Genomic DNA, 267,872 nt, shown 5'->3' with positions numbered 1-267,872 from the left:
TTGGTTTTGAGACTTCAATACATTCGTTTAAATGATAGTAACCTCCACAGAGGCATTTATTTTCCTTCATTCTCCCAAATATTTGGAAATATGCGGGAAATCTCCGATGTCCTGATATAATTTATCTACCATCTTATGGTAGATGGTATTTTATTATATACCATCTGTCAAGCCATTGTAACTTTTTCTCTTAATTCCCATTTTAAGATAGTGTTTGGTTTGGGGACAATTATATCAACGCTCTTTTTCTGTGCCGCCAGCTTTGCATATTGATCTGCCTTTTCGTTACCATATATTCCTCCAATATGGACCTTAACCCAATTAAACTTTATCCACTTGTTAATTTTTACCTTTTATTTCTTTTCTTTATCTTTCATATTTCCCTATTAATTGTGTGATGATCTAAGGCTTGTAGGACTGACAGGGAATCTTAAAAAAATTGAGGATAACATCAACGAATGACTGTCGGTAAAACAGTTTGTTCCTCCATTCGTAAACTCAATAACTGAAAAGTGCTACAAGATAGGTAAATGAATTTCTTCAAATAGCACAAGACACTCTGAAATACTGTCACGCTATTTAAAATTTCCAAAATATATCAACGAAGCGAATGAAACATCATACAATGTCTCTGCGCACGTACGACTAATATGATACCTTTAGAATGAAATTTAGGAAACCCATCAAAGGTTAATCAATCTGTCTAACCGATCAAACGAACTAGATAAATAAAATTTGTTAATCTGATCTTGTCATCAAAATCACGCCCCGGCAGCAAAATTTAGATCTAACTGCTCATTAGAATCGTTTTCAGGCTTTCTTTATGGTCGAAGAAAAGATGAATAGAGTGGATTAACAAAATCTTACTTTCCCTTAAAAATTCAAAATAATTACGATTTTTTTAAAAAAAATTATATCTATTTTTTATTAATATTATTAAATTAACCGCATTTGACAACTTCTTTTCACCCCCCCCCCTTGTCCCCCCCTTGTTTAGAATTAGGAATCAGCTCCTGAAGCCCAACACTGTATCGATTTGGCTAATTTTTGATTAATATAAAACTCATTGACACATCAATACGCCATCAATGGTCGCCTTGTTTCAATTATTGAGAAAATCTCAAAAATACAATAGTATTATGCATTTTTTGTGGGGAAAGAATTTTGATGGAGTTACCAGGCAGAACTATCAAATAAAATATTCAATAGATGGATTTTTCAAATTTTTATTTCAAATAAAAATTTATTACTCCTAAAAGCATCACCTCCTCAATCAGCCTAAATATTAGAGAGATATTCCTTTCTCAGTGGCACGACAGCCCCGCTTCTGAAGAATTTTCCCTGGGCCCTGGCCTTCTGAAGAAGGCCTTCTTCCATGCCTCTCTTTTCTTGGCCATGGTCTTCCAATTAATCACTTTTAAAGTGGCGAAGTCCCTTCTAGGTAATCAACCCATCTGAGGTTGGGTCAGCCCCTAGTTCTTGTTCCAGTGGGCTTGTCCAAGAATATTTTCTGCATTGTACGCTCCCTGTTCATTCTAATAATGTGGCCAGCCCATTTAATCCTTTGAATTTTTATGTATTTCACGACGTCGAGTTCCTTGTAGGCACGGTAAAGTTCTAAATTTGAGAGTCTGTGCCAAATGTCATCAACTTGTATTCCTCCAAAAATAGCTCTTAGTATCTGACGTTCAAAGATACCAAGGGCATTTTCGTCTTTTTGTGTCATTGTCCAGGTTTCTGAAGAGTATGTGAGTATAGGTCTAATTAGACATTTATACATTAATAACTTTGTTTTTCTTTTAATTAAATTTGATTTTAAATATTTCTTCAATCGGTGAAAGCAACTATTGGCAGCTTTAATTCTCCTCTGTACTTCAGGTGTGATATTATTATTAATGTTAATCTCAGAGCCCACATATATAAAGTTCTCAACTTCCACAAATTTATAAGTACCTATTTGCAGGTGAGTAGCAGTCTGTAACCGTTGTGCATTGCATGTATTTAGTTTTTTTCCTGGTTTATAGTAAGGTGCGTTTTACCTGCCTCTTTTTCCAAGGCCAGAAATGCCTGTTTCAGATCAGAAGGTGTTCTTGCAATGAAGTCTATGTCATCGGCCAATGCAAAGATTTGTACAGATTTATAGAATATGTTTCCTCTTATGTTGATTTTTGAGTAACGAATAATTTTTTTCTAATGCTATGTTGAAGAGCAGGCATGCCAGTGCGTTACCTTGCCTAACCCCATTTCTAATTTCCATTGTTTCTGAAAAATCTCCCTGGATTTTAACTCTCAGCATGTTTTTACTCAACGTAAGGGCAATGAGTCTTACAAGCTTGTCAGGGATATTAATTTCTCGCATAGCTTCAATGAGTAGCTTTCTATTTATGCTATTATAGGCAGTTTTGAAATCCACAAAGAGATGGTAGGTTCCAATTCCAAATTCCTTGGGGGGGGGGGGGTTCTAGAATCTGTCAACTGTTAAATATTTGGCCAATTGTGAATCTCCCTTTCCTAAATCAGCATTTATAATCTCTAATAATGTTTTCCACAAATGGGAAAAATCTATTAAACAGAATGTTTGAAAAAAATATGTAAGCAGTACACAGTAGACTAACACCTCTGTAATTTGAGCATTCAAGAATGTCTCCTTGTTTGTGTATGAGATAAACTGTGTTTGAGATAGATCTCCCTGTCCCACACTGATCAAATGATATGGTGTAGTGTTTTCACCCCATTTGGTCCCGAGGTTTCGATTAAGTAAGGAGATATTGCAACATAAAATTTAGACATTGTCCAATAGGGTAAAACGAAAATGGCTTTATTTCTTTTTTTTAAGATTTTAGTTTGGTAATAGTGAGGAAAAATTGCCTTTTACGTTCAAAAACAAAATTTAAAAATTTGGTTGCACTATTACATTATCTTGAAGTGCCGCAAAGAGCTAGAAATTTGTAGAAACATAGAAAAATTGTAAATTTAAAAAAGGACCTAGTAGTCAAATAAACAAATTGTAAAAATACCAATACAAAACTTTAAAAAAACGAATTATATGAATTATGAAATATAAGAATATTGGCAGCCGTCTGTTCAAGTATAATTAATTGGATACAAGTTTGTTTCATTCCATTAATTTAGCATGCAGTATCAATTTCTGTCACTTCTGTACCAATAATAAAGACGTGTGTCTATTTGTGTGTGTGCGTGCGTGTTGGCGTTCTACATGGTAGATTGTTTGACCTATAGATACATAATTTGATACATATATATATGTTGCAGTGAAAACCCAAAATCAGTCAAAACGTGAATTAACTAGGGAAAACGCGCTTTAACTGACAGCGATAGTGAAAACCCGAATTAACTAGGGAAAACGCGTTTTAACTGACAGCGCTAGTGAAAATCCGAATTAACTAGGGAAACCGTTTTTAAATGACATCGCTTCTTTTCTAGTTATTTAAGGTATTATCCACTTAAAACCATATGAATCTATATTTCTTGCTTCTGAAATTTTTAAAGTAAGTGCTATCATCTAGTTTTATTCATGCTCAAACGTGTTTGTGCTTTTGATTTATTTACGATAAGTGAAGGAAATGTTAATGCTTTCTGCGCCAAAAATGGGAAAAATAAATTTTTTGAACAATTACAGTTTTCTACTGTACTTGGTAGATTGTTTGAACTATAGATACATAATTTGATACATATATATATGTTACAGTGAAAACCCAAAATCAGTCAAAACGTGAATTAACTAGGGAAAACGAAAAGATGAAAATGCCCTTGGTATCTTTGAACGTCAGATCCTAAGAGCTATTTTTGGAGGAATACAAGTTGATGACATTTGGCACAGACGCTCAAATTTAGAACTTTACCGTGCCTACAAGGAACTCGACGTCGTGAAATACATAAAAATTCAAAAGATTAAATGGGCTGGCCACATTATTAGAATGAACAGGGAGCGTACAATGCAGAAAATATTCTTGGACAAGCCCACTGGAACAAGAACTAGGGGCTGACCCAACCTCAGATGGGTTGATTACCTAGAAGGGACTTCGCCACTTTAAAAGTGATTAACTGGAAGACCATGGCCAAGAAAAGAGAGGCATGGAAGAAGGCCTTCTTCAGAAGGCCAGGGCCCAGGGAAAATTCTTCAGAAGCGGGGCTGTCGTGCCACTGAGGAAGGAATATCTCCCTAATATTTAGGCTGATTGAGGAGGTGATGCTTTTAGGAGTAATAAATTTTTATTTGAAATAAAAATTTGAAAAATCGATCTATTGAATATTTTATTTGATAGTTCTGCCTGGTAACTCCATCAAAATTCTTTCCCCACAAAAAATGCATAGTACTATTGTACTCACAAGGGAGCTAGAACCAACCAGCATGGCGGACGCTTCACATCCTCAATTATGATATACCCCCTCGTAGGACTCTATATTTAATATAAAAGTTGCCAAATTCGACTAACTAATTCAGAGTGCGTTAGCAAGCATCAAGAGGGTGAATAATTATCATGAATCATAAGGTCGTAAATCACATTTAGTCGATGAAAATCACTAAAGTAGAATGATCAAATGAATGCGCGGATTACAAGCAATCCATCGGTGTTCGCTGTGCAATTACCATCGTGGTCACATCATCAAACAATTCCTATAAAAATAATTCCTCCCCTATTTTACATCAAATTAATGTTTTTCTGCTTATTAGTTGATCCTTTTTGTACCACTCTAAGTCACACTCTTCATAACGATTTTTTCGATTTCCTCCCATTAAACGAGATTTGAGAACTCATATTTTCTGGCAATTTTTTGTCCTCCCGATGCCTACTATCACCTTTTTAAATTTGTCAGTCGAATTCGATAATATACTGTATATGTAAAGCACAGTTTAAAATAAAATATTAGAGTCTTTTGTAATAAGGGGTGATTCATCAAATTTTGTTGACACGATTTAATTAATCTTATAATTTTGTAGACAAACAGCTGGTCATCAAAAGCTGCTATATATATTTTAAAAACTTATATGAATCTATTGTTATAATTTTAATCTATTTATGATTAAATCATCATCAACACTGAAATGCTTCCTTTCCTTTGCAAATAGTTGTTTAAAAAATATATAACTTTTATTGAAATAGTGACATTAATAATATTTAAGAATTTTTCAGTCCTATTTGTCAAACTTTTGAACTGAATGTACACCTATTATTGAAGTTTAATGATATAAAAATGTCACAAAAAATTAGTTTTTAAATGTCCTTCTTCTGTTTATGAAATTCCACTATATGGTGCTAACTTTGCTGATTGATTGGCTCATTCAAAGTGTCTGAAGCATCCCGTCTTTTCAAAATGAAAAATACCACAGTAAGAATATGCTGTGGAATAACATTAAATAATTGCCGACTGATTGACGATTACATTACTTTCTCTATGTATATGTCTTTTAGCAGAGTAAAAAGCAGAGTGAACCAACTTATAAAAGTTGGAAATTAATCTTAAAATTCATTAGAAATTATTTTTTCAAAAACATTTTTTTTGTCTGTGTATTTATTTATACTAGTTCGTTGAGGGTATTAGTTATATTTAATTTTAGTTAAATCATTTGCAAGGGAGGGGGGGGGGTCAAATGAAAAGGTACGAAACGTCGTAACAACTTAACCGTTAACATATTTGTAAACCGTATACATATTTGCTATGGGAGAACGTAGCGAGACATTTGGGGATGCGATTGCAGGCTCTTAGAAAGAGCGCCGTCATATTGACGCGGCAGGTTCGCTACTTGTTGAATTCCTCGAGCACAAAAGAACCATTAACTCTGATGTGAGGCACTCCGAAGACTACGCAGCCCATCAAGAACAAAAGACCTGGGCTATTCACAGAGGGTGCGGTTCTGCTCCATGATAACGAGCGTCCACATGTCTCCAGGGTCATACACGTGGAACTGGCCAAGTTCAAGTGGGAGAAGCTCGACCATAAGCCCTACAGCCCGGACATGTCACCCTGCGATTTTTTTGTGTTTGGTCGCCTGAAAAAACACTTGAAAAGGAAACGCTTAACTAGGCCAGCGAACTCACGGACGCTGTGAAGAATTGGGTCTCGTCAAGGCCTCAAGAATTCTGAGAATAAGGAATCCTTCAGTTCTTTAATCAATGGGATCATTGTGCTCAGGCCTATGGTGTATACTTTAAATAAAGTCTTCATTTATACCGACAGTGTCGTTTCGTACCTTTTCATTTGAACACCTCTTGTATAAGAGTTGGAAATTAATCTTAAAATTCATTAAAAATTATTTTTTCAAAAACAATTTTTTTTGTCTGTATATTTATTTATACAAGTTCGTTGAAACTGGAAATTAAACAAAAGAATATTTTTTAAAATTTACTGAAATTCAGTAAAAATTTACAAATTGATAACATTGATATTAAATTGATTTTTTAAATTTTAAAATGAAGTAAAATTTAGTTTGTACAATAATATTTTCAGGAGAGATTGCGAGAAAATAGCAAGATTTTGTTTTATTCTTAAATAATCAAAATTCTAATTAATATATTTTTAAACACTCACCGAAGTGCACATTCTCAACTTCCAAGAGATATACGTGCCAAATTTGAAAGCTGTAAGTCAAATGGTCTGGCCTATAGGGCGCCGAAACGCACACTTTTTTTATTATATATATATATATATATATATATATATATATATATATATATATATATATATATATATATATATATATATATATATATATATACAGTGGTGGCCAAAATTGTGGACATTTTTTAAAATCGTTCTCTTTTTTAAATTTGTATGCTTATTGAAAGTGTTACATTTCACAAAATGTAAACTCTTATATTTCATTTTAAAGAGAATTAAATGCTAATTTCAATACAAAAAGCAAAAATCAAATATTTGCAATACAAAAAAGTTATTCTTACTTTAATCTGAATAACAACACAGTGATGAAGTGGATTGTAATTTCTAACTTAAATGAGAAATCAATATTCTTGTTCTGGGAACCAATCAAATGTTAATAACTGCTAGCAGAAGCTGACATCGTGTTTAAATTTAGAACAAGTCATTATTGTGCTTTTTTCTGTAGAAGAAAGACTGTTTTTTTTATGTAATCAAATAGCAAGTTAGAATTTTTGTTAAACTTTTTAATATATGGTTGGAATTTTTGTAAATATTTCTAATATTTAGCCAAGAAGCAATGACATCTAATAGAAGAATAGATTGGACACCTAGAAAGAGATTATTATGTTACATGAATCTGGTCTTTACTATGCTGAAATTGCAAAACAAGTGGGTGGTTTAGTGACTACATCTAGACTACAGTTTTGTTTACGATATTCGAAGACAAATTCAATAAAAAACAAAGCAGGAAATGGCTGAAAAAGGTTCATCACATCTGTTGATCACAGGAGAATAAAGTTTATGTCTCCAATCTGAATGAAGAATAGAAGAATGTCATCAATGTCTATCCGAAGTCAATTGAATGATGCTGTCATTAATGTCAGTTCAAGAACAATCAGGAGAAGATTATTAGATGTTGGAGTAAGAGGTAGAATTCAGCAAAGAAATCCTAATCTCAATTTACAGCAGTGTATAAAAAGATTACAGTGGGCAAAGAAATACATTAATTGGACAGATGATCAGTGGTCACAAGTTATACAGAGTGATAAAACAAAGATATTGTTATTCGGTAGTGATGGCGAAAATATATAAGACATAGAATAGGTAAAAAACTACAACCTGATTGCCTTCAGGCAACTATGAAGAACTCAGTTAGTGTTCTGATTAGTGTTATGGTCATGCATGTCTGTAGACGGTGTTGGTCTCCTTCACGTTATCGATGGGACATTAAATGCAAGAAAATACATTAACACTATTCAAGAACCAAAACTTACACCTACCATCAGTGATCTCTTTCCCAACAATACATCATTTATTTTTCAGCAGGAATCAGCCCCTTGCCACACAGAAAAAATATTGAAAGCGTGGTTTAGTACAAAGAGCATTGAATTGTTATCATGGCCAAGAAACAGTCCTGGTCTCAAAATTATTGAGAACTTATGGAACCGTTTGAAAACTCTTGTACATATGAAGCTTTCATCATATAAAAGAGAATTAATTGAGGCTATAATTGTTTTCTTGCATCATACAATAACGAAGGAAGAGCTTAAAACTCCCGTCAGCTCAATAAAACATCAGTGTGAAGCTGAAATAAAAAAATAAAGGCTATCCTACTAAGTACTGATAAATCACTGCAGTCATCAGCATTTCATGTATCTTGATAATTATTGCTGCTCAACTTTTTTTGTATTGTAAATATTTTAATTTTGCTTTTTGTATTGAAATCAGCATTAAATTCTCTTTAAAATGGTATATAATATTTTGCATTTTGTGAAACATTATGTTTTCTATAAACATACAAATTTGGGAAATAAAAAAATTTTCAAAAGTGTCCACAATTTTGACCACCACTGTATATATATATATATATATATATATATATATATATAGAGAGAGAGAGAGAGAGAGAGAGAGAAAGAAAGAGAGAAAGAAACAAAGAGAGAGAGAGAAAGAAAAAATACTTTTCCAGTGCTTTTATATTGTCAGATTTTGATAGAGATTTTCTACACGTGTCGAATTTAGGTAAGCAAATTAGAGTGATCTTTTAGAGGAATGTGCTAGGCTTGCCATTTTTTATCCCTTGACTCGGTTCGTGTGAAAGTGCATGTTCACAGCACTTCTGCAACACTTACTAAAGAATTAAACCTTTCAGAACCTAGTTTGCAGTAAGAATTAACATAATCAGCTCTTGTTAACCTCATAGCAACACGTTCATAAAAGCTAACTTTTCCCATGCAAACACAACGTGCCCGTGTCAATTAAACCTCGATTTTATTTTATGTGGAATAAGGTTTTCGAAAACAGGCTTAAAACATTCATGAAAAATTTGATTAAAAATAGAAAATGGATATGTTAAAGAATTAGTATCATTCAAAAAAAAATTTTTAATTAAATTTTTTTTTTTAATTTTAAAGTGATGTCAAGCTCTTTTTGGATTGTGAGATTGTGAAATGTTACAGCGAAAAAACGCCAAAATTTCTTATTATTTTGAATTAAAATAATAATTAATGTTTTAAAAAATCCCTCTAATTTTTCACATCTCCATACACCGAAATATATATGTTCAAAATTTGGTAGCTGTAGGTCAACACACACACACACTCGTTTTCAATATCAATATAGATTAAATATTAATTATGTATCTTTATGTTTGTGATATTGTGTTTATTTGCTCAAAGACATATAGACAAAAAAAAGTGTCTCTGCCCTTTTTTCAATTAATTTTTCCCAACATTTTACAGAAATGTATATAAGTGATATTAAAATACTAAATTTCATCATTATCCTCAATGCGCTTATGGCTTATTGTACTCAAAAACAATTTGAATCATAATTATAATAAAAAAAAGAATGTTTTTTTCTGACTCTGAGAGGTCTCAAACTTAGAAATTTGGTGAAATCTCAGGGTCGAATTTTTTGACAATTAGAACACTTTCTGGCTTTATACTTAGTACAAGGGAAAGTCATAAACGAAATACAGAGCAACGTGATATTCAATAACAGAGACGCTTATATTGTTGGAAACAGTGCCATCTCTTATAATATAATATTTGTTATAATTGTTGATAACAGCAAGATTTAACAAAATAGTGCATTGTTGAAAATGTATTGTTTGTCGTAGAAAACACAAAACTAATCAGAATGCAAAAATACATTTGATCAAAGCGCAACTTAATCTGAAATCTACAAATAAAAACTCATTTGGCATAATATTTTGGAACTCTAACTGACAAAAATGGAAACAAAAACATTGGAAATACTTATCCTGGTCACGTGGCTCTGGTTTGGAGTTAGAATAGCATTTTTTTCATCTTGGGATATTATTTACTTCTGGCCAACAATAAAATATTTGGATACCCTTTTGGAAGAGAGCCTCAAAAAAGAAAAAAATTCTTTAAAATCTCAAGCTAAAATCTCAGAAGATCCATCAATACCCATTTCAGCAGATGATAAAAAAGGAAATTTTTCAGCTACATTTCAAGCATATCATCCAACAGATTATAAATCTGTACCTATCGAAAAACTCATGGACAGAGAAATAACAAAATTCGCCGAATCATTCCGCAAAAATTGAAATTTTAAAAAACTGACCAAAAAAAATAATAACCTTGAAAGCAATAGAAAAAGAAGAGAAATTATATCAACTGGGAACACACCAAAATTCAAAGAACTGCCTCATCAAACTCAAAATTCTTCAGTATTGAACCATTCAAGAAGACTACAAATTTTAAAAACAAGGAACCCTCCAAAAAAATAAATAAATATGATGGAAAAAGCAAAAGAAAACGCAAAAAACCCAGTAAAAGTAAAAAAAAATAAGACCGAAATCAATTATTAGCAACAGTTCAGAAGAAATCTCAAGCCATCCTAACTTGTCACCAGAGCGATGTGTTCAGCCCAAAAAATTAAAAAAAAAAAACATTATTTTTTATCCTTCTAAATTTTTAATTTTTTTTTTCTTTTATCTGTGATATTTTTAGTCTGTGATACATTTTGACTGTGATATATTTTTACTGTGATATTTATAAGCTTATCTGTGATATATTTTGATTGTGATATTTTTTTTGACTGTGATATTTTTTTAGACTGTGATATTTTTTTAGACTGTGATATTTATACCCTTATCTGTGATATTTATAAGCTTATCTGTGATATATTTTGACTGTGATATTTTTCAGACTGTGATAATTATAAGCATATCTGTGATATTTTTTTGACTGTGATATTTATAAGCGTATCTGTGATAATTATAAGCGTATCTGTGATATTTTTTTGACTGTGATATTTATAAGCGTATCTGTGATAATTATAAGCGTATCTGTGATAATTATAAGCGTATCTGTGATATTTATAAGCTTATCTGTGATATATTTTGGCTGTGATATTTTTTAGACTGTGATATATATAAGCGTATCTGTGATATTTTTTAGACTGTGATATATATAAGCATATCTGTGATATTTTTTAGACTGTGATATATATAAGCGTATCTGTGATATTTTTAGACTGTGATATATATAAGCGTATCTGTGATATTTTTTAGACTGTGATATATATAAGCATATCTGTGATATTTTTTAGACTGTGATATATATAAGCGTATCTGTGATATCTATAAGCACATCTGTGATATTTATTTATGAGCTTTTTTTTTCTGTGATATGTATATAATTTTTTGTTTTATTATGTTGTAAAATATTTAAGTGTATATAGTTATATTAAAAATATTTAAATCTTTAAAAAATTAAAATGTTAAATATACGTACAAAAAAATTTAAAACTTAAAATGTCTATAAAAGAATTCAATGTACGTTTTTAACGTATTCATTGTACTGTTGGTATGTAATAAATACATATAAAAAATACGAGGGTCTCGATTATTTAGTGTTTATACAATTATTTCACTTATATTGTGTTTGAAAAATACGAAGACTTCATGCAGTAATAAATTAATCAAATTTGTCATATCGATACGTAGATCAGAAGAATTTAAATAATTTTATACCCAAATTAAAATTTGTAGCTACCATTGTCCAAAATGCATTTATTAAATAAATTTTTATTCATAGCTTATATCGTATGTCGAATTTTTTAGAAGTGTATCTTAACTTATAGCATAAAATAAATATAATGCTTTAAACCAAATTAGAAATAAATAATAAGTTAAAGATGAAAATGGAACAAAAAAAAAATGATGAATCTGGCCTGAGTCACCTTCAGGCAGGGATTCAAACCAGGGTTTTTTTCTATGAAGCGTCTGAATTTCGTCTCAAAATATTAATCCTTCGCGCCCAACTAAGAAATAGTATCATAAAATCAAAGACAATAAATTGCACAATAATAAGCAAAATAGTATTTCAAAAAATTTTAATCTAAGCCAGACCAAAGTAAAAATGAATCAAACCAAACTACAAAAAGACCATTTAATCATAAAACCATTAAACATCAATAGAATATAAAATCAAAGAACATACCAGGTGAAAGTAAAAATTCCAAAAACTTTGTGAAGAAAATAATTATATCAGTGCAAACTCACAATGTTAAACTAAATTTCATTTTTCCCGCGTTTAAAGCTGCATATACCTACAAGCTTGATCAAAGTGCCTCGACATCATAATAAATAAATTGAATGATCTCAGCGCCATCAATCTAGTTAAAAAAAAAAAACCAAAATGAATAAAGTAGAAGGCATATCTTTAGTTATGATAAAATAGAATATGTTCAAAAAATAGATAACCGGTCTCTTATAAAAACTTCTATATAGCAAATGTTTTTGAGAAAATCATTAGAAGTTAAGTTTTTAACGAAATTGTTTGTTGCTTCAATATAAGAAATTTCTTTATTGCAGTTTTTTAATCCTATTAAATTGTAAGAAAATCAAATTTATGAAAACTTTAGAGTTTAAATTAGAATGGTAATTACTAAGTTTTTCCACTAAAAACTTCTGTTTTTACGCCCTGATAGGTAGCTTTGTGTTGATTTTCGTTCGTTTCAGTTAAACTTAAATCTTTTGGCTAACAATTATTAACATGAGCATTAAGAAAAATGTTTAAGAAATTAGCATGTTTAAGAAAATTAAGTCCTCAATATATCTCCAACCGTTTATTAAATTCAGTTTAATTATTTTTTTTCTCATACTAATGCAGAAAAATATTGGCTAAAGAACTTGAAAAAGCTGTTCCCATTGGAATTCCCTTTACTTGTTTATAAAAACTTATTCCGTTAAAAACATAATTTTTTGTGAATATTGAATTTACATAATTCAAGGCAGTTTTTGTTTTTTGTCATAATATTTCTGTTTAAATATTCGTCATATATAAAAATACAGACGTTTATTAATTTTTCATAACATAGATTTGTGCACAAATTTTCAAAATCGTAAGTACTAAGCTTATTAATATTGTTATTTTTTTTAAAATCCAGAACTTATTTGTTACTATTGATTATAAAGGTATCCTCATCTTGAATTTTATTCAAGATAATTTTTAAGTATTTAAAGAAAAGTTTTCCCATGTAGTAATTATAACTGCCAGTGCTGCAAGTTACAAATCTAAATTTCAATGGATTTTTTTATGAAATTTAACTGTTGGAAACAAATAAGGATAGTTTCAAGAGCAATTCTTAATCTTTTTTTTTCTTTTTTTAGTGAATGCTAGCGTTCTTTTATCCAATTCTTTTTTCCCGGTACTGTAGCGATGTGTTCAGACCAAAAGTTAAGAAACTATTATGAAAAAAAAAAAAAAAACTGAACTATTTTGAATGAATAATGTCTATTCCGTATATAATTTAATTATTGTTTTTTAATCTTTCTAAATATTTAAAAAAAATTCTGATGAAAAGACGTAGTCCAGTCAGGGCGAATTTGACGAAACGTTATAATGCAGTAATAACGTCGGTGAATGAAAAAAATTTAAATCGTGATGATATTGAAATAAAGCTTTATTCTTTAGAAAAAGTTGTTACTAATTTGGCAGAATTGGATGACAGCGTATGTAAAGCAATAGTAGCTGCTAAATCTGAAGAATATGAAAAAGAGTACGAAAAAATAGAAAAATATCGCGACAAATTAGATGCTGCACGGATTCGTGTAAAAACATGTTTAGAAAAGCTTTCTTCTATATCCGAAGGGCCGGAATCAGTTAATGTGGAGGAAGTTAAATTAAAACTTCCCAAAATAGAATTAATTAAGTTTGGCCGTGAAGTTAAAGATTGGCTCAGCTTTTGGAGCCAATTTGGCAGAATTCACGAAGACTTTACCATCGGCGATGAAGTAAAATTTCAATATCTCATACAGAGTACAATAATAGGCAGTAGAGCGCGGGAAATAGTTGATAGTTATCTGCCAGCTGCAAAAAATTATGCTTAAGTTGTTAACAGTCTGAAGGCTAGATTTGACTGTGAAGAACTTCTTGTTGAATACTATGTAAGAGAACTACTTTCATTGGTAGTAAAAAATGTTATTAATATGAATTCAAAATTGAATATAATGCAATTCTATGTTAAATTGGAATCATATTTAAGGTCACTGGAATCTATTGGTGTAACTACCGAAAAATATGCTGCTATGTTTTTTCCCGCTAGTGGAATCTTGCATTCATGAATATTTATTGAGAGTTTGTCTACGAAATCCAATGAAAAATAAAGTAGACGATACAAATTCTTATGGCGAATAATTGTCGCAATTGCTATTATTTCTCCGAACGGAAGTTGAAGGGGAAGAGAGGATTTTGATGATAAAATCAGGCTTCAATTCCACAGAAATTCGGAGGCAGAGTAAAAAAATATCGAGAATAAGAAACTCTTGTTCCCATGCTAATGATTTGGTTTACGAAGCAAAATCTTTGAAATCTTGTCTATTTTGTGGAAAAGTCCTTAATTCTGACGACTGTTTCAAAGCACAAAAAATGTCTTCGGAAGAAAAACAAGACATTTTAAAGAAGAATAAGGCTTGCTTTATCTATTTAAAGGTTGGACACGTTTCTATAAAATGTAAATCTAGTGTTCAGTATATACTTTGTCAGCGAAGACATTGGACAATTATGTGTCCTGAAAAGTTAAATAACGCCAAATCTAACGCCGCAGAATGTACCAGGACTGCAGGAAGTAGAGCGTTATCAAATCAAAGCGAACTGGAAATTCTTTTGCAGACACTTTTAGTATTAATTGAGACGGGTGGAAGAAGCAAAGTGGTAACAGCATTATTCGATACAGGATCGCAAAGATCATATATTTTGAAGTTTACCATTAATCAAACGAAAATAATCACAGAACGAAGCCAAAATTTAAAGCATGTAGTATTTGGAGGCGCTAGTTCCAAGAAGAAACATAATTGTTATGAACTGTCAGTAAGCAATTTGAAGAAAAATTATTCTTGTAGGATACAAGTTTTGGATCAGGATATTATTTGTGGTTTTATTCCTAGTATACAAAGGGATCCATGGGTCAAGAAGCTACAGAATAAAAGTATATCCATTTCACTGATGTTGGGAAAAGCTGGATGTCTATAGAGTTGTTGATAGGAGCTGATTATGCTGGAAATCTCTTCACAGAAAGTATATGTTCCTTGTCATCTGGTTTGATTTCGATCGAAACCTATTTGGATTGGAGTGTAATGGGAAAATCCTCTATATCTCTTTTTATTTACAGTAATGACATTTCATACCTATGGAGACTAGAAACTCTAGGTATAATGGACCCATGTGAGACTGATAATTCAAAAGACTTAGAAAGTAAAACTTTTAATTATTTTTCCAGAAATGTAAAAATTGACGAGGATGGAAGATATGAGGTCAAGCTTCCCTGGATGAACTACCTACAAATAGAGACATTGCTGGGAAAAGGCTCGTTTCTACTAGCTTGAAGTTGTTAAAGGGCAATCAATTAAAGTGTTATGATGCTGTCTTCGAAGAGTGGAAGAAAGAAGGTTTTATAGAAGATTCTGATGAGGGTCCTGGTCACTACCTACCTCATCGAGGAGTATTTAAGAATGATTCCACTACCAAAGGGCTGCTAGTTTTTGACGCTTCATGAAAATCAAGAGGTAATCTCACATTGAATGATTGTTTGATGAAAGGTCCAAATTTTATAGAGACAATACCTTTTGTACTTATGAAATTTCGGGAGAAAACTTTTGGTGTTTTATCAAACATCAAAAAGGCGTTTCTTCAAAAATCTCTTGCTAAAGAAGATAGAAAATATTTGAAATTTCTGTGGAGGAAGAATGAGAACAGAGATGCGACTAAAGTTTATCAGCATGCCAGTGTAGTTTTTGGCCTGAATTGCAGTCCCTTTCTGTTGAGTGCTGTCATCCACCATCATTTGGACCAGTATTTATCTTCTACCAGCATGCAAAAATTGACATCATGTTATCAAAACTTAAGCAGGCTGAAGCGATATCTCTGAAAGAAAAGAAAGGATATCGGCTGATCCCCGATCCTCCAGGGGATGAAAAGAAAATCCCAGAAACACAAAATCTTCTTCTCTTGTGTCCTGAGTGTCCCATCCCCTTAGCGCGAATAAAGAGAAAAGAAGAAATCTGTGAATGGGTTGAAAAGTGAACGGACCGGTTATTCTTGGAATTATTGTATCATTGAATTGCATATCACTGAAATTTAATGGTAGCGACCTTGACTTTCCCACATTCGCATTACACTATCCCATATAATACATAATGCACTATTCCATATAGATCATTTTTAACTGCTTGTGACATGAATGTCCGGTTGCATATATTCTTTTCGGTGCTGGCGCCATCTATTGGTAGAATATAAAACTAAAGTAAACATTTTTAAAGAAATGACATATATTTTTAATTCATCTTTTTCAGAAAATGGTTGTTCTCCAATATATAAATTAAATAAATAGTTTTGAAAAAAAATTAAATTAAAAAAGTAAGCTGAAATAGATCAATTAATTCAATCACACGTTACTTAAATTAGTAAATTAAGTATTAATTACAATTCATAAATTTTATATTTATTACTAAGTAATAATTTTTAATTAATAATATGATTGAAATAACAGATATTCGGAACAAATATTTATAAATAACAATAGCAAAATTATTTTTCATTCAAAAAATCGTGGATTATGCATCTCTACGCAAAATATCTCAATCCGCCCCTGGTTTATAAAAAGAGAGTTGCGATTTTAAAGGGTGGGATCTTGTTGTGTATGGACGAAGGTTTTGTTGGGTTGCTTGAGGATTTATAAGGGATAATTTTTTTTTTAATCAGTGAGCTAGCCAACAAGTACTTTGGGTTGAAAGTTGAAAGAAATGTTCCTTCAATATCATTGAATGGAACTCTGTTCTCGAGATTTTCCTGGTTGGAAGATCGAATTGAATCTTTTCATAAACAGGACTCATAAGTTAAAAGCTGTAATCGAATCTGCGATAAGTTCAAATGAATGATTACATAACGATTTCCTTTTGTTCGTGGTATCCATTATTGATGGATGAGATCTTGCACAAAATAACGAATCATCTGTTTTTCTTTCCCTACTTGTAAGCATCGAAATGTTTTAACTGTGGCTTTCACTGTACAGTCCTAAACATTTGTTTTTTGTTTACAATATTGTTGACGAATTGGATGTTGAGTAAATAAATATATGATGAAACTAGTTGAAGAAAAGCTTCATCAGTGTTACTATATGAAATAAAATATATCAAACTCTGCGGTTTGACTTTATTTCTCATAATTGTCGATGTTAAAATTAATATTCTACAAATTCTGCGGTTTGTCATTGCTAATCCTTACTCCTTAGGAGTTGACGGGAAAAGAAATTGTGCAAAATATATATTTGTGATTTCGAAAATATTTTCCTTTGTACTAATATAATAATTATATTTGTTTTGAAATCAAATGGCCGAAGCAATTGCTAGCAGCAATTCTATAGTGAACGTATGTCCATTTTGTAATAAAAAATTTGGAAATGAATTTGAATTACGAAATCATTTAGAAGAAATTCATAAAATTTCATTGACTTATGAGAATCCATGTGAAGCCGATTTTGGAGACAACCTAAGATGTTACAAAATTAGTGAAAGTAAGAGAAATTGTATATTCATCTCTTTATTTATCTGTGATATAATAGTTTAGTGTTATTTTGAACAATTTAAAGGTTTAAATTAAGATACATATTTATCCATTTGTTTAATTGTATTTTTCTGCTGTGATATATTGTTCCTATGAGACATCGTTCTCTTGGATCTTTTATAAATATTTAGAAACTTAATTTTGGACTGAATGCAATTCATAGTTTAATATCATAATATATTTATGCTTTGAATTATTGCTTGTTAAAAGATTTCATGTAATGAAACATATATTTGTTTAAATATGGTGTAACAAAGTCTCAATCAAAATGGGACAGTGAAATAAGGAAAATGCATTTTCCATTTTTGCCATTGGAAAAAAAAAAAAAAAAAAAAAAATCTTTATTTACGCGAACTATTCATAGATACTGTAATAGTTATTTATTCATTTCTTTTCATATTAGTAAAAAATATTTTTGTCATTACAATAAGATGGTTGCATGATTAAAAATATCTATAGAATTTTTCATTATAGAGAATAAAACTCTGGAAAACTCTTCATGGAAATATATTAATATTAGCCATTAAATAAGGGAAACAAAAATTTTATAATTTTATTTATCCATTAGTGAAAGATTATATTAATAATATTATCTGTGCTAGGTAAAAGCAGATTTAGTAGCTACTTTGCAACTTTACATAGCACATATTATGAGAACCCTTTTTTTATAAGATAATTTAATTTGACATTTTCACATATTTTTAACATGTTAATGAATTATTTTAGGTTTATCTTTTTTCTTTTTACTTTATTAATTTTGTGAAAATGTATATCTATCTATCATTATGATTCCAAACTCCAAGCATTCATGGGTATGCACTTAGTTATTAAAACAAAAGTTTAGTATTTTTAAATATTGTAATAATTAAATTAGCATAATGAAACATATAGTGACCTGACCAATTATACTGGATTAATTGTTGGTATTATCTTAATATCTCATAATTTATAGATTTTGTATTCGTTGCAAATTTATTTATTTTGTAATTAGAAAAAATAAAGTTTTTTAATTGATTTGTTTAATTCCCCTTGACAGCTGTCTAGTTAGAAATCCATTTCTTTCTGTATTGTTAATAATAAGAAATGTGTGTATGTCTGTTAGTATGCTACAAAATGTATTATTGGAGCTACCAAATTTAACATAAACTTGATGGAAAAATGGGAATATAGACCTTGGAACCTTTTTTTAATTCATTGAAAATAAAGTAAAAAGCATTTTTCTTGTGAAAATTCCTGAAAATTTTATTGTTCAGAAGTGTATTTTAAACCATTTTAAAATTTTAAAAAAGGCATTTTTTCAGTGATACCAATTTAATTGTGAAAATTTTTCTTTTTTAAAGTATAAGGTTTTTTAATCATTTTTTTTCTTTTTATTTGTTGCAATTCTTTTTTATTACTTGCTAAAATTCTTAAAATTTCCAATGTTTTATTAAAATTTTAATGCAGCTTCTTTTGCATACTTAAAGAAGCTGCATTAAAATTTTGAAAGAGAAAAGAGGGGGAAAAATAAATTAAAAGAAGGGGGGAATAAAGGTTATACTAACAGCACAATACAATCCTGCTACTTAATTAGCATTTTTTTTTTTGTTAACATTTAAATAGTAAATATAAATCTGAAGTCAAATTTGGTGATTTGTCACTAAATAAGTCGAATTTATCACCATATTATCAGTCAAAAGAATTTATTCTTTTACTGTTAATTCAAGGCTTTTTTTTATTTTGACTTGATGTTTCACAAACTCATTAAGTGATATAGATATTTTTCTGTCACTGGATTTTACTATAACAAATATGTCTGAGATAAATAAACTTTCCTTGAGTTTTTAGCATGTTTGCATTTATTCTTGTATTGAAAATTGCCTATGTACTAAGCAAAATGTAACAAAACAAATACTATTAATAATTTTCAAATTGTGACAATTAGATTTATTTTTATAGAATTATTGTTTTTTTGTTCTGACTTTTTTTAGAGTCATTTTTTAATGTCGTAAAAATACATTATTAGCTATAGTTTGACCATTTTTAAAGATTGCTTCCTTCATGCCATATAATTTTATGTATAAAATTCTGTCATTGCTTTGTTACTTTAATGTTTTGTTTTCTTATTATTGCACATTACTTTTTTTTAACTCATTATATAAACAAAACCATTTTTAAATAAAATTGGTAAATAGTGATAATATATACAAAACTGTGGTGCTGATTGATCCTCTTGTTTTGCTTATATTTATAAGTTTGGTTCATTATGCCTATTTTTTAGCATTTGTATTATGTTTGCTTTTATATTTAGTATTATTTGTTACATCTTTCAACCATAAAGGAGTTGATTCATGCTCATGTGATATCTGTGAAAATTGCTTCAACAATTCAATTTTCATGTTCATATTAATGATGCGGAAGTTGTCTGAATTGTATTCTTGATCTCTTTTACTTTATCATTATTCTTGATTTGAATGTAATATTGAGAGTAATAAAAAAAAAATTTTTTTTTTTTTAAAGAAAGGAGAGGAAGTGAGAGTACAACAGATATTTTGTAGTCATTAATTATCATGGATGAAGCATAAAAAATTCACTGGTGTAGGAATTTTCTTTTGCAAAATCCTTTGAAGATTAACATGAATGTGATAAAGATGAAATGTCCATTTCTCGTTTAACATTAAACAGCCAAAAATATTATTACAATACTTTATAAAATTTGCCTACAGAATATATTTTAATGATATTCAAAATGAAAGCATTGAAGAAATAGGTTCTCAACAATTACTTCAATTTAAATTACAGAGGCTTAAAATCTGTAGTTTGTCTTTTGTTGGAAAAGAAATGATTGAAACTAGGATGAAGACATTGAATTTGCGACTAGAGAGAAGCAATAAATACTAGGACTTGATGATATTAAAATATGAAAATCTATTAGAGCATTTAAAATGTTTCCATTCATTTACAGCTTCTTAATCTTAGATAAGATCTTTTTAAGTATTAAATCAACTCTTCTTTTCAAAAATCTAGTTTAGGATGCAGAAACTTGATGCAATTTGATCCAAAGAATCAAAAAGGTTATTTTCAATTATTCCTGTGTGTGACTAGGGGTTCAGTCAAATTCATAATATGAATAATTTTTGATGGGATTTTTTTCTATCGTTTAAGAGATTTTTAGATGTATTGAGAATCGTATATGAGGAATCAGAATATAAAACTGAGCACATTATAAGACTATTTTGTAAGAATGCTAAAAGACATTCTCAGGCTGCTAATTTTAAATTCAGGCATATTTGTTATACTGACTAATTTTTGCAAAGATGAAAGGGAGGTTTAAAAACAGGTATATAAAGACTTCAAAATGCACTAAAGATTATTTTTTTAAATTTTAATTCTATAATTATCTATCATTTATATTATAGTTATTTTATTCAATATAACCTTACTGGTATTGTAATTTAAAATGTAGATATATGTATAGTTGAAAATAATTGATAAATAATGCTTTATATTTCTGAAATATATGCTAAAACTATGATAACATTGAGTTATCATTCTAATATTTCTATCTTAAGATGATGATTATTAAGAAATACTTTTATCACAACTTTTTATTGCTGTAATTTTTAAATATATTTTTAAAATATACCTGAATTTTTAAAACAAAATGTTGATTTTAATTTTTTAATGTTTTTTTTTTTTTTCTTCTTTTTTTGTAGTCAAGAAGCCATTAATTTTAGGAGGAAAATTGAGAGAGCTAAAAATGATTTTAAAGGAAGATTTTGACTTGTAAGTGTTAACATGTTAAGTAATATATGAAAATACTTTTTAGTTATTTTTAAATTCTTTAAACTAATGTAATTAAAATTTATTTAAATCATATATTTTATATTTGTCCATACATTCAAAGTATAAATTTAGTGGTGGTGGGGATTTAAATATTTAAATTGAAAGAATTTTTATTTGATGAAATATAATTTTGGGGGGGGGGGAATATTCATTTTTATAATTCATTATTTACCAATATTGGGATTTTAAGAATGTTAGCTTTTGGAAGCTGTTTGTGATATAAGGTTTTAATATTATTTGAATTGATTTAACAAAATCCAGAGTTATATATGACTTTTCCATTAATATAAGAATTAAAATATGAACTAATTTCATCTAGTATGCAGTCTTATTCTGTGGCCTGATCTTTGTTTCCTAATGCAATATTTTGTTATATCTAGTATATTGATTTATTGGTTCCCACTCTAACAGCAATTACCTCGAGACAACATATAAAATGAAAAAACAGATGCTATGCTAATGGATGTGTATGTTACATGCATTTATATTTTTCTTTTACATACATTTTTTTAATTGTTATTGCTTTTGTTTTAGGTACATTCAACACATGAAGGCATGGATACGCTGTAGTGTGAGTTGAATATTTTATTGAATGGAAATCATTAACCTCCCATTATTCAAATAAAATTTGAAAATTTTATATCATTTGCTGTAATTAGGGTTATTTTAAAGTATCAGAGAAGAGCTGATTAACATTAGTTAAATTTCTTTTCTTTTTTTTTAATGGCATTGAAATGCAAAATATGAACGCTTTACTAGAAAGAATAAAATGTTAGATAAATTTATGGATAAATGATTTGTCACCTTACTTAAACTATTTGGAATATCTTTTTTTAAAAAGGCATAAATATTTTAACAACTTCTAATTTTATGATTTTGGCAGATAAAACAGCTTATGATTTTAGTTTTCGATCATTACATAGTTGAAAAAGTTTTGAATTTTTTTTTTAATTAATTATCATCTTGGATTTGTCATCTTTGTAATTTCTCTAGTTTGTAAGATTTTTCAGTGTTAAATAAATATTGTTTTTATTAAATATGAGACTTAAAATGTTCTAAGTAAACTGTTAAAAGTTGCTATTATAATTTGCAATAGTTTCTATAATAAATAATATTATAAAAAGCATAGTAAAAATTGTATCATTATAAATGCAAAGGACATGTAAACATTTTGATTATTTACTTTTCTTTATTTTCTAATGAAATAAAGCCTTTAGTTTTAGAAATGTATTTTTTGTATTGAGTGATTCAATTCAAAGATCATAGAAATTTGAAATAGTTGTAGATTTCAAGCAATTTTTATATTGAATTAATGTCTATTGCTTAGTTTAAAAATATGTGATTTGTTAATGCATGTACAATTAAGAAATGCAAGGATAGGTAAGCATTAAATAAAACATTTTTTTTCATGGTGCATGATATATATTTTTTTTCAAAATATAAATGGCAAGCATTTAACATTTCTAAAGTATTAGTTTTTGAATATTAATTTGCTTTTTTATCTACCTTTTCTGACTAGCTAGTTTGCTAGGCATTTGGGTTATGTTTAATTTCAATTAAATCTCTTATGTACATAACTTCATGTGTTTGTTTCTCTAAGGAAATATTAACTTTACACCCATTTATTATGTACATGAAATTCTTTAATAGAATTAATCCCAATACTGATAGGCTTTAATAGTTTCTTAAACAAAATAATTTTAGGCTTCAAATTTTAATAGACACATAATAGAGACACTATTTAGAAGTCTTTTGCCTTGCATTCATTGCATAAAGCTTCTAAAATAGTATGATTTTGCTAATGTTCTATGTTTAAGCATTCAATTATATAATAGAAGAAAAGCAGTGTATAAAAATATATAGACCGAAAAAATTTCATCATTGCTGGATTTTAAATTTAAATCTTTATTTTAAGTAAAATAAAATATCAGCAAATTTATTTAGAGCATGCTTTATCCTTAAATGGAAAAATAAGCTGGTTTTTCATATCTTGATCACAATAATGCAGGGGGAAAGAACCCAGGTTGAAATATTAGAAGAAACGATGCAAGTAATTTGAATTTTACTTCAATAATGAACTATTGTTATAAAATATGCTTAGAATAGTTTTTTTAAATTAATTAAAAATAGAAAGTAATTTTATGGCAAAAACTTGATATCGTTGATTATTATTATTTGAATTTTATGGTAACATAAAAATTATTTTTGTGCTGTAATATTTTTGGGAAGTTATAATGAGAAGGCATCAAGATTTTGACTAATTTTTAATAAATTAAAATTCTAAAAATCACTCTGAGGTCTACATTTCCATTCTCAGTAGTATATAAGATTTGCTTGGTAGCTTCAGATCAAACAACCGGGCATTTAGACTGTCATTGCGCACTCACCTTTATTAGTAGTAGTGATGAATATGTATAATATACTTATTCTATATATTCAATAACTGCTAAGATAAAATATACTGTTAGCTTAAAATTGAGTAAATAGAAAGAAAACATTATTATTAAACAAAAATATTAAAATTTCAAAACCTTATAAAATCAATAACTTTGGGAAGTCGCAGGTACTGAATTGAGGATATTTATATAATCTTATTTTTTAACTATTAATTACAAATCATGATCCTCTTCTTATCATTGCATGACTGATACTGAACTGTTAGTTTTCTTATAATAATTATTATAAGTATAGTTGGATGATTATATTTATATATCGTGCAATATGAAATTTAGAATTGTTTATTTGTAAAATTATTCACTCTTTTTAAAGGTTTTTAATTATACTTTAAATTTTGCATTATTGTACAGTTTTTTATGGCATGAAATCTCACCAACTAGCATATTATTTCAAATATTTCATTTTAATGTGAACTTTTTGTCTGAATTAAGTGTTAACATGCCATTTTTTAAAAAATATTTTCTGAACTGAAAAAATGTAATGTGTTATAAAATTTATCTAGCATTATATTCAATTTTTATATATTTAAAAATTGAATTCTCCCTTCTTTCTTGTCCTCCCTTCATTTTTCTGAAAAGTTGTGATCTTTTAAAAGGAGGCTACAATTGTTAAATAATAATAGTAACTTTCTCACGGTATTTATTTTCAATTTATATACATATATATTATTTTTATTTCAGATAACAAGGTTACAATTTCATGAAAATGTTTGTTCTTTTTTCACTCCTGAAACAAGTATGTTTTTTTTTTTTAACTTTGTGATAATTTGTTTCTTTTTTTTTTTAGTAGTGTTAATAATTAGCTTCTACATTAACTTTCATTAGATTACAATATAGTAATTTATTTGAAAAATTCTTTTCTGAAAGTTCCAAATATTATTTTTATATGTCACCTAAAATCACTCCTATTTCTTTTTTCTGCATTAATATTTTGTATAAACAATAAAATTCCTATTTACTTAAATTAAATGTAATAATTATGATTTTTTAATGGATAGTATCCAAACAGGCACATAATTTTAAAGAAATGCATATTTTTATATGGAGCTCTTAATTTACTTTCTGTTAGATAATATGTTCTACTTTAAGTGAGCTGATCTTAAAAAATATCAGCTGAGGTACAAACATTTATTTAAAAAAAATCAATGCAAATGTTGAAATAATTAGGCAGATATTTTTGCATTCTTTCATTAACATGACATTGTGAGAGCTGTTATATGTGAAACAAGCACTATCATTTGTGCTTTCATCTAAACTTGCAGAAACTAAATTCATAACTTGTTATTTTGAGATAACTGTTGTTGCAGATGAAAAGTAACTTAGTGAGCCATAAAATAGAAAAATTTCAAAGAAATGTTATTTTTATGGTCACAATATTTTAGAAGGAAAAAATGCTGAAAACTGAGTATAACATAATTTCTTACTTCTTAATGCATGTGGAAAATAATTAATTTGAAAATATGTAATTCTATTTTTTATTATTAATGTGGTCCTGGTAGAAAAATTTTGAATTAATATCTGACAAAATTGAATAAATTTTCCAGTGGCTAATGAATGCTATTTTGAATTTATGTGTGAAGAGTTTGATTGTATCATGGAATTGTGCTTACTATACAAATTTTGCTCTATATATTATTTTTATATCAAATGAGAAAACTGCTAATGACTTTTTTTTATTTTATAGTTAAAGTCCATAATGAATTTCTCCTGTATTTCTTAAAAGATATTCGCTCAATGTCTCGGCTGTGTCAAATAGGTACAGAAGATAGTTTTGACTATTCTACGAACAACCTTACACCAGGAGAATTGCCATCAACCGTTGTTAGTATACATATATCTATTACCTCTATATGAATATATATCTATTACCTCTATAAAATATCAACAATTCTAATTTGATTTTATGACAGATAGCATGTAGTCTGGCATTTCCAGTGAGTACCTAGGTAATCTGGTGGTAAATGAAAATGCATCTTAAAAATTTTATTTCTTTATTTGAAGAAGTTTTAAAGATAAGGCATAAATTCATATCTTTTAAAAGGATACAAAAAATTATAATAACTCAAAATTTTTGCCAATTTAGGGAGAATATGTATCAACTCCTAATTTTCAATAAAAAGATTTTTAAAAAATGGATTGACATATTCTGATAAAGTCTCCCTCACCCTGCTCACACACACACACATACAAGAAAAAAAGAGTTTGCATTTCATTTTTGTCATTTTTCAGCTTTTATTTTGAATGAAACCTTTTGTTAAATTATAGAGTCATTAATGTTTTGTGTTCGATTTGAAGAAGAATATGAAAGGGAAAAATATATATATATAAGTTTAAGTAAATTCAATATAATAATTAAATTAAGATCCATTATTTGTCTGCTTTGTGTCTTTGCAAATGCCAGATTTTTATTTATTATACCAATTTATATTTATTCCAAAGGAAAACATAACCATGGGAACTTTTGAATTTGAAAATATTTCTTTATCTGTTTATTTTAACATATTGTTAAAAACCTGTAATGTTTCTTCTCGGCACGGCTAGTTCAATCACTGGAAAGACCGTTTTACAATCAACTCTGTTGGGTGCGGATTCAGTGCCGTGGCAGTGATCTCAGAGCTGGGTGACAAACTTGGTGATCATTTGGTGACTTTGGCTACAAAACAGATATTACTGGAAACTTCAAGAATTTTAGCAATTGAGGAGCCTAGGCAATAGGAACCGAGATATGCCTGATTGGTCCTGAACCTTCTCTGCCCGCCTCCTGGGAACTACAAAGACCGACAGTTGCTATTGAGTCATAGAAAGAGACAGCGAAATAGTTCAATCAGTCCAGCAAAGCGCAAACATTTCGTGGTGCGTTTGCTGAACAGAGCAGTGTTGCAAAAACTCATGTATTGAGAAGATGATTTGTGTTGTAGCTGATAAGAGCAAGACAGAAAGTATAATAACTGATTTCTTAAAAAAAATAATTTTAAAAATTGATATCAAAGCATTATTAAAGGAAGGAAAAAATGTCTATAACCTAAATTATTTTATATTTACTGTAAAAAAATAATCAATGTTTGATTTTTTCATACCTTGATTTAACATTTTCCACCATGTAGTCTTAATTTCTTTTTGATCCGTTGAATGACATTGAATTGAGATTATACTGTATAAGTAAGTATGGAGAAAAGAATTTTGGGGACATTCTTTTTTATTAATTAAAAAATGATGCTTGTGAAATTTTTTGGTAAGAATATTATTGCTGTAGAATTAATGAGAATTATGCTCATTAATTCTACAGTAATAATAAAGAGATAATAGCAAAAATGAAGGAAATATTTATTCGATCAGTACTTATTTTCTTTTTTAATTCTAAATTTGTATAGCACATAAATTAGTACTTCTATTTCCTTCATGCAATATTATTCAACTTTCTGCAAAATAAAACTCTTTTACTTGATGTATTCTTTTTAGTTATGCTGGAATATGATTCCATTTGTAAATTATTAAGTGTGATGTAAGCATTAAATTCTGGAAATTGAAAAAAGATATCTTGTACCTTTTAAATATTGTAGTCTTCTTATATTGAATTTATTTAGTAAAATTATTAGTTTATTAAGATTACATAAATGTTATTGAAATCACATTTTTAGATTTATACCATTACATTAGCAATTATGTATATGTATATTCTATTACAAAAATAGTAAAAATGATTATTTAAAAAAAGGGTTCATTTATTAAGGCATTCAAACTCACCATTAAAGATAGCTATCTATGTGGTGAATGTTTGTTTTTCTGCAGTAAAAATCATCTGATTTCCATAATGATTATAGATTAATATATTTGAAATTATAACATGACAAGAAGGTACAAGAATGGTTCTCTTAAAATGTAACATTTTTAACTAATAAGAATGCAGAGTAAGATTAGCTAATAAGTGGAAAGGAGAAAAAAAATGTTTAATTTAAACTAAACATTTTAATTCTTTTTATTACATAATGAACTTTAAAAATTCTTTTTTAATTTCCGAGAAATTCCATGAGAAAAGGAAGGTTAAAAAACTTATTTATTTTGTAATATAATTTCAGCGAAATCCAAGAATATAATTTTTGAAAAATTCCTTTAGAGTCAACCAATTGCCAATCATGCTGCAGAAAATACGAACCTAAATGTATCCAGTTATAGCGCTTTGATTGATTCATATGAACAGCAATCAAATCCAAGACATTCACTTCAAGATCAAGAAACTTTGTATGCATTAAGTCTTGTATCGTCTTGGGAAAATGGCTGTAGAAATGTAAAAAAAAGACTTGTCCCTATTGTATATTGTGCAATTAAGGTATGCATAAATTAATTGATTTTTACAAGTGTTTCATTTCACAAGGAAAGTTCCTTAAAAAAAAAGAGAAAAAAAAAGAATCATAAAAAATTAATTTAAAACCATTTAGAAACAAAAATTTGTCATTGGAATTTGAAATGATAACATTTATTCATCTTATTAAAGCAAATTTTATTTTATTAGAAAATTGAAATATATTAGTTTTAGGATTTATTTATTTATAAATGCAATAATGGATTGTATATTTGAAAATTATTGTACATCTTGGGAGTTGTATGACTAGAAAGTTGTAACCAGTTATGGTGCTTCATATTAATTATTTTTAAATTATTTGGCTCTAAAAAAATTTCAAAAATAAAAAAATATTATGATTATGCAATATAATTAGAAACTGACAACAGATGAGATGTTTTGTATCATTAATAGTGCATGAACTAAGCATTTGCTTCTATTCTACATAAACTATTCACATTATTTTAATAAAGCATTGAACAACCCCCTCTTACTCACTTACTGATCATTTTTTTCAATTGAGATTAAATTGTGTTTTTAAAAATTCTTAGTATATTAAATAAATTTTTCTTGACAACTTTTTAGAATATTGAATTATTACATAACTTGTTGATGTCATTTTCTATCTTTCTATTTTAGCAACTTATAAGAGGTATTTCCAGAGCCATTGCAACGAGACGAAAATGCATTAAAGTGAAGCCTAATGGTCTTGTTTATGATGTTAGAAAAACGGATCCAAAAGAGTATGTGCCAACAAGAGTTTCTTTTTCTTAACATTGATGCTGCAAAATTATTTGGTTTATTTAATCAATTGCTCTTCATAACAAATATATTACAATTCAGAGATATATGGCCTTCAATTTAAATCTCTGATAAGAATGTGGTTGAAAATATTTTTAATATTTTCTTATGTTCATTTTTTTTAGAAAAATATTTATATTAAACTGTTTAAAACTTTGTTATCATGAATTTACAAGTAGCTGTAGTCAAGTACTAGAAGAATCCTTAGTTTTTAATCTAAAATGTTTTTTATTCGCACATTTTTCATTTAAGACAGTTTTCCTTTCGTATTTGTCTTATTTTAATCCATAATGTGAAAGCAATGTTTCAAGGATATTAATATTAATATAACAAATCTTTAAAAAATTTCTGACAAAAAATATTTTTTTTACAGTTTTAAAAGTTTAATTCAAGTTTTAAATATTCACTGTCTAATAAATTCTAATTATGATAAAAAGGTCAATATTAAAAAACAATCAAGATTGGCCCTAAATCTTTTTTATATTTACCTGTTTAAGGTGTATACTTCCCTCACATAAAATTTTGAACCTTGGAGAAAACCGTGAGTGCTCAGGTTTTTATTTTCAGATTCACCATCTCACACATTTTGTTTCTCAGTATAGTAAAGAAAATTGAATTTGCATTTTGAACATCTTTTTATTTACTTGTGTATTTATTGATCAAGTGAACCAAAATTGATATAGAACTACAGTTGTGTCGTAATAAGCTCGCATACAAATTATATTAATCTAATTTATTGCATTTTTGAGTTATCACATTTATGTGCATGAGAATGTACAGACTTGTAGATGGAAAATTCTTTGATGGATTTCATTCAAATTTTTATGAAAACCTATGCATTAATTTCTAAAGCTGGGAGTCAAATTTCATTACATTTTTTGAATTGTCATATTTACATACATAGAATAATACAGACTGACAGATGGTCAAATTCTTAACAGATTTGGCATAAAATTTGATAACAATTTACATTTTAAGTTTATATGTCAAATTTCATTTATCTAGATCTTAAAGGTTTGCAGTTACAGTTATTAGTTGTTATCAGATAGGCAGACTTACTGTGAATAGATTTGATTTAAAACTTAATAGCATCTACAAATTTGATGTAAAAACCATATTCCAAATGTCATCCATCTAGCTCAAAATATTTTTGTATTACTCTATTCAAAACAGAGCAGAAATTATAATACTAAAAATGTGTTTATCAGGTTCTGAAAGATCTGAAACACGGAACTTCCTTAAAATCTCTTTCTATACAAGAAAGTTAACCTGTAATACAAAAGAGAAATTCTGTTTACTTTTACCAAGATTTGTCTCATGAAAAAAAATATTAAACTTCTGAAACTATATACGCTTTTTTCAGCTTAGCCTTATGTTTGAGAAATAAAATGTAAGGTTTTGCATGTTAAAAAATTGTGCTGTACCACATATATATTATTATTTTTTTTTTTTAATTTTAAGAAATAATTGTATTTGAATTTGTAAAGTCATTCTTATCATTTGATTGCATTTCAGTGTTTTGATTAGAAACTTTAATCTTTATTTGTTATTGGTAATGTTCTGTGTTTTATTACTATTATTATTTATTTCCACACGGACATTAAATGATATATATTTTTTTTAACTCATGGTCATATCTCATTATGATTTTAGAGTTTAATGTAGTTGTCTCAAAGAAATATTCCCTCCTTAAATAGGTGAATTAAAAAAATGTTTGAGTAAATATGCTTTGGACTAATCTTTTAAGCATTCATTTTTAATTTCATATCTTTTTTTTTTTTGAAGTCAATATAAATGATAGCAATAAACAGAGAGCAGGATATACACATTTTCAGAAGTGCAACACCTACACATAGTTTTAGAGCAATAAGTAACATAATATTTTAAATAATAATAATTCATTTATTATTTGTTCTTTTGATAATCATTACAAGATCACAGTATTTAAAATGTGTGATTTAGAATTATAAAATTAAATAATTTAAATGCATTTTGTAATATTTTTTTTTTCTTCTGTAGTGTTAGCCCTGATGACCAACTAAAATACACAGGCAGTGTAACTCTACCAGAATTATTAGATGCTTTAGAGGTAATTCTTTTGTGTTTGATTCAGACTATTACAGTTTAAAAGAAATTAATTAGTTTGAAATTCTTTAGAATGTTGATTAAATATTACTTCTTTTAATACAATGAAATTTCTTTCCTAGTACATTTTATTGATGACTAAAATCTTTGTAATGTTGTGAGATTTTTAAGGATATAAATTTCGTTCATATGGGTTTAACTCAAATAAAACATTAAGCATTATAATATTGGAAATTAGCAAATTTTTTTAAGTGATTTAAAATTCAAATCTCCCTCAACTTGCACATGGGGGGGGGAGACTATGCAGCAAAGAAAGTCATTTTAATTTCTATCCAGACAATGTAGCCCACAAGAAAAACTACATTGTTTTATAGTAAAAATTCAAGTAGAAAATTTTTATTAGTATTAATTTACATGGGGTTTTGCAATAAATTTGTTATTATTATCTCATAACGTTATTAATTTATATTATAAAAAGTTCTATCATAAATTTTTGAATATTTTACTATTATTAATGTTTTCTAAAATTACAAGCACAATAATATTACTAAAATAACTGTAAATCATCTTTAAAAATTATACTTTTAGCATTTTATTTTATATCTAAAGTAAAAACCTTATAGCATTTTGAGCCAAGATGTGATAGGGTCTCATTTTTGTTAGTTTAAGTTATCTCTTAAATGTTATACTAAAGAGACTATTATATTGATGATATTTTTATATATATTTATCTGAAAATGATATCTGTATATTTATCTGAAAATATATGTTTTTCTGTTTTGGCTGAATAGTTTAAACATTGTCAATGTATTTTATTTTTAATAGCAGTCTTTATGTCCAGATTATTCATTTTTTTAGGCTCTTAAACAATTAATGTGATTTTTTAAAAATTTTACCTTGTTATTTAATAGAACTGAATATCGTGAATTTTATTAAATTAATCTGTTATAAATTATTGTAGGGGCAAACTAAAAGGTTTATATACTATAAAATAGAAGTGAAACTGAAAATCTCATTTTGGAATTAAAGTCCAAAAATAAAGCTATTTTTTTAAAACTTATTTTTAACATTAGCAAAAGTATTTGGTTGGATGTTTAAATGGAAGAATTTGAATTTAATCAAATCATTAAAAACATTTTAGATTGAATATGAAATTGAATTTAAAAAATTCATTAAGAATAAAGGGAAAAAATATACCGAAATAAAATTGATATCATTAAAAACTTTTTGAGTTTAAGTTAAACAAACTCCATTTTTATGAGATAGTAGTTTAGAAAAATGCATTCATTTATTTCCAAAAGTAAATTTTAGCAAGAATTAATGTGTCAACAGTTGAATCTTCTTTTGAACTTGATTAACTTTCAGTTTGACATCCTCTATTTCCTCTGACTAAATGGAGTTTTGGGGAAATGGTGATCTATTTCCAGTGCTTTCCTAGTTATAATCTGCAGTCCCATTAATTTGTGAAGCAGCGAATTTTAAGACCAGTGTAAAAAACGTAAAACAACACAATCTAAAACAATCATATAGCATTTGTTTGAATTTGACTGTTGTCATTTGACTATAAATAATAAGAGAAATTTCTGTGCCATGTAGGTTAGTTTTTTATATCTATGGATAAATAAAAATGCATCAAATTTTAAAGTCGTTAATCTTGAACTTTATCATTATTTATATTATCTGTTTAGCCATGATTAATTGTTTGTCCTGAAATATAATATGAAATTATAATAGCTATGATATTTTAAAGACTGATTAATTTCATTTCAGGCACATCCTAACCTCATACCTTTAAAATCAATTTATAATGTTACTATCCAGTCAATTATGAATTCTGTGGAACGTCAGAGAGTCCAGAAGTCTCAAGAAAACGGTGAAAAAGAAGATAGTTGAATAGATCCAGTTATATCAGATCAATTTTTGAGATGTAAAATGTATAATATATTTTTAATAAATTTCATTAAGCATTAAGTGTTTTCGAACGTGTTCGTGATTTCTTGGCATTAAAAAAGATTATATTTGATGTCCAGCAATATGTTACTGGACATCAGCAACTAATTGCACCATTTCAAATTTCACATAGAAATGAAAATTCAGTAAAACAATCTATTAATTGTGCTCATTTCTTGCCAGTAATGTCACCAAGGTGGAAATAGAAAGAAACAATACATTTCATTACATTTTAACATTTTTTTATTACATTTTTTAACTAAATGCATTGATATGCTAAAAAAATGGATTATTTCAATTTATTATTTATATATGTAAAAAATTTTCCATTTTGTTTTCAAATTAATATAAGTAAATTCGAATTATAGACAATGTGTTAAGTATTATGTTAATAAGAATTTCAAGGGACCAGAGAAAAATTTTGCATTAGCCAAACTATTATATAGAAATATAATAAATGAATTCGAATAGTTTTTAATAAATTAATGTAAAATCAAGTTGTAATAATTATTTGATTGTGTAATTACCATTAGTGTTTTGCTGATAAGTACATCAAAATGCATTTGCAGAAAGCTCTTTTCAACTGCATCAAATAAATGAATGAAACTGAATTGATTATTGGAATTCTGCTAAAAGTGACCAAGTCGGAAAAAAAAGAAAAAACGATCTGTGCTGTTGTAACAGAAAGTTATATACATCCATGTATTATCAATATGCATATATCGTACATACATTGAAATGTAGTTTTCTTTTTTATTAACAGCAGTGACTGGAGGTTTTTTTTTCTCCAATTTGATCATATTTAGTTATTTACTGGCGACACAAGGGATAAGTATGAAATGGTGACAATGAAATAATATTAAGCAAGGCAAATAAAACCTTTTATTTGCCAAAAAAATACGCTACAAAATGTTCCTGGAAATTCTTTGCTACATTCTAAGATTTATTTATGATCAAATTTTAAAATTGTTTGATAGATAGATTCGCCAAATATCCTCAGAAATGTTTTGCTTTATACCATCTGCAATGTCATTTTGCAGTAGTAACTGCTACTGAACCTTTAAAGAGCTTTCACCAATATATTTTCTGTAAATCTTTCAATGCCCTAAGTGGGATCGCTTATTCGCAGTATCATTTTCTGCAGAATAATCCTCGACATCCATCTCTACATCTTCAATCGGACGTTTAAATATCTTTTCAAGATTTAGAAACGCTTGAAGTTTCTTTGGCAGCTGGATCTGTTGGATTCCATTTGGAAGCCACTGATTATTCTGCCAAAGAATGCGTCTTATTGCCGTTCTGCAGTATTGTTTCAACGACCTCGGTTGAATCTTTGAAGTACCTTCGCCAACAGCTTCCACATAGAACTCGTAAATATCTTCTATCTCTTCACTGCTGAGTATCTCTCTATAAGCTTTCTGTACTTCGTCGAAAGTTATATATGGGTGCGGAATGGAATTCCAAATCAGACGCAAAGCCTCGTATGCAGCAGGTTTATCTTCCCATTGGGTAAGGTAAATCCAGAAAATTTGCAAGAGAAGATGGTTCCTTTCCCTGGTCATCCAACTCTCAGGTCTCATGAGTGCTTCGGTAGACAGGTCCGCTTCTCTAGAATGAAATAATAAATGCTTATTAGTTCATTGGTAGGAATATTTCAATTTAATTTTACTGCGGTTTACTATAATGTAACTTTTTAACAATGAAGAATATTGTTATGGAATTTCAAGGGGTTCTTCGCGATTTATTGGTCGATGAAATCACAATCAGTGGGTCTCGGTAGAAAACAACGAACACGTTTATTTAAATACGAAGACACTAATACAAGGACAGCAAATATACTTCCGAGACGGACACAGGCAATATACTACAATAAACAGTAGCCCACAAGTAGTAATAACGACCACAGTACACTAAGTGGCCAAACAGAATTCAGCAGAAGGAGGGAATTTGTGTAGCTTCACTCTACGATCTCTCCAAACGTCTGCAATTCCCCACTGTCTCCTCTCTTTAGCTGTATCCAACTGCCAACTAACTATTAAACGACTGGCTACTCCTCACAGGACCCGATACTGCTTCCACAATAAACACCTGAACTCGGCACACAGCTCAGCTTGAGACTACCGGCCTTTTACAATTCTCGGGAGGCGCGCGGAAAGGTTCTGGACCAATCACGTGTATCTCGGTTCCTATTGGTTCAGTTATTAAAATTCTAGAAGTTTCCAGTAATATCTATTTCGCCAAGCTCTGAGATCACTGACGCGGCACCCGATCAGCACCCAACAGAGCTGATCGTACAACGGTCTTTCCAATGATTGAACCAACCATGCTCGAAAGCAACATTACAGATTCGTAATAATATGAATAAGAGAAAATATAGCAATCATCTGGCAGGGTAGATGAGCAAGAAAAAGTATTACATGTATAGTAAGAGAAAATATTGCACTCGACCAAAAATTCAACCTCAAAATTTCAATAAATCTCTGTAAACCAGAAAAAAAAAAATTCAGATTTTTTTTTTCCCGTATGAGTTTGAGTTTGAATTTTTTGACACAAGAGAGAGGTTTGGCCATACTGCGCCAAACATTAGGTAAAAATTATATTACAAATGTTAAAAATTGAATACAACATGCGAAGAAGTTGCTATACTATAAATACCAAACTAACAAAGTAGTAAAAAATTAAAAACAGTCAATTTAAAAGGAATAAATGAAACTAGATAAGATGCAAAAAATCCAATTTCTTTAAAAAATTTTAAAATGTTCAGGTAAGGATGTTCTCCTACTATGGCATGCATGTGTAAAGTTGATATCCGAAATAACGTAACCTACGGTGTTTAAAAACAGGACATGCTGTTAAAATATGAATGACGGTAAAATCGGCCTGACGCGCTGAGCAAATTGGACACCGTTCACCAAACAAAAGATGTTTAACACAATAACTCATAAATGCATCAGACTAGATGAATGAAATTTGACATATGATCTTACCACACCCAAATTATACATTTCTGTAAAACTTGTAGCGGGCCGCGGTGGCCTGGCGGTAAGGTATCGGCTTCGGGACCGGAGAGTTTCAAATTCTAGACCTGATTCCACCGAAGAACCGTCGTGTAAGCGGATCTGGTGCATGTTAAATCCTTCGAGACCAAACGTCCTTCCGCTAGTATGGTGTGGAAGTTTGGAGAGGAGGTGCCAGCTCAGGTGTCGTCCTAATCATCTGACCGCGTTCAAAGTTACGAGGTCCGTCCCAAAATAGTTGTCGTTAATGTAACTAAACTAAATAAACTTTATGTTTGGTCGTCTATGTGCATATGAAAACGATAAATCAGAAAGGTAACGAATTCAATTGATGGCATTTGATATATGCCCCCTTCTTCGTAGAATTACAGATTTCTGTCAGAGTTTAGACCTGATTCTTTAACAACTGAATTGGCTATTGATCTATTCACGTAGATTACTCTAAAGCGCAACTATCCTGATTAATTTTCTTGTATGGTATTTGCACTAAAATTGTAAATTTCTATCTAATTTTGGGTAAAATCTGTCAAAATTGCAAGTTGACTATTTTGATCCGCTCTGAGGCACATGGATAAATCGAAATGACCGGATCGTCACGACAGCATTAGTGGGAACCGAGGTTGAGTCTTAAGGACCATCACCGGTCACGGTACACCCTCTCCCATGGGAGGTACGTCCCATCATCGATATGGGGTCAATCATCCCCACCCAAATGACGAGAACAAATCATACTGGAATCCACATCCTTATATCTGAGATACCCCTCGATGGGACTAAATCCGTTAAAAGGTAGACTTTTTTTGTTTGTTTACATTCCTGTGTGTATGTGAACATGATATTCTTGATAAAAGTTTCAGTGTAGGAGTGAACCTCAAAGCTGTAGATTTATATATAACTTTTGAACAATCCGTCTAAGAGAAGAGATCCTAAATATATATTCGATTCTTTTCGTAAAAATGCGAAGCTAAATATAAAACTAATCATATTCAGAGGCGGCGGCAGAGATTTGCCAACGACAGGCGGGCAAGCCCAATATCTCTAATTTGGCTTCAAAATAATTCATAATAATTAATTTTACGTTTAATTAAAGAAACTCAAGTATTATTTAGCTTCTTTTTTATTCAAGTCCTGATCATTTCTTTCATAGTTAAAACTTTACAAAGGTATTTGTAAAAAAATGTTATCAGTTTCTTTTGCTATCAAAAAAATGTCAATATTTGAGTTTATTTCTTCATGAGAATCTTGAGATTTAATTTCTCTGAGATCTAATTTTAGAAAAAATATGATTATATTCTATTCTAAATTGCAGTACATAGATAGAAGCACAGATTGCGCCAGAATGACGTGTCATGCTAAATGAACAAATGCATGCTCTTACTATTTTGCATCACAAGCTATATAAAATGAATGTTGAAACGAAAAGTTTTATAAAAGAAATTTTTTTAGAAATCCTGAATAATAAATAAAAGATATTCGATGTTTTCGCCAAAAATCGATTTTTCTACTTAGTTCCCTACCTAAAATATTGGTTAAGTAAAGATTGCAACAACGAGCAGGAATTCAGATGTGTTTCGAATCGGATTGCGTATTCACAAGAGTTTCAAAAGAAAAGAGTGTTTTATTAAATTTAGTTTAACCATTAACTAGATTTTAGTCAGACAAATCTCATAGTGAAATGAATCAAATATATTTATCAATTCGTTATCGAGGAAGAATCTGCCGACAGGGGGCAATTGCCCCCCCCCCTGTTAACGCCGCCTCTGATCATATTATGGAAATATGTGAGAAAGTCTATAAGAGTAGGTTATAGCTGTTGTTAATTTTCGTTGTTTCCAACGAATATAATCAAATAACAATGGCGTGTCAGTAAAGAATTCCACTAAAAGTATATTATCACGTGTATGTGGGTGAGAGGTGTTGGCACTTTACAGGACAGATCGTTTCATTTAGAACTACAAAATTTGTCATAAATATGAAATGTGCATCTCGAAACGATCAGAATATTAATTCATTGAAAATTAAATTAGATCTGGACGTTTTTCCCGATAATGTCCGAAAATATTGTAGTTCAAAATTGTTTTTATATCATTTTAAAATTTAAAACATTATCTTTCTAATGATATTTATTTTTCCGTCATACATCTTTTTTTTCTGATTTCAATTAATTCTTAAAAAATATTTAAACATAATTCAATAATATATCTCTCTATTGAAGTGAAACTTAATTTCTATGTAGCTACTAATATTTCATCCTAGCTTTTTTCCCTCCATAATAATAATCAGGATATGAAGTTTCGATTTTTTTTTTTTTTTTTTTTCCCCATGCTCAGTCGCTTTCAGTACAAGGTGTACTTTTAATAAAATTTTTGAAATTTTATTATCTTTACTAGTAAGCTTTAACTTTATAATCAGGAAATAGTGATTTTTTTAAAGGCGCCTTTTTTAAAATGCTGCTGTTATTTTCTTTGTTATAATTGGATACCTAAAGGTAAAAATAGAAAATAGAGAAAATGCATAGCACAATGAACGGTACAGTGTAAGATTTCTAAAATAATACGATTTGCACATTTGTAAAAATTAGAAATTTAAAATATTTTATTGGGCAAGTCATTGACTTTTCTTTTCATCTATTTCACGAATTCTCTGCTCCCCGGAAAATATTTATTTCACTTTTTTCTATAGCTTGAATATATTTTTATAATTACGTAAATAATAATTAATTATTATAACTTGAATTTGGATTAAGTATAGTTCAAAATAAAATATATTCCTCATTAAATTTCACGTATTTTGAGCGATCCATGTAACACTTTTTAAAAGCTGAATGCAAAAGTTTGAATCAAATGAAGAATATTTATTCTATTTTTGCATCAGAATTTAGTTCAAATATTCATTATGTTTTTGTTTTTTTTTTTTGTTTTTTTTAATTTCCTATTTTCTTAATCTTTTCTAGCCATTAGTATTCCCATAACTTATCAAAAATAAAACGCTTTAAAATTTTAATGCTAGGAGGTATAATTAAATTAAGATAATTTAATATGACGGACGAAACGGTTTATAGTTGAAAGAGGTTAGTTTAAAATAATAAAAGGGGGGGAGGGATATTGAACTGATTAAATTGTCAAATCAATGCTAACGAAATACGTTTTATTACAATTAATTAAAGTATCATTACAATTTATATTTAACGATATGTTAACATTAGACACAAAGTATTTATTAAATAGATAATAAATTGTTTTTAGTCAGTATTCAAAAACTGAAACTAATTTGTGTATCATATATTTTAGCAGATGAAAAACATGCCATTTAAAGGTGTATTCAATTAAATTCTTTTGATTTTCATTACGACAAAGAAATGAATTGTTGCAAACCATATTAATTTTTTTAAGTTTGATAAAACTGAAACGAAACTGAAAAAAATGTGAACGAAGTCTAAATGAGTATTATTTGAATGACATTTTTTTAAAATTTCAGATTTTGTAGAATCCATTTTTGTGCGATATGTTTGGAAATTAAGGAAGAAACGGTGAAGTTTAGATTTTTTTTTTTTTTTTTTGGCTACGGATAATTCTAATTAAATTACAATAGTTGTTCATAATACCATTAATTATATATTAAAGTATATATTTAAACTGATGAGAACACAATCTCTAAAAGAGAAAATCTTAAATTAGGTGAAAAGATAATTATAAATCATAGCTAAAAGGTATATGTATCGAAACTAATTGGAAAATATTATTCTGCAAACTACTTTTTATTCCATCTAAAGAATGAGAGATTTCATATAAATCAAAGTCAAAAAATTCAAATAGTGTGAAGATAAAAATGGAAATGAACTGCATTTATTTGCTATAAAATCAGGAAATGAAATCTTACTTATTATATTAAAGAAATAATCTATAATATCAGAATAATGAAAAAATGATATGATTCATAAGTTAATCTATTTTTAACTTTGCATGTAAGATACTGGAAATATTTTTGTATCAGTTTTGATTTTTAGGGGAAAAAACATACCTGATATAATGATTAGATAAAAAAAAATAGGAACTGTGTTTTTTTTTTTTTTTTTTTTTTTTTAGACCTCATTTGACCCATTGACCCAAAATAGATGTTCATTTCGTAACAACATAAAAAAACTGTTGTTGCAAATTGTATTAGAAAATAATTTTTGTAATTTGTTGAAAACTGAAAAAAAAAATTGAACGAAAATAAACTTATATTATTGGAATTCTAATTTTTTGGAATTATAAAAAGGTAAAAAAATAATTTTGCCATAATATTTTGAAAGATAGAGTTTAACCAAAACGATCCTTCAATTCTCTTTAGTTAAAATTTCGCTAAGAAATTCAAAAAAATTGCTCTTAAGTGTGCGTTTCCATCTTCCAAAATATATTTGATTGCTCTTAATCCAACAATTTGCCTTTAAAATGCCAATACGCATTCCATTTTATTTTCAATGAAGTTTACAACCAACATTCGTGTGGTGTTTATGAAGACTTGAATAATTTTTCGGCTGCAGAAAAATAGTATTTTTAAGTGCTTTAGTAGAAAGTCAGGAAAAAAAAGCATTAAAAGATTTCTTTCAGGGATTTTTTGTAACTATATGAAATGTATCAATTTATTACGAAAAATAAATTAAACGAAATATATATATATAGTAGAAAAAGTTTTGAAAATATTATTACCGATTAATTACCAGAATAAATTTAAAATATTTCAATTTAATTTAAAATTTTTTACTGATAATTCATTAATAAGAGAAAATAAAATCCGTTCGGTAGTGGAAATCTTTTTTTTTTTTTTATTCCTTTCTGTAAATTTTTTAAAACGTTAAACATTTCTGTATACGTTCCTTGTTTCAATTATTTCAGATAGAAAGAAAAGAATTGTTATATAAATTTACAAAATCAACTAATAACATTCATATTATTTTTATAATAAATATGATTTTTTATGTTTTGTGCAACTATTTCCCAAGATTCCACATTAACACTCCTATTCCAAACTCATATGAATTCATTTCGCTTTCTTTGATTAAGTGCAATATTATTGTAATTATTTCTATTTCTATTTAAAAATATTATAATATCTTTAAATTTCGTTGAAATATAAACTCGGATCATTTTATTAATTTAATTCTGATCATTTTAATAATTAATGAAAAAATAATAAATTTTTAGAATATCTTTAATAATCTGGACAAAAATATTTGCACATTTAAAACGTGCCATGCAGATTTTAATTCTAAAAATATTTCTAGTATACTTCGCAAATTTCCTATTAATGCTCCTATAACGAATTCACTTTCTTTGATTAAGTGCAATATTATTGTAATTATTTAAATTTCAGTTTAAAAATTTTATAATAACGATAAGTTTTCTTGAAATGCAAATTCAAATATTATTTACACCAAATTAATGGAAAGAAATAATAAATTTTTAAGATACCCTTTAAAAATATGTACAAATTTAAAACATGCTATTCAGATTTTAATTCTAAAAATATTTCTATTATAGAAGCGCAAACACAGAATTCTATTGAAATTTTTCTAGTTCTAGCGATTTTCCGTTAGATGTCAGAAGATTGGCACAAGAATGTTTCAAATATGCAAGGCAAATGCTGTTCTAAAAGAATAAACTCTTTATAGGAAAGAAATCCATACAGAAATCCAAAAATAAATAAATGTTTAAAAATAACGAAAAAAGAAAGTTTTTCCAAATTTTTAATTCAAATATTAAATAATAATTTATTTAAATTTACATTCTTAATAGAAAATTATTGCCACTATTAAATTTTCAATTAATAAAATAATTGTCATAAAATAACAATAATAATAATAATAATAAAAAGAACCACTTACCTCTGCAGCCAAATTTCACCGATGAGGTCACGATAAGAGTCTGTTGGGAACTCAGGGGCATGTCTATACTTCAAAAGAGGGCCAATATTTTTAAAAAACAACTGTATAATGCAGGTGCAAATTAATGCCTGGTCTTGAACTGTATCATTCTGTAACATTCTCCGTCCGTTGCGATGAGCATGATGAAGTAGGTATTCCAATATTTCAGGCTTTTCGTATTCGAGCATCCAGTCAACTAAATCAAACTTCTTAAAGAACTCCTTCATAAATGCAGTGTCAGGAAATTCAGGACACAAAAAATTAACGAAGTCATTCACGATGTCAGCAGGCAATCGATAAAATTCGGACTCTTTCAAAATGTTGAAATTTAAAAGCCATTTTAGAATTTTTAGTTTCTTATCAGTATATTTGAATACTGATTCGACAAAGTTTAGTATTATACAACAATATAAATTGTCATAAACAATTATCTTTCCAACCGGAAAAACTACCAGACATGTCAATTTCTTAGGCTTCGGACCAAACTTCAAGCTGAAATTTTTGGAATTCGGCAAATCTAAATTCAAAGTATATAAAAAATATCTATGTGGTTCCATTACTTTACATTTTTCTTCCATGTTTATGAAATCCTTTTGAATATGGGAAATGGAATTGGCCAGAGTTATATTTCTTAATGCATGACGTCTAGGATGTTCATATATTTCTAGATCTAAATAAGAAATAGAATTCCGAACAATGAAACTGTACCGAATAACATCTCTCACGCTTTTCAGTTCTACTAAAGAATATTTTACTTCAGAAAAGAATGGCGGTGTTCGTATTTGTCTGCTACCATAATAAGAGCCAAAAACGTCACCCATTGAAAGAGTAGGTTCTGCCATATCCATCAATAATTTGGAATCAGACTTCCGAATATTAGAAATTTGCACTCTTAAGTTCAAACATTGAAAGCAAGAACCATTATTTACGGATAAATTATCATAAAACAAATCAAACTGTAGCCATAGCAAATTTATAGAAGAATTAAAGCAGTTCAAAAAAAGTCGAAACAAATTTTTAATCGAAAGATGGTTACAGTAATGTTCAACAGGAAAAGAATGAAGGTATTTTCTGCAAATATTCAAAGATATTTCCTCACCTCAAACAAAGTATCAAGAAATCAAACAAGGTAGAAAAGACTAAATATCTGATGCGAGTTCTAAAAAACGAGATCGGCCATCTAACGGCATCAATTAATGATAGCTTGAAAAAGCCAGAATGTTCTTTTATTCCAGAACACAGCGTTCAGGTTCACTCTCGAATAGTGCTTGGTATCTTATAATTACTACAAAAAAAAAAGTGAGAAAATTTTCTTATAGTCGAATTTCCCAGTAAAAAAAAACTTGTTCCACAGGTTTAACTAATTTTTGGAACCTAAAATTCCTTTTAGATCACCATTTCAGATGTTACAAAGTGTCTATATCTAAACGATAAATTCTGCAGCGGCTCCATTTGGGTCAGAGACAAGAAGAGATAAGGGACAAGTTCTATTGGGCATTTTACTTACCAAGGAATAATAGAGAGGATTTCCAAATGCGATGTTCCATTTGATGGAGAACATTCGATTAATAGACTATTAATTCTTTTTTTTTATTACTCAGGGATAAGAACTGTTCGCCATTTTAAAAAAATACATTAGTTTTCCAAGATAAAAAGTCAAAATGTCACTGTATTACCAATTACATATATATATGTATATATATATGTAGGACTCAGAAATCACTACTATTTTAGAACGCACATTTAATTACATTTAGGACGATTAGGACATTTAGGATATATATACATTAACATAAAAGAATTGAACATTCAGTAGATTTCGTCGAATACGTCGCGTCTCGTCTTTACTTTCGTCCAGATCCGTCTGATCTGACTCGTCTTTACTCTCGTCCAGATCCGTCTGATCTGCCACGTCTTTTCTCTGGTCCAGATCCGTCTGATCTGACACGTCTTCACTCTCGTCCAGATCCGTCTGATCTGCCACGTCTTTTCTCTGGTCCAGATCCGTCTGATCTGACACGTCTTCACTCTCGTCCAGATCCGTCTGATCTGCCACGTCTTTACTCTCGCCCAGATCCGTCTGATCTGCTCTCCGTCTAACCAGCGTCAACTCCGTCTAACAACCAGCAGATGGCGCTCGCCAACAGGCGCTCGTCACTACATTCGGCGATCCTGACGTCTCTTTCGTCCTCGAAAGTTATAGTAGAAAAATCTGAAAGAATAAAAAAAAGAAAACAGTATCTGGATAAAACAATAAACATTTTTTTTCTTTTAGTCTGAAGACCATGCTTTCATAAAATCGGCTGCTGTGGAAGTTGTATTTGGTCCGTCCTTTATTGTGAATTTCTCGAATAATTTCTCTTTGTAACGCTTCTGGGACTATGGACAATTCTCTACCATTATCGTATTTGTATAAAACTCCATTTCTCACAATGTGTTCACCGTCTTCTTGCTTATCTATCAAAGCTTTTAATTTCTTAAGGAATTCGTCCTGATTTTGAGCATTGGCTATTTTAGTGGTCACTTCACTATATGAACGAGTAACAACAAGTACTGCGTTTCGACTAAGAGAATCTACGTGTGCCATTTGTTTTCCTGATCTGTGAACAATTTGGTAATCAAATTCCTCTAATTGTAAAGCCCATCTTGCAACTTTTGGTGTAAGATCTCTTTTACTCATAGTTTGTTGAAAAGCGGAACAATCAGTCACAATTTTAAACTTAGAACCCAGTAAATAATGTCTAAATTTTTTTAACGCTTCGATTACAGCCAAAACTTCTAATTCATAGCTACTATATTTTTCTTGTTGTGGAGATGTTTTTCGACTAAAATAATGAATAGGGTAAAACTTATTGTCGGTTCCCTGTTGCAGCAGCACTGCTCCGAATCCCTGACTGCTAGCATCTGTATGGAGTTCTAAAACTGATCCCTGTTGATAGAGATGCAAAATTGGCTCCTGAGTTAAAATATCTTTGAGTTTTTGAAAAGCTTCCTTTTGTTCAGATTCAAACTTAAATACAATGTCTTTTCTTAGTAGATCACTAAGCGGTTTTGCGATTTTTGAATAGTGGGGTATAAATTTCCGAAAATAACTAGTAAGGCCTAAAAAGCTTTGTACTTGTTTAACAGTTTGTGGTTGTGGAAATTTTTGTACAGCTACCGTTTTAGATACAGAGGGCTGTATAGTTCCGTTTTGGATTCTATAGCCTAAAAATTCTATTTGTGGTTTTAAAAACTGACACTTCTTAAAATTAAACTCCAAACCGTACTCTGATGCAACCTGTAGAACACGTTGTAATTTTTCTAGCCCTTCTTCCTCGGTTTTGGATGGTATAATAATGTCGTCCATATAAATCAGTACAGTTCCATCTAGCATCAAATTCCTAAATATCACATTAATGTAACGCTGAAATACACTCGGACTATTGGAAAGTCCAAACGGTACTTTAAGAAATTCCCACTGGCCATGATGTGTTACAAAAGACGTAAATTTTGTGCTATCTTTCTCTACGTCTACATGAAAAAATCCGTTTTTCAAGTCCAAAGTAGTAAATATTTTTGATTGCTCAAGTTTGTCTAGCAAATCTTCTATGAGGGGTAAAGGGTACCGATCTTTAATCATCTTTTTATTTAGCTTACGATAATCAATGCATAACCTATAACTGTCATCCTTCTTCTTGCTTAAAACTACGTTGAAAGAGTAATTTGAACAACTGGGTTTTATTATCCCTTCCTGTAACCATTTATCAATCTGAGTTTCAACGAATTTTTGTTCTTTAAAAGGTAGCCTTCGAGGGTTATGACTAATCGGAATATCATCGCTTAATATTATTTTCATTTGCAAATCCGTACTTTTTGTTTTGTTTGGCGAATACTTATTTAAAAGGCGATTTATTTCCTGTCTCAACGGTTTTTTTACATGACTCATGTCGATTTCATCATAGTTTATCGAATCCGTTAAATGAATGAAGTATGGGAGAGGATGTGTATTTATTTTATTGCCAGTCTCAGCAAAAATAGGTGCCTGACTGTCTCTTTTCAGCTCCGAGGAACGTAGTGATACGACCTTGACCTCGTTTCTCACCAGCCGGGTGTAATTTATTTGGGCTCTTTTTTCATGAATGATAATTTGATTTTCTTGAAATGAAAAGCTTAGATTATTTAATACGTTCATGCCAATGATTATTTCGTTCGGCATTATTTCTAACACATACACATTAGTTGATATTACATATTCATCAATTAATATATCACAATAAAAAAAACCTAGAGGAGTAATGCTATCTCCACTTATACCAGCTAATTTCACATTATCAGTCGTTAAATTAGGTTTACTAATTTTCAAATAAAAATCATAATTAATCATAGTAATATCACTTCCAGTATCAATTAATGCATCACAATTTACACCATTTATTTCAACATTTTTACTAAGCTTATTTACAGTTTTTGGAGAGTTACGAGTATATACTTTATTAGAGAGAGACACTTTAAAATCTCTTTGCGGGCAGTTACTGGCTTTGTGGCCAAAGTTACCACATTGGAAACATTTCAATCCTTTGTTTTTAAACTTGCAATTAGTTGATTTATGGCCAGTCTCATTACAATTAAAACATTTATTATTACTCTTGTTATAGTAATTATCATCAGCATAATTCTTTTGAGCACGAACGAACGGCAATGGTGAATTTTTAGCTTCTTTCGCGATATCAAATTTACTTCTGTTTTCGGAAACACGCCAATTTCTGTTTGTTTCCTTTTTAAGATGACTTCGTGCAGCTTCATATTCGTCCAGTTTATTAACCAAATCTTCTACTTTCTTTATTTTGGGCAAATCGTCGAGAAAATGATCGCGTACGTCATTTGGTATTTTACTCTTTAACTGGTCAACGACCATTAGCTGCTTTAAATCTTCAAAATCGGTTATTTCTAAACAATTTATCCATTCCTCAAAAAAGTTATTTAGTTCAAAACAGAAATCCCGCCATGATGAAGAAGAATCTCGTTTGTGAGTAAAGAACTTCTGCCTGAGTTGTTCGGAAGTTAATTTAAATCTTTTAAGCAAGAGTTTTTTTATGTAATCATAGTCATTAGCTGATGGATCAGGTTCGCGAGCAATTAAATTGACTATATCCAATGGTAATAACCCGAGTAAATAAGAAATCCAGTTTTCTTTTTCAATGTTAGCCCTACTTATTTGTTTCTCAAATAACGAAAGGTAAACACTTATGTCTCCGCTATTATCATAATTCTTTAGCAATTTTAATATATCAGTCTTAGGCATATCTGATGCAGTTAAAGTATTTTCTCTACTTTTTAACTCAAGTTCTAACTTTTTCAAAGTATATTCACGCTCATTCTTTTCGGCTTCTGCCTTAGCCTTTTCGGCTTTGGCCTTTTCAGCATCTAACCTTTCGCGCTCCTGAGTGATAGTTAAAAGTAAATCTTTTACGAACTTTTCGTCATAGTCTTTCGACTTTGTTATCATTGTAACTAACTGTCGCACTTTGGCATCCTGTGGTGCCGTTAGTTCTAATTCGTCTACTAAAGTTAGTAAGTCGCTCTTTCGTGCTCGTGTAAGAAATGCCATACTTGAGAATAAATCAAAATTGTACTCACAATTTCTTCAACGTCGATCCACACTGCGTCAGTCCACAAGGAGTTGGTATCCAAAAGGTTTATTGTAGCACGTCAAATTGCTCTACGTCAAATTTCACTCCTGTTTGGCTCTTCATTAATATCCCGGCCGAACCCCCATATTTTGTAGGACTCAGAAATCACTACTATTTTAGAACGCACATTTAATTACATTTAGGACGATTAGGACATTTAGGATATATATACATTAACATAAAAGAATTGAACATTCAGTAGATTTCGTCGAATACGTCGCGTCTCGTCTTTACTTTCGTCCAGATCCGTCTGATCTGACTCGTCTTTACTCTCGTCCAGATCCGTCTGATCTGCCACGTCTTTTCTCTGGTCCAGATCCGTCTGATCTGACACGTCTTCACTCTCGTCCAGATCCGTCTGATCTGCCACGTCTTTTCTCTGGTCCAGATCCGTCTGATCTGACACGTCTTCACTCTCGTCCAGATCCGTCTGATCTGCCACGTCTTTACTCTCGTCCAGATCCGTCTGATCTGCTCTCCGTCTAACCAGCGTCAACTCCGTCTAACAACCAGCAGATGGCGCTCGCCAACAGGCGCTCGTCACTACATATATATATATATATATATATATATATATATATATATATATATATATTATTTTCTGATCACTTCTGGAAAATGAAGGACAAACGATATTTTTTTTACTTCCTTTTGCTAATTTTTTCCTAGAAGTGGCAATATTTGCTTGAAACTTTTTCACGACACAAATATATTCTTTTATCTTATAACTGGCATTGTTTGAAGCCTTAAACAATGGACTGCATAAAACTTAAACTAAATGACTATGAGTCATTTTTTTTAAATTCAAAAGAATTTTAAATATATTTTTATTTAATTTTAATATATAAAAGACGTTATAAAAGTACTTAATATATAATCGTTTGTTATGTTTTATTCGCATTCTGTGGAATTCAGAATATAACTTTATTTTGATATAGCATCAACTCACATTACAATGTTGAAAACAATACTTAAATAATCACATATTTAAAATCTATTGAGGATTTGGATTATATTATTAACTTATTTTACACATTTCATAAAATAAATACCAGGTTTTCGTATGAATATATAAATGTCTGATAATAGTCAGAGAGTTAAAAATTCAACTTTTGAAAATCCTTTATTCAGGTTGATTCCGAAGTCATCCTGTACCTATTTCGCAAATAGATTGTTTTCATATATTTATCGAAAATTGCATTCATCTATATTAAATTCCATATCAACCGTGTAAAAATACACATTCTTTGGCAAAACTATAATCAAAAAAAGGGAAAATAAAATAAAATTTACGGAGTATGAGAAAAATATCGAAATATGCTAATTTTGTCGAAAATAATGTTCATAAATTAAAATAGAAATCATTTTTAAAAGTTATAAGATTTTACGTTTTTAATTTCGTCGATGTCGTCACTATAAATTTATCTTCTGTATAATATAGCTTATTTAAAGCTTTTGGTATCATTTTAATTATCTGACTATGTGTTCGATTGTTAAATTTTATTTTAAAGTGGCCATTTGTGGTGATCAGCTGTATAGACATAAATATTCACTGTGCTTAGTTCGATGAAATCTCGTCTCATATCTTTTAGTTCATGACCAAATATCTTGGATTAATTAATTAATTGTTAAGAAAGAACTTCTTGAAATTTGAACGAATTGACCTGTCAGCCTGCGAGTTCCAATATATGTGAACGCGATAATTCGAACACGTAATAACTTCATCCCCCTCGAGCATAAAAATTGGGGAGATTAGGAAGGCCGTAAACGTTACAAGTACTCAGTTTTTTATTTTCAGTGATACACATGTGAGCGTTCTGTTCTTCATGTTATAGCATATGGTCTTTGGAAGTTTTTTTTTTTTTTCAGCCGATTCAAATCAACATTTGATCCAAAATTATAATTAATTTCAGTAACAAAATCACTTATTAAATTTTGTCTTCCTAAGTTGTTGCATCTTTTAATTATCACGTTTATAAGCATGCAAATGTACAGACAGACAGACGATCAATGTCTACGAATTCAGCTCAAAATTTCATGTATTCAATGTAATTACTGAGTCTATCCAGTCAGATAGGCAAATTTATAGTATATAATAATATAAACTTATTGTGTGTGTGTGTGTGTGTGTGTGTGTGTGTGTGTGTGTGTGTGTGTGTGTGTGTGTGTGTGTGTGTGTGTGTGTGTGTGTGTACTTTTGTAATTACTGAGTTCCACTTCCAGTCAGATAGACAAATTTCCTCTAAATGGATTTCGTTCAAGATTTGGTAATGAGACCTAATACCAAATAACATTAATCTAGCTTCAGAAATTGGTTTTGTGGATTCGGTGAGGTCTGAAACGCGGAGATTCGTCATAATCTCGAGGTCGACATTTTTGACAATACCGTCTCTTTATGAGAAAATTAAAGATGTCCAGGTTTTTAATGAAATACAGAGACAGTTGATAGTATTCGTTGTTGATAATATGGAACAGAGGTCAGCATTCTTCCTTTCGCAAAATACAATATTTCTGTTTGTCAAAAAAATATATATATTTGTAGAATCTCAGTCAGCAACTTGTAGTGTGATTTTTTTAAAACTAAAAATAAAATGTATAAACCTTTTTTTTTTTTTTTACTTTCTTTTCCCAGTGGTGTGGTGTGGTGTGGAAGTTTGGAGAGGGGGTATCAGCTTGGTGTCTTCCTCGTCATTTGACCGCGGTTCAAAATTACGAGGTCCCAAATGTTGCTTTAAAACGAGACGTTAATATAACTAAACTAAACTATACTTTATTTTCTTGTATACATAGTATAGAGAAAGTATAGTAATCTTCAAAAATTTCGAACTCCATAATTTGACGAATCTCCACATTTTACTTCTTCATGAATTAGAAATATGCATTTTTGAAAAATGTCTGTGACAAAGATAACTTAAAAACGCTTTGAGCTGTACTGATGAAATTATGTCTACTGTCTTTATACCAAATTTGTAGATTTATATCAAATTTTGAGCAGAATCCGTTCAGATGAAGTATTCGAATACAATAATTACAAAAGGAACAGAGCAAGGCAGATAAAACTCTGTACACAGATTTAACATCTATAGTGTAGAGACCTATCAAATTTTGAGTCAAATCCAACAAGGGGTTGACCGTCTGTCGGTCTGTTCATTCAGAAACATATAAACGAGGTAATTCAAAGACGCAGTGATTTAAAATATATCAAATTTAGTATGGAATTTTGCGACTACAAGTGTAGTTCTGTGTCAATTTGTTTCAATCGCTTGGAAAAAAATGCGTTTATAACACAAATTCGATTTTCGCATACTATTAACCGCAAGCTAGAAATTAATAACCAAACAAACTCGTCTTGGATCATACAATAATTTCAATAAAAATGCTAAATTCACGAGTATGTGTTGGCGTATTTTATAAGACACATCGTTAGATGTAGAGATACCAAATTTAACGCAGATGTACTTTGGAAGGTAGAAAAATACGACTTTAGTGATTTTTTAAAAAATATTATTGGAATTTCAATTAATTAATCGAGATTTTAGCATTTTTTTTCTCAATAATTTTGAAAATGTTATTGTACACACACACAAACATTAAAAAAAAGAAAAAAATACTGATTCCAATTTCAAATTCAAAAAGAAAAAAAAAATTCGTCATAGCAATTTAGTTGCAGTACATTTTTTTTTTTTTTTTTTGTCCCAATTTCATTGATTTTTAAAGATAATTTAAAGCATATTTTACAAAAATATTTCCGTTCCTATAAATGAATCTACACTTTTTTTCCAATATTAATACTAGTATTTTTTGTTTCTGTTTAAAGCACGTTTTTAATATAATTTTTAATTTCTCATATGTGAAGTATAAAGAAAATATTGTAATGGTCAAAAAACTCGAACTCGATATTTTGGAAATCTCCATTTTTTAGACCTCATTGAGTTCGAAAAACACATTTTTGGCGTTATGTTTATCTATGATAAAGATAATCAATTACGCTGTGAGCTAGACAGATGAAATTTGGTATACGATCTACACATCAAATTTGTAAATTTCTATCAAATTTTATACAAAATCCGTTCCGAGAATGTCTGTCTGTCCGACTTCCTGACTGACTTATACATTAACTACAAAATGAAGAGAGCTAGATAGATAAAATGTGGTACATAGATGTAACGTCTATAGCTTAGCAACTGTTAAATTTTGAGCAAAATCGGGCAAGGGATTGACAATCTATCGGTCTGTGCTGTTAGAAACATGTAAACAAAATGACTCAAAGACCCAACAACTTGAACATGTCAAATTTGGTATGGAATTTTGTGACTACAATTGTTGTTCTGTGTCACATTTTTGTTTCTGTCGGTTGGAAAAAAACACATATCCGACTTTCAGATACTATGAACGTAGTGTCAGGGATTAATCACCCATTTCTTTGAATCATGCGATAGATTCAGTAAAAATGTTAAATTCAAGCAATCAAAGTGCTAAATGTCAGGAGTTCTCTGGTATAAACTTTTATTAAAGAATATGTGAGAAGGTTTTGTAGAGACCTCTCTTGCTGGGTGAATACTGTGAAATTTACAGATAACTTTTAACTCTAGAAATAAGCCATCATGATATTTGTTTAAAGTTTGCACATTTTAAAAAAAACGTTTAATTTCACATTTTTTTTTTTTTTTATTAAAGTACGCTGATTTTTTTTATATTGAACTAGAGAAATTTTTATTGAATAATACTTTGATATATTTTGCAAATCATAAAATATATTCTGGAATATAAACTTCAACTTTGAATGAAACTTTTGAATGCTTTTACATTATTTAACCCAATACGGCGTGCAAGCATGTTATTGGATCAGTAAAAATTTTGCTACTTCCAATTTAAAAAGCATGCATATTTTAAATAAAACGACAAAAAAAAAAGGCAAATGCAAAAATAAACATAACAGCATACAGCGCTTAAAATAATATGAGTTACAAAATGTCAAAATTAGAAGTTATGCCAATTAATTGCGGAATTTACTTTTTAAGTCCCTCTTTTTAAAGTCAAGTGATGACGCTTTTACACGTCGAACGCATTGCAAATGGTTGCTTAGTAAATTTTTTAAAAAAAATTATAATGCAGCGAGTTTAGTTTTAGTTATATTACCGCCTTGTTTTAAAGCAACATTAGGGTTGTTTTGGGACAGATCTCGTAATTTTGAACCACGGTCAGATGACGAGGACGACACCTGCATAATGCAACGAGAAAGATTAGATAAAAAATTACTCGTTAATCAATCCAAAATGGATTAATGCGCATACACATCGAAAACATTTGACTAATTGAAAATAGTTTGTTAACGAAACCATCCAGATTAAGTTGCATACAAAATATTCAATTAAAATTTTATGTTTCAATAATTTTCTGCGAACCAGTTCGTCACCAAATCACCAAAAGTATTTAATTTTCAATGCAATTCTTATTCGAAAGATCAGTTCACAGAAATACGTCGACCGAAAATCAACAGAAAACTAATCACTTTCAGTTTTTAATTAGAAAATTGCTTTTAGTCAGATAATGCAATGGAATTCAGGAAGCCTCCGAGCAGTCAGATTGATTATCAACGTTTGAGTGTTTTGGTTTAAAATTTGAAAAGTGTCTACATTTTATAGCCTTAACTTGTGTACCAAATTTTACCTACCTAGCTTTTTACGTTTTATAGTAACTAGCTTTACGGTTTTCCCTTGCACTTTTCACAAACAGGCTACCTGTGCCTGTATACAGTCCAAAATTTGATAGAAATCTATAATAATTCCATAAACCGAATTTCATTTGTCTAGTTCAGAGGTTTTTTTTTTTTTTTTTTTTTTTTTTAATTTTTTGGACAGACATAATATCAAAAATGTTTCTCCAAACTGCGGAGGACTAAAACGCGAAAATTTGTCAAAATCTCGAAATGAAATCTGTTGAGTATTACAGTACTACCTCTATTCTTCGGCTGTTAAAAAAAACAAGAGTAGTATGACAAAATGATAAAATATTATTAGGAATTTTTCTTATAAATAATTTTAATATTTTACTTTGTTATACGTATATTATTTACTACCTTGAGAAGAGACACATGCGGTTCTAGTGCCGCAAGTTACCGACACCTAAATAATTCGATCTGCTAGAATTCCAGTCCTTTGTTTTAGATTCTAATTGGAAAAAGAAGCCCTTTGTCTAAATAATAGAAACAAAAAATCAAATAAAAATAAACAAGAACGCCTTTTAAATTCGAAATCATTTAAAAGATCTAAAAAAAAATCTCCAAATGAATGAAAAACAAAAAATTATAACTATTTTATTGAGTTAACAAATCGTAAGCATTTTTCATACTAAAAAAAATATTTAACTATTTTAATGTCAAACATGTATAATATTAATTTAATACGTTTTTTTGTTTTGTTTTGCTTTCATTAGTTGGCAATATTTCTTTCCTTTTTTACAACACAACAGAAAATTAAAAGAAATAAAAAACGTAACAATGAGGTGGAAGTATTATTAAGTTTAAGAATTTAATTAAATATTTTGCAGTATGAGGTAATTAGGTGAGTGCAAAAATACCCCACAAATAGAATTTAGATACATTTTTGAAATATTTCTGTAAATTATACGATTTATTTCGGTAAAATTTAAGATTAGTATCTGGATTCTTGCCAAGCACGACAAAATCGTGCCAACCGTCCAAAAATTCCTCAAATCTCCGCTATTTTGAATGATTACAAGAAATAATATCAAATTCTTTTTAATGTTGAAACAAAAAGTAGCAAAATAACTGTATCAATTACGAAATCATCCAAAAAAAAAAAAAAAAAAAACCATTTTGAGGAATGGGTATTATTTTTATGCCAAGCATTTCTTTCAATTATTGTTTTATTTGATATTTTATCCTTACTTTTGACTCAAATTGAGCGTAATTTTATTTAAAGCTATTTGTAGGATATCTATTTAAATATAAGGTTTCACTGAAATCTACTTTTTAAAATTTTTATAAAGAGACGAAATGTATAATTATAACAAAAAATGCTTCTGATTAATATGTAGTTGATATAGCTGGCTCATCAGAATTAGGTTACAAAATTTCTTCTTACCGACTTTCTCTAAAAAATGACCATGGTATTGATAAAATATATTGTACGCAATATTCATAACATTGTTCAATATTTTGATAGTTGTTATAATAATTTCTTCACTCTGTCCTAATAATATTTTCATGTCTGGTGCATTAATGGGACAAAATTTCAATCAATAATCTCAAGTTGAGGATAATCACATGAGGGTTATAAACAATTCAGATCATCACCTTTCATTAGCACTTAAGATTAAAGGGAGACTCCATTTTCCAGTTATTAACAGGCATTTTCAATAAACTATATCATTTAAAAATTAAGTCAATGGGAGCTATGAGGTGTTTAATCGATGTTTTTGAGGCTAATAAGAACATATTTCACACTGGTAATTTGAAATAGATTTATGTTTTAGGAAAACTTTTTGAATGATAAAAGCTGACTCAGATTGAAGATGAAAAAAGATTAATAGCGAGATTAAATGTAAATGATGTTTATTGTTTTAATAAGTTTTATACCTGTTAGCATAAGATATTGCTCGCTATCTCTATAATGATGATCGATATTTTGAATGCCATACAATATTATGAAGATTTCATAATAATATTGTTTGCATTTTATGCTTATGTAGCGGTTAGTTATGAGCGAGGATAGAACCTGGGACTTTGTAGTTCACAGCCGAGTAACAAGACCACAAGACAAAAGAAACTGCCTGTATTCTGTAGCTGTTAACTGGCTTATACGCTTTTCACCATAGTATTCTTCCTCCAGTGAGTCGAGCGATATGGCTGTTGAGTAGTGATGTATTAGCTGTTGAGTCTAATGCGCCCATACCCATTTGAGCAGCTGAGAAGTGCCAAGCGTTATGGCGAGCGTGTATGAGTGAGTGGTTGCTGTTGTTATTACGCCAAGTGAGTCTGACGACTTTGTGTTGCTGCATCAAGTGAATCTGACGACTTTGGGTTGTTGTGGGTAGATGGCGCCACAACAGCTGTACGAAGGTTGAAGGTTCATCGTCAGAGGTCACCAATGTTATGAGCGAGGATAGAACCTGGGACCTTGTGGTTCGCAGTCGAGTAACAAGACCACAAGACAAAAGACATTGCTTGTGCTTCGTAGCTGTTAACTGGCTTATTAGCTTTTCACCACACTTATAAAGATGAAAGTATAAAGATGAAAAGTATATTACACAAAATAGATTATTATATTAAACAAAATAGAGAACTTCTGAAAGTTCATTCGTTTTTCTCAAGATTAATTTTTCATTTCATAGGTAAAAAAAAAAAAAAAAAAAAAAAAAAAAAACACTGAACAATAGCATTGCGATAATCTGCTCGCTGCGTACCTTGATTTTTTTTTATCCCCAGTTCCTCATCATTGGTTTAGCAAATATCAAAGACTCCAGTGGCTTTACCTATTCATGATATTTCTCGTTTAGAAGAATGACATAAACACAGTATATTTTGCCTGCATAATGGCCTCAAATAGCGCGCACGAAGCATTTGTATTTTCTCTCCCCCCCCCATCATTGTGTCTCTATGATTAAAAGATAATGCTTCAGATTTATATTGAGTGCCTTAAGGTAAGGTCTCATCTCTAGGCTGAAGGATTTCAAATTCGCAATCTCGTTTCAAGGAATTATAAGTTAGGTCTGGTGCACGCTAAATCCATCAGGGCCAATATTCAATTCATATTTAAGAACCTTTTGCTATTAATAGAACGGGAAAAAGATATTACAAATTTTTTTTAATGTTTTCAGATAGGTAGGACAATGTAAATACTACTTTTAAAACGTATTTCTCCTGGGATTCAAATTGCATTTCTTCTGTTAAGAAGTACAATATATAATATGATAGGAATATTGTACAGACTATATTTTCTTAATGTATGCCCCTAAAAAAATTCATTCATTATGTTTTTTTTATTTTATTTTATATAAATTTAACCAATAACTTTATTTGATAGTTTGTAATTAGAGGTAAAACCGGTTGTAATCAAAAACCTTTACTTCAACTTTTGATACATTCTTGCACACCACAACATTGGATTGAATTAGCACATGGTTGAAAAGTATACATGGTGTTTTAGAATAGTGATATGTGTTAACTTATTTAAGTTGTATATTACTTCTTGAAAATGGCCCCAGTAGTATTTAAACAAGAAGTTCATCGTCCAGGACCATTGAAACAAACTAATAAACCGCATAAAAGTGGCAAAAGCAAAGGAAGGAGACACGATAAAGGTAAAATAATTTGTATATTCTTTTCGATTTCTTTGTAGTATTATTTTTAGTTTATAAAGAATTTATTAATAACTATCATACTTTGATTTCTTGTTATGAATTGTGTTGGAGATATAACTTCCAATGTCAATTTGTCTATTGTATTAATTTATAATACAATTGTTTCTCACAGTAAATTGTTTATTTTCAAAAGGAACAAATAATAATGCAAAAAATTAGCGGTAACAGGAAATCAAATCATGAGTAAGAACCAACCTAATTAGATATTTGAAATGCTCTTTAAAATTAGAATACCATTGCATGTTTGGGAATTTTGATTTGTGTTAATTACAAAGAAGACACAAGCACTGGCATTTTATTTTTATTTTGGGATGGTGAACAGAAATAATCTGGAAAGCTAAACATATGCACTGGCAGAATTTGGTATTTTTATAAACCTAGACATGGCATGTTTTGAAGCATGTTTTTAAATAAATTGGCCAATTTTATTTTGCATTTCAATGCATGTTTAATTAAATCAATATATTAGTGATTTTTTTAGGTTAATTTTTGTTTTATAAAATTGTATATATTTTTATTTGCCTGTTTATTACAACTCATGACTGTGTTGCATCCTTATTTGTACTCAATTATAAAAATTTATGAATTGAATTAACTTAAAGAAATAAATAGAAGCCTGATCATTTATACTTAACAAAGTGCTGATTTTGTCTAATGCATACATTTTATTTCCAACTTTATTTATTTAGAAATTATAATCATTTTTATTTTAATTGACCAGCTTGTGACATTTCTTTATACTATTACTGAAATTTGCTATTGACCATATGGCTTTGTGATGTTATACAAAAAAATCCATTTGAGAGAGTTTAATTCTTGCATTAACATTATTCAAAATTCGGTTACACATGAACTATTTTTTTGAATGTATGATAATTTTCATATGATTTGTTTGAAATATAATTTTTTCATTTTAGGCAAACTTGATGTTAAAGCAGTGACCCATCACAAAAGACATGAAATGAATAGAACTGAAAGAAAAAATCAGGTATGTTTATTTTCTAACACTGTAGATTTTATTAAATTTTCTAATTATTCAATGGAGAAGATTTTTTTAAAAATATTCTTTTTTAATTATAGTTACTTATCTTTTTTTTTTTTTTTTTTTTATCTTTGGAAAGGATTTTATAACTTAAACTTTCACAGCTATGAATTTGTTTTGAAATTATATTTAAAGACAATTTTAAAGCATTTCTTTACTAAAAATATTTATTTTTATTTATTCAGGCAATTTAGCATGAGAACCATACATTCTACATAAGCAAATAAATTTAAACTTGTATGCATATTTTCTTTTACTAAAGAACTACATGATATAATTTGCGTAAATTGTTAGGGAGAATTAAACATTACTGTTTGAGCAATAGAACATACGAAAGCATTCAACATTCCCTTGCATATTGAATTTAGATGAAAGATAGCTATATGCTAGCAAATAGACTAATATATGGGGAAAATATGTTGATTAATGCTAGTTATAATTCTTTTTTAATAATGTAATCAAAGATCAAATATAATTTGGAATACATTACATTTTGATCAATCTTTATAATATACTATTTTCTTTCTTTTTTTTTCTTTCTAATCTATGGTTTTTTTTCTGTTAATTATATTCAAATAATATTAAATTTTATAAATTTGCTTTTAAAAATATGTAGCAACTGTAATAAAATTTTAAAATTTTTTTATATAATTTTTGTAGTAAAACTAGCAACTAGAAAAAACTGAAATTATTTTACATTTTTTTCCATTAGTTTAGATAAATATTGCATGAAAAATAAATTATAACAGTTTGATAAAAATTTGTTTATTTCCTTATGGATATTGCATGTAAAGATAGATTAAAAAAATTTTATTAATAATTATATTAAATTTCATATTTCTTTAAAATTGGCTGTATAATTCATTTTAACTTCTATAATTATATTTGTTCAGTATTTTTTTTTAATAGCTTGGTATTTGGCCCCTTTTTCAAATAACTATTTTGTTATTATTTTGTTTCTTTATTTTGCATAAAACTTGATTGATTTGTTTAAATTCTTCAAAATTTTTCTTTCATTATCCTGATTTTTAACTTGTGTATCAAAATATGAAAAAGATACATTTTTGAAAAAATGTGCTTCATTATAGTCATAGCTTAGTTATATCTTAGCTTCATTATGTCCTCTACATAAATCTTATGGAGGAACAGATCTAAACTGTATTCTTGATGTTGTTGTCTATTAATATAAGGACAATAATACATTACCTACGGATAGCTAAATAAATTTCACTCTCTTATCCTTATAACTGCATTGTTGAAAATAATTATGGGATGTATACAATACATATGGATACTACTATATGTCTAAGCTGTTATCCTTAAATTACTAAATAACATAATAACTGAACCTACATAGTTGGATTATATTACGCTTTTGTTGAAATACGGTTAATTCTTTGTGTTTGCAATTTGTATTTCTTAATAAAAGTGAATAATAATAATAATGAAGGAAGAATTGGTTGCCAGTGTAGTTTAAGTGGTTTTAAAGTATCTTGAGGTTGTTGATTTCAAATGAATCTTTCCCATGAATTATTTGTTGATTTCTTATGAATTATTTCTGGTTTTTAGAATAATACATATTCTCAGCATTTGTAGGCAGTTTTGTATGTTTCTGATGTTAATTTTTTACAGCTTATATTTATTTTATTTATATAGCTAATAATGTAGTAGAAATCATCACTAATAAATACTAATATAATAATTGCTTATATTATTACTTTATTATTATTACTCTACCAGTTTTCTCATAATTAATTACCTGATTTTCTTTCATCTGATCAAAATACACAAAATTGTGACTTTAATTGTGGAAGTGTACAGTATAAATAAAGTAAGCTTGTCAACAACAGCAGTTTTCTAAAGGATAACTCGGGAATTTGATTTGAGAACTTGACTTGTCAAAACAAGGTTCAAAACTTTTAGCATGTAGGTTAAAAAGAAAATGCTGTGTAAAGCTTAGTATTAAGATATCGAAATGCTTTCATTTTTAGTGAAGATAAAAAGTTTGTATATTGCAATAATTTTTCTTGGCTGCCCCTCTCTCCCTTTCCTACATGGGAATAAATAGAGTCAGAAGATTGTAATCTTTTGTTAGACTGTTTGATCAGAATTTTTAAATATATATTATTTCACAAGTTCAAGTATTGACCTTTACAGCCAAATTCTTATTCTGTAGCATTTGTGAAAGGCCATTACTAGTTTTATACTGATTTTAAGATCTCATTAAAAGAATACATGAAGTACCATTATTTCATTTTCTTATGTGTTAATGTTAACATTAGATTACAAAGATTATTTAAAATAAATTTAATTGACTTTTCAAAGTAATTTCCACCATTTGATATAAAATTTGGCTATTTTTACTATGTTATTATGAATTAAATAATGGATTAAAGTATTAGCAAAATGTCTTTGTTTATATAATAATTTTTAGAATTGATCTTATTTGATGAAATTTATTTTAATTCAGCATGAAAAAATTGAAAATCAGTTTACTGATTTGTCTTTCTGATTCTTAACAGATGCAACAGCTCCGTAAAACAAAAAGAGAAGAAGTTCTCAGACAGAAAAGGAAGTTAGGTGGCCTTAAATCTGAACCAGTACTTGTGGTAATTTCTTTTATATAATATTTAAATAATAATAAATATGTATTTTATATAATAAAAGAGGTAATTTATTTATTATAAACATCAATATTGGGAATAAATAATGAATGAATGATAAACAAATTTATTTATGCAATCAGTTTTCAATTTAAGCTCATATTTTATCTTATAGATATATTTTGCTTAATGGCACTTATAAGCACACTTTATATATCATATAACACATCTACTAAAATCTGTAGGCAACAAATAAATATTGTAGCATTTTTAAGTCAGCAAATTATTAGAATGCATATCCAATGTCTGCTTTTGAAAGGGGGGGGGGAGCATTTTAATTATAATTGGTTTAATTTTGCATTTGAGATTATAGTAAGTACAAATAAAAGATAGTATAGAATATAGATAGTATAAAAACAATAGTATAGAATAGTAAAAGAGAGTAACATGAATATTGTTACTTTTGGAAGTCTGTCTTAACAAGATGCATTTTCCAAATAGATAATATCGAATCAGGATAAAGGATTATTATTGATTTTTTTTTTTTTACTTGTAGATAAATAATGATTTACAGAGAAAAATTTGAGTAATAGGATCACTTCATGATAGATTTCGCTTTATGGTTGAAATGTAATGTTAACTGACTTTACATGCAAATTGAATATCTACTAAATTTCATATTGCCATATAAGAACTTAGAGCTTACTTTTGCAAACTTCAACTTTTATTCATATTATAGATTTTTTTTTCTTGGGGTTTCACTGTGTTTTTTTTAAATATGTATATATAATTTGCTTTTAGATGATATTACCTCTTGATGATTCTGTAAATGCTTCTGAGTTTTTAGAGAAATTACAATCTTGTGATGAAGATTTAGTTGTTACAGAAAGTGCAATGGGTTATTCTCATATAAGGTAAATTTATTTATATAACTGTATTCTTAATTTTGATTATAAAAGTCAATGCATATGTTTTGTAACTATTTAAATTTAGAAGAATACAAAAAAAAAAAAAAAAAAAAAAATCCATCAGAAATAATTAAATTGCATTTTGATTATAAAGGTCAATGTATGTAGTTATTAACGTTTGGAGGATTTTATATCACTTCACATTTCTGAATCATTCAGAATGATAGTGACCAGTTAAACAAAAATGTTGAAACAATTAATCTTTATTTTTTGCAATGTAATAGAAGCACTTATTCAACAAATTAAAAAGTTGATAATATAACAAGAATGAACATCTGTTGATATCTGTTAATGTACCTTACATCATAATTACTATACGTCCTGAGGAACTTGGTAAGCTGACATCTAGTAAGATATACAGAAGATTGTGGAATTTACAGTAGGTTCAACAACTGAGTATCTTGGCCGTTGCTCATAGGTAGAGAAACATATGCATATGGTCAGTCTGGAAGCTGATACTGGAACCACATGCTAATGATTCCAGATATGAACATCCACTTCTCTCCATAACTTTACTGTATTTGGTGCTCTCTAGTTCTAATTCACAATACTTACAATAGAATTTAAGCATCTGTGCATGCAAATGTTGAGTGCATTGTGAAGGTGTTCGCAGGCACCTGATTTCCATTAAGAAATTAGCCTTATGGCAAGTTGAGAGGTATCTGAGTCAGTGACAAAATGATCCCCATAAACTATTTAAATTTAGAGAAATGCACACACACACACACAAAAAATCTACTTGTAATAATTTAACTATCATTATCATTTCAATTTAATCTATGATTTGTTGAATTATCTATAACTTAATTACCCTTATGATATCTTTAATATTTTGGAAGAAGAGTTCTTAAGATAGTAACTCATTGCAATTTTTTTACATTTTTTAAACCATTGTGAGTTTTTATATTTTAATTATATGTATTCTTTGATGTGCCTGATTCCATGATGTACCTAATGTAGTTTTTTTCTCACATATCTATTGTGTTCGTGCTACTTAATCTGTTCTTTCATCCTGGATGCCCACTGTATTCTAATAAATTTAAATTCTTTATAATTATTGAAATTCCTGCTAAAAAATTTAATTTTCTTAATTATTTTCCTTTAACTTTCATATTTTTTTATTTAAATATATTTGATAAAATTGTCTTTTAAGAAGTCTATTTTCTTTCAGCTGCTTTCGCTTTAAACAAAGGTATACATTTATGATACCTAACAAGTTTGATTTACATTCTATAATGGATGCCTTAAAGGTAACATATTTTTTTTTTAAATATGTCCTTTTCTAATACATAGATACTTAGAGATATGTAAAGACTGTTTTGCTTTTTTTTAAATTCAGGTTTGTGAAATTTTACTCCTGCTGCATTCTTCTAATCCTTTGGATGATTATACAGATTCATTACTTTCAGTTATCATGGCCCATGCTTTGCCTACAACCATTCATGTTGCTCAGGTATTTATTATTATTTTTTTTTAATATTTTTCATAGAATACATCATTTATTTTTTATTTGTGCTATATTCAGTAAATTGTTAAAAGTTATTCAATTCTCTTGATTATTTTATTTGAATATTGTATTTATTGGGGGAAAAAACTAATTTTATGTGTTTGTTTTAATTAAGTTGTGCAGAAAACTCATAAATATTTTTTTTAGTAAATTAAAAGTTCCTATATTTTTTTCCATAGCCTGTTTGTAGATATTATATACATTTACAATTGAAAGTTTATACTTCAATTTCCTTTTAATCTAATATTATGAAATATTTCTGTTTATTTCTTCTAAATCAACCTATTATATTAATTAGTTTTTCATATTATGAAACTCAAAGTTTAAGCTTTCATTGGAGAATTTATGTGAATTAGATTTTAAATAAAGCCTAATAATTAAAATAATTTGTATAAAAATTAATGGGTTTTTCAAATGTTTTATGAGCACTCAGATATTAAAGAAAATATCGAGAAGCTCACTAGTGTGATTTTTTCAGTTGGAAAATAGATACATGTATCTAATTGAACACTGCAAACAATTTAAGTGTTGCAGGTTTCCAAAAAAATATATATATCCAGATTTATTGATTTGACTGTTATCTTCTAATGTTCACCTTATAGGAATTTAATGGGGGGAGGGTGTCTAATCTGCAATTATAAAGTAGTTACTTCTTTAAAATAAATTCTCCTGGAATTTGTGACAAAATTATAGCTGTTAGTTTGTTAAAATTTAATATACATTTTATATAATTAATATAAAATTCTAATTAGAAAAAAAAAGCTTAAAATGTCCTTTTCCATTCTTTTAACTTATTGATATTGACACAGAAATTTGCATTTCTTTATATCTCATTGTCTAGCATTGGTTTTAATTTTTAATATGATGCTATGAATAATTGGTGATGCTTAAAGTCTGTATTCTAAATATTTTATTCTATTTTGCACATTTTTAATTTTTTTATATTATGATCTATCTTAATATCCGCTAATTCATGAGGTAGATTGTTTGATCAAGGGATATTAATTATTGTTGTATTGTATTTAATACCTTTTATTTCATTCTTGTGTGTGTGTAAACTACAATTTAGTATGCAATTGATTTATTTATGACATTATGATATAGATTTCTGAAGATATTCTCTAATACAACATTTTCAGGCTTCTTTGTACAAATAAACAATTTTGTATTGTTTTTAGTGTTATGTAACTAGTTTTTACACTTCAAATTTTTATAAACTATTATGGATCTTTGATAATTATAGTTTACAGAAACTTTCTTGATAATGTGAATGTGTTTAAGCTGTTACATTTGAAGAAAATTGTAAAATATTGGATTATATTATTATTTTTGCAGATACATTGTTTTGATGTAATAAATGTAAGAGTGATTTATATTTATTCTATCTAAACAGTTACATGGTTGTTTGCTTCTTTTATTTACTATTAATGATCTGATAAGACTGAAAAATGCAGTGACAAAATAAGATAATTCTTTAAGAAAGATTTTCTAACATATTTATACTTAATTTGTTGTAGGGTTTGAGCAAAATGAATCCTAAAAAGAAAGCAGAATTTCGGAAGCAAGTGCAAAAAACTCTTGATTCAAGGTATGATGTTTATTTTTTTTATTTTTATTTTTTTTTTTAACTATCCCATGTGAAGACATTATTTCTGATTATTGCTTAAGCATATTTGATATTTTAATTTATTATTTACTGATTATCCAATTATGATAATTTACAACAATTCTTCGGAGAGAGGCTTTGTAATTTCAGTTTTTAAAAATATAGATTATAGGATGAATATTTTTTAAAAACTTTAAATAAGTTTTGTTTTATTTTGAATAAATTTGCTTAAATATTATAAATGAAGTTATTTATTCTCTTGAAAGCATTAGTAGAACTGCATCTAAGAATGCTATCATATTGTTATTCATGTTATATTTTGTTCATTATTTTCATTTCATGCATCAACTAATAATAGTAAATAAACAAAAAATAAAGTACTTATTTATATATCTCAGATTTCCTGATATTAAAATACATCAAGCCGATACGTCTCAAGAACTTCAGTTATTATTACGCCAAATTGGTAGCCAAAAACAGCGCTCCATTGGATTTAGAGATAATCGGCCTCATTTGTTAGTTGAAAATATGTTATTTGAACTAAAGGATCCTGTAAGTATTACAATTTTTTTCTTGCAGATGTACTTTGATTACACATATATCCTCTAAATGAAATAATTATCACCATACATTATTAATCACTTTATGATATTGTGTGAAGTTTACAGTGAAGAAGATATATTGTGATTTAATTGAATGAAATATATTACATTCAAATGGAATTTACTGCAATCTGTTCATTAAAATCAAAATGTTCTTGTATGACTTCTCTTTGTTCAAATATTCATATTTCTAAAAGTTAGTGAAATTTTGAGATTCTGAAACTGCTACTTTTTGAATAATTATATGGAAAATTAAACTTTTTCATTATCATCTATCCTGATTACATGTAAAAAATTATTACATGTGCATTGAATGCAGACTATCACAAGCCAGTTGCTAATTTGAAATATTTTAAAGATTATCTTTCTGCTATTGTATTCCGGTTGCCCTCTACTTTTGTTACAGTAAAATCTTTTAGAGCATATGTGTGTGTGTTTTATTTCAACTACTGTAGTAAAAAAATGTTTGAGTTTCGAGATGCAAGAGGAATGGCTCATTCTATATGAAGATGCATTTTCATATAGAATGAGAGAAAAATCAATATCTTTCAAATTTGATGATATTATCCATCTATCAACTGAGAATGATAGCTTAAAAAATAGCATAATTTAAGTTGTCCATGTTACAAATTTTAATGATATAAATGCAAGTTCAAAAAGTTGAATTCTAACATGCTAATATAATTTTGAATGTCAAGAAATTCTCTTTTTATATTGATGTTTTGAGTTTTCTATTAAAAATATGTGTTAATAATTTGAATAGAAAAACTTTTCAATTTTTTTTTTTTTTTTTGCCATTAAACATTTTTAGATGTAATATGTTTTGTTAAAACTTTATTAAATTCAAAATATTTATGTGGTACCTCTTTTTGTATTTTTAATCTTACTACATTGTTGATAATACTATTTCTGGTTTTTATTTTCTTTTATCTAAAAAATATTTTTATCTTGATTTATTTTTTCCTTTCCCTTTAGGATTCTAACAAAGGAACTCTCAAAGTATCTGGGTATATTCGTGGTCAGCCACTGAATGTTAATGGCCTTGTGCATCTACCTGGATGGGGAACCTTTCAAATGAGTCAGATTGACTATATACATGACCCTCATAGCAGTGAAAAATTCAATACGGTATTACAAACAAGTGTAAGTAAAATATATTTCTCAATCTAAGGGATGCAACTATTAATTAAAATTTAGTATAAATAAAATAGAATATAAATTATATATTTTATATAACTCTGTTCCTTTTTGTTTTTCTTTACAATAAATTGAAGTTATTGTCTGAAATCAAGAGTTTTACAACAGATGAGTATAAAGATTTTCATACCTATATGTATCTAAAAATATTAATTTATAATCCTATGGCAAGTATTCATATGCCGAAAATATTTCATATCACAATATACTACTAATTTTTTTTTTAAATATGGGCTGAATTTGACTTTTATTTATAAGTAGTACAAATGGTGTGCAGTCTTTTTTTTTTAAATTTATTTACAGGCTGTTATAATATTGATAAATACATATTAGAATTTCATTTCATATTCCCTTTGAATAAATCTACATCTGTTCTAATTATGTAACTAATCATTTTGCTTCCTTGCCTCAATTTAACAGTCCCTAATGATTAACATTGAAAGAAAACAAAAATAGTAACTATATGAGTGGTTGAAGGAAACCACAAATATTTTCTAATTACATGAAAAGAGCAGAGAGAACTTGTGTATTTCTTTTTTAAATCCCTGTCGTAATTTATTTTTAAATTTTTTTTCCAATTACCCATTATCCAAAGTTAAAGATTTATTTTTCATTTTATTAAAAATAAATAAAATGAATTTTGATTTTTATGTCATCCTTATTTTATTTTTGATCTTATGATTAAAACAATTATTTGGATTAACACCCAAATACAATTGTGTTAAATAGCATTTTTTTATTTTTTTTTTATTATTATTCATTTGTTTTTGTTTAAATGTATAGCACTGAATAAATAAATGCATTATCTTTTGTGCTGCATAGTATGTTTTCTTTTTTAAAAAAAACTATTTCAGAATTTTAGTTAATTTAAAAATTATATAATACCAGCAATTTCTTTAACAAACTATTTGTGTGTATTTTGAAAACTGTTGTCTTGAGATATCTTATAGAGTTTCCTGCTTAACAGATCTTAGTATTTTTTAGGGTTAATTGTGTAATAATTTCTAATTAATCTACATCCTAAAAATAATTTTCTTATTACTTGAACTCCAGCTTCAAATTTTAACTTCTGAATTGCATCTGCTATTATTTTTCCCTCAGAACTGAAACACTATAATTGCTATTAAACTATTTAAATTCCAAGTATTTTTCCCATGCTCTCTCTCCCTTTCTTTTTTTCACTCTCCTATTTAGTTCTCTGCATTACAACCACTGCCCTGCCAAAAAAATCTTGATGATATATAGAAATTATTATAATTGTTTCCTTGAGCTCCATGACTATCTCTTCAAATCATATTTTCTACACATACACAATCTAATTTTTCAGCACCCTTCATTTGATAATTAGGTAATTTAGGAAAATTATTAAAAACTAATAGCAGAACATTTATCCAAATTTAGTGGCCTTTTTAGCACTTTTACTAATTACCAGACTATGTAACTGTAAAATGAAAGAGCTATTCAGGTACACATATTAATTTGTATTTTATATTTTTATTATTATTGCTGAAAATTAAGTGTATATGAGCCATATGTATTAAGGATGTCCATTGTATGATAGTGACATTTAAAATATTTGATAAGATATAATTAAAGTGTAAATCTAAATAATTTTCAAAAATGTAAGAATTTTGTATTAAATATATTTTGTTGCAGGAGACAGCCAATCCAATTGATCAGGAATCTCTACAATCAGAAATGATTCCTGACCCAATGGAAGGGGAGCAAACATGGCCGACTCAAGAAGAATTGGATGAAGGTAAACAAATTATGTTTTATATCTTTGACATTAAATTTCCATTTATATTTAACTGCTAAATTATAAAAAAATTTCATATTTTCTTTAATAAAAACTGTATTATATGTAATGCAGAAAAACATAATAACATATGTTTTTTTTTTTTTTTTTTCTGAACTTGTCATGTTTGAATCAAGCAACTTTTTTCAGTGACTCTTTTTTTTTTCTCTCTCTCTCTCTCTTTTGGAAATATTTTTAAATTTTAAAAATTATTTTGTTTTTAGAGTTAACTTTTCAAAATTTCACAGCTTTTAACTTGTATTTTTTAATTTACAAAAGTGATTTTTATGCTATCAGCAAATACTATAATTTCATTTTAATGAAATTGGCAAATGTCAAATTATTGATTACTGATTCCTAGATTTAACATGATTGAAATTTACCTCAATCTGTATGATTGCATTTTTTAAAAAAATGAAATAAACTTGTTTTTAGTTGATTGTAACATATCCCTTTTTGCTTTATATTACTTCATTTTCTGACATATATTTTCCTACTGAATTATTTATTTTTTTCAGCTGAGAATAAATCAAAAAGGGAAGTTAAAAAAGTTGCAGAAGGTACCAGTGAATATCAAGCTGCCTGGATTGTTGAAAGTGAGAATGAAGAAAGTGATGCTAGTGATGAAGATTCTCAGGAGGGCAGTGCAGTGATATCGGATAGTGAAAATGAAGAGGAAATAGAAGATGAAATGGAAACAGCAGTATGTATATTCATAAACAATAAAGTGGAAATTTTTTCTAATTTTATTCTGTTTAAAATTTAGACAATTTGTATTTTAACTGTTAACTTGATTTTGTAGGAGTCAACATCCGAAATGAAAGATGAAAACTACGATAAAAATATGGACATGGATGAGGAAAGACAAACGTTTGTATTTTATTCTTTATATTGTTCGTTGTCATTATTTTTATTTCAAAAAAGTAAAAATTTACTAACTAGTAAAAAATGTAATATTTAGAACCAGCCCAATTGTCGATTATATGTGTTGAAATTAGTATAATTGCTTTGTTTTATTTTCAGCTTGGTTCGTTTCAAAGAAGAACGAATGAATCAAATGTTTCCTGATGAAGAAGATACACCTTTAGATATTGAAGCTCGTAAAAGATATCAAAAGTATAAGAATCTTTGTTTTTATTTTTATACTTCGTCTTATAATTTTAGTCTTACTTATTCAGATTTTGATAATTTTCGTCTTCGTCTAGATATCGAGGCCTTAAAAGCTTTCATAAGGACCCTTGGGATCCTATGGAAAATTTACCTGAAGAATATGGCAGAATATTTAGATTTCAAAACTTTAAACAAACAAAGAAGAATGTTTTAACATCTGAGAAAGAAGGGGCAGAGGTGAGATTGAATTATTTTCAAAGAGTATTCTTTTATTTTACTATCGTATTTAAATTTGTTGAAATATAGCAATATAAATAAGTAAAAAGAAATGTGTTATGAGAATGAGAGATCAAATGGTTGTCTATAGCTGAAGTTTCAGTACAGTATGTTTACATATATATATATTTACTATGTTTTAAAAAAATTAGTGTTTTTTTAAACCAAAAAATGGGGATAGATAGAACTTATTTGTTATGTTCTTCAAAGTAATTATCCTGTGTATCTATGCATTTCTGTTATAGTTAGATAAAGTTGTGAATCTTCTTTTGCAACATTCTCCAGTGTCTTTGATATTACTTGCTACGACTCTGCTTGCCCTTTAAGAAAATTTTTATCATATAAAGAAGTAACAATGTGGGATCAAATGAATAACCTGGTTGTGAAAATAGCGTGATGTTTGTGCAGATAATTTAACATCAAGAGGGACCTGTGATCTGGTACATTATCATGAACCTACAACTTGGCATTCCAGAGATCTGATAGCATGTATCTCATTGAATCATGCAAACATTTAAAAAAAAAATTTTTTTTTTTAGTGACAATGCGATTATCTTGAAAGAATGTATACAGTCTTCTTGCAGTCTATAAAGAAATATTAACAATATCTTCCCTTTAAAATGATTGGATAATAATAAACTTTTTTGGTTATGGTGATATCCACACTTTTACCTGTTACCGGGTTCTACTAAAAGCATCAAATGTCATTATTTGTTGTCAATTGATTCAAGGTGTTTGAATCCACTGTGTATCTTACTCTCTCAAATTTATTTGCATATGCCCATTCTTCTTTTAAAATATCTGAATTTTGGGAATAATTTTTAGCGCTTGTAATTAATATTTAGTCAGCCAATTAAAATGACTTAGCAACTTTAAGCTGAAATACCAACAAATTCTGAAATCTTAGTAACAGTTTTCATTGTTGTTTTCCAAAATTTCTTTGATACTGATGATTTGTTCATACAATATGAATAGTGATAGCTGCCCTATCCTCTCACAATCTTTAATATTCTTCAACCCTTTTTGAACCATCAGCTCCACTTATGAATTGTAGTTTAACTCAATGCTATTTCATTATCTGTTGATTTAATACTTTTGAAAAATTTATTAGGCAAAGGATTTTTTTTGCATGAAAATTTGACATCTTTTCCTTCTGAATGGAAGTTTTGAATGCTTATAATCTAAAGGTAGTATTTATTGAATTGAACGAAACTAGATTGACTGGTTAGTCTCTTGTGTATACATTCACTTATTAAGTGGGAAACAACATAATTAATTTATAATAAGAAAATATTAAATTGTTGAATTTCTTTCACACAGTATATGTATTCTTTTCAGAGATTTCCAACATTTTTTTGTTGAATGATTTTTAAATTATTTTTTTAATATAATTAGTACTTCAGATACCTTATCAATTTAAAATGTTACTAAGAGTTTAGACATTTATCAATTTATGTATTTTCCCACAAGCCCCTTAATTGTTAATCAGTTTCTAATTTTTTTAAAAAGATGATTATCTTATCCATAAAGTGAAAATATATTTTTCGTTTCTTTTTCTTAATGTGCAATCATTTCACTGTATCACATCATAAAGAAAAGATAATATTCCTGCAATGGAAGTTAAAATTTGAAATATTATTATTTTGCAGCCTGGTGAATATGTTACTGTGCATATTGCTGATGTACCACAATCATTATATGGTAATATTTTTTATTTCATTTTATTCTTTATAGTTAGAATATATTCTGTTTTATTAGTAGTAGATTTGAGAAATATAAACAAGCTCAAGTATTAAAGGATTACAATAATTATGAGAGAGAATTAAAAGTGAAACTAAGAGTTCAAGGGAGTAATACATTTAGTATGCAATTAGTATTTCAATAGAGCATTTCTTAGATTAATTTTTTGCATCGTTTCTCAAATGCACTTATAATATTAATTTTATTGACCTTATAATAAACTCTTAGTTTAAAAATGAGATAAATAATTAAGAAATGATGGTTTATATCATTTAAGTCATGATCATTTAAGTTACCTTTCATTATAAATACTGTTCCAAAATGTCTCCACCCCTATAATAAGTAGCCAAACCACTTTATTAAAAAAATTATATATATATATATATATATCATTTAACTTTGCAATCAATGCCAATACTGTTCATTCATTGCCTTTCAGGATATTTAATTTATTTTATTTTTAAACAATTTTGAGTTATAATCTTTAAAAATGTTATTACATATTTAAATGAATCTAGGTCTGTTTAAAATATGTAATTGGCATGCTATTCATACAACCTGTAACATGATATAAAAAAAAGAGCACAGTAACTGCAATATTTAATTATCGTCATAAATTAAGGTGAAATTAGTTGATCTAATTCCAATTTTGTTATCAATCTTTTATTTTTTTACAGTTTGAACATTGATACTACATTTCTACTGACTCTTTTATGAATATTTAAAAGTATCAGTTTTAAAGAATGAAATGGAATTTATTATACATTTGTACTCATTTTAAAAAAAAATCTTTTTAGACAATGCAAGGACAGAAAAATCAGTGATGACAGTTTATGGACTACTGCCTCATGAACAAAAAATGTCAGTTGTTAATACATTAATTCGAAAGCATCCATCTTGTAAAGTGCCTATCAAATCTAAAGATACTTTGATATTTCATGTTGGATTTCGAAGATTCACTTGTAAGCCTATATTTTCTGAACATAAAGCTGGCAATAAATTCAAGGTGAGTAGTATATAATGGCAGAAGAAAATACAAAAACTGATTGCATCAAGTTTGTAGAAATAACATATTTATTGCAGTGAAAATGAAATGAAAAAATACACCAATAGTAGTTTGGTAAATTTGATGAAATTGGTTCCCAAAAATCCTTATAGATACCACTTTGTAGAATCCCCATGAAATCATACATGTATTCAATTGCACAAGAGTTACATATCATTATCCATGATGAGTATTCATAGTAGTTGCATAATAAGATCTGTATTAATTCTTGAGGAAAAGCTAATGAAGCTGTTCTTCCAATTATATCTCACTCAATGAGAATTGGTGATCGATTCTAAAATTGCCATTAGGGTTAATGATAGAATGTTGGTAACTCTGACAATAAACTAGATTGCAGCTGTTGTTTGAAATTAAAATTTTCATGCTGACCCATTTATCCAAGTATTTGCCCATGAACAATATCACTTTGAAATGTGCAATTATAGCTCTTGTATATAACACTGCATTAAAGGCAGTCAAAGGAATATGAAATTTCTTCTTAAGCTATGCTTGAAGCTCTCCTGAAATGCTTACTTTGAAAAGTCCCTTCTTTCTACTAGAGGCAAACCATCATTAGTGCACATCTTGTTTGTGGACATGGCTGACTACATTCTGCTCAGAAATTTAATAACTTTTTTTATGGAAAGACCTAAAATAAGTTCCCTGCTTAAAAGTAAATGCAAAACTTGCTACCAAATGTCGAGGGGAAATTTGTATTTGCTCCCTGGTTATCTATAATCTTATTCTAAAACTTATAGCAGCTCAATTTTAACCACACATTGCAGGTATAAATGATTATTCTCTTAATTTGTCAATATTTCTTCTAACTATTTGCTCAAAAGTTATCAGACACTAGTATTCTTACCTTCATAGAACTATCAACTGCGCAGATATGCATAATTTTTATTCATTCTATTTGAACCGGGGCAAAAAAGGATATCTCCTTTTATAATATTACTGTCCTAATTTGTTCAAACTGATTCAAATGTGCTAATATTGCCACTATTGATTTCATCATATAATTTTTAATGCAAATCATGCATTTAATTGCAAGTGAAGAATGTATTATTGCATATTCATTTCAGGACAGAACATTTATGCAAATGACTGTAATGCAGAAACTTCAGTTAATGCTTCAGAAGAATAAGTAGCATTATTTGTAAAGTTCTCAAAATATGCTTTTTTCGGCATTTAGGTGTTTTTTTCTGTTGTGTTTTTATATTAATTCAAAATCATTTTTTTTAAGTTTTAATTTATTTTAGGACTGTTTAAAATGTTTGTAAATTATAATTTTTAGCATAATATATGTCGAGCCAATTACGATAAAATCTGATGAAATGTAATGTTAAACAATATTACACATTTTTTTTATGAAAGTATTTGAAAGTATTTAGTAAAGAATAAATTAAATAACAAGTTTAAATAGAAGAAAACTATAATTGCTAAAATTAAACTACCAACCTTTCGTTGAATCCTTACTAATAAAATTAATTTGCTATATTAAAATGAAAATCATTATAATCGTGGATAATTTTAAAAGTTTTATAATTAATAATTCATCCACATTTTATTAATGATAACATAAATGCAAAGGGACTCCTCATAAATTATTATAACTAGGAATTGTCAGTTAGATAGTAATAATAATGCTTTTCTTACTTTATATTTCAGTGAATTATTTTTATTATAATTTACCCTCATTATATGGAAATATATTTCTTTTTTAGCTTGAACGGTTCTTGCCATCAGATACTGCTGTAGTAGCTTCTTTCTACGCTCCCATAACTTTTCCACCTGCTTCAGTAGTAGTTTTTAGGCAAAGACCAAATGGTAATTTTTGGATGCATATATGTTAAAAACAACTGTTTTTCATAAATCCTTTCTTATATTTAATAATTCATATCAATATAATAATTATTTTAATATATACAATTATATATTTTTATTACCATAATTAAGATCATGGTTTGAGGGTTGACTGGTGTTTAAATATTTCAAAACCATATTACAATTGTATAGCATAATTTTGGCAGATGCATTGCCAACAGGAAAGTGTTTTGAAATTAACTTCAATTTTTTTTTATCATGGGAAACATAATTTGTATATGATGATGAAATTGGAACGCGTTTGTTTGCAACAGAAGACAAGAGCAAAGTGAAAGAAAATTTTCTCTTGAGTAATTTTATTAAGAGACTGATAGGAAAGGGAATAAAAATCTATTACTTATGGCTTTCTTGGAAAGAAGGTTGTATGCGATGGGGATTTTTATTCCTTCATTCATGCATGGGAAACAAGGTAATCTTTCAGAGTGAATGTTGGAAATAATTAAGTAAAAAAGTGGAATTGGGATCAAAGAGTAATAGAAATTTTTAAAATAAAATAACATGGACTAAGTTAAGAAAAAATGGGAAATTAATTCAGATTTAAATTAAATTAAGATTATATATATTATAATTTCATAAAACTGATTAATTTTTTTTAGAATTTATACCTTTCAATTGGCACTAATGAACTAAACCACTACAATGTACTCAAAATAGCAATAAAACTGTTAGTGTATTTCTCTCTCCCAGTATAGTGATAAATTCAAGTTTTTTAGGTTATCATAGTTCACAATGCTGCACTTAACAGCAACAAGTATGCCATTATTCCTTTTTTTCATATAAGAAATAACAGAAAATGACACTCAGTTTTCATACATCATGAACTCATTTCTAAATCACTAATATTGTTTTAATAAAAAATAATAACCATCTATCATTAAAAATATAAAAGTTAATCCTTTGATTTTTCTTTTAAATCTCAGCAAAGTTTTGTACATTAATCTTTGTTTAACAAACTGCAATATATAACAAACTAAAACTACTTGTTGAATTCTGTTATAGCTTTTGCAGTATGAAAGAGAAAAAAAATTATTACAATTACAATATGCCTGCCCTCATGACCAAAACTTTAATTCAAACGTGAAAGCATTGTTTAAATGGGCTGTGGGGAGGGGTGGAACTATGTCTTCTAATTTCACTGATAGATTCTATTTCAATAGTAAAGAATTAAAAATTGACAATCTAATTTTTAAAGAAATAAAAAAATCTTTCCTTGTGACATAGTAGAAAACTGTAATATCATTACTTGTATTGTTGTTAATCAATTATCAAAAATTATACATTTTTAATTTATCTGTAATAACAATAATAATATGTTGTTACTTTTTAGGCTCACATGAGTTAGTAGCTACAGGTTCCGTACTTGATGTTGATCCAAACAGAGTTGTTGTGAAGCGCATTATACTTAGTGGCCATCCATTCAAGATCTTTAAACGATCTGTAGTAGTAAGGTTTATGTTCTTCAATAGAGGTAAATGCTACTTTCCTAAACTAGAGTATTTTTAATGCTTATTTCCTTATTCGTATTACAATGATTTTTTTTATTAAAATTTTAGAGGACATCAATTATTTCAAAAGTATTGAACTACGCACAAAATATGCAAGACAAGGTCATATTCGTGAAGCTTTAGGTAAGATATTTTAAGTGTGATAATTATTTATTTTTTTAATTTCATAAAAGTTTTTGAATTTCGTATTTCTCATCTTCTTTTCTTATACTTAGGTTCTCATGGCCATATGAAGTGTGTGTTTGATAAACAACTTCAATCTCAAGATGTTGTACTAATGCATCTTTATAAAAGGGTATACCCTAAATGGACTTATGACAACTATGTTCCAACTCCAATACATACAGTTTCTCCTCCAGAGATTACATCTGTTGAAACTGTTATGGATACTACAAGCTAAATAAATATTTATTTGACAACCTAATGTTTCTTACTTGAAAGAATTTAAAAAGTATTCAATATGCTTCTTATATCTTTAATCCCAATTGGAAGAGAAACAATTCATACAAAATATTTTTAGTATACTGTGTATAAATGTATATTCATAGGAGAATCTTAAAAGTGTATTAAGTTTATCCAAGCTTGAATTGCATCAATTTTTATGATAGAATTATTCTAGGGAGTACAATATTTTTTAAACAAAACAAGACTAATAGTTATTCATATGGTGTGTGTATATATATATATAAATATTGGTTAATACAAAACCTTTAAATGATGTCTTTAATAAAAAAAAGTGCAATTTATTCAAAAATATAATTGCATATAAACTAATTTATTGAAATTTGCATATTAGAATTAAGAATATTTTCTAAAAAAAAATTTTTACCTTTTTTTCCATTAACAACTATGCTTTTAATAAATTAACTAGTATAATATGTTGAAAGAGAAAGGAAATATCAATCCTACTGTTATATTTGTATATTTATTAAAAAACAATAATTAGTTTGTTGTCACCTCACGCCAGAAGGTGCTCTTCGAAAAATATTGAAATGTTCCATGTATTGCTGCACTGTATCAATGGGAGAATAAATTTCATTCATCTTCCCTTGTAAATACTGTGATGGACATTGTACACTGTTTCCCATGAAACCCTGTAGAAGTTCTCTCATTAAGTCCCAACAACTTAGTGGAATAACACAGGGTGTATATTCTACCTAAAAGAGAGAGAAAGTTTCTTTTCAGTGTGGAAATAAATAATCAGGACAATTTTATTAACCTGATAACTAAAACCAAGTTAAATTACCCTTATTTGTTATTATTGCAAGTATAGCAACCTTTAAACGTTCTATGTTGAAAATTTTTACATTGTGCATATGTTTTGGTAGCTTTTATTAAAACGTATACTTAATTTAAAAAGTGATTATTTTTATCAAAATAAGTAAAAGAAAGTAATTAATATTCTAATTGAATAGAATATTAGTTGAAAATAAAATAAGTTAAACATTGGTAAGCAATTTGATTTCTACAATATGTGATGACATATCAGAATATATAAAAAAAATATATGTGATGTTTGAAAATGTGACTTGATAGCATAAGTAAAAACAGTGTGCAATCTAATTTATTAATACATTCATCAAAATACTAATAAAAAATTGATATATTTACAAAATGCAATGAACAGGATTTTAAAAATATGGTTGAAAAGTTGTTTTCCCATGCATCAATATCCAAAATGATATTTTTATATAATTATTTCAATGCATTTAATTAAAAATTACATTTGCATAATCAAATAGTACCCTAAATAGGGTGCATAGCATCATGAAAGTTGCTTATTTAAAATATATTTTTAAACATCTGAAAGTGCTTACTTTTTAAAAGAATGTGCTCAATTTTCTTGAGAAATGCAATAAAATTCTTTTTCTACATCCCTAAGATTGGAAGCATAGTCATAGAACTTTTTTTATGATATTTATTGAGAAAAGAATACTGGATGTATCAAGAATAAAAACTTAACAAAAAAAAAAAGGAAGGAATTTTTATGTCATACAATTCTGAAAGTATCAACATTAGTATAGAAGCAATGATGTATCCTCTAAATAAACTAGCAATTTGCTTATTTTAAAAATATTGGAAAAGGTCATATTTTATTATTATTAATCTTGCTAAAACTGATTTAATACAAATTCATGCATGTGCATTTCTAAAAAAAAAAAAAAAAAAATTGGGGGGGGGGGGATTGGAAAAAATGTCCTTTGTTTTACAATCAAGCATAATGTGCAAATACAGAAATGCATAGTTTTTATTGAAAAATTTATATATTATTATAAAACAGGAAACACCCTATGCTTAGGAAAAAATACAGTCTCTGTATGCATGATCAAAGACATACTTTTGATGAAGATTATTTATTTAATTTTTGGAGAAATTTCTTGTTATGCACCCTGATAAATTATTTTCAACATATTCATTAAAGAATCTTCACCAAAAGTAAAAATGATTTATTTTTAATAAAAATTTATTTTGGCTGAAACTAAATTTCCATGATAAAAGTATAAATTATACACTAATTAAATCAGAGGATAATTATTACTTTAATTTATTTTATATCCGCTCTTAAAAAGAAATAGGTAGTACTTACTTCAACTAATATTCCTCGAAAACTGGGTCCAATGGAAACACTTCCAATTTTTATAACAAAATCTTGTACTTCATAACGAGGACCTTTAGATTCAATTTTTATGGCCTTTTTTGGTATATATATCCCAGCCATTTTGGCCATAAGCATGTCAAAATGGGAATCGGCCATTAAACAAGTACCTGTATCCAGAAGGGCAAAACCTGTTGCAGGATGTTCACTGTTATGTATTATATTAACTGCTCTGTTTGGACCTGCAAAAAATATTTAAGAACATTATAAGTCAGAAACTTTAAATAGAAAATAATAACTTGGTCAATAAATATTTGAGATGAAAATTAAATACTAACTGATATGAGGAGCAGCGTAATAAGTTTCACATTCCACACAGAAAGTGCCTGTTTTGATAGCCCCAATGGTTTCCAATCGTTTTTGAAGTATTTCTGTAGCTTGTTGCCCACTTTTACCTTCAGGAATGGGAAACTGGTGAATGCTATAAGATACATGGATATGTTTAAAGAATACATTATACAGAAATGTAACTTCATGCAAAATGTTACATATTAGAAAAATAAAAGCACTCATAATATCCTTAAGAATATATAACATGATATTTATTTTAAGATACCAAAAGTATTGAATTTTTACAATAACCAGCTACCTATAGTAATCAACTATACCTAATTATCTAACTAGATATTCTAGAAAACTCTTTTCTAAGATCTTACAAATAAAACGGCAAATTATAAACAAGGAGAAAAAAAAGCTATAGCAAGATTCACAAGTCTATTAATAAGTTTATTTATAAATGACAGGTTCTTAATCTATTTTATATATTCCTTTTGTGTGAAGTGAACCTTCTAGTTTCTAATTTTTTTATAACTTAAATATAGTGATGACTCATTTATGCTCATTTCATCAGACAATTAAACAAGTACAGAAAATTCTAGTACCTTTTATTTAAAATAGAAAAATTCCAGATAGCTCAATCACATTACTATTTTAAATTGTTAAATATTTTTATCTATTGAACTAAATGCTTACAGGATGAATCAGTGTTTTACAAATGGAAAATTTTTCAATGAAATGAAATTGAGATCATTATTAGAAAATAGCACTTTTATATTGCATTTTTTTAGGTCTATAAAACTCCTGAAACAAAACTGAATGCTAAATACTGACATTTCTCTTCAGTAATTATCATAGAGAAAATTGATGAAAAATAAGAGAATTATTACTCTACATATTTAATATTACAATATTATAAAATAGAAATGAGTATTGCATCACTTTTATTTATCAAAAGAAGTATTTATGTACATGTGCCCAAACAAACATACTGCACCTACAGATATGAAATTTGCACACTAATAGTCATAATAATGATTCAATGCATCACAAATTCTGAATTTTAAAATTTAATGTAGAAAAATTTTTATTAAATATTTTTTGTTTGGATGATTTTTTGCATATAACTTTGTTTCTAATGACTGAAGGAAAAAGAAAAAATCTATGCTTCATCAAACAGAGTTAACAACTGTCATACTTAAGAAATCTGCTTTGCACTTCTGACATAATCTATAAATATAAAAAGCTAATGTATATGGCACTGAAATCGTTCTTTTTAAACATTCCTGAATGACAACAGTGAAAAGTAAATCACTAACCTTTCAGAATGCATCAAGGTAGTTTTTAGAATATAATTCAATGCTTTGCTAACTAACCTGTTAAGTGCAATCAACGTGTATACATGTCAATCCAAATCATTTTTGCATGGTCAAAGTGTAATTTTTTTATCTAATAAAAAGGAAATCTTATTTGCTTTATTACGATTTTTTGTAAAATTTACTTTGTAGTATGTATGCATCATTACATTGCATCATACATACTACATTTGTAGTATGTATGCATCATTGCTTGACTTTAAAAAGGGGGATTTTAAAAAATAAATTATGCAATTAATAGGTTATTGAAGCTGTAAAATATTATTAGAAATGTTCAAGATTTCTAATAATATTTAAAGATTAGAAATGTTCAAGTTTACCAAAAGCTCTTTTTGCTCACAAGAAAGATGATAGAAAAGAAATAAAAAAACAAGAGTCAAAGAAACTATTCAGGCATGAAAATAGACTTAATCATTGCCAGATGGACATTAATATGATTTACCTATGGAAATTCATGACCATACCTTCCAAAAATTACTTTCTCATAAAAATGGTTTTGGCATTATCTTAAAATTCCAAAAATTACTTTTTTTAATGATATCATTTTCATTCCTATATTTATTTATTCTTTATAAATTTTTGAATGTAGAATACCATTTGTGAAAATTAATTTTTAATGATATGAAATTTAAACTTATCCATCAAAACCTCCACATGCTTTTTACCAATGTTATAATTAAGATTTAAAAAATGCTTCCTTTGTACATGAATTCCAAAGTAGGATTTTCACTTCTTTCTTTCTTTTATACTGTATATATATATTTTTTTTTAATTTGTTTTAACTTCTTTAATTAATTTTTTTTTTTTTTTGTTCTTATAAAAAACAAGTGAATTTTTAAAAAAATATGTATTCAATATTAATATTTAACACCCTAAAAAGTCATTAATCAAGAGGCTGGTTGCCACAAGTGGCTAATTTATTGAAATTTGAGAAATATTTAAAACTTAATCAATTTCCAGAAAATTTTTAAAAACTAGAAACAAAATTTCTAAATCTGACATTCTATTTTCATGAAATTTTTAAATTTTATTAAGTTATTATTTGAACATTTCTTAAATTTAAAATAAGACACATCAAAATATGGCAAATAAATGTGGAAAATCAATATAGCTATAGTTCTTCAAATGAATCTTATATTTTAGTAACTCAAGGCTACATCTAATAATAATAAATACATAAATAGAATAGAGCTTAACCTTCATTTATTTATTTTGCAAAATCATTTAAACGTGATGATTAATTTATCTAATTTTATTGTATCATTAAAACAAGGACAGAAAATGCCAAAGATGCATTATATCATGCACACTGATTTAAAACTGCATTTGAAATATCATTGTGCAGTTACCATTTCAAAATGATAAAATTGCCTATCATTTGCATAAAATGAAAAAGATCTGAAAAGGTTCCATCTTAATTTGTTGCATTATCTACATGCCATGTCCTTTCAAATAAGTTAGAGAAAAAGAGAACAAGGAACAGTAACAGAAAGTCCAGTTGGTAATAAATAAAGAATATAACTGTTTTTCGAAAAATATTTTCCTATACTACATGAAATCCAGTCAATGTTTCTACATTTTTTACAATGTTTTTGAATTTAGAAATTTTTCAAACCTAGTTCTAATGCAAAATAAAATACCTATGTGTAAACATAAAGTTCAATTTGAGTGTATATAAAGATTTCATCCAGGATAACTTTGAAGAAACTTAGTAGATTTGTACCTCATAGATCAAATCTTTAGAGATAAACCAACCCCCTTTTTTAAAAAGGTGAGTGTTATCGTTTCCATGTAAAAAATAGCATATAAACTGGTAGGCATGTTTCTTTCTAAAAGTACACACAACTTTCAATGACCATTAAAATTACTTGATAGTGAATATTATTGTTTTATTAAAAGTTAAATAATATTCCATTAATAAAATAATTCTAATGAACACTATATTATTAACACTGTCCCTTTTCCTCTCTATCCAATGATTTTGACATATTTCAGACCTGAAAACGAAGGATATTCTCAACAATCTATGAAAAAAAATCAATATAATTTGATAAAGAAAAAAATGCATGGGTTCTCAGAAATAGAAAAAGAACTACACAATACATATATATAATCAAGGTTACATACCTCACCACACCCATTGCGGGATAGTTATTAAACAAATACAAACAATATTTTAAAGGAATGAGGTTTCTGAACAATATTTTAAATTTATAAATACAGCGATGAAAACAAACAAGCTTTTTTCAAGTATACACGGTTACAGTTAATAAAATAACTTAGAAATGTAGTTTATTCCAAAAAAAAAAAAAAAAAAAACCCTTCAAATATCTGTTTATGATTTTTCGCAGACTTTTACTATTTTTTTTAATCAAAGAAATTTTTGAGGGACAAAGGATTTTACCAAATTCTTCAGACTGTTGAACAAATCAATTCAAAATTATGATGATAAAGAAGTTCTACTATAATTTTTTGATCTTAGATCTTCCTTGGAAACTATTCGAAAGCAAAACTAAATACTATCTCTACCATTAGTTCTGATGACAACTAGAATTATAATAAAAGTAGACATCGAACAAATTGTCTTTTTGAAACTATGATTGGAAGATAAAAACGGCACCATAGATCGTATACTACATATTTCCCAACATGAGGACGTTTGATCTGTGATATTAATTTTCACACAAACTCATATGAGGATGGATCCTTGGAGTAATGAAATTTGAGTTCGAATCCACTACCTGCTAAACTTTAAACAAAAATTCTCTTCCTATGCTTCCCTAGTTAGTCTTTATAAACACAGAAAAAGTGATTACAAACTAGAGTAGCTAGGTTTGAAATTTCGTATAGATCAAATGAGAACACTCGGCAATAATTTCAATCTTTTGTGATCATGTAAATATTATGATTGAAAATTCTGACGTTGTACAAAGTTAGATACATTTTTAAATGAGTGAGAAAATTAGTTCTTTAACAAGATTAAATTTAGCTAAATTAACTTTCCGTTTTAAAGCAAAAAATCGGGTTTAACTTTTAAGGACGAGTGTGCAGGGTGAACATAATTATGAGCAGTAATTGGATGACGATAGGATAAAATCGAAGCCTGCATCTCCTCTTTACAGAGACCTAATTTAAAGAGATGTTCAAAACATCTAACGTTTAGGAACAAGGGGAAACCGACGAGTCTACTTGAGAAAGGGGTCTCATTCCTAATTAATTAAAAAGCAATAAAACATTTACTTCTAGTGGAAATTTTCATTCTTCATTTGAAGTAAGAACATTTGAAAAGTAATACAGAGCAAAAGTGAATATAAATGGAAACTATGCATTCGAAATCCGTAGCATCAGTAATTTAATTCTTGAAAAGATGAATGGAACAATACATAAACTTTCAAAGTAAATGATTTAATGTTTGTTAAATTTGATAACTAAACATTCATGTTATGTTTATGAATACAGCATAAGAACAAGTAATATATAAAAAAATTAAGTAAATTCCTACATTCACAAGAATTGAACTCGCATTCTTTACCTTCACGTGAAAAATACTGAAATCCTTACATTTTAAGGATTTAGCTACTGCCTGTTGATTTCAGTATTCATTACAAACGGCTAAAACTCTATTTAAAGTATTAAAAATTAATTTAATTTAATAATTAATGAATTAATATTTGGAAAAACTGTAACATCAAGCGTCATCCGCTACAAGTTTTAAAAAATGTATTTGAACTTGAGTGGATGAATAAAAAGTATTTTATTAACAAATGAAAATTTTAACAAGATAATAAATATATATAAGAAGAGTGTGAACTAATACTAGGAATTGAACAATATATATAAATATATGTAGGGAGAGAGTGAACTAATGGAAATACTTGATTGCATGAAATTAAGTGTTATTAATACATTGTCATGCAGGGAAAATATTGTAATCGTAAAAATAAATAAATAAACCGAGATTGAGGTTTTGACGAATTTCCCTGTTCTAGATTTCTCTGAGTTCGATTCCCCCCCCCCTCATTATGTCTATTGGCTATCGAATCGTCAGTCTGTCTGTGAACAAACACGATAACTCAAAAACTCTTTCAGTTTTTAAAATAAAATTTGGTAAAAAAATTTTTTTGTACTGAATTTGTATATCGCTATCAAATTTTGAGCAAAATCAGTTCAAATGAAATGTTTTGAATATAAGTTAGCACGATATAAAAAGAAAATAGCTGAAAAATACAATTTGATACATGAATTTATTATCTAAAATGTAAATACCCATCAAATTTAAAATGCAATCCACCAAGAGCTTAATTGTCCATCAAGAGTTAATTAAATTTTATCCATCATGTACTTTCACAGGTATATAAGCACCATAACTCAAAAACGAATTAATATATGAAATTTAGTGTACGATTTCTTGACTACAATTATACATCTGTGTCAAATTTTGCTTCCAAATAGCTGGGAAGAATAAAAACGCAAATTCGATTTCCGGGTACTATTAACTGTATGCCAAGGATTAAACAAAAAAAAAATTCGACAAGGAACACATGATAGATTTCAGTAAAAATGCTTTATTCATGCTAAAGATCAACATTTCGTAACTATTGTTGGCACTCCATGGAATTCATGGCCTTATCCCAGGTCCACACTTTTATTTGAGGGAGGGGGGGAATAACACTTTATTAGAGAGTACATGAGAAAGTTTGGCGAGGTCACTCTCACAAACTAATTCTTATGCTTAGTCTACTATGAAAAATTGGTGTTAGTACGTTTACGTTGAAAATCGTAAATCACTTCATAACTTTTTTTTATTTTATTTCTAATTCAGAATCATAAGTATTAGGGTATTCTCTAAAAACTCATTCATGCGTTTCTACTGACCACGATCAGCCGAATTTACGCAATCCTTTATTAAATAACTAGCCGCCTTTGGCGCCCAGCTGGTTCGTCAATCTTAATGTTTGTTTAAATTTTAACAATTAAATATTTTAAGCAGTTTCTACTTTAATAGATTCTTCATCAAAATATTTTAAAACTTCAAATTTTGATAGTCATATAATTCACTCATAATATTATAAAGACCTTCAGTCATAAAGTAAAATGTATCTCTCTAATTTTCTGTTAGCTCCCGTAGAATTTATGCTTTAAATTAAAGTGGAAAGAATGAATCTGCAATTAATATAATAATACTAGCTGACCCGGCAAACGTTGTTCTGTGTTATAAATTATTTCTATTGAATATTTTGGTTGTTAACGAATGTATTGTAAGTGTGTAGGGATGGGAGCTATGACAGAAAGAGGAACGGAGCACTGTAGACGATGATCGCCGATAAAAACTAAAAAACACCAACTATTCATTTTCTCAATACAATGTATTTCATTAACGTAACGAACATATACATTGTTTGATCTCTTAAAAGTTAAACGTAAAGAGAAAAAAGTAATGCCATCAAAAACATAACTTGTAAAAAAACCAAGTCTCGCAACTCAGTTCTTCTATCGTAAAAAGTTGTGAGATCCATGTAATAACAAGTCGGTCAATTTATTCAGTCCCTACTTAAGGGTCCTTCTGTCTTAAGTTATTACGTAATTAGCTAACTTAACAACATCGTATAGTAACCATATCAATATTAAAAATATTTTATGGTTAAAATAAATAGATTGACTTGGCTTCTCGGTGAACTTCGGGATGAGACCCCATCGCATGAAATCACAATGTATCTTTATATTAAATTAGATTACATTAACTTAACATATTATATTAAATTAGATTACATTAACATATTATATTAAATTAGATTGTTTAGTGCGATTTCCAAGTCAATCTATTTATTTTAACCATAAAAGATTTTTAATATTGATATGGTTACTATACGATGTTGTTAAGTTAGCTAATTACGTAATAACTTAAGACAGAAGGACCCTTAAGTAGGGACTGAATAAATTGACCGACTTGGTATTACATGGATCTCACAACTTTTTACGATAGAAGAACTGAGTTGCGAGATTTGGTTTTTTTTACAAGTTATGTTTTTGATGGCATCTCATTTCTTTTTGTATGTAGTCTTCCTCTTTTTCTTTTCCGGTACTACTTCTTGAGCTTCAGCTACATTTTTTCTTAAAGCCCACTCCCTGTCTCTATGGATTTTTCGCGTAAGCTTTGATATCACAATTTTTGACAAGTCTGGACGATAAATGCTTCTTAGTCTATTGTATTCACAAATTGAGGATTCCTGCGCTTTAATGCTTCCAAAGTCGACATTAATTAGATGTAAGCCACCCAGACTTGTAACTCTCGGAAGTGCCACATAAGCTTGACCGGATGTGAATACTGCAGAACCTATATCCATCAGTGCATTATTTAGACTTAGGCTTTGACTTTTGTGTATAGTTATAGCATAGGCTATACATATGGGAAACTGTTCGCGATGAACATAAGCTCTATTAATAATTTCAAATTTAGTTTTGACCGGACTAAGCTCCTAAACATGTTCTTTATTAAATGTGATGTATATTTTCTTAATTATTTTTGTATTTTCCGGATCAACCTTTACTCTTTGCACTATACCGATAGCACCATTAACTAAACCAAGACTCACGTCAATATTTCGCCTTAACATGACTTTTGCTCCTATTTTTATAATTATGTTCTCTTCGAGGCCTGCAGTCATAGAAGCATCGTCTTCACATTTTTTTATGCATTCACGTGCTCTTTTTGTTAGGTATCTGGGGCAATCTATGCTATCTACAGCTGAAAGTTTTATTTCGGGATGTGGAAGAGATTTAAGCATTGCAGTATTTAATTGTTGACACATGTTTTTTGTAGGTAATAAGCAAACGGTATCATCAGGAAGTTTCGAGAGGTGTTCAATTATTTCGATTAATCTGTTTTCATTTGAATTTGATTTGAGAGTTATTAATCTAGTCGGGAGTAAGTCGCGGTCTTTTTCTGTAGTTACACCTAATCTTATTCTATTCAGCATTTCAACAAAGTTAGAATCATTGAGCTGTCGCATGTTAATTATAAGTTCATCGTATATGAACAGTTCAATCCACAGATTTGGTATACTGAGGGAACCTAACAACTTGTTAGTTTCAACAGTTGATAGTTTTTCAAAAGGTGACTCTTACCGGCGGAAGCTGTAAGAGATCTCCGAAAACTACAAGATGTTTTTTTCCAAACCACCCATTCCGATCGTCGCTTGTGTCGAATATTTCAGATAAGCGTAAATGAATATATGTTGAAGTAACATTGGATATCATCGACACTTCGTCTATGATAAACAACACTACTTCTTTTAAATCTGATCTCAGAACTTGGAGCATTTCATCAGAAAGTGGCTTGTACTTCGGTGTTTGCTTGTGTTCTACAGGCAGCTGCAATAGTCTATGTATAGTCAATCCATTCACGTTGAATGCAGCTATTCCTGTTGGAGCACCAACTGCCACTTTTTTGTTTAAGTACGTCTTAACCCAAACTTTCAGAGATTTTATTAAAAAGCTCTTTCTAGTGCCACCAGTTTCACTCACAATACAGCGTAAAACGTCAGTGTTATTATCAGTTGTGCCGATTTTATTTGTGATCATATCGAAGACTCTTTTTTTAATCGGCATTAAGTTTTGCGATCACACTTTGAAGATCAGTTTGCTCTTCTACCAGATTGATTCTCTGAAAGTCACTCATTGCGTTTGCAGCTTCCACAGCTTCAATTTAAATTATTTCAAATTAGATATTGTTACAAACCTGTAATTTTGCTTCCAGTGCGACTAGTGTCATCATAAGAAAGACCGTTTAACAGTAATCTGTACTGGATGCTGTCGGATGCCGAGCCAGTGATCCCAGAACTTGGTGACAAACTTGGCGACCATTTGGCGACGAATTTGCCGACAAAATGGATAATACTCGAAATTTCGAGAAATTTATCGATCCGTCCATGAACAGTCCAAAACAGAAATGACAAACATGATGGCTGAAATATTCTACAAATTCTTTTCGGCACAATAACACAGAATAAATACAATTCCTGCACATGAGCATCGTCACTCCATTTTTGCTGGTATGACCGGCCTTTTACCGAGGAACAATCGCTTTCTTTCCCATTGAACTCTATGTCAAAAAATCAATTACTTCCATGGCATAACTACGGTAGAGTAAACTGAACATGAGTTCTGGATGCTACTACATCAGCATTAATCATTTTTTGACGATTACAGTATTTTTGGTTTGAGTATATTGTACACCAGAAAATAAAAATTAAAAATTAGTATATTTCAAAGTTAAAAAAAATTCTCCATTCATCCAGTGCTGAATTTTGAAAACATTTTGCTCATTTACATATTCCTTACATTTTTTTTTTTTTTTTTTACTTGATAAGCTATTTTTATTGAATTTTTCTTTTCCTACAAATTCTGCTATTATAATGCGTTAACATGTATTCCATGTTGAGAAAAAAAAATTGACTTTTTACTTTCTGGCGTACGATGCAAACAAAGTAAAAATATTGCAATCTTCAAAAATTTCAAACTCGAGATTTTGAAAAATCGGCACTCTTCAAACCACTTTGAGTATGAAAAAACCATTTTTGCATTATGATCATTGTCAAATTTAGAAACAAATCCATCAGATATGGACATTTTCATTTATGTGTATGTCCTATCTTAAAAATGTAACGACTTAGATAAATAAAATTTGTACATGATCTTGTAACAAAATTTATAATTTGTCTAATTTTGATTTCAATCGGTGGAGGAAAAGGCTCCCAAAATGCACATTCGACTTTTTTCACTGTACTATGAAGCACAAAACGCTCAAACACGAGATCCTAAAAATAAAAATGCCATCATGGTCTCACAAATATCCACATTTTCTTTATACAGCGATGGACAGGGAGCGTAACACCTATGTTAGAAAGCAAGCGAGAAATTTTAAGAAAGCCATGATTATTTGAATTTCATATAATTAGTTTGTTTGACGCCTTGATTTGCAAAAACTGATTTTTATAAAATTCGCCAGAAATATGAAAAATCTAAATTTTATTAATATAGTGATTAAAATTGGTTCATGAATATTTAAGTATTTCACATACACCTTTCTAAATATTGCAAAAATTCAAAAATAAATAATAGTTGTTGTTGTTACTAATTTCGGAATCATATCATCCAGCAGGGCTAGAAACCCCTTGAATCCGAAAACATCTAAAAAGTCTTAAAACAGTGGAGGGTCCCAAAGGACTTCGTCTTTGTTAAACCCAAACAAACCTAAATATGGCCAGGAGAGGCCATGTCTGCTGAGCACTAATGGCACTCAGGGTATATTCTTTGACCCTGCCGATAAATAATGGTAAAGCCGGTGAGAACGGTCTTTTCCAAGCTTGCTTATACTCTCAAATAAAGATATTATCCCAGTCCCTGTACGAAATTGGGGAACTGAAGCATGTTCATGAATGACACAAATACTCAGATTTTTATTTCCAGAATCTCACACATGAAAGTTGTGTACTTGCATGTAAATAAAACCCGTATTAATGTATTAATTAATGGCTTTGGCGAACAATAGTTACTAATTATCGATCTTAGGCGTGAATCTAGCATTTCTACAGAATCTGGAGTGTGATCTTAGGTGATTGTTTTCTTTCCTTTCTTTTGGTGATTGATTGCAATCTGGAACACATAGATACCAGAAAATGAAACATAAATTTTGAATGCCTTTTTTTCAGCCGACTGAAACTTTGGTATGGAATATAAAATTGTAGTCTCAAAATCATACACTAAATTTCATTTATTTAAGTCATTGAATTTTTGAGTTATTCCATTTGCATACATGTAAAATACAGAATAAATTACTGTCAACTCTATAACAGATTTGATTCTGAATTTGATACAAATTTACACTTTAGATGTTTAACGCGTGTACCAAATTTTATCTATTTAGTTCCTTACGTTTTGTAGTTATCGTGTTCACTTGTATTCAGATAGTCAGACTTCATCTGGATAGATTTCGCACCAAATTTGATTTGAAGTCAATATATAAAATTTCATCCGTCTACCTCAAAGCGTTTTCAGTTATCATGTCTAGAGATAGACATAATTTAGTGTTTTGAAATTTTCACGACAAAAGAAGTTTAGTTGAATATCTCATTGAGAGTTGAATTCTTTTTTCAAACTCTCATTGGGATATTAAACTCTTATTGGGACACCAAAGATTCGTCATCCGGCCTCATATATGACGAATCTTTGATGAGATTCGGACTCGATCATCTGATTCTGATACTACAATCAGGGCACTACATCTACATTATAAATATAATCGCAGATGGACAGATCTTATTTCCAAAATACTTCATTTAGTTTTTTCACTTTCTCGTGTACGAAGTATAGAAGAAGTATTTTAATCGTCAAAAAATTGAAACTCGAGTTTTTGATGAATCTCCGCGTTTTGTACCTCCCTCAGTTTTAAAAATGCATTTTTGGAAAATGACCATCCGTCTGCCTGTGACAAAGACGACTCAAAAACGCTTTGAGCTACATAGATGAAATTTGGTATACAATTTTTACACCAAATTAGTAAATTTTTATAAAATTTTGAGAAAAAATTTGTGCAGGAAAAATCTGTCCGTTCTGCTGTCTGAATATAAGTTAACATGATAATTATAAAATTATGAGAGCTTAATGGATAACAATCCGTGCACATATTTAACATCTATAGTGTAGGCACCTGTCAAATTTTGAGACAACTCGAAATGATTGGCCGTCAGCCGGCTTATACTTTCAGACGTATGTAAACGCGATATCTCAATATATATATATATATATATATATATATATATATATATATATATATATATATATATATATATATATATATATATATATATATATATATATATAAATTAAATTTTATATGTGACTGTGTGACTATAGATACAGTTCTGTGTCAAAAATTTTTTTAAGTGGAGTTAAAAAAAACGAGTCCAAAACAGCAACTCAATTTTCAGATACTGTTAACCGCATGCTACGGATAAATCGTCAAAAATACTCGCCAAGAATCACACAATAGATCACGACCTTCGTAATACAGAGGTCGTGGATAGATTGAGTAAAAATGAAAATTCACGCCAAAGGTTAATATTTCATAGATACTGTACGCCAATGCCACAGAAGGCGTTCTTTGAGATAACACCTTTATTAGAGAGTAAGTGAGAAAGTTTTGGGGAAACTACTTCTGCTTTTTTTTTTTTTTTTTTGCAGTCATCTTATCTACAACACATAAAACTATGACTTTTCAGGCAGGAATACAGAAAAGTAATATTTGTTCTCTGAATTTTGAATCCATTTAAAATTGTATATGAAGTCATTCTTAAAAAAAAAATTTTATGTAAATTCTTCAAGCAGATAAAAAAGTTTATTTGATCAAACATACTTGGTATAAATTTCAAGAGTATCCTTGAAACTGAAAAAAATTATCCTTATAATTAATCTTAGTAATAATTTATAAGCCAAACCAAGTAAAGCAATTGTTTTCATATTAATAATTGAACAAATTATTTCTGTTTAAGATTGCGAAATCATCCCCATGGGAGGAAAAAAATAATTTCATATGTGGTATGTAGATAATTATTCTTCTCTATTTTCTAAAATAAAAAAGACAAAAATGGCCAAAATATTATTTTAGGTATCCAAGAAATCAGTTACTCAATTATCCAAGAAGTCAGAATAATATCCAAAAAGAAATTCAGAAGAATTTCATAATCAAGAATTTCAGTTAGTCGAATATTTCATTGTAAGATGCTTTTATCATTTTCATAATTTTACTTAAAATTACGTAAGAAAAATTTAAACGTTTGGTAATTTTATAAGCAAAACTGAAAAAAAAAAAAAAAAAAAAAAAAAGACAGAAAGGGGGAAAAAAAAAAAGAAAAAAAAACTGTTTTGTTTTGGAATAATCGAATTAGCTCATTATTTTAAATCTTTGATTTCGAGATAGCCTCATTTTTCTATTTACTACCGTGGGTAAGCCATAAAATTACTTTCCTTGTTTGGAGCAATGCCGGACTGTTAAATAGGCCACTGCCTAAGAACCTCGTAATTTTAAAAGATCTCGAGATTATTTTATTGATTTATTTTTTACGATATTTTCCAAATAATTTAATTTTTTACTTCCATTGAATTTACAAAGGTTCGAATATACGCACTGGAACTTATACAGATAAAAATCAAATAACGTATGCATTTTAGAGTATTACTTAATAACTTTCCTCATAAATAATTCTGAATAAATTCTGTTGCTTTATAGTTTAAAATTGTCGGATCCTATAATTAAACAATATTTAGATTGTGTTTAAATTTCTTTTTTTATTATTCTACATAAAATTAATTTTAAATTTAAATTTTGCATTTTCACTTTCTAGTACACATAGAATAGAGAAAGTATAGTCATCGTCAAAAAATTCGAACTCGAGATTTTAATGAATCTCCACGTTTTAAGTTCGAAAAACACATTTTTGGAAAATGTCGGTCTGTCTGTGACAAAGAAAACTCAAAAATTTTTTGAGCTAGATAACTGAAATTTGGTATACCGTCTTTACACCGAATTTGCAGATTTATATCAAATTTTAATTAAAATATGTTTTGTGAATGTCCGTCTGTTCGAATATAAATTAACACATTAATTCCAAAACGAAGAGAGCTAGACAGATAAAACTAGGAACATATATTTAAAATCTAGAGTGTAGATACTTGTCAAATTTTGAGCCAAATCCAATGAAAGGTTGACCATTTGTTGATGTGCATTTTCAAAAACATGTAAACACAATGATTTAAATATATTAATTGGGTATAAACCAGATAAGAAAATTGAGTTCATTCTAGAATATTTTTTATTTGAGAATGAAATCAATTATTAAATTTTAAAGCAGAACTACGTCGGACTTTAGCCGATTGAATCAATTTCTCGAAATCAGGTCCCGACCTGTACATTATTAATTTCCCCTAGTTCAAAAAAGTACTTAGGGTGGGGCAAGCAGGAATTATTGTTTTTACTTCACATGATAGTTATTATAGGTAAAAAAATAATATTATAATAATCAACAAATTCGATTTATATATTTAATTTCTGTGTTTCAGACCTTTTTGAATTCTAAAAAACACATTTTAAATCGTGTCCGTCTGTCTATCTCTGAATGAGATAATCCAAAAACACTCTCCTCAGGGGCTCACTTTTTTTAGGCGAGTACGGGTGTCCCAACCCCGAGGTACCCAGGGATTCCTTCAATTCAATCTCCTCTACGCCTTCTGCTGTGTTTTCCCCATCCAAATATTTTTACTTTCTTGAAAGAAATTGGTATTTTCCATTTTATTTAACTAGAAACAATTTTGTCGCCACGTTTCTAGGTCTTGCAAATTTTACTTTAATTTTTTAGAACTTCACTGAGTATTTTTTATCTTCAACCATATGTTTGGCGCAGCATAGCCAGATATGGCTCTTGTGCCACAAAATCCGAAATAACTAACCAAAAATACTCATCGCTTGACAGATGAAATTTGGTTTGCAATAGAACATTAGAATTGTAGATTCACAATTTTGATGAAATAAAGAGAATTCTCGTAGTCTATTAATCTGCATATATACAAGTGCGATCACTTTAATACTCAAAGAGCTTGACGGATTAATTATAATCAGATTTTTCGTTGGATCAGATTGTCTTCAATGGGTTGAATGTCTTCCTGTTTGTTTCTTCATGGACATTTGAACACAGTAACTTATATATACAGCATGTTAGATAAAATAAATTTGGTAAAAGGAAGTTAAGTTAAAATTCTTCAAAATCAAGTTCCAATAGAAGAAAAAGAGTCAAAAATTCATATTCGATTTTGTTCGTTATATTATGAAGCACAAAATGCAAATTAATGAATTAAGTAGTTAATATACATAAAGTCAAGAAGATAACATGTCAGCTGGATTTTTTTCCTTAAGGTGTACGTACACGCTTAAAACTTCTAAAATCGCTCAAAATATTGAATATATATATTTTTTTTTATTGCTTCAAACTATTCTCTGATTTTTTAGCTTTCAAACGATACCAAGATGTTATCCATATTCGGAATATTTCCCGAGTTATAATTATTTTTCTTGAGATACTTTCACTAAATACTCTAGTTTCGGTTTTTTTTAAAAACTCATTTTATGAAGAATGATATTTTCCCACTATGTTGCTTTATTCAAACAATCATAACTCAACAAGAAATTAATCAAATATAATTATTTATATATCAAAATAATCTGTATGAAACAGTGGATGTTTTGTGCCACAATCAAAGTTATATTTATAAAAATAAATTTTTAATAGCTATTTAAAAGTTAAAATTACAGAAAAAATCTTGCTTTTTTCTATTCATTGTTGATGAAGTTTTTTAAAAAAAAACACCATATATTTTTATAACTTGATTGAGGCAGACAGCATGAAGACTAATACTAGGCATAATTTCCAACTAGAATTGTTTGTCTGTACAAATTAGAATTTTAGATATCATGTTTCAAAAAATATGCTAATTAGCTCATTAAATATTAATTCATAATTAGTGTAATATTGTTTTTTCTCAATGAAATGAGTTTAAACATATATTAATGACGTACTGTGAAAAAACTGGATTCTTAAAGTTAAAATTTAAAAAAAAAAAAACCTAGTGTGTACGTAGTACACCTTAATTCTAAATCGTTAACTCTTAGAAATAGGGGGAGGGGGTATAAAGATGGGGGAATGACATCTCAACTACAGAGTATACAAGAAAGTTTGGGGGAGACTAGAGGCAGTGCAAATAATTCTTTAAAGGATTGTTCATTGAAACCAGCGGGACTGGTCTCCCCGAAAATTTCTCGCATATTCACTAATAAACTTGTTATGCCAGAGAACGCCTTACATGGCATTAGTGAACAATAGTTACGACATATTAACTTAATATTAATTATATTTAGCATCTTTACTGTATTTATCGTTTCATCCTTGACGAGTGTTTCGGTGATTAATCCCTGCCATGCGGTTAATAGTATCCGAAGATCACATTTGCGTTTTTCCCAATCGAGAGAAACAAAAGTTTGAAACAAAACTACATTTGTAGTCACAAAATCCCATACCAACCTTTATATATTTAAGCAATCGTGTTTTTGAGCTAGTGCATTTATATGTTTCTGAAAATACAGATCAACAGTCTTCAACCCCTCAACTCAGATGTCTACTCTATAATCTGTGTACTAATTCGCATCTATCTAGCTCTCTTCGTTTTGTCGTTATCGTGTTAACTTACATTCAAACAGCCGGACTGACAGATTTCCTCTGAACGGATTTTCCTCAAAATTTGCTAGAAGTCTACGAATTTTGCTGTAAAGACCGTAAACCAGATTTCACCTATCTAGATCAAAGCGTTTTCAAGTTATTTTTGTCACAGACAGACAGAGTGACATTTTCCAAAAATGGGCTTTTTTGAACTCAAGGAGGTGAAAAGCGTGGAGATTCGTCAAAATCACTTCAAATTTGTTGACGATTACATTATTTTCTCTACGAGAAAGTAAAAATCGTGAAATTAAAATTAAAATTAATATAATCGTGATTTTAAGAAAACTCTTTATGCGCATTCCTCCCGGGATATATTTTTTTTCCCTCATTCAACTCATCAGAAAAATGTTTTATTCAAAGTGATTTGCAAAATAAATAAATAAAAAGTTTACAGTTATGTCCAAGGAAAGCTCAACATTTGTGAACATCTTTTTATAAAAGAAGAAAAACATGTTGAGACTAATTTTTTCGAAACCTAAATCTAAGGCAAAACTACTAGTCGTGTATTTTTATGAAAACACGTAAACTAATGCTGTTCTCAAATCTTCCATCGAGGTTTAATTTATCTTGCAAGACATTTTTTTTGTCTGTGTCTATGAGTATCAATGGATGGAATTTAGATTTCTTCATGACAAAATTATGAAATAAAATTGAATTAATATAGATTCAGTCAGTGGCATGAATATGATATCCTAAAGTTTATTTTAGTTATATTAACGTCCCATTTGAAGCAACACTAAGGCTATTTTGGGACGGACCTCGTCATTTTGAACCGTGGTCAGATGACGAGGACGACACCTGAGCTGGCACCTTCCTCTCCACACCATACCAACGGGAGGACGTTTGGTCAGGACGGATTTAACGTACAACAGACCCCCTTACACGACGGTTCTTCGGTGTAATCGGGTCTCAAACCTGAAATCTTCCGATTCCAAAGCCGAGACTTTCCCACAAGGGCCCGCGGGTGAAAGAGGTCTGAGATGACACGAGTTTCTTATTTGCTTCTTGTGCTTTTTCTTTTTGTCGTGTTCTTTCCATGTGGCTTGATGGAGACTTAAATACACAGCACATTCCTGCTAATTGTCAAAAGATACATTTACATTCATGATCATGTCGTGACCCACCAAAAATTAATTCGCGATTCACAAGTGGTCGCGATCTACAGTTTTGAAAACTTTTGATCTAAAGCGTGAAAAATGAAAGTGTTCTGAGCGACATTATTCCAAGTGATAGAACTTTCCGTTTTTCTGATCGGTTGTTGAATAAGCTAAAAAGAATGTGATATAAAAAAAATTTTTGGTGGTGTTTTATTGAGTGAAAAAATAGAGACAAACAAAGGTTCGGTTCCGAAGCCGAGACCAGTCCACCGCGGCCCTTTATGATATCCTGAAAGATGGGATGTAAAATTAAGCCAACTAAGCCATTTGTCCTTTCCGAAATTTCTTCATATGTACAAACATCTCATTCGAAAAAACATCAAGGGGGTGGAATATAAAGCTGTAATTGAAATTTTGTTACCTGAAAGAATCTCCAGCCTTAAAATTACAAGATGCATGAAAGATGTTCTTATTATTCCTTATCAGAGTGGCTTAAAGATTTATTAGTTTATTGTATACGAAGTATAGAGAAAGCAATTTGTAATAATCGAAAAAGTCAGACTCAAGATTTTGACGAATCTTTACATTTTAGATTTTCCTCAATTCGAAAAACACATTTATGGAAAATGTCCGTCTGTAGATAACTCAGGAACGCTCTGGGCTAGATAGATGAAATTTTGTACACGGTTCATTACAGTAAAATTCATAGACTTCTAACAAATTTTGAGGAAAATTAGTTCAGAGGAAATCTGTCAGTCCGGCTGTTCGAATGTAAGTTGACACGATAACTACAAAACGAAGAGAGCTAGATGGATAAAATTCGGTGGACAGATTTAATATCTATAGTGCATGCATTTATCAAATTTTGTGCCATATCCAATGAGAAGTTGACCATCTCTTGGTCAATATTTTCTGAAACATGCAAACGTGATCAAAAAGGTAATGACTTAAATATATGGAATTTGGTGTGGCGTTTTGCGTCTACAAATGTAGTTTCATGTCAAATTTTTGTTTCAATCGGTTGGGGAAAATGTGTCAGAAAGACAAATTCGATTTTTGGATAAATCGCCAAAGGTGACAGAGATCACCTTTGAATAGATCGAGTAAAAATGCTAACTTCATACCAAAGATTAATATTTCGTAACAATTGTGTAGTAATTCCATTGAAGGCATTTTCTCAGATAACACTTTATTAGAGAGTATACGAGAAAGTATTGGGGAGATTATTCATCTGATTTTAAATACGCATTTTGTAATTGTTTGTATTTACAATGAAAGTTTAACTTCACAAGCGTATTAAGTTAATCTTTTAAACCATCACTATCTTTTAATGTCAAATAATTTGACGTATGAAAATATCTCTTTCTTCTTATCGCTTAGAAACTGTTTTTTTTTTTTTTTTTTTTTTTTTAAATTTAGTACGCTGAATTTTGTGTTGAACCAGATAAATATTTATTGAATATCCTCAGAGTTATTATACAAATTATGAAAAATATTATGTAGTATACATACATATTTAATGATGAATGATTCTATTTTCTTTTCTCGTATTTTAATGAGTAATTAAATTAACCCATGTTAAATTATTAGAATTAAATACATAGAAAGAAAGAATAACTAATATTCATGATGAATTTATAAATTTCAAAAAGATGGGAATGCACTTGTAAGTGGTAGCGAGAATATTTTCATTCGATTTTTTTTCTTTGTTAAAATTATCTTTACATCAGTTCTCAAATTCTAATATAGGTTCTTATTTATATAGAATGAAGGTAGCTATCGATATCATTCTTGTTATGAATACAGTAGCGTTTACATGAGACAACTATTGCGGGCAATGGAAAGCCACGCCTACCTGAGGGGAGATCACGTGATCGTGATTGGACAGTGGGATCCGACAGGACAACTACTTACCACTTTTCTGAAATCATTATCTCAGCTGTTTACATTGGGGCTATAGGGTGAAAAATATTATACGAAAGAGTTGTACTAGTGTTAATCCTGAGTAAGATTTTTCTTATCTAAAGGAAGAAATTCATCCTGTTTCACAGCAACAAATGGATTTCTAGTAAAATGCCGTGAAAGATTTTTTATTTTGTACATGCATTTTTTTTTTTTTTTGGATTTCTATAAGGTAACATTTTTCCTGAATGGTTATTGCATACTCATAATAAATTCAATTAAATTTCATTGATTCAAGTGATTAACACGAATTTTTAATTAGCTATCCTGTGTTCATTTTCAATGATTTATTGATAGCTTACTGATAAAAGTTTACACCAGTAATGAAAATCACCAGAGGCAATGATGTCAATCTAACAAAACTAAAAATAAATAAATACAATGAAAAGATTTTCCATAAGTGCATCAATATATTTTTGGAGTGAATTATAATTTAACACTAAGTGCAAATAAATAATAACTTATACTGATATAAATTTCATCATCAGTATAAGATTGCCTATGAATTTTATTTCTTATAATCCAGGTACTAAAAACCTTTAAAGCAATTATAATTCTATAATTGAAAAAATTCCAACTTTTACATTCATTTTTGATAATCAAATTTTTGTCTTGATTTGCAGATAGAAAACAAATATATCCACTGAGAAAGAACAAATGCATTGAAGAAAAATTTACCTATTAACAAGACAAATATAGAACTCCATAAAATCATAACTGCAATATTTTTTTTTTCATGGAGTTTTTAGAGGAAATGCCAGATTGATACTACTGATCCCTAAATCAAAATTGTTCTTCTTTTAAAATATTCTATATCCATTTTAACAAACATTTAATATTTAACTCAGACAGCAAAATACTTTGAATTATATGAAAGGAGCAAATAAAATGAATAGATACAAAAACTAATTCAAATACCATATCTAGGAAATTCAATACCTGGCCTCGTTAAAACATTAATATCAATATTAACTCAAACAAATATCATTCCATATAAATTTTCTTAAGGAACTACAATTTCAAATAGTAGAACATGCAAACGATTTCATAATCCTTTGGCTTAAGTTCATGAAAGATAACATGAAAAAGCCTAGAAATACATTTCATTCGAAAATTTAATATTTGATTAAAATATATCAATATAAAAAAATTAAAATCAATGTCTGTAAAATACATTTAAATAATTAAACCTTAAAGTCTAATTAAAAAATGAATTTTTTTAAAATAATTCATAATTTAAAGTACTTTAAAAAAATTAGGAAAGTAATTGCAATCACTTTTGTAAAGTTATATATAAAATTAATGGTATATAACATATAAATTGAACAGCAGAAAATAAAATATGCAATATTCATTTTTAAAATCTTTATTATACATGTACATTAAAAAAACATTTAACACAACAATGTTTTTGTATTTTGTAAACTATGAATATTTTCAATCATACACAGTTCATAAATTTTATCAATAACAAAAAGAAAAACACAATTAGCATTGAAAATTAATGTAAAGACCCAAAAATGCATTCAATACTTCACACAATTTCTTATTGTTTCAAATGGTTTAAAAACAATTTACTCAAAGCAAACATTTAATTATTGAAAAAAATAAAGATTTATTTTTTAAATTCATTTAGTAATTAGATAAAATATATTCCAAACAGGAGGAAGATAAATCATAAAGATTTATTAATGATTTTAAGAAAGATAAAATTCATGAGTAAAACCCCTTATCTCTAGATATAAATTACAGACATCAAAGCCATGTTTATAATATTCACATAAACAAAATAATATAAATTATATCTTTTAATATTGTTTTTAGAAGATTTAAATTTACAAAATAAAGCAAAAATAAAAGGTGGATTGAGAATATTCAATAACCAATATATTTTAAAGACATTCATGTATTTTTTAAACTAAACATGTTTGCAAAATAAAAACACAGTAAAATATCCTAAAAATACTAAATATGATCTCATAACAGATATTTAAATTTTGCAGTCAACAAAAACTAAAAATTAAGCAGCATTTCCTGAGTAAACATATGCTATAAATAAATTTTTTTGGTCATTATTTGTTTCTATAACATTATTCCTAGTATTATTTAAATAGTTATTTCATGTTAACAACTTAAACAGATAATTTATATAATTCTGAATTCAATAAAATAATATCAAAATATTTCTATAAAAGAAAATACAATTGATATATACAAATGAATACATATTTGGATGCAGTTTTAATCAAATGCAATTTAGTTATGATAATAATAAAAAATTGCTTTCGAATATTTTATTTTTCAAACAATAATATTATTAGTTATTTAATGATTACAATTTTTTTTTTTTTTTTTGAAGAATCTACTTTTGTATTTCAAGAAAAATGCCGAATAGAAATAGCACATGGAATGAATCTTGCAATGGAATGAAGTTCTTTTTAGAACATAGGCTTTAATTTACTAATTTTCATTTTTTTAAAAAATCGACAATACTAAAAGTGATATGTAGAATTAAGACGAGGCACAAGATTGTATATTTTGAAGCTAACCAAAAATGAAATTAACATTATTCTAAAAATAAATTTTAATACGATATTGCACAAATGCAAAATACTTTTTCTAAGTGCATGTGCCTTCGAAAAGACAGAAGTGATAATTACCTAATATATTTAGAAAAGAGAGACACTTAAAAAAAAATTATACAGTATAATACACGAAGATATAACAGTAATTTAACTTTAGCTAGTTTCTCAAATTAATTCGGCCATTTTTTACAATGTTATTCTTTCAGTATCATCTGAAGGTGTGAAGAAGGAAAACAACTACCAGATAATATTTCATTATGTCAATTTCAAGATTGGCACAAAAATGCCTTCTTTATTAAAAAAGACACATATCAAAGACACTATTACAATTTTTTATCCTGGGGAGAAAAAAATGACATTCAGTTATGATCATTCAAATACAAGGTGCAATACTAATGCATCTATTGACCACTAAGTCTTTTAAAGCGAAATTCAGTTTAGTGATTTGCTTTCTTTTCATACCAAAAATATATCTTTAGTGATAGAAATGGCAAGATGCTGCTTTCACTCAAACATCTGTGCTGAAATCAAAATTTGATCTATTTGGACAAGTCACTGCATTCAATACAGCAATGCAAATTGACAGATGCTACATAATAAAATAAAGGGCACAACTATTAATGTGCAAATGCTTGGTACTTTAAATATAATACATAGTAAAGCAATCTAATAAAAAAAACTTCTTAACTTATCTAATTTCTTCTATCAAAAACATTCTACAATCATGATTCTAACAATATATATTTTATCTACAAAATTAGAAATTGTGCATTTTGGTTGTAAAATACTTACGATACAAAACACATTCCACAACAAAAGTCTGAAATATTTTCAGACATGATAATTAAAGAGAACTGCTACAAATTATGACCAGAATATAAAATACAAGTTTTGAATTAATGAGAGTAATACATCAATTATTGAAGTAAATATGCAAGATGGAGGTACGTAGTTGTAAAGTACAATATTAAGATCATAGGAAAATCAATTTTTCACAACATAATATGGCCTGCATACACGTAAATAAGTATCTCAACAAATACTAAACATGTCAAAAATTTAAGTAACAATAATGGAAAAAAAAAAAATCTTCATTAAAAAGTGAAAAACATACAAGTCATTGAATAGCTTGAAAGTGTGTTTATCCATTCCCCCCCCCCCGACTTGAAACACAATAAAAGGTAACATTTTACATACATAGATCTTTCTTTGTGTACTTGGCAAACAAGTTTGACATAGCTTCTAAATGCAAATAAATTTATGATGTGGAAAACTGAGGCTTAAAGTTATTTGAAAATATATGGTTCATCATGAATATATGCATCTAATTAGAATTTTATTCCTTTACAATTAGAATAGTAGAAAAGGGTTTGGTCATCCAGATTAGGAAAACTACCATTTTTTTTCTTTTCGCTCAATAAAACACAAGAGTTAAAACATAACAATACAGCTAGAACTCTTTTTAAAATGTATATGCCTCAACAGATAAATGTTTCTAACCAATCTAGGGTACAGTAATTATCATCTACCCAATCTGCTTTGCCAAGTAGAAAATTTTTTATAAGCAGCCTGTAACAAACTTCTCATATGATCACATAACTGAGGCTGTAAACAATTTCTTACAAGTTTTTCCTGAAAAGGCTGTAATTTAGCATATTCAAATCTCTGGAGACTGGCTTGCATAGATAGAACCTTCTCTTCTAATTGAGGCGTAGTGGTAGGAAAACAGCACCAAAAATGACGAAGCAGCTCTGTCAAAGCACAGTATAACTGCTTCATTTCAGTTTGGATTTCAATTGGGACAGAATCTTTCAAATGTGTACCATCCATATTTTTCATCAATGATCCACCTGGTAACACATCACCAAGAGCAACAATAGCAGAGCTAGGAGAAAGCACATTTGGTAAATTAGGTATCCAATTATGAATAGAATGGTTCAGATGATTTACAGCCATAGCAACCTCTTCAGGAGAGATATCATTAGTATCCATCAAAGGAACTGGACCACTAAGATAGCGACTTACTTTGGTTAAGTTTAAAGTACTAACATTTTGCTTTGTACTGTTAGTTAGATCTTCATATTCAGTCTTGCTTTCAATAATAGCCTTTTTTGGGTCCTTTTCTGATTTAGTAGATGAATTATCTTTATGCAAATTAACATGATTATTTAAAGCAGGCTTTTTAGCATTAGGTTGACCATCAGCAGGAGATTCCAATTTCTTTTTAGAACAACTCTGCAATACCATCATAGAATGGTGATTAAAACGCCTGATCATATTTTGATTGATTTCTTTTTGAGTATTATGAGCATTCACAATATTTTTGCTATCATCATCAAGTAATTTTTCCTCTTCAAATGAACTAATATCCACAAAAGGATCAGGAATACCTTGATCAATAGCACTTTTCACATCTTGCTCATCTATCTTTGCACACTCTGAAAACAAGTCTTTGGAGTTAATATTCAGTCTGTCTCTGTGAAAATAGTGAGATTGAAAAAATTTAGTCCAGAATTCACTTTCCGAAATCTTGTGTGGAACATTTTCCATGTGCTTCCGCTTCACAGCAGGGTAGGTACGAAATATTGAGTCAATTATTTCAGGTGTAATGTTATACTTGATTCCACAGGAGCCATCTGTCTGTGGAGCAATACCAATTAAAAATGCACCCGAAACGCCTGTTTCCTGTTCTGAATTGGTAATTTGATTTTGAGCTGGTTTTTTAACATAATTTGCCCAGAATTCATCAGCTGTAATGACTTGAGTAGTAACAAGATCACGATACAACTGAAAAAGAACAGGATCATTTGCCAATATATTATTCTTTTCCTCTAGTTCTTTGTTAATTTTTCTCTTGAATTTAGGGAGAAGCTGTTGAAGAAGTTCCTTAACACTATTTCTATCTTGTAATTGCCAGCTAGAACCCATAGGATTAACAAAGTGAAAAGTTGTATTATCTCCACTATGTAAAACCACTTGTAACTGAACTTTAGATTTCCCATCGGGAGATATTTTTTGCATTTTAATATCGGCATATTTATGACTAATTGAGAAAGTGTCCTTACCATTTGGCATCCACGCAATTCGCTCATTCATCAAGTACAATGTACCATCCACTTTTTTATGATGCACGTGATTTACCATCAACAAAACATCTTCCGATGAAGTACCAGGTGACATACTGATTGCTAAAATACCAATAAAACTAAAACAAATTTATGCAAATAAAATAAAATGGTATTTGAGCATGACTAAGTGGGAGACTATATTTCACACCGCATGGTTAAATTACATAATCTTAGTTTTCTTAAATAACTAATCCTTTTCTGATGGAAACTTCCGTAAATAGATAAAGAAAAGATGATTCTACAATAAATAAATAAAATCTAGTAATGAAATAATAAAATACGTCGATTGGAACACACCGTTTATGAGAGCAACTTGGAGCACGCCTGACAGGTCATATTTGTAACAAAGACTGGGCCTTTACTTAACAGTAGTGCTCCCAGCTCTGACGAATTATCATGATCGTCGTCTAGCCAGAAAACCGGCAAATGACGTCATACAACAGGTTTCAACCAATCACAGCCATGGAGACAGAGGAAATAAAGAAATAAATAAACAAAATATTGAAGAAAAGTAGTTCCAGCAATTCAAAATCAATAGCATAGCAAAATATGCTAAAAAACGTATGTTTGCTAAAAAAAATTGCATATATATCTAAAATCATAATCTTCAGATTTTCTAGATTTCCCAGATACTTGTTTATTCTTTTTGTACACATTGTAAAAAAAGTATTGCAAATGTGACTTAACAAATATATAATCAATAATGGAATTTTCATATAATTCAGTTTTAAAATAGATATTATGAAATTACTTCATTTCTAAAAGATTTACTTTTAAAGAATCTGCATTCAGTAACGTCATAAGATCCCGAAAATACAAATAAAATATTTTTAAATTTTTAAAAAAGTAGTAAAAGATTTTTTTTTTATTTGGGAAATTAGAATTTTTATTCAGGACATTTAGACTTGTCTTAATAAATTTCATTCATAAAAAAGAAGAAAATGCAAGAGTTTGGATTATTCATTCCATTTTCTTCCTTTTCTTTTTTTTTTTTATTATCCAAATAGATTCGGCAATACTGTCATCTTGGTCGCCTTCACATCATAACAGTCGCAGCTCAACTCCTCTTGTTGTGGTTCGAAATATGGCTTCTCGGACTGTTTATTGTATTTGCGGTGAACCTTATGATTCTGTACGTTTTATGATACAATGCGATTCGTGTAAAGATTGGTATCATGGAAGGTAAAAATTAATTTTGTATTTAAATCATCAGTTCAATTTTACTTTTTAATATGCATTTATCAGTTGAGTTTAGTTTTATTTTACAATGACATAACTCTCATAATTTAAAATTCCATTTGTTTGTCATGCTTATATAATTTATTTTTGCAGAATTGATTGAAATATAATAAAAATATTTTTTTGTTCTCTCTGTATTTCTGTTTAGAATTCCTTTTGAAACTTCGATTGTTGATTCATATTGATCACCATTTTTAACATTGGACAAGTGTTAATGAAGTAAAATATTTATAACATCTGATTTCGCGAATAGTAAATTGGGAAACATTTTTTAAAAAAAATCCTTGCAATCTAGAAAGCCCCGCGTACGATGAATATTTTCGAAGTTATGTTATTTATGTTCCCGTTACATCGTTGCATTTATTTAATGGCTTAATTTTCAGTGAGAAACACATGTCTTTTGGAAGTTGTTTCCAAGCTCACAAGATGGATTATCTTTATTTAAAAAAAACCATCTGTTGTGGTTTTTTTTTTGTCATTTACATAATATGCTATATATCATTGGTTATTATTTGATGACAAACAGTGTCAATTTTCCTCAGATACATGAATATCCTTTTTGTCATAAAGCTTAACTTTAGCCACTCTTTTTCTTTTTTAATTTTTTATATGTGCTCAAGCTTATTTTATTCTGTGAAGTGGACTTACATTTTCTCTAGATACATGTTATTAAATTTAAATTAGATGTTAGATGTGGAGAACTTATAAAATTAAAAGTATTGTTCACTGCCTGATGAGAAATTTAAATCTTTACTCTTCTGGTGGTATGTAATTTATTATTATGCAGTTCCTTTTTCCTGACTAAATATATTGTGTATATTTGTGTATTTTATTAGGTAATGTAATGTGTTTACACTCTTATATTTAACGTGTTTCATTTTTAGTTTTATAATGCCTTGCTTCTTAAACTAAAATCCATGTGTCTGTGCTACATAGCTCTCTATTAATGAGGTTATTATTAAAGTACCTTATTGAATCAATTCTGTTTTTCAAATTCAGATATGTTTGAATATTATTCAGCTAATGTATACATGTAATTAAAAAAAAAAAGTTTAAAGTGTTGAACCTCAAAATTGGATAAAGCAAAGGCAAAATACTAGGGTTTTTTTGGCAAGGCATAGAAAACTCTAGCCAGACCAATCAAAATCAGCCCGACTAACTAATATAAAAAGAATTTTTTTTAAAAAAAATCTTAATACATTTGATGAATTATCCTCTGAAATAATTACTACTTGGCATCATTCGCCTCCATGTACCCAATTTTTTTGTATGGTCTTTACATATTTGAAATAATTGAATTGAACATTTTCTTAAATTTTACATTGGTGTATAGAATAAGTACCTAATCATATGCAAGCTAAGACAATTGAGATCTTGTAGAAATTCATTGTGAGAAAAAAAGCTTTAATAAAGTTTAAATGCCTAAATCTATCTAAATTTTGCAGATATCTACTTTGACAGTCAGGCTCATTAGCATTGAAAAATTCAAACAAGAAATTATTTTCATTGATCAGTTACTTACATTTAAAAAAAGTAGTAGTCTCTTATTTTATTATGAGTAGCAGTGATCTTTGGTCTTTTTAAGACATTCTTAAATGTAGGGTTCCTTTCCAAGAGTATATATATATATATGTGTGTAATGATATTTTAAACTTTGATTTCAATTTAATTAACTTCCAAGGTTTTATCTTAATTTAGCCCATAGTAACTTTATTCTAAAATATTCTAATATTTCGTGATCCAATTCCACTTGCTCTACATAATTAATTCAAGAGTAGCTTTGTAAAATTGCTGAATCGGCTAAAAACCAAACTTTCCCACACTCTGCGTGAAGTGACAAAATACCGCTGACGAGAAAAATTCTTTTTTAAAGCCCCCCTGAGTTTCCTCTGCCTTGTTAATGCATGTAGCAAAAATCCCTATCAAAATCTTAATAATATATTAGCACTGTAAAGACATATTTTCTCTATCAAAATCTCAGGTTTTATAAGACCAGGGATAAAATGTCCAAGAGCTTTTTCCTCATTCCTCTCTGTGTTGTTCTGTGTTGTGTGTGTGCTCATTGCTTGAACATATGCCTGCTTCTCCAAAATGAAATAAAACGATGTCATGAAATCGAAAGTTTTTTCACTGTCTTCAAAATTGCATCCTGCTTCACATAAAATAATGCTTACACACACATGCACACACACACACACCACACACACACACATATATATATATATATATATATATATATATATATATATATAAAGGGGGGAAAAGTAGTGTGTGGTAAAGGTAAATACTAACTTTATTATTGTGCTTTTTATATATTATATTTTTTAAATTAAACTTATATTTCTGCAAAATTTAGTTTCTCTATTGTTCATATAAATTTTGATAGTAATTGCTTGACTTTTGATAGTAATTGCTTGACTTGTGTTAAATTTTGAATTTATGTTTGCTGGAAATGCTTCTATTTGTTAAATATAATTGATATTTTTTTCTTTACAGCTGTGTAAATGTTAAGGAACATGAAGCCTCAGATATTGAAAAATATCACTGTGTGCAGTGTCAAAAAATTGTTGGACCTTCAGTTCGTGAGTTCATTTATTCCCTTCATTTTTAAAACTTATGTTACTAATGCTTTAGTTGTATTGAGTGTGTGTTTTTTTCTTAAACATTTTAAATTACAACCAATGAATTAAAAATTATTTAATAAAATGACTTTTAAAATTCATTTATAAAAATAATATTTAAATTATTTTTTAAAGTAATGTTTGGTTATTATAGGTATTCAATATTTCGTAAAAATTCAGTTATTCAAGCATTTTATAAAGTATGCCTAATTTCTGACAATAGATTATATTATTTCCCTGAATTTCAAACCATTTTCATTGTATCATCAACTATTTGATCCTGTGATTCCTCCCCTCCCCCCATTGTTGAAAATGAAGGTTCTTGTTTAGTATCTATATAGTTTATGAGATGTATAAAAAAAATTAATTTACAATATGGAAAACTTTAAAAGATAAATAAACTGGATATTTTAGTTTTTAATATGGCCATGATATCATGGGATTTGGCTTTCATTAGAAAGGTTGTACAAAATAAATAGTACAGGGTGGTTATTATAACATAAAATTTTATGGTGAAATGATTTAAATGACTTTGCTTCTTAATTAACATAAATTCGCTAACTAAAAAATGTATAATCTGTGCTTATTAATATTGTTTGATGGGCAGATTGTAAAATAGATGTTCACTTTATTCTTGATATGTTAAAGTTTAGTAGACACGAGATACTTGGGTAATAAGTAATGTAGATGAGGGCATTAATCTGATTAGATTGTTATATTAGTGAATATCATTAATCTCTTTATTAATTTTCCTTGCGTGTTTGCCCATACAGGAGAATTGAGTATGTGCTGGTGAATGGTGCCAAGTTGTAGTGTTTTTAAGACAATTTGTCACCAAATATTTGACTTTTTTCTTAAATTTCTTATTATATTAGTTAATTTGGTGAGTGTAGGCAAATTATTTAGGAAAACACATAATGTAGTGTGATGTTTCTAGTAAAAATATCTACTGAGAAGCATTTGCTACTTGCATTTATTTAAAATCTCTTGTTTAAGTCCAGTTTAATACCATCCTGAGGAAATTAAAGGAAATTAACTGATGTGGCCTTTTAAATCTATTGGAGAATACCATTGACTGGTAAAATTGAAAATATTTTATTTTTATCATATTAGGATTTTAATTGTGATAAAATGAAATTGAAAGTAATTCATTGTTAGAACAAACAAAATGATTACTGGAGAAGACATTGAGAGTAGGTAATCTGTATTGACTATAAAAATGATTTGAATAGGCGAAGATTCCTAAAAAATAACTAATTCTGTTTAAATTAAAGACACCAATAATAAATTTAGGTAGCATTTTTTTTTTTTTTTTTACTATTATTTAAATGATCTGCAATGATAAGTTTTAGGTTATAAAACAAAATCTTACAATAATGATATTTTTTATGCTGATATAAAATATTGTTCTGCCTATTTTTTGAAATTAGTTCTAAAATATTTTATTTTGATATTTATAAAATTTTGTATATGACAAATATGAAACAATTGGTTGTGCATATCAGCAATTCATTGAAAAAACATTTAGTTATTGTGTTTGATTTCATATATAATATTCTGTTACTATTTGTACCTTAATTTTATACATTATGAACTTAGGTATAGTTAACTTTAACTTCTATACAATGACCAGATTGTTATAAATAGGCAGCAATTAATGAGTCGATTGATTTTGACCAGATTGTTATAAATAGGCAGCAATTAATGAGTCGATTGATTTTTCTGTATTTTCTGTATTAAATTTCTTTCTCTAATGACCTTAGAACAAGCTTCTAGAAATGTATAAATAATAGTTAATATCTTATTAATCATTTTTAATTACTTTTCTTAATTTCAATCAATATTATAAATCGCAACTTTTTTTCTTTTTAATTCTTTTGCAGTCCGTGAAGTTAAGAATTACCACAGACATGATTATGGAGATGGTAATGCGGATGGAAAGGTAATAGTTTACATGATTTATAAAGAAAATGAAAGTGTTTGGCCACATTTCAGATATGGTGATGAATTTACTCATTATCAAAAGATGAAATAGTATTATTTATTTATTTTTTGAAAAACTTCAAACGCTGATTATAATCTGGAATATATTTGCCTCGATTCTTTTTATGTGCACAAATCTTAACAGTTGAATTTCTTACATAAAATAAATAAAAATAATTTGAAAACAGAATTTGTAAAATAAACTGAGCAACTTATAAGTCATATTTTGTTTATATGTCATAACTACTTATGAAACTGTGTACTAATTATTGCATTTTATGCTTATGACTTTTTATAACTTAAAATTGAGATACTGTATTATATTTCTTACCATAGTAGAGGTTTTTATTCATAATAAATAAAATGTAAAAAAAAAATTATTGCATTGACTATTAGAAATGTATATTAGTCAAATTTGACTAGAATATGTGTGTCACAGAAGTCTCAAAAGCAATAATTAACTATTTTAATGCAAGAGCATTTCTGAATATATGATATGTTTTTAATGGTTTGAATATTAATATTAAGCTATATTATGCACTTAGATATGCACTGTATTTGAAATTGTGTTTTGTTTCCTTTCTGTACATGTAGTATGTATACTAAATAATTATTTCCATCTAAAATTAAAATGTTCATTGCTGATTTAAAATTTAAAAAGTTATGTTTCTTTGATTAAGTAAATTTATATACAAAAATTATTGTATATTATTATTTATTATATAAAATATAATAAAAAATAATATATAATAATTATTATAAAAAAATATCTTTTTATATGTGATTATTCAGTTTCTGCTAATTCTGACAAACCATGTAGAATTTTACTTTAGTAAATATTTATTCATAAGATTTATGTATCTTTTTAAATAAGAATAAGTTACTGATAGTTTCCTGTTTTTCTAACTTGTTTACTTTTACTTTATAATAGGCAGTGCAATCTGGAACTTCAGTTTTTGTTAAAGAACTTCGATCAAGGCATTTCAAAAGGTATTTTACTAAACTTATCTCTCTTATATACTCTTTATTTAAATGAAAATTTTGTATTGTGCAGAATATAATTTTTGTTTTTTTTAAATCATTTAAATTTTATATACTTTTTCTGAATCATAACTTTTTGTCTTGTTTTTATGAGGAAAATTTGGTACATGTTACATTTAGCAATTATGTATTCAAATGCAAAATAATTTACTTATTAGTGCCTCATTCAAGGATGTTAATGGATACATTCCAAGAATAGTTTGTAATTTCACAAAATATATTCTACAGTTTCAAATGTGACTTTTGAAAAAGAAACAAAAACCTTCAGTTTAATGCTTTTATTTATATATGAAAAAGCCTTTTAGCTGTACAACATTTTATTGTTTAAGAAATTAAGTATAATTTATATACATTAAATTCTTGTGATCTGTTATATTTAATAACACAGTTTTTAAAAAATTAACGTTTTGCTAATTGCTATTAAAAATTAAATTACCATATTGTAATGTTGTGATGGCCTTTTATAAGCAATATTTTAAATTATGTAAGAAAATTATCTTTTATGCAAACAATATATCATATTATGAGTTAACTTGGAGAGGAATAATGAATATGGATTGTTTCCTTAATGCAGTTCATAGGTGTTTTTATAGAAATTAAGATAAAGCATCCTGGCTGGCATTAGAATATTTTATTCATAAATATCATTTTAGCCAACCAAAAGAATAAAATTGAATAGCATATAATAAATGTATAATAAAAATTTGAATGCTTTTGTTAAAAATACAATTTCGAAATCGGTTCCAAAGAATAGCATCGTCAAATGATGTATCTATATATATACCATTTAAATATTATTCATGTATAGCTACAACTTCTGATTTGTCATGGATATATATAAAGAATTGATCGGTTTGATGTGTTATTTAGGTGCCCTGGATAAATTTCTACAATTTTTAAAATATAATTGATTGTATTTTTGTTTTTTGAAATCCTGTTGAAGTTTTTAAAATTAAGTTGTTGCCGGTATCTTATATGAAATATTATATTTTTGTAGTGCTGATGAAGTTGTTATACATCTACGTGGTCCACAACTATCACTTCCTTACTTAATTCAGAATGGATTCAACTTTCCAATTTTAGTAGATTCAACTGTTGGTTTAGGCTTACAGATGCCCTCTGACTCATTTACAGTTAGTGATGTTATGGATTACATAGGTAAGAATTAATCAGAAATTTAAGTGTTATCAGACTTTTATTTGTTCTAGATTCGGATTATGAATTTGTCCATTAAAATGAATTAAATTTATTTTGTGTGTTTGTGGATAAATAAAAATCAAGATCTTAATCAAAGGTTTTTCCCAAACTTGCATAACTGAGTGATGTACAGAATTGTGATATAAAAACTTTGATCTATTTTTGAAAATTTAAAAATAACTTTTTTGAGAAAAAAAAAAAAAGATTTGAAAACAATTTTATTTAATCCTTTAGATTTATAAACTTGTTTTAAAATATTTTGTGAAATTTTTATTATAAGTTAGCAAATAAAAAATGAGAATTTCTTTAAAGTGCTGTATAGATATGTATTAAACAAATCAAATATTTGTTATGCATTATCTATTCAAATAAATATGCATTACTTTCTTTAGTAATAAATATATTTAAATCAGTGGCAAATCATTGTTACTGGCATTGGTTTGATTGAGTAAGTGATTATTAAACACTCTTTTTGTTCAGACAATTACTTCTCTGTCACGTTAACTAATGACAATCTTGACAGAGATTACCTTTGTTTTTTTAATCATTTGATTTCTAATCTGCTACTACTTGATTGTTGGCAAAACGCAATTGACAAATAATTCTTGCATGTTTGTTACTATAGATCCTTCATTTTTGGTTTTCAGAGTAGAAATGTAAGACATGCATTGAACAAAATTCCTATTATTCTAAACACAAATATATTTATATCCTCATTCACCAGTTGTATTTAAACTACTGTATACATGCTAATTTTTTGTCTTATTATTATTACTATATTTACAATAAATCCTGTGGTTTTAATTTATTTTTCAGGACCCAATTTTCCATTAGATGTCATTGATGTAGCCAGACAAGAAAATATAAGAATGCCTATGTCAGAATGGGTGGAATATTTCAACAGTCCTGTTCGAAACAAAGTGTATAATGTTATAAGTTTGGAATTTTCGAAAACAAGGTTACTATACCATATTATTATATATACATGTATATATTAATTTAAAGGAAAATTTAAACTTCTGAATAATTAATTTTGTTTTAAACCATTTATTCTGCTTCACTTTTAATTTTGCTGTATAATATTTGAAATTATATATACTTTTTAAATGTGCAATATATTCTCAGTCATAGTTTAAAAATATGGGTAAGGGAGTATAATTTTTGAAGGAGGAAAAAGGTTTGAATAGTGAATTTCCTTCCTGTAGATTGCTATTTGAACTAAATAATGTCTAGCTGCTATTGTAACCATTTTTGAATCATTGTATTTTTCAACTTTTTCCATAATATTTAGTCATAATAATAAGTCATTTTGTTTTTATTGACTTTAACTGACTGTTTGTTAAACTCCTTATGACAATAAACAATATTGCATTATAAGCACCATTATTGGTCAGTGTTCATTTATTTATGAACACCTTCCATTGATATATTCTAGTTAGTTTTGGTGTCTCTTACTGCATACTATGAAGCCATGTCCATTTGAGCTCTGCAATTAACAAAACACACATAACCTAGGAAAAAGCATAGTGCATTTTTATATGAGAAATTTTAATCTATTCAAACTGTTGCCATGTAAAAAATAATAAGGAATTATGTTATGTTGAAAAATGAGACTCAACGAAAGTAATATATTAAATGCCTTTGCATAAAATTAAAAAAAAAAATTACACATTTCAATGAACTGCAGAGAAAAATATCAGGTTGTATAGGATGAGTTATATATATTCAAATTTTCTCATTAATTTCTTTTCTTATCATATTATCAGGTGTTGGCAATTTGAATTCTTACAAGTTGTGCCATTTGCCACTTTTTTTATAGACTATTCGTTAATGACTTCGTAAAGACTATTTCGTTAAAATTTTCAGTAAATGATAATGTCAGTGCATTAATTACTATATATATATGCATACATTTATTGATATCTCAGGTATATATATATACACCATAAGTGAAAATAAAATAAAGGTTTAATGTGTTCAAGTAATTTGAGGTATTGTCTGAACAGCTTTTTCGCACTTTTATTAATTGCATTAAATTCTTGGATTATTTAATTATTTTAGAGCAAGTAGCTGTAATTTATACTATAATCACAGACTTTATATCACTTATTGAGTATTTTAATGATTATCTAGGAGTTTTTCTTTCATTGTTGCAGATGAAATTTCTTTTTATGTTTTTGCTGCTTTTTCTTCATTTGTTACATTGCATTATTTTTATGTTATTTATATTTCCATTATTTGCTGCATTATTGCTTATTATTGACTTTTTTTAAAAAGTAATTTCTAATAATGTATTTATTATTTAATAGACTGTCTGAATTAGTTAAACCTCCAAGTATTGTACAGAAACTAAGTTGGGTTGAAAATTACTGGCCAAAAAATTCAGAAGCATATACTCCATTTTGCCCCCAAGTTATGAAGTACTGTCTCATGAGTGCTCAAGATAGTTATACAGATTTCCATATTGACTTTGGTGGCACATCTGTTTGGTATCACATTTTAAGAGTAAGTTATTTTATTGATTTATTTGTAAGATTAAGTTTGAGTACATGCTTTTTACTTTAATTTGAAACAAAAAATAATGAAAACACTATCATTTTTATTGATATCATGTTAAAATTATAATTATTCTTTTTTATAAAAAGAAGCATGCTAGTTTTGCAGCTGTGCCAATAACATTATTTTAAAAAGTTTATTAACACAGCACTATTAATTACCCTTTTGTACAGTAATTTTTCTTCAGTGCAAAGTGTAGATATAATTTTAGGTTGGAGAAAATTAGTGATTGCAAATTAACATTTTGTGATTATATATTATAATAAAAGAGATCTGCTAATCTTTCTAAGTAAGAGTGTTTATTTTAGTGCTTCTGTATTTTTGAAATAGATTTTTTTTTTATATTTAATTTAATATATGGCTGTACTTTAATATTGGAGATGATCCAATTCTTTGTATGGAATTGGAACCAGATAAATAATATATTTAAAAACATAAATTGTTATTGGTGTTTTTTTTTTTTTTTTTTTTTTTTTTTGATGAGAGGTTTTAACTAGTTGTTCATAAATATACATTCAAAATTTGAAACCATGTAATTTTTTAATGTTTTCTGGCAATAGATTTTATTATTACATCTATTTTGAAATTTGCAATACATCTTAGTATAAAGTTGTGACCATAGTGATAAAAACCAAGTTAATAGGAAAAAATTAAAATTAAACCATATAAAAAAAGAATCTGGCCTGAAGACTTTCTTAAGGGTCACCCTCAGGCAGGGGTTCAAAAAAAGGGTTTTTTTTTCTCTGAAGGAAACAGACTAAACAGACCAATATCGATTCCTCGTGACCCGAAAAGTATAAAGTTGTTTTATATATCAGAAAAAAAAATAATATTACTAAAAAGTATTGTAATATCAATCACATTGTAATATTAAAAAATGAATTTCATTTTAAATTTAGGGCGAGAAGATATTTTTCCTTATTCAACCTACACCAGCTAATCTTGCTCTTTATGAACACTGGATGGCATCTTCAAACCAAAGTGAAACATTTTTTGGAGATCAAGTAGATGTTTGCTACCAAATGACTCTGACTCAAGGGCAGACTCTATTTATTCCAACTGGTTGGATACATGCTGTTCTTACCCCAGATGATTCCTTGGTTTTCGGAGGAAACTTTTTACACAGTCTGAATATACCTGTTCAGTTACAGTAAGGCTGATTTTAATATTTATTTCTTTATTTCTTGACTCTTGCAAATCTATTTAATGAAAAATAAAATATAATTTATATATTTATAGCATTCATGAAATGGAAAAACGAATTAATACTCCAGAAAAGTACAAATTTCCAACATTTGAAACTGTTCATTGGTTTGCAGCACCTCATATTTTAGAGCAACTTAGAGGTTAGTTTATATTGCACTTACTTAGAATGCAACATATGATGCATTTTGCAAATATTTTATTATAAGATTATGTTAAATTTGTGTTTATCTTTAATCAAAAATCTTAAATTTTGGAAATTTATTTTAAAGTTTTTTAATAAGTTGCAAATTTGTAAATCACTTTTATTCTCATTTATGAGAAATTATTCTGACATAAGATATTAGATTAAATGTTTATGGTTTATGTAGAAATATGTATATCTATAGTACATTATTTTGTTTATTTGAATTTTAAAATTAAGTATTCATGCTAATTGCTTTTTAAATTAACATTGAAATGCACCAAATTGGATTTTATAATTACATTCAGTACATCTAGATTTCTTACACTTGCTAATAATCCCAATTATCGTTTTCATTGCTTTTTAATTTAATTTATAAAAAAGTTTCAATTTCATTTGCCTAATTTTTCATTTTGTTCATTGAAAGAGTTTCTGTTATTTATATTAGTTGGCTTTTTATGGTCATAAAGCAGTTTTATATTAAAATTCTATATAAACTTTGTATTTGACCTATTAATTATATACTACTAAAATCATTATATTAGTTTATGATTAGTTATTAGTTTCTGCTTAAATATCTGAATTATTTTTTAGTATATGAATGCTATTTTAAAGTATATGACATTGCACAGTCATATTCCTTCCTCTGAATATATTAAAATTACCTAAAGAATTGTGTCTCTGCAACTTAATAATTTTTGTGAAAATGAGAGGAGAAAGTGTGCAGTCCAGTACACAAAAACAAAAATCCATATTGGAAACATAGAAATCAACCTTGCAGATGATTATAACATAAGGAAGAGAGCACAGTGATAAGTTGCAGATATACTCCCCAGCAGTTCACAAGGTCCATTATGTTTATCAAAGCTAAAGATATTTTGTAATATTCATGAATGGAGCACATTATAACCATATGAACATTATCTGTAGCAACAAAGTGCAGCCTTTTAAATATAATTCTAAGAACAGCTCAACATCATTTCTTTGTATGCTCATGCATGCCTCAATATGTGTAGTGAATATTTTGAACGCCTTTGTCTGCAAATATTGATATTCATATTTCTAATAGCTTTTCTTTTTCCGTTTTCTACATTGGATTTGATATCATAATTTTCTCAAAAGAAGAAAAATATAGTTCTGCGAATATTTCCTATGTACTCTAAGTAAGGAATCTAGCTGTGTAGAATTTAGATAGTCTTGATGGGACACTTTGTATAAAATATGCACTACAAACAATAATACAACATCATGTAATTCTATGTTTAAATATATAATCAATAAAAAATTAGCAAAATTATTTGCATTGTTGCTCTTAATAATTATGATTATATTTTTTCAGTATTATAAAATTCGATTGACTTCATGTAGAGATTTTTATCTGCAGTAATGGGAGATATTTATTAACTATCTTTTCTATTGATATTTATTATTTCTAATTGTTTATGGTATTCCTTTTTTAGATAGTAATGTGAGTAAGAGAGAATTGAACTATTTAGTTACTGGAGCAAAAGCACTTGTTTCAGTTCTGAAGATATGGAGTTCAGATAGTCAGGTATTAATATAAATTCATTATTATTTTCTTATATCAATTTTTAAGCTTGTTAAATGCACTAGCAGATCAACTATTTTAAAAGTCTTAACTGGATAACATTTTTTGAGCAAAAGTTTTGTTAATATTACTTTTCCAATTCTATTTAATATTTTGTATTGTAATAGAATGAACATAATATATAAAAAATTAAAAACTATTCTTCAATTTGCTTTTTTTTAAATTCAAATATCAATAATAATTTGAACTGATTTAATAGTATTTGTATACTACAAAATTTTACTAATTAAATATATGATCAGTGATCAAAAGGTTCACTTAGTAAAATACAATCTGTTAGTTATTGTAGCTAAAATGTGTTAGTGAACAAAGAAAATAAAAATCACTTGAATTTACAAGTATAATTGTTAAGGATGTTTGCTACATTAACAAATAAGATTTATTAATGGCAAATACCAAGATTGTAACTTAATATTTGTTCCAAAATTTGTTTATGTTTTATTTTAGTTATAAAAATAATGACATATGGATTTTCTTGCCTCTCATGAATAAACAATGAATATCATGTATATTTTATGAGCAGTTAATTTATGTTTTAACTAATTAATATTATTTTACATTTCTTTATATTTGACTTATTTTTAAGGATTTAAATACCGCATGAATTGATTTTTGTATTATCTATTTGGGTGAAGAAAAAAAAAATCATTTTATTTTTTATGAGTATCAAAGCATTATTATAGTTTAAAATAGTATGCAATTTTTATGAAGTTTTAATGAATTTAAGGTAGTATTTTTTTAAAAATCCAGCTTGCTCTTATGCCACTGTTTATTTATTTATTTATGTATGTGCATCTTTTATTTTGTTACTTTAAGGGTACAATGGACCATAAAAATGTAAAAAATCGTTGAAATCTGCATTTTTTTTTTTGAGCTTTTATGTATATTAAGAGGGTAAGCTATCATTTGCAAAAAGAATTATATATCTTAATTAGTTCGCACAATATTAGCATTTTTTTTTTATTGATATTAGGATACCACGCCCACTTGTTTACATTTGTACAGCTGCAGTATGATACAGTTTCTTTTTCCTCCAAGCGCTGCTAGTGAGCCTTATTCGCAATTTTTATTTTATCGTATTGTTTTTACAATGACAGATGTTAAAAACTTCTACTTCTTCTTTTCTCTTGTTGTTTGTTTTGGTTTCTTGATTCGTTCGTCATACATTTCATATTCAAATTACTCGTTTCTTTCTTTGAAATTGAATACATAAACAGTTCTTTTGAGGGCTAAAATTGATATTTTCTCTATTTAAAATTACATTACAAATTAAATTACAAAAGTGCCTAAAAGAAGTATTCGTTTCAAAGAAAAGAAAGTTGGGTATAAGTAAAGCTGCGAGAGAGTATAATCTGGGATATTTAAAAGATCTTTGCTTGATTGAAGAAAATATATCAAAAGATGATTCTCGCTTTATTGTAGTTCAGAACCTTGACATCTTATAAAAACAAAGAAATGAGGAAAAAAAAAACAAGCAAATGTAAGGTTAGAAGCAAAACATGAGGGTATAACTTATGCAGCAGGTGCATTTTGATTTGCTTCATATTTTGTATTGAATTTGGTTATGGCTGCATATATAATTTAAAAATGTTAGATAAATAAAAATTAATATTTATGGTTCATGAAATTATATTTAAAAAATCTTTTTATTTGAGGGTTGTTTTTTTTTTTTTTTAAATGAAAAAAGGAGTTAGTTTTGCTTCACCAGCAGTATTTCCTGTATATGCTTTCTGCATTCTTACATAAATATTATGTATGTATATTTGTATATATTTCATAAAATAAAAAATTCTTTTAATATTTTTGTATATTTAATAAATTTGAGTTGTTTTAATTTTGTTTCTGTTCTGTAGGGATCATTCAAATGTATTTTTAGCTTTTTTCAAAATGAAATTTTATGATGCCCTTCAAATTTTTAAATACTCCATGTGCATCATATTTTTAGTTATAACTCTGAAACTTTTCTGTTATGTTGTATAAACATAAAATAATACAATTTTGCATTTATAGGTGAATTATGAGTATTAAAATTTTTATTGAAGGCCTCGAGTAATATTACTGTACTAATTTTTTAAAATTTTTCAAAAAATGTCAAATATTTCAAGTTTTGAATTGGAAATCATATTTTCAATAAATTTAAGTATGCAAAACATTTTGTAGAATTAAAAAATGTATCTGAAAAAAAAGAAATAATTTATGTTCTATTTATGCGCATGGAATAATTTGAAATTTTTGAAAATTTAATTTTTTTTCCCATTTTTTACCAAAAAAAAATTTTATCTTATCAATGAATTTTGATGAAATTTTTTTTTTTAGCATTAGATTGATATAATACAATTACCATATAAATTTCAAAACAATATCTCAAAAATTGAGAAATTTTTGTCCACTTTACCCTTAAAGTGAAATTTGTTATCTTTGATTTTGCTATATTAAAATGATAAATGATTCATGGTTTTCCATAAGAACTATAAAGATTGTTATCATTGTTTTAAGTGTTGATAAGAATTTTGATACTTGTTGCATTGGCATAAAAGATAGCGACTTTCTGCAAAAGTTTTCACTTTAAAAAATATTGTTTTATTATTGCTTGCCTATTGTCATGCCATTATGAAACTTCTTAAATATGAAGAATTAATATAGAGCATTGTGTATTAATATTCAGTATTGGATAATATAAATGTTTCAGCATTAAACAATAAAATTAGAAACAAAAAATTTTCCTGAAAATTGTTAAATCATCTTTTTGATTTTTCTGTATTGCAGAATCATAAACATGATGATGTTCCACCAGGCATAAATGTTACAAAGTTGATCAAAGACTTGATGAAAGAAGTTAGAGTTGCAGAGGTAAGTATTTTGTGCAGAATATGACTTTCTTTGGTTCAAATAAAATTTGCCAGGTGAATTTGCTTTTTTTTCCATGTGGGGAAAAAAGCAATGGAACTGTTTGCATGTAAATGAAAAGAAATTGGTGTTCTTAAGTATAGGATGGTGTGTATATATATATGAAAAAACATTATGCGACTCTTTTGTCTTAAATATAGTATTTTATACTATCAACTATTGTTTTGACTATAATCATTGAAAATTTTTCACATTAAAATATTTAATGGTTTGCATAAAAATTTTATTATTAACAGGGGTGTTTGTGCTCCGGGGAAACCCCGGAATTCCGGGGATTTTGAACTTCGATCTCCGGAATTTCCGGGGATCGTCGTTCAAATGGAAGTAGGAATAATAATGAATTATTTATTTTGATCTGGGTAATTTTGTTTGCTTTGAAAGCAGAAAACGCAAGGTCAGTGTGTGTGGTGAAAACTTTTCCTTTCTTTCTCCAAAGGCAGTGATAATGCGTGAAAAGGGGGGAAAAACTTCTTTTTTGTTCTTTCCTTATTGCGAGTTATGACTCATACCCCCGGTTCTCGGACATTCTCTTCTGGATTCTTTTCGGCAAGTAGGCACGGCAGAAAAAAAAGGGAGAGACTTCGTTCGACCAGATGTGCGATCACGTGACCTGGGTTCAAAGGTCTTAATTTTGCTAAAAAAGTAATTCATTGAACTTTTATAATTAGGTCATTCAATACTTCATAATTGTATTTTTTCATTTCTCTCCCCCCCCCCTTCTCGAAACTCCAAAATGTCGGTAGTAAGTCCGTAAAAGTTTCAGGGGATTTTTTGGGGTCCCACAAACACCCCTGTATTAAGGACTGTAGTTTGTTTTTATTAATAATCAAGTCTTCTTTTATTTAGAAATATGCTAGCAGTAAAAACCCTGTAGTTGCTGCTAGAAGAGCTCCTGTTCGACAAAAACGTAAAGAAGCTGCAAAGCGAGTTGAAAAAATGTTCAAAATGGTTTGTTTCATTACAGGTTCTTTAATCATTCCAAAATTTAGATCTGTTAGTAATGAATATTGCTACTTTTAAAACAAATTTAAAATTTCTAATTTAATGAAAATGAATAATTTTTTAAAGAATTTTAATTATTGTGCTTTTCTAATGAATTAATAAGATGTGTTTTTGTTGTTAGTTTTTTAAAAAAATATCTCTCTAGATTATCATAATTTTGATTTAGTTTACATTTTTAATTAATACTCTTCTTTGGAATTTCTTTAGGGTCCTACCGAATCTGAAAAGAATCTCAGTTTAGTCTCCCAATATTCATTAAATTCCAAGGTTTCTCCCAATTCAGATTTATTCTACGATGAGTTTCCTTTCCAAGCTCAAAACTCTGACATGCAATTACACATACAAGATTCAAAAATGATGCTGGACAAAATGAACATTGATTTTAAATCCTTTTTGGATTCAGCATCTCTGAAAGATGGAGCTATAGCAAATAGAAATCTGTCTGCTCCATTTGGGATAGCAGGGTAAATATTTTAAATTTTTTTATTTAAGCAAATTTTATAAATAATTAATATTATCGTATACTCCATTTATAATGAGCAATTTCAAGTAAATTATTTTTAAAAAATATTCATTAAGGATTTATAAAAAAAAGTTTTGATACTCATATTGATAAAATGTATATGAATATATTTCACTGTAATAAATCTAGCTTAATATACTAAATCAATACAGATAGTTTAAACTTTAATAGTTAAATAAAATCTATTTGTTTTAATCTTTTTTGATCATTGGAATAATTTATTTTAAAATACATTTTTTTTAATAAATATATTTTTTTTAAAAATTTATATTTATTTTCTTATTTAAAACAAGTAATAATCAGATTATAACCATATAATTTCTAATTACATAATTCTGTATTATGAAAGATTAATTTGTGTACTGTGCTTAATCTTTCATATTTTAAAATTTATGCATCTTTTGAAATATTTTCCATTTGTTTAATTATCAATTATTTTGTATAGTTTGAATAATGAGGGAGGAAATGAATATGTGTGTTGGCACTCCACAGATCAGATTGTTTGACTTAGATTTATCTAATTTGTTACAAATATACTTTGGTAAATGAAAATGTGCATCTCTGATTTTGTGTCTTTCATTAAAGTTTTGATTCATCAGAGTTATCAGAATCAGTAAAATTTTGTTGTTCTTTTATGATGATCTTCAACACTGTAATAGCACAAGAATAGTTTTCTACACTATTTTAAAATTTAAAAAATATTATTTAATGGTACCAATTTATTTGTTGAGCAGTTCCCCACCCTTGAATATTGGTAGTTTTTTGAAAATATGTTCAATAGTAGATTTCATTGTTGTGTAAAAAAAAATGAAAACCATTTTTATTGTTTTATTAAAAATTAATGTTTGATTTTCTTCTTGTATTGAAAACTAAAACTGAAAGATCCTGTATATTTACATCACAATTTACTCAAGTAATAAAATAGTGGAAGATAAAGTCCCCCCCCCCAAAAAAAAACAAAGAAAAAAATTATTTAGATTATCTAGAAAGTTACATTTTTAATTACTCTGTCACATGATTTTTTTCCTATTAGGAAAGTTCATTTCAATTATAAATAGAATAGATGTGAGTTTAATAAAATAACATGGCTTTATTATCTATCAGAATTTGATCTTTAGAAATCTTTGTTTTCTAATTCTTTGTTTTCTTTGCAGATTTTGATATATTTGTTATCAAATTCTGCATAACAAATATAATTGAAACAAATGTAAACCAATAATCCTGACAAACCAGCTAGTCACCAAAAGTGGCTACCATGGTTATAAAATTTGCTTGTTTTTTAAATGAAAATTCCCTTTTTTTATTAATTGAGATAATTAACAGGATAATTTTTGATTAAGCACCGCATTTTCACTTTCTTTTAAAAATCTAGTTTTCACTTAAGATTTGATTTTGTGTAAAATGATTTTCTAATTAAATTTCATGGTAATCAACTAATTAATATATATATATATGTTTTAAAAAGTGTATGTAATTATATTTATTTTAATCTTTTATTCCAGGACCAAAGAAGGAAATTTTACAACAAAAAAAGAATCTGTATATGATTTTGTGGACTCTGATGAGGATAATTTAGTTGTTGATGAAAATCCAGTGAACAATAGGAAACGAAACTACAAAAAAGAACATTTTGCTCAAGATCTTTGCCCTGAAGTGCAACCTGGTTCTTTAAGGCTTCGATTATCATGTATGTAATGGTATTTGTTTTTAAATCTATGATAAACAACTGCTTTTTAATAAAAGCTGTCCATTTAATAATATTTGTAATAATTTGCTTCACTTTATATTTATGACCAGAAAGTTTGATTGTTTTAGAATATTTTAAATCAAGGTAGTTCAAATTAGTTTATTTTCATATACCCCAAATTTAGCCCATGGTATTAATCTTAATAAAATTGCTTTGACTGTGATGCATTATTATTCTTCTAAGCATGCATATTGATTAGTAGAAAGTAATTTGGACTTAGAATGTATTTAAATAAGAACAATATGTATTTAAAATCCCCATATTCCCAGAATACCTGTATTTCATTGTAACAATGTGCTAAGAATTCTTTAAAATTAGCTTTAAAATTGTACAATTGAGACATTTGATCATAAATTTAAAATACAAATTTTTACAATTTATCAGAAAGAGTCCCCCCCCCCTTCTTTCACAAAGCAGATGCTGGTATTATCGAAACAAATGTTAATTTTGTGTTTATGAAATTGTGTCCGTGCAATTTAGTTAAACAGTTGCTTTATTGCAGTTAATGGCAAACCTGTTGAAGGGACATTCAATCCAAACAGCATATTGAATCAGGTACCTCAAGATGACAGCAATGCAGAAACTCCTAAAAATGCTACTATAGATGATCTTCTTGTCGCAACAGGCTTAGCTGCGGATGGTGAAAGTAGTGTCAGTTTAGGAGATGATGAATTGAAGTATGTCTTATTTGTATAAGATTTCATTTATTAACAGTATAACTTGAAGAAAATAATTATGAAGTGTAAAAGAAAAATTTAATAATTTTTAGTAGAATTTTACACTTTTCTATTGACAATTAGTAGAATTTTACGCTTTACAATTGAAAATTATAATTAAATTGAATAACTCACAAACATTTATCTGGGAACCATTTCTTTTATATAATTTTTTTTTTATTGAGTAACAACATTTTTGATTTTTCTTTTCTATTCTAATACCCCCAACCCTGTTTTTACTTACTGTTTAGATGTTTGTATTGAAAAATTACTAATGTTATCATGTTTTAATTATGCAGTGGTGGTGAAGCCCAGTTAGAACCTTCAACAAGAGATGCAATCCAGGGTATGCTCTCCATGAGCAAAGGTGCAATTAGATTTACTAGTCAAGGAGATGCATCTGCAATATCTGCTCAGTCATTGCAACCATCTTTAAAAGCGGAAAATATGTCAGAACTATCATTGCCACACATGGACAGTTCATTAGCTAATTTATCTATACTTGCCAGAAAGTCAACTCCACCTATACGAAATGCAAAAATTGCTCTTGGATTTTCACGATATAATAGCAATAGTAATCAAGAATATGATGACTTTGAAGAACAGCTAAAGCAGTGTCACCAAGATGGAGATTATAGTATGTATAATTTTACAAAACAGAAAATTTGCTTTTAGATAACAGTTTTGTATTTATGATATTTCATATTTCTGTTCTTAAAATATTAATTTGATTGCTTGTAAAAGTTATGTGAAGTGACATTTTTTAATAATTTTTCTTTTAGTATTTAAACATATAAGTTATTTGCAAGCCAAATCAATTAACTCTATTTATCTTAATTTGTATTTAAATTTCAAAGCACTTGATATGTTTCTAATTTTTTTTATATTCGTAGTATGTTTCCCTAGCAGTTAGGATCAAGATAATAAAAAATTTTCAGTGGCAAAAAAAAATTAAAAGTCAATCCATTCCATATACAGTTGATGAAGAAGAAATCATTTATCTTGTTAAGTAATCAATTTAAATGAGCTAATAAAAAACAATCAACATAAAATCTTTTGTAAAAAAATTATGTTGATAAAATTTCTCATGAATAAAAAAATTATTTGAAGATTGTGTTTGATGTTATTTTTCTTTTTTCACTTACCAGATAGATTCACTACCGCAGTCATACCAAAATTTTAATGACAATTCCAAAGATATGTGATTTTATATACTTAATAATCCATTAAATAAAAGATATATTTGCAATAATACAGTCTACAAAGCTTATCTGAAATGATATTTTAATATACAAAGTATATTGTTTTACCATTATTCCCCATTTTCTGTTCCCTATTTGGAGTGAATTGTTTTTGCAAGTGAGTTGCACATATGGCAATGCAAATTTATATAAATATAATACAAGTATTCTAAGTACAATATATGGTTAAGTTTTTAAAATATTTTTATGTCAAAATTTTAATTTAATGAAAATGTTCTTTATACAATCAAAATATTTAGCTGTAATGGGACATTAAAACTGATACGTAAATCAATTTTAATTCTTTTAGAATTGTTGATTCTCTCCCCCTTTTTTAATTAATATTAACAAATGGCAATTTTTTTATTCACTGATTTACATTTTATAAAATTAAATTTTTTAATTGAAGTTTTATATAAAGATTAAATTTAAACATAAAATATATTTAAAGGAGAGGTAATAATAGTTTTAATTTCAGTATTCATTTTTCATCTTATGGTTTTTCTTTAAAAAAGAAAGAAAATGTTACTTATTTTATCTGCATAAATAGCTCAAAATGTCCATTGAGAAATTGTATTTGAATATGTTGCACATTTTAAGTACTTGCCTTTTTTATCTGTTATCCATTTTTTTTTAAACCTAAATATCCATTTATATCAATTTAAAATTATCTGTCCATAAGATTGAATTTCATAATTTCTCAGTTGATTTTTTTTTATTGATTTTGTTATGCTTTTTATTCCATAGTTTATTTGGGATTAGAGGCATCTGATGATGAGTGTCATGTTTTTAAACCTCGTGGAAGAAGCAGGCGAGATGAACCTTGGAACCCTAAAGGTTTGTGAACTTTAACTAAATTGGATCTAAAATATTTATTTTTACTTAGTACTTTTGTATTAAAATGTTCTTGTGTTTTATAGCAAAATTAGTTCCCAATTGTCCAAAACCTGAACGTCCAGTCCGCGAGGGCACGAGAAAAGAAGCTATTGAATGCGGCTTAGCGGCTGCTGCAGCTAAGATTCCTACATCCTCTGTAAGTATTAAATTTATTAAATCTCTTTAGTTATATATATAATTTAGATTAATTTTTTAAAACTTTTTGCTCTTGCATGTTGAATTAAACTTAACATTCTGAACATTTGTTTCATTTTCACATTCTTATCAGATAACTATTATTATATAAGCTGTATAATGTGGAAATTTAAAGCAAATTAGTAACTGCACTTTTCAGCTTTATAAGAACTACGATAAATGTTTACATTTTCATGTTTATAATTATCCATCTTTCTTAGCAAAGGGTAAAAGAAATCCTAGAGAAACTTGTATACTTTTTTATAGACTTAAAATGCTCCATATTATTATTATTTGCTCTGAAGTTGAGTTCATGCAAGTTAAATCTATTTCATTAGTTTCTTTTAGTCAAGAAGAAACTAATTGCAGCATAAACAAAAAAAGTAAAAAGTGACTAAAAGAATAAAATGTGTTTTAATAAAATCAACTGACTTATAGTTTTTCAGCATAAATTTAAAAAAAAAATTTAATCCTATGAATACTTTTTCATGTATTACAAGTTATATTTAAAAATATATGTTTTATAGTTATGTGATTGTATTAATAAAATTTCGTATTCTTGGTTGTCTAAAAACTAGTTTATTATTAGTATTTTCTCTTTCATGCATAAATATATATTTAAAAAAAACACTTTAAAATATTTAGAAATATAATGGATTCCTAAATAATAAAAGTTTTATTAGGTTTTTGTTTATTTTTTGTGAAGGGTTTATTTATATTCTTTATTCTGTTTAATATATTCTCTTTACTTACTGCACAACGTTGAAATTTGTAGAAACTAACCTGGGTATGTAATTTATTCTTCTTTTAATCTTATAATTCAAATTTGTTCCTTTCTTCCCGAAGCCTCAGAAAAGACAATATTTAAAGAAGAAACCTCCACCGAACCGCAGTAAAATTGCTCCTGACCATCAACCTGGACCTTCAAATCCTGCTTTTAGTAATAAACGACCTCTTCCATCCGAACCACCCAAGGGTATGATTTTTAACTGCTTAATATTTTCGTATTATTAAACTGACCATTCATTCTGAATAATTGTAAAATTGCTTACTTTGTGATGGAAGGATTTGTTTTGACGTCGAATTCAATTAAGATTTTTACCATGGAAAAAAAGTTTCACTTAAAAAATATTTTAAAGAAATTATGCTTGGATACGCATTTAACCAAAGCAAGAAAAACCATTGCTGTTTTTTTTTTTTTTTTCAGATGTAGTCTGTCTAGACCTGTCTGTTTCAATTTCTTTTCTTCCAAAAACTTTTAGAAGAAGCAGGCTTTAATTTTATGAATGATCTTATTGCTTAAATAGACAGTAAGGTGATAAAAGTTTTATATGAAGGCCAGCTGGTAAATCAATTACTAACCAGTTATTGAAATTATTTGGGAAGAATTATGGCACAATACAACATGAAAATAGTTATTGAATGTAGTCCAATAAAAGGTGATGGTCTTTATCTGAAATATTTATTAATCAATCATCAATTTATCATATTCTTTTTAAGAAGAATTTGATCTTTCCATTTGTAGAACCGGAAAAGTGTATAATTTCTTAATGCATTTATTTATACTTAAGCTAGTACATGTATCTTGCTTTATTTTAATAGCAAGTATAGCTCTTGATGCTACCTTTTTTTGGTTTCATCATTGTGCACTTTTAGTTTAAAAATGCTCACAAGAAAAAGTAGTTTAATTTCAAAATGACCTCAAAAAATTCAATAAACAGGAACTAACTATGACCATGCAAAATGTTATATAAGAAAATTATCAAAGCCTCATTTTTAGAACTATTTATAGTTATATGAAATTTTACTTCTCTGATTTCATATTGATTTTTTTTTTTCATCTGATTACTTAGTAAGTTTGCTTATGTTTCATAGTATGCCTTTCACCTCTACTATTTTGATGCCATAAAATGGTAGTAAGATAATTTTTTGAAAAATTGTCACTTCTTGAATTTATTCCATGATATATCTAATTATTTAACATATTTGTTTAAACATGAAAAGTGTTCATTATTTGATTTGCTTGCAGTTTGTGAGTTGTATACCTAATGCATTTACAAAAATCAAAAATCTGTTCTTAATTAATTTTGAAATTTAGCGGAAAACTACTTTGAGTTGAGTTGAACAGCACCTTTTGACAATGCAATCCAAGTTTTTTTAATTGGTCCCAACTTAACTATCACTAATTCTGATTGTATTCTTAATAGTTAAATTTTCATTTTAATTGAGGGTTTTTTTTTTTCTGCTTTAAAACTTTATTACATAATAAATAGTTTTAGTTATGTGAGTAATTAAAATTTTCTCATATGGGAAAATTTATAGTACATTATTTTGTAAATAGAAATGATTAAAAGTTTTAAAGAAAAAAACTATTATAAATAATGTCTTTTGACATACTGACTTATCAAAACTTCTTCAAATAGAAGGAATTTTCAGGTAGCCTGGTCATTTTTATTTATATGATAAAATATTCATTTTTCCTTCCAATAAAATAATTAAAATATGATATTAAAATCCTTTTGTTAGAGTATTGCATTGGCATTTTTCATTTTAGCTAGTTCTTTTCTCAGTGTATCATAATATTTTATTTCTTCAGTCTATACTTATATAAACCTCAATGTGTGTGTGTTGGCACTCTATAGGACAGACCATTTGACCTACAGCTACCAAATTTGGTACATGTATACCTTGTTGGTCAGGAATGTGCATCTGGGGTCCCTTTTTTTGAATTTTAATTATTAATTAAAAACTAACTTTCCCGCAAAAAAGATCTTTTCATTTTCCCCTCCGCCTAATGAGTAAAGCTTCAGTTTTTTTTCCCCCCAATCTAAAGAGGCTAGGTTTAACATTTTTCAACCGATTATTTAAAATGATTCTGTTTATTTTCTTAATGTCTGATGCATTTAAAATTAAACATTGTTAATTAATCGATTTTGCAGATTCATTCTGAAGTACTTTTGAATTAAAATAAAACAGAATAAAGGAAATTAAAAATTTCTAATCTACTTAGTGTTACCACAACTGGTGTAGAAAAATTCACACATTTGCGTTACCATAACTGGCATTGAAAATTTATGCATGCACATTGTGTTCTGATTGTTGGCAACTATTTTCAATGGATGCGGACTTGATTTAAGTTATTTTTAGGTTAGTTGTATGCTTTTGTAATTAAATTGTATTTATATTAGTTATACATTTTTTGTATATGCTTATAGTTTTAAGTACATCGTTTTTAAGTAGTTTTTTTTTTAACCTGTTTTTGACTGATTATTTTAAACGATTCTGTTTATTTTCTTAGTGTTCATTTAAAATTGAACATTGTTAATTAATTGATCTGCTCATGGTGAATCTGAGAAAATTTTGTTGACAAATTTTTGAGATATTACATAAATTAAGAAAGATATTCTTTAGTGCCCATAAGGTTTAAATGCTCAGTGACTCTGTTTTCAGTAATCATATAAAAAAAGCTTTGTTTCAGTAAAAAATAATATTATATTAATTATAGATTAATCATTTGCACTTTAATTTAAAGCATAAATTCTACGGGAGCTAACAGAAAGTAACAGAGATACATATTACATTATCACTGAAGGCCTTTATAATATTATGAGTGAATTATATGACTATCAAAATTTGAAATTTTAAAATATTTTGATGAAGAAGCTATTAAAGTAGGAATTGCATAAGATATTTAATTATTAAAATTTTAACGAGCATTAAGATTGGCAAACCGGCTGATCGCCAAAGGCTGGAATAATTTAGGAATTTCAGTCTTTTTCATATTTCACACACTAAATTAAGTAGTTTTAATAAACCACGATTTCAAAATCGAAAATCTAATATCGTGAAAATTAATTTGATATATGGATGATATAAATTTTTGATTTAAAACTTTCATTGGCAGATTTAGTTAAATATGCTGCTAGAATTTCAACTGAATTTGTAGATAAAATGATTACAGTTAAAGATGCTTGCATATAATTATCAGAATATGATTTCAGAAATTAAAAATAGTAATTCTGGAATGTTTAATTTTAGAGAAAATTTCCATTTCTGAGGCAGTCAGAACGCATGGACAGATAAAGGAAAAATGCTCTCATATTCATCATTGTTAATATGAATTCATTAAAAATATAATTAACATCCAAACAAAATGCTTATGTTTCTGGATACTGAGAACATTTCCTTTTATTTCATCAATACTTGGTTATAGATGGATAAATTTGGATATATTTTCTAAATAAAATTATAAAATTTAAAATTAATTATTAAAAAGGTGCCATTTAAAAGAATTATCTATCTCTAAAAATAAATAATTTAAATAGCTAATATTTTTAAATTGTGAAGGAATGTAAAAGAATATAACAATATATAATCATATATTCTGAAAAAAGTCCATTCCATATAATCCCATTAACATTGCCCATTTTATTAGCATAGAACCAATTTCATTGGTATGCTACCAAAACCACAACAACGAAATATATATATATATATATATATATATATATATATATATATATATATATATATATATATATATTGTCAGGAGTGATTGTCTGTGCTCTAAATGGTTTGATCAATTTGCATATTTAACTTTTTTTTTTTATCTATACTTTAGTTTTATTGTCTTTTTTTTTTGTTTGTATTTCATATATAATTAGCAAAATATATGAATTGTATTAAATGAATATAGACTATTTTTCTAATTCTTTTGCAGTAGTGAATAAAAGGCCAAAGAAAGGATTTGCTACAGCTAAACAAAGACTGGGAAAAATATTGAAGATACATAAAATGATATATTAAATTTCTGTATGTAAATTCAATGTCCTGTGTTTGTATTCATTTGAAAATCAAATGCATCAACCCATTGTGTATATTTTCTACCATCCCCTTTTTGTTTTATTGTGATATACAGAACAACTTTTTTTCAACTATTAAAAAAAATTGTAAAAAGAAGGCATGTGGTGACTATTTATTTTTTAAAAATGAATGACCATTGTACATATTAAGTTTGAAAATTTCAGAAACCTCTTTCAACTTTTTGAAAATATTTACAAAAAAAAAAAAAAAATCTAACTCTTTTATTCCAAAAAGCAAAATTGAATATCTTACAAAATTTTTAAATTGAAATTTTGAATTTTATATAATTAGTTTACCTAATTACTTTTACTGTAGTATTACAATATTTGGTAATTCATCAAAAACTATGAGATATGTGGACTTTGACATCAGATTATTATTAATGCATATTGAAAAATGATTAATTTTTATGTTTCAATATTACAAACACATTTATTAAATTTTTCATTTAAATGCTTTGTTTGATTCATTGTTTGATGTTAAAATTTGTAACTGCCTTTGGACCTACCATTGAAACCTGTTTAAGTGTGTACATACTTTTTGACATGTATGCATACTGATTTAATGTCTCCTTTTATGCTCAACTTTTCTTACTACTAATACCATTGACATTTTATAATCTTGAGTCTTTTTTTAGAATTGTTAGTTTAAATGTTTTAAGCTTCAAAGTTTTAAATAATGAGCCAAAACAGTATTAGCAGTAGTATATACCATTGAATGTGATTATTTGATAACTGTTAGCAACTCATGAAAATGCATAACTGAGACCATTTAATTCAAGATCTGCATTGTTAAACTTTTGAGAAAAATTCATCATTAGCATCATTGTTAAATTATTCCTATTTATGCCATTTTGAAGAAATGAACATTATGCATAACATTTTGGAACGAGATTCATCTCATATTGAGTGTTATGAAAAAATTTTGGCTGGGTGAGAAGTAATTATGACATACACTTAATAAGTAATTTAATATACACTTAATTCTTTTTTTCCCTGCAGCAATTTAGAAAAGTAATAGATCTATCAGTATCATATTATAGAAATATTCTTCAGTTGTCATTCATTTTGCATAATCATTCTTGTTAGAATTTTCAAATCTAAATTTTCAACTTCAATACTAAAAATTATTTATTGATTGGATATGGTTTCTAGAACTGATATTGTAGATTTTGTCTACTTAAATATTTTATTTGAGCATTGATTATCCTTTCTTGTCATTATTTCTAGTCCTTTCCACATTTTTTTAATAATAAATAGTGGAAACTTCTATCTAATTTGAAGAATGTTCATTCATATGAAACAAACAATTCATACTAGCAATATTTTTATTATACTAGAAATTGTTTTTAATGTTTTTATGGAGTTTTCATGGATTTAAAAGATTAATTCTAAGAATGAGGGTTTAAAAAATCATTTCCAAATTTATCAAATGGTTTATTTTGTATTTATTAAACTAATTGTATTTTTAAAATTGTGATTATATCTCAAGGCTAATAAATTTGAGATTTTTTTTTTTTTTTTTTTTGTATTTTACATTTTGTATTTAAACTATTTGGTTGAAATTCTGTTTATATATATGTAATATTAAAGCTACTCTTTACTTGATTTAAGGAAATCTTATAACATTAATAAATCAAAATAAATAATTTGTTGCCATAATTGTGATTACATTCAATGGTATCTACTAAAAAAATATCTGTTGTGTATAATGCTCTTTAAATTGAAAATAAGATATGAAATCTTTGTGAGCATGTTGTTATTGTTATTCCTATTTATTTTGTTTTTGAAATCTTGTAAAATGTTCATTTCCATTTGGCCTCCTTTTCCCATTTAATAAAAATGAACTAAATTTTCAATTATATTTTATTTTCCCAGAGAAGTGGTGTTGTGACTTTCTTAGATATAAATGCACATAATTAGTCTTAAAGATAAGGTCGTACCCTTTTTTTTTATGGCAAACATTCTAAATGGTACATGATTTCATTTAATAAAATTAATATCAGTTTTATAATAAATAATATTTTAAAATAATTCTTTGAATTTGTGAATGTTTATTTCCTTTTTTTGGCATGCCATAAATTGTTATTCTAGCAACAATAATTGCAAACTTTTTTTACTGCTAATAAATTGGCTTTCATTTTTACCACTTTTGCATTGTAAATTAATGTATAATTTTTTCTTTTATAAAAGTTATTCACTGATTTTATCTCTTGCTTTAATAGGTCATTTTAGTTATTTTTTGTGAATTTTGCAATAGAATATTCTCTTCCTAATTTTCCTCATAGTATCTTTCTATCATTTAATCTTTTTAATATAATAAGGTGAAAAAATGTGAATAAATATGGAATTATCTTTATTCTAAGTAAACTGGTTTTTCCCACTAATATTTTTTTAAAAAATATGTAAAATAGTTTCAGTGTGTATTCTTAATGATCCATTAATAGTTATTTCAAATAAATAAATTTGAATTTAACGTTATTGTTTTAACATTTTTATATAATGATAAAAGATGAAATTTGTTTTGGTTCTTATTTTTATTTTTAACTTTTGAATCTTAACAGAAGAACTAGATTTTATATTATTTCTAAGATTTATAACAGCTAGTTTCGTTTTCTGCAAAAATAAAATACTGTGAATTATATTTTGTGAATTACACTCTTTTTACTCTTGGAATTTCAAAAACAGTTATAGTACTTTTTTTTTTTTCTTTCTTATTGCTCAAATTTTTTTTAATTTGTGTTGGTTTAATTTAAATTTCCTTGGAGATTTCATAGAAAAAAAGTTTGTAATTTCAATAATTTTGCATTTGTTTTGTTCTTTTTTTTTTTTTTTTTTTTCATTTCAGTATTTCAAGTAAGCTGTGATATGAACTCTTATATAGTTAATTTTTTTAAAAAAAACATAAATGCTTCAGTGAATTTGTAAGTAGATTATTTTCAGTAGTGTACATAATTTTCATTGTACATGCCATATGATGAAAGTAGAAATTTCTAAAAACCAATAGCTTGGTTTATTTCATTATTTCTCCACTGTTTCATTTTCTGGATGTTTGAAAATATTTGGAGTGACAAGTTTTATCACTATTTATTTCTACCAAGGTAATTCTGTAAATAGTGCTTTTTGAATTTCATTTTTTATGTCATAACTATCACTCAATGTATATTGTTCTCAATATATAAAATATTTTCACAATATATATTTTGGTATTTCAGAGAAAAATTACAATTGTGTATACTACATTTGCAAAATCATTGTCACTCTTGTATTCCTGAAACAATGTTTTTGATTATTAAACTGATTTTACTTGAAAGAATCATTGGTTTTTATTGGTTGCATTTTATTAACTTGATTCTATAACAAACCTTTCTAATTCAGAAAAAACAATTCTGTGCAAAGAATTAATAAATGGTGGTGTTAAAAGTTCTAATTTGATTTGGTACTTTAACATATTGAATAAATCATTTTTATGAATCCTTAATTGGATTTTCTCAAAGTAAATCTTTTATTTTATCTTGAAGACTTGGTTGGGCATTTCCAACTAATTCCTTAACCACAACTTGAAAGCCATAGTTTTATTTTACAATATAGACAATTTCTATTTTATAATAATTAATTTTAAAACCACCTTTTGTTTTAATAATTATTGACAATTTCCCTCATTTAAGTAACTGTTTTATGTTAATTTGAATGTAAATATCTAGAATCTAAAATTTAGGATCACTTTTCCCCCCTTCTAGTCGGAATTAAAGTGTAGAGTAGAGCTTTTATTTGGCTATAACAATGTTTAATTTTATATACAGGCTGTTGGATTTAATTGAGCATTCATATCATATACAATCAGAAAATATGATCTCTTTTTCATACTTCGAAGGCTTTATATTTATTGAAGAAAACTTTTTTACTGGTGAGAAAGATTTAAAATTTTAAACTATTTCTTGTTTCTTTATTTAACTGATTCAATTACTAAACTTAGCACAAAGGTTCCTGTGTTTGGTAGTGTTCCATTAATTGGACCTTAGAGAAAATCTGAAATCGTTGCTATAAATCACTGTAGAAAGAGTGGCAACATATGAGCTTAAAAACATACTTTAATATTTATAGTTTAACAGTAATGGAAAAATAACATAAAATGCTTTTTCATATTGTGAGATCTAACATTCTTTTGTCATAACTAAGGTGATAATTGTGGAGAAAAAACTAATTAAATCTGTGTATACTTAAAGCATGATAAATTTCTCAGTAAACAGTGCAACTATTTAGATTATTTAAAAATGCTCTATTAATCATAATAAGAAATTCAAAAGTATGAAATCTTAAAAGAACTTATTTATGAAGATGCAAGTTTTTTTTTTCCCTTTGAAAATACTAGAAGTTTAATTTTATGTCTAATCAGTAGGAAAATGTTAGTCATGTTTAGATACAGGGGTGATATCTTAATACAGAAAGGAATAATGCACAAGTATGATTCCTTCGGAATTGAAATATAACTCTCTTCCAGAAAAGAGTTTTAATTTTTATTTAAGGAAATTTTCATTATTCATTATAGAATTTTTACTGTTAGGTGTATAAATATTGATCTCTGTTTCATATTTGGTTGCATCAATCTAAAAAAAAATGCATGCCAAGAATAATTTCTTCTGTGATTTATATTTTTTACACTAAAAGAAATAAAGAATAATTTAATTGTAGAATAATAAGTAGTATCCTCACATGAAAATTGAATAACTGCCCTTTAATTTTCGTTTTCACCCCACTCCGAATTCTATTTACAAAGCTTTTCTGTAATTTTCTTATTATATATCACTCTATTACATACACCAAAGTACACCGTATCATTTTAATGTTGATATCAATTGCGCACTTTTTAATAAAACAATAGAATTGCCTCCTCTGATGACTTTAATTAGATGTTTACATGGATAGGTATATTTTCATGCAAACGCAACATCATTTGATTTGTCTCCAATAGGGAGATTCATGTACACAACATTTCATTAATACGATTATTAATTATTTATCTTCCACCATTTGCTATTTTGAAAATATTTTGTTGAAGTAACCTTGAATATCATTTTATGTCTAAGAAATTAAATTTAGATTTCGTCAATATTCCTGGTGTACCAAATGATCGCCGAAGATGGCTAGTTAAATTTTTTGAAAGAATTGATGAAATGATGAACACAATCATGAACAGAATATAAATAAATGCATTTATTTGATAGATCTAAACGACACATTTTAAAGCAATTTGGCCCAAAAGAAGTATTTGATGATAAAAAATTAGATTAAATGAAAAGTTGTTTTAAATATTTGTTCCAACCAATCATAACTTAAAAAGTCTATGTCTCGATACTACAATCTTGGCTTCAGAATCAGAAACATAATAACTCAATAATATCTATAAATCAAAGTTTTTGCCTTCGTAATTCTTATTTATGTCATAAATGGAATCCAAAAAGTCCCGGAATTTTACTGTACTCTTCACATGTGTTGAAGGATTTGTGAAACCTGCATTTTCGCAATTGAGTGAACCAGTGACCGGAAAATTGAATTCCAAAAAGGAAAAAAAGAATAAGACCATCCATTTGACCATGGATCTGACCATCGCATGCAATGACCAGAATATTGAATTCCAAAAAAGAAAAATAATAAAAAATGGATAAGATTTTATTGCTTTAAGATCCGTAAAATTGTATTCTTTTTTTAACCTCTTAAACCTTGGTACTGTTTGATAATCCTATGGTTTCTCTCTCCGACGAAGTGTGTTTTGGTTTTTAGACGGAAAAAAAAAAAGTAAAATGCTTCTCCCCTCATTTTCCTGCATTATTCGGAAACGAACTTATTACAAGTAATTCTGCATTAATCTACAATATCTTATTATTATACAGTGGAACATTAGGAATATGAACAAAATAATGATAGTAATATTGTAGCAATATCTTGAGTTAGAGCGCATTCGACTTTAAAATTGGTTTTCATAAAAGTTGTAGAAAAGAGAAATTTACGTTATATCTCTCATATTGACATTGCTTATCTTGTTACAATACTAGCAGTTTTTAAAATTCCAATGTCTTTCCAATTAAAAAAAAAAAATCTTCTTTATCATAAAGACGATTCATTTTTAAAAATTTTTTTTTTAATATTTATATTGATGATATAGTCAAAGTATAATTTGTACAAGAATTTGTCCCATGTAATCGGTTTCGATTTCAAATTATGAGGTTCATAAAAAAATATCTCATTGTCTAGCAACAGCTAAACCAGTACCAGATAATTTACATAAATTCGCAATTGTTTTCGCAAACGGAAAGGAGAAGATATAAAGTTGGCGCACATGAAATCTTTTTTTTTTTCATTAGTATTCTAATTACATGTTAAACGTCTGCAAAATAAATCAACACAGGGAAAAGAAAGAAAAGAAAACATGCAAGTGTCGTCATTCAGATTGAAAAGAACAAAGAGGACCGAAATCCAAAATAAATATCAATTAAAAAAATCATAGAAGAAATTTCTACGAATCCGGAAATGCTTTATCTCAGAATCAATATCTTGAATTCATTGTCACTCTTCAATAAATGTGAAATTAAAAAAAAAATGAAAAAAAAAAGCTTTTTTTTTCCCTAACGATTTAATCATATCAACGACTAACAAAAACAATTACTATTGTCCTCTACCCACCTCCACCTCATTCTCTCTGGCACTGAAATGCCAAAAGTTTGTTTAATTCTATGCAAAAAAAAAAAAAAAAAAAAAAAAAAAAAAAAAGACAGAGAGAGAGAGGAGTCAAAAACACTTCTGAACTATAATGTTTTCAGATTTTTTTTAATGGCACTAACATTTAGAAGAGCTTAATTTTATTAAATTAGAAGTATCATTTGGCGTCTAGCTGGTTCGCCAGAGATATTGGTTACATTTAATTTCATTTAAATTGTTTAGATAAGACTTCATGCTCGCCCGATTATCAGAAATTAAAACCGTGTTATTGAAATGGTCTTGCATCTGTTCATTGTGAATATGAACTTTTCTAACGGAAACCTATTCCAAATAACATCATAAAGTTATTGATAAATCTATTATTTAAATTTAGTTGTATTGAACTTAATTTTTTATTCGTCCTGTAAACGACGTAGATATTCAAAAGTTTTTCTTTAGTTTTCAACAACAGAATTCCGAGGAACACATTCCCACGCACCAAAATATAAATTTGCCAAGTTTGTGAGCTATAAGTGAAATGGTCTGACCTGACGAGCTCAAACTCCCAGACACACGCTTATCTTTATTATGTGTAGAAATTAATTCCAATTTAAGTGCAAAAGTAATTAATGTATTTAAGTTAGCAATTTCCTTTTATGAGGTGAAAGCAAGTATTATATAAATTATTTGAAATCAAGTGAAATGACGCAAAAGTAGTGCAAATTACAAAACAAAGTTTTAGCTTAGGCTTCCATCTAACTTTTACTGACTTCGACCGACATTTCTTTAGAGTAAGCGCACAAACAAAACTATCATGGTAAATATTTTTATAATTTTTTGTTAGCTATTTATTTTCTGAACATTATCGATTGAGTATGTTTGATTAAATGGCACTTAGTAGTTTGCGAATAGAAATTTACTTTTTCACCTCCATTTTCGAAATTTTGTACGTTTCCGTTATTAACACGAAAATATATAATATTGTATAAAGTACTACAAACTTATGATTGAATTTAGTAATTATCCTGTTTGCATTTTATCTAATAAATTGTTTTATAACTGACTTTGAATGGATTTACTAGATGCAACTCACAGATCAGTTCAGTTAGAATTAACTGTCGTTATAGGCTTTTTTTGTCATTTTTTTCTTTATTAAATTAGATGATTTTAGCAGAATGCACGAGATCATTCACGAATTTGTAAAGTAACTGAATAATAAAATGTGTTTATCTTAAGATGTAGCCAGCATAAGGTGACCATTCGTACTGATTTTACCAGTACAGTACTGGTTTTCAGGGCATAAGTCCTGGTTAGTCATTAAACAAAACCAGTACACGAAAAGTACTGGTTTTAGATTGGAAAACATTAAAACGAACGAAGTAATAAAATAAAAATAATAAAATTAGAACTGGCAACCCTGATAATTCCTTGTGATATCGTCAGGTGTCACAATCCTTGTTGATTGTCAAAAATAATTTAAATGCAACCTGTATGGAATTCTATGAAAATATACAGGAAAACAAAAATTTGTTAAAAGCAATTCATTCCTCAGAAAAATATAAAAAACAAACAAAATTAAATAACTCCTTATGTTTTATTATGTTATTATATTAGGTATGGCTTATCATGTTATTTTATGTTTATTATGTTTTATTTTTATATTGTAAAATCATATTTTAGTTTTCACATTTCTTGTGTTTAAATAATCGCAACATTTTTTGATATCTAAAAGTTTTTTTAATTTACTTAGTTATACAGGTTGGCCGTTGGGTGAATTTTTGATAAAAATTTATAAAATTTGGGCGTGACTGGTCAAAATTCCTGTTGTCCCGGTTTCAGGTTAAAAAAAATGGTCACCTTAAGCCAGCAAGATGGTGACATTGTGCATTTAAATTTTTTGTGAAATATGTATGATATAAAAAATTATTTAAAATCACACTATATGAGCTAATTGTTGAAGATTAGTTTAGTTTCTTTCTACCAGAGATACTATTGATGGAAACAAGCTGTTTAAGTATAAATTAATTGATAATAGTGGCATTTCACCTTTTCATGGCATTTTTTATTTCTTTTGTAATAATGTAGTGTCATAAAATTTCATAAATTTAGAAATGTACTAATGCTACTGCTAGTTTATTTTATAAGGCTTGATTAATATATTACAGTATATTTGCAGATTTATTCTATTCACTATTTTGTTCATTTATATATTACAATGAATTTTTTTTGCTGATATTTCTTTAAAAATACTGCAGTTGTTTCTTTTTATTATTTTCGGAGGCTTTATCTCTTTATCAGCCACTCGCCAAAATAAGGGGGGGGGAGTTTTTTTTTATGTAGGGGAAAAATGAAACTAATAATTAAAAATTTATAGTGATATTCATAAATATATCTTGCTATTAACTGTGAGTAGAAAATGGTTATTTTATTATTAATTGGAGATTTTTAGCATGTAATTTTAAATTTTGATAAAATTTTTAAATTCTATGAATGTTATATTAAAGCTAAGCAAATTCTGAAAAGAATGACACCAATATATATGTATAGAATTTAAAACATCTAGGTTTTTCAATCAGCAGAGACCCAGTCAGTTAACATCAACATTAATTTCAAATATATGTAGATGAGAGTCATATTTAAGAATTAGTCGATTTTCTCTAGGAAATAGAACATAATAATTTTCAATTTTTCTTTATATTTAGATAAATAATCTTTTATTTAAATAAAAAGATAAGTTTAACATTATCTCTTTATTTAGATGAGATAATCCAAATTTTGATGGAATGTCTTTTTGTTTATTTTATTGAAATAATTTGCTTATTCATAAAACAACCTTTAATGTTTGTTATCAATTATCTTTTTTAAAGTTATAAATGAATGTTTCAAAGAATTTTCTAACTTTTCTTTGTTTACATTTATTTTTTTAGGCTCGAAATGCAGAGAAAGCGATGTAAGTATTTTTTAAATATGCATATTTGTGTAAAATGTATGTGTGTATTATTTTGATGCTTTGAATTTTTGATTCATATATTTTGGTACAAAGGAATATTTATTCTTACTAATGAATTGTTCCTAGATGTTAATATAAAGATCCTTTAATGGTGAATTATGTTAAAAAAAAGACTTGTGTTGATGGAGAGATCTATAAGTAAACATCTGATTACTAAGCCATAACAATTGATTGAAATTCTTATTATGTATGTTTTTTCTCGTATTTTTAATTTACTTCTGCCATACCTGCTAGAGATTTAGTATATTTTTATTAAAGAAAGAAATGTATCTTTAATATTTGTCCAATAAATTTTGTTAATATATATTGACTCTTAAAGGAAGAGTTATCTGTTAAAATGACATATCAAATTTATGAATGTATTTCAAAAAATTATGTTGCAAATGAAAATCATAAGCATTAATTTACTTTTTATCTGTTTATATTTATTTTCATTCAATATTTATGTATGTTTATTTAATGTAGGACAACTCTGGCTCGTTTTCGAGCTGCTCAGTTAGCTGAACAAGGAAAAGGACAACAAGAACGTAGACCATTCTTAGCATGTGATTGTGATGACCTTAAATCTGCAGAGAAATGGAGGAGACAAATTATTGGAGAAATATCAAAAAAAGTAGCTCAAATCCAGAATGGTAATTTTTTTTTATTTTTGAATGAATATATCAAATACAATTTGCATTTACTAGAAAGTGTATTTTTAATGTATTAGGTATATTCAGTGAAACATGTTTATGTGTGAAGGATATTAATTTGTAATATTTAGGAAAAATAGGGTAAAATAGCAAATTTCAATAAAAAATTTTAAATTGGATGCCAAAATTTGTAAAATTACCAGTTATAAAATTGATTATTATTACTATTTAAAGACATATACATACATTCAATTTTGCTTAATTGGAACATATTGGGGCTGGGACATTTTATCATAATTTACAGTTTTTTCATTAAATGAATTTCATGAAAAATTAAACAATTTATAAAATTTCTTTTGTATTTTAATGATTAAGGACTCAATTACAAGAAAATAATGTTAATATTATAATTATATATTATAATGCTAATATGATTGTAAGAGATACATTACTAAGCAGTTTGATATATTATCAGCATACATATGATGGCTTGTATTAAATAGTTAATTTTTAATTTTATGCTAAAACAATTTTATTTGATAGTATAAAATTTCTTTTTATCATTTTGTGAAAGGGTATAAATTTAATGAAAACCTTATTCACATGTTATGTACATGAAGTGATGCAATGGTAATGGTAAATTCAACTTAACTTAAATATGAGTCCCCAAAAAATGACTGATGATAAAAGGGGCTGACAACAATATTGTGCAAATTTAGATTCTGTCAGAACTTATTTAGAAATGCATCTACAATTCGATAAAATAAATGATCTACTGTCCCAATTAGGAAGTCAGATTATGTTTAGTTTATTTTTAATTTCTGTTCTTTTGGATTTGACCAAAATAAATAGATGCTTCATTTAATCAATGGTTAAAATAAATGGAATTGACTGTATTTATTGAATTTGTGGGCATTATAATTCAAATATTTTCTGAAAAAGATTTCGGATATCCCAAAAAGATTTTTGCTAGGATTGTATAGCCCCCCCCCTTTAAAATTAAATATTCAAATCATGTTGAAAGTCTTCATGAAATAATTTTTTTAAAAAAATCTTAATATATTCTATTGTAGATCAAAGGTATGTGATAGTTTCCAGTTTGTTTGAGGAAATTAGAAATTTTCATATCTCAAGACAGAATTAAAGTTTGAATAAAAACTTGAATTAATCAATTTAAATAAAATATAAATTATTCATTATTTCACATTTGAAAACCAAATCAACTTTAGAAACTGTTATGCATCAAATTTAAATGTAGAGTAATTATAAAATCTTTGAATTATGCATCAACATATTTTGATTTAATTTTTTGACATTTTCAGCTGGACTTGGAGAATTTCGTATAAGAGAACTTAATGATGAAATTAACAAGCTGTTACGGGAGAAAGGTCACTGGGAAACCAGAATAGTAGAATTAGGTGGACCAGATTATTCAGTAAGTAATTGCTTCAATTTCAACTACTTTTTTTATCCTTTTTTCAGGTATGTTAATTTTCTATAGATGCCAATCTATTTTATGTTCCTTTTTGCATTTTTAGTTTTAGTTATTCTTGCAAATTAAAAAAATAATAAAAAACCCAACTATATTCCCTATATTATAAGCACAAAAATATGTATTAGTTTTTTGATGAAAGAAAAGTAATAATTTTACAAAAATCGTAATTCAGATTTTTTGATAAATGCTGTAATTTTTTATGCTTACTAATCCATTTTATTTTCCATGAATACTGCTAAAATATGATAATTATTGATTTTAGACTGAATTGATTTAGACTTTTTTGATAAAAAAAAACTAACAATTTTAATTACAATTTTTTTTTTTTTTTTTATAAACAGTACAAATCCTTTTTTTTTTTTTTTGTGAACATTGCAAAGATATGATAATTGTTTATATTAGATGGAAATCCTGTAATATAATATAGTAAAAAATATAAACATGAACATTAGGGCTAGCATTATTACTTGGAGATAAATGGCTAAATGAATAAATAACTCCTTTACTTTATTTTAATTAAGATATACATAATTTATTTATAGTTATACAAAAGGGTACTTTTGTATTTTTTAATTCAGTATTTTGATTATCTAATATATTTTTGTTCTGATATATGCTAATTCTTTTCATTATTTAGCTATATTAAATATATTAAGATTTCAATAAGTTGTAATTCTCCAGATTATTTACTAAGAAGTGTTTAGAAGTTATTAAGTGAATATTGAAAGAACATGTTTTTGCTTTTAAATAGAAACTTGGACCTAAAGTGCTAGATCATGAAGGCAAAGAAGTCCCAGGAAACAAAGGCTACAAGTAATTTTTTTTTTGTATTTATTCACCAAACAACTTCTAATATAAAGAATAAGAAATAATTTTTTCATATTATTGCAACCATTCATTTTAATCTTGATGATATTTTGTTAGATACTTCGGTTCATCAAAAGATTTGCCTGGGGTCAGAGAACTGTTTGAACAAGAGCGTAAGTTATTTTATTACTTTATATTGGGCTTTCAAAATTTTGTATATTTGTACTAATTGAACTGATAAAATAAATTATAAAATTATACTAACGAGCATTTCATTTTTTAACATGGCTGTTAGTATTAATGCATATCATAAGGATAGTTCAAATATTCAATGCTAGTGAAAATTGTACTTCTTTGTTTTGATAAAAGTTTTTTGAGATTGAGTAAAAAATGCAACAAAGAATTCATATTCTGCAAAGACGAAGCATGTTTATTTTTAAATTATGCCTTTTTTTTGACATGTTACATATAATCATGCTTATCTCTCCCCCCCCCCTTTTTTAAAAAAATTTTCTGTTTTGTTGTTCTTTACTTTTTGATTATTTTATTCTCTAAGGACTTTAACATTAGTATGAATGTGATTATCCAATCAAATTATACTCTTAATGTTAAAGAGATAGCCTTTAAGTTTTTATATTTAAAATTTCATTAAAATCTCTTTGAAACTAAAATGAAAAAAAAAAAAAAAAAAAAAAAACTTGGAAGAGAATTTGCTTTTTGGCTTATGGCTTATTTCATCGCTCATTAGTAACTGCAAAACTGAACAGAAAGTAATGATGGAAATTTACATAATAACTTTTAATATAAAACTCAATGAATATATATTGGTACATTATTTGTTCCTCTATTGTTTTTTGAAGATATGGGACAATTTCATTGATAGCTAAAAGTGCTCATTAATAGTAAAAAGTAGCTCATTGATAGTAAAAAGTATAAAAGCTACACTCTCCTTGAGGGACTTAACCCAGTCTCACAAGGTAGGCATGGCAGAGTTATTTAAATATATGTCACAAATCGGCTGCTTAATATGAATGTTGATATAAGTGAGTAAATTTTGGAATTTGGTATATTTGTTTCTCATTAGCTGCTTAAAAATAACCACTTCTAACTTATAACTAGGAGAAATAAATTAAATACATAGACAATAATAACAAATGAACACTCAACATGATTTTATATTTCAATCTGCCGAATTAAAAATATGGTGGCATTAAATTTTCTAATATCAAAACTTCAAGATGATAAGTATCTTATTTCTTCTTTGCATCAGAGTAGGCATTAGTCCTAGAAACAAATGATATTTTGATATGAAATTTAATTTTTTCTGGTATTAAATTGCCAGACTAAAAATAGGACAGGATTAAAATTTTTGTATTGAAATTCATTAGAAAGATAATTACATCTAACTTTACTAAAAATGCAAGAAAGATATGAAATGCAGTGTACTTTAAAATGAAATAAGAGGAAACTGTAATTTTGATTTGTGTTTTTTTTTAAATTAAAATTTATATAAGGTTCATGTATAGGGCAATATTAATTAACACTATGTTTTTATATAAAATTATTCTATTTCATATTTCCCATAATATTTTGATACTAAAAAGGTCGGACAATGCTAGATATTTTGTTAATTAATGATAACTAATCTTCGAAAGAGTAATGGGACAGTTTATTAATGTAATTTTTGGATTTGCATAGCAGCTTTTCAGTAGCATTAGTACTATAAGCTTATTATTCTAACTAATGTAATATTTATTGCTTTTAAATGAATATTTAATGTTCTGCATTTACATTTTTTTTTATTTTATTTAAATAGCTCCACCCCCACAAAGGCGTACAAGAGCTGAAATGATGAAGAATATTGATGCTGATTATTATGGATATCGAGATGATGATGATGGGATTTTAATACCTCTAGAAAAAGCTCGCAGTGAAGAATTAGAGAAAGAAGCTCAAGAAAAATGGCTTCAAAATAAAGGAAATAATGCTGATGTAGAAAAAGATAATGATGATATCTATGTTGTTCCTGAAGAACCAATGGTAAATAACAGCAGAATTATTTTACTGTCATATGGATTTTTTTAAATTTCATTTCTATAACAGTATGGTTTTTGTTATAACTAGTGATAGATTTGATAGCTACCTAAAATCTAATGACAAGACAGTTAAAAAGTTGTTATTAGTCTACTACCAAATAAATAAATATGTAAAGCATATAAATAGTATGAAATAATAAAATTTTAGGCTTATATTAACCCTTTGTCAAGTATAGTTTTTCAGGTTTCTCTTTTATTATGTTAATTTAGTTATAGTATTTAAGTACCAAGCTACATTAATAATATGGCTAATATGTCATACTATTATTGAGTTATTCATGATTGATGTCATGCGTTATAAGTCATAATAATCAAATACAATTAAAACTATTTTCTCAAAATTGCTTTAAAAAAAGCTAAGCTGAATCCTTGATAACTTAAAAATGTGCTAAAATGTGGAACTAAATTTGATAGTTTTTAAGAATATAAACCTCATAACATAAACTATCTAGGGTTCCAAAAGGTTTAATCCTCTGATTCTAAATAATATTGTATATATTTTTTATTAAAAAAAATAAATATCTGAATATATTTCTATATCATTAATTCCTGGATTTTATAAAATATACTGCTAAACTTGATAAATATTTAGAATTGCATAGAAAGGAGGGGGGGGGGGGTATGAACTGAATCTTTTTTTTCTTCAGATGCTCTTCTAGACCGCTTGATATCTCAATTTGAACTAATTACATTTATATAATAATAATAACATTTTTTACTAAACTTTGCACTGGCTAATTCATAAAATGTTGCAAAATTTCATACATGATACTTAAGAGAATTTAACAGAATTGTAATTTTAGAATGATTTGACGAGATTTTCAAATTTTAACTTGAGTGTCCCTTGGATTTATTGCATTTTCATAAATATATATATCATGAAAACAATAATTACATGTCCTTTTTCAATTGTATTATATATATTATTATTATTTTTAAATTTTTGAAAGATTTTATGTTAAAAAATATAAATGTAAAGATTGTTTGGTCGGTTTTGAAAAAAAAGAGTCTAAATATACAAATCGTTTTAACTTTTCTTTTTTCATTTATTAATGGATTTATTTAATTTTGGCTTATTCTTATACTTTTACATTTTCAGTTGTATTTACAAATGTTAATTATGGCCCTTTCAAAATTTTGAAAAAAAAAAAAAATAAATAAAATATTTACTTTAGAAAGAATCCTATGAGAAAAAAAAAGTGAAATAATTTTAAGGTGAAATGTTATAGTCATTTATGAATTCAGCATTTTAAAGATGTTTGCTAAGAAGTTTTAACAAAGGCAAAGTATTTAAAAAAAATTAAACTAGGTGGAACTAGAATTCTGAATAGCTGGGGAGTAAAAATTTATCACATTTTATTATATATATATATATATATATATATATATATATTTGAAACATTATTTTATGTGAAGCAGAATGCAGTTTGAAGACAGTGAAGATACTTTTAAATTCGTGACGTCATTTCATTTCATTTTGAAGAAGTAGGCATATATACAAGCGATGAGCACACCGAACAACACAGAAAAGGAATGAGGAAAAAGCTCTTGGATATTTTATCCCTGCTCTTATATAACCTATGATTTTGATAGGGAAAATATTTCTTTACAGTGCTAATGTATTATGAGATTTCGATAGGGATTTTCGTTACACATGCGGACAAGGCAGGGGAAACACAGGGAGATTTTAAAAAAGAATTTGCCTGATCAGTGGTATTTTATCTCTTCACGCGGAGTGTGGGAAAGTTAGGCTTTTAGCTGATTCAGCAATTTAGCAAAGCTTCTCATGAATTAATTAAGCCGATTCAGCAATTTAACAAAGCTTCTCATGAATTAATTAAGTAGAGACAGTGGAATTGGATCACGAAATAAGAGAATGAACTTACTATGGGTTAAATTAAGATAAAAGCTTGGAAATTAATTAAATTGAAATAAGAGTTTAAAATAACATTATATATATATTGTATGTGAGAGGGCTAAATCAGTGACAGAATCAGTAAAAATGGAAAAATTTATTAAATTAAAAATGATAGTAAATTTATGTATTTCAATTTACGTCTATTAATAAAAGCAAATTAAATTTATTAATGAGAACAGTGAGTGAATTTATTAACAACAACAACAAAAAAAAGATGGTAAAAAATTAAAAATATTTTTAAAAGTTTTACATTTTTTGGGAAAACAAATATAGTTCATAATTTTTACTCATCATTCATTCATAGTACTTCAAATTTCATTTATTTAAACCAAGTTCAGAAATGAATCAGATATATAATGTATTTAAATATATATGAATATGTTGTATGGCGACATTGAATTATCAGATTCTGTTGTTCAGAAAACTGCTGTTCAGGGTGAAAAATTACCATATTTGATAATATTTCAAAATTTATTTTTAGAGTGACGAAGAAAATGCAGCTGAAGACACTGCTGATAATCCGGCCCAGCCGAGGTTTATTGCTCATGTTCCAGTTCCTACCCAAAAACAGGTGAGGCATTATATGCAAAAATCAATTTTGCATATTATGTATGTTTTATTACTATACAATTTTTAATTTTTTTTCAAATTACTGATTTTTATTTATTTGAAAATTTATTAGGTTGAAGAAGCTTTGGTGATGCGGAAAAAAGCTGAGCTTTTGCAACAGTATGCATCATTAGATATTTTGAAGGAAGTGGAAGAAACCAAATCTTTGATAGGGAAATGAATTGTAATGAAAGCATTTGAAATAAGGAATTGTACAGTGTTTTTGTAATTGATATCATTGCTTGTAAATATTTTTTTATTATTTTTATTATGTAAAAAATAAATTATTAGTCATATTTTTTATTATGAATGTAATTTTTATCTTTCTTATCACTGAAAATTAATGGAAGAGAATAAGAAACTGGAAGTCCTGCTTATATATCTACCTCAAAATAACTAATATTATTAGGTTCATTATTATTATTATTATTATTTGCTTGTTTACTTTGAATTAAATAAATCTATTACTTTTTGTTTTAAAAACAATTTATAATTTTTGAGATTTTCATGTGAATTAGTGAATATATATTTGTTAATCTGTTCAATTTAAAATGTGAAAGAAATTTGCATTCTTTTTATGATAATATATTGAGCATTAACCTTTATGTGTTCAACACATGACAACTTTTCATGGAAATCAATTATTATTTATTACAATTTTTCAGCTATGTATTTGTCATGCTCTAATAAAATGAAAATAATGCAAATTCATAAGTATATTCCCATCTAAAACCAGGAATTTTTCGCATTTTGATTTGTAATAATCTTAAAAGAATGTTTTTCCCCCCCTCCCTATTAAGGCATATATTAACTTTTAAAGCCTCTTCAAATCGAATATAATCATTGTGATTTTCTTTTGTAGGTCATTCTATAACATTTGGATCTAGTTATGAATAAACTAATAATTTTTAAATAAACTTTAATCATCTGATGTAGTAGATTGCTAAGACTAAAGTTTTGAAAAGCATGTAGAAAATTTTTTAAAAAAAATGCATGAAAAAGGAAAATTCTTTGGGGGGGGGGGAAACTAATTATTGGAGCCAAAATAAGGACGTATATATTCTTTTGGTGCATAAATAAAATGTCACCCTTGAATAAGAAAGTGCATTTAAGTTTCAAAGAATTTGTTTTTATTATTAATTATTTAGAATGTAACAAAGATCATTGGAACTGAGTACGATTAATGTTAATTAGGAAAGTTAAGTTCTAGATACTAAATGGTTGAAGGTCATTGGTTTAATATTTGTGATAATCCAACATAATATTTTCCTTAAATAATGTTAATGTTAAAAATGAACGTTTTTTCTTTTCTTTTTTATTTTGGAACATTTAGCATTAAAAAAAGTCCTTAGTTATTTTATTATATTATATAATTTGGAACATTAGTTATTAACAAAAAAGCAATGTCATTTAAACTTTACCCAAATGATATATTGGTTTTAACAGCATCATTAAAGAAAAATTACTTCTTATTTTATTTTATTTAGTGTAATTGGGACTATTAAAAACTGCAAAATGAATGAAATATCTGGGTGCATAGAAAATTCCTTGGCTTAATTCGTTTTTCAAAATAAAAGTAAGATTGTTGCTAAAAAAAAAATCTTTTAATCCTTTGATATTTTTAATACTGATTTAAAGAATTCATCGCGATTTTCATCAAAGATTTTTATTTATGATAATTTTTTTGATGCTCGTAAATTGAATTTCTATGTGTTAGAATATCAGATTTTATTGGTTCCAAAAATATTTGATTGTGCTCACAGAACATCAGGGGAAAAAAATCTTAAATTCTTAGATTTATTTATTCAATTAAGTTGAAGAAAAACCCATTTCTATCACAGCAAGAGAGCAACAGAACAGTACTTATTCAAATTTTGTTATATTATGAAATCAAGAATATCCAATATTTTACTGGCACTGCTAAAGCATTTGTTCTGAAATAAATTAAACTTTCTAAGATGTTATTACCAGTGCAAATACTGATATTTGTGGAAGTTTGGTATTGAAAATTTTTTTAATTTGATACTTGTATTTTGGATCAAAAAAAAAAAAAAGCATGGAAAGGGGAAAATATTTAGTCAAATAATGTAGTTTGAGAGGGAAGAATTTATACTTGATATTTATGTATTTAAGCATATCTTTTGCACTTGATAAAAATGTATGTACAGATTCGGAGAATTCTAGATTTTTTTTTAAATAAATGATTACATTATTTTTATCATATTCATTTATTAAAACATTTTACTATAAACTCCATTCTTTTTCCCCAAAAGGCTACTCTTTTGTGGTTCGATGTAAAATTCATTCTTCTTTTCATTGTATATATACCAATAAATATTTCAAAAAACATTAATTTCTGTCTTCTCAGAATTTTTATATGAACTGTTGAAAGTTGTTGAACAAAAAATAATTTTTTTGGTGTTGTAGAAGTAAATATGGTGTTTTAGAAATTTTGTTTTTAATTTTTCAGTGTTATAAAGAATATTCTGTGGGTTACAGATTTAAAGAAAGGGACTGTTAAATTAATTTATGCAATTTGTAGTATTTTACTTATAAGTCATTGATTAATGTGATTATTTATTAGTTAAAATTTACTGCTGAATAATTTTGAATAAAATTATTTTTAATTATGGACTTCTGTTTAAGAAATTCAAAAAAATTTCCACTAAGAAAGACAATTATCTAATGTAGAAAAAGTGGAGTTTAGAAAGGTAGGGAAACAAGGTGTGGTAGCTTATTCTCTTATTGTTACAATCGAACTGACAACGTTGATGCTATTGGTGAAGATAGAGAAGCTTTATAATTTTAATTGAGTTCGTTTGATTTCTTTGATCAGATGTGGTCTAGTTTTTCTTGAATAGTATATTTACAACGTTGCAATGTCATGCTGAAGTAAGTAATTTATACTTATTTACTTATTGGTCACCTTTAGTGAGCAGCTGGTTTGTCAGAATATTGTTTACATTTTATTTCGTTCAAACCTTTAAAAATAACTTCATATCCATAATTTTATCAGACATTAAAATTGTATTATTTTAATGTTCTTATATATGTTCTGTTCATTTATTATATGAATTTTTCTAATGGAGACCAGTTTTATAACATCACAGCACTATTAGTCTGGTAGTTGTAAGTCAAATGGCCTAGTCTGTAGAACGCCAACGCTTTTATATTATTCGTAGAGATGGTGATTCCATGCATAATTGTAAAATAGTACTTTAACCTTAGTTATTATATACTTCATTACTACTTTTGTTGTTAAAAGCCTAACCACGAACGTGTCTGGGACATGTATGGGTAGAAATCCGCTCTCGTTAAGCCTTAAATTTTCTCCTTTATGAATATATTAACTAAAATAATGCGAACGCTTTAAAGGACGATTGGTCGAGAGTGATGAAATTGAAGGAAGGATTCAGTTAAGTTTAGTGATGCTGAGTGTTTTTGCTATGATTATTTATAATGACATTGATTCAATGTCGAAAGTGTATACATTCACCGTTCGTGTGCTAGTGAAGACGAAGATTATGAATCGGTATGTCATTGCAAGAAGATTGGCCTCATCTTCCTGCACCTGGTAGAAAATTATAGTTAAAAATTTAATATAACCTCATTGTATATAGAGATAAAATTCATTATATAGAGAGATAAATAATCAATAGCAATAGTAATAGATAACTTGAGTGTCTCTATGTGTTGACTCTTTACAGTACAGGCAACTTAGAGATGCGAAATTTGGCAGAGATATACAATACAGGAGGGAGATAAGCATATGGGACCGAATTTTTTTTAATAAAATTTTTTTTGAAAAATATGCAAGATTTTGATTTTTTTTTTTTTTTTTTTTTTTTGCAATAACTTACGAAAATATTGTTCCACAAAAGTGATTTCCTCATTTTAAAATTCTTAATATTTTTAAAATTAAAAGAAAAAAATATTTTTTTGTTTATGCTGATTTAATTGGCCTGCTAATTTTTCCCTAAATTTTTAATAATAAATTTCATTTTTGCATTAAAATTCAAACCATTTTGATTGTTTCGTCAAATATTTAATCGCATTATTTTCGTTCATTTGTTAAAAAGAAAGAAGGATTATCTTCATCTTCTACATATAACTAAGAGTAAAAATATCTTTTAACTCATATATATATATATATATATATATATATATATATATATATATATAACAATAAAAACATCTGCATATATCACACACACACACACACTTCATATTTTATTAGAAATATGAAAGAACAGGACTCTAAAGTTAAAAGAGAGAGATATTAAGTGTTTCATAATGCTACTATGATGTTATGGAATGTGACTCTTTAGGATGATTAAAATAAACAATGAACAGAGCAGGCGTAAGGCTATTAAAATAACATGTCTTTAATGTTTGCTTCAATTTGATGCTTAAATATATTTTCTTGAGATAAAATATTTAATTGAAAGTAAACACAACCAATATTAGCGATAAATTAGCTGGTCAGTAAAGGCATTTAGTGAACAGTAATATATAATTACTTAAAAAAATCAGTGCTTGCCTTATAGTCTTCTATAAGTGATTCATTTATAAGTCATATTTATTATTTATATAATCATATACAGCAAAAAGGAATGCAATATTTGAAATTTTTGTTATTTTAAATTTTAGAAGCATGCCTGAGAAGATTCGAAATGTTCGGTTGGATTATATAATAATCTTTTTGTAATGACAGATTTTTAGAAAAGAATTTATTTTTTTAAATGAATCGTTAGACATCACTGTATAGTTCTTACATAACATATATAATTTTCTTTCAATGCAATGGTTCAATTATTTTACGTTGGTAAGGAAAATTGGAACAATATTTTAATTAGTAAAATAATGTGAGTATCAAGATTTGTTGTTTTAATATATCAGGAACTTATTATAAGCAATTTTAATGTAATTATTTTTATGATTTTAAACAAATGTCTATTGTTTTTTTCTATTACTTAATTACATGCGATAAATTTTTTTAATAACATAAATATTATCTCTCAACCCTTGCTTTAATCATAGTTAAGTGAAATAATATCATATAAACATCATTTTATCATCACTGATTTTGTTAAAAGTTTTAGTACCTAATGTCAAGTAATGAATTTTGTTTTACTATCACTCATAAGTAATCGCATATAAATTAAATGAAAATTATTTTTGCGTCATTTTGAAGGAAAGGCGTCTGGATATATTTGGGTTATAATTTCACTTTCCTCAAGGGCAGAATTTTTTTATATACTCTATACTTAAAAACATTCCATTAATTATTATAATGATTATCTCATTTCTTATTTTTTATTTACTAGATAAGCATTTGTTTCTTTTTCTATAAATATATTTTTACCAGGAAATATAAGTTTATATTATTTCTTTTTGTGCCTTAATAAATTTCTTCAACATTTTCTCTCCTTTGCATGGAACTAATGTACTGCCAAGATATAAAGTTTATCATCAAGCTCTTTTGTCAAAATGAAACTCTCTTCAATTTTGCGACTCTTACACGAAAACGCATAAGGTGCATCTCAAACCATCGTACATTTCGTCGCCAGCGAAGAGGACTTTTTGTGCTTTGCTATTTCGTCGTCGCGTTGCCAAATCTGAATTTAGACCAGAACGAGATGCCTCTGCTGGCCAAGGACAACTAACTCTCTCTTCTGTCTCTTGCCATCTCCCCATTCCGCGTATGTCGGAAAAGCACAGCTCCTGCGGGAATTTTGCTTCAAAAACCCTTCCAGCAAAAGCAACGTTTCTTCCAGCATCAATTAACTCTCTTTTGGATTAAAACTCGAATCAAGGTAGAGCGGAAGAAAAGAAAAAAATGTGTGACTAATCTGTTTTTTCTTCTTCTTTTTTTTATCCAAGCCGTGCTTCTTCCAGGCTTTTGAGATACTATCGGGCGGAAAAAAAAAGTTGATGGTCGTAACATCTTAATAGGTTTCTTGATGATGTGGGGAATTTATTTATTCATAATCTAAAGCAATTTGCATGAAGAAGACGAAAAAGAAGATTGAATGTTCTTTTGGATACCTTCAGTGCTCGTAAAGGAAATATAGAATTGCTGATAAGTATGATTTCATGTGGTTGGTAATCAGATATTACTTTTTCTTTGTTATTTTCCCAAGTATTAATTAAAATTTTGTGGAAACTTTATATTCCAATTAATTATTCAAATTATATTATTCTTAAATCCTTTAAGAGTGGATATTAATTATTTAATTTAGATCGGTTTATTTTGAGGTCACCTCAGCTGGAAAATAAGCAAACGATTAGAAACTAAACTACTGTTTGACTGTTAATAAATAAATAGCAGGACTTGAAATTTATATGTGACATTTTTTATGAACAAGTAAGATATATTAGAAAATATTCTATCTGAATAACTTCTATCGAATTTTAACTTCTGCTTAGTTAAATTTAATCCTTTACATTTCAAATTAATAAAAACAATCCTCAAGTATTCGGTTTAACTGAGACCTTCATGTCTTTAATTCTAAATATAATCCGAGAAAATGAAGAGAAAGAATAAAAATGAAAATTTTTATCAAGGACATGGATTAAAACTAGTCTTCGAAGATGTATCTGAAATTGTTACTTAGAAAAATGAAACCATTTATTACAAACTATTTCCACAGTGACATTTTTATAGAGACTTTGATAAAGTAATTCGTGTATTCGTTCGTGTTCTGAGGATCGAACTTGATCCTATTTCAATAAATATATTGTGTTTAAAAACTTTTACATGTGGATTCTGTGAGATAAAACTCTATCAAAGAAAGACTTCACACAAAATTTAAAAATGGTGGAGGCTTATCCGAACTCGGTGCCTTGACCTCTCCATTCTTCCCCCAGAAACACGTCAGTGGTATTAGGTGTGTTCTTTCGAATCCTTTTTCGACTGACGAAGTCTAGTCACAGATAAACAGAAATTTCTGGTGATCCAACAGCAAAGAGAAGACAAACTTCTGGGAACGACGGAACCCAGCAAAGTTGAGCAGCCGCCCCAGAGTGCCGGAGGAAGCGCCGAAAAGCCAGAAGTCGAGTCATCTTCGGACGAGATGACTGTCAGTTACCAGTACGATGTGGCTTCTTCCGCCTCTGGGGGCTTCATTCGACTGCTCTTCCGCTGGAGGGGCAGTGTCTGGAAGGTGGTGTACAGGGAGATGCTCTTGTTCTGTGCCTGTTATATCATTCTTTCCCTGCTCTATAATTTTGCTCTCACAGATGGCCAACAAAGGTAAGTGATAATCATCCTCAAAATTGCATGCCATTCAATTTCATACTGAATATGTCCAATTATTTCAAATTATTCTTTAGTTTTCCAGTATTTTCTTATGAATTTTTCCCATTAAGTATGGAATCCTGATGGTATTCTCACAAACTTTTCCCATTAAGTATGGAATCCTGATGGAATTCTTATAAACTTTTCCCATTAAGCATGGAATCCTGATGGAATTCTTATAAACTTTTCCCATTAAGCATGGAATTCTCATAAACTTTTCCCATTAATTATGGAATCCTGATGGAATTCTCATAAACTTTTCCCTTTAAGTATGGAATCTTGATTGAATTCTCATAAACTTTTCCCATTAAGTATGGAATCCTGATTGAATTCTCATAAACTTTTCCCATTAAGTATGGAATCCTGATTGAATTCTCATAAACTTTTCCCTTTAAGTATGGAATCCTGATGGAATTCTCATAAACTTTTCCCATTAAGTATGGAATCCTGATTGAATTCTCATAAACTTTTCCCATTAAGTATGGAATCCTGATTGAATTCTCATAAACTTTTCCCATTAAGTATGGAATCCTGATTGAATTCTCATAAACTTTTCCCTTTAAGTATGGAATCCTGATTGAATTCTCATAAACTTTTCCCATTAAGTATGGAATCCTGATTGAATTCTCATAAACTTTTCCCATTAAGTATGGAATCCTGATTGAATTCTCATAAACTTTTCCCTTTAAGTATGGAATCCTGATTGAATTCTCATAAACTTTTCCCATTAAGTATGGAATCCTGATTGAATTCTCATAAACTTTTTCCTTTAAGTATGGAATCCTGATTGAATTCTCATAAACTTTTCCCATTAAGTATGGAATCCTGATTGAATTCTCATAAACTTTTCCCATTAAGTATGGAATCCTGATTGAATTCTCATAAACTTTTCCCATTAAGTATGGAATCCTGATTGAATTCTCATAAACTTTTCCCTTTAAGTATGGAATCCTGATTGAATTCTCATAAACTTTTCCCTTTAAGTATGGAATCCTGATTGAATTCTCATAAACTTTTCCCATTAAGTATGGAATCCTGATGGTATTCTCACAAACTTTTCCCATTAAGTATGGAATCCTGATGGAATTCTTATAAACTTTTCCCATTAAGCATGGAATCCTGATGGAATTCTTATAAACTTTTCCCATTAAGCATGGAATTCTCATAAACTTTACCCATTAATTATGGAATCCTGATGGAATTCTCATAAACCTTTCCCTTTAAGTATGGAATCCTGATTGAATTCTCATAAACTTTTCCCATTAAGTATGGAATCCTGATTGAATTCTCATAAACTTTTCCCATTAAGTATGGAATCCTGATGGAATTCTCATAAACTTTTCCCTTTAAGTATGGAATCCTGATGGAATTCTCATAAACTTTCCCCATTAAATATGGAATACTGATGGAAATCTCATAAACTTTTCCCATTAAGTATGGAATTAGGATGAAATTCTTATAAACTTTTCCCATAAATTAGAATTGAATTATCTGCTAATAGATTTTTATGCCTCTTTATTTTATTTTCAGTATATTCTATTATATTTTATAACAAAGAAGTGACTGCATATTTCTTTCACCAAACATAATTCCATTTAATTTTATTCAATATTTTGATTTGTATATCTTTTAGATACTTAAAGGTATATAAGGGATACTTAATACTATACTATTAATTAATATACTTAAATATATATACTCGAATAGGGTTCGGTTAAACTCTATAGAACCCTTATGTAAGGCAAGTTTGGGATCTCCATATTACCTCCTGAATTTTTTAAATGATAAATATTTCGATAAACCGAAATTACAAAGCCCTTAATTGAAAATTTCGATATCTCGTATATGAAAAACAAAGACAAAGAGAGATTGGATATGGAAGACTAAAAGAGATTCCTTAATTATTATTTTCAATTTTTTTTCAGTTATTAGACAAAAAAAAAAAAAAAACAAAAAAAACAAAAAAAACAATGAAATATTGCATATTGAAGCAACCATAGATACTTTATTGCTATCCCGAAATTTATAATTTATTGCGAAATAAATAATATTAAGGTAATAAATATTATAAAAATAAAATACAAACAAATTTGTTACAAAATGTATGTTATTGCATGTCATTCAAATTAATTTTACTCTATTAAGAATACTCTCTGTGTAAATATCGGTAGATATCAGATTACTAGATCTCGAGATTAATAAAAGTTCTGGATCAACGCAGTTCATTAAAAAGACATTTTATTTGGAAAATTTATGTTAATTGCACAAAATGCACAAATTATATAAAAAATTATTCTGTATGCAATAAGTATTACAAAATATAACTTAAAATCTGAGTAACAGACTATTTTATGCCTTAGTAAGACAGCTGACATCCATTTAGTAAACTACTATAAAAATCAGTTTCATGATAAACGTTTTCTTTGAATAGCAAAATATTGATTTTTTTTCGATAATATTTAATTACATTTAAAGAAGTGCTAGCTTATTTCCCAAGATACAAATACTGTCAAATTTCACGTATCTGATCCTGATGGTTAAGGCATTTTTCTTTTTTATACTGAAGTTGAAATTGAATTGTACTCACTTGTCCTGCTTTTAATTTGTGAGCTCAAGGCTTTGCCAGTGATCTTTTAAACAAATAAGGGAAGCTCAAAACATAAAAAAAGAATTCGAAAACCTTTCACCACACACACACACACACACACACACACACACACACACACACACACACACACACACACACACACACACACACACACACGCACACGCACGTGCCCAAACACATATTCAGAATTATGCAATTATTCTCAAACAGATCTCATGAATTTTTCAAAAAGGGAAGTGAGTTCTCATTAAATCTATTATGCATTAATAGTAATAATTTCAAGAAAAGTGGTATAGAATAGAATTATAAATTAGTCAATTCAACCAACCAACTAGATTTTCTTTGACACGTCTCTTAACATTTTTAAAAAAATTATTTTCTTTCTCTTTCTTCTTTGTTTTCCAACTTCTTTTCTAATTACTTTATATGTACAAAACGACAATAGAGATATTTTGTGTAATACTACATTGCAGAATTATAAAGAATTTAAATATTAATAATTTAAACTTTATGCCTATAATGGTGAATGAAAAGGACCTCTTATTTAATTTTTTTTTCTCTTTAAATACTCCTTAAAAGTATTTATTTACAGAAAGTTGATCGAAGTCTAGATAACCACATACATTCTGCCAATATGTAAGGTACACATATTATGACTCTCGTATCTCCTTGCTTCACACTAGCTTTTATATTCTGCTTGTATTCAGTATTACGGGGGTTGGAACTTTAATAGTGGCAACACTGCTGTAAAAACGTCACGCAACAAAACCAAAGAATGTCACGTATACCACACGTTAACTACATACCTACCTTAGCTTTCACCAAAAAGACTCGTCCTTTCTACGTTACGCGCATGTGGAGTGACGCGAAGAACTGATCCTTGTATTAGCTTGCGGTCTAAAGTAAGTGTTGTCAGGATGTTTTCAAAACAAGAGCAACGAAGTTGGATAAAAATTGAATGTGCCAAAGGTCTTACAGCACGACAATATCATCTAGAGCTTCAAGAGGCTTGCGAGGAATCTGCTTTGCCTTACAGAACTGTTGCAAGATGGGTAAAAGCCTTCAATGAAGGAAGCCAAAATGTGACAGACATGCATCGATCAGGTCGTCCTAGTGTCAGCGAAGCATAAGTGCATGCTGTTGCCGCACTAATGGACAGTGATCGATGCCAACCCATTCGTGAGCTTGCCTGACAGACAGGATTTGCGCATACGACTGTTATGCACATTCTGAAGGAACGTCTGGCCATGAGAAAAATTGCTTCACGATGGGTTCCACATCATTTGACGGAAATGCAGAAATTGCTACGATACGATGCTGCTCGAATCCACCTGGAGCTCTATGAGCGCGAAGGAGAGGTTTTTTTACGCCGTATCATTACACTGGATGATACTTGGGCCAGACCGTACCAGCCAAAACTGAAAAGCCAACCAAAAGAATGGCGTCATTAAGGGTCACCACGAAGTTCGAAATTTCTTCAGAACCCCCCAAAATGTAAAAGCTATGCTGATTCTCGTGTACGACTGTGATGGTGTCATCCTAATGCATACCGTTCCTACACAGCAGACCGTCAATGCGCAGTATTACTGATCATTTTTGGAGCACCATCTCATACCAGCTTTGAGAAATAAAACGGCGACACTTTCTGCAGAACGTTCCTATCATTTTGCATGACAATGCTCGGCCGCATGCAGCGCAAGCTGTGGCTGATTTGCTTAATCGATGGGGCTGGGAAGTACTTTACCATCCACCATACTCCTCAGATCTAAGCCCTTGTGACTTTGATTTAATTCCTAAGATGAAGGAACCACTCAGTGGCATTCGCTTCAAAACTGTTCCAGAGATTCTTGCTGCAGTAGACCGGTCCATTCGAACTATCAACAGAACAGGCACTGCTACAGGTGTTCTGTGACTTCCACATCGTTGGAAACGGGTTTTACACAATGCTGGCGACTATATTGAAGGGCTGTAAAACATGGTCACATGAATTATCTTTGTATTTCATGTAAATAAATAGTTGCCATTATTAAAGTTCCAACTCTTGTAGATTTCCTTTAGGTCAATAGCAACATTAAGAAATAAGCAAACATTATTTTCATGCTCATATATTGTTTTAATTTTACGACTTATATCTTACCCTGTGATGCACTAAATTTGAATTTTGATTCGCCTTCAGAATTTTTTTTCCCTGCAGTTACTTAAATTTTATATCTCATGTATCTCATAAAGTAATTTTTCTGTAAAAGTATTTTCAAAGTTGGTATTTTAGTTTTTTGTGAAAAATTTTGCATTTCTGAGAAAATTTTAATTTATTCATTTACATTCTCTAAAGATAATTTCCCAAGATTTCTTCCATTTCAAAATTTATGAACATTTTCTGTAATGTTGATAAAAATAAAAGAATATTAAAAAATCTTCAACAATAAGGAAAAAAAAATCCGTGTTAGAATTCTTATACCTATGAGGTATTTATGATGATTATTTCTTTCTTTTAAAAAAAGCATGCTAAGAATATTACATATTTTCCGGGGATTAAATTTTACATCATAAATTTTTCGGTAGTTCTAGATAAAATGAAGATGAATTTTATTTTAAAGACTATTTTGCCTATAAATAAAATCCATCCAACACTTTTTTTTCTTTCAAGTATTATATTCTAAGTTTGGAAGAGAAGAATTAAGCTGTTTCATGTAAAGATAATTTTCGTTTTCAGGAATAGTTTTTTATATTTGAAGTCGTTCTTAAAGGCAGCTTGGGACAAAACTCAATATATTTTGCTTTATAAAAGAATAAACAAATACAATGGCTCAAAATATTGAGAGTACACCTTACTTTTACTTGATAAATCTGACTTTCAATATAAATAACACATTACCGGGAAGTGCAAACATGTTTTTATTTTCACACATAACAAATGGTTTAATTTAGAGTAAAAATAAAGAAAAATCAACTAAAAACTTCAAAATTGAAAAGTTTCAGAAGTATTTTAAATAAACATGCGTAAAATTTTGCCTCAAAAAATTGAGAATATACCAATAAAATTTTTGCAATATCACGCATAGAAACAAAGTGTCACTATTAAGTTGCATGTCTTTTGGCTCTTAAAATGGCCTCTAAACGCCATGGTAGCGATTCGCTTAATTTTTGGTGGTATCTGAAGATATTTTACCCCGTTCTTCTTACAACACTTGTTTTAAATGAGTTTTGTTTCTAATTTTTTGTTTTTGGACCACTGCTTCGAGTGTGGTCCACAAATACTCAATGGTATTGATGTCGGAATACTGTGGTGGTGTGTGTAACTGCTGTTTACAATGAAAAAGACACCATATTTTGACGTTACGTGCATTCTGTTTGTTGTCGTTGTCCTACTGGAAAATGGAATTTCCATCTAAACCCAAATTTTTAACACTTTCCTTTAGATTTCTGCAACTATATGTTTCATCCAAATTGTTGTAGAAACTTTTCAAATCATAGGCAGAAGTGTAAGTGCTGAAACTGTGCGAAATGCCATGAGACAAGCTGGATATAAAAGTCGCATTGTTAGAGAGAAACGTTTGTCAGCTTGCAAATTCAGAAAAAGCATTTGAAGTTTGCAAAAACTCATTAATTGAAGACCAATACCTGTGGAAGAAAGCTATATTTAGTAATGAAGGAAAATTCAACATTTTTGGCAGTGGCAGTGACAGAGATAATACTGTAAGGAGCCAAGCAATTTACGTCCTACAGTTAAACATGATGGTGACTCCGTTATGATTTGAGGTTGCATGGCTTCATCCGGGGTAGGAAATTTAATTTTTATAGATGGCATTATAAACGATATGGTTTTCTTCGATATACTTCGCAGCAATCTAAAGGAAAGTGCTAAAAGTTTGGTTTTAGATGGAAATTTCATTTTCCAGTAGGACAACGACCCCAAACAGAATGCACGTAACGTCAAAATATGGTGTTTTTTTCATTGTAAACAGCAGTTGCACACACCACCACAGTATTCCGACATCAATACCATTGAGTATTTGTGGACCACACTCGAAGCAGTGGTCCAAAAACAAAAAATTAGAAACAAAACTCATTTAAAACAAGTGTTGTAAGAAGAACGGGGTAAAATATCTTCAGATACCACCAAAAATTAAGCGAATCGCTACCATGGCGTTTAGAGGCCATTTTAAGAGCCAAAAGACATGCAACTTAATAGTGACACTTTGTTTCTATGCGTGATATTGCAAAAATTTTATTGGTATATTCTCAATTTTTTGAGGCAAAATTTTACGCATGTTTATTTAAAATACTTCTGAAACTTTTCAATTTTGAAGTTTTTAGTTGATTTTTCTTTATTTTTACTCTAAATTAAACCATTTGTTATGTATAAAAATAAAAACATGTTTGCACTTCCCGGTAATGTGTTATTTACATTGAAAGTCGGATTTATCAAGTAAAAGTAAAGTGTACTCTCAATTTTTTGAGCCACTGTAAGTATTTGAGGTTTTATAACTTTCGTGGGGCTTAAGTTTTTATTGAAAAAAATTATAAAGTACCCATTATAACTAGGACTTCAAAGGTATACTATTGCGAGATAATAATCATATTTTAAACATTTTTAATCTAGAAAATTGAATGTTGAGATTTAAATGATCTTACTTAAATGATTTGTATTAATAAGCACTAAAATTATTTTTGAAGATCAAATTTCATCTTTTTAAATTAGTATTATGCATATCATCTTATATCTCAATATATGGGATCTTAAATTGTATTGTGATGTCACGTCCTTTTCCTTCCTACAGAATGTGCATTAGATTCTTTTTTGATTTCGATGTAGCAGACGTGAATATAAATGAATTGACTAAATTTATTTGAAAATTAACCATTAGTGTTTAAACCGAAAATAAATTATTGATATGAGGGATTTTTTTTTTTTTTTTTTTTTTCCTTTTCGCACGAGACAATTTTTTATTTCTGTATCTTCCACCGTGTTCTGTCCCGTTTTAACTTAAGAAAAATTGTAATGATACTGGCACTCAAGTGATTATCTTAAGCCAAGAAATTATTTCTTGTAGATTATCGTACAAAGGGGAACACGAGTAAAAAAAATCTTTTGGTTATTAACTTCACCAATAGAATGAATGTTTCATAAATTATTTTTTTTAATAATTTGGTGCAAAATAGAACAGTTGATAAAAAATCATTTGTCTTATTTTTTGCTTCGCGCATTCATCAATTTAAATTAAAATTTTGCTATTTTAAATAGAAATTTATCTGAAAAAAAATTTAAGCTTTCGTTTTTTAAGTTCGAAATATTTTTTTTTAATTTTAAATTTTTAATTTGTGGTTTCATTATTATTTAAAAAAATAAATTTATGAGAAAGGTATTCTATTACAACATAATTTCAAAATTCATTTGCAAGAATTTTTTTTTGTTAAATAAAGGAACCAATTCTAAAGAAAATAAAATCAAACTAAAAATTGCATATGCAGTCAAACGATTATCTTAAGAATTCATTTTTTTTATATTACAGTAAAAAAGTGGCAAATGAGAAAAAAAAATCTTTTGTTTATTAACTTTACTAATTAAATGAGTGTTTCATAAATTATGTTGTATAATTTGCAGTAAAATATGGCAACGGCTAAAAAATTTCGTTTGTTCGATTTTTTGCTTAATATATTTAGTGATTTAAATCAGTTATCTGACTATTTTAAACTCAAATTTAAGTTTCGAATTTTCAAGTTCAAAAATACGAGTTTTTTTAAAAATGTAAATTTTTTTATTTATGGTTACATTATTGCAAAAAAAAATAGATTTGTATCAAATTAATGCGAGGACAACAAGATTTCAAAATTCACTTGTAAGAAGGTTTTTTTTTACGAACCGATTCTAACGAAAAGAATATGCAACTAAAAACACGCATGTAAAATTATTTTCTTTCTATATTTGTGTTTTTCATTTTGTTATATATATATATATATTCTTTCATAGTTTTTTATTATTTAAAGAAGTTTTGCATTTAGCAATTAATAAAATAATAATTTTAATACCTAATTAATTTTAAGTTTACGCTACAAGTATCTTTTTATAATTTTCCTTATTGACTCGAACTGTTTTGTATTGGCATTGCATTTAAATAGTATTTTTTGGGGGATATTTAAAGAAGAGTTTATGCATTTTTGATCCAGTGTTTTTTTAAAGTTAAATCGCCGACTATCTTCTTACTACTTTTCTATTATGGTGTTTGAAAAAAAAAATAGTGATTTTTAGTATTATTTCCTAAAGAAAACATTTAATGTTTATTTATTTTTATTAATAATATTGAAAAAAAAGGATAAGATAAAAGTGTAATTACTATATTATCATGTTACATCCTATAACATATGCTAGGATAATTAGAGATGTTGAGAATCTTTTATCACAATCGAAAAAATATTTCTTCAAGATACATTCGTTCAGATATTTCTGAGCAAGTAACCAAAGGGGAGTTTCATCAAGCTAATTATTCTGTCTTATTTATCTGTATGTTGTTTGAATTTTCAATTTAATTTAATTATTTTGCCATATGAATAAGTTATCATTTATTTATTTATAACATTTATTATATGTCATTTATTAAGTAAATTCAAATTTAGTCAAACATTTAATAAAAATTATATAAGAAAAAGGCTTATTGAAGATTTTACTTTAACTTCATTCATTTTACCATATGAATAAGTTATCATTTATTTATTTATAGCATTTATTTATTACATGTCATTTACTATGTAAATTCAACTTTAGTCAAATATTTAATAAAAATTTTGTAAGAAAAAGGCTTATTGAAGATTATCTTCATTCATTTTACCATATGAATAAGTTATCATTTATTTATTTATAGCATTTATTTATTACATGTCATTTACTATCTAAATTCAACTTTAGTCAAATATTTAATAAAAATTATGTAAGAAAAAGGCTTTTTGGAGATTTTACTTTCTCTTAAAAGAAGTATAAGGATAGAAAGTACTAAACAATAATCATCAAAAAAAAAAAAAAAAATCAAATTCAAGATTTTGATGAATTTTCAGATCTTTTTGAGCCCGAAAAATATAATTGTGTAAATAATATAATATAAAATATAAATGTGTTTTGTAATTGTGTAAGTTTGTCTATGTCTTGTATTGATAACTCAAACTCACTTTGAGCTAGAAGAATGTATGTGGTCTTTATATCAAATTTGTAGACTTCTATTAAATTTTGAACAGAAACCATTTAGAGAAAATCTGTCTGCCTAGTTGTTCAAATACAAAAGAAATTTTATATAGCTCTTTAGAAAACGTAAGGAGCTAAATAAAATTTAGCACACAGATCTAACCTCTATAATATAGATTCGGATCCAGTTTGGAACCAAATCCATCAAGTTATCAGTCTATCTTTTTTCATGTACGTAAACGCTTAAACAATTTAGATAAGTGAAATTTGGTACAAAATATTAGCATTTGAAGTGTAAACTGTTGTCAAATTTTGAACCAAATCTGTCCAAGAACTGATTTTTTGTCAGATTGTACTTTCTTATTCATGTAAACACGATAACTCGAAAGCGCATTATCTTAAATGAAATTTGGTATTGTGTAGCTGTATGTCAAATTTTAGTTTCAATCGATAGAAGAAAAGGAGCTTAAAATAAAATCCGATTATTTAGGGTATTTGAGAAATCATTATATGACAGAGAATAATTTAAAAAAAAACATACTAAGAGAGTTTGGTATACGGTTAATATGCAAGAACCCGTTTTTCTTACTATATTATGAAGCTTATGTGTGGGAATCTGAGCCTTTGTGTATTTTACGGTTTTGTCCAAGATCCGTAATTTTATGCTGAATGGTAGGTGATATTTTTATTAGAAAGTATGCTAGAAAGTTTCAGAGAAACTACTCTCGATGTTTTTTGGGGGGAGGAAGGGGGGCTTTTGAGCAAAATTAAGATTAGAATGTGCATGTGTGGAATATTTGTTTTGCTTTCCACCTTTTTCCTTGTCCCCCCCTCCCCTCAAATTAGGGTTAATTTCAATTTTGTTTAACTATATTTTTAAAAGTTAAAAAAATATTTAATTTTGCTGAAATTTTATCTCGATATGGATTTCTTTCTTTTTTTTTAGTCCAAATCGATTTGATTCAATATGAATAAAGCGTTCAATTTGCATTAATTGATAAAAAAATATTTTATCTGTTTTTAATATGTGTACAAACACATGAATTACTTTTAATCCATTAAGAGCAACAACGGGTTTTCAAAAATTGAAATTATAGAAATTTTATTTAAAATTTGCCTAAAATTTAACGATACAAAACAATAATGATATTATTTTATATCTAAAATTCCGTTGAAATGTTTATTTTGAAAACAATTGTAAAATTAAGGAACTTTTTTAACGCATCCAAATGTTTACATGACTGTTATTGAAACAAAATAGCAAACATATCCTATTATCTTGCTTTAAAACATTGGATAAATAATGATAGCTTAAATTAATATATCTTGACAGATGTTACCCAATCATTATTTTGCATATGTTCCTTTATAAAAATTAGATTTATGACATTTGAAGGAGTTATAAATTGTTAGATTATCAATCTCATCAACGCATGATATAAATTTAAGAATGAAATTCAAAACTAAGTATCAATCTCTTTTTTATTAATTTAAACATATTTCTTTCTAACAGTATTTACCAAAGTCAAATGCTAGTTCTTTATAGATTTACCTGCATTCTCTATTAACATATTTATTTATATCCGCGTTTTACCTTTTTAAAAGATCATTTATAACTATTTCCTCAAAATCCTTTAACGAGTATCCAGAATAATAAGTCCTTGTAATATTTACAAAAATATAATTTCAAGAAACTTTCGTTAAATTAAACATCGTTTGGAAAATTTGCCTGCGGATTTATATTAAATAATTTTCAGTTGTTTCAAATTAAAACAGATTCTGAAATTCATCTTCAAATTTTACCATTTTTTAAAATCTGGCCAAATTATAAATTGAGCAGATAAATATGCACAAAAATAAATCCATGCACACAACAACATTTTAAATTTTTAATCGTATTATATTAACCTTAATGCTAATTTTGAAGTATCAGAATTCTATTTTGTTCTATTAAAATCAATGAATAATAGGAAATGATTTAATGTTGTAGTATTTCGGAATCATACACGAATATTTTTGATTATATCTGAGTAAAAATTCTTTTAATGTATGTGCCTACATTCGGAGTACTTTTTTTGAGATTTATAAAATTTTTATAAAAGAATATATTTTTAATTGTAGTGGGTAATAAAACTAGTGACTAAAATTCAGTGAAATTTTAGTAGAAATTTTATTAATTTTGAAATTATAAGAAATTTTTAACTGAATATTAGTAAATATTTGCAATTACCCAAGCATCCTTTAGTAAATTCTAATGAATATATTTTAATTATTTTTACACCATAGATAACTAATATATTTAGCTGTATTATAAAGTAAAAAATTTCCAGTAACTCTAAAAATTTTGGAAATATTCCCGATTTTGAAAGAAAACTAAAAAAATTTATTACAAATTATTGATTTTTTTTCTAAAAAATTGATAAAATAATGAAATAAAAATCGAAAGGTTAGAGTCTAGTTCATAACAGTAAGAACCATATAAAACAAAAACTTGGCAAGATTTCATTTCAATATCTAAAACTCATTTTCTGAAAGGATACTTTCCGGGAAGGAAAATAATTAAATATACAGTTTTCTAGAGAATGTGTTTAAAGATTTTAATCAATACAAAAATTTTGTTATTCATTTAGAATGTTAAAACTTACTACGGTTGCAGGTCAAACTCACTTTTTCTTGATTTTAAATGGATTTTCTTTTCTTTTAGCTTTATAAATTATTTTTGTACTAGCCGCCTTTTGTGACCAGCTGGTTCGCCAATCTTAATGTTCGTTTAAATTTTAATAATTAAATATTTTACGCAATTCCTACTTTAATAGCTTCTTCATTAAAATATTTTAAAACTTCAAATTTTGATAGTCGTATAATTCACTCATAATATTATAAAAGCCTTCAGTCATAACATAATATGTATCTCTCTAATTTTCTGTTAGCTCCCGTAGAATTTATGCTTTAAATTAAAGTGGAAAAGATTAATCTGCAATTAATATAATAATATTTTTTACTGAAACACAGCATTTTTTATAATATGATTACTGAAAGCAGAGTCTCTGAGCATTTAAACTTTATGGGCACTAAAGAATATCTTTCATAATTTATGTAATATCTCAAGAATTTGTCAACAAAATTTTCTCAGATTCGTCATGAGCAGATTGATTTATTAACAATGTTTCATTTTAAATGCATCAAACACTAAGAAAATAAAACGAATCGTTTAAAATAATCGGTTGAAAACTTAAAAAAAAAAAACTACTTAAAAAACGATGTACTTAAAACTATATGCATATACAAAAAATATATAACTAACATAAATACAATTTAATTACAAAAGCATACACCTAAAAATAATTTCAATCGGGTCCGCACGCTTTGATAATATTTATCAACAATAAGAACTTAATGCGCATGCGTGAATTTTCACCGCCAGTTACGGTAATGCTAATGCGTGAATTTTTCTACGCCAGTTGGGGTAACGCTATGCAGATTAGAAATTTTTAATTTCCTTTAATCTGTGTTATTTTAATTCAAAAGTACTTCAGAATGAATCTGAAAGATCGATTAATTAACAATGTTTAATTTTAAATGCATAAAACACTAAGAAAATAAACAGAATCGTTTGAAATAATCGGCCGAAAAATCTTAACAGTAGCCTCATTACTGTTGGGGAAAAAAACTGAAGCCTTACTCATTTGGCGGTGGGGGAAATGGAAGATTTTTTTTGGCGGGAAAGTTAGCTTTTAATTAATAATTAAAATTCTAATTAAAAATTCAAAAAACGCGATCCCAGGTGCACATTCCCAACCTTTAAGGTATAGATGTACCAAATTTGGTAGCTGTAGATCAAATGACCTGGCCTGTACGCCAGGTCATTTGATCTACAGCTACCAACCAGGTCATTTGATCTACAGGTCAGCGCCAACACACACACACACACACACACACACACACACACACACACACACACACACACACACACACACACTGAGCTTTATTTATAAATATAGATTATATTGTTGCAGGTAATGATTGACCTTTGTATATCTAAATCCGTTCTTTGTGAATTACCATGTAGGTTTTAAACATCAATGGATCAATCGATATTTCTTAATACTCAAGAATGGGTTATACATCTTTATATCGCTAATGAAATAGTAACACTGCAATAACCTTAATTTTTGAACCTTAATTTTTTTTTCTGCTAAACTAAAGTTTCTTTGGGCAAAATAATCCATTAGAAATTTTTTAAATTTTTATTATTGTTCTGTTAGAACATGTAATCATTTTTTAGACTTTGAAAAATTTTTACGGATAACAATTGCTCAATAATTTTGTAATTTGCTGTAAATTTAGATTGGATTTATCTTTCTCTTTAAATATTCTCATTTAATTTAATAAAAAAAAAATGAAACTTTTCTTTTCTTTTTATATTTATCCTTTATACATTCTTACTTTTGGATTGCGGTTTTCTTATACATAACTTTCACTGTTATAAGAACATTAGAATCATCATTTTCTATAATATGCTCTGCATTGCATTTTTTGTTGACCAATGATCGTTCAAAAATTCTAAATGCTCTCAAATATTTTCGTTTTTCCTAACAGATCTTTTTAGATTGACAACAAAAGTTTGCCTATAATATTCATTTGATATATTTTAGAATATTCAACCATTACTTATGAATCTAAAAATTTTCAAAATGTTAATGGAATTAACTGAGTCCCAAACATTTGTTAACATATGGCTTCTCTATTTTAAACTCAAACATAAATTTCAAAAAACAGTTACCAGAAACACATAAAATTATGGAAAAGTAAAGGAAACACAAATCTATATCTTTAAGCAATATAATGCTTGAGAATAAGAAAATAATTGTACAAATTATTTGTTTACAATTTTACAGTTCTTTAAATGCCCACTTCTGATTTCAAAAGTTTCCCTTTCAGCTTATTATTTGTATTACAATTTTGCTTTCTAGTAATCTTAAAACCGGAAAAACCATTTTTGAATACCAAAATGAATGAACTATAAAAGAAGCATATAAAACAAATTTCAAAAAGTTTCAGCAAAACGAAGATTTTAGAGTAGGCCTTAATTCTTAAATGATACTATTTAGAAATTTTTAGTGAAGTTTGTTGATTTGTTTTTCGGGTTAACGTAGTATTCATAGTTTAAGGTCTAAAAAAGCAAAAATCAAATTATATCATTAATAATAATTAATTTCTAAAACTTTTGGAAATGCATATACATTTTTTATGTTATCAATCTTTAGAAATTGTATTAATTAATAATAAAAATTAAGTAATATCTTTATACAGCCTTTATTGGTGCATAGCTCCAAATATTTCGCTACGCAGTACGAATGCGTGCTTTATTATAATCATTTTAAAATTGATTCTTTTATTGATTTTATAAATACAAAATTTTAGTCTAATTCAAAAATAGAAATTCTTCAAGGGATATTTTTCAATCTTTTGCTTTCTTATATAGGAAGAATGCGTAGAAAAAGTATCGCAATTATTAGAAAAAAAATTCAAATTTTTTTATAAATATTAGCGTTTTATTACTTCTTTAAGAATGGAGAAAAAAAAATGTGGATTTATGTTTGTCCATTTATATGGGAACACAATCACGCAAAGATTAAAGAGTGGTATATGGTGATTACATCAGAAGGGCATTTTTAACTATCCCCTTTTTTTACTTATCCTCTGTCACTCGTATTCCAGAATTACATCTATATACTTATAATAAAGCTCAATGTGTGTGTGTGTGTGTGTTGGCGCTCTTCAGGTCAGACCGTTTGACATACAGCTACCAAATTTGGTACATGTATACCTTGGAGGTTGGGAATGTGCACCTGGGGTTTCTTTTTTCGAATTTTTAATTAGAATTTTAATTATTAATTAAAAACTAACTTTCCCGCCAAAAAAATCTTCCATTATCCCCAGCGCCAAACGAGAAAGGCTTCAGTTTTTTTTTTCTCCCAACAGTAATGAGGCTAGGGTTAAAATTTTTCGGCGGATTATTTCAATCGGTTCTGTTTATTTTCTTAATGTTTGATGCATTTAAAATTAAACATTGTTAATGAATCAATCTTTCAGATTCATTCTGAAGTACTTTTGAATTAAAATAAAACAGAATAAAGGAAATTAAAAATGCCTAATCCACATAGCGTTACCCCAACTGGCGTAGAAAAAAATCACGTATTTGCGTTACGTAACCGGCGAAGAAAATTCACGCATGCGCATTCTGTTCTGATTGTTGCTATGACAACGTTATCAATGGAAGATTTAAATTATTTTTGGGTTAGTTGCATGCTTTTGTAAGTAAATTGTATTTATGTTAGTTATATATTTTTTGTTTATGCTTATAGTTTTAAGTACATCGTTTTTTAAGTAGTTTTTTAAACCTGTTTTCGACCGATTATTTTAAACGATTCATTTTATTTTCTTAAAGTTTGATGCATTTAAAATGAAACATTGTTAATGAATCGATCTGTTCATGATGAATCTGAGAAAATTTTGTAGACAAATTCTTGAGATATTACATAAATTTAAAAAGATATTCTTTAGTGCCCATAAAGTTTAAATGCTGAGTGACTCTATTTTCAGTAATCAGATTATAAAAAAAATGCTTTGTTTCAGTAAAAAATATTATTATATTAATTGAAGATAAATTCTTTCCACTTTAATTTAAAGCATAAATTCTACGGGTGCTAACAGAAAATGAGAGAGACACATATTACGTTATGACTGAAGGCCTTTATAATATTATGAATGAATTATATGATAATCAAAATTTGAAGTTTTAAAATATTTTGATGAAGAAGCTATTAAAGTAGAAATTGCATAAAATATTTAATTATTAAAATTTTAACGAACATTAAGATTGGCGAACCGGCTGGTCGCCAAAGGCGGCTAGTATTCAATATTTCTTTAATTGTTGTATTTATTTGTGTGTAGATTATCGGACTATAATTTAAAACCAACGGGGAATTGTCCTCTCAGAACTTTTTCGCTTACTCTCTAGTAAAAATTTAATCCCCAATCCCGCATAAAATTGTGGACTTTGATATGACCGTGAATCTCTTTCATCGCATTAGTGAACAATAATTACGAAACGTAGATCTTTCGCTTGAGTTTAGTGTTTTTACTGAATCTATTGAGGTGATCCTTAAATATTTTGGCGATTAATCCCTGGCGTGCGGTTAATAGTAAAAGAAGATCGAAGTTCTATTTTAGACGCATTCTTCCAAATGACTAAAACCAAATTTGACCAAAGGTTTGAATTAGTTACAAAATAACACTTTAAATTTCATATATTTAAGTCATTGCATTATTTGAACTGTCGCATTTACACCTTCTGAAAGTGCAAATCGACAAACATTCAACCCCTTGTTCGATTAAGTTCAAAATTTGATAGGTGCCTACATTATAGATATTAAATCTGTGTATCGAATTTTATCCATCTAGCTCTGTTTGGCAATTATCAATTGTTCAGACAAACTATCTTTTTGTTGATTTCCCTCAATATTTGATAGTATACAAATTTGAAGAAAAGACAGTATGCAAAATTGTATCCTTCTAGCTCAAGGCGGTTACTACGCAATTCCGAAGAATATATATATTTTTAAGAAACCGAAGATACATTTCCTTTTATTCCAATTAATAATTATAACTGAAATATCGAAATGCACATAAGATAAGGTCTTACTTCCAATATTAATTAAGAAAAGCGGAAGAATTTTTCCCTTCAATTTATTGAAAAATCAAACAATAAATTCGTACTTCCTACCATAAAGTATATTATCTGCATTTAATTAAAAGATATTTATTGAAAAAGGCATTTAATGTTTGTAAATATGTTTAAAATGCAAAGATAAACTGTTAATTAAACAACTGATGCAAACCTTTAGCATTTGATGAAAAACTTCAAAGTTTTCCAATAATATAAATTATGTAACTAGCCTATGTTATTTTTATAATATTTGTTACCTTAATATTATTTTGCAATAATTGCTGAATTGCGCGATAATATTTAAATCATTAATTTATGATTACTTCAAAATGTAATACTTCATTGTTTTTGTCTAATGATTGAAAGGGATTTGAAAATAATAATTTAGAGGACAAAGGAATCTATCTTTGCTTTCCAATTTGCCGAGAGGATTATTATTATTATTATTATTTTAGTTTTTTTTTTCAAACTACATAACATTTAGTATTTTTTAATACTTTTATTTTATATTAAAATGAAACTAAGTTTACTACATTTATAGAACCTATATTCACATACTGAAATGGTTTAATTTAGATTTTTTTTCTAAGAGAACAAATTTATGGTTATGAATTTGAAGAGCATCACATCACGACACATATTTTGTTTGCAATTAGGAAACAGACCTTTAAGAATTGTGTATTTTTATGCTGCTTCATAATGAAAAGGCTTCTTTCTTCCTCTATGTACTAAATTTTACATACTTATTTCGAAAAAAGAAATCGACCATAAGGATGGAATTTCGAAGGCGGATTTGGGTTCACGATCCAGAACTATTTATTTCCTTATTTTCTATCAAAAATTATTTTAACATATAAATAGGGATTGATTAACTATCAAATATTCGGAAGTTAGCTATTTGACTACTATTAAAATAGAAAAGAAGGGAGAGATTATTGTTATAATTAGCAGCAATTTGCTTGCAAACAATTTTTTTTTTAGCTAGAGTAGGGAGGAGGGTCTAATGGAAGAAAAAAATGACCTATTTTCCAACTCAAATTTCGACCACTTTCATTGCAAGAAATCCCATTTCCTTTTAGAAATTATTTTTAATCACATACTGACTTTGATATTTTTATGTGAAATATACCAACCAGAAAGCCAGCCATGAACAAGTCCGATATTTTTGTCAATGAAACTTTAGTAAAATGCATTTATTTTTAGTAAATTTTGAACTTAAAGTGGTTTTGAAAAGCTTAATCAGCTCTTTTGCAATATTTAGAAGACTTCTAGGTTTCGATTTATAACGAGTATCGAGTGCGTCTCCCCCCTTCTCAGAACTTTCTCATTCTTTTGCTTAACATTTTCTGTTTTTATAGTATAGTGAAGAAAAATGAGAATGCATTTTTCATTTTTCCCCTTTGATCAACTGAATTCAAAATTTACCGGTGAACAGCAAGTTTCATTTGAATAGATAGACTGTTCTAATCCTTTGCCATCACGAATAATTATTATCCCTGCCTTTACTAAATTTTGAAAGTGAATAAATAAAATTTTATTTTGCATTAAAAAAATAATATATTCTTGAAAATATGTGAGAACGTTTTTATCATTCATTCATTTATAAAAATGCTATAAGAGGATAATGAAAAAGTTATGTAAGCTGTTTCAAAGTAATGGAGACATATCTGTTTCATGAGGATTTAAATTTATTTTCACAATAATAAATCACTAAAAGGATGGATAATTTTGGTTCTTGTTAAATGCATAGATCGTTTTCATATTTGTTGTTTCTGAAAACAAATCGAAAAACCGCTTTTCTTCATATACCCTAAAAAATTAAATCAATTCTAATCTGTGACATTTTGCTTATATGAATAGAGATTTATAAGACATAGATTAAAGTTCATATTCAAAATGTTAAGCCATGGAAAAATAATTAATAATACTTAAAATAAATTATTAAAATCCGTTACTACATTTCATTTTTCATTTATTAATTGATAAAAGACATTACAGACCAAACTGGTCGCGATGATTAAAGATATTTAAGTTTTGATGCCAGATGCCTTGAACCAAAATCTTTTACCTCATGGGAAAATTGAAAACAGCCGCAGAGCAATGAATCTTAGAAATTTTAGCTGATTTATTCTTAAGTTCTAAGAAAGCAATACTCAACTATATAGTTAATAGATAGATACAATCTAAATACTATTTCCCAAGTGCTCTTTTTAGCATTTAATTTTATAGTTACGTTAGTTGATATATCCTGCGTGTCTCAAGATTTAAAGTTCAAGATCAAGTTTTTATTGCCTCTTAAGGGAGTATTTATATCTATCTATCCTTTCTTTAAACTCCTTTATATCTATTTAATTATTTATTAAATTTTTAAAAAATTAATGAAAATTAAAGGAAAAATTGTTGTGAAATGAAACTGATATCATTGAAAAGGTAAAATTTTGAATATAATATAAAGATATGAAATAATTTTGTAAGATTTATGAAGAATTATTTGTAAGAATAATGAATATTAAATTAACTTCTGCACTTGAAAAGTTAACAGTAACTGGTCTTAAATAATCATTGCGCAAAATTTGGTGGAACTCAGCCCAGTTTGAAAGGAGATGTGGAACGTAAACACATAGTCACAATGTCCTTTAATTATATTAAGATGGAAATTATCTCTCATCTTAAGAAGATTAAAATGCGACTCTTTTCAATATAATCCTAATACAGCTTAGTAAAAATTCATGAATTTAGTTTTCAAGAAAATTCCTTCATGTGTAGTGTTTTTAATTTAAATATAAAAGAGTATTATTCATCAGAATTGTTTGATTACCGTTTTTTTTTCTTCTTCAAAACGTGAGAAAATGTTTTTATCTCTTTGAAACATACTTAATGAGCTAGGCTTAATTCTTAATTTTCGAAGTTGCTAAATTTTATCCTAATTTTTAATAGCTAGACATGTATCGCTTTGCATTTGTTAGATATATTTCTACTTACAGGTCTATGTATTTATACCTATAAGATTACTTTAAAATTAGCACCCTTGTTGATTTCATATATTTACAAGTCGCCTTTTAGAAAATTCCAATTAATATTCGAATGGTAGTTATAATTTATTGTACATATTAGTTAAAAATAAGTAAAATTCATGTTAGATCCACGAAAATTTAAAGCCTTTTGGGCACTACACATTTTTTTAACTGATCGTATAAAATTGGGCATAGCTACCTTCATTTCCCTTTTCCACGTTCATTTTCTTTTGGTACTCGGATGACTTGAAAGAAATTGCCGGAAACTCAGCTTTGCACAAATAAGAAGCAGCAAATAAAATTCAAAATTATCTTAGTTTTAGCACTAATGAATGAATATTCATCTTTTATTTACAATCGAAATTCAGTTCATTTCACCTTTTAAAATTTTATCTAAAAAAAATTCTTTCATGAAAACTCAATCAATGTAAATTCCTTTCGTACTAGCTTCATTAGATGTCACGGTCTGTGATTCTCAACTTAAAATGTCATGAAAATTATGTCATATAACCTGGGGCACCTTGAGCTACGGATTTAGATATTTTGCAGCCCTCGGCAGTGTCTTTAGGAAGGCCGCTCTTTTAATATTTTTAGTCAAAAACTAATGATTAATTTAATTAAACGTTTCAACCCATTTTTAACTGAAGCATTTATTATTTATTTCAGGTTATTATTTTTACATTACTAACTTTGGGAAAATGTATAATTTTTATTTATTTACTATCACTCATGGTTACAGAACATTCCACGTTTTTATACTATGTTATTTAAATGGACGCTCGTTGTTTATAAATATTATTATAACGTAATAAAAAATACGGAAGCCGATTATACTTGTTAAAAGGGTTAATGAAGCTGGATTTTGTTTTAGAATTCTTAGGAAGAGTATCTTTACAAAATTTATTTGGAATTAGGCTAAACATCTTTTTAATTCATTTAATTGCAGCCCCTGTCTTTCCAGCGGCCTTAGGCAGCTGCTTTGTCATCCATCCATCACCGCGTACCCTTGCGTGAAAGTCAAGACTTCTCAGGAGTGTTGTGTTTATTTGTGAGGCGCTAGGAGATTATTTTACAATTGCTTGTTTTAAAAATCTGATATTTAATGCAAGACTGCTTGATTCATTTTTGGGTATTATTGCTTAAAATATTACGAAAATAGAAGGTAAAGAAATTAAAAATCCAAATCATCTTGGCATTAATTTTTAACTTACTCATCTTGGCATTTTTTTTTTAACTTATTGCTTTAGACGATACATTTAAATTTAAAATGTTAATTTGTTCAGAGAATTTCTTCTTTTAAAATCTCTAACGAGTAAACCCCTTGGCGTAAGAATCTGGTATTTGACAAATGAAAATGTTGCCGACTGAGTTGGCAAAGTGCCTTGCGGCTACATTTTTTTGTGTAGTTGTCGTGTGACGTCGATTTTGAATTCAGAGTGTGTCGTCACTGAATGTTCTTTTAGGTACCAGGGAATTGCTGCGTCTCACCACCCATTCTGTTTTGAGGTATCTTTCGATGTCTCACCTGACACAACTGCTATTTTATTTTTATTGTCTCGCAGCGTATACTCATAAACTAATTTTCATGGAGATTTCTTTGCCCTGAAATATGTTTCACAATTAAATATAAAATTTTGTTAACAGTAATTCCTAATTCAAATTCTGGATGAAAATTCTACTAATTATAGATTTTATACTCGGGATTTTTTTGTCATTTCCTTTTGTAATTTTCAATCGAGCAGATTTTTCGGAATTCTGATCGATCAATAATTTGTATTTTTTTTCACAAAGCAATTCTTTTAAAATCTTAGGAATAATCATTGTTTAGCTATTTTATTATCTGGACAATTTTACCAGCATAATATAAATAGGTTTTACATTAAATATAGGATCGAATTTAATATTGAAGAAACGCAATATGAATTTATTTTGTTGGTTGCAATCAAGATAACTGGAAAATTATAGTTTAAAGGAAAAAGAGAAGTAAAGTGAAATAGCATTACTTGTAAAAGATATCTGAATGTTAGTAAAATCCTGCAATCGGAATTCCATCGCATCGTTATATTAAAAAATGTCATAAAACTGAGATAGAAGAGAATTGAAAAAAATCTTACTTCATATATAATTTTGCTCTTATATTGTAAGCTCTGATCGAAAGGATTTTAAAATATTTTACTGGAACTAAATTAATCCGTATTATAAATTTGAAATAAGAAAATCAGTATATTTTAAAATTTACCCCTTAAGTTAAATTTTTTTTTGTATTAATTATTTTTCAAATTCAGTTAAGTATAAAAAAAAAATTGCAAAATAGATAAAAATAAAAGCAATTCTTCTTGTATTTCTATTAAAAATTTATTTTACACATTTATGTATTTAAGCATAGAAATTCATTACAGCTGTGTGACTTGTATACCTGATAATGCTTCGTATATACTGTATAAATTGAATTAAATTGTTAAAGTACATAATTCAGCTATTTCATAAAATTCCTAGGCATTTTATGAAAAAACTGATTATGATTTATCAGCTTTCATAGAATATCAATTTATGTCGTGGAATAACCGATCATTTTCTATGAAGTAACGGATTTCTCACTTAAGCGGTAACATATACATTATATAAATATCGCTATAATCTATATGGTTTCTGAAAAAAGTTATCATATATTTTATATAACAGGCGGAATGTAATATATTAAGCATATTTGTTTGAAAGATATTGATATTAAATTTATCGATGATTGGAAAAAGTGGCACCATTTGATAAACGCAATCAATAATGCACTTATAAAGATTTATGACAGCAAAATATTTTTAGAAAGGAGTCTTTAAACTATGTAAGAAAGACTATAGGTTGAGAATCACTATATTTGCTTGTTATAAATAAATAATATAGTGAATTTTTCATCAACCGACTATAGATCCTAAAAATTTAGTGTAAAATTTCATTTCTACCTTTAAATTTATTGTTTATTCCTTATTCAAATCAATAAAAAGTAGGATGGGAAGGGAGTTATTTGGTTTCTTATAAAGAAAAAAGTGAAAAAATAGAGGATAAAATGATTGTTTTAAATTAAAAAATAAAAATAAGTAATTACAAATGTATGGTGAGATGATACATATAAAAGAATTCCTTTGTAACACGTTGAAAGTCTTTAGTCTTTGTAATTTTTTAATTGTAGAAAAGTCAACATCAATTTCAAATTGGAATCAATCTTTCTTCAAAAATAAAATAATTGTATATTTTCTTTACTGCTGCCTAATATTTAAGAAAACCTAGAAATCAGTTCCTCTGCTTAAAATGTCAATAGACTGGCTTCAATGATATGAAAAATAATGAACATTCAGTGCAAATATTACATACAACAAAGCAAATCAGTTTTAATGACAATATTTTATAAATTGTATCTTTTCACTTTAGGTTCAATGTATTTCGATTGAAAGATATCTGTTTCAATATTCACGCAATTTTTAATTCTACCTTCTCTTTTTAATTTGTTTCAATAATTAAAAAATTGTCTTTGTTATTAAAATGATATTCTCAGTTACAGATAAATGATATTCCCATATCTTCGCACATTATGCTCATAAAAATAAATGGGATAAATCTCTTTGGAAGAAAAATAGTTAACAGTGGAAAATATGGCAAGTTTTCTTGTAACGATACTTATTTTTAGCACTTTTTTTTCTTTGTTTAAATTTTTTCTAAATTTTTGAAAATTTTCATAAATTTTAAAATAAATATCGTAATATGAGTTGCAAAAATATTTAAATACTGAAGTGTTCAAAAAGTGTCCGGAATGCTTCCTTTAAAATACATCTATAATATAAAACGTCTGAACTCTTTTATGAAATGTTTTTATGAGTTCTAAAAACGTTTGCCGACAGTCAAACATTTATTTCATTTTATTGTTTGAAAATAAATTTGTTTTTAATGATATAAGATTTTTCATTCCATTGATTTTTCAGAATGGTGAATGTTAAAAAACAAAGATTAAATTTCATTTTCGCAATAAAATTTCTATTATGAAATGTTTCAAAAAGCAAGAGCAACAGTATTTGATTGCTACAAACAGTTTAATGATGTGAAGAAATCCGTCGTAAACGATCTACGATCTGGCAGATCACTCACTTCTATTAATGATCAAAATGTCGATAAGGTTAGAGAATTGTTGTTAGTGATCATTATTTGATAGCAAGAGACATTATTGAACAAGTTCCTATACCATTTGCGTTCCTAAAAACAATTGTAAGATCTTTTGGGGTTGCGACACGTCGCTTCACGAATTGTTCCCAACCCCCTGGATTTATTCCAAAAACAATAACGTGCTCAGGTGGTCCAAGAGTTGCTTTCTCAAGGCGATTTTTTATCAAAAATGCATTATCATTATTATTGGTAATGAAACTTGAATACATTCTTTTCATACAGAAACAGTGCAACAATATAGTAGAACAACTGTTGAAAAATGAAACAAGGCCGTAAAGACCACGTCAAAGTTGCTTAAAAATCAAGGTAAAGTCGATTATTTTCTTTGATTGTGAAGGTGTTGTGCATTATGAATTCCCAACAATTGGCCAGTCAGTCAATAAAGATTATTATTTAAACGTTTTGCACCGTTTGCGTGAAACAATTCGACAGAAACGGCTTTATTTGTGACGAGAAAACTCCTGGGTTTTGCACTATGCACCTTCTCACAGTGCAATATTTATTAGTGAGTTTTTAACAAAATATTCTATACATACGGTTCCATAAGCTCTTTATTCACTTGATATGGCACAGAGTGATTTTTTTCTTATTTCCATGGTTCATGACCACCGTTTTGAGTCAATTTTTTGGATAAAAGAAAATTTACTACGAACTCTAAATGAATGGAAAAGATCTTGCCCGAAGTTAACCTGGCAAGTGCAATGAATTTCGACTCATTAACTGATACCTTTTGGTTTACGCCATCACTCAGGATACTTTTTAATCGCCTTAATATTTTATAAAACAATTAAATGGATTTTTTTCTATAGTTTATTGACAAATTTCTAACAGAAAAGATTTGAACGATAGAGTTGTTAAATCTTGAATAGAATTTCAAATTATAATTTCTTCAAAATAATTTCAATGTATGTTACTCTCATCTGCAGCTGATAGAAAATGAATTAGTGAATTTAAAAAAGAAGAAATCTGTAGGATACTGCCGAACAAAATTGTAAAAGATAATTTATTTACACCATGAAAACAGTAAATAAAGTTATTTGAAGTTTGGTCTTCAGTTTCTCCTTTCAGGTCCTTGTGTGAATATTCTGGTAGATTCCTAACATTATTTTTATAATACCACTTTCTTTTGGAAATCCATCCATCTATGGCTAATTTTTTCATTTTATTATTCTGATGCGTAATAATTTTTACGTGTATTTTGCTTTGCCATAAATATAGTATTTTTAAAGATCTTTATATTAAAAAAAGATATACGTGAAAGATAATATCTTGCAATAAGAACTAATCTCTTTCCTTGGATTTGTTTATTTATATAAATAAGTTGTATAAATGATGTAAGGCATAGTTTTATTGTAATTAGTTTTTTAAATAATAGTTTTAAAAAAATTTAATATACATGGACCTACAATGAAAGTAGAATATGCTATAGATATTCTACTTTATATATGCTATAGATTGTGATAGATATGCTATAGATTGCTATAGATATGCTATAGATATGCTATAGATTGGGATATATTCCTCATTGTGCTGCATTGCAATTTTATCTAAAAATTGCTATAATCCATTTTATAAACAATCAACACTTCTTTTTATTCGTTACACTTTTATATTCAACTAGTCGACATCGACGATTAGCTGGTTCACTAAAGATATCAGTTACATTTAATTTCATTTAAATTGTTCAGATATAGCTTCATGTCCTTAATACAGTCAAATTGTCAAATACAGTCAAGTTGTCTTGCATTTATTTGTTCATAGTGTACATGAACTATCTAATGAATAACACCCCCATAGCGCTATTAAAAACGCGTCATCTGTCTTGTAACTTTCGCAGTATTGTTAAATCATTTTTTATTTGTCTTTTAAACTATATGAATATTAAACATAACCCTTCTTTAGCTTTCACCAGTGGAAGAAAATAAATTGGTAAAATAATATAATTTATTATTGAAAAAGGATTAAAAATTTTTAATCGCTAAAATTTAAAAAAAAATACCAAACTTTTAAATTAGTATCATTAAAAAAACAATTTATCAAATTTTATATGGATGTAAAATTTATTTTTATGCACCAATGTTTTTGGAAGTTATTGAGGAAAAATACCAAAATTTCGCTTAATTTTTAATTAATTGAAATTCTAAAATTTCAATCAAAGTGCTCATTATTTTCACATTCCTAAGTCTCTATGTGCCAAATTTCATAGCTGTAGGTCGAACTCTCTAACCTGCAAAGAGCCAACACACACACATTTTTTTAATAAATAATTGCTTTAACATGATTTTATTAATTTTTTTCATGCCATTTATGGTCAAAGACCGAAATAACCATTTAAAATTATAAATTAGTAATTAATTAATTAAAATCATTAATTAGATTATTTAAAATTATTGAAAAATAAATCCATTTTAAAAAGTTCAAACTTAATACAAAAATCAAAATTTTAAACATTAGATATATTTTCATATTTATACATTGCAATAATTATGTTCGTTTTAAGGACAGGGGAATGTGCAAGCTTGTACATAAAAATTATTCTTTTAACTAGTACAAATAACAGTCTTTAAACTATTTTAAATGATCCGATAAAAATTTTAAAAAATGCTGTCTAGTTATTGTTGATAATGTAAAAGTTTCTATGTCATTAAGGCCTATAAAACCTATACAATCAACCGAGAATAAATGAAATTTTATATTCTAAATTTCGTAGTTGCTTATACTTTTGGTTAACAACTTTTTGATTAAAGTCATATATTTTAAAAATTATCACATACTTTATATTCCGAATCTCCAATTCAATTGCCTGTACCTCTTAAATTCGAGCCTTTTCAATTCATCAGTATGCATTTTATGTAGAGCTCAACACTCATTCAATTTAAATTCTAATTTATCGTTTTTTAATTTAAAATAATTTGATTAAACTGATAACTGATAACACAAAACTGATTTTTCTTTTTAATTCTTCAATACAATTGTTAAAAAGTTGCTTCCTTTAGAAATAATTTTTCTCTTGTAGTTATTCTTAATTGATTTAATATTTTTAATAATGATTTTAATCCATATGTTTACTTTGGAATTTGTTTTGTAACAATAATTTATTAATAATCGGCAAAGAAAGATTTTGAAACTAGTGCTCTATTCGATGAAATATGAAATCAGTATTTCTCAATTTTTTCTTTTAATTTTTGAGACCCAACTCAAAGCAATTTGCACATTTTGAAGCAATATCAAATAACATGCAAATTTTTTCATTTAATATAGAGTGACATTTTATTTATATATTAACAAGATATATACTTTCTGATTTTTGTCTTAGCAGAAAGATTTGTTTTAAAAAATCTTTTTCTTTCTCTTATTCTTCCTATTTTTCTCATCTTTCTCTTGCTCCCTTCATCTTCTTAGAAAACACATAGCATTTAATATAGAAGACTGGTTCTCTTTCTCGTATACAAAGTATAAAAAAAGTATTGTAATTATTAAAAAACCCGAACTTGAGGGTTTGACGACTCTCCACGTTTCATATAATCTTGAGTTCGAAAAACTCATTTTTGGCATGTCTGTTTGTCTTGAATAAGATAACTCATAAATGCATTTAGTTAGATAGATGAAGTTATAGTATTTTATAATTCTCAAAACTGTGTTGGTAAAAATTTTAAATATAATTTATTGAATGGTTTGATAAAAAAAAAGCAAATTTCTTTATATTGCATGTAACATCGTTGTTAAGAATTCTTCATATCTAGTATTTGTTAACACGCAAATTTCAGTCTTTAATTTACTACTCAAAAATAAAATAAATGTCACTGTCAACTTCAGATTGTCTTGTTAAATATGGTAAACTTTTATTTATTAGGGAAAAAATGTATAAAGAACCGCTTTTTCCCTTTTTGTCTTCAAATTTGACAATTAATTAAAAAGATATTACCAACCAAGTAGGTGAGTAATTCTGTAAAATAGTGTAGTGAAATATAGTTAATTTTTAATAAATTAAAAACATATATGTATTTTTTATTGTATTGCTGAAATATTTTTGATAGAATGTACACATTCATTCATGTATGAGTATCATATTAATGTTCTAAACTGTTTGACAAATTTTACGTGGTGGTTTTCAAATTTTGAAATCTAGATTACAACCACCTTTGAATACCCTTATTATATTTTCCAGGATTTTTGAAAGGATTGTATATTTCTGCTCAACATTCATGGATCTCATTCCCCTGTCCTTTATGCTCGGCTTCTACGTGTCCTTTATCGCAGCCAGATGGTGGAGCCAGTTTATAGCCATTCCATGGCCAGATAAGTAGGTAACCATATATGATTTTTTACTTTGAAAATTATTGAAAACAGACTAAATTTATATTATTATTTATTGTTGCGCATTTTATATATTAGTCCCCTTTGGTGACCAACTAATTCCCGGAGATGCCGGTTTTATTCAGTTTTAGTTAAATTGGTTAGATATAATTTCATGTCTATGATTTCATCAAACTGCTAGACATCAAAATTGTTTTTGTACTATCTTACGTTTATTGTGTTCATCAGCCTTTATATGGAGATCTATCTATCTTATGATATCAAGCAATATTAAAAGCGTAAATTGCCGCTTCATCTATTTATTGTATTTGTACACTTTTTTTTTCATTTGTACATTAGACAGATATTCAACAGAAATGTTTTTTAGCTTTCAAAAATCGAAGATCAGGAAACATTGAAAACGGTTAAAATTAAGGCAATAATGTAATCTATTACAGCAAATTAAGAAAAAAAAAATATATTTTTTAAAAATTACAAAAATTTAAGCAAAATTTGCACGACAGTATCATTAAAATTGCAATTTTTCAAATTTTGTAACGGTGTAAAATTTGTTTTTGTACAATAATATTTTTGGAAAGAAAGCGCCAACATTCGACCTTATTTTTAATTAATTTAAATTCTAATTCTAATTTCAAAGAAATCGTTCCGAGGTACATATCTCCATCCTCCAAGATATGCCAAATTTGGTAGCTCTGGGTCAAATGATCTGACCTGCAGAGAGCCAACATACATACTCATAGATACACCCATTCATCTTTATTATAAGGAGATATGTATGTATATTTTCAAAAACCATTAGGTATAGGGAACAATTAGCCAGCAAACATGAAGACAACTATCAATTATTCTTGTTTATCGTATCTGTATTTTAATTTAATATAAAAGAAACTTTCGAAGAAGGATAGATAGTTTTGAAACATGTTAATAATAAAAAAATAGTTTTTCGTTTTAATTTTGAACTATAAAGTAGCTAAAAGAATAAAAAAGGAACATGAAAAATAAATAACGATATATATACTCTAAAATATTCTTCTGCGAATAAATTTGTTATTGGTATTTAAAATCTAAAAGCATAATATTTACGAATCATCTCATAAAAACTTATGCAAATACTAAGAAACGAAAAAAGGAGATTAGCAAATACCTAATGAAATTAATTGTCTGATATTTTATTTTGAAATCCATGAACAGTTACAATTAGCTCAGAAAAATTATAAGTACTTCGTTCAAATTATTACAAATGTTTTACGGGATGATACAATGAGGCTTGACTTATGAGTTATCCATGATGGTAAAGAAAAGTTTCCTTTAAAATAAGTGCAAAATGAAGTCCATAGATCCGAAAAGGTTTTCCATGACAAAAGGAAGAGATCTATATTTTCGGTCTGCTGAAGTCTCGGTGTTCAAGGTTTTGCTCTGAATAGCAGACAATGGCATGGTCCAACTTGGGTGAGGTCCAGACTTTTTTGTGACTATCTGCGATGGGTTAAAAAGGCAATTAATGACATCTTTGCCCTATGACTCTATTTATGCGTCCTATTCGTTAAGTCGTAAATCATACCTCATCTGTGGTTGCGAGCATGGATAAAATAGTCTTATAATCCCATTTGATAGCCTACTTTTTGGAAAAGCGTTAAAACCTTTTTGTGTAATGAGCAGAAGTTTTTAATAATTAAACACTCTTTCACATTACATAAGAGTTCCTGTTTCCATGTAAAAGCACAATTTCAAAAACAGTTGTAGGTTGAAATGGTATATAATGCTCTATAAACATATGTAAAAACTTTGGGTAGAGCTCAGAAGCATTTGCTCCTTAAAAGTTTTTTTTTTTTTAAAATATTCCGTTGTTAAGAAATATGTAATATTTTACTTTAAAGGAAAAGACCTATAACGCCATCCATTTTAAGAATACCAATTTTTGATATGATTTCTACTTGTTTTAAAATGGAAATTTCTGAATTTGCTTTCCAAATTCGAATTCTTAATGTGTTGATTATTTGAAAAATCTATATATAATGACAACTAAGAAATTGAGGATTTTTTAAAGAAAATAAAAACATTTTTTAATGAATCTAAATAATAATTTTATCAAGGAATGCATTTACATAGTCCGTTTTTGTCGATTCCTTTTTGTCAATTCTTTCAAATGGCATCATAATTACTGGCACATGCAATTTTATAGGTAAAAAATTTAGCCGTTATTTAATACCCTCATCTTTATTAAAATTTTCACTATTCGAAGAATTTTATAAGGAACAAATGAATGGTAGCCTGATTGGGTAAGATTGGGACTGCTTGGTGGATTGGAAATTTATCCTAGGTAAACTCAAAAATCTATTGCTGAATGACCAAAATGTATGTGGTTTCGAATAGTCAAGATGGAACATAATATCTCTGTGATTTACTAATCTGATCACTTTTCTTGAATTATCTTGCCTAGCTTGATTAACTTTTAAACGCACACATCTGAATTATTTGTTTAGTTACGATGTAAAGTTTCAGATATTTCCTTTGTAATCTCAATAAGTTACTATCAATTTGCTGTTGATGAATATCTTTTGTTTGTATTTGCGTTTGTACACTTTTCTGATCCACAATCTTTTTCAAATGACATTTAATGAAGAATTGATTTTCCATCTTTTTTAAAAAACGCATTTTAACTATTGCTAACTTTCATAGGATTTCATAAACAAACTGTAGTTATCAAAATGAATGGATTAATTTTTCAATTCATAAAGACCCATAAATATAGTTTTTTTTGTAAAGTTGAATTATACGCATCTTTAATGCATGCTTTGCAGATATAAAAGCTTTTGTGCAATGCTAACAGTTATACAAAGAAGTTCCCAACGCATCACACATCGGTTTTTATTTTGATCTTATTGTCAATAGTGTATCCAAATCTGAGTGAAAAATCAACTGCGTGAAGCTTCGAAATGTCGTTCTTTTAAAGATTCGTTTCACATAACTTTTTGCTAGTTGTCGCAGCTGTTTTTCCTTTGGGAAGCAAAATTAATTAATTAATTAAACATAAGGAAAATGTCCATTTTACTTTTTTGATTTTCATTAAACAAAAGCTGCTCATTAGATAAAAACATGATTTTTGTTGAATGCATGTGTAGTTCAAACTACAAAAAAAAAAAAAAAAAAAAAAAAAAAAAAAATATGGTTTGGACTTTTCGAATACGTAAAGGTATTTTTAAAAAATAATCGTTACTATCTTTGTTGGAATTCACGTTTAAGATGTTGCTTTCCAAATATTTGTTTCTAGTTCTAGTTGAAAAATGCGTATCGGCTAAAAATCGTTAATAGAAACTAAATAAGAATAGCAAAAAGAGCAAATAATGTTGCTGGGACAAAAAGTGAGTAGAGTAGAAGTCTTATAATTCCTCATGATGCGTCATGTTACATTAAAAAAATCCAATATTTTAGTAATATTAAATGAATTTAAACTACTGGATCGATAAATACTTAAATTGTTATAAATTACAAATAAACATTTGTTGATCACAACTGAATTATTTTTACTTGAGGGACCATGCTTAATATTCAAATGAGCTATAATAAGTGAAAAATCAAAAGTGGCGGATTTAGGTACTTTGCAGGCCTCGGCGGATCATATTACGAGATTCCTGATTTTTATAAGATGATAAATTTAGTTCCACATTTACACATATTTTTGAAACGTTTTAATAATTTTTTTTCAGGTTGATCATTTTTTTACTTCATTAATGGTGTTAAAATATATTTGTTTTTATCTATTATGATTCCAGACTCCCCGGTATCTACGTCTGTATATAATATTATTAAAGCAGATATTTAGTGTTTATAAATAATTCAATAACTAACTGGAAATAATGAAACATATAGAAATTCTGCTGAAATAATCATGTGAATCCTTTAAAAAATCCTGTGAATGATATAAATTATGCATCCTTTTATATCATTCACAGAATTTGTACTTTTTTAGAAACCGATTTATATGGCAACTAGGAATGTAAAGTTTTTAAATAGACATTCTTATGGACTCCCCTCAGCCTTACGGCCCTAGTCAGCTGCTTAATTTGTTTTGTTGGAAATCCATCAATCAATAGCATTAATACAGTCATTTTAGAAAGTTATAAGATTTGTTCATTAAACAAATAACAACTTTACATTTACTTAATTTTAATTTTATTTGAATTGAATTTCTTGGATAAAATTAAAATTAATTTCAAAAACCTTGATTGATACCATTTATTTCTAAATTATAATTGGCAGTTTGATTCTTCTATATAAAATTCTTCTTTTATTTTTCCTCTTTTAAATATATCTAGTAAAAATAGTTTGATGTAATTATGATAAAAAAATTTATCTTTTGATAAAGAGTGGACAAAAGAAATTACTTAATATTTCTCAACTTTAACAGTATTTAACAGATTTCTGAATTTTAAACCAAGCGCCGATATTCGCATTTGTTTATTATAAGAAGAAAACCAAACAACCGCGACACATATTTCGCTCTCAAGAAAAGAAGGAAATGTATATTTTTGGAACGGCAGCAGAAAATAGGTACTTGGCCTTGTATCATAGTTATCAGACGAATAAAACCTTTATACTATTTTCTTGCGTAAAAGCCCAGTTTCGTTAGATGTACCATATTACTTCAAATATTTAATAAAGCTTAGTTATATCAAGCACTCGTATCCTTCGTATGTACTACGAATCCTTTGTATCTACTTTCGTTGTTTGAAACTTTAACAAAGCTCAATGGAGCTTGGCAATAAACACCTGCGATTCAGACAGTTCAAAGCAAAAACTTTTGGCTGTACTCCATAAAGTGATTCTCTCTTTCTCTGTTTCTATTTTTTAAACAGTATATTCCGTCTATAAGGTCACTGAGAGGGCTTTTTCGGGCACTTCTTATAGATGATCGTTATACAACGAAAAGTTAATGAATAAAATGTACAAATAGTTTTCAAAGATGCTGTGAGCAGGTACTTTCGATAAAGCAGTTTGCATTTAAAAGCATCAAGTCAGTGAAAGTGAAAATAAAACATCCAAGGCATCACATCTCGAGTTAAAGATACTTATAAAAGTCATTTTGCCTTACTGTTACTGCAATATTTAATGGGATACAATTAGTTACATCTCCTTATCAAGATAATCAATTATTTAAGTTCGCAGCTTTTTTAAAAAAGTTGCTTCAAATTTCCTTTTGATATAATTCTCAAATGTGAAATTTAAAAGAAATGTGTTCTTAAATTAAAAATTCACTGTCTATAATTTTTTATAAGTAGATTTTAGTACACACGTAACACAATATAGATATTGATTTGCTCATTGGCATGTGCTTTCTTCTTCTTCTTATATTTATTTGAATTGACTCACGTACATCGCGAGAAAAGATTTTTTTTTAAATTTAATTTATTAAGGAACTTATAGTATATCACCGAAGCATCTTTGAAAAATCCCCTTAACTTTCAAATCACCTGCCAACAAAATTTAAAATTCTTTAAAATTTTCTAATACCACATTTTTTTCTTTTTCTTTTATCGTTTGATTGAAGTCAATGAATTACGCGAAAAAGGTTTATAAAAATGCTCTTTTTATTAGACTTTTGGAAGTGGAATTTTTTGGTATTATTTTCAACATTTTAGTTTTTTTACTGTCTCTACTAATAATAAACAAGGATATATGTGTGTATTGGATCTGTATAACTCTTATCTTTTTATGCCAAACTTGATACATATATATAATTTGGAAGGTGTAAATATGTACCTTAGAATGCTTTTTATGTAAAATTTTAATAAATTAAAAATTAAGCGAAACTTTTGGCTTTCTCCATGACAATTTTTGAAAATACTATATCATTTTAGAAATAAAAAATTATCTTTTCAATCATGTGTCTTTTATTATAATATCTTTTATTGTTGTATAATTTTTTTCTATTTTTATTTATTTTTAAAAATGTTTTAAGAGTACTTTATATTTTACAGCAATATATTTTACCTTTGCAGTGAAATTCAAATTATTTTCACTGTTGCTATTAACATTTTATTCTCGCTTTTCTTCCTCATTGATGTTGAACAATAGATTCTGTTTTATTTTTTCATCTTGAGTAAGCTGCAGTATAAAGCATGTTTTTAATTTTAAAAAATGAGATTTTATTGTATTTAAAATTAAAATTTAACTTTAGAACGAAGTAATGATGAAAATTTTACAAAGTGGTCTATTTTTTAAACACTGCTGCTGTTTCCTGTTCACTACCCTGTTTCCTGATATAATTGTATGTATAAAGATATCGACAGAGATTCAAAGAAAAGTACAGCGCATTGGAAGAACTATGTTAGGTTTCTGAAGTATGATGAGTTATATGGCTATCAAAGTTTGATGCTCAGAAATACTTTGCTGAGAAAGCTGTTAAGACCAAGTTATAAAAAATATTTAATTGAAATTTTTGGCAGCCATTAATCGCGGCAAAACAATTGATCGTCATAGGCGATTATTTATAAATAGAAAAGAATTTTGATACCAATTTTTTTCTGAAATTCCTCAGGTGGCATCTCCCATATAAAATTCAAATTTCAAATGTTATTTTATTAACTCTTAATTAGTGTCTAATAATATTAAAGCAGGATATTTCCATCGAAAACATACAAGTATATAGTGTTTTAAAAGTACTGCAAGTCATTTAGTAAGTGAATATCGATGGCGAAATTTCATCTTTAAACGCCTGAAATAGTTCATATTAACTAAAAAGTGTCTAAAAGCATCTTTGTTTTTAATGCATTAGTGACGGAGAAGGCGTTTCGTCTTTTCAATAAATTTGTTTCAAACTTGAGATGAAAAAAGTTTCCTAGTTTTTAATCGTTTTTAAAAAATTGGATTCCATAGAAAATTCATAATTTATTTAACATACAAAGCCAGAATGTATCTGGTGGTTGCAAATGAAAATACCTAAGATCATCTACATTTAGCTGAACTCAGAATAATGCTATTCTTTTAATTGCCTGCGCTTGCCAAGAGAACAACAATAAGCTGTTCCTTTATAGCATACATGCAAAAACATGGCGCATCAGCAGAAATAAACAGTGTAAAAGGTCACAAGAAATTATTAGCTCATCTTCAAAATTTTGAGTTTCTTTATAGAGATTTGGAAGGTTCGGTAATTTTTTAACTATTTGATCGTGAATGTAATATTAGTTTTAGTACATGTCCTTCGTTTGGAAGCAACTGATAAATCGATGGATCAATCTACTGTTACAATTGTTCATATAATGCATTTAATACATGTATTATTTGATGCTCCTTAATCATTGTTAAAATTTTTTAATCTCTTCTATTAATAGAAATGAATCTCTCTCTCTCTCTCTGTGTATGAATGATTGAGAGTAGGAGTGTGTTGACGCTTTACCGCCCGACCGTTTCATCTACAGCTACTAAACTTGGCATATAATATATATATATACATATACACCTTAAAGAGTAAAAATACGAAACTCGGAGCAATTTTTTTGAAATTTTAATTAATAAGAAATTTAGCAAAATGTTGGCGTGTTTGCGAGATACTTCCGAAAATATTGTACAAAATTAAATTTTACACGGTTTCAAAATTTTTAAAAAAATCGTCGTTTTAATGATATTAATTTATTAGTCATTTAATTATTTCCCAAATTTTGATAATTGTGTTTAAAATATTTTTTTGCCTAATATTCAACAAATTATTACATTTTTATTCTGAGTCTCAAGCTGTTTTCATTTTTTCATAAAATGTTTGGTCACTTGGTTTTTTCAATTATTGAAATGCATGGAAGAAAGATTGTATTTAATATCTGTGTTTTTAAGGCGAATAAAAAAGTGGTTACATTCCCGCGAAAGTTAAAAGACAGATAAAGAGGACATAAAAGTTTTTAATAGTGTTATGAAGTCATGGCACTGGTCTTTTTTAGAAAGGTTCATGTACACAATGAACAGAACGAATGTAAGACAATTAAGACTCACAGAATTTTTCTGAATGGAAATAATTCAAAACGATATATTATTCAAATGGTACTCATTCAATTTAAATAAAATAGTATTTACCCCAAATTTGACAGAAATCTATAAATTTAGGATAAATATCATATACCAAAGAAATCTACAAGTTTGATGTAAATATCATACACCAAAGAAATTTAAAAAATTAATATAAATACCATATGCAAATTTCATTCATTTTGTTTGAAGCGTTTTTGAGTTGGATTCATAGACAGAGAGACTGACAAACAAAAAGAAAAAAATTCCAGATATATGTATTTCAGACTCGGCGGGGGGGGGGGGGAGAGAAGGAAATTCGACAAAATGTAGAGTTTGATTTTTTTTTTTCGATGATTACGATACTTTCCTTTGCGTATATCATATACAATAAAAGAGAAAAATATTAGATTGGTGAATAACACTATTAAGAAATAATAGAAAATAACTCGTCATCAGTCATGAAATGAAATTTAAAATATTTCAGAAGTAAACCAACCAAAAGCAACCAAAAACAATAAATGAAACTACGTTTTGAAAAGGTAATAAGTTCATTATATTTTTCAAAAATGAGAATTTCTTGTTCCACAACATATGACCAAATTAACATTGAAATCCATGTGAAACAAGTAACTGCAATGTAGATTAATACTAATTAACTTCCGGTTTCTAAAGTTAGATGATGAATATTTCGAGCCTTTTAATTTGAACTTTGTTGGATGATAAAAATGACATCTGAATTGTCCCTTTCTCTTAAAAATCCACACCAACTGGAAAGTGTTCCATTCAAAATGATTTAAATTACACCAATAGATATGGATACACATGGAATTTGGTCTCGAACCCACGATAGAATTTGAGACACAGTCGTGAAGAGTATGTTGCTTTAAAAATTAAGAGCTATCATAATTTATACATTTCGTTTGTAAAGTATTTTACTTTTCGAATAAATCCCCCCCCCCCAAATGGGAAAGTATAATACATCTTTCAAAAATACTTATTTAAAGAAATGCTTGAATGTGGATTAAAAAATATTAATTTAGTAATTCATTACAATATCATATATTTGACTACAACATTAAACAGGATATTTCTAATATGACTGGGCAAATTTTAAAGAGCATCTCAAGTTTATAAACAGAAATCATCGTTAGAATCGAGCATGGGATCGAAAAAACAAATTGCGGCTCTTATAAGGAATTTTTTTTTAATGATTTACAGCGTATATTTTTTGACGTTTTTTCAAGAATTTCTTCTTATTCACTCTACATATTAAAGACATATTGTCTTTAATATGTAGGTAATATGTCTTTAAATCAAAATTGATAAGCAATGAAATGAAAACTATGAATGGCAAAACTAATTTCACTGCCTTAAATAAAATGATGTTTAGCATCAACATATATTTGATTGAAAGAATTTCTAAATTCATGATGATCATAGAATTTTAAATTCTCACCATCAGCAATAATATAATGTTTCTTCTTCTTCTTTTGAAATAGTAGCTTTGAAATACCGAAATAAATATTAAATTACTTATTTAATCTAATAATTGTATAGTCTTATTAATAACAATAAATTATTAAACCTCATATTTCTAACCTTTAGAAAAGTTATTGAAAGATTTAATAAAGAAATAATGACAGCGTTTGAATTGCCATTGTTGTTTTTTAAGGAATTAATAATTTCCTGAATTTCAGGCTGATGAATATAGTTGCAATGTACATTCCTGGATTGGATGAATCCAGCCGAGTGGTACGAAGAACTTTAATGCGATATTTGAATCTGTCTTTGGTCCTTGTACTGAGATCGATCAGTATGGCTGTAAAGAGAAGATTTCCGACGAAAGAGCATCTTATTGAAGCCGGTAAGAATAATATTTTTCATTTGTAATTTATACTGCAAAGAAATTTCCTTTTAAAAACAATAAAATATAAAAAAAGAAAAGGTCATTTATTGAATAAAACATTTGTTTCAATTCCCTTTTGCACTGTTGAAGAATTATCAATGCCAATTGCTGTTCTATAGGAAAAAAATGTTAAAACATATCTAAACATTTTTTGATAGTTAAATTATTTTATTCGTATGTATCTTTAAAATCATATTAAGCTGTGTTCAGATGAAATTTGGAGTAGGTTATAATTAAAATAATGTACTATCTACATATGATTTCCATTATCATTGATACACTGATCTCTGATATACCATCTCTCAATTTAAAAAGAAAACGGGTGATTTCAATATAAAAACTCCCGATTGTGAAGAGATCTAGTTTCTCACGGTATGTTGCACTGCCTTCCATCACAAGAGAATAGTCGACTTAATCTGTAATTTTTTAAACCCATTAACTCCTTATGATTTATTTATAGAGAGCACTTACATTTCACTACGAATGAAATTATGAAATTGAATATATTTTATTGTTTCTGCTTTTGCTTTTTGAAAAAGTTAATATGTTTATTCTAGTTTAAACAGTTTTAAAATGTTACGTACTACCCATGTGGTCGTTTAAACGTTTTTCTTTTTGATTTGATTTATTTTCACTCCAAAGTAAGGTACAAACCTAGTACCGCCAAGGAAAGATACAAAATCTAGGATTGAAGGACCAAGAATGTTTCCCCGCCTTGGTTAAAAATAGATTATTTGCAAAATGTTGATAGTAACGTCGATTTGCATGCCAATAGACATGCAAATCGAATTCAAATTTTCTTCTCATTTGACAATTACCCATTTCTTTATTAAATATTCCTGGGTAACTGGCATTTTGAAACTGTTTCATTAACAAATTGCAAAATAATCGACAAACTAGATAATTATATCACAAGTCATACGCAATAAACTCTACATTAAAATTATTTTTTGCATTTTTTGAAACCGCTAAGCCGCTGATTAGATGTAATAATAAGAAAATTTGAAATATAGAATATCTGAAATATAGCTGTAATTTCTTTCTACGAAAATATTTAAGGAGCAATTTCCATTTCAAGACATTGAAATGAAAAGACTGACAGTTTTAAGATATTAAATAAACAGATTAAAGGTTCTCAAAAATAATTTTTAATCTATCATATTTTCGTATAGCGTTGAAATAAATTATTTTCATTTTTTTCTTTATTTGAAATTGAATATTGATAATTAAATTCTTATTAAATTCACTATTTTATTTTATAAAGAATTATAAACAGAAATTTTTGAGAAAATGCGAATCACAAATACTGTTTTCTGTTTGCGTTAATAGTAAAATTATAAAAGCCCAAATCTGCACGAATATCTAGTTTTGTTAAAGATTACCATTAAAACTATTATAGAAATGGAAAAAAATAGAACAAATAATTTCTTAATGCAAAATCCATTTTAATTGAAAGATTTGAGTTAAAAGTCTCAAAATATCACATCTCTTTTACAACTATTGTTACTATTCAACTGGGAAGTATTGAAAATACGCATTTTTAAAGTTATAAATTTAAAAACATAATATATTCGAATTGTATTTATTGAATACTTACTTCCTTTCAGAGCAATAAGCTACCGTCTTTTTTATTTTCATTAGTCTCTTTTAAATGTGTTTTTGCTTTTCTGTCATTTTCTATACATGTAACATTTTCTAATGTAGAAGTAGCAAATTTATCGCTTTTAAGTGAAAAGTAATAATTTTCTGGATATGAAGACGAATTAATACAAGCCAAAAAAAGCAATAAGTTACTAATTTCATATCTCTTTTAGTTCTTTAAAAGTAAATTTCACAATGTTTATTTAGATACTTAATGTTCACCTTTAGTGCTTGACAATTTTTTTTATTAATATCATATTCATTGTTGTATTTTCCTAACAGAAATAAAATGTTAAGAATTTAGCTTTAGACCCCAACAATAAAAACCGAAAGTGAAACTCGACAAATGTCATGGGAAAAAAAATGAAGAATTAAAAATTGTTACCGAAGAGAAAAAGATATTTCATACAGTAATGAGACATTGAAATATGATTTTAGAATTGCTGTTATGTTCTATTCATTTCACGGTGACATAACTGACAAATTGACAGAGAGAATGAGAAAGAAATCAGTTCTTGTGTAAATCTGGCAGGTTTCATGACGAAAACGGAGTTGGAGATGTTCCAAAGTGTTCCATCTACGGAGTTCAACACGTTTTGGATTCCATGCACGTGGTTTATCAACGTACTCCGGGAAGCCAGACAAGAGTGCCGAATAACGGATTCCAATGGACTGAAGTTGATCATGGAGGTATCTCCCTGTAATTATGATTTTAAATTTAACAGCCTTCATAAATGACATAAGCACTGAAAATCTTAATATTATTTATGATTGCATTTTATTAATATCGATGGTATTTGATTTTTTAAAGGAATTAAATGAATTTAGATCTAAATGCGGACTGCTATGGGGCTATGACTGGATCAGCATTCCCCTTGTTTATACTCAGGTAAATATACACCTTCGATATTACTTTTCTAGTTTTTAAGAATGTATTTTAATAATTTTTGTCCATATTTTCTTTAATATGCAGTCTAATTTCGTTGCATTTATTTTGTCAAAAAATATGCGTAGAAATTATATTCAAATAATCGAAAAGAAATTATAAATTTGATTTTGATTTCACTAATATGATGACGAAAAAAAATCGTTAAATACATAATAAATTTTATTATCTATTTGGTACCTGATACTTGAAAGAGAATTCCAAATTGATATAAAAGGAAAGATTTGATTGTAAAGTTTAAAAACGGAATAAACGGTTTCATTCATTATTGTGTAATATTTTTTACCCTCGATGAACAGTTGATCTAGAATATTTTTAAAATACTGGAGCAACTTTTAAAAGTATTTATAACATTTAATTACTGATTTTATTCTTATTGTTTATTCTTAAAATTTCGCCAATATTAAATCTTTAATGTTGCCAGATATTCACTACATCATGCAAATGAACCAAAACGAATTCAATTATTCCCAAAACCAAAATATTCGAAATACCTCTTTTACTTATTTTGTACCATTAATGCTTTTTTTTTTGCAAATAATAACTGTAACTAAAAATATCGTTTACAACGTATCCAAAATATAATTGTTAGCCACGAGGATAATTATTATAATTATTTTGTATGGATAATATAATTATTTGAATATAATCTCTGATAGTATGATAGATTTCGTCACAATTAAAACCTAGTTTACTTTACAGATGCAATATAAGATGATAAAATCATTATTTTCTCTGAATAATATTTCGTGGAAAATCATACAGATTTAAAAATTTTCTATTTTATAAAAATCTTAAGGACATTAGGAGTTTCTTTTGTAATAAGAATATGTAGTTTATATATGTATAAACTTAATTTAGTATCTCTTTTATTTATATTTCGCGCATTAAAATATTTGATGTTCATGAATTTAAAAGAAAATTACAGGCTTGTAAATGAATGCATAAAAGTTGTTTATACATTGGTGCAATTCAAAATATTTTTCAGATTTTTTTTGTAATGAATATTTAATATACATAATAAAGAAAACTCTTAAGCCCTATCTTTGTTTTATTTTTAGGTTGTTACGATGGCTACATATGCCTTTTTTGTAGCATGTATGTTTGGTCGGCAAAATGTGAACATTGAAAGCGATAAGCCTTCCTCACCTGAAGTGCATCGATATGATTATTATGTACCAATTTTTACAATTCTACAGCTCATGTTCTATATGGGGCTTCTAAAGGTATGAAATATAATATTGAATAATATAATAATAAATTCAGAACTATAATTATCTTTCATTATTTTTTAAATTCTAAAAACACTAATGAATTAATAAAAAATGTGAAAGCATTTAAGCTATTTTATGAACGAATGAAAATCTTGTACTTCAATTTTTTTTTATGCATTTTATTTTTTTAAGAAGCAAATTAAAATTTCAATGCGTAAATCTTTAATTCTCTTAAGAAATTGACAATATCACAAATTCCTTATCCTAAACATTATGATATATTTAGTTGCATAAAATATAAATTTGGAGTGAAAAGCAGTGAACATTACAATAAATTGGTGAAATAGTAAAAATAGAACTTTACTAAGTTTCATAATACCATTTTCTTAGTAGTTAAATATTTGAAGAATGAATGTTCCTACAGTTTTTAAATACTAATTTGTTTTAAGGTAAAGGGATAAAAACATCATCTCCTATTTGTTAAATTTAACCATTAAAATGCATTTCTGTTCATATTTGAAATATAAATCAGCAAAACTGCAACTGCGATGCATGATTAGTATGCATAACTGCTTCACTACTAATACTGGAACAAAATGTCCTTGATCATTTTTTTTACTCTCAATTTTAGTAGAAGTGAGCTGACCCTAAGACTCAATCAAATATCTAACAAGAGAGAGAGAGAGAGAGTAAGATACTTTAGACTCCCGAATCCTACTGGAAATAGCAAGTTATTAAAAGGGACTTGAATTAAAATTAATGAAAAATTAAGTATAATAATTAATAATATTTCATATTTTAAAACTTTTGGAAAAGAAATGTTCCTGTATATTTCAAAATATTTGAGAAAAATTGAAATTTTAAAAGTTTTTAAATGAATAAATTTGTAGGAAAATTAATCTTCCAAAAATTCAACTTACTTTATTATTAATTTAAAAAAAACTTTAAATTAAAAAAATGAAGGTATCTTTTACCTGGAAGAACTTTTTGTAGTTTGCTGATTGTTAAAGATGTGGTACATTTTTATCGACGGAATTTCCACTTAGTGTAGTTTTTAACAGTAAGATTATGCACTAGAAAATATTTTGAAGTAAATTTTATTCATTCTTGGAATATAACAAATACGAATCCCATTATTCTTACTGCATATTTTCTTTCATCTTTTAAAATACTTAGTAATAAATGCGTTACTTTGCTCATAAAACTATGTAGGCACATAGTTTCAACGAAACTACGTAGTTAAAAATAATTGCCAATTCTTTTTTTTTCTTTTGAGAAAAGTAAATTGGAAAATATCACAGCAAAGCCTTTTAGCGAAATCTATATCCCGCCAAATTAGAGGATTCAAATTTGGAGAAACGGAGAAATATGGTTTGAGCTGTTGGAATAAGAACAAGGATAATTTTTCTTGACCGTGGATTCCGTTCTTGATTTAGACCAGAGTAAAGTTGTCCACATGCTTCTACAAAAAGCGCCAAATGGTATTTAATGTTACCAATTCTTCGTAAATATTCAATATGTACTATTGTAAGTTGCTGTTATAACTAGTATATCAAGCACTGGACTAAATTTTTGAAATGTTTTATTTTATCTCTCTAAAGTTTCGTATATATGTAGGTAGGCCAACGGTGCGTACTTCTTTACATTCTGCGGTGTGTAGTCAGATATTTGCTACTACACATCGACTTACGGTATTCATTGTGATTGGAATCAAGTGCTTTTCATCGACAATTCCTGATTCGTTTGGTTTGTTAAATCTGAAGTATTCTGGTATAAAAAGCAGCATTCGAAATAATTTGCATGCGTAAAGTGAAGATGGTGTGAGTATGGCTTATCCCGAGATGGTGTGAGACAGACATAGCTCAAGTAGATGAGCTGCTACTCGGCATAATAGATGGTCAAAAAGTATGCAGAAAAGATAACTAGACATCATGTCCTAACTTACGATGTAACCAAGAAAAATTATTTTGTATTAATGTAATAATGCAAGATCTCAAACATTTTGGCACGAAAACAATATAAAGCATCATTCTCTTCAAAATTAAATGCAACTGAATATGGACAAGATAAACTTGGTTCAGGTTGACCAGTGTCTTTATTAATTATTGGGACCTGGTAGCATCACTGCTTAAAGTTTGGAACATAATTCTCGTCAGTCACTTCACATCAGATGCTTCAGTATAGTACAAATCCTTCATAACCTTTAAAGAACATCGTTTTTCATTTACAGATATCCAAAGACACACTTAGGCATCTCTTTTTTAAAAAAATGTTATTATTATTGAAATTTCCATGCAAATTTTTTTTCATATTTTCAGCATTTTGTTTTAATATATGCATACAGTACACTCCCGATTATCCGCGGAATTGGGTGGCGCGGCCACCGCGGATAACAAAAATCGCGGATAATCCGAAAAAAGCTAAAAACGGGTATAGCAAAAGAGAAAACAGTCATTCCAACTTTGAAAAATCGTTTTATGTACAATAAAACGTAAAATAAACAGCAGGAAATGTTTAACTAACGCTTAATATTTTAGTATATCACTCAAAATTAACCGAAAATGCATTTCGTTAATGAAAACAGAAAAGTGCTTTGTACGTACGAGACGCGTCAAGGATACACATAAAAATGAATACATATGTACTGTTTTAATACTGTAATGTATTATGTAATTACAAAAGCATAACTGTAAAACTGCACCTTTTTGAAGAAATCAGTCATTTGTGTTTGCTTCTTGCTTTGGAAGCATTTTCTTTTTGCTTGGAAGCAAAAAAAAAAAAAAAAAAAAAACAACTTTGTGCGGCAGGCGCGGATAACCCGCTCGCGGATAATCGGGAGTGTACTGTACTTTCAATTTAATATGACTGTCACGCATGGCGTTTCTCTCACTTTTTTGCTGAGGCTCATGATTATTTTGAGCAATGTTTTTTCAGAAAACCAAATATTATTTTTAAATTATCAGTTTTAATGCATAAAAATGATTGAAATTTCATTTTAATAATAATTTCGAAAAGTTTCTATCTTTATATTCTTATTTTCTATTTCATAAAAATATTAAACGGCAATTTTGTTTTCTCTTGCAGGTTGCGGAGCAACTGATTAATCCATTTGGTGACGACGACGAAGATTTTGAACTAAACTGGATAATTGACAGACATATGAAGGTATTTAAGTTTTTTTGAATTGCTTACTAATTTTATTAAATTAACGGAACTGAAATGATGAGAATCGTAGTTGTATTTTCTAAATTTAATTAAGATAAAAATAATTTCTTTGTTCCGATATTTAATTTATCCCATTCATAAATCAGAAGAATATTAAATTATCTGTCTTAAATCCAATTTATAAATGTATTTTTAAGATATATATATATATATCCCAAAAATTTATTCTTGAGTTAAGACAGACTCAGTCTTTTTAATTTTTGCATAGAAAAATATATTGATGCATCCTTTCTTCAACAAAATATATTAAAATCTAAACCAACAATTTATAAATAATTAACCTACTAAAAACTCTCAATTTTTTTTCCTGGAAGTGAACTTATTTCATATAAGAAATAGATGGAAATCCTCTAAAAAAATGAACGTCTTTTTCAACGATTAATTTTAAATGGGATTTCATATTTAAACATCAGAATGTTGGATGCTAAATTTTTAGCCTCATTTTGATATTTACTTCTGAAACCGCAAAAGTGTGTAGATTCTTAATAAGGACGCAAACATCTGAAATACTGTCTAGCGGGCAGCTAAAATTCTAAAGTTTGCAATCCCATTATAGTATTACTTTCAGTTGCGGATATGGGCTGTTTATTTAATTTAGAACAGATTTCATGCATTGCATACCAAGACGATAAAGTGAAATGCTGTTTCCGTCAATTTTTTCTCTTATTTATTCAACGGGGATGTTATTTTTAGGTTTCCTATCTTGGAGTTGACACTCTGAACGGCACTCCTCCTCCGTTGGTGAAAGATACCTATTACGATGAATTAGATGTTAAAATTCCATACACAGAAGCATCTAAAAGCTACAAGAAGAAAACATATAGAGGATCAGTTGCTTATATGCAGTAAGTATATATATTGTAATATTTCTTTTTTTGAATTTTTCGGCATCTCTTGGAATAATAAAAAAGAATGTCTTTATTGGAAAGTATATTATAAAGTTTCGGGAGGGCACTCCCGTTGGTTTTATAGTAACATACTGATTTATTATAGAATCAGTAAATAATAATTCTTTACAATATTAAAATAGTTATGAAACATATTTGATATTGCACCAAAAAACTCCAATGCTGAATAAATTCATTGAATATTTTAATATATTTTATGACTGTGTTTTTCAATTCTGCAAGCAAATTATTGGGTTACTTGAAATTTCATTTTTTCCCCCCATTTTATTTCAAAAATCAAGTTTTAGGTAAGATGATAGATATAGAGATTTGGGGAGATGCATTGCACATTAAATAGAATAGTAATAAGATTTTTAAAATAGTGTTATCTACATATATATTAAAATTTGGTTATCATAAGTAAAATGCTGACGAAACTTTTAATATTAAGCTACGCATAAAAGATCTTATTAAAATTTTTCGAACTAATAATCACCGTGCTGCTGCAATAGTTATTTGCTGGTTCGTACTGGTGAGCAAATGATATGTGTCTTGTGGTAGCTAGTACAATAATATGTTAGTCTCCTATCTCGTGATGAATATCAGCACAGAATAAAAAACTGTACACTTTTGAAAAATCTAAGAACTGGAGTTCTTAATGGTTACCTAACGACATACACTTGATGAACAGAAGGTATTGACAGAGGATGTTTATTTAACAAACAGAAAAATGTAACACAAAAAATATATTTTTAATATTTTAAATATATAATTTTGGAGATATTCATCATTTTGGGGCTGTGATCTTTAAATACGATTAATATAATAATCTCATTTGAGCTGGTTTTACTTTAGATTAATCATCAAACCCGGAAATATATAACAGCAATTACAATATTACAAGGTTACACAAATGTTACTGTTTTTAGTGACAGAAAAAACAAAAGGTTTAGTTCATATTTAAGACATCCATTCAGAATTCAAAGCAGCTGTGATTCATTGTGATATGCTATTGGAAAGTTTGTTTATCCTTTCCTGTTGTTAAAAATTATCAAGCAGCTTAAAAAAAATATTAAGTAAAAATAAGTGCATCATTTTTTTTTACATAATCCATATATCGTTTACAACTTTTAAATATTCTCAGTGATTTTTTTTTGACATAGTAACTGCATGACGTTCCAAAAAAACTTAATTTTTATTTCTATATGTTGAGAAACAAAAAAAAAGGTCACATTGTAAATGCACTATTTTATTTACTGACCTGAAAAACGATGCTTAGAAACAATCAAAATTATGTTTAAAACACATTTCAGAGAATTTAAATCAGAAATATAAAACTTAAAATAAAATTGAAATAAAAACATCTATATTAAAAATAATTTTCTATAATATTATTTTTGTACTTTATCATATATTTTTTTAAAACTGCATTTCATACCTGGAACCTTATTCGATAGCTGTTGTTTGAGACATTTCTTTAAATATCGAAGTAAGGCAAACGAGATAAACGGTGAAAAAAATTGTGTCTTTCTGCTCATTTTAATACAAATGACATAATAGATGAAAGAAAATTTGTAAAGCACGCTTTTAACAAAATCTGTAGCAAAATTTATTCTTGAAAATGTTTATATACCTGAAAAGCAAAAATTATCAAATCTCTAATTGTAGAGTTTTAATCAAATTTTTATTTGAAAATATGCATTACTTTAAAATCAATACTTATAAAAATTGTGATTGTATTAATATAGCAAATTGTTTTTCTTTCAGTATGATGCGTAGCTGTCTGTCTTTATAATTTAACACTATTTATGCAATAGCTGGAAAAAGATTTGAACCCTTTTCCTCATATGTTTTGTTTTGAAAAGAGTAGTGGCATTTTAGTTTTTCCAACTTTTTATAAAATCCATAGAATTTATCTTGAAATTCTGTGGATTTTATTCTGTGAAAATTATGTATGTGTTATTGTGTGAAATTCTAAGGAAAAATTCTTAAATTTGGCAAATCATTTCAAAGTTTATATAGCAACTTTATAAGTACTAAGTTTATAAGCACTTTAATAGAGTACCTAAAGTATAATATTAATTTTATAATAATTACTTTAACATAAATGCAATTGCATTCCTCCGTTGAAATCTGATGCTGCCATTACACATTTATCGAAAAGATTTTATTTTGTTGTTTGAATTCATTCATAATTCTCATATATCTCTTCAGAGTCCCGATGGAGCAGCAAGGTATGGTTCTACCAGATATGTCTGAAGAGGAAGATGATGGGGAAACAGTGAGCGAAGGCATGGGGATCAGGAGACCATCTTTGTATTCCTTGTTTCAAAGTCGTGGCAAAGGCGTGAGTCCAGCTGCTAGTTTCACCAACTTAGACAACCGGTCCATTGCCTCTATAGATTCTGAATGGAAGCGATCTCTGCCGGATCTTTCAACGGTTGACGTCAAAAATGCTTCAGGTACCTTGGGGTAAGATCATGCCCCTTTTAAATTTATTAAAATAGTGATATTTGAAGAAATTTAACTAAATGGGGCATGAAAAAAAAATACTTTTTACATTTTGCTTTTGATATATACACCTTTAACTACCAACAATTTTATAATTTAAAGTGTTCAAAAAACAATTAGAATAATATCATCTCAACATTTATTCAAAAATGTAGTTTTAGTCTTATTTTTTATTATTAAGCATATTAATTTTTTGATCGATTAATAATAAATTATTTTTTTAATTAAAATCTTTTGAATTGAACTCACCCCCCCTTTTTTTTTGGAACATTGACTTTAGATTATCAGTTTTTAATATTTTAAAATTATGTTTAATAAAAATCGCTCTCTGGACCATTCCTAATATTGTAATTTCTTTTCTGTTTGGCTTATTGAAAAATCTTGGAAATGAATTAACAAATTAACGCTGATTATCTACATTTGAGGATCGTTGCCTTTAATTTTCATGGCCAAGTCGATGTTATTCCACTGCTTCTTTTTGACTCTGATTAACAAATCAACATGTATTCTCAAATAAATTTCAACTACAATCTATCACTCATTAGCCAGATTTTGAAGTTATTGTGCCATATTGATATTTTTTCTTTTTATTTATTTTTGGGGCAATTATATTTAAAATTCTTTTAATTTAAAATTTAAGAATTTAATGTTAACATTTAAGAAGAAAAATATTTAAAAAGTTTTTAAAAATGATTTTCTTTCGATTTTTTGGGGAAATAAAAAAACTTTAAGAACAAAATTTTATTTCAAGGCTATTTTAATCTCTCTACTTTTAACATAATTTAAAAGAAATTTTGCTGAAATTTATGCATTAAATTATTCTTTTCATTACTCGGATAAATTCTTGTTTCAAATTAAAGCAGTCCCTGTTGCTTTTAAATACTTTTAGCAAGCCAATAAACCAAAGCCCCTCCCACATATTTCAAGTATATAATTATAAAGAATGCTCATATTATTCACCAAATCATGGCATCTAAAATTTACTTTTCATATTTATTTATTTATTTATAATCTTTTATTTCCTTTTATATTTATTATTTATATATTGACACATTTGCTTTAATAATTTCAATTATGATTATTTTATTATAATGCATAGTTATTTATATGTTCTTAAACTATACACAGTTTGTATAAGTTATTAATTATTTGATGATTTGGTATGACGATTTTAAATTTGAATGGAGCATTTATTTATTGGTAATTTTAAAGCAAATATAACATCTGGAAATTGTATTTTATCCGTATTATTCCAGTAAAATATTATCATATTAGCTTGCTTAATGCTTAGTGTAGTGTTTTTGGGAATAAAAATATTTAAAAATTGAAGTACTTATAGTACTTTAACAAAACGGTTTTTTCGCTGCGGCGTTTTCCATTGATTTAGTTTGTGATACCAACTTTCCCTCCCCATCATTGCCATGGTGACAACAGAAATTCCATTACGTACCATGCCTTCTAGTTGACGTTTATATACCTGTCTGAAAGGAAAAGAACTTTCTTTTTCTCCTCAAATCCTTTTCTTTCAAGGAAACATGTCTTTGTAACTTTGGATGACTACACAGGCCATTACATTAGGGTCATTTAAAAATTTGAAAAAAATTAAATGAAACATCGCATTAAATTGCTACCCATGCTTATTAAAAGGCAAGCATGCGACAAAATGAAAACGGAAGTAGAAATTTCGCTTGTGATTTAATGTCCAAAGAAAGCAGCATTTCAATCATAATTTTAATAACATCAATTTGATGCTATTAAAATTAAATAACATCCATTTTAATGCCAATAAAACTGGGTTAAATTTAATTATAACAATAGAAAGTAGTTGTAAATGACATTCAAAATTTATTACATTTTTTTTAAAAATTTATATGTTGCAGTTAAATTGGTTTCATAAAAAAGATAATAGCTTGAATTTTAAGATGTTAATTAATTTCATGCAATAAATACCAGAAACACTTAAATATGGCTTGATTTTTGCTATTTAAATAAAGAAATAATAAATTTTGAAAGTTTAAAACAGCACAGATCCCCAGAAGCATTTTTTACAAGAGCACATTCATCTTGCAACGAGAGGAGGTGTTTTAAGTTTCAATCAATCATATCTTTATTTTCGTATGGTGGAAAAAAGAATGCAAACAAATGCTGCGTTTCAAGATCTTTGCAATGTTAGTTCAAAAGTTGTTGTTACCTGACTTTACTTATAAAGTTTTAGAAATGATTGACTAGTATTGAAATTAGAAAACACAACAGGTTGTATTAACATTAAAGAAAATATTTTGATTTGGATTTCCAACAAAAACACTGAGCAATTCAAATCTTTAGTTTTCAGATTAATGAATTAAAATTTATGTCTTTAACAAATTCAAAATAAATAAAATAAAACAATATTTTTATTGATAAGGCACTTTAAAAGAAGTAGGTTATAAACAGAGTTTGGAGACGCAAGCATTGTCAATTTGCTAGTTCTATCGTCTTTGACTTGCCCATAGAAGATAGAATCTTCTCGCATCGATTTATTAATAATGATCTGAGGTCTCAACTATTTTGAAATCAATGTCTTGTCATAATTTATATATATTTGCTACAATACCTATCAGCTTGAAATTATAAAAGTAATTTATTATGATTTAAGAAGTTTGATTGTTCTGCTAAGATAGAAAATACATGTATACATGAAATACAAAGTAGTTTCGCCTTCGAACAATATAAAATGTGGCAGTATTTGAATACGATGCAATTGTAATAGTATTAAAATCGACATTTAGGACTGCATTCACAAAGAATACAGGGGAAAACGACTCATACACCAACTGTCACCTCTTTTGAAATTACAGGCACTTCCTTTCTGAACACTTATTTTCAGCATGATCAACTGAAATTAAAAGTATCGTCCCCGGTGGAAAAATGAAAGTGCATATGTGAAATATGCTTACCATAACGACATATGAGCCGTTTATTTTGAAAATGGGACAAGTCCATTTTTTGTTATTGCGAGATATTTAAGGGTTTGCGTTTCATTAAATTTAAAAATATTGGTCAGTATTAATAGATATATTTTTTGTATTTTGTGGAACCAGAAAATGTAAGTTTATAATCCAATAGTGTTTACAGTGATGACTAAAAATATAAGAGTTCCATTATAACTAAATGAATTTGCCTCATTTTCAAAATTAAAGAATTATTGCAATCATTCATTTAATTGGGAAATAAAATTTCAGTTGCATCAGCTTTTTTTTAAGAATAAAAACAAAATACTATTCAAATTTTTATAAATATTTATTAATTTATAAAAAGGGAAACAAAACCAAGAATATTCTAGTAGAAAATATAACATAACAACAGACAATTCAGTTTTATTAAGAATTTCAATGAAATTTTATATTTCAGTTTATACGTAGGTACAATCAATTTGGATTTTATTCAAGATTTAACATTTTTAAAAATTCATGATGAACGGGAGGTATATATGGTAATAAATCCATCATATCCTTGTATTTTTCAGATGTAATAAATCTCCTTTTTTTCTTACATAAAAGATAATTTTATATTTCTGAAATTACTTGGAATTATGTACCTTCCTCGTTGTGTTGACAAATCGATAATTTTAAATTCAAAATCTCGTTCTATCGAAGTTTTGTTGAACATTTTGTATGGTGCATCCATTGTAAATCTGATCTAGCATATAATAAATACGGTTTCTCCATCGGTATTTTTTTCTTTTTAAAACCGCTTTTTCCAGAGATTGGGTTGAAAATAAATTTCCAGTTTAATTTCATGTATTTCATTAATTTCATGTAAATCATTTATTTTCGACAATTTTGTATTACTTTATAATAATCCTGGGGAATATGCAAGGAACTGGTTTCTGGATTGAATAGTTACTGGATAGTTCCACTCCAAAATCACGATTGTTCGGTAGAAATGAATGTCCTGATAATAAAAATTTCTGATCAATGATATTTATTTCGTTGTCACTGGACTGAATAATCGGTGATGGAAGTAAACATTATTATCGACACACAAAATTAAGATATACTTTTTATTATTTATAAAATACTGTACAACCACCTATTTTCAATATCAAAAATAGATGAATAGAAACACCCTAGATTTTAGACATGATGTCAAATGGCCACATTTCCTTCCCCATAGAGCAACCGGAGCTAAATTTTGCCGTAATATATTCGTTCAAATATAATTTCAATCTAAGATGGACTTGTACCACTTTCAAAATAATCAGATTTTCAATTATGTTAAGAGCTAAAACTTCCATCTCCAAAATACTAGAATCTAAATAATTTTTTACTATAAATTTTTTACTGATAAAAAGATTATAACAAGTTTTATCTATAACTATCATTATCTCCATTTTTTTCAAAAATGGACTTGCCCCACTTTCAAAATAAATGGCTCATATACAAATGTCTTGTCACTATTATCCACCGTTTAGGATGAGCTCTTGCGACAGACTAACAGGCACATGCATTTTTTGCTTGTAGATATTTTTCCAAAAATACATGTCTTAAAATAGGAAGTAGGAACTTCAAAAATGATATTTATTAAAAAATCTGGGTATAATGAAATACATTTGCATTTTATAATTTAAAAAAAACTTTTATAAAAGATCTTAAGAGAACAAACATGTAAAAATCAGCAACAACAATGTTAATAAAATTTTTTTCAATAAGGTTCTAACGAGCTAAAATTATTAAAACCTTGTTTGTATATTTACTCCCTTCAATTACTGAAATTCGTTATGCTTTTTTTTTCTTCATGCAAATTATTCACTCAATCCATTAAATAATAAATGAGCAGGAGTAAAGAAAAAAAAATTGTGAAATTTTTTTGGGTAGAGATATTAAAGTCTTTTTCTCTCTCAACTAACTATGCGAGGGATGTTAAAAATAATTCGAAGAGAGGAGTCTCCTCAAAATTTTACCATACTATTCAGTCAGACCCGGCCTTCTCTATAAAGGGGTCTGTGTGCAAAAAAGCATTTGGAGCTCTAAATATTTTTGTAAAGTAAAAAAAAAAAAAAAAAAAAAAAAAAAGTAAAGTAAAGTAAAAAATTACAAGAACGAGTTATGAGTTATTTATTACGTGATTTTGTTTTTGCTTTTAATTACTTCAGAAAAATTACAATGTTTTACATTTTTTTCGATGCTTAATATAGCAAGTGCATTTAAAAGTTCTGTACAAATGTCTGACCAAAGACAATTTTTTTGTTAATTTTAATTCACTGAAAGAGGGCTCAGCATTTGCTGTGGTAATTGGCAATAATGTAAAGAAAAGTTTTAACACTTTTAATGCATTTGGAAATAACTCATAGTTATTATTTAAAGACCTTTGGCGACCAGCCGGTTCGCCAACATTAATGTTCGTTAAAATTTTAATAATTAAATATTTTATGCAATTACTACTTTAATAGCTTCTTCATCAAAATATTTTAAAACTTCAAATTTTGATAGTCATATAATTCACTCATAATATTATAAAGGCCTTCAGTCATAACATAATATGTATCTCTCTAATTTTCTGTTCGCTCCCGTAGAATTTATGATTTAAATTCTACTATTTAATACAATTTAATTATAAAGTGGAAAGGATTAATTTTTAATTAATATAATAATATTTTTTACTGAAACAAAGCATTTTTTTTAATAATATCATTATTGTAAACAGAGTCACTGAGCGTTTAAACTTTATGGGTACTAAAGAATATCTTTCTTAATTTATGTAATATCTCAAGAATTTGTAAACAAAATTTTCTCAGATTCAACATGAGTAGATTGATTAATTAACAATGCTTGATTTTAAATGCATCAAACACTAAGAAAGTAAACATAATCGTTTAAAATAATCGGCCGAAAACAGGTTAAAAAAAACTACTTAAAAAACGATGTACTTAAAACTATAAGCATATACAATAAATATATAACTAACATAAATACAATTTTTACAAAAGCATACAACTAACCTAAAAATAATTTAAATCAAGTCCGCATCCGTTGATAATAGTTGTCAACAATCAGAACACAATGCGCATGCGTGAATTTTCAACGCCAGTTGATAACGCAGGTGCGTGAATTTTTATTCGCTAGTTGGGGTAACGCTATACAGGTTAGAAATTTTTAATGTCCTTTATTCTGTTTTATTTTAATTCAAAAGTACCTCAGAATGAATCTGAAAGATAGATTCATTAACAATGTTTAATTTTAAATGCAACAAACACTAAGAAAATAAACAGAATCGTTTGAAATGATAGACCGAAAAATTTTAAGCCTAGCCTCATTAGCGTGGGGAAAAAACTGAAGCCTTACTCATTTGGCGGTGGGGAAAATGAAAAGATTTTTTTGGCGGGAAAGTCAGTTTTTAATTGATAATTAAAATTCTAATTAAAAATTCAAAAAAAAGGACCTGAGGGGCACATTCCCGACCTCCAAGGTATACATGTACCAAATTTGGTAGCTGTAGGTCAAACGGTCTGGCCTGTAGAGCGCCAACACACACATACTGAGCTTTATATAAGTATAGATGTACTGCAATACGTCTTGTGGGTTACTTACATTCCTTTCGTTCAAAATTAAATCCCCTAGCAAACAAATTTCTTGGATTATGCTTTCATCTACATCTTTACAAAGCTTTATGAACATTTTTCTAATTCATGTTTTTCTGAAGTTTTTATATCTGTAATTATTTTGAAATACTTTTAAATCTATTTTCCATCCATACAATAACAGTATAAATTACAATGTTGAAAAATAACATCTAAATACCTTTGCCGGGATTTTTATCAAAACATTTTCAGCTATTTCGGAATGATTTTTTTTTTTTTTTAATTTTTCGAATTTGGTTTTTGGAAAATGTTCTGAAATATTCTAGTTACCTTCCGTCACTTTTGCTTTATCTAAAAATGCGTTAAATTTTCTTCCCAAATTTTGTATTTCAGCTTTAATTTTATTAATTAAATTAAAAGCCGATTCATGAACAACTGTTTTTTCTTGAAATAGTTTATTGATATTGTTAATTTTGGACAATATTGCAAACCATACTATTAAACATAAAAAAAATGGCATTTTTTGTACTGAATGCAATAGACTTTTAGTTTCAGATACCATTGTATTATCGTTATTTGCGTCAATAAATTCTTCTAGGGCATTATAAATTTGCTCAAACTGTGTATACACTGTTTTAACCGAATCCTTTGGCTCTCGAAAAAAAAGGTGTAAAATCGCATAATGGTTGAAGAGTAATAGTTAAGTGCTTTTGGAGAATTTCCCCTTTTTGCAGATGCAGGAAATAAGCAATATAAAAATCGTTATATCCAATATATATATACTGTTGGAAGCAGTATCACAAATTATTAAATTAAAAGATTGTGATATGCAAGGCATATAAATTGCATGAGGGTTTAGAACAATTATTCCAGATTGTACACTTTTATGTTTCCCCTTCATGTTGCTGCCGTTGTGATATGCATATCTTCTACAATTCATAATATCTAAATTCAGTTCATTTAATCTTTCCAATGGAGTTTTTACTAGTTCTTCTCCAGTCACATCAGTTACTTTAATAAACCTTATAAATAACTCAATTATAGTTAATCTTAATAAATTTTTATCTTAATTTAGCCCATGTTAAATTCATTCTAATATGTTTTGTTAATTTTTGATCCAATTCCCACTCTTTTATTTAATTATTTTTAACATGCGCTTAACAAAATCACTTCCTACACAAGAACGAAGAATAAAAATCCTTAATGCTTATAATATTCTTTTAAAGATACCTAAGATTCGTGGAAAAATTTTAAGATAAATCGACTCGTGGAAAAAAAATTCTTACAGAATCTCACAGTAAAATCACTAACGAGACAAATATCCGTCTCTTTTGCTCTTGTATCGCGACGTAGATTCCCGCATCTCCTACTGCTTTTTTTCCTATCCATAATATAAACATCCTTGGTGAAATAAATCGAATTTAAAATTTCAAAAGTTCAGTCAAGATCTGTAAAATTATATATATATAGACATATATATGTGTGTGTGTGAAATTAGATTTTAAACGTGTATATGTAATGATATTTTAAAATCTAATTTCAATTCTAATTCATTTCAAAGTTTTATCCTAATTTAGCCCATATTAAATTCATTCTAAAATGTTCTCTTATTAACCGATTCAATTCCACCTTTTTTTATTTAATTTAATTCAATACGAATTCTAAAATTGCTGATGTCGACAAGTTCTCAAATTCCGAGTGAAGGAATAAAAAACTATGAAGCCAAGCGATTTTTTTTAAAGACTTACCTGGATTTACCTATCCTAAATCGGCACGTGTTAAGAAATCTCTGTCAAAATCTCACATTATATAGAATTACGGGGATAAATATTTCTGTCTTTTTTCGCTCTTGTGCCGCGCTGTGAACGAACGCAAGTTTTGTTCCCGTTTCTTGTATATAAATAATGCCCCCAGCGATAAAAAAACAAACAAATAAAATAATAAAGAAACAGCAACAAAAGCGATGTTTAAAAATTTGAAGTATCTTTTCTCTCTTCGGCCTCGGCTTAAAAAATTATGTTTACATATAAATTTTATATTTATGTAAACATAAACATATATATCTTGATTAACTACCTATTTTTTAATCTTAAATTAGTTCATATTACTTTATTTTTATAATTTTCTCTTATTTCCTGATCCGAGTCGCATTTATTTATTTCAAACACGATTTTGTTTCTCAGGCCACGAGTGAAGTGGTATAAATCTTTAACACCTAGCCATTCCTTTTAAAAATAATTAAAGATTCCCTTTCCTAAGTCGACGCTTGTCAAAAAACTCAGTATCAAAATTTCTTAGTTAAATCACTAAAGGAAATAATTTCTGTCATTTTTCTCTTGTGTTCAGAAATTATCGAACACCATCCAACTTCGTCTCCATGTCCACACCCTGCCTTCCTATATAAAAATAAATTGTTTATTCCAAAAGTATCCTCTTTTCGGCCACACATTTGTCAAAATTATGTTATACATATATAATTTCATTTAAATAATTATAAATATTATATGAATAAATGAAATTAAAATTTCTACGTATTCATCAACATACTTGTATTAACAAAATAAATTAGACCTTTAACTGACGATTTTATTCCAACTAGAAGTGGGGAATAAAAGACCACAATCTGCTTTCTTCCAAAGATCCCCGTTAGTTTCCATCTTCACAATATAAGTAAACAGAGGGCAACAACATCGCCTTTCTCTGTATATACACCATTTTGTTATTTTCAGGCATTATTAGTCTCCCATCCATTCTTACCTTGAGATTCAGCAAAATAATTCGGAATTACATATATGGGGTTAGCAAACAGTTTTTATCCGTATTCGTATCAGACCATGAGATTTTCAATACGAAGAAGTCAGTAATTATTGTAACAAAGTGAAGATAGGTTTTCACAATAATTATATGCAGGGGTGTTTGTGGGACCCAAAAAAATCCCCTGAAACTTTTACGGACTTACTACCGGCATTTTGGAGTTTCGAGAAGGGGGGGGGAGAGAAATGAAAAATTACAATTATGAAGTATTGAATGACCTAATTATAAAAGTTCAATGAATTACTTTTTTTGCAAAATTAATAACCATAAATTTTCAAACATATAAACTACTACATTTTATGCAAATATTTTAAATTACCTGAATTAATTCTTTAAAAAAAATTATCTAATTTCTGCTGCTTTTTTTTATTTTCTGATGTTTGTGGGCTTGTCTTTCTTTTGTGGTGAACTTCATAATTGCAGGAAGGTTGGCTTTTATTTTCCTCATTTACAGTTGAAGAAATTTCCTCGAGAACAGCACATGCAGAGGTAGAAGCAGTTTGCTTTTCTGCTAATGTAGAAGGTTTTTCAGAGACTTTTATAGGTGACTCATCTGAAATACATGTTTTTAAGTCCTCTTGATATGTTTTCCAACTTCTGTTCATATTCAGTAAGAGATCTTTGTGAATTGGATCAGTCATTGGATTTTTTGAGCCATATTTTTCACATGAGGTTTCTTTAGAAGCCATTAAATCATATTTAATAGCCTGCACTGCATCTAGGGAATCAATCTTAAGAGAGTTTCTATAGTCAGTGACAAGTGTATCCATTAAGTTGAATGCACTTTCCACTAATGGGCCATGGAAGCAGCTAAGGCAGGCTTTGACCAATTTAGCCAATGTAGGATACCTATAATCATTTGTGAAATCATCTTTTAAATGAAAAACTTCAGACCAATATTTATCAATCGTACACTTGACTTGATTTCCACTTTCATCAGATGTGTAGAGCATTTCTTTGGTGATATCAATATCACTCTGGTATAACCTTATTTCAGCTTCTACTTTTGACTTTTCATTATCACTAAAAATATGGGACATAAAAGATGATAATTTTTCAAAAGCTAATATTGTACTGGTTTTACCTCTTAGCTCTGGATCTAATGCTGTAAAACTAATTAGATATGAATTTTTAAGGGGTAATTTCTGTTTCATATGCTGAAATTTCAAAGTGAAATTCTCTTGCGTACATAAATAAAAAAATATTTCAATAAGCGAAACGAAAAATTTACACGTGCATCAATAAATGAAACGAAAATTTTACACAGCGGAGAAAAAAAAGTTGCGAAGCGATCAATGACAAATAGCTAATACGGCGAAAAATCCCCCTTCTCTACTTATTGGCGCCACGCCAGGAGAGATAAGACCTTTGAACCCAGAGTCACGTTATCGCACATCTGGTCGAACGAAGTCTCTCCCTTTTTTTTCTGCCGCGCCTACTTGCCGAAAAGAATCCAGAAGAGAATGTCCGAGAACCGGGGGAGTGAGTCATAACTCGCAATAAGGAAAGAACAAAATAGAAGTTTTTTCCCCCTTTTCACGCATTATCACTGCCTTTGGAGAAAGAAAGGAAAAGTTTTCACCACACACACTGACCTTGCGTTTTCTGCTTTCAAAGCAAACAAAATTACGCAGATCAAAATAAATAATTCATTATTATTCCTACTTCCTTTTGAACGACGATCCCCGGAATTTCCGGGTATCGAAGTTCAAAATCCCTGGAGCACAAACACCCCTGTTATATGGCTATTGCAGAGCTGTATCTTTAAAGAATGCTCCACCAGTGGGAAAAAAATATTCCATTTCGGAAAAACATTTTCATAAAATATTATTGATTTTTTTGTTAGTTTTACAATAAATATATTTTTTATATAATTAAAATAATTTGATTCGTTAAAAGCCTATAAACTCATTATAAGTTTCTGATAGAATATATTTACCCTTTAGGTTCAGTGAAATTTCTCCTAAGCTCGTGGATATGGATAAAGCAGAAGATGACGAAATCATTTTGCAAGAGGTGATAGTTGAACAAAACAATATCAGAGCACCAGCCGTGGTTAGATCTAACAGCCTTCAAATACCGGGAACTTCTATAGGTCCCAAGAAAGATACTTTGTCAAAAGTAGGCATGCTTATAGGTTTAAGTCCAAAAATAGCGCCGAAGTTTCCTCGAGAAAAATTGAAAAGCATGTTTAAAAAGAGAAGGTTATCAGCAGCCCTTCCTTTTCACAAAATAAAGGGTGTTCGCTTTAGCAGGGATACCAAAGACGATGACGAATCTGAAAGTGAATCGCTGTTAAATGTCAGTGATCATGAACCGCTTGAAGTAGCAATCACTTTATCGAGTCCAGAACTAACGGAAGCAGAGAAAGAATCAGGAACACATCCTTATTATTTTACTCAACAAACAATAACATCTTCAAAGCAACTACCAATGGAAAGAGCTTTTATTGTACGGCAATCTAGCTTGACAAGATCCGAATCCGAAGAAGAAAAGATATCGAAAGCGCTTAAAATTAAATTGTGCATACCTAGAACTAGTAGTTTGCCAAATATTCAACAATCAGATTCCATAATTCCATACATACGCGATCCAATAATAGCATCTTCGTTAAAGAAGATATCGAAAGTCGAACAGAAAAAGAAATCAAAAAGGAAAACAAAACGTAGAAAATCTCCTCCTTTGAAATCCGAACCTTTTACAGATGATCCATCAGATCACAGCGATAGAGAAATGCCTGGTGACAAAGAAATTGAATCTGGCAGTGATTCACCATCAAGAAGAAATACACTTCCTCAAATAACTCTAACTAGGTGTGATCACCATGCATCCGAACATCTAGATCTAGCAGTATCACCGAATCATTCAAGTAGTTCCGATTCTGGAATGCAAGAAAGAACGCAAACGTCACCGTCACAACCATCAAAAATCGAAGAGAGCACACCAAGCACATGCATTGAAAAACCCTTAGATCAGCATTCCAAACCAAAGAGTGATTCTTCAAAACATCGGAAAATCAAAGACAGTACAGTTCTGAAAGAGCCAATTACGAAAAAAGATGAACCCAGAACAGTAACACAAGAGCGTCCTCAAGGTTCAGTAATTATTCCCATCGAAGACGAAGAAACTCCAAAAATATCACCAGGAGAAGCTCAAAAACACCATTCCAGACCTTGTAAACCACCTACACACCTGAAACTTCAAATAAAACCAGATTCAAAAGAAACAGTTGAGTCAAAGGTAGAGTCCCCAGTAGGAGCTCTGAGAAAAGAATCCCCTCAATCGCCTGTTCGTTCACCTCTTTCAGAACCATCAACATCCCAGACTTATAAAACAGTTGCTACAGGAAAGACCCCAGAGCTGCATTCCATGCCAACCTCAGTAGCTTCCGCACGTGAAAGTGCATCAGCTTCCGACGGGATACCGAAGAGAAATCAACCTAAACGAAAATCTCCTCCTCCACCAAGAAGATCATCGCCTTCTCCTATACGACCAGAAACTCTGAGGTTTGCAACAAAGAGAGGTTCGGTTCCATCCAAAAAAATAGCTGGCATTTCTCTAGCACCAACAAAACCCAAAAGTCCTTCTACTGACATTCCCAGAGGTACAAAAGTAGAAAGAAGTACATCATTTCCTAAGCCCTCAATAAAACTAACCACGCCTTCACAAAGCTCCCCTACGACAGAAAGTCCTTTAACTCCAGAAACTCCTACATATTTTGGAGCCGAGTCTTCGAAAGATATTCAGGAAAGTAAAGACCAGAAAAGTCGTCAGCCCCCGGATGCTCCAAAGCGCCACAGACCACATTCAAGTAGTAAGGAAAAGGAATGATTTTCACTGTACTGCAGATAAAAGGCAGCAAATTTGCCGGTCAAAACAGACTCAAAAGGAAGCAGCAGTTCCAAGAGCCGACTCCTCGTCACACTGAGCAAAAAGAGGCCGAATACTCCTCTTAGATGGGAAATGAGGTTATAACAATCAATAACCTCACTAAGTACAATGCCAAAATATTTATTTATCCTTTTTGGCGGATGAAGACAATGAGATCTTGTATAACATTAAAAATCGGAAGAATATGTAATTTTCATACATTGCTATGGAAATCAATGTAAACGAGAAAGACAGCAAGAAAGCCAAGTACTTGATATTTTCATTTTTCAATGTTCGATTCTCTGAGATTTAATCTAAAGTTGAGAATTCCCAAACCCTCCGAGGAAGCATAGCAAGGAAAGGAATAGTTCATTGTATCAAACAATGAAGCCAATGAAGTTAAGATGAAGATGCTATAAAAAAACGAAAATCAGGGATCTGATTCATTCCTTTCAATGTGTGAAGTGTTCCTAGCAGATATATGTAGTTTTTATTAGTATGCAGTATGAGAACAACAATCTTTAGGTCTCAACTGCAACAATGGTCGATGAAGATATAAAGGGAAGTTACCAGGATTGTTATCGAAGGACAGTCAAAATGTTTCTTGTCTTTTAAAATTTATTTCTATGTTATTTATAATTTAAGACAAACATATTAAAAAATAAATCAAGAATAAAAAATTTGAAAATAAATCACTGATATTAATAATATTTTATTTTGTATTCCAAAACCATCTTCTTCAACAATAAAAAGAAAGACAAAATTGTAATAAGTTATTTATTAAAATCATTATTTTCATACCCATAATAAAATATACATGAAGAGGTTCAGGATACCAAATTTAAGTAGTAAGATAGTCATTAAATGCACCAGTAAAAATTGCCATTAATCATGAAGTTAAATGACACTGTTAACAATCAGACAATAACAACATATAGAAGTCATTAATAAATTCAGCTAAATAAGATATGTGAAGTAAGGAGGAAGCAAAATTAATATATTCTACAATTGTTTTGGAATGTTTTCTCGTTATTTTAAAAACCAACAAATGTATTTGCATTATTAATTTCAAGACAAAAGAAAATAAATGCAATATAGCTTTAAACATTAAATAAAAGAACCATATGATATATTTAAATGCTGCTATTTAATTCCAATGACATTAGTTATTTTTCTTTAATTTCAAACACTAAAATATATATTTTACCATGGCATGAGAATTCCTAATTCTAGAACAAATATTATCCTTTTGTTCCAATTAAATGGAAAGCATAGTGGCAAAAAAGACCAATATAATAGTTAAAGTAATAAAAACAGATCTATGATTTTTATTGATATACTTATTCAATATTCATTTTCTGAGTGTGATGTCAATAACTGCTGTTTATAATTCATAAAATGTTAACAATAAATAATAAATTATTCTACAACAAAAGTAACAAATTTCAATGCAATAAAATGTTTTTATAAAAATGATTTTACATAATTAACTCCCTTTTATGTTATTTTTTAAAATAACCCACATAATAATAATAATAATAAAAGTCTTACTAAGAAATTCTTAGTTTCACACATACATAAAATGTAATAAATCAGATGGCTTGAAATGAAACAATATATTAATTTAACTATATTACTATTCAAATGTTTTTGATAGTTAGATTCATATATTTTGAAACTTTAAATAATAAACAAACAAATTCATAAATGACTTACTTGGTAAGTTTCTTAAAAAATAATAAATTTTGTGTTTAGTTTTTCTTTCCCTTTTTTACTAGATAAAAAAAATCTAATTTTTAAGAATGTAAAAAGTTTCTAAAGTAAATAGTTGTCCAACTTGAACTAAAATGCAAGATGTTCCCTACAATATATATCCTCTTTTTGTAAAAAAGGAAAAGAAAAGTATAAAGTTTAGATAAATAATAATAATAAAATCATCTTTTCTCCATACATTCATTTTAATAAGAACAGAAGAAAATAAATTTTATCCATTCCAGTTATATCTCAACAGAATTGGGAGAGAAAAGTATTTCAATAAATAAACATCACTAAATTGAAAAAATTAAGGTATTGAACTGTGATCTTATAAAAAGCTTTCTTACAAATAATAATTATTTTCTTCAACATAACATATTTATCACACAAGACTATATTAAAGACTAGAGTAACCTTCACGTAACAAAGATCCCCCCTCCCCTAAACAGGAAAAAAAAAGTTTCTTTTTTACAAATAATGAAAAGGCACAGAAATAAGTTATTAAAAAATATTAAAAATATGAACAAAATTTTATAAAAATATCTATTAGTATCACATAGCAGGAGCAAAAAGCAATGAAGCAATTTGATTCAGGAACATTCTTCCTCAGGTATCCAGATGGTTATGGAATCATCCGTATTTGCACTAGCTAAAATAGTTTTATAAGCAGATATCTGGAAAGGAAAAGAGGAAAAAAAAAAAATCATTTTAAGTTATAGTAATCACATTTTCCCATTAAAAGTATTTATATCAAATCTTGTAATATTTAAATACAATGTAAAATATTTTTGGTGAGTTAAAATTTAAACACTTTTTTGCAGAGACGGCGGCAGAGATCTGCTTCAAAATAACTCATAATGATTAATTTTACATTTAATTAAAAAAATCAAGTATTATTCTGCTTCTTTTTTATTCAGATGCTGATTCTTTCTTTCATTGTTAAAACTTTACAAAGATATTTGTAAAAAAAAATGTTCTCGGCTTCTTTCACTGTCAATATTTAAGTCTATTTCTTCATGAGACTCTTTAATTTTAGAAAAAATATAGTTATATTTCATTCCAGATTGTAGTACATAGACAGAAACACAGATTGCACCAGAATGACGTGTCATGCTAAATGTACAAAGGCATGTTTTACTATTTTATATTAGAAACTATATAAAATGAATGTTGAAACAAAAAGTTTTATAAAAGAAGCTTTTTTAGAAATCCAGAATAATAAATAAAAAATATTCGATGTTTTCGCCAAATTCGATTTTTCTGCGTAGTCCTCTACCTGAAATATTTGTTAAATAAGGATTGCAACACCGAGCAGGAATTCTGATGTGTTTCGAATCCGAAAAGAATAAATGTGCGTGCTCAACAAAAATTTACTATTGTTCGGACATGAACAATACAAATTGTGGGAAAGATAAAATGATGTTGTTTCTTAAGAAGGCTAGAGAAAATATTTTGTAAATATATGCATGAATTTATTATTTTATGTACGATATGAAAAATATTTTTAATTCGAAGTTATTGCAAGTTAAGATTCCTATCAAAAGGTGAGTTTCATCCCCTCAGTTGCATGCATTGGTTTTTCTTACCCTTCATATACAATGATGAGCCTGACTCGCGTATGGAATCATTAAATTGTTAACTTTAAATCTGCAATTATGTGAAAGTATTAAGTAATTTCAAATGCAAAAATCACTTGAAAATGCATTGTTACCTCAAATGCTCTTATATTATTCTAGGAATTAAAATAATAATAATTATTCCAAATAAGATCTGCCATCTAATTAGGAAGTTAAGTAAATTCCTATGTCTAGGGGTTAATGTGTTATTTATGAATATTCTATGAATAACTATTTTAATTATCTTTCTACCAACACATCTTTATTCAAAGTCTATTAAAAATTTAGAAACATCAGAAATTCTATTGTTTTTGAAGCAAATAATAATTGAAAAAAAAATTCTGATTACACAGTCATAATACTGAATGCAGAATCTGAAGAATTTTGATAGTAATTTATTTAACAAATTTAGTATATACTTGTATAAACTCTTTTAGTGTAGCTATTTTTTTTGTCGTCAATTACGGTCAGTAATAATTCTTTAGTATAATAATTGTAATCTGATAAATTAGATTGCAAAAGTAAACAGATATTTGCTGTTAAATAAATTTAATTTACAATTATACAGTTTACTCACTCCAATGATTTATAATTAATTTACATAATTTGGTGACAGCGAAATAATTCCTTATAACATGCATATTCACAAGAGTGTCAAAAGAAAAGAGTATTTTAAATTTAGTTTAACCATTACCTAGATTTTAATCACACAATTTTCATAGTGAAATGAATAAAATAAATTTATCAATTCATTACCGAGGAAGTAACAATTAGATGAACAAGATGATGATTAATTTTACAACTTAAAATTGAATGATGAATTATGGAAAAACACTCTATCGTCCAATTCACGAATAATATAAAAGCATAAATTTCTCTAATAATTCCACTGGTAGGTAATCAAAGTGCCCGACGAAAACATTTTTTTTCCTATAATCCATGATAAAATCTTAGACGAAGGGCAAAGATTAGTTCGGAAAAATGTGAAGTCTTATTCACTTGCCAGCTTATTGATTATTCTGCTAAATATAGCATAAATTATATGCTGAATGAACATTAAAAAATTTAAATAAGATGACTAGAATTTGGACTTAACGTCGTCGATATACATCGGATTGAATTCTCATTCGACCGATCAACATTTTTTGACAAAATGCCACATGTCTTATGTCTTATTCACATGTCGCCTTGTTGGTTATATTGACAAAAGTAGTGCAAATTAAAAGTTTGATGAACAACATTTGAATCAAATGTCTGAAAATCTGTGGATATAGTTCTTCGACATTCCACACATCGAGTTCATAGTCGGCTGCCCAAAAGTTGTCAGCAGAATACGAGATCTTATTCACTTGTCGGATATATTACCAAATCTAGTGCAAATTATAAACTAAATGAATGACATTTCAATTAAATGTCTGAAAATCTATAGACTTAATGTCTTCGACACTCACTGCATTGAGTTCATAGTCGGTCGATCAAAAATTGCCAGCAAAATGAAGTTGATATTTTATTAACTTGCTACTTTGTCAGTTATATTGCTGAAAGTTGCACAAATTATAAGCTTAATGAATGACATTTGAATCAGACGTCTGAAAATCTGCGAGTTTAATGTCTTCAACATCCATTGCATTCAGTTCTTAATCAGTCTACCAAAAATTGTCCGCAAAAAAAAAAGCCTATTATTGACCTACGACCTTATCGATTATTTTGTCAAAACACCTTAATCGTTACTTAGATATTTCGACTGTTTACAATATATTAACTTTAAGGTGGTTTTTAAATAATTATATTCGATAATGCACAACTCTCTATCACCATCCTCAAGTGGTGAAAACTTTCACCGATGAGAGGGGAGGCTGACAACAGAGGGAGGGAGGATTGCCCCCTTGTTTTTTTTGTAAAAAAAATAGCATTTTGCAAGAAATAGCAAGTTTAAATATTTCTTTTGAAATATTCAGGCATTTTTTACACTCAAAATATTTCCTTTTTTAAGATCAAATTTTAAAAAGAAATTCCAGTACAGTTCTTTTCAATTAAGAGATCTGACATTTTTAACACTATTTATTAATAATAGCCATAACTAATGATCCCAAAACTTTAATTGTTTTTTAAAGCTGATATTAAATATGAGATTTTGCTTTTGGATTCATACACCAGTTTCTTCAGGGGAATTTTTATTATTCCTAGAAAACAGAATAAAACAACAAAATGTGCAGGGGGGGACCCACTATAAACAAGAAAAATGAGCTTGATGAGTTTAAAATATCCAATTGCAACAAGACCAATTGTTTCAGACCATTGTTTCTTTATGCAACTTAGTATAAAATGATTTTTTTTTAAAAATGCAGTTAAAACTAAAAAAGATTTTCCTTTAACATCATTAAATAATTTAAAAGCTGTATGTTAATGAATGATGATAATAATAAAAAATTTGAATATAATTTATGATTAAAAAAATGCATGATCACAGAAGTAATAAAATGTTCTAATATTATTCAGAATCAGGTATTTCCTATGAATACACATACATTGTTTAAAATATATCAAAATTAAAAACAATTTATTTACTATATCATATGTATTCCTTACAATAAAAAAAATTGAATATTTAAAAAAAACTTACAAAACTTATAAAAATAACATTTTCATTAACTTTCAGAATTATCCACAGAGTGAAATTACATATTATTTTAATACAAAATTACTATCAGTATTAAAACTCACCTTTGAAACTTCAGAAGCGCAGTTTAATACAGCAATCGGTTGTGGATCAGCATTAGGCTCTAAAATTCGAATGGTTTTATCTGTTGAGCAGGTGATTATGGAACCAAGGGAATGCTGTATACCAGTCACTTTGAGTTTATGCCCAGTTTCATAAGTCTACAAACACAATTTTCAAAATTATAAGCATACATAGATTTTTATCTCTATAAATAATTATGGTGGAAAAATTTCAAATAAATACATACTTGAACTAATTCGAAACTTTGTTCAGTAGGGTCAATAACATGAAAAAATCCCAACACATCACCAACTAATAACTGATGAAAGTCATAAGACATTGAAAGAGGAAATCCTTCAAACTATAGAAGTGAAAATAAATTTTTATTGAAAAATTTTACTTTAAAATGCAATATATTTTTTTTATTATCAAAATTTCATACTCAAACTTTTTTAAAAATTATTTTTAATTCATTTTTTTTTTACACAAGCATGTGTATTCTCACTTCAGAGCTATTACATATATTTTAATGCAATTAAGTATGAAGATAAATCAGCATGATAGAAATGGAATTTAATAGTTAAGGTATACACACATGTTTATGTGAAAGTTCCATCAATTCAGGCTATAATATGCATAATAACATAGCTATTATGCCTTCTTAGAACTATATAACTCTCATAATGTGAATTCCTATTGGAAATGAGGCAGTTAAAATCTCTACATTAGTAGGTCTTACTCTTCAGCAATACTGTTTTCAAGTGTTAAATAGTTATCAGTAGTGAAACTATTTCTCTAAACCGGTTGAGGCATATAACTTTTGTTGGCAAAAAGTGTCAGTGAAATCAACATTTAGAGTTGAATGTATAACATGAAAAGCAATTTTCCCAACAATGCACCTAAAAAGTACAATTGGTTGCAATGAGATATATGACCCATTAAAACAGCTTTTATGATATTTGTGTAATATCTTGTATATTAATATTGTTGTTTAGAGTAATAAGTAATCAATTTTCAAATGAATAATTTCAATAATGATAAAGACTCTAAATAGTATAGACACTTTGATGCAAACATAGATATAGAAATTAAACATCCCTTAAAAATTACTTTTGTCAAGGTTGCAGTTAAAAAGATTCAGTTTTCTTATTAAATGCTTTTCCTTGTCGTATTTATTATGTTGATTACTTCTTTACTAATGCATACTGGGACTTTTTTCAAACTGAGGGCAACTGGAGTTTTTTTTTTTTTTTCCTATACCTACAAGATAATTAATATATAAAGAGCATAACTGTTTTTAAATTCATACAATATATTGATTTGAGGATTCTACATTAAACTCTAATAAATAAAAAAAAATGAGATGCCAATCAATATATCAAAAAATTTATAATGTTTCAGAATTTTACAAATATATTTTTATGTATGCTTTTAATTGATAGACTATCAAAAATTACAAAAAGGGGAAAATAAAATTATTGATTCATATTAATTAAATTATATTATAGTACTTAATAACCAAGAAAAATACAATTGGATAGGAGAATCCCATCAAGATTAAAAAGAAGAATTTCCAATAATTTTTTATACAAATTTTAATATTATTTCAATGGACTGAATACCCATAGAGTGATTAGTAAAGTTTTTTAAAATTCAAGATGAGTTCTCATATATCAGGAAATCAGTGTCTACAGTAACGTTACTATACTGAATTTATTAAAACAGATTACAGTGCCCCTAGAGGCAAAATAAGGAGGCTGCAAAAAATGTAAAAAATAATGGAGATTGGTGAAAAAGTCCAATCAGAAAAGTGTACACTACACCATAATAAAAATACAGGAAAAAAGTATTATGGAGTTATCTGTAGATGAACTTTCTATTACTTGAAAAAGGGTTTGTCCTAAAATTGAAACATTATGCTCCAGTTTCATTCCCCCCAACTTCAATTCATTGTGCACTGGATATAAATGATTAAAATTATTATTAGGCTACTTTCTTTTGCATTACTTAATTCTTATAAAGTAGTTTTCTTGTTTTGCATAAAATATTTTAGCCATAAAAAACAATAGATGAATTACCTAATTGAAGTAAAATAATGAATTAGAAAATAACAATAAAAATATTTACAAAATTCTTCACCTGTATAGTCTTCACTGCTTTTCGGGCAATTTTGTCATACACAACAACACTTTTATCTTCACTTCCAGATATAATAAATTTTTCATCAGATGCAATACATATGACAGGTTTCTTGTGATGTATATGTTGTATCACAGGTTGAAGGCTCACTCTAGGATCAAATAAACTAACACTTCGTCCATAACAACCACATGCTAAAGAATTGTGAGAAAATGAAAGGCACAAAATAGGTGATGAAAGGCTGGAAATAAAAATAAATTTCATTATGTACATTAACTATCTATTAACAAATTTCAAACAAAATAATTTTTAAAGAAATCTTTCCAAAGAAATTACTCAGACAAAACAAAACTGAATATATTTTGTAATTTTACAAGTCTGGATGGGAATTAAATATTTGTAGAATCCCCATTCAATGAATTTTTATTAAAGAAATTTTTCTATTTAATGAATTTTTCTACTAAATCTTGATTCTGAATGGTATTTACATGTTATTTAATTTTCATACGATTAATTTTTTTCGATAAAATACTTTTTCTTTCTGTGTTTCATGACTTTTTGTTTTTCAATGTTCCATCAAAATCAACTACATAAGTTAATGTAGAAAAAAGCATCTGAAGATATGAGAACTACTAAAAGTATACAGCTGTTAAATATTCTCCACCCCTGTTGAAAAAGTGTTTGCTGAGTATTTTAAGGAGAATGTATTACAAAGTACCATGAAATGTAATGAAGACACTGCAGTCAGTTATGAAGATGGTAAGAAAGAGATTATTAAAAGATATCACAAGATGAAATGCTACTAGCATTTTCTATAATAGGCAGGGGATTAAAATTTCAATAAAATATTCCCAATGTTTTAATCATTATAAAAGCGTGAAAATCTTCATAAAAATTGCTTTTTTTAATAATAAATATGCACAAAACAGAACTTGCTACAATTCAGGATACATATTAATGTTGATAAGCAAGTTTCCCTCCCCCTTCATTTCTATTATTTCATTTACAAATTTATATTTAAATAATTCTTTCACCATTAAGTTCTTAAATAGAATAATGAGATTCTATAATATGTTAATCAAGAGTATGTTATACTTTTATTTCCAAAAAAAAAAAAAATAATAATAATAATAATAATAATAATTACAAAAACACTCATTAAAAAATCTTAATATATGGGAATATATAGATTAACAAAATAACAACCAAACAAATTATCTGAAAAGCTCATAGTTACCCATATGATGTAACTGGAAGAGATGGATTGTCAAGATCCCAGGTTTTTATATTACAGTCAAATCCACCGGAATATAACATTTTATTTTGCTTATCATAGGCAATGGACCAAAGCCATGCCTGTAAAAGAAATGAAAAATGCAATGCTAATGTTTAAATGCTTAATATAGAACTCAGAAAAAAATAATGTAGTTAAATAAACCACAAATTATTACACGAATGATAGATATTGTGTTATAATGTACAGCTAACTTTTCAAGATTCTTAATAAAACACTATAAGCTGATAGTCAATTATTATACATAAAAGAGATCTTCACTGATTATTACTGCTCTGATGAGTCTTAATTATTTTTAAGAATATGGTAGCAAACAAAGACAATAAAACGACTTCTCATACAAAAATAAATAAATAAATAAAATAAAGCAGACTAATGATAATTTCTATATACTACACTGAAATAAAACATTAAATAAATTATTTTCTTTTTCTATAGTTGATACATATACTCTAAAAATATAGTGTAAATTGTACAATGTGAGAGGATATATTCTATGCAATAGGAAAGCACATTATCAGATGAATTTATGCACATTCGAACATATTTCTAATTTTTAACTGCTTATATTCGATATTCTATAGGAAACATTTTTTTATGTTATTTCAATTGTTTAAATATATAAAAAACAAATAAATATATGCTTTTACTTTTCTAATTATTAAATATACACATACATAAACTATGAAAATATAAAATTTAACTAATGCATGATACAAGAGTGTTTATCACACTGCATGAGAGTTAGTCAAAAAATGTTTTACAGAGCAAAGCAAAATCATATTATAAAGCAGGGTATTACATGATAACCTTCTATATCATATATGTATATACATACTATTAATTTCATACTTTCAGTTATGAAATTAAAATTTAATTTAAACAATTGTATTTTGAAAAGTCACATTAATTGTAAGGTAATCTAGAAATTATAAAGTATATTGCTCTAATTAAATAATAAAATCAAACAAATAGAGTATAATTCAAAAATTAACAATAAATATAGAAATTATTAAAATATATAGCACTATTCCCTATCAGGTGAAAAACATTCCAATAGAACAATAGACCATTATGTTGATGAGATCATTAAATGTTTAAATACTATTCTTAAGCAATGTTGATATTATATTAATATTATTAATTTTTATAATTTGTCCAATATTAAAAACAGTGAATTTATACAGTAGAGTTTCTTGAAATATAGAACATCCTTAATAGGCTAAAATAAATATTGACAGGAGCTATATTTATGTATCTTTGCTTTTAACTGTATCTGTTGATGTTAATAATGAAGTGCTACATTTGTTGATGTTTATAATTAATTGCTGTGTTAGCATATTTGACATTCCCATATAAACATTAGCAGAGATTTTAAAAAAACAATTATTTAGAAAGTATCATAAGAATGAAACATCAATGATTTATTACTTTTAAAAAAATGACACAGTGCTTAAAATGCTTAAAAACTCTTATTTAAATTATAATACTTTCCAATTATAAAAGTTCTACATAGATTCCCAATTTTTTAGATTCATAAAATAAGTTCTAGAAAGTTTTTATAGAATAATGTTTGTTTCTCTAAATAATAAATACTATTATTACAGATAATGATTAACATGAAAGTTTTAAAATTTTCATATACATACAGAAACTGTAATTAATTTATATCCATTAAACCTGGCTTAGTTATTAAAATGTAAGGACACTTGTAATATACAATTTTAAAGAATTTTAATTTAAGAACCATTAAAAAAATCAAGAAGCATCTTGCTATTAAAATAATATTTTAGAAAAATTATTTCATTTTGAATTTTTAAATATATAATACTTGTATAAAATATGCAATAATTTCTCATGCTTCTGAATATTCTTTCTTAAGAGTATTAAAAACTATAAGTTAAAACTAGTATTAAGAACTATTAGTTTATTGCTTAAGTCTGCTTACATTAATATAATCTTAAAAATTTTTAATGGGAAAAAGAATACATTTACTTTTTATTTATTTGCATATAACTAAACAGCACAATAATGCTGTCCAATATTCAGAATAACAGTAATATACATATAAATAATATGGATTAAAAAAATATTAATAAAATATTTATCTTGAGGGAAAGAACACACAATATTTGCTTACATTGCCATGTGCAGCTGCTTTGGAATTTAAAAGGCAAGATTTATAATCATCAGGTTCTGGTGTTTCTTTCAGATTTGAAACATTCCATAATTTTAATGCTCCATCTCTTCCACCAGAGGCACAAATCCAACCATCCTACAAGATATTAGAGTTTCAATTTTTTGATACCTCATATTAACAGATTTTTATAGCAACTACATATCACAACGTTAACAGATTTAATTTATTTTGTAAATACATTTCAGTTTAATTCTGAAACAGTACCTCGTTTGACAGATTTAAACTAGTTTACACTGCATGAAAAATTCAATTATCATTCAAAAATATGAAAAATAGAATTGATAAAAGAGAGGAAATAATTTTTAAATTTAGTAAAAAATAAGTTAAAATCCGTTTTTCTAGAGTTGCATTTCCTTATTCTAATTTCTTTTAGAATAAGGAAATTCACAAATAGAAATCATAGTTTTCAGATGCTGAATATTTAAGAAATGCACTTAGATACAAAGAAAATACTTCCAAAAAAATAGAAACAATTTACTTTAAAAGAAGAAATACAAACAGTCACTGAAAAATAAATATGATAAATAACTACTCCTGATGTTCTACACCAAAACATTTTTCTTCATTTCAAGATTACTTTAAAAATCTAACAAGGAAATGTTTGATTAGAAAATTCAAAGCCTTTAACTAATGAAATATATACTAGAAATTAAGACAGGATATTAAATTATTGTACATTTTGTATAAGATATGAATAAATACGTAAGTATACACACATCAGTATGCATTTGAGAATATTAGAAATTAACCAGTCATAATGTGCAATAACCTTTTGCCAAGTAAAGATTTGCAGAATGTGATTTTGTATATATGCATTTTCTTAACAGTTTTCATTTAATTTGTCCAAAACTAAAAAAATATTCACAAAAGTAAGTTGCGGAGCACTGGCTGTACTGACATATCAATGTATTCTTATCTGTTGACATCAGCTTCCACAAATTGTCAACGATTTTAAGGAATCTTCATCAGTGAAAATTTAGATCAAAGAAATCAAATCAATTATTCATATCAAGTTGTTCATTCAGGAAGTTATACCAAGCACAAAAGCAATTGTTATTGAAGGATTACCACATACGAAAGAAAGAGAAATTAATCAGGACATGACAGTTGAGAAAAATTGAATAGTGATGAATACCAATTAACAGTGAAAGCAGTGACAGCAAAAAGAGATGGGGGGGGGACAACAACTTCACAACAAATTAATCAAATTATTAAAAAAAAAAGTACTGAAACTATTCTCATTTTTCAAAAGAGATTGCCCTAAATGGAGGGAAAAAAAATATCCTTTATAATAAAAATTGAAAAATTGCATTTTTGCTACAAAACTTTGACAAGAGTTGGATTAGTCATTATCATTTATAAACCATTTATTTAAAGACAATAAATGCAATATGTACTAGTTTATGAAACAAAATATTCACCCAATTAACATTTGTTTAATTTTTCTCTTTCATGCACACACACATAATATTTAGGTTTTTATATATATGTATATACAATTTCTTAATTTGAACTATATCCAACATTTTTTTCACAAGCAGCTGACTTCACAAAACACAATTTGGCAATGTGTAAAATGCATTGATAAAATTTCAACATTCAGGATTATTTACTTTACTTAAAGAAGAAAAGAAGAAGAATTAACCATAAACAACATGTTCAAAATCAGAATAATATTTTAACCAAAAGAAAAAGCATTCAAACATTCATCAAGACGGTTTTAGCAAGACAGCCAATAAGACCATAATAAATATAGCAATCTGCACTTATATATTTTTTTTTCAAAAGATAATTTACTTCAGCATTGGGGGAAAAAAATCAGTTGGAAGAAACTTTATGAAAGTGATTTTGTTATTATAAAATTTCCTTTCATTTTTGATAAAAATATTCTAATGGCCCATTCCACGGTAATGTATGTGACAATCGGACTAAAAGATATGCATAAATATCTGATAAATTTATGTACAAATGTAGTGAAAGTCAAAAATTTAATTTTGTTAGACAATTAAAAAAGAGTTTTAATAAATGGTAATGAAAAATATATTTGTATTTAAATTTTGAGAGACCTTTTAAAATTTTTTTTAGATAGTCACGTATGTGACAAAAATTGGAACTGTGATTTGATAACACCAACTTTCTTTAAAAAAATCAGTGAATTATATGCATGAAACGTGCTTAAAAAAAGTTTCCCATAAGAAAAAGGTTTAATGAAGACAAACTAATAAATGCATTAAATATTTCTTTAATTTTTCAATTAAAAAAAAAATGTAACTTTACAGGTCATGTATGTGACAAGTAGTCATGTATGTGACATCGTTCAATTTCACATAACTGCATTTTGAAATATTACAGTATTGCGACCGTTAATTATAGGTGTTGGCAATACTCTAATTATGTCATCCCGCTGAATAACTCCTATATCATTCTCTTGATAAATGAAGTTGCATACGGATACCTGCTTTAGGAAAATAACATTGATTTCGGTGTTATCTAATGCAGACACCTGTGCTACATAAGGCTTCCAGGACTTTTTTCCAAACACTTTTACAAGTAAAAACTTGCCAAGTGAAATATATGCAGAAGTGTGATTTTGTGCAAGTAATGGAGTTCTTTTCAAACACTGTTCTGTATTTTTACAAAAGCATAGCTCTTGCACAGTTGTATCCAAATTTTGCTGACTTGTAAATAAACAAATGTGTTCATCCAAACATTTAATTATGTGGGCTTTTTTAATTCCTGGAACATCCTTAGCTAAATTCCAATCAATTTGAGTTTTATCTATATCCTTTTGCAGCATAGGAATGACAGTGATATTTTGTACTACTTTTGCAGCAACTGTAGCAAAATCAACTGCATTCTGTACTATAGCTCTTCTTGCCTTTACTTCCGCATAGACTCGGGACTTTGCAGTACCTCCTATCCCATCAACAACTCCCTTTCCATGGGAAGTTGCTGAATATTTCCATTCGAAACTAGAAAAATGCTTTTGTGTTTTGAATAAAATAAAGAGGAAGTAACAAATAAATTTGTTTTTAAACTCGCTGGATGGTCCATCGCTCCAAATTATTAATTTTGGTTTATTTGCCTGAAATTTAATAATTTCCAAAAGCTTCAAAATGAAAGCAGACACAGATAGCTTAGATTTATCTTTAGTATCACTTACAATAAGATAACTCTGTGTTTTATGATTCTTTTCAAATAATGCAGCTGTAAACAAAGTTACGTTTTCCCGGCTCCATAGTGCAGACTGTATTTCACTTTGCCACTCACATGAATAACTCATAGCAAAATCTACTTGCAATACAACAGTATTGCTTTGCTTTATATCAGATTGAAAGGCAGCAGCTTGGATTCGTTTAATTTTTACATGCTGCTTAAAACTTTGAAAATTTTCTAAAACATTATCAGTTAATTCAGCTATGCAACCTTCATTGGTTTCTTTATAGAAGCGCTTATTTTCTGACTTAACCCATTGGTGCCATTGTACATTAGAAGCATTATTTAATCCTTTTTTGCCAATAAAATCTAAAAGCAATTTTCCAGCATTACATTTATCACATTTTGTTTCCCAACACTTTGATTCCAAGTCTGAATTGCACAGCACTTCTTTCCAAAAATCATTGTTATAATCAATATTTAATCCTTTTAACAAAAGAATGAAATTCTCATGACTCTTGCATTTACACTGATCACTAGGTGTGTCTTTAAGAAGAAGAACATTTTTAGGTCTTAAACTGCAAAATTTTGAATATCCAATATTAATGCTTGGATTTTCTTCCTTAAACAAAGCATGTGCTTCTTTCATATACATTGTAAGAAAATGTTTACGAACACGTTTTTTAATGCCATTTTCCCAAATTATCATTTCATCATGCATTCCTGGAGCAGTGTAGACTATGTCTGCTCGGCACAAGAAGTCTGCCACAAGTTCTTTGTTTTGATTATTATCACTGATATTGGACTCTCTTTCCTTTTGCAGTTTTAAACCTACCTTTTCCACTAAATTGCTGACTACAGCCATTCGTTTTCGAGGTGAGGTTGGTAAGGCTTTCAAAGTTTTTTTAACTGCTTTGCCAAGTGTCTGGGGAACTGTATAAGGAGAACATTCTGGGGTAGTCGCAATAGAAGAATTCAAACTTGAAATTTTTGTAGAATTACTTATCTTTTTGGCTGCTCTGCATTTCCTCTGCCTTTCTCTAGCTGCTTGCTTTTGTTTCTTTTTCTCCTTTTTTGTCATAGTTGCTGCTTTTAAATCTCTTATTTTTTTCTGCCTTAGCTTTTCTTTCTCTTTAAAATCAGGATCATTTCTTTTTTTCTCATAATATCTCTTTTGTTTAGTAGCATTTTTTATTCTTTGTTCATCATCCATATTTTAAGCTTAAAATAGCAAAATAAGACTAAGATGCTTAAAGATAGCAAAATCTGACTTGCAGCATACTTCAAACACAGTGTGCTGTGAACCTTTGCTTAAAAACAAACATTAGGTTATAGCTGGAGAAGTAAAGGAATGTACTGCCATCTGGTGAGATGAATTTAAAATAACTGCTTTGGATTTTATAATTCAATGTCACATACATAACTGCTTGAAGTCACATACCTGACCATTGAAAATTATAAATTAATTATAATATATTTTAAATTTTTAAATGCAGTTTCATCAAATAGTATGATTATATTTAGAAAATAAAAATTTAGAACTTTCTATTAATTTAATGATGCAAAAAATAAAAAAAAAGTTTTAATGGTCATGTATGTGACACTCCACAATCTTCATTAGCTTTGATTGTTAAAACAAAGCCAAAATAGACATTAATTTGTAATTTTTTGATATAGTATTACTAAAAACATATTAACAATTGAAAATTAAAATTCTATAGGCACCTTATGAAAGGTGAAATAATTATAGAAACCTTTAAAAAATATAATAATGAAACAGGCCATTTACAAATTCTCAGCCAAGGTTTTAAAAAATGCAATTTTTGATGAGATCTAATATTTTTACACAAAAATCAAGTCAACAACAAGCAAAATCAGATATTTTTCATTAAAATTATGTGTTATAACCATGATAATAGATTAAAAAAAAATTTGCCCCTTGGTTTCAAAATCCATGGAATGGGCCTAATATAAGTGCCTTGAGAGGTATACATTAGAACATGACCCTACTTCCTTAATTATTAAATTACAAATATGACAGTATTTTGAAAGAATTTCTTAAAAAGAAACTGAATCATATATTTAACTATAATGTAACTATTTATTTTTAGAAATTATTAGAATAAATGATATAACAATAGGAGGCAAAGGGGGTTTAGATGCACCCCCCTCCCTTTTCTTGAAATGTCTATTAAGACAAAACAATAATATATTTATTTTTAGATGAGGTGCAAAAAATTGCTTGCTCCATGTACCATTTATTCTCATCATATTAAACAAGAATCACAAATCAATTTGTAAAGCAAGCATACCTCCAAAATATTCACAACATTAACAGAACCAAAATGTGCGTCTTTTAAATGGAAAATTCTCATATTTTCACCAGAATTTTTCCACAGATCATAATGTTCTTCTCTTTCTATACAAGCTTCTTTCCAATCCAGAGAAGGATCTGTAAATGAAATAGAATCATAACAAAAATGAACCCCAAGAAACAAATAAGACATTCTAAACCAGTTTACAGTAAATACAAGCTAATGAACAGAAATTATAAAAATTTCGGAGTATAAAATAATGAGGCCAAGAGGCTAAGAAAACATCACATATATATAAGTTTTAGTATCTCCATATAGCTGATGAGAATAACCATTTCTTAGAAAAAAAACCCCACGGAGAAATGCTAAACATTAATATAATTTTTTTTAATATAACAAGAGTTATTCCTTTACTGATATATACCACTGTGATTAATTAAAATTAATTAATATTAATAACAATTCAAATTTTTATTAACACGAAAAATGTACCTGCATATCAATCATATGCCAGAGATTAATCGCTAAGATTATACACCAATATGTTCTCTTGTAATTTATTTTCAAAAATTAAATTAATTATTAACAAAATTGCATTTCGCTTAAATCATAAACATATGTTCAAGATAAGCATCAAATGTTATTCAATGTGAAAATTTTTAATATTTTTCCTTGCCATTTAGTATCAAAAATTGTTTTAAAAAACTATCCTTTAATTAATAAATATTTTAATAGTTTTATGGCAGTTTCATCCTTTTCTCTCCACTAGAATTTGCAATTTATCTCAACAACTATTTGTTGAAATTTGAAAAAATTCAACAAATGTAAAATAAATAAAAAAAGCAACCTTTAAGAAAATAAAAATATTTTACAAAAAAGAAATGAAAAAGTTCATGCAGGCTGCTGATAATATGCTTCTCAATTTGAAAATTTCAATAGACTTGAAATATTTTGCATAAAAACCTCCATCAATTTGTGTACCTAAGCAAAAAATATAAAATAAATAAAAAATAAATAGAAAAATTTCAAAAACAATAATACAATACATAAATATATAATGATTTCTTTACACTCATATAAATAAAAAAAATTTCAGAAAACTAAAATAAAACAATTTAATACTATTTCACAAAAAAAATGTTTTTAATACAAATATTATTCACTTATTATCTTATAAAATAAATATTTGAACATCAAATGCTACCTGGAATTAATGGATATTGTTTGGGCCACATTTTATATATTCTCATTCTCCAAGTAGTGTCACTTTCAATAATATCATGAAATCGTTGACAAACTTTGCTCAAAACATTGATAACAAATTTAGCACTAATGAATGAGCATATATGAAGAAATATCTCTGGTGGGATTGTATCCAACTTTAAACAGAACTCATCACCATCCTCAGAATCACTTTTTGAATCCATTGTCCTAGAAGGGTAATGTAAAAAAAATTCTATACATTTTTTATTAATTAAATGATGTTTAGGCAGTGTAATAAAAGAAAATAATTATCTAGTGACAGTCAAATTTTTAAGAATAACATTTAGAAACAATACTTACACCTATTTTTTAAAAATAATCAATAGAGAAATAAAACACATGCAAGAAGTTCAAAAGACATAATACCACAGTAACAAAAATAAATAAATAAAAATTAATTAAAAATAATTTTACATTTTAAAGATAGTTTTTTTTTTCAAAATAAATTTAATCACAAGAAAAAAATTTAACATTGCATAATATTATGTAATTATAAGAATTAGGGGCTAAATCTGAATGGAAAATGCATATTATATTAATTTATACAATGTAAATGAGAAATTTTCTGCTAAAAAAAAAAAAAAAAAAAAAAAAAAAACTTAACTTAAAAAAAAATTTGAAAATTATATACATGATATTTATATTGATATTGATTTGAAACAATTAACTCTAAAAATATCATAAAAATACTTACATGATTTGTACTATTTAATGGCCAAAATAGCACACATTAATATCAATAACAACAACAAAAAAAAATTCCAGAAATTTTTATTTATTTATCACAATAATTGGTTTGCATACGAAAATTATTACTGAAGATTACATTGAAACTGAAGACATATACCTACAGAATAATTTTAAATTTACATAATCATCATAATTTTTGCATTCAATAACTTATTTTTAAACTTAAGTACCATTACATTATAAACCAAACCTTTGACAGCATAAATAAAGAAACATATCTTTATGTAATTTTCCTACCACATTTATAAAAATTAATCATGATAAAAGTTTTTTTTTTCTTTTCAAATTATGTGAAATTGTTTTCATCCAAATTAAATGAATAAATCAAAAGTAGTTAAGATACTTTCAAATAAAGCAACTAAACATGAAATACATTTTAAAAATATAATCAACCCTTTACCTTAACTATATAAGTTTCAAAAGAGCATACACTTTTAAAAAAACTTATAGCTGCTTCAATTTTCTGAATAGCTCTATTCAAAGATAAAATAACCTGTCTATCTATATACCAAATAATATTTCCATATTTCACTAATTAATTTATTTCTGTACCATTTATTTTCTACACTGATACTTCCTTTAAAAGTTTTTCAACAAACAACTAAATAATAAAGATGGATTTATACTCAGACAGTAATAAGATTCCAGTAAGATCACATATGCACAGAAGAAAGATTGTGTATGCATTAAAAGAGCTTACTTTAAAATGGAAACTTGTTATTATAAAAAAATTTATATAAAAGTACAAAATAAAAAAAAGTGGAAAAATCCACTTAATTAATTTAAAAATCTTCTTCAAAGACATTCAAACTAACTAACAAATAAATTAATAAAAAATCTAAGGATTAAGTCTAATTTTGACAATATGCTATTCACCACACTATTAAAAATGTAGTGCTACATACATTTTACAAAAATACATTTTTGATTAGTTTTGTTCTGGTAGCAAAGCAACTAATTCTAATAGCAGAACAGTTTTTAATTCTTGAAAGTGACAGAAATAAAGCTTATTAAAGGAAAAACAAGGAATGTATGATTCATAGAAATTTTGAGTGAAAAATTTAAAGATCAAAGAATGATTTACAATTTGAAAGCTTACAATTATATTTAAACTTATTTACACAGTACATAACATTTCATAACAACTTTTTTTTGTAAATTTTAATACATAGTCTAGCATTTCTACATCACAAATATATTTATATACATGAATAATTCATAAAAGTAAAAATTTTAACTACCAATATATTATTTTAATTGTAATAATACATCTTTAGAAAACTGATGTATTGAGATAAATGGCAAAGAATTTAAATGAATATCCTTTTTTAAAATATAAAGTGCACTGCTTATATAAGGTCTGAAAAAGTCCATATGATTTTAATATTATAAAATCTCAAATATTCAGTAGATATTTTGAACTTAACTATATTATACATATATATTAATAATAAAAAATTGTTTCATTCACTGGCATTGTGTCATGCATTTTTAACATTATTAATCAATTTCTTAATATTTAAATTATAATATATCATCGCATCTTTGTCTAATGCTTTTTCAAAAAAATTTTGAGTTTTGACGAAAGTATCTTCGCTTTGTCGATAATTAAGACAGTGATGTGTCAATCACTTGGATATGGACGAATGGTTCAACAAAGGAATTACTTCTAAGCATCCAATAATAATCATATAAAAACAACCGTATTTATGATACATATTATAACTTTTTAAATATAATATCAAGTTTTGCTGAAGTATTTTTGAATTATTAACAAACAAAAGTCATTAAGAATTTGTCACTGTTTTGGTAACGGATGAATGATTTCACAATGAAAATGTTTTATTGAATAAGTTAAGTATGCATATAAAAATATTAAAATTCTCTCTGATATTAAACTTTATATAAACATAAAACCAAAATATGGCATTAAAGTCAGATCTTCTATATTTAATTTTTTTTCACGGAGAGAAAAATTTTGAATTTAGTAGCGCTAAACTCATTTTCTTACTTTTTCAGTTTTAATTAATTATACATCTGCAGCATAGTAGAGAAGAAACCTGACAGACTAAAAAAACAATCAGTTACTAAAACATATGACAATTTGACAAACAAATATAAACAAAAAATAAAAATTAAAATAGAACTTGAAGAAAATATTCTTATTGCCATTCAACAAAAGATAATCTAATGTTGTTTAAATTTAAATTATTGGTTATAAAATTAATTTTGCAATTAATTAATTTAATTATTTAATATAAATTAAATAATTAAAATAAGATAATAATTATGTCATGTAAAAAATTTAATTCCTTATTATTTATAAATTTCAAATCTTTGGATCAAAATAAGAATTCTAAAGAAGTTGTCTAGAATAGATAATTACAGAATGCAATGTTTTCTTATTTCGTATATTTTCACACTTTTCGAAAAATTCAGTACAAAATTCAGAATTTGTTCAATTTCTAAAAGAAATTTATTCGCATTTTGTGCACAAAATCAAATTTTGGGACTTGCTTTCATAGTTAATGAAAAGGCCAATAAAGAAAAGATATTCATAGTCCGTATTCATCATAATTTTTGCCCATATTCATATTTCTTAATTCTTTTTTCAAAATTATACAAAAAGCTCTTAAACATCAAATCCATTGTACAGAAAATAGATCCTCTCATCGTTGTGGTGGATTGTCTAGTTATAGTGCGACCAAAGTCTGTGGCAAAATCAGGTTAGATAATAGATTTTTGCAAGCCCCAATTTTGGTTTTTTAATCCTTAGAACTTCTTAAATTGTAGTATTAACTTTTGAATATCAAACTTTTAGTGATTAAAGCCAAAATAATTGTAGCTATAAGATATATTCTGCTGAAAGATTTGTACAGGCCTAATATGGCTACGTAACTTCACAGAGTTGCATCTCCTTAGAATTTCTCTCTCGAGATTTTTTGATTGGGATGGGAATTTCATTCTGCTCTGCTAAGTACAATTTCAGTTTTAGGTTGTGACTTGTTAGATATGTGGGTAGAATAAGTGTATATTTTTTCTCATTTTCAATAGAATATATAATAGTGTTTTGAATTAATGCATTTGGAAAATAAAACTTAGATTTCAGCTATTGCTAAATTTTCGATAAGTCTTTATAGAATTAATCATGAAGATGGCCGATACATCAAGCATCTTAAGGCGAAATCGACCAGGTACTAAAGCTCAGGTAAGTTAAAACCATGTTTAAAACAACTATGAAGTATTTTATATAATTAATTTTGAAGTGCTGTAATGTATATCATTTCACCGATTTAGTATAATATGTGTTGTTATTTAATGGTTTGAATGTAGAACCCTTTCCCTTGTATGAAAAGCAGACGAATTTTATTGAAGTTTCTCTTTAGTCAGCTGTAGACATTTATAATGGAATATAAATTCGATTGTACAAATTTTATTGACCAAGTATTAAAGAGAAACAGAAACTTTTTGTTGTGTTGTTTAATTATAAAGTTTGTGTGTTTTATTTTTGTGTGGTTTGTAAACATTACCTGCTAGAGTTGTATATGAATTTAAATATCTTTTGTTTCATGTTCCATTTAATTAGTTCTTTTTTTCTTTTCTTTTCTTTTTTTTTGTATTGTTCTGTCATATAAGTGTAATTTTTTGTATTACAATTGAATCTAGGGAAGACATCATCAAAGACATTTTAGATAGTTTATTTATTTTTTACTGTCGATATAAAAGAAAAACATAGTAATATAATAATTTTTAGGTGTTCTAGTAGGGATATTTAATAAAAAATGTTTTAATTTATCATATTTTATAAATGTATCAGTTTGTTCTTTTATTTTTTTTTCAATTGTATTTTTGTCATGTTATAATTTCAGAGAGATTTTTTTACTTCCAGTTTTTAAAAGATTTTTTTTTTATAAATTTTCTATATACTATAATTTTTGCTTAACCGCATTCTAAAAATAGTTTTGTAATTACTTGAACTTTGGTTTTCACTTCAACTTCTGAACTGTTCAGCTTTTTGTTTCCTTTTTCTTATTCTTACATATACAGAGTTCTTTGTCTGATTCTGCTTTTGAAACATATTCTAAAAATTTAATCTTTCTGTAGTAATGAAGAAAAAAATAATAATAATGTGATTTCTACTTAACTACATCCATTTTTCCTTGTATCAAGAAATACCATGTCATGTATAAGTGTTTGTTAGGGAATATGATTTTATTTATATAAAATCAAGGTTTTGAAATTTAAACTATCATAATTTTTCAATTCTATGGCATCTTAAAAATTCTTTCCTTTTTTAAATAGAATCTGTAATATTGACTTTTTAGAGTCATCCGAGATTAAATTACTTCACTTTGAAAACAAAATTTATCTTACCATCTTGGGTTTTCATAAAATTTGGTGCAGTTGTACTTCTTATATAGACTTGGTAAAATATTTTCTTTCATCAAGATTTGTCAAATAAGCTTAAAATTAATACTATGTAAAGTAAACTGTGAAATTGAAATTGTTCGTAGTACTCAAACAGCTCTCCTAATTCCATTTGAGAGCCTAGAGAGTTGTCATTTTGTATAATTTATTATGCTTTTTTATGGTATGCAGTACATTATAAGATCATAAAAAAGTCAAATTCTAAATAAAAAGATTTATTTTAAATTTTTATAAAAATTATATATCTTAAAACTAATGCTATGAATAATTAATATTGTTGAAAATCACTAGGCAAAATATAAATTTGGATAATAGATTGATAGTTGAATTAATTTAAAACTGAGGCTTGTTTTTCATTAATCCCTGATATTCAGTTGAATAATACAAAATGGCTTAATATTTACAGTCTGGAGGTTAAGAATCTTGAGTTAAAGAACTCTGTGATAAAACCCTGAAATTGGCAAATTTTGTGAAATAAGAATTAATGTAAACCTGAAAACAAATTAATTTTAAACTATTAAATCGTTCAGCTTCTGATCTGTTGGCATACTTATTAGCAGTACTTATTTTAAATTTTACTTAAGTTATAATGAAAAAAATCTCAATTAGAATTTGCTGTTATCTGTGATTTTTCAAGAAATTATACCATAATGTTACAAACTGAAATTATTTCTGAACAAATCAATAGATAATGATTCACCCTTTTGTAATATAATTTAAATGGGGAAATAATATGCTAATTACATAGTTATTTCTAATTGCTCAGAACATAAATATAGTTGCTGTTTACGTAATAAAAAACTTTTTGATATCTAAATTTCAAAAACTTCTTAGTGAGATTTTTATTTTTTAGCTGGTTTTGTTGTCCAATACAAGAATAAGAAAAACCCTTTGCACCTCTACTTTCATAAGGGAGATTTTTAAGTGAATTTAAAAGGGCACTTTTGGGGATTAATACAAGAAAAAGGATTTTACAGTGGAATAGAGGATCCAGTAAAATGACTGGCAGAACTGAAGATTACGCGAAAATCAAATTTAAATACCATGACAGTTTTTTTAATGACTAGTTAAAAATATGAAGATAAATTTAGCATATTCATCAGGAAGGATATGGCCAATCAGAATTGTTCTTGAATAGTTGTTTTGATGAAGCATTGACTATACAAGGAACACAGTCATATCCTGTGTTCATTTCCAAAACTACATTAAAATTATTGTTGAAATACTTATCAGATTATTTGCTTGATTGGGTAAAGAAAATATCAAAATTCAAAAATATCATATTAAAAGACGTATCAGCCTAGATTATTATCCATGAAAGATATTGCCTACACATAAATGATAAATTTTGTGCAGGAAAAATTTTCCTTCATCCACCTGGGTCATTTTGAGTGTCAGTTGTGGACAATCTAGCAAAATTGAATTCTGTAACTGTCATTAAAAAAGTTATTTTTTATTTCAAAGCATAACAATTGCAACTATAACAAAGTTGCATGCAACTTTTTTGAACTTCATATGGTTAACATATCCTAATTGATGTTTAACAAGTTAAAATTTTCATTACTATATTCTTTCTTCAGGTTTGCATTCATATTTATTTTCACAGAAGTATAAATATTACCCATTTTGTATTATTCAACCAAGTACAAAGAATTAATGGAAACAAGGTAGTTTTATTTTAGCAATTAATTCATTATGAATTTATATCTTGTCTGGTGATTTCCAGAATTCATGGAGTTAATTTAAAAAGTTTAAAATATGTACTTTCAAAAAATTTAAATTAATCTTTTTAAAATTTTAAAAAATGCTGTAAAATGGCACTTTTCTGTTGCAATTAAGACAGTTTCTTGAATAATTAAAAAAATTCCAGTTTTTGTACATTGATTTTGTAAACTTTATATCTCTATTTCAAGCCCAGTTGACATATCTCGATGAAATTTAATATTTTCCCTAATCTATAAACTTATAACCTGTGCTAAATTTTATGAAAACAGGAGATGGTGAGGTTTATATAGTGACCTGAGATGACCCAGTATTAAACTTTAATTTTTTGAAGTCTTAGATCTGTTTCATTTTTAATTATATCTTTTAAAAATCTTTGTTTTTACTATCTATAGAACTTTTGCAATTGGCCTGAGGAACCATTTGAAGAAATGGATAGTACCTTGGCAGTGCAGCAGGTATATAAAATTTTTTAAATGGAATTATTATGTATCTTTACCAACATACATAATAACAACATCAGATATGTATCACATTGTCAATGTTCTATTTGCAAAATGAATATATAAACATATAAATTTTGTGTTAAACTGATTTTTATAAATCCTTACTTTTACAGAGTTACATTTTTGTATTTAATAATTACAAGAAAGAGCTTGTAACTTATATTTCTTTATATTTAAACTCGTACTAGTTTTGTTCATTTTTTAAAAAAATTTTAAACTATCTTGAAATTTAGAAAGTTTTTTTATTCAGTAAAAAATGAATCTAATGAAGATTGTTTACTTCTATTAATGGATTCATAAATATTAAAGTAATTATCCACTTTCTTTTTGATATAAATTACTTTGAGTTGATTCATTTAGAAATTTTTAGATTCATTTTTTTATTCATTATTCATTTAGAATATATTAAATTTTCTAAAAAAGGAGGGAATAATAATAATGTTGGGACAAAGTACTTTGGTAAATTTTGTCTTATTTAAATATATTCTAATATCCAATATAGTAAAAATGACTAATATGGGTATTATTTTTTCAAATGTATTTTAAAAGCTTAGCTTTTTTAATGTGCTTTAGAAATAAGTAATGATATAGTAGCTTTCTGAACATAAATTTGGTATTAAGGTTAAAAGTAGTTCGATAATTTTTTATATAATTTATTTTATAAGATTTTTATATCTTAGTTATACAGCCTATAATATATTACAGTTTATTCAACAAACCATTCGAAAGCAACCTGCAAATGTCGATGAGATATTGACACCTCCTGATGGCCAAGATGAAGGAGTCTGGAAGTATGAACATCTCAGGTAAAAACTAATAATAAATGTGTGTGTGTGAAAATCTACTATCTGCAGTACTCTTATATTATAGAAACTTGGAAGTCACTACATCTATTTCAGTTCTCTAGTTTGCTGCCTTTTTTTTTTTTTTTTTTTTTCCTGTTGAAAAAAAAGTTGGATGTTTTATTTAAAAAAATATTTGACATTTTTAACTGAAGTATGAAAAATTCTTTGAAATTCTACATTTTCTTCTATTGTAAAATCATGCTTCAGGTTATGACATCTGATTTTTGTTGTTTACATTAGCTGGAGTTGGTATTTTTTATAAAATTTTTTTCATTTATTAAAACTGCGAGTAGAGTCTGTGATTAAAAGTTTGCAATTCTTTCCTTATAGTCACTAGGAAATATTTCTAGATATTAATTACACTTCTGTAGTAGATTTAAAAAAAAAAAAATTAAAATTTTACTAGCTGTTTGAAGTACATATAAATTTTGAAAATTATTTATTGATTGACTTTCAAATAGACTAATACTTGAAAAATTTTGTCGCAAAAGAAAGCCATAAGTTGTCTGTAAAGGTTAGAGGATATATTTATAAATGTGTTACAATGGCTAGTATTTTGTTTGTTTGTAAGTCATTGCTTACTCTTCCTTTTCTATTCTGTCTCGACAATCTTTTGTGAATCATTTCTGCATGCATCAGGTCTTGGCACTGTGCCAAAGAAAGTAACAATTTCTTATTCTTTTCTATTTGTCTGGAATTCTTGCCTGTCTGTGTTATTCTTTTTTTAATCAAATTTCTCAGTGGAGTTCATGATTGGTATGCTACATTTCATGTTATGCATTATCACTTTTGTATAAATTTTATCTCAATTCTGTTTTCAAGATTATACTTTCATGAAGGCTCACAATTTATATTCTAGTTCAGTAAATAATTTGTTTAAATGGGAAATCCAAATTATTGGTAATTGAGGTAATGCAATTTTAGCCTTTAAATCAGTTAACTAGTAAATTTCTAACGATATTGCATGAGTAATTTTTTGTTTCTGTATTTATTTGAGGAACATAATATCCCAATAATAATAATAAAATGCTCATATATATATGCAATGTAGAAAATCTGCAGTAATGCAGATTTGCAAATTACAGCAAATCTACAGTAAAAATTGTTTATTCTAGCAATTTTTTTATTACAAAATCTGGTTTGGGCATTGTTGGCAAACTGTGTGCAGCATTCATAAGTAACCCTTTGTTAGTTATTGATTTAAGTGATGAATTAACTAAGCAAATGCTTTGCCATAAATATTTTTTTTACTATTCAGGTTTTTTTTTTTTTTTTTTTTTTTTTTTTTATCTAATTGCTGTATTAACACTTTTGAAAATTGTAAAAAATGCATAGAATTTTTCTTATTAATTTTTGATCGTGTTGAAGATTCTTATTGAAGATTTCTCTTTTGTATTAGTTTGCATTTAGTTATAATGAAGTTTTTAATGAAGTGATTTAAAAGAGAAATAGAAAGTTATATTTAACAATTTCATATTTAACATAAGGAACATTTTCAGAGCTGATATTTTCTCGTTTGTCATGCATAAATTTAGCCATGAAACTGTTGAATAGAGAATATTGTTTAATTTTTATTTTGATAATAATAATCTTGAATGTTATGTCATATTTTAATGGAATTAAACTAAGATATGTTAATTTATATTATGAGCTTAATTTTGTACATAAAAAAAGTAATTTTAAAGGAATTTCTTTATTGTAGAGACAGGCGTTTAAAATTTTAATTTTTCAATAAGATTTTAAAATTATATTTATTCTTGTAATTCAGTTAATTAAATTTTGATCTTCATCATAATACTAGATGTGATATAATTTTTCATTTTTAAATGTTTTATATATTAATGTTTTATGCATACTTTAATTTTTGATATGCCTTTTTGATTGCAGGCAGTTCTGCATGGAACTCAATGGTTTGGCTGTAAAATTACAGGTAAATTTATTTAATGTGAATTCTTAGTTACTGATTTTTGAAAGATTATTTTTCAATATTTTATTAGCATAAATATTATTAAAATGGAAACTATATTCTCTTAATTTTTGTGTAACTGTAAAGTATTCTTGTTTTTAAGTATTAAATCAGTATATAATAAGCCAGATCAGAATAATTGAAATTAATTTAAAAGAGCATATTGGATTGAAAATTTGTTTTTATCTTCAGAGATGTTTACTCTATCCCTATGAAATTTCAAAAATGTTTATTATTAAGTCATTGATTAAAAAAGTGTTTTTAAATATCTAAATTCTTTATAAAGAATTCAATAAACATATTCTGTAATCAACCTCTGAAAGTGAAGAACTTTTCTAATCTGAACAATCTGTTTTATGTGTCCTACTGATTTATAATTTATATTCATCTTTATCTTTGCTAATTTTCAGTAAGAATTATGTTGTAACAACTTAAATATTATCTTCTTTAACAAAAGTGTCAATCAAAAGGTACAAAGATGACTGATAAATTATATGTGAATGCACACTTATTATGTAATATTAATGATTTTTTTTTGTACTGCACATTTCTATAACAATTTTTAGCTCTTTGCATTTTAACATAAAAGATCTCTTAATGTATAAATTTTTCTGGTAGCAAAATGTTAAAATTTATCTTTTTTTTAAAGGTGTTCACTTAATTTTATTTTTTGGCAAATGAAAATAAAAGTTTATAAAATATTGATTTGCTGTTTCTAGTCACAATTTAAAATAAAAATAAACAATGAAATGAAATAATAATAAAAAGAACAACTGGAAGATTTGATGATCCTTGACAGTGAAAATTTCACTTGAAAGTTTGACTCTAGCTACTCAGTTACAACAACTTTCCATTCTGATTACTTTTCATTGATGGAACTTTAGTATTTTCATTGCTTGGATTCATGTTTACTGTTGAAATTCAACATAAAACAATTTATAGAGAAAGATAAAATTATACAAATTCTTCTATAAGTAGAATCCTACTATAATTTTGTTTTGCTTCTGCAGTTTTAATTTAATATATTCTGATGTGACTTCCAGAAAATTGAAATTACTATTAGATTTGGATGAGATGTTTGAAAACATTCTTGTCTACATATTTCATCTATTATTAGTGTGAACATTTGTGGCATATTATAATTATTCAAAAGTTTAAGATTTTTGGTTATTTTAAAAATTAATGCCTAATTCTAAAATGCTGCTAATTATTTTAGTTTCTATATTGAGTGATCATGTAAAGGCATACCTTAACAATATATACAAAGATTGCTAGATACAATTTCAAAAAGGATTAAATTTATATCTTCATTTCATTTTTTCTTATATTAAAAAAATGTGAAGATAGGTAATGCATGAAATGAATGAAATAATCAATTCACTAAAGGTTTGGACTATTTGTCTTTGAACTTCACTGAGTTTTTTTTTGGGGGGGGGGATTTTCTCATTCTTTATAAAGTTTTTAAAATCACTATATCATCTTTAAAGGATTCTTATAAAGATTGGTGGAGTTAACAACTTTTTGACTCTCCATCATTACATATAATAATACATTATCATACAGTATATATATATATATATATATATATATATATATATATATATATATATATATATATATATATATATATATATATATATATATATATATATATAATATTAATTCCTTTCATTTGTAATTTGTTACTGACCATATAATTATATAGTCTGCTTTGAATGTTTTAAATTGACCTTGAATAGAAGTACGCTTAAGATAGGCAATTAGTTGATTTAGTGTACTTTAGTGAGGATTGTTGCTCTGAGAGTGATAATGATGGCAAATGACAGTAAATCACTTAAGATATTTAACCTCTTAGCTGATGAAGATAACTATTGGTCCAAACGAGTGTTCTTTTGTATTTCTTCTTGCAACATGTTGATTGAGGAATAATTTTAATTGTTTTTTTTTTCTGTATTCCTTAGTTTATATGTATTATTTCAGACTGAATGTAATTCTGAAACATGTACACAAATGACAGCTACTGAACAATGGATATTTTTATGTGCTGCTCATAAAACACCTAAAGAATGTCCTGCCATTGATTATACGCGCCATACTTTAGATGGTGCAGCTTGTCTACTGAATAGTAACAAATACTTTCCTAGCAGGTAATATTTTCTCTTTATCCTTTTCTTGTTATTAAATTTTGCATAGTATTTGTAAGAAATATGTCAGTAGGCATAGAAATATACGTCATTATGGAAAGTCTAAATATCACTACCTGTAGTATTGTAAGTTTTAAAATTCCCGTATCAAAGGAGGAGAATGCATATTTAAAGTAATATTTTTATTCACAGATTTTTTGTATTTTCATGGGTTTTATCTTCATTTATTTAAAATTAATGCTAATTGATACTATTTTAGTGTACAGGCATTTTTATAATATATACTAAATGGTCAGAAACTATCTGCCTGTATTTATATATATAATGGTAAAGAAAATTAGTTAAAATTTCAATGCAGTTATTTGCTCATATTATTTTTTTATATCAAATGTGAGGTCCTGAAAGTTTCTTCTTTGTAAATTACGAAGAATACAATTAAAAAATGAATTTTTTAAAAGGTTACCTACAAACTTGGATTTATATAAGTTTAGTCATTATTTTAAAATATAAAAGTTGTTCAATTTTTTTGCAGATAACCATTTGCTTTTACTGTTGATCATAAGGAAAAAATAAAAAATACAGCATTATTGCATATTTGCACTGCTCTTTATTTTTCTGCCATTTATGAATCTTTTATTGGTTCCCACGGATTTAGCTGAAACAGAAAGTAATGTGTATGGAAAACATATTTCCATTTTCATATATCGATTATGAGGCAATTTTATTTATGAAGTTTTTCTCTTTTCAGAGTGAGTATAAAGGAATCATCTGTAGCTAAACTAGGTTCAGTATGTAGAAGAGTATACAGAATATTTTCTCATGCATATTTTCATCATAGAGCAGTATTTGATGAATTTGAGGTAATTATTCATTATTTTACAATTGTAATGAATCTGATTGACCCTGAAAGAGTAACTGAAAGGAGGGGGTGTATTCTATTCATTTATCTATGTTGCCTGAATAAATGCTTAAAACTATTGATTGAACATCAAATTAAAATGTAGGTGGAAAACTGATGTATACAGAATACTTATTTTTTGTATGAAAATGTGGATATTTGTCCTTTGGTAGTTAAAGACCCTTAATCTGAATATCATAGTTTATAAAATGTATGTTTTTAAAAATAGAATTAGTCATTTTCGACAGCAGTTAATTAAATTTGCAAATTTTAGACTACATCACATCAGAAGAAGAATATTATTTAAAATTATGCACTATTAGTTTAAACTATAAATGTAAAACATTCTGATGAATTAACTATGCTTTTAATATAGCCAAAAGGACATAATTAGTCCTGTTGTAAAGGATTGTGGCTCTATCGGAACTTATTTTTTCTATCTCAAAAAAAGAGAAGGCATTAGGCTATCAATGAAGATACACTTTAATTGCCATAAACTTACCTTTAAAATAAAATTTGGCAAAATTAATGCTGTGCTTATGTCTCAGGGACTCTGTCAAGCTTTTTTTCCTCCCTGTAGAGGATGTATAATTAAGTAATATTTTTAATATTTCTTTTAAAAATTAAATTTAGGTTGTTATAAATTTTCATATGAAATAAAAATTGCAGGATTGATACTATGGTTGTGACTGATTTACAGATTCTTTGACATGGCTGTTATTTCAAATCTATAGGTCGCTATTAAATAATATATATTTACTTTGTGGACTTTATAAACATGTAATGGTTAAAAATATTCTCATAAACTATAATAGAACAGTTGAATTTTTATTAAAAAAAAATCTAGTTTCATACATTATGTACAAATTCATTAATAGCAGAATTTCTATATAAAAAGTTTTTCTTGGGTTTCTTGACTTCTGTATGGTCATATCGTGACTGTATTTTATATTAAAAGTCAGTTAAAAAATTTATAAATGCATATATTAATCTGCGTTACTATTGAAATAAAACTGACATGTTTTGAATTTCCTTTTTATTTACCGTTGTAATATGTTTTATATAAACTCAGTTATTAATATAAATATTTAATCTTTATTGTATTTTAAAGTTAGATAATGTTGTAATATTTTTTAAGAATCATTTTTGTCTTGATATTCCGTATATTTCAAATGTGAGAAACGTTAAACTGGTTGCATTGTTAGATTATTAAAAACATTCTGGGCTCATTGAAGAAATTTTCAACCTGGTTTAATGAAAAAATAGTTTATGCAGCACAATTGTTATAAAGGACTAGTTTTAATATTATATATGGCTTATTTGCTTTTTGTAACAGACTATTCGAAAGTTAAAGATTTTTAATTTAGCTTCTAAGATGTTACACAGTGTACATTAGATTTTTAGTTTACGGTTGGTATGAAAACAAATTGCATGTCTTTAAAATTATTGAGTAATAAATCAGCTCTTCACCTTGTTTTATTTGAAGGAGAAAATATTTTCTACAAGTAGAGAAACATAAATGGACGGAGAAAACACACACACACTCTCATACACACACAAAACATTATTATTATAATATAGTTTAGAGCAGTGTTTTGCAACATTAATTCAAAACTGATGAATTAACTCATTCATGAAGAAATAATGAAGATATAAGTATAAGAAGAAATAAATTATAATAGAGTAGTGAATACATAAAAGCTTTAAATTTTATAATCAAGGTGAAAAATTAATGTTTAATAGTGAAGATTTAAAAATATTTTATTGAGTTTTTATTTCTGTTTCAGTAGGAGTATTTGCATTGCAAAAGCCCCAATAAGATTTAAAAAAATCTTATTGGTTTTTTTTTTATTTTTATTTTTGTTTCAGTAGAAGTGTTTGCATGGCATATCTAAAGTATAAAATGAAATTATAACCCTTAAATTTTTTAATATTAATTTCAATTTATCCATGCTCTTAAAATAATCATTTTCTGCTTGCTTGAATTGAGTCATGTGGTTTTTCCCTTCCTTGTGCAGAAGTCTACATGTGTCTAAAATAAATGCTATCTCTGTTAAATTCCTTTTTGAAGCAATATCAGTCCTGATAGTGTTTTTACATTAGGGCTTTTACTTGCTTTCTGGTCTTTCTATTCAATGTGCATCACTGTTAAATCACAATTCTAGCAAAATTTTTTTTAATAATTAGTGAAAAGGGAAGCATTTCCTAAACATCAAGATAACAATAAAGGAAAGGAATGAAATTCAGTATTTATATTTACTATTTTTGTTTTATATTTTAATATAATACAAAATTTCAGTTTTTAATGTTCCTATCTATAAGTTATATCTGAAGTTTTTGCCTTTTAAATATTGTTTATTCTCTCTTCTAATTTCAGAATGAAACTTTTCTGTGTCGTCGCTTTACGGTATTTGTGACTAAGTACAACTTGATGTCAAAGGATAACCTCATTGTACCTATGTTAGGAGAAGAATCAAATACAACTGAGAGTGAAGCATAAATGGTGTTTTTAAAGTTTCAGTCTCATATCATGTGTAAGTCATGCTTTAAATTACAAAAAATGTCACTATAAAAATCAGTGGTTTTGAAGTACTTTTGAAAGAAAAGACTTATAAAAAATGTACAAATTAAAATAGTTAAAAACCATTGAATATTTTTATTATTTAATTTGTCTGTTGTTGACAGAATGTTTTAATTTATAACGAAAAAAGAAACTGCTTTTTTTTACTGAGCCTTTCACATATTTAAGATGCATTTGTATTTTGGTTGTTTATCTTTGAAATCTGAAGCTTTAATGGCTTTCAACTGTTCTTTACTTGCAAATTGCAAGTAGAACATGCTTGATACTACTTAGGCATTCACATAATTATTCATTATTTAATTGTTGTTTTTGGTTAAGGCTGGGTAAAAGATATTGACATTGAAGAAGTATGTTAGTGAAATTCAGCCTTTATAAGTTGTGTATTTTTTTCTTTGTAAATAAGTGGCTAGTCACTGTTTTATGACCTAATTTCATATACTATATTACAATATCTATAAACTGGCTTCCTGTATCTGTAAAAGAAAATGCAGTTGAACCTTCTTAACTTAAAACTGAGAAACTAACTGGGCTTATTTTGTATCATCAGAATTTCATATTATCCAGCGAGAGAAAAGTTTTGAAACTTGTTTTAAGAATATTGCTGATGCTGTACATTTATGAATAAAGTGCAAATATGTTTAAAAATTTTTTTTGACATGAACCTCTTTAAATCGTGTATATTTTATCTAGAAAAATATTTTCCTTTCTTTATTATTCGTTTGTAAGTAATTAAGTGATATATAAATAAAAATTGTTCTGTGATATAACTACTGTTAAAAACTTTTGGCTAATTTTGCTGCTCTTTATTTAAATTCTAGAAGATTTACAAGTGTCTTCTCTAAAACTATGTCACTGGGCAGTTGAATGTGGGACTTTGCTTCAAAATAAAAATGTTGGCGGTTCTTTTATATTTAGAACATTTATTTCCTTTCTTTAATGTTTTTAAAGACTTTCCTTTTGAAAAAAAAAAAAAAATCTTCAATAAAACAGGAGAGAAGGAACAAATGGGGCATTAAATCAATACATAAAAATATGGCATTACTTTTTATTAAGAAATTAATGTGCAGAAAAATTATTTGAAATTGTCAAGCTCTGGTTGAGATATATTTAATGATAATGGCCCTCAATCCTTTGTTTTACGGATTTTATTTTAGCTTTTAACTCTAAGACTTATGAGATCTTATGTATTTGAAGGAATCGGGTATTAATTTACATTATATTGTTTTGTGTTGAAAAAGTTAAAGTATTGTATTGATGTATAAGAATGTATTTGATATTTTATTGAAATATCAAGAATCGGTAAGAAGTATTTTCATTGCAACACTGTTTGTGTTGTGCTGCCTTCAAGTTGCATTTAATAGTAAAATATATGTTTAATCTATCCTCAATATTGTTTTGAATAAAATAAATTTTATATTTTCTGCTTTATTGTGCAATACAGGGATTATTAAACTTGTAACTTTATAAAAAAATAATAGAAAATTTGCTTAATTAAGCATTTCTATATGGGAAAATTTTTAATGAACATTTGGAATTAATAAGTGCTTTTTTGCAAGTTTTTGTTCTGAAAATTTTGCTTTTGAAACTGTCATTTTCTGTCTTTATTTAATGGAATATTCATTTAACTCAATTTTTATTTATGTAGAATATATGAAAGACAGAAATTTATATTTTTATTACATAGATAAATGTACAAAATAAACACTTGATAACAAACAGGAAACAAAATATGCCTTTCAATAAATGTATTTGTTTTGTAAGTTAGTGAACATTTTAGAAGTTTCCCGTTATATTTTGACCTTGTAAGATTGTCATTTGTATGAAATCGCAAACTCAGATAAATTTCTATGTATGAAACATTTCCATTTTGTTGCAAAGTTGATATTATTTAAAATTAAAGAATATAAATGTTTTTGCATACACATATTATTTAAAATTTGGCAAGAGCCTTAACTTGTTAATGAGAGGCTTAATTTAAAGCATAAATTTTAAGCAATTTCTTTTAAAATATGTTAGAAACGCTAATATTATGATAACTGGAATTAAGATTAGTAAAATTATGATAAGTAAATTTTAATTCCAAAATATAAATTTAAAAGAAGTTACTGAAAAGTTGGTAGAAATTTATTTAGATTATTTTTATGTACATGTATTAAAAAATTTAAAAGTGTGATAAATATTTAAAAAATAAATAATTATTTCAAATTTCTTGCATTACTTCAAAATATAATGAAAGGGTGGGTGAGGGATTAAAACGATGGCTGTTAAGTTTCACAATCAGGCTAATGTATGGTGTTTTCTTGATTGGTAATTCAGCATGACTTGTAGGAATACATATTGATATATTTATCCTTTCGCCACTAATGGGCCATATATGTCCAACCAATAGTTAAAGCCCTTGTCAAAGAGTTAACAGGAGGGGGGAAAGAAAGAAAAGGAAAAGAAACACTTAGCTTATCCGTGAAAGTGAAATATAACTGTCTTGTAAACAATGCTCTCAGCATTAACAGATTGGGGGATTAAATTATGGTGATTTAAGAATCAATCAATCAATTAAATTTATGTGATAAAAGCTTAAATATTGTTTTATTTATTATGAATTTAAATGCAGATATTAATTAAGAAAGAATGATATTAAAGACATTGCAGTGAAAAGATATTAAATGGAATAATTGTCAAGTAATATTTTAGAAGTTTTTGAAAAAATTTTTGTATCTTTCTTGTTTATAAATTTTATTTTATCTTCTACAAGAATGCTGGAATTTTGATACATTGGAAAATAAAGTTATAGGTGCCAAAATGTGTTCTACATTTCATTATTAGTCAAGAAAGTTTGTGACTTTTTTTCATTAAATAGTAGCCATGCTGTTAATCTTCTGTATTGATTTTTTGAAATATTAGTAGTTTTGTGCACTGGACAATCAAATATTTTTAAAATATTGATGGCAAAGTAGTCAATAGCTTTTTATTCTCCTGATTAGTATTAACACAGTTCTGAAACTTATGTTTGTGCTACATACTTTTATTCTTCATAATTGATTCATGTAGTTAACACATAGAACCAATTTTTTTTTTCCCTGCAAATTTTTTGTATAAGTTATTTTTATTCAATTTTTGTAGAAAATGAAACACTCCATAAAATATCCATTTTTCTTTTCTTGTTAATAAGAGTATGAATGATGTACAATATTCATTTAAAAAATTTATATATAATTTTTAGTAAATGGATTTAAAATTTTTGATTTTGCATACTGTTTGATATTTTGAACTTCTTAACTTTAAAAATCACTTGAGTGAAATATTTATTTGTATGTCACAACAAACTGTTAATTCACAATATTTGATTTGAATTAATCTTTATATTTTCAGATATTTCAAAATTATTTTTTTGTTAACTTCTGAATAAATTAATCGAATTTGAAGCATTATTAATAGTGTTCTTGCAAAAGAAGATATTTGTAATTTTTTATGTGTATATATTGTATTATGTGTGGAATTTTTAGAATATATTTTGTAGTTAGAAAACTAAATTGAAGGTTTATTTTATAATATGATTGATTTTCAAACTTATGACTAATTGGTTTTGATGTGATCATTTAAATTTTTATTGAATATGCCTATTTTTCATTTATGCATATTAGAGAAATAGGCAGCCTTCAGAAATGATGTGCAAAATATTGAATTTCTCTGTAAAGGATTCCTTTGATAAATAAACAATAGTTCAAGGGACCAATATTTGTACAAGTTATCTAAAGCTTTATTCAGTTCACTTCTTTTATTAGGGTTTTTCCTTCATATGTTAGTTTTAACATTTTTTGTCGTAAATAAACTATTTTTTCCTAAAAACAATTGATTTGTGAATATGATCAAATTATTATTATTATTTGAATAATTCATTTTATCAAAGTATTTTTTTTCTTTTGTCATCGCCTTTCTTATAATTGTTATGTTAAAAGCTGTATTTTTATATTTATGTACTTTGAAATATATTACATGGGATTTTATTTGGGAAAACAATTTTTGTTGAATCGGTTTTTGACAGGCTAAAATTTTGATTAATATTTTGAAGATTTATTTAATATAATTTATTTGCTCTGTGTTAGCAAATTCAGAGCGAGAAAGTAATAATTAATGTTATTTTCTCTGCTTAAAGAAAATTCATTATTAGTTATCTAAGTCAAAAACATTTTACTGAAGCTGTCTGCAGTTAATACATAATAAAAGCTGCCTATAAATCTAATCAATGTATTTATTAGCATTTTCATGTTTGAAAGTACCTCATGGTACATGCTTCATATGTAAAACTTATGTGTTCAGGAAACATTTATTTTTGAAAGGCTCTTCTAACATTTTAGTGGTTATCATTGTAAATTCCTCACAATTTGTAGTCTTAATATTTTTCATGGATCATATGTATAACCATGTTATGTTGAAAATTATTTATTCTCTGGATGCAGCTATTAAGAAATATGTATTTTGTAGCTTTGGTTTAAACATTTGCAGTTTGATGCATTAGTTCTGTATTCATAAAAAAAAAAATTAAGCAATAAATCATTTTCTTGTGCCCTTTCATTTTTTTGAAAAAAATATTGTTTTGTTTTTTATTTTTTTATTTACAGAAATTTTCAGATATAATCATAATTTCAAAATTGAAACAAAAGGTTTTTTTTTTTTTTTTTTTTTTTTTTTTTTTTTTAAATTTAACATTAACTAGTAATGCTTTTAATTTGAAAATATTTTACACTCATAGAAGAAGTTAATTTTGTCATTTATTCTTTGAAATTATTTAAAGATTAATTAATTCATTTCTAGGGCTTTTTAAATGTTTTTCTCCTCATCTTATTATATTAAAATTGTTGTTTTACTTTTTATTTTAAAAATGAAATGTTAAAAATCAGGTTATCAGCCCTAAATATCAATGCTCCAGTTGTCAGAAATGGTTATATTTTTTACATGTACATATCTATATCAGGGAGCTGTTTATACTTTCTAGTGCACATAATTCTGACAGTTATAAAAATTCAAATGTCTATCAAAAAAAGAGAAAGAAATTAGTGCAAACAGATTTTTAAATAACTATGTACTTTTTATTTTCATTATAGATACCATATGTAGAGTGGAAATATAAAAATAACCTACTAATTTTTTCAGTAAATAAATGTTGCTTTTAATTCATTTAATTTTACATGCAATATGCAAATCCATTAAGAATGCAATGTAGCTTTCATTTCTACATTTTTATTCTTCAAGTGGAAACAGAGTTCCTCTTGATTTCTTTCGTGTGTTCTCAGTGTGATTTGAGTGTGTTCTCAAATAAGTCTCTTTTTGTATAAGAAAAACCTCTGTGGAAGTACTGAACTTTAAAACTTCTCTTCCTTAAAGCGCTGGAGAATCTGGGATATTAGCAGAGATTTCAACAATTCTTCACTGCATTTTTTATTCATGAGTGCAAAATTAGATTATGAATAAATAAAAATTATTCATAAGCTAAAAAAATTGTAATCTAATGACATTTTACTTAAATTACAATAAAAGATTTGTAATGCAATTTAGTTGGGGACTTTAGTTATTAAATGTTGAAAAAAAAAATCTGTATTAAATCGCTCTCAAAATTTGTTACATTCGGTATTTAGAAGTGTTTACATTATGCCATCATTGTTCACCCTGTTAGTTCACAAATATGCAGAGACAGAACAATATGGAGTAGTTCCAAGTTATCAGAAATAATTGCCCTATAAATTAAACATATGCTCTTTTTGCATTCAAGTGGAATGACAATATTGGATTAATGCAAAGTTCCTTTATTCTGCACAATCTTATTTTGGATTATTATTCATACTTTAAAAAGAAATTTAGAGTAAAGCATGCAGAACTTCAAAAAACACAACTTCTTAAAGAATATTAATAATTGGATTCATATTTAAAAATATCAGTACACATTCAGATGAATGTATTTATAGAATAAATTATATTTCATCTTTGGAGTTGCTGTATATATTGGAACAGAAATTCTACTTTTCCAAATAAAGATTTGAATATGAATCGAAATAGATTGCATGTGATTTGAGCAGATGATACATTTGTCTGTTGTCATTCCAATAAATCAGTACTAAAATAAAAGTACAAGGTAAAAATTTTAGGATTTACCTGAAAGAAAAATAAGGATGTCTTATTTTTAAGTAACTTTTATAATAGTTATGAATAGTGTTCTATTATGTATATTTTTTAATTATGCTGCAAAAATTTTTATTTTACATTACAGGGAAAGTAATTTCTAACATGTTTATTTTAATTTTAAAGTACACATTTATTTAATTACTCAGATGCAATTATGTGATTTTATTAACATAGAAAAAAGTACATTGAAAGTAAATGAAAGATTTAATTTATTAAATCTGAATAAACTACTTATCGCATACAATACATGTTTATTAACCAAGATATGTTTATCAAGTTATTCAAAATTAATATGCAATTGATACAAATATGCATCGTTACTTAATAGAGGATAAATATGCATCTAATGATTTTTTTTTTTGCTTGATTTGCCTCTAATTAAAAATATTTTAACTCCGAAGGGGTAGTTAAAAATCTTATATTGATTCACATTCTTTGCAGAATATCTCATTTGAATCTAAAAAGTACTTTGTACCACTAGCATTAACAAATTTGATATTTACATTATTTTATTAAAATTCCAAATTTTGCCATGAACAAATAAAACTATCTTTTTTTTTATTTCTACATGTGCTTCTCATTCTTATTTTGTGACTATTAAAACAATAACAACCAGAAGCATCAAAGTAAGTATTATGCATAATTTTAAATTTAAATATAGAATTGTTTAATTTGCAATAAATATTGAAATAATGTAAATTAATAAAATGTATATATGAAAAATCAATCATGTATAAAAGTTATAGTAAAAAATAAAATAACATTTTGTGTGGAATTTTAACATAAAGAAATAATAGTAATAATTTGCAGTGACAAATATTTCTATGCAATTACACTTTTTATAATAAATTAATAAACTGGAGTTTATTTAAGTTGTAATCATATTTGAGTCTGTAAATAATAGCAGTGTAGAAGTCTTTCGTAATGGTTTTTTTTTCTTTCTGATTACCGAGCTTGAGAGAAATTGTAACAAAAATTATTTTATACAAAAAGGCTGACAAAATTGTAATATTATTTTAAATTGGATTTATATTTACTTATCATTAAAAATGTCGTGCTTAAGTTTGCATTTTAAGGCCGAAGCAATATTTTTGATGAAAAACTGATATAAAATGTTTTTCCGCCTAAAAATTTTATTCCAGTGGAAAGATATATTATTATCATTAGCTTGAATACGAAATTCATCGTATCCTCTCTGCAAGTCTTCAAGTTTCTTTTGCTTTTTAATAGGATACTTATTCCCAAAGTTGAGAAAAACTTATTTTGTTAACAAAATTAAATATTTTCACTTGTTTATAATATAGAGTTAGTGAACAAATGTGATTTATTTAAAATCTATAAATGTAACATTTAATTCCTTAACCGCTGTATCCGTGCGTCATATGGGCACCGAGTTATCACTTCTCAAACTTGAGTTGTAAAATAAATTAATTCATTCAAGTACGCTATAGTTTGGTACAAGAATTCGATATAATTAATCCACTAGTATCAAGTCCTTTCTAGGGATTCTTAATTGTATCAATAAAACAGCGCAACTTCGAAGCAGAAAGCGTCGTCTAATTAAAAAAAGGAAGACTACCCCAACAAAAAACATTTAAGCTGCAAAAAATGATTACAAATAATGATAAACTTTTTCCAGATAGTACATTTTGTTGAATCGCATTGCTTTGGTTTTCATTTCTTTCTTATGCATACTATACTTTCCCAATGGAGGAGCGTAATATTTTGGGATGAAGAGCTTCTGGTATGTTGACTGGCACTCTTCCTCTCAATGAACACAAAAATGGTGGCGTTTCCCTCCGGGCTCATCGCCGTATGAGAGTTCGGCATGTATGCTGCCCACAACAAGAGGGACTATAATCTGTGAACTGCATTATACTATTTGTCACAGCGGCTTGGTCATTCAGTTCAACAAAATCGCTAAAGTCTACGAGGGTTTTTTTTCTTCTTTTTATTTATGTGTTCTATACTTCCATCGGGAAGGAGTAGGAATACGAATATGCGGATGAAATGTTCCCATATCAGTAAGCAAGCTTTCACTTTCCTGATGGATCATGTTACGAGATCGAATTACCTTCATTCTAATTGTGAAACGCATCACCTACAGGAGGATTGGGATCTTGATGGTGAATATGACTGCTCAGTCGTGGTCCTTAGATCTCCAATTTGAGTTCCTATCTGCCAATCTGACGGTCATTCAAATCACCCCGGATGCTTATAGAAAAAGGGGTGGTGGTGTTCTGTTATGATGGTCAAGGGTCTTCAACCTGACTAGAATTTTGCTTTTTCTGAAACAGTATGCAAGACTTTAAAACATGCTTTTGTCAGATTTTAGCTGCAAAGAAAAAGGAGAAGGACACCGTGTTTAAAAATTGATTTAATCGAAAATTCATCGTAGTGTAAAGCAATTATTAAACATCAAGCTCTTTCCGTAAGTGCTTGGAAAGAGATACTAGCCATGGAGTAATCATCATCACTACTGTTTGTCTACCTCAAGAATAGCTCCCGCCAATATGTCTACGATAGTCTGTTGTCGTGGAAACAAGACCTGCTCTATTTTCAATAGGGGATTTAAAAAGAAAGGCATCCATGTTGGCTTACTGATCGCCTTGATGACGTATTGGCGATTTTTTTTAATTGGTTTATAAAGAGTGATTTTTTTTTAAATATATTAATTATATAATAATATTTAAACTTTTAGACATAAAAATGAAATATTAATGAATATGCAATAAAGATGAAAATTATTACAATAAAGTAATTATTTAACTTTTTAATAATTGTTTAATTTTTTCATAACTATCAATAATTATCAAGGTCTTTAGATTATAAATACAATGACAGAACTTCTTTGATTATTAAACTTTCAGCATGTATTTTCCAACAATTTCTAAGGCAAAACAGTTTTAAAAGTAAAATAAAATAAAATACCGTCTAAATTTCGAAAATAATGTTCATTCAAGCATTTCAAAATCCTCTAAATCACTCTCACAAGTTTCGGTTTCTTCTGAATCAGAATCATCATTGGTATCAATTTGAAATGATAGTTCGTCCACTAAATCTTCTAACAGTCCATCTTTCTCCCAATAATTATTTTCAAGCTTTTCTACGTGTTTGCAATGTGCTGCCCATTCTGCCGAAGTAACTTCAGTGATAGCTGTTTGAAGAAGAGATTTCAGATTGTCCAAACTTAAATCGCCAGTAACATTTCGTTCCTTTATTATTCTTTTTACAGAGGACCACACAAATTCGATTGCGTTCAAGTCGCAATGATAAGGGGGTAGTCGGATAACTTCATGTCCTTCTTTCTCTATTAAATTATCAATTTTATAGACAATTTTCTTTGGACGATTACTGTCTATAAGAGAGAACAGTCCCGCTTTTCGCATTTTTTGATCGCAGGGTATTCCGTTGTTTTTCAACCAGTCTATCATAACTTTTTTTGTAGAATACTTCGTTGGAGTGGGGTTTTCGACAGTCGTATGATACGGTGCATTATCCATGCATACGACACTGTTTGGTTGCAAATTTGGAAGAAGTTTTTCCAACACCTATTTTTTAAAGTTTTCATAGTTCATTTGCCCGTGATAGTCGCCGCTTTTTGTTGATGCTTTATATACTAGTAAAGCACCCGTAAGGATACCCGTTGATGACACAGCATGAACAACCATAAGTCTATTTTTCGAATTAACATTTGCTGTAACTCCCAAAACTGTGCCATCTTGCCAACATTTCTTAAATGTCAAATTGCTGTCTACCCAAGTTTCATCAATATAGACAATCGGTCGTCCAGCTTTCCTGTGACATCTCATTTCTCTCAAATATCTGTGTCTCCAAAAAACAATATCTGGTCTTTCCATGAGTACTTTTCTATTATTCGCGCACTTCTTCCATCGGAAATTCATTGAATGTAAGACTTTGCACAATGTGTCTTTTTGCCACGAAAATCCAATTTTTTCTTTCAACACGGGTAGTAATTTTCTGAGGGATGGTACTTTCCTTTCTTTTATGTAAAAGTCTTGAATTGTTTGCCGTATAACACACTTGTCAAAGTCGTCTATTTCACAGTTTCGCTCACTAGGTCTTTTACGGTGTTTACCGGGTGATTTTAAAACTGTCGATGAGCCGGATGATGAAACTTCCTTTCTTATTTTTTTTATTGTAGCTTCAGAAATTCCAGTTGCTTGAGAAGCCCTTTTCAGAGCTTGTGGGAGTGGAATTAACGCAGATTTCGATGAAGCTTCATTGGAACAAAATTCCGCAACATTATATACAATTTTACGTGCCTGCGATTTCAAAATTTCACCCTTCCTTAACTTAAAGGCCATCTTGCAAGTTTAGCAAATTAGCAAAATCAATTAAACCAGTAAGGAATAAATAATTTAAAAGCAAAAGCAAAATAAACAGAAGGATAAGATAACGCGTGCAACTCTTTTAAATCCGAGAAGACGAATGACGTGATGTAACCTTTAATTCCGCCAATTCCCTACACGCTTAATCCCCATTAGAAATGAACTAGTCTTGTTACTACAGCGACCGCCACTAGACAGACTTCTTGGCGGGAGCTATTCTTGTGATCGACAGAAAGTAGTCATATCTTCAAAATTAGGAGACCTATTCCAAAATATAGTTGCCGTGATGCTTCAAAATGGGATGTTAATATAGCTAAGTTACACGAAGGGTTCTAATTAATGCTCCGTTTACGGTCTAAAGAAAGTAATTTTCTTAAATGCTGCCAACTGAAATCTCTGTTTTGAATCCGCTGATAATGATGCCCAGCATGCAGACCTTCATCATTTGTGCCACACGGTTGGTTTTTTCTATACTAGTAAAATGCATCGTGTATTCATGTAAAATAAGTTTTTAGTTTAATTTATAAATGAGCAAGAAAGTGAGGCTCCAGTTTGAGTTATACAAGTTGATTTCCTCAGGTTTTTGCTTTATATTTTCTTTTGTCTTGGCACATATTTGTAGAATGCTAAAGGCAGATACTCATGATCGAAAGCCAGCATCTGAGTACATATTTAAAATAGTCAGGAAAACCAAAGAACCATTTCCCAAAATTGATTTGATTTCTCCGATTTTTGTTCTCCGATTGCAACTCCTAGATATATACCATCAGTGGCCGCTTATTTCCTGTCAGCCCCTGTTTTTGAGAAAAACTTTTAACACTGGTTCATTTAATATTCTGTATGAGGGACGACAATAAATTTTCTTAACCTTACCACTGTACCCATTTCGCCTGTTTTTATTTCACATGCAATTTCTTGATCCCTAGATACGTCATGAGTGGTCGTATGTCCTCAACCACTCTCCAGTTTCTGGAGAAATCTCAAAACTTTATTTCACTGTTTAGTCTCACTATATTCACGGTGTAGAGAAAATTCACGACTGAATCTTCCAGTCTTAACTACTGTATCGATTTCGACAGTTTTTATTACATATGATCTTCAAGATATATTATCAATAATTGTCTGCTTCTTACTATCCCGAAGTTACGAATAAAACTGGCAATAATAGTTTCCTAAAAAATAAAACTTGCAGATACAATAACCTTAACAGTTACTCTAATTTTATTGGTCAATTAAGTTCACCAATTTATAGATGTTGCTAACTACAGAATGTTCTATTTATTGTGCAAAAGTGGTTTTGATTAGTATTTTCTTGTTGTGATAGCATGTAATTCATTAAAGATAGTTAACGTGACTGAATTGATGTCATCTCGCAAGTCCGGTAAAGTTTCATAAAAATTCGAATTACTTTTTCATTATTTATATTAATTTTTTTCAACAAAAGAAATATGCAAATTTTCCATATCATCTTTCAGAATTAATTCTTTTTTCCTTCCATATTAAATAAAACATTTTTACAGGCGTGGCATCCATTTTTGCGATAACAGAATTCACGTATCTTATATTAACTGATAGAATCAGAGTCAATTGAAGATCACTCGCTTTTCATTAATCATGTTTGTAGAATGGAGTGGATATTTAAAAAGACTTTTTTTTTCTTTGCATGCTCTAGCAAGATGAAATCTCAGCCAAGCCTTTTCGCCGAAAACGTGATGGTCTTTGTTTTGCTTTTATTCTTGTTTTTTCATGGCCAAGGTCAGCATTTTTTTTCCTTGTGAAGAATGTTTATTGTTCGGCAAATGTTTTGAATACAAGTTTCTGTGACATTTCGGTGATATGCACCGGAGCGGAAAAATAAAATATGAAAGAATAACATATTTTGCGGCAGAGATAACTCATTAAAAAACGAAAAACTGAGTTACATTAAATTTCTATTTATAAATAATATTTTAATTTTTTTTGTTTTAAAGTAATAAAAATTAAATAGATTTTTCATTAATTGTACGGTTACACATGATGTTACTACACTTTAAGGCCATTTTCTTGATATTTGGCACTTTTTTCTCTTGCAAATTACTAAATAGGTTTTCAAAAATTAAATTAATATAAATTGATTTTATTATCTCCTTGTGGATAATTATAAATTCTAATCATAGATATCTTCGTTGTTTTTCTGATTTTTTTTAATGCGGTTTGATTTACCATTCATTTTAACGAACAGTTAATCAAATTGCAATAAATGCAAAGACACATTTTTTATTCTTTCGCTTAACAGTAATTTTTACTTTCTCGTATATGTAATATAGAGAAAATATAGCAATCGTCAAAAAATTCGAGATTTTGACTCTCCACGTTTTAGACCTCATTGAGTTCGAAAAACACGTTTCTAGAAAATCTCCATCTGTCTATCTTTGACAAAGGTAACTTGAAAACGTTTTGAGCGAGACGATGGACATTTGGTATGCGGTTTTTACACCAAATTTTCAGATTTCTATCAAATTTTGAGTAAATTATGTTCAAATGAAATCCTAAAAATATGTCTGTCCGGTTGTTTGAATATAATTTAACACTGTAAATACAAAACGAAGACAGCTAGATAGGTAAAATTTGCTGCACAGATTTAACATCTAGAGTAGTTACCTGTCAAACTTTGAGCCAAATCCAACTACGGATTGACTGTCTGTCGGTCTGTACTTTCTAAAACATGTAAGCGCGATAGTTCAAAAACGCAGTGACTTAAATATATGAAATTTGATATGGAATTTTGTGACTACAAGTGCAAATTTTTGTTTCAGTCGGTTGTTAAAAACGTGTCTAAAATGCAAATTAAAATATTTGCATACTGATAAGGGTTAATCGCTCAATAACTTCCCAAGGATGGCACAATAGATTCAGTAAAAATGCTAAATTCGGACCAAAAGTTAATATTTTGTAACTTTTGTGCGCCATGTAAGGTGTTTTCTAGAACGACAAGATTGTCAGAGAAAGTTTTGCGGAGACTACTTCCACTGGTTTTTCCCTTTAATGGTAAATTTAACTTAATTAATAATCCTGAAAAAGTGAAAGCTCCTTTATGATTGATATTTAAAATCAGGACATTTTATAGGCATGCTCAATTCATTTTTCATATAGAATGTGCCAGTTGAATTGACAGCATTTGCATAAACTAAAACAGTTACATCCCATGTTACCACAGTAACAATAAATGATTGTAGTCCACAGTTTGATCTAGAGCAGAAAATCTAAAGCCAAAATTACCATGTACTAATTCACTACTCCTTATAACTGCAAGTAGATAAAGAAAGTTTTTCGTAGTGATGCAGTTCTATCTGTTTTGAGTTAGATTTGAAGTCAGATTCTTGATAAAAACTAATAACAATTAACAACAATACTCTGGTCAAACATGATAGAAGATGAAGAATATATAGTTTATCATGTTATTTCAATTTTTAAACGTAAATAATTAGATTAATAAACGAAAATACTCTAAAATAAGCAAGATAGTTACTTTTACTTTTCATTGACTAATGTTCTTTTGATTTCTTCGTTTTTGCTTAGTTAATATACATTGCTTGACTTTTATATTATTAAAAATGCAATACACCAAAATATTCATGCATTTGAATTATTATAAAACTTTGTCTCATAATTGCCAATTTTATAACTTTTTTTTTTCCAAATATAATTCTGAATTTTGAATAGAAGTTGATATT

At 27.6% G+C, this 267,872-nt stretch overlaps 11 protein-coding genes across 14 annotated transcripts; 6 read left to right on the top strand and 5 right to left on the bottom strand.

Annotated features, from left to right (window-relative positions):
* The first annotated feature begins 17,025 nt into the window (after positions 1-17,025).
* LOC129966824 (uncharacterized) lies at positions 17,026-33,199 on the top strand. Of its 2 annotated transcripts, XM_056081404.1 has the most exons (9): positions 17,045-17,667; positions 21,413-21,482; positions 22,077-22,113; positions 24,680-24,734; positions 25,683-25,819; positions 28,113-28,325; positions 28,977-29,080; positions 31,158-31,227; positions 32,994-33,199. In XM_056081404.1, the coding sequence occupies exons 1-9, from the start codon at positions 17,484-17,486 to the stop codon at positions 33,114-33,116; spliced, it is 993 nt and encodes a 330-aa protein (XP_055937379.1). In that variant the 5' UTR covers positions 17,045-17,483; the 3' UTR covers positions 33,117-33,199. The 2 variants fall into 2 exon arrangements, with proteins under 2 accessions (XP_055937380.1, XP_055937379.1); XM_056081405.1 differs by lacking the exon at positions 28,113-28,325 and having other exon boundaries at positions 17,026-17,667.
* Positions 33,200-56,877: 23,678 nt separating this feature from the next.
* Positions 56,878-76,456, top strand: LOC129966639 (pre-rRNA-processing protein TSR1 homolog). The gene is made up of 20 exons (XM_056081139.1): positions 56,878-57,091; positions 58,069-58,139; positions 60,716-60,802; positions 61,598-61,710; positions 62,936-63,014; positions 63,104-63,217; positions 64,789-64,859; positions 65,276-65,429; positions 66,455-66,622; positions 68,333-68,435; positions 68,993-69,177; positions 69,277-69,344; positions 69,498-69,590; positions 69,680-69,821; positions 71,510-71,561; positions 72,398-72,606; positions 74,373-74,475; positions 75,860-76,000; positions 76,086-76,160; positions 76,253-76,456. Exons 1-20 carry the CDS (start codon positions 56,986-56,988, stop codon positions 76,435-76,437), a joined length of 2,319 nt encoding a protein of 772 aa, XP_055937114.1. The 5' UTR covers positions 56,878-56,985; the 3' UTR covers positions 76,438-76,456.
* Positions 76,457-76,943: 487 nt separating this feature from the next.
* Positions 76,944-82,604, bottom strand: LOC129966640 (mediator of RNA polymerase II transcription subunit 20-like). The gene is made up of 4 exons (XM_056081140.1): positions 82,473-82,604; positions 78,972-79,114; positions 78,625-78,875; positions 76,944-77,194 (listed from the first exon to the last, which is right to left on the bottom strand). The coding sequence occupies exons 1-4, from the start codon at positions 82,484-82,486 to the stop codon at positions 76,991-76,993; spliced, it is 612 nt and encodes a 203-aa protein (XP_055937115.1). The 5' UTR covers positions 82,487-82,604; the 3' UTR covers positions 76,944-76,990.
* Positions 82,605-101,093: 18,489 nt separating this feature from the next.
* Positions 101,094-104,814, bottom strand: LOC129966854 (general transcription factor IIH subunit 1-like). Its single transcript, XM_056081446.1, has one exon. It carries the CDS (start codon positions 104,490-104,492, stop codon positions 102,834-102,836), a length of 1,659 nt encoding a protein of 552 aa, XP_055937421.1. The 5' UTR covers positions 104,493-104,814; the 3' UTR covers positions 101,094-102,833.
* Positions 104,815-105,491: 677 nt separating this feature from the next.
* LOC129966897 (histone lysine demethylase PHF8-like) lies at positions 105,492-132,314 on the top strand. 2 transcript variants are annotated; one of them, XM_056081505.1, is made up of 20 exons: positions 105,492-105,622; positions 108,176-108,261; positions 110,184-110,242; positions 111,215-111,273; positions 112,322-112,482; positions 113,338-113,479; positions 114,831-115,026; positions 115,977-116,227; positions 116,317-116,423; positions 117,925-118,016; positions 120,840-120,923; positions 121,827-121,928; positions 122,190-122,446; positions 124,008-124,192; positions 124,755-124,929; positions 125,268-125,605; positions 126,957-127,046; positions 127,130-127,242; positions 128,127-128,256; positions 132,001-132,312. In XM_056081505.1, exons 1-20 carry the CDS (start codon positions 105,525-105,527, stop codon positions 132,084-132,086), a joined length of 2,811 nt encoding a protein of 936 aa, XP_055937480.1. In that variant the 5' UTR covers positions 105,492-105,524; the 3' UTR covers positions 132,087-132,312. The 2 variants fall into 2 exon arrangements, with proteins under 2 accessions (XP_055937480.1, XP_055937481.1); XM_056081506.1 differs by having other exon boundaries at positions 105,503-105,622; positions 132,004-132,314.
* A 7,206-nt stretch (positions 132,315-139,520) lies between these two features.
* Positions 139,521-149,782, top strand: LOC129965973 (pre-mRNA-splicing factor ISY1 homolog). The gene is made up of 9 exons (XM_056080289.1): positions 139,521-139,655; positions 141,766-141,788; positions 142,314-142,480; positions 143,803-143,915; positions 144,727-144,788; positions 144,900-144,955; positions 146,599-146,822; positions 149,278-149,367; positions 149,479-149,782. The coding sequence occupies exons 1-9, from the start codon at positions 139,653-139,655 to the stop codon at positions 149,584-149,586; spliced, it is 846 nt and encodes a 281-aa protein (XP_055936264.1). The 5' UTR covers positions 139,521-139,652; the 3' UTR covers positions 149,587-149,782.
* A 5,272-nt stretch (positions 149,783-155,054) lies between these two features.
* On the top strand, positions 155,055-220,022 carry LOC129965455 (uncharacterized). 2 transcript variants are annotated; one of them, XM_056079334.1, is made up of 10 exons: positions 155,055-156,660; positions 185,611-185,745; positions 195,455-195,621; positions 197,837-197,994; positions 198,116-198,193; positions 199,312-199,476; positions 202,549-202,629; positions 203,383-203,534; positions 205,791-206,048; positions 217,407-220,022. In XM_056079334.1, exons 1-10 carry the CDS (start codon positions 156,482-156,484, stop codon positions 219,289-219,291), a joined length of 3,258 nt encoding a protein of 1,085 aa, XP_055935309.1. In that variant the 5' UTR covers positions 155,055-156,481; the 3' UTR covers positions 219,292-220,022. The 2 variants fall into 2 exon arrangements, with proteins under 2 accessions (XP_055935309.1, XP_055935310.1); XM_056079335.1 differs by lacking the exon at positions 155,055-156,660 and having other exon boundaries at positions 185,611-185,749.
* Positions 220,023-220,913: 891 nt separating this feature from the next.
* Positions 220,914-240,692, bottom strand: LOC129965456 (F-box/WD repeat-containing protein 9-like). The gene is made up of 9 exons (XM_056079336.1): positions 240,552-240,692; positions 237,732-237,958; positions 236,525-236,664; positions 230,997-231,131; positions 228,800-228,918; positions 227,563-227,803; positions 225,671-225,784; positions 225,426-225,581; positions 220,914-221,759 (listed from the first exon to the last, which is right to left on the bottom strand). The coding sequence occupies exons 2-9, from the start codon at positions 237,952-237,954 to the stop codon at positions 221,676-221,678; spliced, it is 1,212 nt and encodes a 403-aa protein (XP_055935311.1). The 5' UTR covers positions 237,955-237,958; positions 240,552-240,692; the 3' UTR covers positions 220,914-221,675.
* A 757-nt stretch (positions 240,693-241,449) lies between these two features.
* LOC129965872 (MOB-like protein phocein) lies at positions 241,450-254,651 on the top strand. The gene is made up of 7 exons (XM_056080123.1): positions 241,450-241,748; positions 245,086-245,148; positions 245,902-246,002; positions 247,929-247,971; positions 249,988-250,154; positions 250,900-251,011; positions 253,427-254,651. Exons 1-7 carry the CDS (start codon positions 241,689-241,691, stop codon positions 253,547-253,549), a joined length of 669 nt encoding a protein of 222 aa, XP_055936098.1. The 5' UTR covers positions 241,450-241,688; the 3' UTR covers positions 253,550-254,651.
* An 8,110-nt stretch (positions 254,652-262,761) lies between these two features.
* LOC129966199 (uncharacterized) lies at positions 262,762-263,310 on the bottom strand. The gene has a single exon (XM_056080610.1). It carries the CDS (start codon positions 263,308-263,310, stop codon positions 262,762-262,764), a length of 549 nt encoding a protein of 182 aa, XP_055936585.1.
* A 48-nt stretch (positions 263,311-263,358) lies between these two features.
* LOC129966198 (uncharacterized) lies at positions 263,359-264,135 on the bottom strand. Its single transcript, XM_056080609.1, has one exon. The coding sequence runs from the start codon at positions 264,133-264,135 to the stop codon at positions 263,359-263,361; it is 777 nt and encodes a 258-aa protein (XP_055936584.1).
* Between the last annotated feature and the right edge of the window lie 3,737 nt (positions 264,136-267,872).

The sequence above is a fragment of the Argiope bruennichi genome, chromosome 4 (assembly GCF_947563725.1).
Source record: "Argiope bruennichi chromosome 4, qqArgBrue1.1, whole genome shotgun sequence".
NCBI lineage: Eukaryota > Metazoa > Arthropoda > Arachnida > Araneae > Araneidae > Argiope > Argiope bruennichi.
This window is presented reverse-complemented; position numbering and strand designations above follow the sequence as displayed.

Excerpts from the sequence above, each read along its gene's own strand:
- LOC129966199 (XM_056080610.1), bottom strand. The coding sequence starts at position 263,310 with ATGGATAATGCACCGTATCATACGACTGTCGAAAACCCCACTCCAACG.
- LOC129966854 (XM_056081446.1), bottom strand. The coding sequence starts at position 104,492 with ATGTCACCTGGTACTTCATCGGAAGATGTTTTGTTGATGGTAAATCAC.
- LOC129966640 (XM_056081140.1), bottom strand. Across the intron at positions 78,876-78,971 it reads TTACGCTGCTCCTCATATCA|GTCCAAACAGAGCAGTTAAT; the intron begins GTTAGTATTTAA and ends TATTTTTTGCAG. Across the intron at positions 77,195-78,624 it reads TTCGAGGAATATTAGTTGAA|GTAGAATATACACCCTGTGT; the intron begins GTAAGTACTACC and ends TCTCTCTTTTAG.
- LOC129965456 (XM_056079336.1), bottom strand. The coding sequence starts at position 237,954 with ATGGATTCAAAAAGTGATTCTGAGGATGGTGATGAGTTCTGTTTAAAG. Across the intron at positions 227,804-228,799 it reads CTTCCAGTTACATCATATGG|CCTTTCATCACCTATTTTGT; the intron begins GTAACTATGAGC and ends TTTTATTTCCAG. Across the intron at positions 221,760-225,425 it reads GCGCTTCTGAAGTTTCAAAG|ATATCTGCTTATAAAACTAT; the intron begins GTGAGTTTTAAT and ends TTTCCTTTCCAG.
- LOC129966824 (XM_056081404.1), top strand. The coding sequence starts at position 17,484 with ATGGCCGAAGCAATTGCTAGCAGCAATTCTATAGTGAACGTATGTCCA. Across the intron at positions 21,483-22,076 it reads TTAAAGGAAGATTTTGACTT|GTACATTCAACACATGAAGG; the intron begins GTAAGTGTTAAC and ends CTTTTGTTTTAG. Across the intron at positions 28,326-28,976 it reads TTGTATATTGTGCAATTAAG|CAACTTATAAGAGGTATTTC; the intron begins GTATGCATAAAT and ends TTTCTATTTTAG.
- LOC129966639 (XM_056081139.1), top strand. The coding sequence starts at position 56,986 with ATGGCCCCAGTAGTATTTAAACAAGAAGTTCATCGTCCAGGACCATTG. Across the intron at positions 66,623-68,332 it reads ATACGGTATTACAAACAAGT|GAGACAGCCAATCCAATTGA; the intron begins GTAAGTAAAATA and ends ATTTTGTTGCAG. Across the intron at positions 76,161-76,252 it reads TCATATTCGTGAAGCTTTAG|GTTCTCATGGCCATATGAAG; the intron begins GTAAGATATTTT and ends TCTTATACTTAG.
- LOC129966198 (XM_056080609.1), bottom strand. The coding sequence starts at position 264,135 with ATGGCCTTTAAGTTAAGGAAGGGTGAAATTTTGAAATCGCAGGCACGT.
- LOC129965455 (XM_056079334.1), top strand. The coding sequence starts at position 156,482 with ATGACTGTCAGTTACCAGTACGATGTGGCTTCTTCCGCCTCTGGGGGC. Across the intron at positions 197,995-198,115 it reads GACTGAAGTTGATCATGGAG|GAATTAAATGAATTTAGATC; the intron begins GTATCTCCCTGT and ends GATTTTTTAAAG. Across the intron at positions 203,535-205,790 it reads GGATCAGTTGCTTATATGCA|AGTCCCGATGGAGCAGCAAG; the intron begins GTAAGTATATAT and ends ATATCTCTTCAG.
- LOC129965973 (XM_056080289.1), top strand. Across the intron at positions 141,789-142,313 it reads CGAAATGCAGAGAAAGCGAT|GACAACTCTGGCTCGTTTTC; the intron begins GTAAGTATTTTT and ends TATTTAATGTAG. Across the intron at positions 149,368-149,478 it reads CAGTTCCTACCCAAAAACAG|GTTGAAGAAGCTTTGGTGAT; the intron begins GTGAGGCATTAT and ends AAAATTTATTAG.
- LOC129966897 (XM_056081505.1), top strand. The coding sequence starts at position 105,525 with ATGGCTTCTCGGACTGTTTATTGTATTTGCGGTGAACCTTATGATTCT. Across the intron at positions 108,262-110,183 it reads AATTGTTGGACCTTCAGTTC|TCCGTGAAGTTAAGAATTAC; the intron begins GTGAGTTCATTT and ends ATTCTTTTGCAG. Across the intron at positions 120,924-121,826 it reads AAGAAGTTAGAGTTGCAGAG|AAATATGCTAGCAGTAAAAA; the intron begins GTAAGTATTTTG and ends TCTTTTATTTAG.
- LOC129965872 (XM_056080123.1), top strand. The coding sequence starts at position 241,689 with ATGAAGATGGCCGATACATCAAGCATCTTAAGGCGAAATCGACCAGGT. Across the intron at positions 245,149-245,901 it reads GTACCTTGGCAGTGCAGCAG|TTTATTCAACAAACCATTCG; the intron begins GTATATAAAATT and ends AATATATTACAG. Across the intron at positions 251,012-253,426 it reads CAGTATTTGATGAATTTGAG|AATGAAACTTTTCTGTGTCG; the intron begins GTAATTATTCAT and ends TTCTAATTTCAG.